This window comes from Podarcis gaigeae (genome assembly GCF_964106915.1).
Source record: "Podarcis gaigeae genome assembly, chromosome: 1".
Lineage (NCBI taxonomy): Eukaryota > Metazoa > Chordata > Lepidosauria > Squamata > Lacertidae > Podarcis > Podarcis gaigeae.
The window spans coordinates 19946315-20234672 of NC_139678.1; the positions used below are offsets into that span (position 1 = coordinate 19946315).

The 288358-nt window shown below is 43.1% G+C and overlaps 6 protein-coding genes, 1 long non-coding RNA gene and 1 pseudogene across 18 annotated transcripts; 2 read left to right on the top strand and 6 right to left on the bottom strand.

Moving 5' to 3' along the window:
- Nucleotides 1-1746: 1746 nt before the first annotated feature.
- On the bottom strand, nucleotides 1747-43097 carry PAPOLA (poly(A) polymerase alpha). Of its 3 annotated transcripts, none has more exons than XM_083733933.1 (22): nucleotides 42738-43097; nucleotides 32717-32890; nucleotides 30395-30461; nucleotides 29830-29911; nucleotides 28030-28139; nucleotides 27668-27721; nucleotides 26225-26336; nucleotides 25135-25224; nucleotides 24898-25036; nucleotides 23349-23421; nucleotides 21614-21734; nucleotides 20515-20599; nucleotides 15956-16009; nucleotides 14603-14722; nucleotides 13563-13672; nucleotides 11840-11961; nucleotides 10586-10728; nucleotides 9861-9958; nucleotides 8239-8459; nucleotides 6941-7003; nucleotides 4611-4688; nucleotides 1747-3954 (listed from the first exon to the last, which is right to left on the bottom strand). In XM_083733933.1, the coding sequence occupies exons 1-22, from the start codon at nucleotides 42743-42745 to the stop codon at nucleotides 3859-3861; spliced, it is 2220 nt and encodes a 739-aa protein (XP_083590059.1). In that variant the 5' UTR covers nucleotides 42746-43097; the 3' UTR covers nucleotides 1747-3858. The 3 variants fall into 3 exon arrangements, with proteins under 3 accessions (XP_083590059.1, XP_083590058.1, XP_083590060.1); XM_083733932.1 differs by having other exon boundaries at nucleotides 9861-9961; XM_083733934.1 differs by lacking the exons at nucleotides 1747-3954; nucleotides 4611-4688; nucleotides 6941-7003; ... (7 more) ...; nucleotides 20515-20599; nucleotides 21614-21734 and adding an exon at nucleotides 22360-22696.
- Nucleotides 43098-46734: 3637 nt separating this feature from the next.
- AK7 (adenylate kinase 7) lies at nucleotides 46735-71749 on the bottom strand. Of its 3 annotated transcripts, none has more exons than XM_083742787.1 (18): nucleotides 71589-71749; nucleotides 69155-69340; nucleotides 67995-68103; nucleotides 66900-66994; nucleotides 66427-66537; nucleotides 65625-65708; nucleotides 63493-63581; nucleotides 61891-61981; nucleotides 60510-60587; nucleotides 59018-59167; nucleotides 57605-57733; nucleotides 54048-54198; nucleotides 53682-53810; nucleotides 52684-52752; nucleotides 52254-52451; nucleotides 50243-50463; nucleotides 48634-48792; nucleotides 46735-46878 (listed from the first exon to the last, which is right to left on the bottom strand). In XM_083742787.1, exons 1-18 carry the CDS (start codon nucleotides 71691-71693, stop codon nucleotides 46840-46842), a joined length of 2193 nt encoding a protein of 730 aa, XP_083598913.1. In that variant the 5' UTR covers nucleotides 71694-71749; the 3' UTR covers nucleotides 46735-46839. The 3 variants fall into 3 exon arrangements, with proteins under 3 accessions (XP_083598913.1, XP_083598914.1, XP_083598915.1); XM_083742788.1 differs by having other exon boundaries at nucleotides 69703-71703; XM_083742789.1 differs by lacking the exon at nucleotides 71589-71749 and adding an exon at nucleotides 69454-69546.
- On the bottom strand, nucleotides 55398-55867 carry LOC310846401 (prothymosin alpha pseudogene; annotated as a pseudogene). Its single transcript has one exon. The product of its transcript is annotated as a prothymosin alpha pseudogene (transcript).
- A 309-nt stretch (nucleotides 71750-72058) lies between the features above and the next one.
- Nucleotides 72059-79083, bottom strand: GSKIP (GSK3B interacting protein). Of its 3 annotated transcripts, none has more exons than XM_083742662.1 (3): nucleotides 77933-79083; nucleotides 75608-75866; nucleotides 72059-73805 (listed from the first exon to the last, which is right to left on the bottom strand). In XM_083742662.1, exons 2-3 carry the CDS (start codon nucleotides 75863-75865, stop codon nucleotides 73644-73646), a joined length of 420 nt encoding a protein of 139 aa, XP_083598788.1. In that variant the 5' UTR covers nucleotide 75866; nucleotides 77933-79083; the 3' UTR covers nucleotides 72059-73643. The 3 variants fall into 3 exon arrangements, with proteins under 3 accessions (XP_083598788.1, XP_083598787.1, XP_083598789.1); XM_083742661.1 differs by having other exon boundaries at nucleotides 78893-79046; XM_083742663.1 differs by having other exon boundaries at nucleotides 78897-79034.
- Nucleotides 79084-80105: 1022 nt separating this feature from the next.
- ATG2B (autophagy related 2B) lies at nucleotides 80106-123184 on the top strand. 4 transcript variants are annotated; one of them, XM_083730343.1, is made up of 42 exons: nucleotides 80106-80803; nucleotides 85648-85810; nucleotides 86159-86311; nucleotides 86907-87009; nucleotides 87689-87851; nucleotides 88855-89034; nucleotides 92013-92109; nucleotides 93142-93324; nucleotides 93802-93956; nucleotides 95408-95519; nucleotides 96890-97151; nucleotides 98590-98740; nucleotides 100258-100353; nucleotides 100490-100678; nucleotides 101423-101696; nucleotides 102372-102474; nucleotides 103233-103428; nucleotides 103771-103913; nucleotides 104689-104840; nucleotides 105104-105276; nucleotides 105491-105641; nucleotides 106465-106664; nucleotides 106757-106837; nucleotides 107138-107244; nucleotides 107403-107495; nucleotides 107608-107675; nucleotides 108338-108414; nucleotides 108685-108855; nucleotides 109015-109156; nucleotides 109542-109744; nucleotides 110421-110647; nucleotides 111959-112067; nucleotides 112435-112629; nucleotides 112984-113085; nucleotides 115927-116005; nucleotides 116135-116339; nucleotides 118534-118603; nucleotides 119456-119538; nucleotides 120196-120317; nucleotides 120433-120587; nucleotides 121389-121538; nucleotides 122227-123184. In XM_083730343.1, the coding sequence occupies exons 1-42, from the start codon at nucleotides 80642-80644 to the stop codon at nucleotides 122455-122457; spliced, it is 6231 nt and encodes a 2076-aa protein (XP_083586469.1). In that variant the 5' UTR covers nucleotides 80106-80641; the 3' UTR covers nucleotides 122458-123184. The 4 variants fall into 4 exon arrangements, with proteins under 4 accessions (XP_083586469.1, XP_083586471.1, XP_083586470.1 ...); XM_083730345.1 differs by having other exon boundaries at nucleotides 105494-105641; XM_083730344.1 differs by having other exon boundaries at nucleotides 95411-95519.
- Nucleotides 123185-148268: 25084 nt separating this feature from the next.
- On the bottom strand, nucleotides 148269-175913 carry BDKRB2 (bradykinin receptor B2). 2 transcript variants are annotated; one of them, XM_083737348.1, is made up of 3 exons: nucleotides 175790-175901; nucleotides 156562-156674; nucleotides 148269-149650 (listed from the first exon to the last, which is right to left on the bottom strand). In XM_083737348.1, exon 3 carries the CDS (start codon nucleotides 149628-149630, stop codon nucleotides 148512-148514), a length of 1119 nt encoding a protein of 372 aa, XP_083593474.1. In that variant the 5' UTR covers nucleotides 149631-149650; nucleotides 156562-156674; nucleotides 175790-175901; the 3' UTR covers nucleotides 148269-148511. The 2 variants fall into 2 exon arrangements, with proteins under 2 accessions (XP_083593474.1, XP_083593473.1); XM_083737347.1 differs by lacking the exon at nucleotides 156562-156674 and having other exon boundaries at nucleotides 175790-175913.
- Nucleotides 175914-175997: 84 nt separating this feature from the next.
- Nucleotides 175998-177321, top strand: LOC310842006. Its single transcript, XR_014562782.1, has 3 exons — nucleotides 175998-176086; nucleotides 176598-176662; nucleotides 177245-177321. It is a non-coding gene; the product is annotated as an uncharacterized lncRNA (long non-coding RNA).
- Nucleotides 177322-235763: 58442 nt separating this feature from the next.
- Nucleotides 235764-269906, bottom strand: LOC310852001 (uncharacterized protein C14orf132). The gene is made up of 2 exons (XM_083754704.1): nucleotides 269456-269906; nucleotides 235764-239280 (listed from the first exon to the last, which is right to left on the bottom strand). The coding sequence occupies exons 1-2, from the start codon at nucleotides 269480-269482 to the stop codon at nucleotides 239056-239058; spliced, it is 252 nt and encodes an 83-aa protein (XP_083610830.1). The 5' UTR covers nucleotides 269483-269906; the 3' UTR covers nucleotides 235764-239055.
- Nucleotides 269907-288358: the final 18452 nt, after the last annotated feature.

Below are 288358 nucleotides of genomic sequence, written 5' to 3' on the forward strand. Positions count from 1 at the left end.
TGCTAGATGTTATGTCTCCACAGACTAATTAATGTGCAGCTTTTGCATCCGTCACAAAACAATTTTACTTGAATTCAGCTTCTTCTCACTTTGCCTTTAAAGTTCATTTTGTTATATATTTATTGAAACAGACAGGGAATTCCTAATGTACTTAAAAGCAAATTAAAATCATTTCCCTGTAGAACCGAATGCTTGGATAGTATGATGCACGGATAGAAAAAGGAAAGCAGCCAGCTCTGCCACGACCTAACCTTCATCTAAGTGTGAGCACCAAACATGGCGGAATTTAGTATCAACAAACTGACATGCCTAAACTTCATTTAAAAGTCATTAAGGGTTTAAATATCAACCAAAACAGATGGGACATCCAGCAGTGGTTCACTGTGTTATTTTTTATAACAAGGCATAGACTCTGAAGTTTGATATCAAAGTTGGCACTATTCTTTTGGTGATGATAGTGACAGATGTTTGATGCGTATAGATTTCAAATACTAGTTTGAACCTTCTCAAATTGCATCTGCTTCAATCAACAAACTTGTGATAATGTTGTTTCTGCTGAATACCAAACTAATGCTTTAAAGATGATTAAAGCAAAACTAAAATAATTGTTAATAGAGGAGGTATTCTATAACAGGAAGAACCAAGAAAGCCAAGAAAGAATCATGCTTCAAGGTGATTCAGTTTTTGGAGATTTTTACATAGAAACTCTTCAAATGTACACTTAAAGAGAGGTATGTGTTTTAAAATATATACAAGATGAGATGTGCAAATGGTACTAGTCAGGAGTAAATGAAAATGCACTGGAACTTGGTAGTTCCCCTAAGTAAATATATTTAAAATCAAAATTTAATCAGATACAAAGAACTACAGGCGGTGCTTTCTTGTGCAACTGTGTTCATAGGTTTCTCAAGGTGATCAATCTCAACTCCCATTCACCCAGCTTTCAGACACCCCCGTGTAGCTTCTGATGCTGCACAAAAGAGCTAAATTTGGGGGAAATCCTGGAACAGGGCAACTCGGTTCTGTGCAGCTTTTATAAATTGACCAAAGAATGGCCAGCTAATTTCAGGTGCAACCAGACATTTGATGGGATATTTCAATGAAATACTGTTTGAGGCTTACATTAACACAGCTTGTTACTTAAAGTGATTGCACAACAATTAAAAAAAAATCACCTGCTTTATTCTGGCCTAGAGGCCAATGGGCAATTTAAGTTAAGTGAGGCACTGTTTGTAGCAGTTCTTTGTTATCATTTTGAGTTTTGATCCACTGAAACCAAAGAAAACACTGCCATCTGCTGGTAATAAAGCAATTAACAATGCTTCTCCCACAGAGATATGTACTTACAAAGCCACATTACTGATTGGTTCAAATACAAAAAAAGAAGCAGCTTCTTCAAGCTTAAAATTAAATCCCCCCCTTCAATTGTTTGTATTCATGTGCTTTCCCCCTACTCTACCATGCAAGGTTAAGTTGGACACTATGTGATAATATGTAATAAGTACCCTATTGTTTGTCTTTTGAAAAACAAAGTAGGTCGGAAAATAGCAATTTACTCCCCCCTTTTAACAGACTCAAACTGAGCACACTGTTAATTGATGGTTTTAAAACCAGCTTCTATTTACTGAATACTTTTCTCGGCATCGTTCTTTTCACGTAGTTTTCCAACTAGCAAGAGACAATTAAGTCAATTTGACCATTTTGAGACACCACTATTTTACACGTTCGAAAGAAACCAAGCCACTGTGGGATTGTGCTGTTTTTTTATTGTTTTCCATGGAGAAATACATCATCTGTTTACAAAATAGCTCTTGAAAAATACAAGGAGTACAGATACTATAAAACAAAGCAACTCCAGTCATGAGACACCTACGTACATCATGCGAAAGCAACAGTCTGATCTCCAGGTTATGAAAACTAGAATTAAAAAGTCACTATACAGAAAAGATTCCAAGTTCCCAGCTTGGCAAAACTTGGGTGCAGATACATGAAACGTTTAATAAAATGAAAAAAAGAAAAAATTCCTCATGTGTAAACAAAATGAGACTAAATTTGTGCCTGGCAAGTTCGATCTAAACTCCATAGCTACACAAAATACACAGACAGTTTGTACACTTCAACTGTTAGTTAAACCTTTTGGACTGGGTCCCGGGGGAGAGGGAGGGTGCAAGGTAATATTACGGGAGCGAAGGTTGGGTCACAGGAGGCTGTACAGGGCAAGGGCAAGAATTTTGTATACTAAGCATCGTAGACATAAGGGCAGAAAATAAAATCTTGGTTACTGCACAACTGGGGAGGTCGGGAGAGTAAGCTGCAATCTCTTGGCTTTGGAAAATTAACTTATGGGGAGGGGAGGGGAAGAGCAAGTAATTTTACTTTAACATGGAAATGCACATGTAGGAGGATTGAGCACAATGCAGGGAAGGAAGTCATTAAACATGCTGATCAGAAAATATGGGAAGAGCAATTTAACCATCCCCACTTAATTTTGATTGAATCAAAGGTTATATATAGCTTGTTATCTCCATCTGATAATCACTGGCATTCCTCACTTTCTGCTGCTTAGTCACGTGAGATTTTCATACCTCTTTAAACAAAGTTGCCGCTAGTCATTTTTATAGCTCTACAGAACGAAACGAAGACAACTGGGCAAGGAGAGCTTATCAGGTTTTCAAGTGTCTGCTAGAATTGTGATTTAAAAGAAAACGCTCAGAATGTAAAAACTACTTTCAGGTGAGCTACCTAAAAATAAAATAAAATAAACTTAAAATCCTATAGGGTAAGAAAGATCTGCCTTCATATATATATATATTTAAAATTTGAGATGTTTGTAATGCAGACAGGACTTTTATGGAGTGTACAAAACTCTTATATTTAGTGATGAAAAGGCCATCAAGACAGAGTTAAATGCTTCACAGGCACACTTTATTTACTCCATTTCAGTCATGGGGCGGGGGGGGGGGCTGGCACTTGTGCCTGAAGGGCCACAGAGTTATAGAGCTTTTGTAACCACCATCATGACCAGTTAAAAGAAATACCAGCATTTGACGGACGACATTAGTCCAAATTTAGGCATACAAACTGAAACACAAGTTAAATGCAAAAGCTTTTCTCCCCCCCCCCCCGCCTCCAAGAAATATGATGACAGGTACAGGAAGGGAATAGGAGGGGATCCAATTAGCTGAATGAAAAATTATTTGCTTTTTGATAGCTGATTTGTATGCACCATAAAATAATCCTATAAATAAAAAATAGACCACTTCTTAATCATGCCCCGCCAAATACACAATACTTGTTTTCTCAAACTTATAACCTCAAGATTTGACATTTTCTTTTAAAGTTTTACTCTGGGTTATTGGTAACAGACCATTCTCTAATTTGAATTTTGCAGATATTGAAGAATATCTCCAATAAAAATAAAAAAACCTATCAAGCTGAAACGCTAAAATTAGTCATATTTCAATAAAAAAGTACATAAAAGTGCATTTTAAGGGATTCTTTTGCCAGTTTAAGCTCTATTTTTGTGTATGTGTGTGTGTTCCAAACAATGCATCAACATAAATCCAATCAGTGTCAAATATGGCTAGAAATAGTATTCCCGTTCCTTTTGAAAGGCAGTAATCCTTTGAAGTATTCAATGTAAAACTGTTGCTAACACATTTAATAGTACTCCTGACTTCACATACTAACCTGGACTTCCAGATCAAGTGATTATAGCCCAGCAAGGGAAGTGCAGAAAACACACCTAAATCCATCTGCGTTCACATTCTCGTCTTGCACTCTCTGTTCTCCATTTCAGCATTTAGAAGACAATAGGTTGAATTGGCAGATACTGTTTATGGACCCCTGAGGTTGGTTTTATCGATTCAATCTTAGTTTTATTGAATTTTTGATAACCGGAATAGGGTTTGCAGGGAGAGCAGGAATATCTGAAAGGTCTGTACTGGGCATTTTCTGATGGAGTGGAAAAGTGAGAAAAAGGTGGGAAAAAAGTGTTAGGACACATAATTTCAAGCACTAATGGAATTAGGAACATGTCCAACAATGCCAAGTGTGTTGCATTATTAAATTCTCCCACTGCCATAATGGTTTCAGTCACACCCAACCTCTTTATTTTGGCCTTGTAGGTAATGAAAATAAGGAGGATTGCATAAAATTTACATAAGTCTTGTCTGGGTCTTAAACTCATGGTCCTTCACCCTTCCTCTCTTTGCCATTTGGGTGGGCAGGGGATCCTGGCACAATGAGAAATGCAGTCAATCTACCCTTTTGCTAGGATGTCTACAAAGGCTTGAGAAATCAAGTGACATGCTATGGGGAATGCATGAAGGCTTGCAGGTGGAGTCATAGAACTGTAGGGACCATGGAAGGGACCACGAGGGTCATCTAGTCGAATCCCCTGCAATGCAGGAATCTTCTCCTTGACCCTGTGATTAAGAGTCTCGTGCTCTAACCAACTGAGCTATCCAGGAGAATAGCAAACAACAGCTTCTCATCCATGGCTGTGTGGAACAGGTCTCTGGACCACTTGCAGCATCCCCCAAACTCTACCTATCATGGAGTTATTGGTGCCTTGTGCGATTTATTACTATGAAACGAAACTCGAGTACCTGAGGAGCTTGCAGTGATACTGTTGTCGGAAGGGTTTCTGGTTGAGAGGCCATCTCTGAATCTGTATCAAGTGCTTCCTGAAAAGGCAGAAACAAAAACGGTATGAGCAAGATCCAACATAACTTTAGCACCAGGCGTTTAAGAGTTGATGCTATAGCACAGCTGGTAGCACACAAGCTTAATTATCACACAGTGGGTGGCGCTGTGGGTTAAACCATAGAGCCTAGGACTTGCCGATCAGGTTGGTGGTTCGAATCCCCGCGATGGGGTGAGCTCCCGTTGCTCGGTCCCTGCTGCTGCCAACCTAGCAGTTCGAAAGCACGTCAAAGTGGAAGTAGATAAATAGGTACCGCTCCAGCAGGATGGTAAATGGCGTTTCTGTGCGCTGCTCTGGTTCGCCAGAAGCAGCTTAGTCACGCTGGCCACATGACCCAGACGCTGTAAGCCGGCTCCCTCGGCCACTAAAGCGAGATGAGCACCGCAACCTCAAAGTTGGCCGTGACTCGACCTAATGGTCAGGGGTCCCTTTACCTTTGTACCTTTACCTTTATAACAGTGGTGCTGCAGCATCTTCCACAAGCACCCTCCTTCATTAGAGGCTTTTAAGCAGATGTTGGAGGGCCGTCTATCACAGATTTTTTATTTCAGATTCCTGCATTGCAAGTGGTTGGACTACATGACCCTATGGGTACCTTCCAACTCTACAATTCTATTATTAACTTAACATGCAGAGAATGCGGAAACCTAAGTTTGGAAGTAATAGTATTTCCCCCCCTACACTTACTGCTGTGGTAATGTATTTTACACAGTGTCCTGTTTATACACTTCTATTTCACCCTGTTTAATCTGCAGGGTGAAGGGGAAAACAGTGATTCTCTCATATTCCCTGCACTGTGTGTGGGGAGGATGGTGCCTTTGAAAAGGGCAATGCAGTGGTACCTTGGGTTACAACACTTCGGGTTACAGACTCCGCTAACCCAGAAGTAGTACCTTGAGCTAAGAACTTTGTCCCAGGATGAGAACAGAAATTGCATGCTGGCAGCGTGGCGGCAGGCCCCATTAGCTAAAGTGGTACCTTAGGTTAAGAACAGTTTCGGGTTAAGAACGGAGCTCCGAAATGAATTAAGTTCTTAACCCGAGGTACCACTGAATGAGCTATTAATGTCAAGGAGGATAGAAATAGTTAAACACTATTCCTGAGATTTTTCCATGCCACCTATTTTAAGCATTCTGGGGTAAGTACTGTAAACTCCTGCCTCTTACAGGTCTTCCAGGATCAGGTTCAACAACCTACTGCTGGCCAAGTGCAAACAACAGACAAATATTCAGCATTAAAATGACAGTATCTACACAACACGGGTGCTCCAAACAATTAAAAGAGTCTCGTTGCATCTTAATGACCAACAAATTTATCATGGCACAAGATTTTACGTTGACAGATGCATGAAGTGAAATCTTAGTTGGCAGGTATATAAAGAAGAAAATTGTACGGTGGGAGATGGATGACAAAAACGATTACAGCTTAAATTTATATTAAACAGGCACACCTTTAACAGCACAAGATTGGTGATAATTGCTGAGATGACTGTATTAATACCTGGAGGGGGCAGGGAACCATTTGTAAGAAACAGTCAGAGATAGCACAGGAACCATGGCATTGGTAAGCGAATTAACACATGTAATGTGATAAAAATCTTTTGTCTCAATTTAACCTAGAAGTGATGCCACTAAAGTGATCGGTGAATTGTAATTCTGTTGTTGCATTTGATTGGCTATGGTGGACTGGATGGATCTTTGACCTCATCTAGCAGGTATCTTATGTTCTTAATATGCTGAAGCTGTCAGAAATGGAAAATGCTAATTTTTAAGTGCTGTTTTCAAAGTAAACATGGATTTATCAATGCAATTTCAAGCCTGTTTTTTTGCTCCCAAACCAATCTTTTTTCCTCACTTAGGCCTCTCTGCATTATGCAAAGTATCTCCATGAGGAACAAGAAAACAAAGTAGCCCCAAAACTTGAACGTACAAGCATCATGTTTCAGAAGCTGTGGGAATCAGAGTACAGTGGTGCCTTGCTTTAAGAACAGCTTAGTTTATGAACAACTTGGATTCAGAACGTTGCAAACCCAGAAGTAGGTGTCTTTGCTTTGTGAACCTTGCCTTAGGAGCAGAACATGTTCCGCTTCCCGTTGAGTGTAATTTGAGTCCCCCGCTGCTATGGGAAAGCAAGCCTTGGATGAAGAACGCTTTGGTTTAAGAACAGACTTCCAGAACGGATTAAGTTCGTAAACCAAGGTACCAGTGTACTACAGTTGTATGAGAAGTTTACCTTAGTTTCTGTTTTATCGTGATCACTCATATCAAGACAGCTAGCATCTTCATTCACTTCCTCCTGTCACAAAACAGAACAAAAATTAACATCTTAAAAAGGACAGCAGGCCATGATGCAAGACTAACCTACACGGTTGGAATTAGAGGAATGTCAACTGAAGAGGATGAATGTGAGACAACTTTCCTGTCCCCTCCTCCTGAAAAGCCTCTCCCAAGGCACAAGGATATGGATTCCCTGAATTGGATGGAAAGTATTTCTGGTGTTAATTGATAAAAATCTGGGAGAAGTGCTCTCCATAAACTAAGCTGTGGGAAGTGCCTTCGCCTGATTTTTCTCTGATCTCTCACTGCTCCCTGTGCCAGTGTGCACCCTCTGACTCTTGGGAGAGGCTTCTTGAGAACAGGACACAAGTAGATTCAAATATTTCGTTGGAGTCCAATAACAATATGCTGAAGGAAAATAGTTGGTAGCAGTGTTTCACAAAGGGAAGGCTTGCAAAGAAGGATTTTGACAGATGGGCAGCCCCGCCGCTGTCAATCATTCAGCATCTTAATGATGGCATTTGAGTGACAGGTACATGATCCCACACACCTGTAGGATTTGGCCTGCAAGGCTGGTCCTGATTAGGATCTGCCACCCAAAAGGTTCCCCACCCCTGCCCTAAATCCAGATTAAAGCCAAGCAAGTTCTTTCATCTCAGCAAGAGGCCACCCCACAACCCCACCCCACAACAAATGCAAGTTTGATCAAATGAGTGAGTCTGACCAGAAGTGTTTGATAGTGAGACAGATTCTGTTACAGCTTGAATTGCTGGAGCTGCAGAGATATTTTTTGCACTTGTACATATCTTTATCTGCATCGCCTACAAACTGCAACAGTAAACTATTCAGACCTTAAGCTGTGTGTTGACTGGAACTGGGAGCAACTTTTGCTACATGGGTATCTCCCAAAACATGTTATGTGCAGATAACACATACATCCCTCTCACTAACCCTGCTAACTCTGGAATCACCTAGGAATCTTCCACAGGATGTCTAAAATAACTGGAAAAAGCAACTTGTAGTGAGAAGGCTGAACTGTGTAAAACCTTTTGCTTGCATTGCCTGCTATTTCCTATGTTATTTTCACTTGTATTGAATTGTTCAAAGAAATCTCGTTGGCTGTCATAGGCAACCAATGAATTCACCACCTATTTAAAAACTCTGTTCCCAGGGCTGAGGAATTAATCCTATAGTTCTGGTACCACTTCCTGGCAGCATACCCAAATAACTCAAATCAATAGTAAATAAAATTACCTCTTCAGTCTTTATTTTTTTGGGAGACTCTTCTTTATGAGGGGATGATGTCCTCTTCACACCTGCTACAGGGCTAGTTACTTTCGGTGTGGCGTTTCCTGAAGGTCTCTGTGGTTGGTTGACAAGACGGGTTGAAGAAACTACTCTAGAGATGGTAGGCTTTGGTGGTGGAGAGATGGCTGGCTGTGTGGCAGTTTGAGGAATGCTTTCACTTGAAGAACCTTGGGAAATATATTGTAACGATTACCATGAAATCAAATATTCAGCATGTAATCCCACGAGCAAGGCTGTACATTTAGAACTAAAAATAAATAAATCAAGAGTTCTGTGCCTAAGCAATCCAAGTCCTACACTGAGGAATTTTGTGACCTGGATAATTTTCTCAAATTGTGCAAATCTCCAGTGTTTTCATATCGTATGTTATTTGTTACCCAAATTTGCTGTTTTATACAATTTATTCCAGCTTTCCAAATCATGTGGCTGAGGGACACTATGGGCCATCCTCAATCACTGATTCAACACACCTCTCTGGCACCTGAGATTTCAACAAGCATTGCTCGCACACTTTAAAACATATATTTATGTCCCAAAAGGCTACCAGTTTTCTTTAAAAACAAAAAAGAGCCCAGTTTCTCAGGAATCAACACTTTATACTTCTTTTGCACTCCCACAGAATCACAACATATGTACAGCACTGCTCAAAGACATTTCAGTTTTCAAGGTCAAACTGCATTCAACAAGAACATTAAATGGCTACTTGGTGGGGTGGAGGAATCAAGCGTTTATGTAATACATCATACTACAAAACATGGGTTTCAGTACTTAATCTTGCCCTTGGGAAATCTGGTATTGCATTAAAAAGGTTCTAAACCTTGTTGTTACTGAGCTTTAAGCAATGACTGAAGGCTCAATGGCCATGAGTTCTGTCTTTCAGTGCTCAGAGCTCCACAGCAGGAAATACTGCCATCTGAAGGCATGCAATACATCGAATTTATAATTCACAGTATTTATGCTGAGTTTCAAATCTGGGGCTCCTTGGCAGAGCTCTCAATGCCATGACAGAGAATTCCTAATACTGACGACCTTACATTATCAAAAGCGTAACTTTGTTTATGTTACTGTCTAGAGGAAAGACAACCATTGTATCACATTCCCTAGCATTAAGATACTGACCAGCACTGGACAGCTAGTTAAATAATGGGTTATTATTCACATGTTTTATTACATGCACACTCTAGGGCAGGATAAGATTTTCTGTTTCCATATTGCCAAAATATTTTAGGGGTGGGTGACAAGGACAATAAAGCTGGTAAATAACTTCGATTTTTTCAGAGGAATAATGCCGCTTAGCTGCTGTGCAATCATTGTGTAACCATATTGTGAAGAGCACAAAGACCATTTTAAAAGATTCTGAACTTCCAAAAGTAATTCTGCTGTTTGCATTTTGGCTGCTTTATCGGCATGTAATTTCACAATACAAGTTGCAAAGTATATGACAATATTTGTACTGCAAATAAGTTTCTGCCAAGTGGCAAATCACCAACAATTTTAAAGAGAGAAAAAAATTACTTAATGGACAACCAACTTAGAAAGGTAGTATTTGCATAATATTATGTTCCTACCCCCTGAGCTTTCACTGGAATTCGTTTGTGGCACAGTGACTTCAGAAGCCTGTATGTTGGTCACAGATGCTGCCGTCACAGCTGGTGGAGGACTGCTTCTGCTAAAATAATTTGTTTGAAAAAACACAACACATTCATGAATTAAAGCAAGCCCTCACAACTTGCAACTCACCAAGTCAAATAGTTCAGCAGCATCTAGAGAGGCTTGATAAGCCTCCTGGATTTACTAACTCCCCAGGGGTGTACAAACAGGATAGCTGAACATGGCAAGCCAGAATACATGGCTGAGGGGATGCATTCAGCTTGGTGGGCCACAATCTGTATGTGCTCGAATCACAATTATCAGCATATAAGTTTCAATCCATCAGAAAGCATCAACTTGGTGAAACACCCTCATTGGCAATTCTGCACAGATTGTTAGAAGAGACAGGCCATCAATGATAGGAGACAAAACATAAAGAGAAATAATGCTTGCTTTTGTCTGAATAACTACTCTAGCACCAGGAAGTTCTTGTAAAAGCACTATGGTTGTGGTGGCTGAAACAGTAGCATGGGAAGAAGGAGCAACGATGCTTAATTAGTACACCTTGAAAGTAGGGATGGATGTTCTGCATAGATGGAAATGTGCTGAGACAAGGAAAACAAACCCAGCAAGCATTTGTTTCCTTTTACTTTGAGATAAATGTGGTTTAGAGAATGTTGTCATCAGATAGCTGAATTCTTACCCCTGAGAGCTTCCAGAACTGTTCAATGGACTTGTCTTTATAGCACTAGTAGGAGAAGGCACAGATGTGCTGTTATCACTATCCATAGATAAGTCTAGGCTGCTGTCGTTCAGCGCTGTCAACTTGACCCCTTCTGTCGAATGCTGAAATCGGTGAGACCATAAATCACAAAATGCTATTCAGGAGCAGTAAGAAACTCTACTGTAATTTGGCAGAAAAATAGTGACATCCTATATGGCCACCTGTCAGCAGGACAGACTTACGATGGTGCAACAGGAATTCCCCCCGCACTGCCAAAATCTGCCCTGGAAGTGGGAGACCCTTCAGGGCAGATTTGGGAAGGGGATGGGTTACAGAGAAAGAGAAGTCTGCTCATACCATGCCTGTTATCTTTAATTCACTCTCTCCTATATATCAATACGAAAACTTTGTACATGTGCAAATCCCTCCCCTCACTGACAAGAGTAATGCCTGATGTGGGCTTGAGTGAGGCATGTCTAACTGACACCACATCAGAAAATTCTCCATTATCTCCTAAAAATTACCTTTTGGGAGGGCCAAAAAGCAAGCAAGCAACATTGCACAAACTGGATCAGATGCTGCTTTCTTATCATTATGAGGGAGAGTAGAAAAGACCAAGTGTCTTATTACAAAGTTGAGATTGCTTCATAAGCAACATTTGAATAGGGACATAGATGCTTCCATACACCCAACTTTGCAGTAGGTCAGTGATCCCTCCTCTTTGCCTTTTCTTATGCAATGCCCATCTCTGGACTTTATGTGAAAGGGTATTCCAGATGAGCTGGTACTTAAAAATAATAATACTTGGGGTAAGGTAACTTCATTTTCTCACAAGTTCAACGGACCTGCTACAGCAAGTCTGAGACTTGCTGCATAAGGCTGAAATCACTGTTGACAGATGTCAAAGCAGTATCTCTGCGAATGCCTCTGAGGATTTTTTTAAACATTGTTCCTTTTAATCCTTGTCCACTGTTAAAAATGAGCAAGTTTCACTAACTTGAAATGCTTCAGGAATTCTGAGCAGTTACCACCCAAACTACAAGTCAAAGATAATCCCAGAATCATGTCAGAGAAGACAAGAAGAGTGGGTTGCCTACAGAGAATTTGGGTATCCTATAATTATGACTACAAATATTTTATGACAAGTTAGTATCATTAGAAATCTGGGATACTAGAATATGCTTGTATTAAGAGTATACACACATATATTTGCCAGTTCATTTGAAGCTTTACCTTTTTCTTTTTCTGAAGCACATGACTAGGTAGCAATTGATGAAGTTGCTTCCTTTTAACATGCATTGCAGCAATTTTCATTTCCATCTCAAACATCTTGCTGTTTATTGCTTGCCTATAAACTATATAACGAGAAGACCATTAAGATGTTTTACAGTTGGAGAAAGCCCATTACTTGCCTGTCCTGAAAGAAATTTGCATTCCTGAGAATTCTGCTTTTGGAATGAAAAACGGTACTTTCTTCAATCCTGAGAAAAAGGAATATGCACAGTGCCGCATCATCATGCCAAAAATGCCTTTCTCCTAACTTTTCAAAAGGCATTATGTGATTTTTACTATTTTTGCCTCAAAGTTTATCCCAAGGTGGCAAAGAAAAAGAGTTGTTACATCTTGTATAGCACCTCCTCTTGGCTGTAGGCAGGGTCACATTGCTCAGACGCTAAGGGACGGGGTTATCCACTTTCCCAGACTGACCTCACATGGCTAGCAAGTTAACAGGATTTTGCTGTAGCTGATAGTTCAGGTTTCAAAAAGCTGCACCTACCCAATTACAACTGGGGGAACAGAGATAATAACCAAGGTGGTGTAAGTAATTCTGCAGAAATGTTGCATGAAGCCTCTTTTCATTCTTGCCTTCTTTAAACTTCAACACTGCTACTAGCAATGTGGTTGCTCCTGCAAATCTGTTTTCCTCTCTTAGCACCACCATTTTTTCTCCAAAATTATGGGCCTGATACAACAACTTACGGTTTAGCAAGGCAGTGCAAAGAAGAACACTCCCAAAGAGCTGCTCTTAGCCACTTTGCTACTCCCTGCCAGACCTTTTTACTGTCACACTAAGCCAAGGTTTGGCTTGGCATGTTGTCTGAATTTGGTCTTGTGGTTACGATCTCTCCTCACTAACCACAAGCTGTAGCCAAGAACAAACCATGGCTTAGTTTGGCAGCTATAAGGACTGTGGGGGAGCTGCAAACTCCTATTTGGGAAGTCATATGTTTGCAGTGTGAACTAGCACTGGAAGTGGGAGTTGGTATTAACAGCAAAATGAGAGACTAGTGTTCCACTATGAAAACATGACACCTTCCTATAACTCCAATGCAATATGGAAGTTGGAAAGAAGGAAGTTCAGTGTCAGTGAACCTTAACTCAGGGATGTTACTGTAAGAATGGAAATTCCTGTACTGCCATGCTATGATAAACAATGCTTCAGAAGTGGAATCTCTCTCAAGAGAAGCCTGAACTTTAGAGCTCTTTCTATCCAGGCTGCCTCTTAATGGTCTTTTTTTGCTTCACAATTCTCCATTTCTATCTTTTAAAGAAAAGCTTCTTTGCAAGTTAACCCTTTTTTGCAATGTCAAAAAGTGGACAGCATTCTGCCTTTTCAGCCCTCACTATTTGCCACTATGATGATCACAGAGAACCAACAAGTTTTAATATTGCTATGTGACTATTTTGCATGTTATGATTCAGATGGGATACAGACAACTGGTCCACTGTGGAGCTGCAGACAGGGTGAGACCAACTTTGCTACAATGGTTACTACTGGCCCTGGTCACAGGATCAGACCATTTATACCAACAAATGTTGAAATAATTGTTTTGAAGGAAAATATTTTGCTAGCAGTTGTCAGTAACTGCAAGGACATCTGTGATCCAAGGCAAATCACAATTAACTTAGCTGTCATATTTTTAGAGATAGAACAATTTCCATGAGTCAAGCTTACCAGTGTCAGTAAAAGACTGAATGTCATATGTAAGATCAACACTCAGATTTTCAGAGTTCTCAGTTTTCTTAAACACTAACCCAATCACCCACATTGTACGAAACTCTTCCCTGGAAAAAAAAAATAAAGTAAAAACTACCATCACAAATGAAAACAGCAGAAAATTCTAAAAATACACCTTTCAGTAACCAACCATTTCCAACTAGTATTAATTAATTACTGCTACTCTTCAGTGGCCAGCCACAGAAAAAATCATATTGGATGCCATAATACAGTCACAAAAAACCTGAATAACTTAGGAATATTTCACTTTAAGTCATAATAGATCTACTTCTGATTTACAAAAGAGAATATGCTAAATGTAACGTTCAATAGAAGGTTACCAATCTGAGTTTTAGATCCACATTAGAATTCCAGCTCATTAGTGTGATTTTCTTCAATGTGATGCAACCCCCCCCCCCCACATTTATTATTTTTACCTTTCAGATGCATAAACTGCACCACTGATTTTGGTCTTAAGTAATTTGCAACAAGCAATGCCTCTCCAAAAATAGATACACAACAGCATTTGACTGTTTTGACGACAATAAATATTTTCAGCTGGGACTGTCTGGTGCCTGATCTATAACAGGAAGGTAGAACCAGAGGTGCCCTTTTGCAAACAAGGCCTAGAAAGTCTAGTTTCCCATTATGTGCAAATGTGGCTAGTGTCTTCAAGCTAGCTCTTGTGCAACAGTTCAGCACAAATGTTATATATTTTTTCTGCTAGTACATTTCTGGATCTAAACCAGCACTTGTAACACAGTAGAGGTAGCTTAAACTATATATTGTTTAACATGCACAGCATCAATCTTTCTAATGGTTTCCATTGCCTGTATGTATTGACAAAGAACAAGAGAGTTCCTCTTCTGAATGATGTTTTTCTATTAAAAGAAGTGTAAATCTTGGTAAAGCATTTGACAATACTAACAGTAAGCCTGATTCCCACCCCTTCACTTTCAGTAAGAAGTTTCTGCCAACAGTCTTATTAAGAGCCTTACTTGTCAGGATTTTCCTTGGGTGCCGGGAATGACTGAGGATTTACATGAGCCAGTGTGATGAATTCATTCTTCTCCAAGCTTCCAACCAAAATACGGATTTTTGACTCTACCAAGCCAACCCTGAATAAAAATAAACTTGTTAATACTGAGTATTGCAAGTAAAGATACTCTTTTTCTAGTTGAGAAAAGGAAGCTCCAATTCAATTAGTACTGGAAACACACGAAAAACTGGGAGGTAAGTACACATGTAATGAAATAATTTTTACTATGTGTACTATGGGTTAGTATCCAGAGATGCCATGAACAGAGTTCCGTTCACAACTCAAGGAGGTTGGGGAAACCCTTCAAACAGTGTGGGGGGTGGCAAAAAGGATGTAGGGGGAATGGGCAAAAAATGCTTCTTTCTTGTTCTGTTAAAAGGATCAAAAGACCTTCTGTAAACTTTTGTCCCTTTTGCTTTTATACTCCTAAATAAAACTTTACACCTACAATTTGTTTCTGGATTTTGACCCCCGCCCCACTGCCAGCCATCCCATTAATATTAAACATTTTGGCATGCAGAACTGAAAACTCTCAGAATAGCCCCAAAAGCGCTCTTAAAAACTGAATGAACTGCTTATACTAGAAAGAGAAGAGGGGAAATGCTGCAACATAGACTCTTCCCCATAATCCTAATACTACGATACTATACATGGGTATCTAGGAGTTAACTTAAGGTTATAGGGATTGAGCTCTCTGTGTCCCTTAATTTTAAGGAAGCCTGTGCAGTAGCAGCAGGTTCAACAATGGCTTAGCAAAGGCTGTAAACTATAACACAGCTTTTCCATTTCTAGTGAGCTACAAATCAAACCCTAAGGTGCATTATCATTCTAAAATATTTGCTCTACTTAAAAGTTTTATACTACTTTTTTTGGAGTAAAATAGCATTCAAGAAAAAGAGAGTGAAAATATCATGGCCTTCATGGCACTTTCCCTCATTCCCTGGTTTGCAAGGCTTTCAAGTCACAGATTAGACTGAGAAAACACTTAATTGCTAGCCTGAACTATGAGTAACTCAGAAAAAGCGCTTCATCAAGCTCAGCCTAGCATGCCCTTCCCGTTCCATTATATTTTAAGGCAGGAGTTCCTGATAGCTCTAATTAGCATCTGTGTTAAAACAGGTGGTCCTGCACCCAAATTTATTATTTAAATTTATATAACACCCTAAGAACCACAGGCCTCAGGGCAGTTCATAGGATAAAATCACAATATAAAAACACAAAACATATAATCAAAATAAAAACAAGAACAATGATCCAAATGAAATGTTAACTTTAAAAGGGGAAGGAGGCATAGGAGTGGCCAGGTACTCACCACTCTAGTCGCTGTTTTTCTGTTGGTGCACTTGCTAGAAGTACAATATAATGCCTTTGAAGATAAAAAAAACAAACATACTATACGATCTTGATTTTGAAAGTTCAGATTATAACTGGTATATTTTCAACACCTCATGAATTTCCAATAAACGAAATCTTATTGTAAGATTAACAATGCCTTCATAGCTTCAGTCAATGGGAAGTGAATATTCATTATGTCTAAGCTACAATTAAAATTCAGGTGACCTTTAGAAGTTATTAAGTTGTTAACATTTATCTGAGAGAGTTGTATTTGTCAAAAATGTATTAACTAATAACATTAGTAGAATCAGCAGAAATACACTCATAAGCCACATAACTGTAACTGAGAGCAAACAGGGATAAATCATAATGGGGGGGGGAGGAACTTTATTGGGAAGGATAACATAAATGTATTTTTAATCAAAGGAAGCAGGCAGGTGTTATTTTTACAGTGCACTGTTAAGAAATGCTCTTCTAAATATTAGACACCCCCATGATCCATACCAAGAACTGTGATAAGACTGGTAAAGAATCAAAATAGTCCTGGAATACTACATGAATGAGCAGAGCCTTTGCAAGGCTCAAGTGACACCTCAATCCTAAGTACAGATTCCAATCCGAAATACCAAATGTGTTTTGCTGTGTATGCAGCGGCAGTATCGTACAGTTGTGTGCCAACAATGCTATCCCTTTACTATTGAAATAAAATACTGCATTTGTGGGCACATGATTTCTACGTGGTCTATGAGAACACCTGTGGCAGGATGCAGTAGTGCAATGCAGAAAGCAGAATTTAGCAAACTCTCCGCATGTGCCAATTAGACTTTAATATAGACGGAAGAGCCGCAGCTCAATATTTATTTTTCTATCCAATTTATATACCACCCTTCCTCCCTTGCAAAACTGCCAGATCAAGGGAGATTTGCAGGGGAGAATCAGGTGGAAGAATTCAACACCACCAACTGCCCCAGCATATACTGCCCCCACATCAGCATTACAAAGCAAACAGGCAGTTGGATCTAGATCTGCTGTTGCATCCAATTTTGTGAGTTGGATCCAGCAGAGGCTTCTGCTCCACAAACTGGACACTCCCATGGGCAGAGGGTGGCAGCTTTTGCCTTTTTCCATGAGGCCCACAGAGTGTGCTGCAACACTTGGGAGCAGATTTTTGTGGACAGAGAGGGCTATAGAAATGAAGGGGGAACGGGCCTCTATTGAGCAAACATGATGTACTTGATCCCTAAGAATACTGTCTCTCTCCCTCCTGCAGGAGCACCCATTTTTGTAGAGTTCTGCTCCATACCAATCCTGAACACAGCCCAGAACTGGGAATATTTTTTTTGCAAATGTGGGCCTGCTGGACATGTTAAAAAGAATAAGACTTGTGTTTTTCAGAAAGGTTCTTTGTAAGATAGCAGAATCTTATCAGAACCTATAACTCCATTCTTAGAAACTGGTGCAAAAACATGCACGTTAACAACTGATTGTTATAAGTAGCAATTTAAGCAAGTCCCAGTTTACAGCTCTTAAGGTTAGTATTAAAATAAAAATAGGGGGAAATTGCCAAGGTCTGGAATCTTTTCATACACACAAATTAAATATAATGGAGGCTTGAGCATCTTGGTGCCAATATGTACAGGTTCTTTTCTGAGTGGATGTCATCATTAAGTGGCTCTTCCTCCCACAGTAGCGGTCTAATTGTTGTTTTTCACAGGAATAATATATAACTCATAATATACCAACAGAATATAATAAATATAATTTTTAAAATGCTAGAAGCAGTTTTTTAAAAGTTATGTCACAGTATGAAATAATTTGCAATGCTATCTGAAGGGCAAAGGACACTTTCTGAAAACCATTTTACAATATGAATACTGGTGGAATTAAAATTATGGTGATTCTTAAGAGTGTGTGTTTTGTTGACTGCAACTTTAAATACCAGTCTCCTAAATAGGCCAATCAAACTGTTTCTATTGTAACCATAAACATTTGGAGTTAAGCTTTAGCTGGTTTCTGTAAGCACACAGATGAGAAATTGGCATTTGGAGAACAAACATGGTTTACTTAGCTCCATGTGTAGCTACCAAACACCCTGATCAAAAAAATCTGATCTAGATAAATTATGGATCTAGTGTGCACAACAGTTTATTGAAGATTAGATTGCAGTCAGCATAATTTGTAGAAATGCAGACAACTCTGACAAGCAATACAGTTGGATTTCTTATTAGTTGGCATGTAGGTTTTTCAGCTGGAGTCCAACACTGTAGTCAGGGCTGGGGCTTCAATTTTTTATAACTAGACTCCCACGAGAGGTGGTGGACTCTCCTTCCTTGGACGTTTTAAAAGAGAGGTTGCATGGTCACCTGCCATGTATGATCTAGTTGAGATTCCTGCAGGGGGTTGGACTTGATGACCTCAGGGTATCCTTCCAACTCTACAACCCAGGATTTATCAAACCATTATCCAAGACTGTGGAACTCCCTCTGAACTGAGATTAGGCAGGCTACCCTCCTTGCTGAGCTTGAGAGCGCATGACTTAAGACTTTCTTGTTCCAGCAGGCATTTTAAGATTGTACTTGGTTCTATGATTAATTTGTACTGCTTTATTGACTCATTTTCTGTGGATTGGTTTTATGTACACAGCTTAGAAATGTGAATAATTAAGCAGTATACAAATGTCTTAATAAGTCTACAGAATAATTACGAACCCAAAGGTTTTTTTGTTTGGTTTAAACAGACCTTTCTAAAGTGATCATATGGCGACATCTAGAAATTCCTATTCTGAATTTTTTGGTGAATCAATTGAGGAAAAGCAGACTAGATCATGTTCATCCTTTACTGCAAGGGGAGCTGCTGTCCAGAGTGCCACTGGTATACACAAGCTCTTGGGAATCGCTAAAGGAACTCTCTGGATTCTGACCTTTTGAATGGTGTCAAGAGTCAGGGACATGGATTTATCATATCATGGTATATCATATATCATTACAAATATTTTCCTTGATGGAAACTGTTAGCTGGCCTGCTATTTGCTGCCTTAATTTAATGGATAGATGGGAAACCACTGATCCTCCTGATGTTCTTAGACAGCAATTCCCATTAGTTCCAGCCTCCAATGCTAATGATCAGGGATAATGGGAGCTATAGTCTAGCAATCTCTGGAATGCCACAGGCTTCCCTCTCCTGATTGAACACCTAGTCATCAACATTTTGCATTTGACTCATTAGCCTTCTTTTTACAGCCACTGATCATGCTGGTCTGGCAATGAGATCTCTGTTTTTAACCCCCAAACATACTTAGAGGCTACTTTATTTCATTTTCTCACAATGTTGTTGTTGTTTTTTACCAAAGGAAATTAATATTAAATAATGTGTGTATGCTAATCTTTCATACATCGGCTGGAAGACAAGAAGGTGATTTAGCACTGGCAGGATCCTAAAACATCTTCTCAAATTAATATCATGGATTTTAACGTAACTTCTTTCACATATACCTGCATTGTAATGAAATTTCTGCTTATATTGCTATATAAGTGACAACACATATAGGAACCAGACAGGGAGAAGACTGAATATTATGTTTCAGTCAAAGTATTCATGACCTAGTTATCCAACCTTTCAATTTCAAAATCTGGATAACAATAAATGTATACCAAATCCATTTTTCTTCCTTGATGGTCAGAAAACCTACTGCAATTAGGTTTTTGGTTTTTGTTTTTTGTTTTTTTTAATCTATGCAGCACCTGAATTAAGAAACCTATGACAATTGAGACATTCATATCATTTATAACTGATGGATAAGAAAGGTTTACTTCATGATAAATTAGTCCTAGCATTCCTTCCACTTTGTCAAAATGAGATGTTAAGAGAAACATCTTCAATATTCCTTGGAATACCAGAGGTGTGCACGCTCATTTTCCATTTTGACACAAAGTGGATTAGCCTCCCAAAATTTGTTTAAGATTCTAGCATTTGTAATGCAAAGAGTTAGAGGAATCAAAACACAGACGCATTATCATGATCATCAGTCTTCTTTTAATGGGTGAAACGCTGCATTGTCATTTTGTTTAGATTAATACATAACCACCCAATACAGAAAATGTTTAAGTTTCAGCTTGGAGTGGCCATCTGACCAGTTTTAACCAAGGGCAAATAAGGCAAGTTTAAAAATAAATAAAATAAACTGTTACAACTTTCACCCAAATACAAGAAACAGTCAAGAAGCTTTCTTCTTATTAGGACCTCTTAAAATACCTGGCAAGTCTCAAGAAATCCTCCAGAAGAGAGTGCTTGCATTTAGCGGGTAACTTTTAAAAAGTGTTTTACTAGTAAATGATTAGAAGCCACAAATATCTTACATTCAAATGAAATGCATACATGTCCCATCATATTTAGGTAAAATTTGATCAATGTCGTGCAAAACAGGGTTATCACATCTGTCCACTATAACTATTGCTAGTAAAGTTAGCCAGTTTAAATGACTGTGAAAGTGTTAAAATAGATACTCATAAAACATCTTTCATGCCATAAAATACATACTTGTATTTTTGAAAGAAGTTTGGAGCTTCAAAAAGTTTGGACCACTCTGCCTTACTCAGCAAAATTTCATCTGTGATAGCAAGACCTGAATTATAAAAACACATTTCAGCCTTTTCATATATTATTTTCTTCATCGGAACAACAGTTTACTGAACACAAGGAGTTAAGAGCATATAAATGAAAATACAGCTACCCAATGAAAGCCAAATGAGTCAGACCATTAGCCTACCTAGGTCAGCAATGTTACCTCTGACTGCCTAGTAGCCCTCCAAGCTTTCCAGCCTCACCTGGAAATGATAGATCCTGAACCTGGAACCTTTTACATGCAAAGAAAGTGCTGTATCCCTGAGCTATCAGCCTGCCCCATATGGAGATAATTTTGAAATGTTTTTCATAATTTAAGTTAGATGGTGGTATACAACTCTGCACTAATAAAATAACAAACTACAGTTTATTTAAAGTTTCAGACCAAAGCTTCTTTCTCTGCCTTGATCTTTCCAAATGGAAAAATATATATATTTTAAATAGGAAGTGGTGGGAATTGAACCTGGGACATTATGAATGGTATCACTGAACTATTTACTTTTTTATTCAAATTATTACCAGCCCTTCCATCCAAAGGAGCCCAAGGCAGCAAACAAATGTTTTTTAAACACCTCATTTATACGGGCTATGTACAAGTGGCGTTTAAACAAGTTTTGCTTATCGTGTTCAATTATGGCTAGAATAATTACGATACAACACCATCTTTCCAAGTACTAAAACTGTCTTAAGCGTCCTTTCTGACCAGCATTTTACCAGTGGAACAAGTTTCCAAGAACCCATTTTTCCCCCAGTATCTCCAAACTACCATATATTTATTCCCAGCTGCTGTAAGCAAAGAGTACTGGGCTACTGCAATACCCAGAAAAGCTGAAGCTGGATAAGAAGCCACACTTAAGAATTGCTGCTTTCCAATTAGTTTGGAAATGCTATTTCTAAAAGCCTTTACAATTAGAAAAAGCTACTAGGTAAGCATTAGCACAATGCCTGGATCCAAACTATCAACACACACAAAATCTAAGGAGGGTTATTTTCATAGATGTTGAGAAATCCTTACCTTGCTTAAATTCTTCAACCATCACCATACGTGTAGAAACGGACACATTGTAGGTAGAGTTCTGCTGGGGGTATGCTGGTGTAATTATAGGCATAAGATGGTACCTATCACTGGGGTTTACCTACATATAATAACAGCCAATCAGTTTTCTTCAATCACATTTAAGTTAAAAAATGTGGATCTGTCCATTGAAAAAAAAATCCCTATGTTAAATATCACTAGTGACGTCCGTGAGGTAATTAATACTGGCAGCCTACTTCAAACTCAGGAAAAGTGACATATTTTTAAGAGCAGATTAAACTTAATTATCTGTTTTCCAATTGCACCTTTACTGAATGCTAGCCTGTCTATAATTATGAAACTGGAGTGATACCTGACTGATACATGAAGAACTTTATTACCAGGCACACTACGGCTTGCAACCCTTTTGAAATATGTAGTGCATTTTTTTCCTGTAGTATATTAATTGTCATGAAGAGGCTAATTCAAAAAAGTAAAAATAAAAAACTAAGCACCCAACAGGATCAAATGTGTTTAACATATCCTTTATTTAGAACTGTATGTTTGATGAAGGAAGGAAATGTGCAGATGCATGTCAATACTTTTAAAGTTGTAATTATTTTAAGTTGAAACCCTACCATTTCCTTACATGGTTTTCTTTAGCTACTGGAGTACAAAGGACTTGTGTTACATACTGCTCATATGCCAAAGGATAACAAGGCAAAAAACAATCATAACATCTGATGTGGGCTTTTATTAAAGTAAACTTTTTATTGAAAACGAACTGTACAGTCTTCATATACACCAATTTTTGCTTGTGTTGGTCAACCAACAGGCTCCGATTCCACGCACTGTGTAGTCACAATTCTGATATCCAACTGGGTTTCAGCAAGCCCAGAACTCGATTGTGATAGCCACATTCAATAGGGAGAAAAATACCCTATTTTATAATACATGACATGTAATTCTTGCAGGAGCCCAGGTGCAAGTAATCCTATAGTACTGCTGAAATTAAGGAGATGTGGCCCTAATCAGTGCCAGGTAGAAGATTACTGGGAGTCCCGTGAAAGTAACTTGAGTTTTCTAAAGGAAAAATGGGAAAAACTAATGGCAAAAAAGCTACTTACTATTCTTGGTTTAGTATAAACACCTGCCTACAGAGTAGACACCTATGGCATAAGTGTACAGTACTGGCCCAACTTTCTATGGTCATCACAGAAATCATAGAGTGAATAAACGGATGCAATACCCAATTTAAGTATACAGTCGAACCTACATTTACGTAACCCTCTGGTTACATAAACTTCAGGATGCGTGCGCAGCAAACCTGGAAGTATTTTACTGGGTTTCGCTCCACGCACATGTGCAGAAGCAGTCTGCGCATGCGCAGAAGTGGTCCTCAGGTTGCGGACACCTCAGGATCCGACCAGACCTCTGGAACGGATCCTGTCCGCAACCGGAGGTACCACTGTATTCACATTTTTAAGACTGCATTTGGGGAATTTTACAGCAAAAAAGAGAAATCCCGAGGCCAAAAACGGGGGTGGGGGGAGGAGAAGACTTCAAGTAAAAACTTGGGACAAAATTAAGTGACTGCCTACATTTTACAGAGAAAGTATAGAAGTGCTGTAAAACTAACCAGTATTTGTATTTGTAACAAAGGTAGATTCCTTAGGGCTTAAGCAATTTGTTTTAAGCAGTTTGATCTTATAGGGGGAAAAAATAATACACTAACCCTTGGGTCCCATACAGGCAAATTAAGATTGCATTCTTCTGGCTGTTTCAATAGCACTGGATTTGGCCATTCCCTGTTTAGAGAGATTGTAGCACTGAGTAAGAAAAGCACTTATTTAAACAACAAGCAAGCATGTTTGAATGTGAGCCTTCATTTTATACACCAGACGCAGCATCAGACGAAGCTTTTTTCAAAGAAAACTGCCTAACCAGCTTTCTTAAGGAATGGATTTTGTTTTATTCCCTTCAATCCAAACAACTTTCATAGCACTTAACTGACAAATGCTTAAGGTTTGGTTTTTAGCCATTCATCTTCAAATGGATATACCTTTAGAGCATACTTCTTTAGGGCTATTGTTATGCTAGAAATATTTATGAGGAACATTATTTGAATATTTGGAATCCATCTCATTCCTCATGTTCAGGATGGGTAACAACAGACAGCAGCAAGATACCAATAGTATGGACACTCCACAAAATTTGGCAAATGCATGTAGAATGTCTCCGTATAAATTATGTCTTTGCTTAAGAGACCCCATGCCACTTGGACACTGGTGTTATGTGCAAACTGATCCTAGGACTGATAGGAAGTATTATTTTTTAAAAAAAATGCTATCTTCAATGTGTCAGCTATTCTGTCCATAAAAAGTTATTCGTTTTAAGAAGCTAACCTTATTGCAAGTTTGAAGTGCCACTCTAGATTATACTCCACACACACTATGCTACCCATTTGTCTTAGGCCTTAGAAGTATTTGGAACAGCCGGATTATTTATTGAAACCTTGTGTACCAATAGTGCATCGGTGCAATGTACATTTTAAATTTAGTATTCTTACAGGCACAGCTCCCCCAAACATATCAGTTTTTCCTAGAGAAACCATGCAGCAGCAGCACATGAGCCAAGGTGCTACTATCAATCCAATTCAGCAAATTAACATTAGAAAAATCAACTCTTCAAAGGTTCCAAGAAGGTTTCAGATTATGGGCAGCTAGCATGTGTTGTGCAATGAACTCTGCACTTTTAATTTGAAATCTCATCTCTATATGAGAGCACATGCAGAAATTTGTTAATTCTTGTATATGGAAATAATTCCAGTTATGCAAAATATTTTTTGTGCTTTAGAAGACAGGCAGTTCACTTATCCCAGATATTCTCCTAAACATGTAGCATAATCACATCATACATGAACTGGCAAATGCTGTTCACCTTAAAGAGTTCCCATTTTAACACACCAACCCGTTCAGACTAGGTATGAATGCCGTCTGTGACCCTTTGCTCAATTAGCCCTAAAATGGATAGAGCCACACAAAAAGGCCAGAGCTCCACAAGAGCTCATGTGTTTAAGTGCCTCACATAATGTAAGTAGATGTTTTGCACCGAGGACTATAAAATAAAACCTGACAAGTGTCTTGCAATTTCTCGGAAGGGTGATTAATATTCCTATGAGTAAACTTGTTAACCTGACACCATCTGAAGGAATGTCATAGAAACAACACTAAAATTCAGGGTCTATAATAAATTTTATTTTAGTGTAATCTAAAAAGACATACCATTTAGAAAATACCAAGAAAAATTTATGTACAAGAGTTGATGCTATTGCATTTGGATAAAGCTGGCAAGTTCTTGCTACTAGCATAGCCCAGGAAACTCCACCAAGGAAACCTAGTATATTGGAATAGATGTTGTGCCCTGTTGTTGTAGAGATAAAAGACAAGACAACTTTAGTCACTTTCATTCAACTGGAAATAAGCATTTTTTAAAAATCCATTTTGTAAAACCCCACTTACGTTTAGCCCATAGTTTGATAGCTCTCAGTGTTAATCTGAAATTGTCAATATTTGGTACTAGATGGAGAATTTCATCGGTTACTCTGCAACCTAGAAAACAGAAACCATTTTTCCATCATGAATATTAAAGAAAAGACAGTAGACAAAACTGGAGAGTTTTGGGATTACTTTGCTTTTTTCAGAAGAGGGGTCTTTTTTAGCCTAATTATTTTTTAGCCTAACCAATATAAAGCTATGCACAATAAAGGTTATAAGATCACAATATAATATTGCGCTATACTATAACCTGAAAGATGGTAATTCAGCATATACAATTGTCACAGTAAGGCATAGTTACAGCCAATTCTGCATTTCTGTGTCACATCAAGCACCTCCACCATTCCATATCAATGAGAATTTATGCCTTTGTTAAGCCCTTGCTTGACTCCCATTGCAAATTATTGCACTACTTTATGTTATCTCAAATTGTTTGTGGGACTGGGATACACAGGGTTATATCTAGCCATTTTGCTTAGCTGACAGTAAGGCTTCCATCAGTGGAACTGGGAGGGACACAGATATAAGAAGAGGGGGTGCTGGGGATCCCCAAGATTGCTTTTCTCTCAATTTCTCTGACAGCTGAGTGACAACTCTTAGATACAACCCAAACAGATTAAATGAACTGTCTGATTTAAGCACAAATTCAGATACTTTATAACTGAACAAAATTAAGAGCTGAAATTGCATAGATTGATATGTATGTTTGCCTCAAGCCATATTAAGGAATGGGAAAACACAAACACACTTATACCTCGATCAACCTTAATTCCGTCTATGGTTAACATTGAACAGACTAATTATCTTTGCAAAGGAAGGTCAGCAGAATTCAGATTCTTGCAGTGTGCAACAATGTCATTAAAACTACCTCTAAACAGTGTTTTGACAGCTACTTTAACAATTATTACACTTTTAATCAATGTATGCTGAACAACTATTATGCAATAATGAAATATGCAGTATCTTCTGTTGCCACAGAAGATATTGGTATGAAGTTTCAAAAAAGCTACCTTCTCAATTATAGAAAAGAATACCAAATGAAATTATAACTTACCATTAAGACTTCGTATGCATCTAATGTCTAAATTTTTAAGAAGACTATCATCTCGAAGGTCTAGGTCTTCAGGAATAGTCTGAAGTGCTAATCGGGCAAACAATATATCAATCTAAAATAAGCAAGAACAAAGAAGTGAAGTATGTTATCATTCCATTGTTATGCTAATCATTAAGTCTACAAACTGTTGTGGTGTTTGTTTGTTTTTTAAAAAAAACTCCACAAAATGTACTTTGTAGAGACAATGCTGCTTAGTTTCTCAGTTTGTATAGCCAGTGATTTCAGGATCACCTGCTTCTCTGGACACTGGATGCAAATTTAAACTGCTGCATCACCACTGCTTTATAATTAATTATGAGACAGAAGAAAAAGAATCCTCATTTACCCCTCATAGTAAAGTAAGGATTTGCCAAGCACACAAGTTTGCATCATATTCATGAACTCGGGACTGCTGCCCTCCTTCCAATTACATTTCACCTGCCAAGCTCCCAGCTCCTGCAAACCCACCCTTGCCTACCCATTACTCCCACCATTGCCCAATCCTCATCCCTTCACTGCTTGCTCCAAACTTCCCCTCCTCTAGCAGCTCACCCAAATCCTAAGGTCCTGCTGCTGTCATCACTTAGAGAAAAAAGGGAAAAGAAGAGGAAAGTCTTTCGTTCCTTCACCATGCTCTGCCACTAACAATCATGCATTTTGAAATGTACACTTCCTACTGGTGGCGATGGACTAAGCAGAGAAAGACTTTCATCCTCTATCACGGTAATAATGACAACAGGAGTGTGTGAAAGCCGGTCTGCTCACTTGCTCTACTTGACCATTTGCCTGTCGGCTCACTCGGCCAGGCTGCCCACTTGAACCCTGGAGTTCCCTTGACCTGTTGTGCATGTACGAGACTAATGGTGGGGAGCAGAAGCAGCAGCAACAACACAAAAGGCAGCAGCTAACTGCAGCATGATCTTTTTCTTACAAAGGTATTACATAGCATGTAAGACATATTGTTGACAAATTGGGGAGCATTTTAGTGTGCAGCAATGGGAAGAATGCATTTAATCAGTAACATTATTTCACGCTTGGCAATAGACCCCAAGCAAACGTTTTGGGACTGCAATGAACTGTGAATGAGCTGCTACAGGCAGCAGCATCTTTCTGTACTGGGGACTGTATATGTGGATGGATCTGGACACTTTTTATTCCAAGTGGGGTCAATTTTTATGCATCCTACTGCTTCAAGCTGCACAATAATAATATCTGAAATAGAATCTGAAATGGATGCCGCAAGTTCCATTTTTTGAGCAGTCACTAAAAAACAAGTTACCGTTGCAAGGTATATGTCCCTTAAAAGGAAACAACTGTTCATACAAATAACTTCCATGTGAGAATGGCCTTAGTGTGGACTATGTGAACAGATGGTGGTGCAAAAGCTGTCTTAATTACTCTTACCTCTATTCCATCAAAACACAGTTTGATAACAGGAACAAATGCTTCTTCAACAGCCTGAAAAATAAATATTTTACAATGACTAGTACTCATACCTGATCTTCAACAGGAACTATTTAAGGGCCTAGCTAGGATAGCTTTTTATTCCATTCAACTCTAATTCTACGTCAACCAGAATTTACAACAGCAAGCAATTCTATCAGAAATTGGATTCCAATATAGAAATAGATATTACAATAACCTTCCCAAATCACTGAAACATTATGCTTATTTAAAACAGCCTATAATCAACTCAGTTCTTAATGTACAATTATCGTAACATTTTGGGAACTTATGTCTTTCTTTAGATAGAGTAATCCACATACCCGTAGGTCTTTTACTTCTTCCTGTAGTTTCAGTTTTTCATAAAACGAGGTGAAAAAATCACTCCTGTCAACATGCCTTGGTGCAACACACAATGCATCAATATCAGCACCTAAAAGAAGTGTGAATAAACATAGTTACCACATAAGGCCTACCAGAAAAGAGGCAACAGTGCAATGGTATCATTTTGAACAGAAATTATTGCAGGATTCTTTCAAATACTGCACTTAAAAATGATAATATCATATTGAAATACAGTCATACCTTGGTTGAGGAACGCCTTGCGACTCGAACATTTTGGCTCCCGAATGCTGCAAACCTGGGAGTGAGTGTTCCGGTTTGCAAACATTCTTTGGAACCCAATGTCCGATGTGGCTTCCGATTGAGTGCAGGAAGCTCCTGCAGCCAATCAGAAGCCGCACCTTGGTTTTTGAATGGTTTCAGAATTCAAACAGATTCTGTTTGTCAACCAAGGTACGACTGTACATTCTTTCACTCAGTATGTACAGCAGCTTCCACTTCAAGAAATCTACCATTTGAAATCAACCACCACAAGTATAATCCTCAACTTACAAAGATATAATTGATAATGGAAATATAAGTTAAAACAAGGCTCAATTTATCTTAGTTGACTTATTGTTTTGCACTGGAGCTACTTTTGGAAAGCAGCAGTGTTTTTTTAATATAAGCAAATATAGTTCACAATTTTCAATAGTTTATATGAAACTAAAATGGCGCTTCAATGCTAGGCTTCTTATCTATACCAGAGGTAGCACAGCATGCAAGTTAAAAACTCTCATATCTCCTCACTCTTAATTTATTACCTGCCTGCAGCAGACACTGGTTGAGGATATTTTTATTATAGTGGCAATTAGGCCATATTGCATTAAACATGAATGCTAATAAATTCATTAGTGTACCAAACAACTAAAGATTACATAAAGTATACAATGGCCACCAAGAAAAGGCAGCCCCAACTCTGCTCCTGACAAACAATAACATATACTGAAGGACAGTACCATCCTCTGTAGTTCTGACTGCCTGAACTACACAAGGCAGAAATATACTTTTAATCTCAGTGCCTTGCAAGGCGCAGGTGTGCTGTGGAAGGGTAGGAGCTCTGTTGCATTAATACCAACACCTACCCTGCCACCATCAAGTGTCAGATCCCAGCATACTTTTATTTTAGCATCAGATCCTAGCAGTTTCTGTGTGTCTGCAGAGGCTTTTAATATTTAATCAGAATTTAATTCATCCTAAATTCATTTTAAAAACGTATCTAATATTATACCAGAACCTATAGTAGCCACCCACAAACACAAACGAGTTGCTATCAAAATGTATCCAACTGTGGAGGAACATTCCCTCATGAGCTCCTTTTGCTGTCCTAGGACTGCATTTCAGGAGTAGCATTCTACTGAACTGTGGTGGTGCAAAAACCATAATTTATTTCAATGTAATCACATTAAAATATTTAATTTTAATGGAATCACATTAAATGGTGTAGACAGAACTACCTATGAGACTGTTGTGCTTTGGAGGTATGGCTAGTCACAGAAACCAGTTGTTGCTATGATTGCTATGGTACAGCCCTTAGCGATCATCCTTTCCTAATCACATGTTTGTGTGAGGGCAAATCTCCTGTCCAAGCCAGTCATTGATGTCACTTGCAGCAGAATCGTAAAAGGTTTTATAGTGAATCTTTAGTGAATTTTTATACTTCTATTGGCTACCAACTAGGCACTAAGCAAACATATTTTATAAATGTATAAAATATTAGGTACATATTAGGGACACATTACCTTTTGTATGTACACCTAATCTATATGATCCAAATGTAAAAATTTTCCCTCCAACGTTTTCTATTACAGACTGTGGAAGATTCTAAAAGGGAGCAAACACAGGATTTGAATTTTTATAAGCAATGCAGAACCAGTGAAATAGCAGCACACTTCAAACCCTAGATGCTGGCTTCAAGCTTACTGATAGGAGCTTATTTCAGTTGTGGCACACTGATAAGAGGTAAGGGCAGAAAGTTAGCTAGTTATCATTGCTAAGCCACTATGAGAATTTGCTGTCACACTATAGCATCCTGCTAGTTTTATCAACAGAAACAGTCAGTTGCTTAAGCTTGATGCAGCAGACACTCATTAAACTGCATATTCTACAAATCTAATTAAACATCATATTTGGCTGCTTAACAGCTAAGTATCGATGTATGCAAGACTGTGTTAAAGGATCACAAATAAAATAATCTTTCTCCCACTGATGTCAATTGCTAAATGCCAAATGCAGTGGGTTTAACATTCTGCAGCAGCTAAAGATACAAGTCTTAATGTACATCTACATGAATAAAGAAATTCATACCTTAATTTCACTGATTTCCCGTATCCATTCCTTTACTAGGTTATTTAGTTTCCCCAAAATTAGAATTCTGTTGATGGAACACATTAATAAATTACACACAATGAAGAAACTGGGTTAAGGCACTTAAACTCCCTATCAGAGAAAAGGAAACTAAGAGTGTAGCAGAGGAGCTGGAGAATGTTTCAAGTAATTTGTCAAAGCTAGTCTGGAAATTATTGATTTTATTTAATTTATATCCCACCATTTCTCAAAGGAATAGGGTGAGGCATACATGATCACGTATATTCCTCAAAGTAGCTGCCCAACAAAGATGGCAACCAGAAAAAATGGCCTAACCTGCTCTTGTGCCTTTCACAGCAGCTTGAGCTGCAGAAACCCACCAGTGAAGCTTTCCAAGAAATGGAGATAACCACCAGCAGCTAACAGATGCAGAACAAACTGAGTTAAAGACACAATAACAGGGGCCTTTTGGCATTGTACTTGCAAAGCAGATTAGCTGAGATATGTGGCCCAAGGTCAACAAAAGTGTGTCATAGTTGAGCTAGTATTTGAACCAGGTCTTTCAAAACTTTATCAATTAAACCACTATTTCAAATTATAATTTAATAGATATTTGGAGGAAAGTATTTTCATTCGTGGAATATTTGGCACCTACTTTTATAGCCGGGTTCCATGCACAAATCCAAGAAGCTAAAGGCACTGCCTACACTAGCTTAGTGGCTAGAGTAAGCTACAATACTGACCAAATAGTATTTGGAAGACAAGGGTTCCAAATTACTAAGGCTTCCTTTTCTACCCCATCATATGCTGGCAGAGTGGGCAGGAGGGGACAATGACAGGGACGGGACATACCTGATATGGTCTGTTGACAAAATAATGCCTTCCTCCAAACATTAACTTAAGTAGCAAAATTCAGCACCTTATACAGCTCAAAGTCTTGCAGTATTTTATTTTTACTATAAAGATAAAACACCTGTCTGGAATTTTGATAAATACTCAACATTTCCCCAATTTTGTAATTGCTACTGAGTGAGAAGAGCATACAAGAACCCACAAACCAAAATTACTGGATACAGTTAAGATTTCATTTATAAAATTTCACACAACTGCATAATTTTTTAATGCTCTATTCTTTCCCATTCCCAAGTCAATAGTTGTCTATTATTTTTTTTACTAGTAAACTCAGGTGGTGAGCGCTGTTAGAATTGTAACCAAAATGTGACACTGAGAAACAAGAGGGAAATAAAAGCACACTTGGGTATTTGAGACTTTCAGAAGTACAGTGGTACCTCGCAAGACAAAAAACGCGCAAGACGAAAGGGTTTTTCGGTTTTTTTAGTTGCTTCGCAAGACGATTTTCCCTATGGGCTTGCTTCGCAAGACGAAAACAGATTGCAAGTTTGCTTCCTTTTTCTTAAAGCCGTTAATACCCAGCAAATCCGCGCTCCGCAAGACGAAAGAATCGCAATACGAAACAACTCACGGAATGAATTAATTTCGTCTTGCGAGGCACCACTGTACAATATATATGGGGGGAAATGACAGGGCCACCCTTTTTCAACAACCCAACGAGGACTAAACATGCTAAGTCACCACAGAGCGTCTGAGGGAAAATAAACATGGAACAGTAAATGGGAGGGAGAGGGGGGGGCATGTGGAGAAGAAAGGTGGAATGTCCTTGGCTTAGGGGTAATGGTTGACTGGAACTCAGAACAGGAGCCCTGCTTTCAGGATGGACGATATGCTGCATCATTCTGTTGCAGTCCCACTTGTTCAAAATATTATGTACTACTATTTCTATGATACCCTCTCACACAATTATTTGTGAGTAGAAATCCCCCCTCCATTTTGTTAGTGCCTTAGAGATTTCCACAGGAAGGAAAGGGAGGTTCCAAGCAGTAAGTAAAACTAAAACATTTCAGGAGTGGTTTACAAAAATTAATGCAATTCCCACTTCACACAGCTTAGAATAGATTATTGTGTTATTGACACATTGCTGACACAGAAGGTAATCATGTCATTCACCTGTGCTATGCAATTCCTGGATGTTACCAGCATGACATGGGAGCTGGCTGTGCAGAAACAACAACTATGCTGCAACAATAACCCATCAATGGACATTCCAGAAACTTGGATTCATGCACAAATTAAAAGACACACTTTAATGGAATATCAAGCTATTGTTCAGAATTGTATAGCATTTCTATTACTGGGACCTGAAATAATTTGAAGATCTATTTTCAATGTTTTGTGATTCCATAACCCCAGTATGGATTGTCACCTCTCCACAGTATATTATGTATCAATAAATGTCTTATTTACCTGCGTTGCAGTTCCTCCTCTTCTTCGAAGACACCAAAGGGTTTTAGGGTTTCAATTAATTTCTGAGTAAGAACACAGTCAATCTCCTTGGGGGCAGCTAAACTGATAGGTGAGGTAATGCCATAATGCTTCTGTGGTTGCTGTGTCTGTTGTGATCCCTGGGTTGTAACTGGACTAATAAAGGTAAGTAAGACAAAATTAAGAGAGATGCAACATCAACAAATCCATTCATTGCAGTAAAAAATAATAATACAAAAAATGAAAGTGTTTACTTGGGCACATGTCCAGCTGTTTCTATACCATAAAAACATAGTTACTTAAATTGGTTTAACAACCTCTTAACAATAGCCAACAACTCTGCTTTGTTCATAATCAGGGTAGTTAAAATATGGTAAATTAGCAAACCTTCCAGATTAGTGAACACAGTACAAGAGTGTGGTCCTTTATATTGAGCTCTTTGACGACTATATGGAATTAAACTGACCTACTTTGTACAGTGACTGCAGACTCAGGCACAGTACCATTGCATGTTGTATGCATTTCACTAATGCAATTTCAACCATATGTAATTGAAGGTCATCTGGCTGAAATTCTGTAAGTTAAATGCAAACAAGACACGAGAGCTTTAAAGCACTTTCTGTGTCATTTCCACTTGGGGGACAAGGCCCTTTCTGTGTTCACAGATATGGTTTCAAGGAGGCAGTTTGAGGACACCCATTTTTGTGTATACACGCCATCCCCAGAACATAACCCCTGTGTAAGATGTGATCACACTGTAACTGCAAACTGTTTAGAAAAACATGAAGCCTTAGAACATCAGAGTACCAAGCTGGATCAGGCCAATGGCCCATGTAGTCCAGCATCCTGTTCTCACAGTGGCCAACCTGATGCCTGTGGGAAACCTGCAAGCAGGAACTGAATACAAGAATACTTCCCCCTCCTCAGTTTCCAGCAACTGGCACTCAGCCTATCTAATCCTGCATCCTGGTTCCCCAGAGACCACCCATATGCCTTGTCTACAAACAGAACACAAGGGCAGTAATCCTCTCCTGCACTGCTCCCCAAAAACTGGTATTAGGAGGCATGCTTCCTCTGAACCTGGAGGTAGTAGTTAACTCTCATGACTAGTAGTCATCCCGCGGGATGAGCGGGAGAATTTGGAAGTAATAGGAGGGAAAATAAGAATATTCGATAGGAGGAAAAGGGAAGGAGGTAAAATATTAACATTTACGGGGTCCATTTGGGTATGGGAGAAGCGGAGAAGGGAGCTTTTTCCTGACCTCTCTCCCGTTACCAAAATGTGGTATTATGATAAAATGGCCCCGTTAAGGGAGCTCATCCCAAAGGAGGTAGGGGATAAATTAAAGGAGATCACAACTGAGGAGATGGAAAAGAGCTGGGGAACAGAAGGTACGGTGGAACAGGATTGTGGTACTTGGAATAAGATTAATTGGTTATGGAAAAGACAAATTTCCTCTCTGCTAAAGGAAAAAGAAGTTAAAAAACATGGAAAATGTGGAAAAAGAATTATTACTCCCTTCGAGGAATTAGTGAAAGGATATAGGACAGATAGGGCTAAAATAGTTTCAAAATTTTATAATGTGTTATTAGACAAAGAGAAAGGAAAGTTTGAAAGAATATTGGAAGCTAGATATTCAAGAACAGATTTTAGATGAAGATTGGGAAAGAATCTTTCGGCAACCACCCTTTGTTGCAACCTCTAGGATAATCCAGGAACAAGGGTTGAAGTTGGTACAAAAATGGTATTACACAATTGTTGGAGGAAATGTGGAGTGATGTGAACGTACAGTCATATGTGGTAGGACTGTCCATTAGTTAATGAATTCTGGAAACAGATTGGTATAGAAATATCGGGAATTGTGGGTAGGAAGGTGGAAATATTTAAATTAATGGTTCTTATTAGCCTGAGTAGCACCGAGTTAGAAACAAAAGAGGAATGTAAATGGGTAAAATTGATGGTAATTGCAGCTAGACAGGTTATAGTGGGTAACTGGAAAAATAGAGAAGAGCTAGGGGTGAACCACTGGAGGAAAAAAAATGAAAAAATATTATAATCTTAGAATATCTAACTGTGAAGATACATAAAATGAAAGGGTTTAAGGGCAGTGAGAAGGAGTCGTTGTTGGTGATGTGTACTATTTGCAGTGGCGGGCAGGTTGTAGAGTGATTTATGGAGGTGACCCCCCCAAGCTCTACACCTATGGGCAATCCCCCCCAAGCTCTACAACTTTGGACAATCCCCCCTTTTTTGTAGTCCAAAAGAAAAAAATAGGGTTATACACGGGGGCATGTTATACAAGAAAAAATACGGTACTTTTGTATGTCCCACTTCTCTCACCAGTCAGTCATTGGATGAACCAGTGTTTACTGATGAAGAAAATTCTAGTATCAACTGCTCTGTGGGAAATATTGTAGGTAAAAGAGGAAGGCAGCTGAAGACTATCTTAAGGCATGACACAAGATGGGACTTTTGCTCCACTACTCACAGGACCATGCACTTCAACTGCCCTGTGATAGATACCAGCGGAGAGGCAAAGAAGACTGAGCTCAAGGTAGCTTAGCTATGAACTGCCCTCTCACCTTTACACATATACAGCTAGTCTACCTGCCCTGTGAGAAAGATTCCGACAACTTTTTACATGCAGATATTGCTTTCTGTGATTTCTAAAAAGGTACTTTAATGTAACTTTCAAGTCACCTTAGAAGGATCTGTATCTTGAAAGGCAATATATAACGAATTGTAATGAATACTCTATCCACTTTCTCCATTCCATACATAATTCTATAAATCTCAATCATATTCCCACTTTCTCTAAAGTATTAAGTCCCAAAGTTGCTCCACTCTGCTGATAACTTTGTCTGCCCCTTTCAACACCTTCTTGAAATGCGGCAACCGGAACTGTACACAGTATTCCAAACATGCTTACACTATAGTTTTGTATAAAGGCATACATCTGTGTTGTAATTTCCATCCCTTTCTCAATGATCCCTAGCAGACAATATTTTCAATAATTCAACTGAAAGAAAAACACTTGAAGAGAAAGTTAGCACACATCACTTAAGGTTACTAGGATAAACCCCCATCTGCAAACTTTCTGAAGAAAACCATATACAGTCATACCTCGGGTTACAGATGCTTCAGGTTGCGTTTTTTTGGGTTACGGACTGCCGAAACCCAGAAGTACTGGAACGGGTTACTTCCTGGTTTTGGCAGTTGTGCATTCACAAAAGTGCCGAATCGCGCTTTGCACGTGCACAAAAGTGCCAAATCGCAACCCACGTGTGAGCAGACACGCACGGATCACGTTTGCAACCCGAGCGTCCACTGTAGATATTAGTGTAATTGTAATAATGGGCTCAGCTGAAATCAGGAACAGGCTTCAGGAATAATCACTCCTTGCTTTCTTCTCCTTCCCTCTCTTCTTAACAGAGATTTCCCATCACTATTTCTAACAACACTGGATTCCAGCATAGGTAACGCAAGCTCATTTTATTTCTATTCTAGAATAGCTAATATTTTCATTGTTTCTATATTTATATCATTTATAAAGGTGCTAGTACTAAAGTAGGGACAATTTCTTATCTAGACACATCTAGCTCAAAGCAACATCTCTGCAGCACTGTGCCAAGTAGCCAGAGTCTAAGTGAAATCACATATATTGGGAGCACCCTGGAGAGTCCTAGTGGCCTGCAAAGAGACCTACCCCAGAGCCCAAGGGGCAGTGGGGCTTGTTGAGGCTGCTCAGCCTCCCTGCCTAATAGCTAATGTGTGGGGTAGAGAAGCAGTTGCTGCTTCCCTGTGCGTCAGCTGAGCAGCCTCAACAATGCTCTGGCTCACACAGAAGTTCTCTTCAGGTTCTGAGGAGGGTCACCTCACAAGCCAGGACTCCTCTCCAGGGTGCTCTCCATTTCTACATTCCACTTTCAAGTTCCAGGCACGTGTGTATGTGCAGTCGCACATAAACAGACTGTGCATAAATGGGGAGTTGCCTGTACTTGTTTTTGCTTCAAGGGACTAACATGGCCTCACCTCTGGAAAGCACTATCTAAAGTTCTACGCTACCATATCCTGAATTACCAACATTGATGCTCCATATGAATACTGGAAGCTGCCTTATACAGAGACAGATCATTGGTCTATCTAACTCAGTACTGTCTACAATGACCCCTACCAGCTCCCCAGGTTTTCAAACTGAGGGCTCAAAGCTCTTCCTGGAAGTGCTGGTGATTGAACCTGGGACCTCCTGCATGCAAGGCTATGACCCTTCTTCAGTCATCATTATCAGTGTAGTGTTAACACAAAAAAAGTATCACAGCAAACCAATTTATTCCGTAGTTGATATGCCATTAAAAATAAAAACAATCTGGACATCAGGCCATAATGAGGAGTATTAGCTATGTGATCAAACCAAACATACCAAAACAGTTGACTATTTTTTACTCAGAGTAAACGCACTGAAACTTAGTCCTGGTGATTAATTTCAGATGGTGACCTCTTTAGTAATTATTGGACATTTAATACTTTCACTTTGATTACCTTTTTTTGGAATGCCAGTTATCCAGATTAGCCATGGTAAATGCCAAACCATCAGGGATCACTAATAGTGGCTAACCATTTTAATGCTCAAGGACCTCTACTGAATACAGAACAATCCACAGCCAGTTTAACCTAGAAGTACATCCTACTGACTTCAATGAGATTTGCTCACTAGTAACAGTGTTCAGGATTGCAGCCGTAGATCCATTATTTCAATGTAAAAGTTTTTTGGGAATCAAATCCTTTTTCCGCATTGCAACTCAATATAGTTCTGCATTTACCATATCCTTTTTCTCTATAGTCTCTACCACAAGTTTATGATTGTGCCTGCTTACTAGTTCCCAGTTCTTTGCCCAGCTCCCACAAAGGTTTGAAACAGAGCAATATGAGAAGCCTTAATAAGAAGCTATACTGTAAAATAAACTATGGGCTACTGCATATAATAATTCTCTTGGATCAAAAATATAGGAACTAGAGGGAACTAAACTAAACTCAGCTTCATGTGTCTACAGTGTACTAATCTGGAGAAGAGAAACCACCATTTAAAAATAATTATAATATACAGTGGAACCTCGGGTTGCGGACATAATCCGTGACAGAGGCACGTCCACAACCCACAGCATTCGCAAGCTGGTGTCATGTCTGCGCAGGTGCCATTTGGCACTTCATCGCATGCGCGAAGTGCGATCTAGCACTTCTACGCATGCGGCGAAACCCAGAAGTAACCCGTTCCGGTACATCCGGGTTTCCCACGGTCTGCAACCCAAAAACACGTAACCTGAAGCAAACATAACATGAGGTATGATTGTAATTACTAGTACTGTGGGGATTTGGGGGGGAAATTCCAATTTGCATTTGTGATGCCCCCAAAGTGATCTAATTTAGCAAGTTTATTTTACTTGCAGTCAGTAAACAAAGCTAAAAACTTTGAAACTGACAGTTTCATGTCTAATACTGCATGCCTAATACTGCATCTGCAACTAGCATCCACTTGTTGTTACTAATTAACATATACTAATGATAAAACTCTGCAAAAAAATAAAGGTCTGAAAAATTTTCTGTACATCACTGTTAGTTGTACAATATGCACATACATTGTTGACTTGAATTGTACTTATGAAGCTCTGCCTCACAAGATATTCAAAATGATTTAAATTCCATTACAAGCTGCAAATGAAGAATTTATTTTCCATATAATCCAGTAATAAAAAACACTATAACCGTCACTAGACTTGTGTATTTGTGTGACAAGTCAAAAAATAAGCCAGTTGACCTATCATATGTTTTCAAAGCATCATCTTCATTAGAACTAAAATGATACTGCTATGAAGAAAGACGTAAACTTAGTGGGCCCAGCCTGATTTCTGTCATTTTCAGCAAACAAACACATCCTAAATAAGCCTTTCCTGAGAGGCCCCAATTCTCAGGAGAGACTTTTATTATGAAGATTAAATGATTTTTATCCAGCCCTGTCTCTAAAAGAAGCAAAGGGTGGAAAACAACGATGCATTTAAAAAACCCGAAAGCCAATCATTATTACAACTAATATTTTCAAAGCTTCCAGAAATAAAATCTTTCAACGTCTTTGGGAGTTACAAGGCAATGGAAAAACCCTATTCTACATATGGCCATACTTTCATACTAATTATGAATTAAACACACTTTAATCATCAACAAGTTTTATAGTAGAAAACAAATAAACCACTCTCATCAGTGATCCATTTTTCCCCACTCAAGTCTACAACTTGTAGCGAGCAAAAAAAATTATGGTTGTCAAGCCCCCAATCCTACCACAAAGGGAGGGTTTTTATCTCTGACCATACATTACACATCCCAATATAAGCTGAGCTCAGCCTAAGGTTACAGTAAAACTAATTATAATATGGTTAGATCAATTCCAAGAACAATACAAAGACACTCAAATCAGATGTTTAAGCACCATGCAGAAACTATGGATTCTCCCTTCAAAATGCATAGTGTACTACCCCTTTAATCAGTTGCATTTGATTCTAAAATTCAAACCAAACTAAAATTTCCCCAAAAGATTCTAAGTCCGCAATACACTTCCACAAAGTGCAATGCTTAGTTACTGAGGGAGAAGGGAGCTAATCACTGTTACAACCCAAACAACCTTTCCTCCAGTTCCAGTGCAGAAGAAACAGACAGAACTAGTTTATCTTTTCTGATCCTTATGATTTTATTAATCAAGGACACAACCATAATGAAAGCTTTCAATCCTACTTCCCTTTTATGTATTCTGTCAGTACTGGGAAAAGTTATAAAGTTCCTTCACCCCATGTTGCCTTGTTATGGCACTCAAAGATCTAAATAAAACATTGAAAAGCACCACTATGCTCCATCCCAAAGAGCCTTCAACCTGGCTCCAAAGAAAATTCAACATTGACTGCTGGGGAACACTACCTTCACAGCAAAAACAAGGCACGAGAAGACACTTTATTATTTAAAGTGTTTAAAAACAATGGAAAAAAGAGAAATAAAAATTCCAATGATGTATTATGTGATGCACAGCAACCTTTTTAAAAACATTAAGAGTATATTTCTTAAACTGTAGCTTACATACATGTACTCGCAAACACATTTTTGTTAGCAAATTCATCAGCCTTCATAAGCAGTTTGCAGTATGTTGCGGGAGGGATGCTGTTAGAAAAAGGGGAAATCCTACTTTGTACATGCTGAAGGGTATTACAGGTACTGGATCCAAGTCCATCAAACACCAGTCCTCTAGAGCAGATGGGGGGAGAAGGAGAAGAGAGGGAGGGGAAATTCCATAGTGTAAGCAGAAGTCCTCATGGAAACTCAAAAAACACTAAAAAGGTCTTGTGGGGAATGCAGAAGTTGGAAAGCCCAGGTAGATCAGCTTATTCTGGAGTAAGGCTCCATGTAGCCTTGCAGTACCAGGAGTTACTTTTACTTTATTGAATTCTATTATTTTGATGAATTTGTTTTTCTTTGTTTATTTATACACTATTGTGTTTGATATTAGTGACCACAATGTTGGTTTTTTAAATGCTATTGTGATTATTGTGAGCCACTTTGAGCTCAACATTTGTTGATGGAAAAGCGGGATACAAATATTATATCAAATTAAAAACTAGTCTCCACATTTATATCATGTATTAAACTGGTAAGTTTTTGAAAGAACCCTCAATTTCTCTCACTTAACTGAGCTCATAAGGGTTTGGATATAGCCTGATCCTCAAAAGTATGTATAGCTCTTTATTTTTCTAAAGTGGTCCTTTCAAACAGAATTATGATGTTGGCAAACAGGCAGATAAAACTTTACAATATTTCATTGTAAGTTATTCATCTGCTGCAGGCAATGTTCAAAATTAGCCAGGCATATTTTGCAGCTGGCTATCAACCACTTGTGACCAAGTAAAGATGCCTGGGCACCAGGATAGCGCCTCACACCTCCACCACCTGGAGGTGCATGCCTGGGGATGACTGTTTTCACACACTAAGACCCCATCCTATAGAATTCAGTTAGATTTTATCTGCACAATCAGAATGAATTCCAGAAACCAAAATGCTTTTTCTGTGCAGCCTGAGCAGCAGCAGCCACAATTAAGAAAAAGAGGTAGAAATAGGCCAATATGTATGTGGACTGTCCCTGGATCAAGTGACTTTTCTTCTTAAAGTTCTCAAAGTTCTTAAGTTAGCTCAAGGTTGTCAGATGTTTAATTCATAATCAATCACAGTCAATCAATCATTTGAAAAATAAGACTTTAGAGCCACCTTACCCCACAATGGCAACTAGACATTCCACTTTGGTTTAAAGAGCCATTTGGTGCCTAGCTGATATATCTGAGTTTCTAACACTGGCTGCAGGGGATAGTCTCTTAAATTTTTCAAAAGTAAATGTTAATGAAAAAATACATGAAACGAATCCATATTAGAAAAGAGGGAATGTGCTCATTATCATCACTTCAAGTCACCAACTAGTTTTTCATTCAGGATCTTACAACTTTGTTAAGCTAGTTTTTGCAAGACATTCAGAAAGGAATCTGAAACAACTGTTCCCAAAAATAATTTAAAAACCTATAACATACATTTCACAAACGTATACCCACTATTAAGAATTGCCAAGGATTATTTACCTAACATACCCAGCACACAACTATGGCAAAGTTCACACAATGAAAACAAACGTTTATTTTGTAGACTCTCCAGGGGTTTCTGCAATAGAATGCAACTAGAACACACAGTTCAACCCCCAGCAAACATTGTGTATCAGAAAAGAGCTGTACACAAAATTATAAATGTAGACTTGGAATGTGCACATACCATGCATTTAAAAAATACACCCCCACCTACATCCTGGGAACTGCAATTTGTTCAGCATGCTGGGAATTGCAGCTCTGGGACTGGGAGCAGAACTACAGTTCCCAGAATTCTTTTCTGGGGTGTGTGTTGTGCTTTGAATGGGTTTTAAATATATGGTGTGCACACAGTGTCAGTTACCCCAAATACAATTTGTTTTTAATTTAAAAAATTGTGTTCACGAGCATGACAATGCCTCACAAGGAACACGGTGCAACCAAACGAGTGCCAACACATCTACATAGAACTGTATAGCGAGATGTTCAGCGGCCAACAGAAAACCTCTAGTTGGAGGGAAAACAAAACGAAGGAGGACGGGGGGTAGGGAAAGCTAAGCCCTCAAAATAAGCTGGCCCTCTCCAGGTATTACTCAACAAGAGGCGTGCAACTTTAAAAAGCTGCAGGTGTGTTTCAGGCGAGATCTCCTAAGCAGCACAGGATTTTTCGTTCGCGTTACAATTCCCGCCAGCCAGCCCCCCCCCCCACACTTCAAATAACGTGTGGCGGGGATGCGGGGAGGAAGGTGGGCAGGGATTTCGCAACACCGGCGGGAGGGAGGCGGCGATGGCGCTCCCACCAGTTGGTTGGCAGACTTTTGCCACCATCCGGCTGATTCCGGCGCGCGGCGGGGCCTGCGCACCTCCCCAGATAGGCCTCGGCGCCCGCGAGACGCCGCACATGCGTCCTCTCTCTCCCCCACAAAACGCTCACCCCCCACAAGGCCTGAGAAAGCGGCAAGAGGGCCGAGTGTGAGGCGAGGCGTGAAACGCCCGCCGCCACTTGTTGTGGGGCTACGGCTGAGGGTCGTAGGCGCCGCTGAGGCTGCCCCCTCCTCCCCCGAAGTTCTGCGCCAGGGCAAAAAAAAAGGGGGGGGAGCGAGAGGAACGAGGCCCTCAGGCGCCGAAACACATACAGAGAGAGCGAACGTGGGAAGGGAGAGGATTTGTGCGCCAAGGGAAATGAGGGCCGACGAGGCGGGTTCAAACGGAGGGCCTACACGGCGAGGAGGGGAAGCCGTGGGTCCCGGAAGCGCTCGCTCAGGTTGCCTCCGAAGTCCCCTGCCAGGCTTCCCGGGGCTTCTTCCACCCGCCCCCCCTCACGCCAGACCCGGCCTCCACTTACAACGGCATCGTCTCTCCGGCTGTGGGTTAAGCGCCGCCACCTCTTCCCCGGAACAGTCACTCTTCCTGCCCCTGGGAAGCGGGCGACGCGAGCATGATACGGGCCTGGCTCGGGCCCTCTGGCCGAGCGGGGAGAGCCGCTTTGCTAGGCCTGGTGGCCGCCGCCGCCGCTGTTGTTGCTGCTGCCGCCGCCGCTTCCTCTAGTCCTTCCTCTTCCCCTCCGGCCTCCTAACATGGCGCCCAGGCGCTACCACAGCAACGTTCTGGGGTGAGGGAGGGGAGGGGGAGCAGAGGCGTGCAGGGCTAGTTGGCGCGCTGACGCAACGGCGGCGCCCGCCCTGCGTCGATAGACGTGCACTCCCGCGCATGCGCCAGGCCTTTGCGTTGGCTGGCGGGAAGTGTAGTCCTTGCAGGCAGGCGAGTTCGAACTTTTGAAAGCTGCCAACGGCTGGCGCGGCTGCTGCGCAGGCGCCGGAGGAAAGGACTCGCTTGGTGGCGCGCAGATTGCAGTTAACCCGTCCTTTGCTGTTTGCCTTTCCTAAGCGGCAAACAGGAGGAGGTCCATCTACTGCGCGCTCGGAGACGTTGTTTGCATTCTGGTGTAATTCCTTGCGAGCCACTACGCCGGTTTAGCGCATAATTATCACTCATTTAATCCACTTTATAGGAGGACCTTTAAAAGTTTGTAAACGATAGGATAGTTGCAGTGCCGGATTTACCTATAAGCTAAACAAGCTATAGCTTAGGGCCCCTCTCTCTTGCCCCCCCCCAATTCCACTATTAATATACTTAATTGCATTTCAGTTCAACAATTACTTTGATAAAATATTTTGTTATGTGCAAATGGCTTTAGATACCTATTAGGTCCATAAATTACCATAGAACATATGTTCAACACAAAAAAGTGACAATTTCTTGTTGACAAAGGACAGCTGGACATATAAAGGGCCCCCTTACCTTCGGTGAGGGATGCAGGTGGCGCTGTGGGTTAAAACCACAGATCAGAAGGTCAGCGGTTCGAATCCCCACGACGGGGTGAGCTCCCGTTGCTCTGTCCCAGCTCCTGCCAACCTAGCAGTTTGAAAGCACGTCAAAGTGCAAGTAGATAAATAGGTACCGCTCCAGCAGGAAGGTAAACGGCGTTTCCGTGCGCTGCTCTGGTTCGCCAGAAGCGGCTTAGTCATGCTGGCCCCATGACCCGGAAACTGTACTGGTTCCTAGGCTCCTTTGGCCAATAAAGCGAGATGAGCGCCGCAACCCCAGAGTCGGTCACGACTGGACCTAATGGTCAGGGGTCCCTTTACCTTTACCATTGGTAGCTGAGGGCCTCATCAAACCTAAATCCGGCCCTGGGTTGTTGCCTGATGAAGACGAAACCATGAAAAACAGGGTCACATCCACTCTACGTTTACAGCACCTGGCTCCCCCCCCCCCGATTCCTGGGAACTGCAGTTTAGCCCTCACAGAGACAGTTCCCAGCACAATAATTAAGCTACAGTTCCCAGGAGGCATTTATTGTAGGTGGCCACCAGGTTTGCACACATCTCGGGAGGTATTTTGTCCCAATCCTCTTTGCATATCCTCTCCAAGTCAGTAAGATTTCGAGGCTACTAGAACCTTCAGCTCCCTCCACAGATTTTTGATGGAATTAAGGTCTGGAGACTGGCTAGGCCACTCCAGGACCTTAATGTGCTGCTTCTTGAGCCACTCCTTTGTTACCTTGGCTGTGTGTTTTGGGTCATTGTCATGCTAGAATACCCATCCTCGACCCATTTTCAATGCCCTGGCTGAAGGAAGGAGGTGCTCACCCAAGAATTGACGATACATGGTCCCGTCTATCATCCCTTCAATGCAGCGAAGGTGTCCTGTCCTCTTGGCAGAAAAACACCCCCAAAGCATAATATGTCCCCCTCCATGTTTGATGGTAGGGATGGTGTTCTTGGGGTCGTAGGCAGCATTCGTCCTCCAAACACGGCGAGTTGAATTGATGCCAAAGAGCTTGATTTTTGTCTCATCTGACCACAACACTTTCACCCCCTTCTCTGGGTCATTCAGATGTGCATTGGCAAACTGCAGATGGGCCTGTACATCTGCTGTCTTGAGGAAGGGGACCTTGCAGGCTCTGCAAGATCTCAGTCCTTCAAGGCGTAGTGTGTTACCAACTGTTTTCATGGTGACTATGGTCCCAGCTGCCCTGAGATCATTGACAAGTTCCCCCCATGTACAGTGGTGCCTCGCAAGATGAAATTAATCCGTTCCGTGAGGCTCTTCGTATAGCGGTTTTTTCGTCTTGCGAAGCAAGCCAATTGACAGCTTAGCGAATTAGCGCTATTAGCGGTTTAGCGGCTTTTAGCGATCAGCTGTTAAGCGGCTTATCAGCGGATCAGCTGATAAGCGGCTTAGCGGCTTAGGAAAAGGGGGGGGAGGGGAAAAAACCCGCAGGAACTCGCAAGACATTTTCGTCTTGAGAAGCAAGCCCATAAAGAAATTTGTTTTGCGAAGCGCCTCCAAAACGGAAAACCCTTTCGTCTAGCGGGTTTTCCGTCTTGCGAGGCGTTCGTCTTGCGGGGCACCACTGTAGTTCTGGGCTGCTTCATCACCGTTCTCCTGATCATTGCAACTCCACAAGATGAGATCTTGCATGGAGCCCCAGACCGAGGGAAGTTGATAGTTATTTTTTGTGTTTCTTCCATTTGCGAATTATTGCACCAACTGTTGTCACCTTCTCACCAAGCTGCTTGGCAATAGTCTTATAGCCCAGTCCAGCCTTGTGCAAGTCTACAATCTGGTCCCTGACATCCTTGGACAGCTCTTTGGTCTTGGTCATGGTGGGCTAGTTTGGAATCTGCTGGATTGATTGCTTATGTCAACAGGTGTCTTTTGTACAGGTACTGTAACAAGCTGGGATTACAGGTAAAACCTCTCATAGCAGGTGCTTCTAATCTCAGCTCGTTACATACAGTGAAGATACCAGGTAGCCTGACATCTGGCTGGTTGACAGGGGATCAAATACAGTGGTACCTCAGGTTACATATGCTTCAGGTTACAGACTCTAACCCAGAAATATTACCTCAGGTTAAGAACTTTGCTTCAGGATGAGAACAGAAATCATGCTCCAGTGGTGCGGCAGCAGCAGGAGGCCCCATTAGCTAAAGTGGTGCTTCAGGTTAAGAACAGTTTCAGGTTAAGAACAGACCTCCAGAACAAATTAAGTACTTAACCTGAGGTACCACTGTACTTATTTCACTCATTATAATGCACATCAATCTCTGACTTTTGTCTTCTGGGTTTCTGGAGGTTTTCCTGTTGTTATTCTGTCTCTCACAGCTACAATAAACCTACCATTACAATTATGGACTGGTCATTTCTTCACCAGAGGGCAAACGGGAAAATTTAGCAGGGGATCAAATACTTTCCCCCCTCACTGTAAGAGGGCTCCAGCCTTTCCAATATCTTGCTCAAATAGGGAAAGAAGGGGGAAGCTGTATGCAACCAGATCATACTTAAGAGTAGACTCACTAAAATTGATGACCATTGAAATTAATGGGTCTACTTTTAGTATGACACTGTGGCAATTGTCCAAAATCATAGATGGTTTGAGCTTGATTTTTTTCCCCTTTTATCAATCCAAAGTACACTTGCATTGAGTAAGTTCCTCTGACCAGTGAGAATTACTGCTGAATAAAGTCGCATAGGATTGCATTGTAAAAAGAACCTGTAGTACAACATGAAAGGGAATTGCAAAGTCTTCATGCCCACTACTTCTGGAGCTTAAGTACATGTTACATATAAGCATGTGCAACCAAAACTTGATCTTTTCAGGAAAAGGGACTTTCAGATTTAGAGCAAATAAAATGGTGTGGAGACAGTGCTTAACACTTTATTGCATGTGGCTTCTCTGCTCTAAATACAAATGTGGGTCTTCTTATGCTCTCAGCTGTCAGAGCACTTTTGAGGGTAAGAGGATAATATGAAACAAACCACAAATTACAAGTATCTTGAACAATCATGAAACTTTTTATTCCAGTATTATTTTACAGTGATAAAGAGGAAACATAATAATCTGAAACTACACCTGATAGTGCAATGAGGTTGTATACTTCTTAGTCAAATTCAGGATTATTCTTGAAGAGATATTCTGCCTGTTGATTTAAAATTTACAAAAAAAGAGTTACAAATTTCTAATACCGTAATATAGGTATGTTTCCATTCATATAGCACTGAACAGTGGCTTATACTAACATTTATTGAAACCCTCCAAAATTGTGCGATTGTTCACCATTTTCCATTCCTGTGCACTGCATCTTGACCGCTGGACTCACTATTGGTCTCACCCACTCAATTTGCCAGAGCAGGGTTGGGATAATAATAATAATAATAATAATAATAATAATAATAATAATAATAATAAAGTCAACAAACTACCCCAGAAGGAGCACAACATGTTCCTCACCAGAAGTACTACCCCTCACCTAAAACCCATAATTAGAATGATATTGCAACACTATGCAGCGAGTTAGATTTGGCTATGTGACAGCGCTACTGGGGGCAAAGAAAACTGATTAGAGAGTGAGCCAAAAAGAATTAATGAATTGTATAAAATGGGTAAGAAAAATCCAAGTTGGAGATGGAGTTGTTGGATAATAAAGGTAAAAATTTATCGAAAGTATAGAAGTTATTGTTGGAGTGGCATACAAAAGATGAACAAGTTAAATCTGTGATGATAGATTGGGCAAGAGACGTAGGACATAGTATAATGTTTGAGGATCGGGAAAGACTGTGGAAGAAAGGGGTAAAGTTCACTGCATGTACTAGGTTAAAGGAAAATATAATGAAAATGATTTACAGATGGTATTTGACTCTTGTTAAATTAGCAAAGATATATCATAACTGCTGGAAATGCAAAGAAAAGGAAGGAAATTTTTATCATATGTGGTGGACCTGCCCCAAGGTGAAAGACTTCTGGGAAAAGATTTATAATGAATTCAAAAATATGTTGAAATATACATTTATAAAGAAACCAGAGGCCTTTCTTCTTGGAATAACAGGTTTGGAATTGCCCAAGAAAGATGTTAAATTGCTTTTGTATGCCACAACTGCTGCTTGAATTTTACTAGCTAAAAAGTGGAAAACCCAAGAATTACCAACGGTGGAAGATTGGCAGATGAAGCTGATGGACTTTTCGGAGCTAGCCAACCTAACTGGAAGAGTCCGCGACCAGAAGAAGGAGGAGTATCAGGAAGAATGGACAAAATTTTATGATTATTTAACTAAATTTGTTAGGTTAAATTAATTGGAAATAGCTTGCAGGTAACAGACTGGCTTAGGAATTAATATAAGTTAAGTGATGTTGAATATGTTTAATTTCGAATTGAAAAGATATAAGGATGTTAACAGACTGAGTCAAGTTTATAAGAATTATGATTTGGAAAGCCGTTAAAAGGATATGCATGGAAATTCAACCAAGGGGAAGCGAGGAAGTCATTTAACAATGTTATTAAGTGTAATTTTAATAGGGTTATGATTTATGTTTATATGTTTGTTTATTTCTTTGTTTATAATTTTGTGAAAATTAATTTTAAAAATTGACAAAAAACGAAGAAGCAACCTGGAATCAACTGTAGTGCACAGTTTGATTTTTCACAGTTGAACAAATGAAGCAAATTTCAAAATCCAACTATTTGGGCTTCAAATGAGTTTTACTGGTGAAATTGTAGGTTGCCCACAGTGACTGATGGAATAAAGGCAGGACAGTACAAAAATCTTTGTTGCGTTTATGACAGCAATGTAGCATGTCTAGAATTCACAAGTATGTAATAAAAAATGGGACATACTTTTTTTTTTACTATAATTGAAAAAGACAGACAGACAAATACTGGGAAAATGCATTTCCTTACCAGAAAGTCAACAGGGTCATCTGGCCTAACCATGCAGCAGTGATTCAAGCCTTGCATAAGTGTTGGCATGACATGCTTCATTAAGTAGTTTCTCAACGGAATGGACTGAGCTTCCAGAAGCTCCTGTTCTTGCCGCTTCACTTCCTCCAAACGTTTATTCTTAAAAAATGAAGAGATAAATATATATTTAGGTTATGCTTAGACAGAATAGAAAACCTAAAACAAATTTAGGTCCAGGAAATTTGACTTTATGAAATGCATTCCATTTTGTATTCCTGGTTCTTAGTTCTTAAATTCTAAATAGATCTAAATACACATTTCTGAAATTTAACACTGCATACCTAAACCATTATGCACGTGCCTCAAAGAAAATGTTAACACAATAACAAATGATTGAGGTCTGCTGTGATGTTTTCTACACAAATGCCATTCCATGTGGAAAATTCCATGCCAACTGTAAGCAGATTGTTCCATGTAGCAATCACACATGTGTGTGGCATTCTGTGTTCTTTGTAAAAAAAAAAAAAAAGATAAATGTATAATCAATCCTCATGTGTGATGAAATGGGACACACAGTTTGCATGGAGTTCTGCATATGAACTTGCTGTGTGTGTAATATCTTCTGTATGCACAACCGTTGAGCTATAGTTCCTTCCCCTATTCAGCTATTATTTATTCGTACCTTAATCTAAAACTTTAAGTACTTGGAAATATATTCCAAGTACTATGGTGTACAAAAAAACCCCCATAGACTGAGGTAAGTAGACACAATATTGAGAACTTTTTAAGCCCGGGGGGGGGGGGGTGTTGAGCTTTTTGCTCCAGAAATACGACATGAAGTTTAGAGTTTATTTATAGCATTTATACCCCATTCAGCCATTCCCAGTGTGACTTACATACAATCAATTATAACAAAAATTGAAGGGTACATGAGAAGGAATTGGATACTTATATATGAGGCTGCTATTTAGACCAAACCGATTCATCTCAAAGTAAACTTCTGCATTAACTTTAAATAGGAACTATCAATATAGTTATGCAATCTCAGTGCAGCCTATTCATTGTGTTGCCAATGCTGCTCTTGAGTATATTTACTAGATCAGGGGTCTGCAACCCGGGGCTCCGGAGCTGCATGTGGCTCTCCACTGTGGCGGGCGCTGTACTGGCTGTGACGTCGCATGGGGGCGGTGCGTGCGTTAGTCACGCACCGCCCCGACGTCACCTTCCCGCCCGCTGTCAGATCGTGGCTCCGGAGATATATTTGTTTTAAATGTCGCAATGGTTTTGCGGCTCCCAGTTTTTTTTCTTCGGAAACGGGTCCAAGTGGCTCTTTTTGTCTTAAAGGTTGCAGACCCCTGTACTAGATACACAGAAGAAAACCATCTAAAATCTTTCAGTAATCCATTACTGTATCTCTTTGCCTGTAAAGTTACATGAGAGAAGCAATGGCAGTGCCTCATGTAAAGAATTCTCTCCCTCTCCTCTTTTCTTCCCACCTGCAATGTGTGAATAGGCATTTGTGTGTGCCATGTTATCATTTTCTAGTGTGTGTGTTGGGGGGGGGCAATCTCTTTATGTTAGAATTATCAAGCATTTGGGATTTACTTACCCATTCTTCCCAGTTTGCCAATTTTTGAGCCCTTTCCTCAGCTTCTTTTTGTTCCAAATCAGCCTTTTCTTTAGCTTCTCTTGCAAGGCGCTCTTCAGCTTGCTTTCGTTCAAATTCTTCCAGCTCTTCATCTGTCAAACCATAATTTCGAGGCTCGCCAATAGTTTTGATGATTTCTTTCGCTATAACTCTGTTCTCCAGACCTTCAAACTTTGATACATCTTTCAAGTATGGAGAGAGAAAAATGAGGAAACTTATTAGTTACACCACAGAAAACAAGTTTACTTACCGTATTTTTCGCCCTATAGGACGCACCGTCCCATAAGGCGCACCTAGTTTTTTTGGGGGGAAATAAAGGGAAAAAAATTATTTCGCCCCAAGGCGCGGGGCTGGGGCGGGGGAGGCCCGCCGGAGCTTCCCCTGACCCCAGCCCCCAAACAGGCAGCTCTCTGCAAGCCGTGGGAGCCAATGGCTGGCTCCCGCCGCTTGCGGAGAGGTCCGTGAAGCCTGGACGCGCTGAGCTCAGCGCGCCCAGGCTTCGGCATGCAGGCACCTCTCCGCAAGCGGCGGGAGCGCTCCCCCCGCTTGCGGAGAGGTGCGCGAAGCTTGGACGCGCTGAGCTCAGTGCGCCCAGGCTTCCGCATGCAGGCACCTCTCCGCAAGCGGCGGGAGCGCTCCCCCCGCTTGCGGAGAGGTCCGCGAAGCCTGGACGCGCTGAGCTCAGTGCGCCCAGGCTTCCGCATGCAGGCACCTCTCCGCAAGCGGCGGGAGCGCTCCCCCCGCTTGCGGAGAGGTCCGCGAAGCCTGGACGCGCTGAGCTCAGTGCGCCCAGGCTTCCGCATGCAGGCACCTCTCCGCAAGCGGCGGGAGCGCTCCCCCCGCTTGCGGAGAGGTCCGCGAAGCCTGGACGCGCTGAGCTCAGTGCGCCCAGGCTTCCGCATGCAGGCACCTCTCCGCAAGCAGTGGGAGCGCTCCCCCCGCTTGCGGAGAGGTCCGCGAAGCCTGGAGAGCGAGAGGGGTCTGTGCGCACCGACCCCTCTCGCTCTCCAGGCTTCAGCGAAAGCCTGCATTCGCCCCATAGAACGCACACACATTTCCCCTTCATTTTTTGAGGGGAAAAAGTGCATCCTATAGGGCGAAAAATACGGTAGTTAAAATCGTTGTCCTACGTTATTATCTTAAACATGACAATAATTGGAGTTGTGATGATTCAAAGCTGGGCATTTTTTTGGCAAATTGAGGCTGTTTGGGACCCTGAGTAACTGCTAGCACCTTGGGATTTACAGTCCTTATCTTGAGGTAGGTACTGAAGTCCCAGGGTCACTGTGCATTCTTAAGCCATGAGAGACAAACGCCTTGCGGTTGAGCCTGTCATAAGGTTCCATCTCCTGATTAGTTTCTGGAAAGTTCCTGTGATGAGGCTACATTTTAATATTGTAATGTTTCAATATTTTAATGTTGTATTTTAATTTTGTTTTTAAGTTGTAATCATTCAACTTTTTTTTATTATTGCTTGTAAGCCACTCTGAGCCCGGCCTTGGCTGGGGAGGGCGGTGTATAAATAAAAATTATTATTATTATTATTATTATTATTATTATTATTATTATTATTATTACCTTAAGATTGGTTTAAGAGCAAAAAGTATTACCTAAACTGAACTATTTTCTTATTATCTTGGTGTGTGCTAAAATTATTGACTTATCTTAAAAAAAAATTCTGTATTGGGTTACAGGATCTTTGAATTGGTGCTCTTTTTGCTATCTCAAATAAATATTGCTCCTATAGATTTCAGTGTGAGTTGTTAGAAAATTGCCCTGGTTATTAGTTGCAGTACTTTGGCCTCTTGGTTCATTGCAGATACCTTTGCAGAGATTTCCCCCCTCCCTTTTTCAGTGGGGGATTTCAGGAGAGAGCGCTATGGTGCCTCTCGTCTCTTGGTAGTTCCTTGAAGCTGGGTTCTCAAAGAGAAAGGAAGGGAGATTAAGAAATTAAATGCACTTTCAACTATACCAATATACTGTGGATGTATTTCTATTTCATCAAAATAGTTGAGAACAGTTTCGTCTTCTGTGTTTAACTCCCTGAAAAGATTCAGGGATCTCAAGTACCGGTCCTGAGCATAATGAGTTCCAGCAACAACAGATTCAGGGAGATTCATGATTCGATTTTTCAGGAATTCATCTGAAGCATTCAAGGAAATTACATAGTCTGTGGAGGAAAACATATATGATAATTAATTTTTTGAGAATACCACACGGTTAGTTAAGTTAGGTAGAGAAGCTGCAGAAAGGGGGCTGTACTTTCAATCAGTGTACCTTCTTTTGCTGTTAAAAATGGGATACTTTCAACCACCCTCTTATATAACCAGGGCAGATTTTGGTTTAAATACTTGGAACTGCCACCATCACATCTAGTTTGGCCTTAAGCAAAGCAAACTTACCAGAAATTATTACTTTGTCATAGTGATGAATTTTGCCTTTTAGATCATCCTCTTCCTCCTCGTCTTCAACTTTTAAAAAAAATGCAATTAAGATGTCATTAATAGAAACTTGCACACTAAAGATTACAGTGGTATCTCGGGTTACAGATGCTTCAGGTTACAGACGCTTCAGGTTACAGACTCCGCTAACCCAGAAATAGTACCTCAGGTTAAGAACTTTGCTTCATGATGAGAACAGAAATTGTGTGGCGACAGCGGGAGGCCCCATTAGCTAAAGTGGTACCTCAGGTTAAGAACAGTTTCAGGTTAAGAACGCACCTCCAGAACGAATTAAGTTCTTAACCTGAGGTACCACTGTACTAAAAATGTCTAGTATCAGTTAGCAGAGATAGGACTCTTCTCTTATGTTCTCTAACCATGCCCCAACCACATCCTACCCTGCAGGCTCATAGGATCTTTCCTCCAAGCTCCGCCTCCCTCTCCTTTACATTTTTGTACCTAACCATGATGTATGGCATTTTCACAAACCATGGCATTTTCACAAGTTACAGATATCCCTCAACCAGTTTGCTACCATATTTATTTTAATTGAGGTCTGATCTGTTGATTTTCCCCATACAAGCAGACACTCAACCACCCAAGATCCTCAAGGACGCTCTGCAGATTCTCCCAACTAGGGTTTGTGTGTACAGGGCACAATAGTGTCCTCAATGTATTGTAATACATTTCTGGGGGGGAAATCTCTGTCAGAGGGCAAAACAGAACAGGATGAGGCAGATCCATGACTGACTATCCTGCTTATTTAAATTTTGGCAAAGAAATTGTAGGATGTACAGTAAGTTGTGAGTTGACTGTATTTCTGATCAGCAAGTCCTAGGCTCTGTGGTTTAATGTCCTACAGTTATGCTAAAACTACTTTATTGTAAATGTGGCCACTAGCACTTGTTACATAGTGCAATGTACAGTAATGACAAGTACAGTAGAGAACTCTTACTTACGATTAAAAAGATCCTTTGCCAAGTCGTAGGTCTTTGGAAACCCATCCAAAACATATCCTTGGTTCTTACAAGGCATAGACATTAGCTTTTCTTTCATGAACCTAACCACAAAGCTATCATCCAGACGACCTAGTTTTACAGGGAAACATTATTAAATTTGCATAATCTTTTATAACTGGGGACATGAGACATTCTGTTTTTTGCTCCCCTCTCCCCAAATTCACTAACAGGACACTGTATGTCATGCTGAGTATTGGACTGGAAATCTCATGGACTAGGTTTAACAAGATTCAGAAGGCAGACATGCATTTCACATAAGCTGCATGCAAATAACTAGACTATATTTTCATCGCAAACAAGATTCACCTGCATTTTGCTCCATGTTTTCTTTAACTGAATCTAATAACTCCTGGGCTTCTTCTATGTTCTCCCCTTCTTCTTCTGCCTCTTCCTCCTCTTCTTCCTCCTCTTCCACGACTTCAGGCTCTACTATCTCTTTAGGAGCAACAATTTTCTCCTAGGGATGTAATAGGAAAGAAAATGCCACTCAAATTCTGGACAAATTTTGCCTCAGTTACACAAAAATGACAGCAACTAAGCTGAGCCACTCTGAATGGAACCGCAAACCTGCCAAAGTTACTCTACAGCAACTCCAGCTTTGATTTCTCCTTCCTCCTACCCCACTGCATGACATTGGTTTTTTAGCTTATGGTTTCTATACTCGGTTATGTATTTGAGTTAATGAATTAATCTAGTACTTATTGTAAACAAAAACAGGAATGGGCAAATCTGTCAATGCTAGTTTCTCTCAGTTTCTCATTGTTCTGGCCTTAACTCAGTTCTTAGGTTGTTGTTTTTCTGTTAGAACAACTAAGCAAAATAAAATTCCAGTTTATTGTTGGACAATTGTTTTCACACATAATCAAACAGGCAAAATAAATACCGTAACTAAATTTTTTTACAGGCAAAAGAACGAAAAAGGAAAAGGAAAAAGGAAAGAAAGACCTTTTATCTTTGACCTTGCCATCTCATACAAACCCACTAGTTATGGTACAGCCAAAATACATACACAGAAGAGAAAGAGTTACTGGAACGCTCAGAATAAAGTCTCAACTTTTTTCCGTTTTTTATTTTTATTTTTACAAGGTTGTGTTTTTCCCCCTTCTCCTTTTGAGATAAATGTTTTGGACATGGTCACACCACAAGTAAAGTCAGGAAATATTTCAAATTTTTCTATTCGGTTTTTTGTTTTGTTTTTGAGGAACAGAGGAAGAGAGAGAAAGAGATTTTAAAAAAACCCACCACACTTCAAAGCTCCCCCCACCCCTTTGGTCAACCGGAGATCGCATTATAAATGACTGACCTCGTCACAATATATACAAAAATATAAATTGTTAATAAAAAAAATACAAACAAATTATCCTTCAAAGTTACTTTCAAGAAAGCAATCTGGGCCTTGAAGTTTTCTGTAGGGAGAAGAGGCAGGGTGGGGGACAGTGCCTTAACTTCTCCACTCCACCAACCCTGCCTCCCCCAAAAAGTGGCATAATGGGTAAAGAAGGTGGAGACCTTTCCCCACTTTCATTCCACTCAGAATTGGGAGAAGGGCTGCCCCCCCTCTACTTGATGACAAGTGACCACAGCAAAAAGGGAGTGGAAGAGAAGGGGACATTTTACAACAAGAGCTTCAAAGGTGAACTGGTCATGCTGGTGTTTTTTTTTAAAAAATGTGTGTGTTTTTAATTTACTCTGCCTCCTAATCATTTCCATTGGTTTTCTGCTTCTTGGGATGCTGTCATCATCCTCAGCTGCCTGCTTCCTTGTGGGTCCCTCAGCCTCATTGCCATCTTCTTCTTCACCTTCTTCCTCGTCCTCGCCAACTTCTTCTTCTTCCTCATCTACTTCATTGTCTGCTTTCTGGTCCCCATTTCCCTCGTTCTCAGGGGCATCTCTGCCATTTTCTGGCTCTTCCACGATTTCCTTCTCCTCTTTCAAGTCCTTGGTGGAGATCTCAGAGCTGATATCCACAGCAGCGTCAGACATGGCTGGCTTGGGAGTTGCGCAGGCATATTTCAGGGTGCGGGGATATATCTCTCTATATCTATGTAAAATAGAGCTAAAATACAAAAATAAAGACCCCAGCAATGTACAGGTCCACCAGTGCGCACCTGGGGAGCAAGAGGAGGAAGAAAAGGGGTTTGGTGGGAAGAGGAAAAAACAAAAAACTCAGAGAGCCGGAGCAAGCAAGGCAGAATAATGCAAAGATGGCTTGGGATGGAGCCAGTGGGCTTAACTCAGTTCTTAGTTCAGTCTGTGATTCCTTAAAAAGGTCTGCATGAAAATTCATCTCTATTTTTGTGTGCATTTCACCTAATATTTACCTTTTTCTGCACGTTCCTCCAATATACATGTTTATATGCATTATTTAGTTGGAGAAGTATGAGTTTTGAGGAATAGCTGTGTTTTGGTCTGTTTATTGGTTGAGAAAGATTTGTTTTAATTAAGGAAGATCTGTAAACTTGAAAATTAGGTAGATTTGCATTAACATATGAAGAAATCTATCAAATCCTTTCCCTGATCCATTAAGACTAGAACCTGTTATTACTTAATTCTTGTTTTTATAATATTGTTTTACTGTTTGTTTCTGTTTTTATGATACTGTTTAATTGTTTTGATGTTGTATTTTTAAATACCACTGAAGAGATTTTTAAATATTAAGCAGTTTATATGCTTTTAAATAATAAATAAATAATGTCTTTCCACATCATTTTAATGCATTGTGACAAGATCTTCATACACATTTTCACTGGAGCATCAGCTTTCCAGTCAATGATGACTGAATAAATATAATCCATGAATACTGAATAGCCATACTGAATTACCCTTTAAGTAGATCTGGACACGTCTTTGTAATGACACTTGCCATGTATTAAAAATAATCCACTAGCACAAGAAATAATTTCTTTAATTTGATATTCCTTCTCCTTTTCATTGAACAACTTTGTTGGTTGTTCTTGGCAAAAATTTTTTTTTAAAAAAATCCCCTTTGCATTTTTGTTTTTTTATTCCACTACAATCTTACTTCATCTTCCTTATTCACATGCATTCTGCTCCTACAGCGGCTTGGGAGGGCCATCCCAGTGGACCCATGTCTTGTGGAGGCTTGTCTCAGGCTTGACCCTGTCAAGCGCCAGCCCTCCATCAGGAGGCTGAGAAGGAAGATGCATCCAGTATCTAAGCTAAAGCCTAGTTACACCTGTAATCAGTAAAGTTGTGGCCAATTTTAAACTAGGCTTTCGCTCCTTGGGGTGGGGTCACTGCGAGTGGGTCCACAATGTCCCAAACTTTCTTTCTTTGATATGCCGTAGGGGGCAAGGCAGAAAGGAGGAGTTTCCCAGTCCAATAACAGCACCATCATCCATATTTTATACTCAAAAGCACATCTCACTAAATTCAACTGCTCTCGGTAAGTGTGCAAAGGGTTTAAGCCTAAGTTGGAAATTGATGACAGAATCAAGTCAAAATGAAGTCTGCTTCAGCACAACTAAGTTAACTTTTGGTAGACCATGTTCATAAATGTCTATAAGCTATCTGAAATTGGATCAATATATTATCTTAAATCGACAATCCTTGTATCGATAAGGCTAAGAATGGCACTATAGTGAAATTCATTATTTGACAATAGGTCTGTAAATATTCTAATATTTCTACTGAAATAGTGCAGCAGAATACCAATGAGTCATTTACTGGAGGAAGAGATTATATCAAGCATCAGAACAAGAAAGATAAAATGCACAATCTGGAGCTAGGTAATGAACCGTAAACAACTTATTTTTAAGTGCATCCAATGGTAATTATGTCTTCTGCCCACATTTTCCTAACAACTTTTCAGTTTATTTCCAATGAAACAGTGACCTGCTTACCAAATTTTCTATGGCTTTAGCAATCACATCCTTTATTTTTATATGGTGCACCTTGTAATGTTTACACAGTTCTTCTGCAATGGAAGTTTTTCCTACCCCAGGAGGGCCAAGAATACAAATCTTGACGGGCTGAAAGAGAAGACATGGAAATGTGTTTATTATAATAGCTAGTCTTTGCATCCCATGGCCAGAAGTAAAATGAATGGCAAAGGGTACAACCCTATACTCAAATATGGCCAGTTGTTGAAACGGAATATATAGTGCCACCACAACAAATATGCCAGTGGAATTGTTGATGGAAAACAATGCTGGTGTTGTTGTTCCACAAGCGGAGATATGGCGGTGGAATGCTTAAAGCACAGGGAAAGGGGACACTAAGTTGTACCTTATCCTCCTTGACTACAACCACCCTCCCTTCCATCAACAGCACTACATTAGCCTTAGACGTGGCACAAAGTATCTCTCCCCCCCACCCCCACCCCCACCCCCGATTTTAATGAAAGGAAATAGCCACTCTGCTCAGTAAGCCCTACTAAGTCCAATGAAACTTACTCCCTGCTAGCAACATCTTACAATATATAAATAAAAAGTAAAGGTAAAGGATCCCTGGATGGTTAAGTCCAGTAGAATTTGACTAAGGGTGTGGCACTCATCTCCACTTTCAGGCCAAGGAAGCCAGCGTTTGTCCGCAGACAGCTTTTCTGGGTCATGACGATTGCCAGAGCGCACAGAAACGTTGTTTAACATCCCGCCACAGTGGTACCTATTTATCCACTCAAGCTGGTATGCTTTCAAACTGCTAGGTTGGCAGGAATTAGGACAAAGCAACGGGAGCTCACCCCGTCACGCAGATTTGAGCTGTCAACCTAACAACTGGCAGGCCCAAGAGGCTTGGTGGCTTAGACCGCAGTGCCATCCACGTCCCTCCAAAAAATAAATACTATGGTTTCCTGGAAAAATTCATGTTTCCTCTTGTAAAAGCATATATTGCACCACCTTTGGATTATAAAGGTAAAGGTAAAGGTACCCCTGCCCGTACGGGCCAGTCTTGACAGACTCTGGGGTTGTGCGCCCATCTCACTCAAGAGGCCAGGGGCCAGCGCTGTCTGGAGACACTTCCGGGTCACGTGGCCAGCGTGACATCGCTGCTCTGGCGAGCCAGAGCCGCACACGGAAACGCCGTTTACCTTCCCGCTGGTAAGCGGTCCCTATTTATCTACTTGCACCCGGAGGTGCTTTTGAACTGCTAGGTTGGCAGGCGCTGGGACCGAGCAGTGGGAGCGCACCCCGCCGCAGGGATTCGAACCGCCAACCTTTTGATCGGCAAGTCCTAGGCGCTGAGGCTTTAACCCACAGCGCCACCTGCGTCCCCACCTTTGGATTATAAAATAACATAAAATATTATTCATTTACCAGTAAGCCTCGACTTTGCTTGTATTCCTTCACTACTTGATCAATATGCTCCACTATTCCTGCTTGAGCAACCCACTTAATGTTGAAATTCTCCTTCAAATATACAGCTTCCATTCGCAAGTTTACAAGTAATTCATCCAACTGTTCTTGCTAAAGAAAATGCAATAATTTGTTATAATGATGCACTCTTATTAACAGTATTTACGAATGACTTTTCATTTTTTTAAATTTTTTATTAAAGTTTCAACAAATTTATAATAACAAACAAAACAAAATAACACAAACACAACAACAAACAATAAACAATAAAAAACACCTAAACCGAACAAAAATATATACGTTCAGACCTTAATTTCATATAGCTTACTTTCCTGACTTCCTCACATCTCCCTTTCCTGTATTCAAATTTCCAATTTAGTTTCAGCAAATTCTTCCTCTATTTTGACTAATTTTAATATTTCATAATTTCTTTTAAATTAACCATTCCCACTGCTATCCACTTCTCTTCTAATCCCCCATCATTTGATTAATTTAACTACGTTTCTTTACTTGTTGTTCATAAAATATCTTTGCACATTTCTTTCAGCTTTGTCACTAATGCCACATTGTTTCACTATCCTGCATCACTTTAACATTCAAATATTTTACAATGTTTTTGCAGATAGTCTTTAAATTTCTTCCATTCTTCTTTTCAACACAGCATGATGAAAACAATACAAAGTATAACACCACAATTGTGAAACTAATTAAAAATAGTAAAATACACATTAAGAGAAATGGAAAATCTCAGTTTTTAACTGCTTGGCAGAATACTTATTTACGAGTATTTCTAAATAAGAGTATTTCTACATCACCAACTCATAAGAACAATATAATGGCAGTGCACATAAAATCATTAAAACACCACAAATATGTTTTAAGGTGTTTCCAAAACACAATCAGGGGAAAAGTTAGATGAGCTTCTCAAGTGTGAGCATATCTCCATGCCCACATCTGAGAAGGCCCTGTCCTTGGTAGATGATAATCCAACCTCACAAGAGAATAAAACCTAGAATACGTGGGAAGGTGCTGCTTGAAATAATCAGGGCCAAGATTCTTATAAGGCTTTACAATGTAAATTTTAAAAAAGACCTTTAACTGGACCGAAAAATAAGCTCATAAAGTATGAAAGCCATTCATTTATTTTGATTGCCACATTCTCTCCAGTAAGTCCACTTCTTCTCTCTCTCACTCTCCCTGTTGATTAAAAAGCTTGACTACTGACCTGATTTTAAACATATAATTTGGCACTGCATACATCTTTTTAGAACTGTAACTAGCAGTTGCTGTGACTCCCAATCCTAACCCAGTCCTGTAAACCCCTCCCCGTAAAAAAAAAAAAAGCAGGACAAGGCAGTCACCACTAAAGTCATGTCAGGGTTCTTTAATCCATTAGCATTAAAGAGTGCTGTTATCTTCTCTGGCAGAAAATATTGGAAGATTAAACAAATACCGTTAAATCTTTGTTTAGGAAAGCATTTTCTCTTGGAACCTTCTGTGTTTTTCCTGGACCAACATTTCTGCTGATGCACTGTTAAAGAAAAATACTGGGTAAGTTTTAAATGCAGCAGTAATAAATATCACACATACAGAAAGAAGAATAAAAATAGATTATTAATTGTTTTAAGCCATAAGGCCATAACAATAAGAACCAATTATCGAGTAGTCAGGTGCCAACAAAAAAAGCACAGTACACCAAAAATTAATATTTGTTCAGAACTATCCCTGCAACACTGCATCGAATTCCTTTGTACAAGATTGCTGCAAATTTTGGAAGCTGTCATAGTGGACTGAGCCACCTGCTTTGCAGTTAACATATTTTTCCTATTCAGCAATGCTGCAATGCTGTGGCCCTGAGGGGGCAAGAGGATCCATTGGAGCTCCTTTTCTGTAGGTGGAGAAAGAGGCCCACATGAAGCAGAAATCTAACTTTGAATGCATCTTATGGGAGGCTGCAGAAGGGTTTGCAGGTGGTTCTTCTCTAACATCAGGGCTCCAAGGTCATCAATGGGAGATACAACTGTTTTTTTAATAATAATAATAAACATAATAATAAACATAATAAACAAACCACAGAAAGAGGAAAAATGCACACTGCTACATGAACCTGCCAAAGCACAGGAAAACACTGTTCACCCACCTTCAGTTTTCCTTTCCCCTCCCTTTCAGATTCCACTCCATGTCAACTTTATATTACAAAGGCCAATGCGAAACATTTTTTAGAATAACCTCCAACAGCCCTTCTCTGACAGTTTTGTATAAAGGGGTATTCACTGCCCACAAATATTGACCTGCAAATTATTATTTTTCATATAAAACTGCTTTTAGGAATTATTTCAATATAGCTTGGGAAGCTTGGTGCTCATCACAGACCGTTAGTTAATCGAGTAATTCATAACATAATGAAGGTGTTAAACATATTCTAGCGATCAGTGTTAACTCCAGGACTACAGGGCTCAGCCAAATTTTGTTATGCATCCACAGCAGATTAGACTTAATGTGGCTGGACACGACCCACCACTCAATCCTATGCTTACACACTGATCAAGGACAAGGGTTGTATTTGCTAAATATGTCGCAGCCCTAGGTTAAGGGGACAATCAGATAGTGTAGATGTGAGAACTGTTCTTCCTTCAATATATATTATATGCCACATATTGCCAAGCAGTTGTGCCTGGAAGGCAGGTCATAAGGGAATGTGGCTTTTAGTCTGCAAAAGGTTTCCTGCCTCTGATTTAGGACTGCAGTCCTCAAGGTTTGTTGCAGAGGTTCAAAGTCTTTAAGAAAGAATAACAGAGAGACACATGACAGTCAAAAGTCTTAAACTGCCTTACCTTCACTATTTCACTAAAAGTTTGTATTGATTCGTCCACTGCAATAAGGTAATGTGTTCTTGGCCTATGATCTGCTATATTCTGTAACACTCTGCAGGGGAGGAAACAAAAGATACAGTTGTCAGTCACTCGATCTTTAACATTAATATAGAATAAATATACAGAATACAAATACTCTAAGTCTTCAAACTCAGGGAGACAAGTTTATATGATGCCTCCTTCCTTCTGCAGCTACCTAAATATCTGCTCCAGAGAGTTAGCATGGGAGGGGGCTACAGGAGAAAAAAGTTGGCAAAAGTTGCCTTTCCCTTAAATTTCTGGAAGCCTTCGCCACCATTCTGTGAACAGAATGACTCATGCAATTTGCAGAAGGGCATTTTGGATCCAACGCAGTCAATCTAAACTAGCTGGCATTAAATGAAGATGTCCCTCGCATGTCACGGCTGAGACATACCCATGCAGCTGGAATATCCGGATGGCTCAACCCTTTTAAATGAAAGGTTTGCCAAGGATCTGGTTGGACTCTGCTGCAAAGGACTTGGAGGGAGCACAAATGTAAAAAGGTATTTCCCCAAGCCCTCCTCAAAATGTTAGGCAGGAGACTTAAAATACAAATTATGTGGAAGGAACAAAAATCAGTGGGTGTAGTTGTAGTCAGATAGCAGCTGGAGGCGGAGTATTGTTTTGTTTTTACTATATATTTCATGTTTCTATCTTGTATTTTTATGCTGTGAACCACCCCGAAATCTTCAGCTGAAGGGTGGTAATACAAATTTAAAAAATAACAATACAGTGGTACCTTGAGTTACAAATGCCTCAGGTTACAAACTCTGCTAACCTGGAAGAGTTACCTCAAGTTGAGAGCTTTGCCCCAGGATGAGAACGGAAATCGTGTGCCAGCGGCATAGTGGCAGCAAAAGACCCCATTAACAAAAGCACACCTCTAGTTAAGAACAGTTTCAGGTTAAGAACGGACCACCGGAACAAATTAAGTTCGTAACTAGAGGTACCACTGTAATGGCTTCTGTCTCATTATTAAGAAATTTATCTTGCTTCATAGTAACTAACTGCAACTATTATATGTGTATGGAAGAGCCATAGATCAATGGTGTACATGCTTTTTTCAGGCAAAAGGCCCCTGATTCAAGACCTATTATCTCCAGGTAGGGCTAGGGAAAACTCCTGCATGAAACCCTGGAAAGTCGTTGACAATATTGACTAAAGGGGCCAAGGGACTGACTAGGTATATGGAAGCTTCCATGAACTTATTATTAAAAACATAAAATGAGAAAGGTACTAATACAGTTCATGAAAGTTTGCCTCTTGCTAAGGACAATGAAGTATTAGTTTATTTTACAATATTAGGCATGATTCCTTTTTAGGATGTCTCAAAAAATGAAATCAATTTTTAAAAGTAATCTTTCCTGGCACCTGAACAGATAGGCATACCTTTGGGTAACACTGATTCTCATTAGGGAAGAAGATGGAAGCTGAGATTCCTGCTTTGCAGGGGGTTGGACCAGACAACCCTTGGGTCCCTTCCAACTCTATGATACTATGATTCTAACCCTGAAGTGAGGCATGGCTAAGAAGTATACTTACGCTGCTAAGTCAACAATGTGAATGGTTGGAATAGCATTTCGTCCATCTCCAAAAATTGGTATTGCCGGAGTCTCACCAAGCCAAGATAACTGGAAAAATAATTGCAGAGTATCCTAAGTTGGTAACTTTAGTATATGTGAATGAGGAATCACTCACTCCAGTTGCTACCTCATCAGTTAGAGGAGTCAAATTAACAACATATTTTATAGGATCTGAGTTCTACAGCTTTGCAAGTTTTCACATACTTGCAAACGAAAATGCAGACGAAGGTGAAAGAGTTCATGGATAACTGCCTTGTCGTGGTGAAGGGGCTTGAATAACTCAGAGAAGCTATGAGCTATGCTGTGCAGGGCCACCCAAGACAGACATGTCATAGTGGAGAGTTTTGACTAAACGTGATCCACCTGGAGCAGGAAGAGGCAAGCCCTCCAGTATCCCTGCCAGGAAAACTCCATGGACAAAAACAACAGGTATATAGAAAGAGTTCAACTTGGTGCCTAATGAAAAGCACATGTTCCTGTGACCTGTCACCATGGATGCATCTTCACCATCACAAGAGACCGCATATTTCACTGCATTTTTAGGACGCAGAACACATATGCTAATTAACACTGAACAAATTCTTTTGCAAAACTCCGAAAGCCCAGTTTGAGGGGGCCCTGATGGACCCCTTCCTCAATTGCTAAGCCCTGGTAGAGACAGCAGTAGTCCAATTATTTGAGTCTAGCTGCCATTATAATTCCTCCAGTGCCTCTGGTGTAGTGTCACTTAAGGGCACTGTAGAAAATTACAATGGCAGCTAGACTCAGGTGCCCAGTAGTGCTTGAAGCATTAGGCCAGAATATTTTAAAGGGGGAAATCAGTAATGGCTCCTGCTGGGGCCCTGGCCTTGCTTAGGGCTACTCATTGCTCCTTCATTAAATTGTAACTTAGCATTCCGATGCTGTTCAGTGTTTTTCCACACCTGCCAAATTGTATATTTTAAAGGAGGCAGATTTAGGCCATACCATACTTGGCCATAGAAAGTCAACTTGTGAGACATGGGTACAAGTTCTGCCTCTACCATGGAGTTATTGTGCGGCATAGGGCAAGTCTCCCATGTGCTCCATTGCAGTCCTCCATTCAGAAACTAGGAATAGCAGCACACCTCCAATATTTCAAAGAAGAAAATAGGACACTCTTGGGGCACTCTTAGCACCCAAATCTCTGAGAATGGCAATTCCAATAACTCAAATTAAAGACATTTTTAAAAGGCGTTCCTCAAAGGTCCCCTTGGAAGACAAAATAGGGACTATTCCTGTATAAGAAGAATTGGAACATATGTAATAGTGGCAGTCTGGATTAGATTTGCTGACAGAGGAACACAGTAGGAACTGCAAATTTAAAATGCTCAATGAGAATAGCATAGATTCCATACAGCAACTCATTTAAATTTCCCAACTCGAACACAGTACTTGCCACAACATTCTCCTCTCCCTCTTATCTCTTTTCGTATTTCCATGTCTACCTTTTTTTTCTTCCTAGGCTGACTGTGCCTTCTTTAGTGACTGATAAGTAAGCTGGAGAACAGCCTTAATGCACCCAGTGGCACGATCAGGAAAAGCTGGAATCTACAGCTCAACCATTTCAATTCTTATGCTGTTCCTTCATCCGTTACACAGAGGGGAGATCACTGTGGATGCATATACACCACACATTTAAAGCACATTCCCTCACCCCAGCATCCTGGGAACTGTGGTTTGTTATGAGTGCTGGGAATTGTAGCTCTGTGAGGGGTAAACCACAGTTCTTAGTTCCTTTTCTTTCTTCCAGATGCAATATGCTCAACACTGGTGTCCAGGCAGCTGGAAGTCTGCACCCTGCTAGTTATATTTTAAGGAATTCTCATATCAGTGCATGGTTTTCTGAACCAGAAGTAAATCCTCTGCTAAACTTGTAAAGACCTAATGCCATTTCATTTTACTACATAGGAACAATTTTGCTGGATCAAATCAAACATCCATCTAGTCTAGCATCTAATTCCAATAGAGGACATCTTTCCGCATGCTCACAGATTTGAGAATGTATTGAATCACTTTTTGACAAGTCCTGCAATATTAACTATCATCCAAATTACCTTGAAATATATCTACCTTAAAGAAGTAGTGTAAAAGCTTTTCTTCAGCTCCATACTGAACACCAGAAGCAACAACATACGTATTAAATTTGCTTTTCGCCTGTTGATAAGAGTAAAAGGTATTGTGTTAAAAAATGAAAAACATTTTACAAACCTAATTTAAGGCAAGTTATTCACTTTCTTATTTATTTAATCCATTTATACCCAGCCCTTCCGCAACAATTCCAAGATGACAAGTAGCATAAGAAAAGGCAAAGGAGTAAACTCTACATAAATCTGGAATGGAGTTACTAAGGTGATTGGAAGGCATCTTGTATGCCTCCTTCCAGCAACTCCTGCAACCAAGCTGGTGTCAAAATATTGCTCTGCTTTCCTTTGGACCACGTCAGTGAGGCCGGGGGGGGGGGGGGGCTTGATGTCTGGGCAGCCCAGGACCTCCATAAACACTGCAAAGGCTTGCACCCCAGCAAGGTAACTTCAGTGCTAACACAGCGGTTTCACTTCATCCCTGGTGCATACTCCATTGTCTCTCAAGACAGACAGATGCCAACAAACCTAGGTTACAACTGCTCGGCCACCATGCAATAGTCCACTGTTAACACTACAGGTCATAGGATTAGGTGCCAAGGATTAGGTGTTCTGCCTCCTTTCCTTATACAGAGAGGGAGATAATTTGGAATGTGGTGTTCAGAAACTGGCTGGTGCCCCCCTCCAAGTCTCAGAATCCATTACAAAATTTATATAAATTTATAGTGTAGATACACTCTCCATCTTTCTTTTTAAAAACCATATATAATTTATTTTCCAATAACACTTACAATTTTGCCAAGTTTGGTAATAGTTTTTTCAGCATTAGTGTGTTCTATAAAATTAGGATGGGGTTTTCTTCGACGATAATCTTCTTCAGTGAAAGGTATTTCTGGATCTTCCTGGGTGGAGAGGAGTAGACAGCAAAAATAAAAAAATTCTAAAACTGTATCCTTTGGTATCATTCAATTTTTCTTTTGACAAAGCAAAATGATTTTTTAAAGTAAATAACTGCATTCCTAATATTAGTTAATTCAACAGTCATTGTATGGAATAGTAAGAAGTAATCCCTGCTTCTTGTGCTAGAAACTATTAAAAAGAATGGAAATGCAGTTCAAATGGAACAGTGCCAGGCAAGTTTGAGAAATGAGCCTGCACCATATATTCTGTAACTAAAATTTATGGAAGGCAAATAATTCAAGTGCAGGTTTACCTGCTGAGGTCAATAAATGTCACAGGTTTCTTGACTTTTTCTACCACTCACCGGATCAAGAGGTTTGCTTCTTGCCCAGGTCATTATTGTTGAAAGCAGAATGAACACTTTCTGCTTCTCAAACTTTGATGATTCCGCTTGTATTGCTGTGTAATTACATTATAGTGTATATGTTACTGAATGTTTTTTTTAAAAATCCTCTAATTACATTTTATGACAATGTTCTGCAGGCAAAATGTTTTCTTTCCCCACATTAGGGTTAATGCTGTACAAAGACTTGCACACACATATCAAGACTTCTCACTTTCACCCCTGACAGCAAACCATTGTTATGCATCCAAAGATATTTCAGAAGCCTGTGGGTGGAGGAGGCTCAGAATGGGAGACATTGAGCTTTTACACACAATTTTGATCCAGCTAGATGGTTCAGCATGTGGATCACTATCTAAATGAGTAACCTGCTTTGTAAACCACTTTGAGGGTTTTTTACAATCAAGCGTATATATTTTTTATGAAAAAACAAAATGAATAAAAACCAGATGTGCAAATGGAAGCTGTGTACAGGATTCCTCCTATGATTCAGCTAATAAGATTATATACATGTGGCCCTGTAAGAAGTTCAGTGATAGCACAGATCAGCCATTTGGAATGGTTTAGTCTGAGATTAGTCCACACACAGCCATTTCCCATCCAATGGCAATTTGCCCATGTTTTCCAGGGCTCTACACCTTGGTTGCTGGGATATACACAGTCAATCCCCAGCAGAGTCTTTTGGATTAGGCCACAGAGATGGGCATAAACTGCATCAGAAATAGGCAAATCATCTAATTTCAAATTCAGATATTGTGCACCTGTTCAACTTGACCACACCATTTAAACCAGCACAGTCATTTGGGTGAACATTCACCCAATGTGCATGATTAAATTTGTATGTGTGAGCTAAGCCAAACTATGCTCTTCTAACAAGAGGATAAGAAACTGAGATTTTCCCAATACCACCTGGTAAGTCCAAAGCTGAGAGATTTGAACTCAGGTAGTGCCAATTTGAGGTCTCAGTCTGCTGAATCACACTAGAGCTACTGCTTCACTTCCCAAAGTTGATGAATGTGCCATACCCATTTCAGATTAAGAACAAATTGTACTAACCAGTAGCTGCCCAGACTGCTTCATCAATCTGTTTTACATCTTCAGTGATGTTATAAATAATAATGTCACACTCTAACAGGCGAGCTAGCAGCTCTTCTCGAGAAGATGTCTAAAAACAAACAAAAGCTATAAGGAGGAATTATTTCCCTGTATTTAGTAATAACTTTTAGCAATCAATCCTTCATTTTTAAAGAAGAAAAAGAAAATCCTCTATTTTTTATCATCTAACAATTTTAAAAAAGTGGAAGCTGGGGTTGGGGTGATGAGGATTTTTGTTTATTTGATTTATAAAAAAGGTAAAGGTAAAGGACCACTGACCTGGAAGGTTAAGTCCAGTCAAAGGCGACTATGGGGTGCAGCACTCATCTTGCTTCAGGCCAAGGGAGCTGGCGTTTGTCCACAGACTAAATCACTTCTGGCACAATGGAACATCATGATGGAAACCAGAGCTGACGGAAACACTGTTTACCTTCCCACTGCAGCGATACCTATTTATCTACTTGTACTGGCATGCTTTTGAACTGCTGGGTTGGTTTATAACTACATTTCACTCCAGCAGGATCCTGAAGGGACCTTACAGTATAATTAGATAGGGCCTGCTTTAACTCCCTCTAGCATATATATTCCGTCAAAAAATCAATTTCTTATTAGTTCATTGTGGCTTTTATCTCCATTGCCATTTCATCCCATCTAACTTCCCTGACTGCTGGCACTTGGATATTGCACTGACTGGGTAAAATTAAGCAGTGAATAAAGAGGGAGAGAGATAAGCAGGGCGAAGCAATGGATATAGCTGAAGGTGGCTGAGGGTTCTTCTTTTATAGTGTGAGAGATTGTGGTCCACTCTAGTGTTCTGAGTGCTGGCTTAACCATGTTCAGAATTCTCAAAAGGTAGACTCAGGCTGTTCTCACATGGCAAATGTCAAAGCCAGGCTCTCAATCATGATGACTTCCTTAAGTCTCATTGGTTAGCCCTGACAAACTTTAGCTACTGTAGACTGTAGCTTTTAGGTTTTACAGAATTAGAGTTATCAAATGTTTATGTGGCTATACATTATACTACCTTCTCTTGATTTATTGATTTCTTTTCCAGCCGTTTAATAAAGGTGACCACCTATATCCCCAAGTATTTTAGTAAATTAAAGTAGTGTAATACTCACTCCATATGCTTCCACAGCAAAATCTGGTTTTGTACTAGTCTCCTGTGAAAGAGTTCCCACTACTTGGTATATTCCTTCCTTTGGTTTCAGAGGTGAAATTTCAACAGCTGATCTACCTTCATCTTCTTCTTCCTCTTCCTCTGCTACTTCTTCCAGAGAGGCTCCAACAGTACAGCTCGCTAGATACTTGAAGTATACAAGAAATGACCAGTGAGATAGTGTGAGAGAATTCCATTCATAGCGATATGGTAATCAGTTTTCTCTTTCATAATTGTGCTCATTTCGACATAACAAGATACCATGGTGTGTTGCTAAGACAACATGCCGCCGTGAGCTATGGGCTTGTCCACTCCCCCTTCACGTGTAAGAAGAGAGAACCTGAATCCTTCTTGCTGTGTCCAAATACAGTGCAAATCAAAGTTTAGCTTGTTAAATGATGAACAGAGCTTCAGTTTCCTTACCATGCATATGAAGCAGGGGGAAATGGGAGCACACAAACCCAAAGCTCATTGTGACACATTCTGGAAACAATAAACCTTTGTTTATACCTCTGTCCAACCTTCCTCATAAGATGGCTGTGACAGCAAAATTAGGGAAGGGAGAGGAATCATGAAAGTTGCCAGAAGCTCCGTAGAAGAATGAAGGCTGGGACAGAAATGTAATAAATGTATATATTTTAAATAACCTTTAAAGTCACTCTGAGAATAGACATTTTATTTTGAAACTCCAACATCCACAGCGGGACAATACTTTCATTAACAGGACTAAAAGGTAAAGGACCCCTGGGCGGTTAAATCCAGTCAAAGGGGACTAAGGGGTTGCAGCACTCATCTCACTTTCAGGCTGAGGGAGCCGGCATTTGTCCACAGACAGCTTTCCGGATCATGTGGCCACCATGACTAAACTGCTTCTGGCACAACAAAACACTGTGACAGAAACCAGAGTGCACAGGAACACTGTTTACCTTCCTGCCGCAGCAATACCTATTTATCTACTTCCACTGGCATACTTTCAAACTGCTAGGTAGGCAGAAGCTGGGACAGAGCAACAGGAGCTCACCCCATTGTGCGGATTCGAACCGCCAACCTGCACACACAATTTCATGTTCCCCAGCTGTGGGCTTTGGGATCTTTCCACCCCCTTTCTTTTACGAACCAACATGTTTCACGTGTGTTGCGTTTTATTTTAAACGACCAGGCGTAACACCTCACTTTCACTTTTTCTTACCTCCCCCAAAGCAGTTGGAAAACACACACAGGTTCCTTTTGTGTGTGTGTGAAGGGGAGGAAATATTAAAAGATAAAAAGTAGTTTCTTCACACATCAGATCAGCCCTTCTCAACCTTGCCCACCCCACAGTGTAGTAGTTGGAGTACAATCCCCAATGCCTCTGAATACCAGCTGCTGGAAACCACAAGTGGCGAGAGCCAACGGCCCCACAACCACGGGTGCCCTGGGGGCTGTGGGTGCATGCAGCGTGCAAGAACCGAAATGTGTGGGTGCCTGGCCCCGGGGAATTTTGTGGATGCTTGAGCACCCAGGGAGTTGGCACCTATGTTGGCCACTGCGAGAACAGGGTGATTGATTAGGTGGGCCACTGCAGGGCCGGCCCCAAGACATTTTGACACCTGAAGCAAACCACAAAAGGGTACCCTTCCAGAGAATAATAATAATAATTATTTATTTATACCCGCCCTCCCCAGCCAAGACCGGGCTCAGGGCGGCTAACAACCAATAATAAAAACAAGTTGATTAAAATACAATTTAAAAAACACAATAGAAGAATGGCAGATGAAGATGATGGATTTTTCGGAGCTAGCCGACCTAACCGGAAGAGTCCGTGAGCAGATGAAGTGGATTAAATTTAATGATTACTTAGTTAAATTAACTGAAAACTGCTTGCAGATACTTACATTGGCTTAGGATTTTATTTATGTTAAGTGATGTATTAATATGTTTAATTTTATAATGTGAAGATCTAAGGTTGTTAATGTTTAAGTTAAACTTTATAAGAACTGTGATTTGGTAAACTGTTAAAAGGATATGCAACGAAATTCAAACAAGGGGAAGCGAGGAAGTCACTTAACAATGTTAATAAGTGTAATTTTCAAAAAGGCTATGATTTATATTTGTTTGTCTTATGTGTTTGTTTACGTTGTGAAAACCAATAATTTTTTTGGGGGGGAATACAATTTAAAAAACAAGATTAAAATACAACATTAAACATTAAGAAGGAGGGGGTGAGTGAAGATATATATGAGGGAAAGAGGGTGGGGAATAAAGAGCTACATCAGGAACTGCTGAGAACCTGCTACCCCTGTGGGTCCTGCACGCCCGAAGCGGTTGCCTCAGCTTCCCTCCTGGGCGAGGCGGCCCTGGCTACCGGGCCGCGTCAGCCCACCGACGCTCTGCGACTATCCGCCTCCGGCCCTCACCCTCCCTATGTTGCTGCCGCCGTAGGTGTCCAAGTGGTTCAGGAAGATCCTCTGGCTCCGAATAATCTCCTCCGCCTCCGCCACCGCCTCCTCTTCCTCCGACATGGCTGCGGTTGAGAGGGAAGCGCAGGAGTTCCTAGGCAACCAGGGCGCGCGCGCGCGCGCCGGGAAAGGAAGGAGGTGGAAGAGGCGGAGCCTTGGGGAGAAAACAGAACGCAGACGACGGACAGGAGGAAACTGGGCGTGGCTTCCTCCTCGAGGAGAGGGGGCGTGGCCAATGGAATAATGTGAAAACAAAGACGCGAATAAAGCGGACTAGCGCTTGAATGCCCGGATTGCGCATAGACTTTTTTTCTCCCCTCCCCAATGAGGTTTAGGTAAATCAGCAAAATCTGCGAGTTTAGTGCAGAAATCAAAAAAACCCTCTGTCCACTGTTTTATTTTATTCTGTATTTTAAAAAGCAAACTCATTATGCAGACCACTTTGCTTCTTTTATTTCAAGCGTATAACTGCTAAAATAAACACGACTGCCTTATTCAAGGAAGTACAGATAAAATGGACAGAACACATTTTCTTCATGTATTTTCCTCGTTTTCTTAACTTCCATGCTATAAATCCAGATTGTAAGTGCACATGTACCCAGTTTTCTTAGAAAATGAAATGCACATTTTAGTCTAATTTTCTATATATGGATAAAGCAAGACATTTCAGCGTTTAAAACAGTAAGAAACAGTCAATGTTTTGTAACAGGTTTTACTATAGATTCTTAGTTATCCTATAATTAGCTGAAATAAGACAAAGCTGTAATAAATGCTTCAACTAAGCTGGTACTTCTTCAGTTCCTAGATCAGGTTCTCAGCAAGGTTAAACAGCATCACTCATGTTGAATCAGGTTTGCAAAATTTACATCCATCAAGGAGCTGACGATTGTGTAAATTCACTCACTTTGAGAATTAAAACATCTGTTAGTATTATCTATCACAATGCACAATTACTATAGCTTTGTGGGTGCTATTTTTAAAACCACCTTTATCCCAAGAAAATATACTGAGATTACAGCACTGGAAGGTAACTAGTATTGTACTTAAGACCACCTATTCTTCTCCCAATTCAAATACCAATTTCCTTCTTTGGTTTTGAATCAATACAATGAACCATTGTAAGTTACAGCAAAGTTGGGGCTTTGCAGAAATACTCATGTAATATAGTAAATAAAGATTCAAAAATACTTTTAGATATACTGTACATTATGTAAACATTCAAAGCAATGCAAATAGTTCTCTTTACACAGTATTAATAGTTTAACAAAAGCAATGCAGGATTGGGCTTTATGCAGAATGTGGCTTTTTATTTTTTCATTACTGTGCTTATCCCATTTGTATTTCAGCTGATGAATACATTCATTATGCCAACAATATATCTATTGTTTAGCATTGCTGCTTGCTACCCTCAAGACTACATCAAATACTGCACACTGTTGTTCGGTTACTGAAAAGTACTGGCCTAACGTTTTAGTGGATCATATCCTAAGAGATGTTTTATTTAATGTTTCGTCTTACCACTCTAATGAATGAGCTAGAGAATGTCTAAATCCACATACAAGAAGTTGAGCTAAATACAAAACTTTTCAATGAAACAAAATCCATTTCATTAAATTAGCTATGGCAAATATTTGGCTTTCTTAAATCCAAGTTATTTGTGAAGCACACTACTGAACAAATACAAAAGTTGTTAGAAGAATTTTAAAGTTAACTATCAGAGACCAAAACTATACTGTGTTACATTGTAACTATCTAAAGGAAAGTTTAACAAAGAACAGTAATTATATATATGTGACTATGTTATCTTAAAAATAAATTGGGTAACTAACTCCGAACAACAGTATCAAGGACATAGTTTACAAGTTGGTGTCACTGCAAGTCATGGAACAAGGGATTTTTTTGAAGCAAAAAGTTCAGGTTAATAATTTTTTCCTCTCTGCCATCAGGCCTCAGAACAAACTATTTAGACCCAGCAGCAACTTTTGTTGAAGCCCACTTCAATTGCAAATTCAATCACGACTGCCCATCACTTTTCAAAGCCTCTAGTCTTTGTAGCAAAGCATTTCCAAATGCTTCTCGATACGCTGGGCTAACAGAGTCCAACAGAGAGTAGACAGTCTCGTGATAGGGATTTTGTACGCTGTCATCCACCTGGTCAAAAGCATAGCCAACCACCTGCAAAAAGAGAAAATAACATACTTAAGAAATTAAGTGACCAAGTGCACACACACAAACAAAAAGGTTGATAAAGAAACCAAACCAGCTGTTATGCGAAAAACTGTTCTAGTGAGTCGCCCTTTTATGGAATTTGTAAAGTTTATCAAGATCTTACAATCCCAAGAACTACTTACAAATAGTACTGAATACATTATACCTGAAAGTTATCCAGTAAAACTTGTCTAGTAAAACTGGTGTAGCAATATTGACCAGTATGACCAAGGACCAGTATGAGGGCCAGAGCGTGATGGTGACTTTTCCCAGAAATATCACAAGTAAACCCACCACCACTCCTGAATCCCTCCACTGGACACTGGGGGCGGAGGGACTCCCCAGTGCTTGGTGGGAGGAACAAGCTATCTTGGCCCTGGCCCCGTGGGGTGAAACCGCCTCACATCTCTTGGCAGGAGTGGCAGTGTTTTCACCCCAGCGCCTTACAGCTTGTTCCTCCGTTTCAACATCACGATGTATACCTAATTGTGATATTTGGCTGGTGATACATTGCGATGTTGAAAAGCTGACATTTCCCAGCCCTATTTTGATATTAATATTGGGGGGGGGGACTGAGTCAAAAAGAAAACAAGAACTCCATATGTGTTATTTCAGCTAGAGTAACCACGACAGTTGAGATGCACGCTAATAGTATATGATTATAGTACTACAGAGTGATTAGTTGGAAAAAGACTTGTATTATGACTGCAAGTTCCAATTCGTGCAGTTCACAGTTAATACTTACTGTACACGAACAGGCACAGACAAGACTTCAGTTGCATTCTTAATAAAAACCTTCATGGAGAAAAAGCTGTCTACAGTGGTGGATATATGTGGAAAATATGTGTTTTCTTTCATGGGTGATCATTATGCAGTTTGTTTGCAATGGTTTAAAGCTGTGGATCACCAGAGAAGGAAGACTTCATTTCTTTAATCAAGGATGGTTACCTCCTGTGGTCCTCTAGATGCTGCTCTAGATGGCTATGTTGTCAGGGCCTGATGATGTTGGAAGACCAACATCTGCAGGGCCACAAGTTCACCACCCCTGCTTTAATTCATGGATGGATAGCTTTCAACATGGAAGTTCATGTACATTTAAAAGTATTCTTGCAGGTGCTCATGCTCCTTGCAGAACCATGACATGACAAGTTGCACCTGCTAATATTTTCCCTTCCAGTATAATTATATGTTGAAAGACTGTTATCCATAATTAAAAGATGAAGTAAAGTATTAAATGCAGAATCTTTCAATTTATTAATCACGAAAAGAAAACGGACATTTTATTTAGGCAAACTATAGATAGCACCTTTTTGTGAAAAGGCATCTGGGACAAAAAAGGTGCCTAGTAATCAGAAATTCAAGATTTAAGGCCTTCCTACCATGAACCAAGTGACATGGAACACCTTATCTGATGCATTTCTGCCAGTCAGGATCCCTGCAAAGTTTAAAAAAGAAACTGTATAGAAACCCTATTGCAGAAGATTGGAGGGTCAAAACTGGTAACTCCAAATATCTTTTCTCTTAATTAGAGAAACACACACACTGTGTGTTCTATACATTCTGTTGGAAGATGCCCAGAGTAGCTTGGGAAACCCAGTTAGATGGGCAAGTAATTAATTGTTGTTGTTGTTATATAAATATAAACATTCTGAAACACTTGGTACAAAAAATAAAAATTGAAGAGGGCTGCTTTTGTGATAAAGTAGATTACTAAATAACCTTTGGCTAACATTTCTTTTATTACTAATCTTCACAAAAGGAAGAATTACCCTAAGTCCCGCTTCTGTGAGCTCTAGGCAATATCTGTTCCTTTCCCTAGTTTCCACGTTGATGTACGCCACATCTTCTGCGCAAGGGAGGCTTTTAGAGACAAACATGTTGCTCACAGCAAACAACACATCATTCACAACAGCTTCCGCTTCTAATCTCATGTCCTTCACGTCTGTTCCTTCAAAATCCTTGAATTCAGAATTGTCTTCAACCCCTGTGTTATTGGATAGGTCCATGGGATTGCAGTCCATCTCCATTCTGCACACACAATACAATTTTTAAAATAAAAATATATTAAGAACTATGCTCAGCAAGACAAATGCTCATACACACTGGGAGTTTAAGTTTGTTGTGCTTTAATCATCAGTCAATTGTTATGAATAGCAACCCACTAATGTAGTATATCAATATAAAAAAATAAAAATACAAACCCCCACCATTACCAAGTGAAGGCATTGACACTTCTGCATATCAGGCTTTTTAAAAAAATGCAAGGTAAAAGATTCTACAATACAGCAATGACAATGGGATTCTGGAATTCCAAGATATATCTAGAAGATCAGCATACAGACCCCTCAAAAGCATGGGTTCCAGAGCAGAAATGCAAACACTGAAAATTTATCTGTTCCTGGTAAATGACACACTCAGCTGCTGATACTAGGGACACCACGAAAATCCATTTTTTCAAATGATCTTTAGTGTAAATTATGTGTGTAAATCCCACCCATGTAGATTTGTGTTAATAAGATGTGGATTAACACAAGCAATCATTAAAAGGGGCTAGGTAACAGAAAAGTGAAATTTATTTTATTCATTTATTCAATTTGTATTCTGCTGTTCCTCCAGAAATAGTCCAGGGCAGCAGACACAGCAATGATAAAAAAAACTTTTAAAAACCTAAAAACGGTTTAAAAATATTATTTAAAAGTTAAAAACATTCTCAACCAGTGATCTAAGGGTTGCCAGAATACAGTGGTGCCTCGCAAGACGAAATTAATTCGTTCCGCGAGTCTTTTCGTCTTGCGATGTTTTTCGTCTTGCAAAGCACGGTCCGTCGCAACTGCGCCTCTTCAAGCGGCTTTAGGAAAAAAGCAAACAAACTCGCAAGACGTTTTCATCTTGCGAAGCAAGCCCATAGGGAAATTCGTCTTGCGAAGCGACGCAAAAAACGAAAAACCCTTTCGTCTTGCGCGTTTTTCGTTTTGCGAGGCATTCGTTTTGTGGGGCACCACTGTAGCGTCTTTCAGCCATCAAATGCCTGGGCAAACTGAAATGTTTTTAATTTTTTCCCTGAAAGTCAGAGTAATGAGGGAGAAAGAAGCATCTTGCTATGATGAAGAGGAACCAACACTGAAAAGGCCCTATCACAACTGATAGCCAGTGGCAGAGGCACCACTTACAGATCATAGAATGCAAGATTATCAATACTGAGGATGGTGCTCTTTCAGGTACTTGGATTCCAAGACATTAGGAGCTTTAGATGCTAGTACTAACATCTTGAATTTGGCCAGTGCAGAGCTTTCAGGGCAGGTGACACATGGTCCCCTTGAGCTGCCCCACTTACCAACCTAGCAGGTGCATTCTGCACTAGCTACAGCCCCCTGCAGCCTGCATTACAGTAATTAATACAAATGCATAATGCTTAGTACTTCTTAAAGGCCAATTTAGCTTTTTTATATAAAAAATTCTGTGCTTTCAATATGCACTTTAAGAAGTTAGAATAATATTATCATCACCCTCTGCCTCTGGGATGCCTTTCACATAATAAATGTAATGTACAGCAATGTCAGCAGGAAAAGGGTTCTGATCCAAATAGTATTGACAAGCTGAAATACCTTGCTCTAGAAACCGACTTTTTTAAAACTTAGAAGATGAATGCACATCTCTGGTTGTTAGCCATTTTGCCTAAAATAAGAGCAAAAGTCCCAGAAGTTCTGCACTCTGTCATGCTCAGCGCCATTGATGCATGCTATAATTCTCTCCTTTCTGCCTTACACCATTTCACACATCTCTACAGTACCACTAAACTCCATACCCTTTCTCCTTGCTTCCCCCCCCCCCTTCTTCAGCTAGGGTCGCTCTGCCAGGCATTGGCAGTTACAAACCACCATCACTCCAGAAAGCATAATGGAACATAACTTGAAGAAAGGAACATCTTGGTACCCGTTTTGATTCTGAGAAAGCTGATTTGCCAATTCTCTACTCAGTGCCTCTTCCTTCTGTTCAAAATTATCTTCTACCATCAGTCTGCATTTCCACCTATGCATGTCAGAAACATCTCCCCCGCACACACACAAAAAATCACTAGATGTTGTTAGCCATACCGTTTCTTAGTTTGGATAAGACAGACATCTGATTCGGGTGGTGTATAAATAAATGATGATGAAGATTCCTTGTACAATCCATTCCACCTGCTCTCCAGCTTTACCTAGTAGACATACATCTCTTGCCCGCCCGTCCGCCCCCATTTCAAAACAGGATTTATTTTTGTTTAAGTTTATGCCTGATGAGTTGCCTAAGTGACCGCACACAGGAACAGGACCAACTCTCCCGGGTTCAGGCAAGCACCCACCCACGCACCCAGGGGTGCCAACTTGAATAAAATATCGGGTGCGGGGACAAGGAAGCACCACATAACCGATCACAATATGTGGCAATTCGAATGGCAATGCCTATCAACTTTGGGGTGGGGAGTGCGGTCCCCTCAAATATTTTATGGGGGGGGGGATAAACCGAAGGGACCTCAGCCCTTAGGAGTTGGCTCCTACTCCCCCACCCATTGAACTGTCCAAGAAGAAATTCAAGACCCAGGATTCGCCGCCCCTCTCAAAACACCCACGCGCTGCTTGCTTTCTTACTTGCTTCCCTCCCTCCTTCCCTACACGTGAGGATGCCGCAATCCCACGACATGCAGAGAAGCACGTCCCCGTTAAACAAGCGCAGGCCCTAGTTCCGAGAGGGGAAGGGCTGCCAACTTCCCAGCCGGCCTCTTTTAAACAGAAGGAAGGGGACCGTGCTCACTTCCACGAGGATTAGAGCTTCGCCCGCTGTTGGTTTTATTTTAATATATTTATTTTTTGCGCCTTAGTAAGCTGTCGCCTGACAGGCACAGGCACAGGCTGGTATGGGGGTCAGTTGGCAATCTTCACCCAGCCCCCCCCTCCGCTTTCTCGTGAGTCTTTCAGAAGCTTTTCTCCCACACAACCCGACGCACGCGCGCACAGCTCCACCTGCCAATCTAACAAGCGGAAGAGCAAGAGAAACAACGGACGCTGACGACGTACCTGCCCCTACTCCATCCCGTCCCTACTCTCCGGCTCTTCGCCACCCGCTAGCCGCTCTATCCCGTCCTTAAGTTCTCGCGAGACGAGAGGCTGAGCAGCCAGCCCTGTTCCTCCCTCTCTCAGCTGTTTTGCGCCCGGCCCCTCCCGCTCCCTTTTCCCTCCTCCCACTCGCGGCCTTTTCTCTCCCCAGTAACGTGCCGAGGCCCAGCCCACGATCGGAGGGACAGGCGCCGGGGCAAAAGCGCCGAGAGACTCGGTTGAAAGCCACACCGACACTTCCGGCTCTCGACTGAGCGTGCGGGGCGAGGCGGAGGGACGCACGGCCGCAGGGGGAGGGGGTGGGCGAGTTGCGGAACCCTCGCATTTACTGTTGTTGATCAAATAAACAAATGTTTCTCATTGCAATATACGCTGATGCTTCTGAATGCCGGTTGCTGGAAACTTCGGGAGGGAAGTGCTGTTCTGCTGCTTGCATGTTTTCACACAGGCAGGACCCGGCCCACGCATTAGACAATTTGAGGCGACTGCTTCAAGCTGCAGGATCCACAGGGCAGAGGATCCCGATGTAGAGCTAATGGCATGGCTCTCCCAACTCGAACTTGCTTCGACCCTGAGTTCATTTTCTAAAATCTTCCGCCATGTATCCTCCTCTTTGGAGATGACGAGAGGGCTTTTTTGATTTCCCCCCGTCCCAATGCTCTCCCCAAGCTCACCCGGTGCCAACAGCAGCATCTTTTCAGCACCAGATTTAGGGTTTTTGAGGAATTATAATAACACCGCTGCTTCTGCGTGTGTATGGGAAGGGCGATGGATATTGTTGTATTGTTATATTTCATTACTTTTCCTTGTGCATGTAAGCCCCATGGATAGGTTTTGTGTTAGGCGGCAAATAAATATTGATGATGATAGCACGTTACTGAAGTTACTACTGTTTATGCAAATGATTTAATGATAAAAGTCTTAAAAATCTATTTCAAACCACAAAAAAGCCACACAGCGAGACAAACAGAGTGTAATGAAATGCGAAAACGTTTCTATACAGAAAAGTTGGGCGACCCACGCGCGGGCTCCCCAACTTCGCTCAGAGGAGGAATCCTTGCGTCATTTCCGCCCCCTTCGCCCCGCCCTTTCTAACGCTTCCGTCCCCCCCCCCCAGCGCCGGGACGGATGACGACGCTCTCCCGTGGGGGGGACGTCCAGCCTAGCGTAGTTACGGTCCCGTGGGCGGGGCCAAATGAGCACAACAACCAGTCAAGCTCCAATCTGCGCGCTGATAGGGAGGCGGAGTGCGAGTGGGAGGGGCGAGAAGCGGGCCCCGCGACGAGCTCAGTCGGAGGAGACTGTGAGGGCAGCGAATGAGAAGGGAGAGAGACCCTCGTGGCTGTTGTGCCGCCGTAAGCCCCGCCCCTTGCCTCCCTCACTCGGGAAGGCGGGGTTGCGCTGACAAGATGGCGGCTGCGGCTGCTGCTGCGTGAGGAGGCGGTGGCGATGGAGCCTCTTGTTATCGTCCGCGCGGGAATTCCCTCAGGACTTGCCGCTTTCCTGGACGGCGCTGAATAGGAATTGCGGGGAGAGGAGCCCGGCTCACCGCGGGCCGGGCCTCCCCTCGTTCTTCCCAGTCCTCATAACCAGCCTTTTCTTTTTGGAGGAGGGCAACCCCTTCCTCGTCTTCGCCCAGCCGGTGGCTCCTTTCCCTGCGGACCCCGCACTTCCACCCCCTCGCCTGCCAGTCCGTGGATCGCAGCCGCCATGCCTTGGCCCTTCTCGGAGTCCATCAAGAAGAGGGCCTGCAGGTACCTGCTGCAGAGGTACCTGGGCCACTTCCTCCAGGAGAAGCTCAGCTTGGAGCAGCTCACCCTGGACCTCTACCAAGGCACTGGCTCCTTGGCACAGGTGCCCCTAGACAAGTGGGTAAGTGGTGCTGCACGCGTCTCTTAGGAGCAGTAGGGTCGTGGAGTTGGAAGGGACCCCGAGGGTCACCTGGTCCGACCCCCTGCAATGCAGGAATCTCGGCTAAAGCATCCATGACAGGTGGCCACCCACCCTCTGCTTAAAAACCTCCAAAGGAGAGCCCACCACCTCTCGTGGGAGTCTGTTCCACTGCCCAACAGCTCTTCCTGTCAGAAAATCTCCTTTCTCGTACCTTGAATCCATTGGTTCAAGTCCCACCCTCCGGAGCAGGAAAAAAGAAGCTTGCTCCGTCTTCCATGTGACAGCTCTTGAGATATTTGAAGATGGCTATCATATCTCCTCTCATAACCTGACTAAACCTGCCTATCTCCCTCAGTTTTGTGCTTTGTAAGGCTTGGCTTCCAGACCCTTGATCATCCTCCTCTGCACACATCCCAGCTTGTCAATATCATTCTTAAATTGTGCCCAGAACCGGACACAGTACTCCCAAGTGCGGTCTGACTAAAGCGGCATAGAATGGATCTGGACACTATACTTCTGATGATGCAATCTGGAATAGAATGAGTTTTTTTTTCCCCCTACGGCATGACATCTTCTCCTGCCTACCCCTCATATATCCCCTCTGAGTAGCTTGCTATCTGTCAAGTGTCAAAAGCTGTCTTTTCACTTTGACAGACATGCCCTAGCCAACTGTTTAAACTTCCTGTCACGGTTACTGCTGCAATAATTGAGCAATTTTCAATGCATGAGGGTTATCTGGGGTGATCCAAATTTGACAAGTAGTCATCTTTTTTTCTGTGTGAACACTGCATTTCACTTCCAAACACTTGGACTTGTAACCTAAATGCTTCTCCCTACCCACTCCAATAACAATAATGCAATTCCCATTGAAGTGAATAGATCGTCTACGGCAGCATTCCCCATCCTGATGTCCTCTGGATGTTGTTGCATGTCAAATCTCATCAGCCCTGCCCATTGGCCATGCTTGCTGGAGCTTATGGGAGTTAAACAACACATGGAGGGCTTTGATCAGATTTTTTTTTTTTTTTTTTTGAGGGAAAGGGAAAAGCAGAAGATAGAAGGGAAAAGACTGCTCTTCTTGCCGGGAGACAGGTGTCTTGTTCAGTCTGTAATCTTAAACATGCTCATAATCTTAAAGTTGCTAATTCATTGACACTATAGAAATTTTGGGTCCATATGTGTCAGCAATTAACTTCTAGCTAAGTGGCTATTGGGGTATGGAGTGCTATTTGTACAAACTAGCTTGTCTACTTCATTGAAGTGTCAGGAAGCACATTTTGGTTATGTGGTTGCTTTCATCTTGGTAGTGGTCAACTCAGTTTTCCACGTCACTCCCACCCCCCAATATTTTGTTGTTGTACAGTACTCCCAAAGTTTATATGTGTGTGTATAAATATATACAGGTAGGTGTTGGTCTGCCGTAGTTGAAAGAAAATTAAAAAAATCATTCTAGTAGCACCTAAGAGACCAACTAAGTTTGTTATTGGTATGAGCTTTTGCACATGAAAGCTCATACCAATAACAAACTTAGTTGGTTTCTAAGGTGCTACTGGAAGGATTTTTTCTATTTTTTATAAGTATATGTTTGTGGGGGGGGGTGTAGTCTGCTCTGTTTCTCTCCAGGTGATCTGGAGACCAATTTAAAACATTTTTTTCTTTACCATTTGAAGATGCTTAATTTTATGATGTTCTATTTTTCTGTGTTCATACATTTTAAAAACACTGGCTAGCTGTGAATCCTGATAACAATTTTTAAATGGTATGTTCAGCATTTGTGTAAACAGTTCGAGTTTGGATGTAACTGACTTCGTAAGCTTAAAGGTTATTCTCTTATGACCCTGTGGCACAGTTCAGTTTTTATAGCCATTAGGTAGCCTTGAATGTTTTGATTTAAATATCCTCTGGTGGACACCCCAGGACCTTTGCTCCCTTCGGCAAGCTATGCTAGAAAGAATAAGTAAATTAGTAACTGCCTTTTAAATATGCTGATTCTTCAGTTTTGAGTTGACTATTTTGCATGCCTCCTGTTTTCTAAATAGTACAAATGTTTCTCTTTATAATGTGTAAATGCATCTCATAAAGTTTTAAAAACCAGAAGTCACCCCCAACTGTGAGGACCCCTCCCCCGCTGAAGTAGAGGCATGTGAATCTGGGCAGAATAGATTACTCACCCGTTACCTTCCATATCATTTGGGGCATCTCTGTCTGTTTCTCTACAGTTACTGTCTGTCATGTCTGCTGTGATAGTTTAGCTGGATAATTTCATTGTGATAATAGAGAGCTGCACCTGAATGCTACAGTCCTGGAATTGGTATGCTGTGGTGGGGGAATTTTTGATTATGTCTCTCTCCAGGTGTACCCATTGTTTTGTTTTGTCTTCTGGAATGTATGGAGATTATGTGGCACACTTGGTTGTAGATATTTGAGGTTTATTCATTGTGATCACATTTGACCCAGATTACTCAAAAAGATCATTGGTAGGATCAGCCAACAATAGGTTGTCTCTTGAGCATTTTTTCCACTGTAGTGTAAAGCAGTGCTTAGGAAACCAACATACTGGAACCTCCCTATTCAGTATTTTAACAGATGTTACTTAGTTTCTTTCTTGAAAATCTACAGCCTGCACTAAATGGGAAAGGCCTTTTTAAGAAAAATATAATTGAATTAAAATCTAGTATTTTCTGCATTGTGATACAGATGTGAAACTGAATGGGGATGTATTGACAGGTACCAGTTGTGTTCAAGTTTGTTCATAATCCCTGTCACTGAGAATTAAATAATATTACCGCTCACTTAATAGTGCTCTCTGGAATTTTATGCATGTTGAGATAAGGTGCAGGCTTCAGATTTATATATAGGGCCCTTAATTTTGGTGTAGCTAACACCCACTGGATGTTGTGGACTAAAATTCTCACGAACCCCGAATGTTTGCCATTCTTGCTGGGGCTGATGGAGTTATAGTGCAGAATGCTGGAGGGGACTTTTGGCTACCTGTGCATTAACTTTCCCCAACCTGATGGCTTTCAGATCATTTTTACCTACAACTCTCAGCATCCTTGGCCATTGAACATCATGGCTGGGGCTGATTGGAATTGTAGTAAAACAATAAATAAATTTGGAGGCCACCAGCTTGGCCTATTGGCTTATTCCTACCCTGTCATAGCATGTGTAGCAGGAGTGACTAATTTGTGGTCCTTCCGCTGTTGTTGGACTCCAACTCATATGAAGCTCAGCCAGCATGGGCAAGCTTCAGGGATGATAGGAGTTGTAGTGTAGCAACATCTGGAGAGCCATTCCTGATTTCAAATGTGAACTTTATTAATGCAAGCATATTTCGGTGAGGATGCTATTGAGCCCAAAACTCATCCCAATCTTGCAACACTTAAAGTTTCTGTGGTTTACGTATTAGCAGATCTGCAGTCAGTATAGTTTAGTGAAGTGCCATCATTGTCATATGGAGGATGTTCCTACCTTTATCAGTGTTGTTTGGATGAGGGAGGTGATATTGGTCTCTGTCTCCTCCAGCAGTGCCCAAGTGGGTTTGTAATTTGGCACCAGCATAGACTTGATAGCCAGGGAGCCAGATTTCTGAGAGTTTATCAGGGTAGCATCCTCTCTTTCTGTGTTCTCTGGATAGATATTTGAATTCTATTACTTTGTGTTGTCTATCTACCCCGCTTACTAACATAACTTTCCTGATTGGTAGAGGTGGTCTTGGAATTGAAGACTCCAAAAATTTTAGGTCTTGGGAGATTCCTGCATGCACAGGGGAGCAGTTCAAGCCTTAATGGCTGCCATGAGGCTATCCCAAAACATTTTGGACCCAACACATGTAGCTGCGTGTGTGCCCAATCTGATGCCATAGAGTCTGCCGTAGATCTAGATTACCACCGGTAATCAGCTCTTAATGCTTGTTGGGGGGCAATTCAATTGGTCCTCTTGGGGAGGCTTATGGTTTTGGATGGTTTCCTGGTGTCTCTGCAATAAGACAACTGCATGTGCGAATATCATTGCTTCCAGGTGTCCTTTCACACTGACTAGGGATAAATTGGCAGCATGGTATTTCAGGGAGTTTGGAGTGATGAAATAGTTGAGGTGATAACTTGAATGCAGATGAAGGAAAAGATGGGAGAAAACTGCCAGAACTAACCTGGGGAGTGCAGATTGCATACTTCTGAACAAGAAATAGGGGAAAGGTAGTGTTTCCTGGAGAGTATGCATACTGACTGGAGAATGTGCATATTGCCAGAGAATGTACAAAATGCAGCCAAGGTATGTACATGCCCCCAAACCTGTTGTGGATTATGCATAATGGCTGGAGAATGTACAAAGTTCATCTGAGATATGCACTTCCCCTAACGCTTGTTGGGGATTATGCATAGTGACCGGGAAATGTGTGCAGTTCATGGAAGGCTTATGTGCACATTTCCCATGAGGCCTGGGGAATATGCACATTGGCCCGTTATTATGCACATTAATTACTCAAAATACATTCCTTCTCTCTCTCTCTCTCTCTCTCTCTCTCTCTCTCTCTCTCGCGCGCGCACACACACACACATATATATATATATCATAGAATCATAGAGTTGGAAGAGACCACAAGGGCCATCGAGTCCAACCCCCTGCCAAGCAGAAAACAACTTATATGACATATAACCCATTTTCACCAAAACCACGGGTCCACAATTCACTTTAGTATTTAATACTGAGGGGAACTTACATTATTTTTGATATAAAATGTCATGGGCATCAACAAAAATTGATCATATGCTGCTCATGTAATATGCAAAGCAATTCTTGATTCTTTTTTCTCTTTGTTTCAGAGTCTTAATGAGATTCTTGAATCAGCAGATGCTCCTCTGGAAGTCACTGAGGGATTTATTCAGTCAATTTCTCTTTCTGTGCCCTGGGGTTCGTTGCTTCAAGATAACTGTGCGCTTGAAGTGAAGGGCTTAGAGATGGTCTTCAAGCCAAGACCCCGACTAAGTAAGTTAAGAAGGATCATTGACGAAAACAAGGCATGCCTATTTAATTTTCTGTATAGTGGACTATTGGGACATCCCACAGTGAGTACTGATTTCTCCGAAGCAGCAGGGTGACCCCCAACTTCAGCACATTATAGAGAAGCAGATACTACTTTCTTCCTGGGGAGGCTGATACTTCTGTTGTGAGTGTCGCCCACAGCTCAGAGGTACCATTCACAGAATTTCTCATTATTGTATACAGAAGCTGGGCTTCTAATTTATCCCTGTATTCGTGTGCTTTGGTTATGGTTGAACATTTGCTGAATGCCATTTATGACAAAGCACCTGAAGCTTATCTCTTCTTTTCTAGCTTCTGGTTCAGAGCCCATGTATTGGTCAAGCTTCATGACTAGCAGTATGCAGCTTGCAAAAGAATGTCTTAGCCAGAAACTGACAGATGAACAAGGAGAAGGTTCCCAGCCTTTTGAAGGGCTTGAAAAGTTTGCTGAAACAATTGAAACAGGTACGACGGACTCTTTGAGCTTACAAAACAAGATGCGCTACGTAAAGCTGAGGGAACGTTTGCCAACTGAGTTGACCTTGATAATGTATTTCATGTGCAAAACCTAGCAGTTTGCTCAGATTAGAAGAAGTTCTCTGTTTGATGGTAACAGTAGTCAGCTTTAAAATTTGGGCCATGATGTACCAATATGCAAATCTTGCTGTGTCCACAGTGGAAATTGCTTGGGGGAAGTGAGCCCTCTTCCCCCAAGTCTGCATGCATGGACCAAAATGCATCAGTCATTATCTAAAAAGGAAAACCAGCTTGTGTGTTCTCTGCAATGTTTCAGCAGTTCTTTCTCTCCCCAGCACCATAGTCCCAAGTTACTCCTGTCCTAGGGAGGAAAAGAAGAGCTGGGTAGTTTCAGGGCTGCACATACCAGCTGCTCCTTCTACATAATTTCTTGCATACGTGAGGAGGGGAAGAGGGCTCATAGTATTTTATGTTAATTTCTATTTATTGGTATAGCCAACAGATATCTGCATAGCTGAAATCATATTTTATATTCATGTTTCTATGTGACACGTCCCCCTCCATTTTGCTTTCTTCACTATAGTTTTAAGGAGAGTGAAAGTCACCTTTTTAGACACTGTTCTGCGAATTGAACATGTGCCAGATAACTCAAAAAGTGGGACAGCACTTGAAATCTGCATTGAGAAGTAAGTACTGTTCTTCTAAGTAGAGTTTAGAATGTTATCTTGTCCTTGTGTGTGAGAATTCGTTTTATTTTTTTATTTATTTGATATCTGTCTGGCCCTTTCTCCCTAAGGAGTCTAAGCTGGTGAACAGTAAAGCATTTTAAAACAGCCAAATCTCTCCATTCATGCTTGCTAGGATCAGTATATTTCAGCCACCAAATATGTGGATGAACAGGAATGTTTGTAACCTCACCAGGGAGGGCATTTCATAAATGAGGAGCTGCTACTAGGGAATGCATGGGAAGAAATGGGCTTTTGGATGCACATCAGATCAGGTTCTGAATGGACATTAGCTACATCATGAGTGAAATAGGTTTCCAGCACTCAATTCTCTATGGGGGGTGCTGACTGCTTGGGTCACGGTGCTACAATAGATTTTAAGACTGCAATTCCATTTAGAGAGCAAGGCTCAGTGAACTTATTTTTAAGCAAACAGGCTTAGGATCATGCTGTACATACTCTCACTGTGGGTTTTAAAATTAAAAATTTACTTTTGATTAATTGAAGTAAACAGCAACCAAATTATTGAAAGGTAATCTTACTTCTAGATTTACTAGTGCCTCTTTTAAGAAAACCAATAATGGAACGCTGTCCAACATGGCTGTAGAAGTATTTCATTATTTTATTTCCACCCTTCTAGAACGATGTACTATGATGAAACCGCCGATGAATGCTCTGGAATTAATGTGCATCAGCCCACAGCTTTTGCTCACAAATTGTTACACCTCACAGGTGTTTCTTTCTTCTGGGATGAATTTCTGGCATCAGCAAAATCCTCTCCAGTGTGTTCAGCTACACAATTGGTAAAAATTTTTAATTTACATATATGTATATGTATAGATAATGAAACATATAATATATTTTAAGGGACACGGGTGGCACTGTGGTTTAAACAACTGTGCTGCTTGGACTTGCTGATCGGAAGGTCAGCGGTTTGAGGTCCCGCGATGGGGTGAGCTCCCATTGCTCTGTCCCTGCTCCTGCCAACCTAGCAGTTTGAAAGCACGTCAAAGTGCAAGTAGATAAATAGGTACTGCTGTAGCAGGAAGGTAAATGGCGTTTCTGTGCTCTGCTCTGGCTTCGCCAGAAGCAGCTTAGTCATTCTGGCCACATGACCCAGAAAAACTGTCTGTGGAAGCGGACAAACTCCGGCTCCCTTGGCCTGTAAAGCAAGATGAGCGCCGCAACCTCAGAGTCGTTTGCGACTGGACTTAACTGTCAGGGATCCCTTTACCTTTACTAGAATATATTTTGCTATGCAATGAGTTGCTTCCATGCATTTCTTCTAGCTATCTCTTGGACACATGAACCCAGAAAGTGACCCTGTGCCCAGCTGTTCTTTACTCTCAGATTTATATACACTCCTTGTAGTGTTGGATGTCTCTGCTTCTGCGAGGGCTAAATTGAGCAAGGTTTATAGCATTGGGTTAATTCCATTTATACATTATGCCCTATAATTTTATAGTAAATGAATTCTGAATGAGGATACCCATCATGATTTTAGTGGCTAGAATGTTCTCTTGACTGTGGGAATTCAGATTCAAATCCCTAGTCTGTCAAGGCTGCTCTGTGAGCAACATTGCTATTTTTCAGTGTAGCCTAAGTCAAGAGTTGCTGCTAATCTAAAATTGCTACTTGGAGGTCTTTAGAGGAAAGAAGATACAGATGTAACAAAGTAATGCTAGGAGTTCATCAAGTGCAGTTTGACAATCAGTATGTTCATTAAAATGAGATGCCATATTTAAGAGTATAAAATAGTCAATTTGTGTTATGGAATTAATGCCTTTCCTTGTATTTCTTTTAAAGGCAACAGAACCAAAGCTTTCACCTAGCTGGAACCCCAAAATTGTGTATGAACCACACCCACAATTAGCAAGAAACTTGCCAGAGGTTTCTCCATCTGATCCTGTGCAAATATGTAAGCTGATTGGAAGGATGGAACTGAGCCTTACATTAAAGCAAAACGAAGTGCTTCCAGGAGCAAAGGTTAGTTGTAGCTTCATGCATTACAGGTAAAAGACATGTGATCAGATTGCCAGGGCAGGAGTTCAGTTGTAGACAAAAATTGCAGTCATGCATTTCCCCCTTGTTATGTGTTACTCCAAGGCTTGGGGTGATACCTTGCTTTATTCCCTATTCCTCTTTTTCCTTGATGCACACAGCTGAACTCTCCTTGCCAATTTGGTGGGCCTGAAAAAGGGAGAATGGTAGGCATGTTTAGATCTCCAGGCAGTTGCACAACTGACATTTATAAGCATCTAGAAAATTTCCAGAGCATGCAAGCAACTACTGCATACTAGTTTTTGCTTCCTCTCTCCTGGATTCAGCATAAAGGCCAGCCCAGGACAGAAGCAAGGTAACTGTAGTGGGGGCACCTGGAAGCTGACACTCTGCCACTCTTTATGCAGGTGCTCCTGCTGCTACTGAATGTTCCTTTTAGTCAGTGGATGGCCAGGCACAGATTGTATTCACCCTGTGACCTTTGTTTTGGTTTGATTTCCTAATACATCAGTGGCTGCATTCTGATAGAAAGCTAAGTCATACTTTGTACATTGAAGAGGCTGGAATCCAGCTCACTTTCAAGCAAACCTAATATACAGCTGTCGCCTTTGGTGGTTTGTTGTCTTCCACCCAACCCTGCACTGCCTCTGTGAATGGACAGCTGCTATATGAAAGTATTTTATGGGGTCCAAAGGATCACCAGTTCTCTAACCGTTGGCCACCTGCAAAAACAGGGTGGGGAAGTAAAAAACTCATCTCCGAAATCCTTGGCGGCTTGCAGCATGACCCTGAGCCAAAGCAAAGTCAAAAAATGACCCTCTCTTCCCCATTCCTAGGTACCTCCCTATGAAGGATTGCTAGCTTTTTGTATTAGTCCTTTCTTTCCAACAGTACTGAACAAATTTTCTTCATTTTGTGCCTGCTCTTTCAGTAATGGTTCGTTTTTTTCAGTAGTCAAATTACTGGTGAGCAAGCAGAAAAACAATAACTGGAGTCCTTGGGATCTAAAAGGAGGTAGATGGGTTGCTGCAGAAATACTTTAGTGGGAAATGGGTATGGGGTTGGCATTGGTGTTTAGGGGAAGCTTTTAGATGAAACTGTAATTGTATTTGTTGAACTGCTAATAACAGCTTGGTAAGAGAGAGGAAAACCCCCAGTTAATATATATCTCATTATTAGAATTGGGAGAAAGTACCCTTCATCCTTTAAGAGAAATAAGAATAATTTCCTCGGAAGGTTACTGTGGAACTAGGCAGCTAAGATGCAGAGAGAGAGCTTGTGAGTAAAGAGGCAGGTGGGGAAAGGATACCTGGGAAGAATCTCTTAGCCATGTGATGGGTTTGATTTTCTCGTCTCTCTCACATTCCATTTCTGTAGCCAGGAAGAGTTCAATTCCCCAAACAGTCATGAAGCTCACTTGGTGACTTTGTCTAGTCACTATCTCTCAGTCTAATGTTCCTCAGAGGGCTGTTAGGAGGATAAAATGGAAAGGGAGAGAACCATGTACACCACCTTGAGCTCTTTGGAGGAAAGGTGAGAAATAAATGAGTAAATAAATAGGATTAAATTTGGATGCAGAGTTCAGGCATAATAACAAACCACAGTTAGTGCAAGCCAAGATTCATAAACCAGTGTCAAAGCACGGTATAGATCATGAAGTATTTTTGCTCCTAACAAGTTATAAAGAACTTTATTAGGTTTGGATGAACAGACAAGTCAGGATTTAGCTCATTGTGTAAATCAACCAAAACAAGAAAGCTTCATTACATAAGTCTACATGTAACAGGAAAGCGATAAGGCTTCTGATGTAAACGTAAGCAATTCTTTGAGGAATTGCTGCTCACAGACAACTAATGCTGTCTCTAAGATACACTCAGTTAAGTGATCCCTGTTGCTTAAAGGTGGTGAGATGAAATGTTTTGGAAGCCATTTGGAAGGAATTGGTTACTTTTTAGAGCTTCTTTGGGGCTTTCTTTTGGCAGGATATGCTGGCATTGGCATCAGTCGCAGGAGCAGGCAGTAAATGAAGAAATTACTGGGTCAAAGGAAAAAGAGAGACAGAGAATTTATCCTGTCATAAAGACCCAGAATATTGTTCATTTTTATTGTAAAAGGTCTGTTGGTATTAGAATATGTTCTGATTTCTACAGAGTGGGAATGAGAGATGGAATTCTAAAGCTAAAGAGGAAACCATGGTTTGCCTCTGAGCATCTTCATACAATTTTGTGCTATGTCTGGCAACTTACATATACTGCAACTGCCAAAAGTTTTATATGCCAGCAATTGGGAACTGCTGCAATGCTGTTTTAATATAGAGCATATTTTACTGTTGAACTGAAAGTCCAGGCCTTTTCAGCATGTCCGGTAAATTTTGTAACATTGTCAATGCCATCTTAGCTACCAGGGTTAGTCAAGTATTCTGCCTTTGTTTATTTTGAATGTTGTGTTTTTAATTTCATTACTAATGATTGTATGGCTGGCCTGTTTCATGTGTTGTATCTGTCTAGCAGGTTATAAACATTTAAAAGAAATGAATTAAAAAACTTACAGTGTGAATCGGACTTTCAAGCTCACCTTTCTGTGGTAATAGGCAAGGATCTGGGAAGGGGTCTCACAGGTGTCCGGTCCAATGTTGAAAACCTCAGCTGCAGATTTAAAATTGTCAGGCAATTGTACAAACAGGCCCAGAAGCACAAACTGCATTGTATATTCTGAGTATGCAAATGGCCCTTGTTCAATGCAGAGATGTCAAAGTAAGCATTATAAGCATCCACGTGTGGACCTAATAATGGTATCCAGAACAATTTAAATGTGGTGTTGTGATACCCTATCAGTCTTTGGGTGAAAGCTGGGAATGAAATGTCTGTTTTGGTTCAATGGTGAGACAGTACATAATCCGAGAATTGGAAAAAAAGAATTCTTCTGATCTGTATTTCTTGAATATATTCTTTATTCTTCTTAAGTTGGATGTAGATGGAGAGATAGATTCGATACACCTATTCCTGTCACCCAGACAGGTACATCTACTGCTGGATATGTTAGCAGCTATTGCTGGACCAGGTGAGCCAAAGTTGCATTGCCTTGTGTGGTTAGAAAGAGTGTGAGCACTGCATTAAACACGTTGCACTATTTCCAAGGTTTTGAATAATCTCTAGACTAAGGGCAGTATCAAAAGTGTACCTTTAAAGTTAAACACTCTTAAATCCCATATGTTGAACTGCAAAGGAAAGCACATGCTTAGAACTCTTCCTTTGAAACCCAAGGGTTTTTAAAACGCTTTGACTAGATTGGCCCTAAATTACTGAAGCTTTACTTTTATTTCAAAAAGTCTAAAGAAAATCTTACGTTGGGGGGAACTTTCTCGTAAGTAGATTTGTATTGTTCCTCCTTCTGAAAGCAGCTAATAAGAATTGGAAATAGCCAAAAGGATCTGAAACCAGCTTAGTAGCTCCATAGTTGTGATTAATATTAGTAACATATTTTTCTCATGCAGACTTTATCTAGTCTTCATCAGTTAGTATTGTGATTTTTTTGAAAGCCCGTAAGGGATGATAAATGTTTTTTCCCCTTTCTCCTTCCTCATACACTTCCATGCAGAGGGCTAGTGGTTTAAGCAACAAAAGAAGATTCAAGATCTCTGGCCAAAAAGTAAATAATGTATTTTAAAGTAATGCTTGATAGATTTTTCTTAAACAGAGAAATTCTCAAATCAGGAAACTTTAATTCCCTCCTTATATGCCAGATTGTTCCTTTTGGACACAAATTTCTAACATATTTCTTCCTGTCTTCTAAAAAAAATCCAAACGAACCCCAAAATAGCCCTCCTAATTTAAGGCAAGCCTGAAATTGGGAGAAAAACATTTCAACCTAAAGTGCTCAAAATGTTCACACAAATTTTGTTGAGTGCCTTTCTTTGTGAAATGGAAATGTTGCTTGGAGGTAGTTTTCTTTTAGGTAACATTTTTTTAAAGTTTGATTTTTATTACAGCTAAACGAGCTTTTGTTTGGGGGAAATGATTTGGTGTTTGGATGTCTCTGGGGCTTGGGAATTGAATCGGAGGTCAAGTTGCCACACCCTGTTTTCAATTACAGAGAATCCTAGCAGAATAGAATTGTGCAATAAAGATAGGAGAAACCGGCCAATGCAGCAGGAAGATGAATATCGGATTCAGATGGAGCTCAACCGCTACTTAAGAAAAGACACATTGCCAACAGGAGCACAGTCTGATCCGAGTTTCTATGAGACGGAGGCAGCCAGAACTCCTTCAAGCCGGGGTGAGCAATTGAACATCTTAGGGTGCTTTTTGGTTTCCTCTTTGCTTTGGAGTAAGACTTGCTCTTGGTTGCAGTACTACTCAACTTAGAGCAGCCTTTCTCTACCTGTGGGTCCCCAGATGTTGTTGAAATACAACTCCCATCACCCCTAGCTGGCAAGGCCAGAGCTCAGGGATTATGGGAGTTGTAGTCCAACAACATCTGGGGACCCACAGGTTGAGAACTGCTGACTTAGAGGATGGAGCAGGTAGGTGATGGTCACAGATTCCCCCTTCTCGCTGCAGCACCCTGTAAATTTGCTCTTGAGAGTGGAGGCGGGGGCGGAATGAGAGGTGATGCAGGCACCTTCCAGGGAAAGGTGGGATAGGCAAAAGAAGCATTACCATCTCATTCATGCTTTGGTGTGCTGTAGTTGACCTAAATGTTTTTCATTGTAAACAAATCACACAAGATGATATCTTTTTTTCCCCCTATTAGAAGAAGAAGTGTTTTTCTCGATGGCTGACATGGAGATGTCTCACAGTCTTTCCTCTCTGCCACCGCTTGGAGACCCACCAACTATGGATTTAGACCTTTCTTTAACTAGTACATACACTAATACGCCTGCAGGATCTCCCCATGGCGCTGCGGTGGTAGGTTGTCTTTAACTGTCTTTGAGCAAATGAAGAGGGGAAAGGTCATAGCTCAGTGGCAGAGCAGTTTGCTTGTATGCAGAAAGGCCCAGGTTCAGTCCCCAGGATTTGCAGGAAGGGTGGGGAATGTGTCATGTCTGAAACCCTGGAAAGCAGCTACCACTCAGTGTAGATAGTACTGAGCTAGATGCACTTCTGACCAGACTTTGTATAAGGTAGTTTTCTATGTTCCTATGATTTTTATCATATGCGCTTTTTAAAACAGTGGCACTAATCTCTGTTGTGCATGGTTGTCTGCCTGCCAGTTTCATACCCTTATAACCATCATCCCAAAGAGTGTCTGCTACAGGCACTTTTTTAAAACAGCATCTCAGCGAAGGCACTATAGCTACATTGAAACCTCACATCTTTCCCCTAATTCACCATGACACTATGATGTCATGTGTGACATCATTTGCTGTGATGTCAATATGTCCAGTGCCGGTGGGTGAGATAATTTGACAATGCAACCAAGAAATGCTTCAATTTAAAGCTCTGTGAAATTCGATGTATTGCCTATATTTGACAAAATGAACAGTAGCATCACTCCAAGTCAGGCTATTGGCTCATCTAGTTTAGTATTGTTTACACTGACTGGCAGAGGCTGTAGGATGTATCAGGCAGGAATCTTTTCCAGTCCTGATAGAGATATCAGGGATTAAACGTAGGACCATTTGCATGCAGAGCCTGCTTTCTACCACTGAGTTTTGACCCTTCCCCTTTAGATGCACATATTTGATCTCACGTTGGCAACTAGTATCCTACGTCCTCCCACAGTTGTAAAGCTACTTTCCTATGAAGCCTTTGGCACAGCCCCCCCAATTCCTATGATCTACTGAAACTATTTCTAAGTACATATTACTGAATTAACTAAATATTCTTCCCCCTGCTTTCCTTTCTCTAGACCCAGGGGGAAGCCATGTTAGGGTACAAGCTTCTCGGGGCAAAAACTTGTCCTCTGCAAATTGCTGTGCACATCTATGGCACTAGGTAAAGAGGACCACTGATCTTTCCCTGTAGGCAACATGTAGCAACCTTTGAGTGGTTTTTTAAAAGTATGGAAACAGCGGAACTACAAAATGACATGTCATAACGATAATATGCAGTGGTACCTCTGGTTACGAACTTAATTCATTCCAGAGGTCCGTTCTTATCCTGAAACTGTTCGTAACGTGAGGCGCCATTAAGTGTAAGCGTGCCTCCTGCGTACGATTTCTGCTCGCATCCCGGGGCAAAGTTCACATCCGGGAGCAACTACTTTCAGGTTAGCGCAGCTCGTAACCTGACGCTTGCGCAACCAGAAGTGTTCATATCCAGAGGTACCACTGTATGTTGAGGTTCATTTTCTGTTACATTAGTTAAGTTGAGGTGATGTACAGGTGTAACATCCAGCTCTCTCTTTTTCCTTTTAGCAGCAGCCAGCGTGGGGAGATTGTTTTGATCAAAACAAACAGGAACCGCCACACGTAAGAGGTTCATCCTTTACACCTAGTGTCATCCACTCAGCTCCACTGCGAAGGACTTGTAAGTAAATAAGTCAAGGTGGTTGGGGCCAGAAGCGAATGTGACTTTTAGGTAAAGGTAAAGGGATCCCTGACCATTAGGTCCAGTAGTGACCAACTCTGGGGTTGCGGCGCTTATCTCGCTTTTTGGCCGAGGGAGCCGGCGTACAGCTTCCGGGTCATGTGGCCAGCATGACTAAGCCGCTTCTGGCGAACCAGAGCAGTACACGGAAATGCTGTTTACCTTCCCGCTGGAGTGGTACCTATTTATCTACTTGCGCTTTGATGTGCTTTCGAACTGCTAGGTTGGCAGGAGCAGGGGCCGAGCAACGGGAGCTCACCCCGTCGCGGGGATTTGAACTCCCGACCTGATCGGCAAGTCCTAGGCTCTGTGGTTTAACCCACAGCGCCACCCCCTTTTACCTTAGTATAATAAGACTGCTTTCCAGGAATGAGTAAGTCAGTAGTTACCACTCACACCGGGCAACCAAGAGACGTTATCAGTTCAAGGACACACTTCAGCCAAGCAGAAGCACTTCAGGAGCATGTAGAGCAGGAAAGATGTCCTTACTGAATAAAAGGAAAGTTTTGCTAACCCAGAGAGATGACAAACAACCAGCCATTCGTTTTTCACCAAACGCTTTTCAATCTCAGTCCTTTTGCCCCTTTCAAATCCAAAATAGGCAAGGGGACTTTAGATTCCAATCCCAGCCCTTTCGTCAGTGTTTTCAAGGAAGGCAAGGGTTCCAATGGTTCCTCAAAAGCAAAGACAACCAAACATTGAAATCAATGACTGGTCTGTGTCCCAGGTGGAGTGGGCGTTATGTCTCCAGGTTTCTTCCCACCTGGCAAAAGTCTGCAGGACCAATAAGGGTGTGGCAGACCCAAGGGCCAGAAAGAGAGGCCCATTTTTGGCCCCTGGGCCTGAGAGTCTCCACTACTTTCTGTGGCTTTGGTTTAAAAGGAGAGTATTACTTTTGTGGGAATACATTCAGAACAGAACGTTAAGCAAGAAGTCGGTGTTAATTTTGCACATTCTATTATCTGTAATCTGTAAGGAGATCTGAGCATATTGAAATCCACCATATGTTTGAAAGTGTTGTTTTTATTTGTAATTTGTGCCAAAATACCTTTCCTCAAACCAGAGCAACTTATTATTTTAAATGGAGAGGTTTTTTAAAACAAAATTGTATCTTTGTAGCAAATTTAATACTTAACAATTTTTGTACTAGTCAGAGATACAATCCTTCATACACTTACCTGAAAATTAGTCCTATTGAACTCATTGAGACTGCACTATATATAAAAAGTGTGTTTATACACATACATACACAACACATACACTGAGACCTACTGTATATTACCTTTAAACATTTTTTTCCTTCCCTTTAGCTCTTCCATCCAGATCTGTCTCAGTGGATGAATCCAGGCCTGAACTTCTTTTTCGACTAGCAGTGGGTGCTTTCTCTGTATCGGTGCTTCATATTGATCCTTTGCCACCCCCTGAAACGTCACTGAACGCCAGTCCACTTACACCAATGGCACAGGAGTTTTTTACCCGCATAGAAAAGGTTGATCCAGTTAAGTTTCCAACAGAAGATTTTCTGTCCCTCCGAGAAGTATTTGCAAAGGCTTGTTCACATGATCACCTTAGGTACAACTTTGCTTATTCCTCTGCTAACATAGCAAACAAAATGCATAAATTCTGTGACAACTTGAGCTTGCTCAGTAAATATTTGATATGAGTGTTATTGGAACATACTTGAGAGGCTAAGGTATACCTGGTAGAGAAAGGGATAGTTTCCCCCCACCCTTTAATTATTGCAGCAACAGACACTGTAGGTTGGTGGGGTTGTACCTGGTGCACATCACGTCACCACCACAAAATAAGTTAGAATTCTTTTTCTCTCTTTGTGTATGCAGGATTAATTATTTATTTAAAAGCATTTATAAAGCGCTTAATATTTGTAAAATCTCTAAGCAGCGTACAATATAAGGACAATTAGTGTCATTCAAACACAAATGCAACCTAAAGCCAATAAGAGCAGCAGAAAAGCAAATGAAATCTAATAATATGGGAATTCGGGAAATTTACACACATTAAACAGATTCCAATGTTATGGATCAGCGAAAGGATGAGTCTTTGCAAGATGGCTGAGTTAACTGATGGTTGCTGCTTTGTGTAAGCACAGCTGTTATTTCACTATAGAGTCGTACCTTGGCTGCCGAGCGCCTTGGAACTCGTACGTTTCGGCTCCCAAACCATCAAAAAACCAGAAGTGAGTGTTCCGGTTTTCAAATGATTTTTGGAAGCCGAACTTCCAGCATGACTCCCACAGCTTCCAATTGGCTGCAGGACGCTCCTGTAGCCAATCAGAAGCCGTGTCTTGGTTTTCGAACAGTTCCGGAAGTCGAACCGGAACACATTCTGTTCAAGAACCAAGGTACAACTGTATGGGCTTCTATATAGGCATTAGAAGATTCTTACTGAACCGTGAAAAATAGAGATCGGTGTGATCACGAGCAGATCTCTTTCTTGAATAATTTCAGATTCAGGCATTCATTTGCCCTCCAATGTGCACACAAGTCCTACAAGAAGTGAGGTTTGCCATTGACTTTAGTACAGGGTTCAGCATCCTATAGCATTCGCAGAACTTCTTTCTTGAGTGAAATTAATGAATAACCTTTGTGTGTGCATCAGCTGCCAGAAAGCTGGTTTAGGGCAATGTTGTATTGGAAATTGCTGCATTTAATTTCAGAAGTCTTCTACAGTGGAGGAAGGACATGGATGTTTGTTTGGCAATGCGAATTAAGATGTCACTAGTGAGGGGGAGGTATTACATAAATAAGTTCTTTTCATTATTTATCTTTTGCCTTGCAGTTGTAACACATCTTTGTATGTTTTGCAAGGAATTAAGCATTAGCATGTGTTGGAATAAGATTGCAAAATTTCATCTTTCTCCTTGTTTTATTTCAGTGATATTGGCAGTTTAATAACTGATGTATTTTTATGATATTTTAAATAATTTCCAATGCAGAATGACTATAGGTGTTCAGTTTATGCAGTTTTATACCGTTGTTTCTCACCATAGGTTTATAGGCACAGACATCAAAGTGTCCTATGAACAGAGACAGAGATCGGCTTCCCGTTGTTTGAGTACAGATTTATATATTGGACAGATGGAACTTCTGGAGTGCCTGTTTTCCATGGACTCTCATTCTGACATACCTCACTATACAGAGGTAGAAATCCGTATGACTTAACACAAGCTATTGAAATGCATTGCAAAAACTCTTAGTGCTCCAATAGTATTGTCCTGTGAATATTTGCTTTCAAGTAAACTGAGTTCAGTGGCCAAGTGTTCCATGGGAATGCTTATTTGGGGAGGAATGCAATGTCACACTTTCCCAGATTTTCAATCAGCACAAGTATTTCAGCTTGACTGGCAGAATGAATCCCCCTCTCCTCCCCTCTTATGCTGTTCTGGAGGTCCTTCTGACACCTCCACACTGGGCCAATTTTGCGGGGGGGGGGGGGGGCGGCGGCAGACCGCATTGCACTAGTAGCAATCTTTGCATGGGCCTCCGCTAGTGGGACCAGTTAGTTGAACCTGGCGCTTTGTGCTACAACTGGAATTTTTCAATAACTTGAGCCGTTTGATTGGAAATTTCACTTTAAATTAGGCTCGGAGATTAAATATCTCTTCCTTCAGGTTGTGTGGGAAGGATCTCACATATTGCAAGCTTTTGTACTATGTGCCGTAGGTACTGTTTGTGGAATTGGGGTCACTCCACGTTCTGGTATTAAAGGAGCAGTTGGATAGCCTGAGTGCATGTTTCATCAGCACTATAGCTCAGCCAGAGTTTCTCTTGTCGGCTGCAAATGATATCTTTTCATCCCGAGGGCTATGTCCAGTGTTATCGCCTGTGCTGACAGAAGGTTCTTTGCTCCGGCAGAGGCTTCTGTCAACAGAATGGAGAGAGGTGATTTTTGCTGAGTTATCCTCTACCCGCCCACCCCCTCTGCGTGTCCCCAAAATCTGCTCCAGAGTTTTGGAGACTATTTAGAACAGTGTGGCAGGTGGCACAGCACTGCAGGTGAAGAGGGAATCAGCAAAAAAATTTAAAAAATTAACCTCCCATTTCTGCTGGCAGAAGCCTCCGTTGGATCAAAGGGCCTGCCGTCAGCACAAGGCGATAGCTACTAGGATATAGAAAAGTTGGCTCCAGGTAAAGGTCATTTTTGCTGAACCCGGTGATGGGGTTTAGGGATGCCCCTGGTGCATAATACTCCAGAATTACTCCATCCCTTCCTGGATGCTCTTGATATCACTGACCAGAGCATGATAAGAAGAACCCTGGTTCTGCTGGACTACTTCTCCTTTGTCTTGTAAATTTCCCAAAGCTCCATATTTTCTCTTTACACATCCAGCTTGTAGTGTAAAGAGAGATGGCATCTTGGCAATAGAATTGTTGTGTCACTGCAAGTTTCTCTAGATGACTCATAAAATGTCAAAAAATACCGAAGGTCTGTAATGGATTAGACCACAGCAGATCATCTGGTGAGGGAACAAATTGAATGAGGTGACCTTCTAGTAGATAATTTTGTCTTCCTCCCTAATCAGTGTATTTGCTTTCCGTAGAATTGTAGAGTTGGAAGGGACCCTGAGGGTCATCTAATCCAACCCCCTACAATGCAGGGATTTTAATTACTTGTGAAATATACTTGCATTTCACCACTGCCTTTTATTTTGCTATAGCTGCTAATGTTTAACTCTGAAAGACAAGGGAACAAGCTGCACCCTCTCTCCTGCCTTCAGCTCCATTACAAGCACTCGGATAACAGAGGGCCTCAGGTAGATTAGAAAATATTATTTCCTCTTATCTTTTGAATAAAAACAATTGAAATCTATAATCCAAGTTGTGTGTATGTAGCTCTGTAGAAAATTCTGTATTTTGCCACTGACTATTTATTTTACTTTTTTGTGACAGGGTAGCCAAGGGAGATTGAGCTCTGTCCCCCAGAAAGCAGATTTACAAATCAAGTTGAGTCCAGCTTTCTGTGAATTAGATATCAGCATTGTGGACAGACTAAATTCACTGCTTCAGCCACAGAAGTTAACCACAGTGGAGATGATGGCATCACACATGTACACCTCCTACAACAAACACATTAGCCTGGTAAAGTAATTATAATTTTTTCACTGATAAAAGGAAAATGACAAGATGGCATGTGGCAGCTTGTATCTGTCAGGTTCACACTTCCATGTAAATAATTTAATAAATAATTTTACAGTGCATGGTTTTGTCCCACTCAGAAGTTGATTAATTGCAACTCAGTGTGTGAACTTCATAGAAAAGTTTAGGGAGGCAAGATGGAAAAAAAGTTATACCAGTGGTATTTGATCTATGATGAACCATTTTTTGCAGTAGAACAGCTATTTGGCTTAGACCTTTGTTAATTGACTTTAGCCAATGCTTCCACATTAAACAACAAACACTGTTAGGAATGCTTGAAATGTACAATGAAGCATTCAAAATGTCTGTGACTTTCTATAATTTCGACTAAATTGTACATGTTTGCTGTTATGCAATGGACTGTGGACATAACTGCTTTTGACTGCCATGCTTGAATCCCCATCGAAGCTTCTCTTGAAGGTGGGAGGTGATCCAAAATCTTGTGGGATGTGAAATTCAGCTGTGTCTGTTAGCCAGCAGAATGGACACCATTGCCGGAATAGATTCTTCCTTTCCCTGCACACCTCCAAAATCCACTCCAGAAAGTTTGGGGTGCGTGCTCCAAAGAAAATTTGGAAGGGGGTGTTCATGTGACATTGGATGTTGCCCCTTAAGTTGTGTTTTTTGCCCCTCAGAATTGTTCTAAAAATATTTGTTTGCCCTCCCCTTATTTTGCAATTGTTTCAGCACAAGGCATTTGCTGAAGTTTTCCTGGACGATTCCCGTACTCCTGCAAATTGCAAAATGTCGGTCCAAGTGACTGCACCAGCTTTGAAGCTCTCAGTTCGCTTCCCAATTCCTGACCTGCGGTCAGACCCAGAACGAGGACCTTGGTTCAAGAAATCGCTTCAGAAAGAAATTCTTCATTTAGAATTTGCAGATATGGAACTCAAAACCGAGTTTACAGGAGGACCAACTCCAGAGCAAGTTAAATTAGAGCTCACTTTTAAAGAGCTAACTGGTAAGCGGAGAGATCTCTGTTGGTTGCAATAGATGGTTGTAGCCAGTGCTTTTCGTTTGAGGTGCCATATGTTGATAAAAGTGCAGTGGATGCCATGGGAAGCGAAATGGCTGGCATGGGAAGCGAAAAAAAGGGTTGCTGGTACTCAGCACCACTTAGTACTGTTGCACCTACCCACCCAAAATCCTAGTTGTAGCTACGTTGTTCCTGGGCAATATGAGGGACCTATTAGTAAGATGATACTTACTTATTGTTCCAGTTTCTGTTATTATAGGAATATACAGACTTTCTTCGGAGAGAATGGTTTTCATATATATAGCATATGAGATTACAGGGAAATTCGCTTGTTACTTCTTTTTTTGCAGCTTTAGACAAAGCCCAATAAATCTTTGGCATTTGAGACACAACTGTTACATGATAGTTAGAGATATTTGGTCTTGAGTAATCATAGTAGTCTGCAATCCTCTTTTGATGCCGAAGGAGTTCACTATCTAAATTATTTTCAGAGCTAACAAGGAGCTACTTTTCCATTCTTTGTGATGGAAAAGGAAAAATTGTTTCAAAAAGGCTGATTTTGTGTCACTGCTAAATGAAGAAGCTAATCTCTTCATGATTAAATGGCTATGCAGTTAGTCCTAGGCATCCACAACATAATCTTCTCCGGTTTCACCATAGCATCATTTGAAGAAGGCAAAGAGGAATCAGCTGTACAGTTTTTTCAAGTTTCCAGTGGTGTAGTTGGAGAGATGATCTCATCAGACAACTTTGACTGGCCACGGTAAAACAAAATACTATTTGTTCTCTGTGTAAATCCTAACCGCTTCTGATGTGCTGCTGCTGAAAAAACTGTAACTGTTTAGAGCAGAGCTAGGTTGTGTTGGTCTGGTAATTAAGTACTCTTGATGTTGGAATGGTGTTTTCCCCCATCAATGATTATGGCTTGAATATGACCACTCTTGCTCTTCCATAGACCCAAGGCCATCATAACCACTACTAAAAACATCTATAATATGTAGACATTTTAAAAACTATTTTTGACAGTACTTAGCGAAACAGCAGAAATAACAGAACTATAATAAAAAGACGGCAGTGTGGGTCTCATTTGGAAAATATATTAAATGTCTGAGATAAAACGAGAACACTCAGGAGGTTTTATTAATCCAGCATAAACCCATGCTTGTCTCTTTCTACTGTAGGACTAAGGGTTACTAAAGGTACTCTTATTTCCACCATTATAAGCACGTCCAGTTTGTTAATATCAGTTATATAGTCACTTCCAATGTTTCAGTGCTGCCCAGGAGACTGGTCTTCCTCACTCTTAATACACAGGGTTCGGAACTGCAGAAATCTGAGAAACAATTCATGCTTGAGACATATTCTGCCTACTTAGGGGAAGTACATTTATATAACATGGAAATAGATTTTGTGTGTGTCGGAAATAGCTGTAGAAACTTTTATGAGAATCTTTTCATTGCCACAAAACACGTAACTATTTCTGGAATTAGTCACAGTTTCCTCCTTTTATTTGACTATTAGGATTGTACTTAAAATAAACCCACTGGCTGTGCACTCCATTCTGGAAAGGATAGCTCCTGAGGATGAAGAGGAGGTTGATGGTCATTTTCAAGAAGAGGAAGAAGGAGGATCTCACTCCCTGAAGGATGTGTGTGATCTTAGAAGACCAAAGCCATCTCCCTTTTCCTCTCGTCGAGTCATGTTTGAGAATGAAGAAGTAAGCACAAAGGGCTTATCTGTATGGCATTTTTTTCCCTTCCAGTTGCTGTATTCAGTTTCAGCAAATAATTGGCCATCGTAAATTGCTCAACTTGCGCTGTTTGGTTAGTGGGTATGGTCTCAACAAATCACTGCAAACCATTTCCCCAAGGCATGCCTGTGTAACTTACATGAGCATCTAAAAACAATATGAAGTAATATGTTGTTCTTTACTCTGTTGTTATTTCCTGTGTTGTTTTTAGTTGCTCTGTCATTGCATTTTGTACATTGCACTGAGACACGTTTGAGGAAGGCTAATAATAACCACAGATTATACCTGAGATGATGTTTTTATTTCTAGATGGTGATGCCAGGAGACGCACTGGAGATGACTGAGTTTCAGGATAAAGCAATCAGCAATTCTCATTATGTACTGGAGCTCATGTTACCAAATGTGTATTTAACATTCCCAAACAAGACGTTTTATGAAAAGCTATATAATCGGTAAGTATAAGCACAAGCTTTCATGGTTTGCGTGACCCATGATTTGGATCCAGAGGAGGCCTTTTTTTGAGCAGAAGACAGGGGAAAGCTCTTTCCACCACTTCCACCCTACAGCTAATGCCACCTCTCACTTCCCTTTCCTGCTTTGGGCTAGGATCACCACTAGCCCCTTTACAGGTTCCACAAAATGCCTGTTCCAAAGACCACTTGACTTCCGAAACCTTTGACAATCGAGGCGCGGCTTCTGATTGGTTGCAAGAGCTTCTTGCACTCGAGCAGAAGCCACGTCGGGTGTTCGGGTTCTGAAAAATGTTTGAAAACCGGATCATTTACTTCCGGGTTTTCGGCATTCGGGAGCCAAAACGTTTCAAAAGGGAGCCATTCAAGAACCAAGATTTGACTGTATTCTAGTCTGCCCAGCCTGTTGACGTCAGGCAGGTGCTTTCAATGTAGTCTTTTGGGTGCCTGCTTAAGACATTTTTGCTTAGGCAAGCCCATCCAGATACATAGTAGCTGATGTGCTTCAATCTTTTCCTCTTACTTTTTATTCTCTCTTAAATGTTTTTAAGTATTTGTTTTCAGCTTCGCATCAGTAATTTAAATATTGCTTGTAAACCACTTAGGTGCTTTACTGTAATCAAGCATTATATACATTTCGTTAAGTTAAATAAAATAAACCCATTATCAGTTCATTTTTCCAGATCACAGACCTGCCTTTGTTCAAGTTCTTCCAGGTTCAAATTAATATATGCCTGTATTCCTCCCCCCTTTCTAGGATCAGTAATGATTTATTACTGTGGGAACCCACAGCTCCATCTCCTGTAGAAACATTTGAAAATATTTCTTACGGTGTTGGACTTTCAGTGGCCAGCCAACTGATCAACACATTCAGTAAAGACAGTCAGTTCAAATCTACTATTCACTATGGTAATATACTATAAACATCTTACAAAATTATTATGTTTAAGCATATAAAAGTCCAAGTGTATCTCTAATACAGCTGAAGCTACTGAATTGATAGAGGGAGAAACTATACATAAAGGTGTTACTTACTGTTCCTGAAGGAAAATTTAAAATCTGCTTATTTTTTAGCATCCTTATTTTTTAAAAAATGTGGTTTCACTTTCTATGATAAGCTGTTTATTATGCATGGTTAAAGATTCACTTGTTTTTTGCTTTGCCTTTTGTAGATGATGATAGTGGGTCTGAGGAAGAAACACTCCAATATTTTTCCACCGTAGATCCAAACTACTGTTCCCGGAGAAAGAAAAAAACTGAATCCCAGAACAGAAACACACAGAGTTTTCTGTCAGTTCTTTTGAACATTAACCATGGATTAGTGTCAATATTTACTGATGTCAAGGTATGACATCTAGGGTGAGAGAACCCATAATAGCTTGACTAGACTTGTTATTTTGACTAGACTGCATAAACCACCTGGTAGCACGTTGATCATTCATAGTATGTTAAGGATGATGTTGGTTTTTGTTTTAAAGGATGGGATTGCTTCAGATAAAGTGTGGACTAAGCAGAGGAATCTTTTCAGACAACCTATAATTCTCTGATTCTTTCTCTAGCAGGACGATGGGAGTGTATGTGAAGACAAACATGGGGAATTTTGGTTTGAGTTCAGTAGTGGGTCGCTGTTCTGTGTGACAAAGTACGAAGGCTTTGAAGACCAGCATTACATCTGTCTCCATTCCAGTAGCCTCAGCTTATATCATCAAGGTATGAAATGTCAGTGTAGAAATAATGTTTGTGTTCCAAGCTATAAAAAGGTAAGGGGTTGAGTAAGGGAGAAAATGAGTGATTGTCATCTAGCAAGTTATACAAAACCTTGACAGCTAGGGTTTGTGGGCCTTACAGTTTGAAGATCAGTGAGAAGCAACTCCTCCTTCCAATATATGTTCCTCAAATAATTTTGATTTGATTTGATTTGATTTGATTTAATATTCTAGAGCACTTGCCTTTCAGTCCCCCCCATTACAAATATATGAATCCAAATTGGGAATTATTACTTCTTTACAAATGTAAGTCTGCTGCAGTCCAATTTATCCACCACAACTGCATTCCGTAAGCATATGGAAAGAAATGTACTCATAATATGTCTAAGGAGCTAGTCATGGTGCTTATGTGAAACACAGGAGGGTGAATTGCTAATAACAACCAATTCAGAGCTGACATATAGAAAGTTTTTTTCTAAGTACACCTATGGTTGCGAAGCCTTCTATTTGTACATTAAGAAAGTTGTGTTGGATGTTTGCAGGTATTTCTGAAGGCCGCCTTTCCTAGAAGAGAACTACTCCAAAATGCATTGTTCTGTTTTTAAAACAAGTATAGTATTTCTGTTTGTCAATATACATAACAGAAGAAATTGCTGATGATTGATAAGATTTTAGAAATCTTCCCTGCAGTTTTACTTAACGAAGTTTGGGTGTTTAGAGCATCAGCCAGATGTTAGCAAGTTTTAGAGTAAAATATGTGGATTTTTTGTACCTCAATTCAAAATGTCTTTGAAGGACCATCTAACCACAAAGCCGTCTTTCTGCAGGCGTGGTGGATGGAGTTGTCTGTCCATCTGAAGTAAGGCTCCCAAGTGCAACGCCACCCCATTGGTTAGAGCCTACTATTTACTTTTCGGAAGAAGAAGGTCTCAGTAGGGCTTCCTCAGATGGTGTGGGAGTGGACTGCTTAAGCATGTTGTCTGTTGCAGTTAAGATACAATCAAATAAGTTGGAGACCAATACAAAGGTTTGTCTTTAGAAATTAATATCTATATATCTATATCTGTATATGCTCTGAAAGTATTTACATGAATACTTTGGATGAACTTTTTTTTGTAGGAGTTTTTAGTTGCTGCTGGACTAAGAGGAGCCACTCTTCAACACAGAGTACTTCCTTCAGGTTTAAGCTGGCATGAACAGGTATGTTAATTTGCTAAATGTTCTATGGTCTATCTGGAGATCATTCCGGAGGGGGGGGGGTGTATGTTCTAACTTAGAGTATTCCTACTGAGTATTGGAGTTCCTGTAAGCTTGCTTTGTGTGGCTCAGTCCTGTATAACTGGGAATCCCCATCCTTCTGAATAAAATATGCCTTTACAATAAATATATTATCCATCGCTTCTCCTTTTTATATAGTCTGCAAAATATTTCAGTGACAGATGATGTTACCTTACTTGATTAGAATACAGTGGGCCTATCTTTACACTTTTGTAATTGTAGATTTTGTATTTTTTGAACATTTCTGATGAGCCTGTGTTGGGATATAATCCTCCAGCTTCTGTTACAACTTTTCACGTCCATCTCTGGAGTTGTGCCCTGAATTATAGGTAAGCTAAACAAATAAAGTGTTTTAAGTCAACTGTTGTCCTGAACCAGTTGCTTCAATATTCAGTTTGTCAAGTTGTATTTGTGGTCACTTAAATTTCTGAACTACTTGCTTTCCAAATATGTTTCAAATAATTTTTTTATTTTTATTTTTGGGTAGGCCTCTGTTTTTGCCAACTAGATCACTTCTTACCGTTGAAACATTTAGCATTTCAAGTAGTGTGGCACTGGATAAATCATCTTCTACTCTCAGGTAAAGTTTGTTAAGAACTTTAACAAATCCCACATTTAACTTATATTTCTTTCAACACTTACAAAATTGTTGGCAAATGTAATTCCTTTAAAAAACATCCTTTTTGTTACAGAATAATCTTGGATGAGGCTGCTTTGCATCTGTCTGACAAGTGTAATGTTGCAGTGAACCTCCAAAGAGGTAAGTGCATTTCAGCTTTTAAAGGGATTCATACAATTCCAAGTAACTAGTAAGGCAGTGTTTCCCAACCTTGTGCCTCCAGATGTTTTTGGCCTACAACTCCCATCATCCCTAGCTAGCAAGACCAGTGGTCAGGGATGATGGGAGTTGTAGGCCAAAAACATCTGGAGGCACAAGGTTGGGAAACACTGTAGTAAGGATATTAAAAGGTGCTTTTATGTTAAGCAACTGTTAGCTGAGCTGGATATGATTGTCCGATGTAGCATGATGGAGGAAAGAAGCGTTGTCGTTCTGAATTTCCCATGCATGTGATTCCTGTCTAGTTATGGTCAACATATTAGAATAAAATAGTCAAACTGCATCCCAGTATATTAATGAATTCTGGATTTATTGCTGGACAACTGTAAAGTTGTCCATGGAAGCACAAGCCAAAATTGGCCACTAAAACAGTCATTCTAAAATCAATCCCATTCATAAGACAAAAAAAAGCAGATATAATCATAGCTGGGGTGGGGGCGCTGTCTGCTCATTTTCTGAAGTTTAGAAAGGGCTTGAGTTTCAGTCGTAAAACAGTCCATCATCATGAGGGCATTTGAGGTCTTAAATATGAGGCATAAGCAGCAATTCAGGAGTTTAGCAGATAATTATTTTGTTTTCTTCAGATTATGTTCGAGTTATGGACATGGGACTCTTAGAACTGACTATAAGGGCAGTGAAACCTGGATCTGATGGAGAGAGAGTAAGGAATTGAGTTAAAATATAAAAGCTAAATTATGTGTGGTTTAAGTTTTGGAGCGTGTGTGTGTTTTTAAGTAATAGTATAATAAAGCTTTGGACTTTGAGATACTTGTTCAAAAAAGTGTGATTGAAATTGACTTTGGCTTTTAAACATACTGGGTCATTTTCTAAACACATATGTCTGGTTCCTTGATCGTACATTCAGGACTGACTTAAGAAAAGTGCATCTTCTGCTAGTGTCGGACATGATTTTGAATTATTGTCTGTTTAGAGTAAGCCACGTTTTGAACTCCATTGTTCCAGTGATGTGATCCACATTAGAACATGCTCAGATTCCTGTGCTGCGTTAATGAATCTTATCCAGTATATTGCAAGCTACGGTGATCTGAATCCACCTGCGAAGATAGAGAATACTTGTGGAGCGACCAAGCAAAATGTTAAGGTATGAAAAGGCATCACTGGACTAGATCACTTTTGTAAAGTTGAGAAACAACACTCTTGTAACAAACTAAGCTAGCATGCATCACAGCTACAGATATTTATCAAGAACTACACTGTATTTCCTTTATAAGTTTAGATTGGTGTATTTCTTATCTTCCAGGCAGATTTCTCTAGCCGGCCATCATCCCAAGGTCCAATCCTGGCAGAAGCTGACCAACAGATTTTACGGGATTTAATGAGTGATGCTATGGAAGAGATTGAAACCCAGCAATTTACTTCCCTCTCTAAGCCGCAAGCGAATGGTAGATCTTTCCAGGTTTCTTCTGTTTTTAAAGAGATGCCATTTAAATACAGTATTTCAAATGAATCCTGTTAAATTAGGGTTGCCATACACCTGGAATTTCCCAGACTTATGCGGAATACTGCTATCTCTAGCAGTGTCTGGGTGGAAATCAGAAATATTTCCATGAAAATCTGTGGGGAGTGCTGTTTTTCCCGATTTTCCCTAAAAGTAGCTCAAAAACGGTTTTCGCAGATTTGCCAAAAAAAAAAGCTGAGCAACTTTGGGCAAAACTTTTTCTGTCCTGATTTTCACTGTTTGAAATCTGGCAACCCTGTGTTAAATGTCTTCTGCTCGTACTTCACCTGCTTAATCCTGATAGAAATGTCTTGTTTCTCTTCTCCCAGGAGTTTTGGATGAAAAGACACAAACGCCAGCACCAACTTGCTCAGATCTCTTCCTGTTTCCTGATGAAAGTGGGAACCTCTCTCAGGAGCCAAGTCCTACTTATGCTTCATTCACTCCCCATATGATTAATGAAGCGATAGGAGATGTACCTTCTGAAAACGATGACTTCTGTATTCTTTTTGCACCGAAAGCTGTTGTCTCTGTAAGGAAAACCTAGTGTTAATAAGAAATCTAATGTGAGGGGAAAAAATACCTTTTAAAACTCATAGGTTAACTGATTTGGTTAACAACTGTTGCATGAAGACAGTCTGTGTTGGATCTGGAGAGCTTCTCACTGAGTCATCCTTTTGGAATGTGACATGACAAATCCATGCAGAGCAGGTTGATAATGCAATTGCTAAACGACCTTAAAGGCAGTTGCTCAAATTGGGCAATAACTCCAGCATGCTGTATATAGAGAGAAATGGGTAGTTGCCATGTTGTGCAAAATATAGCATGAAGTCTGCTGCTATATGTTATATATGCATTAGAAGTGCTTTTTTCAGTATTTTTAATGTTAGAATTAGAAGTTATCTTAGGGCAAGGGAAAGGAGCCCTTCTGTTTGATTAAAGCAGAGTCAGGCTAAATCAATAGAAAATGCCAGCCCCCAAATTTTACCTATGTTAGTCTCCAGCTACCTTCTAATTAGCAGAATTGGTCGTTTTGAAGGCCGTTCTTCCTTGCCACTGGCCACAGGCAAGTGCCTATTTACAAACCTGCAGTAAACTTAACAGCTCGGAGCCAAGCAATATTTATAGTTTTGCCACAGAAAAACAACAACAAATGGATGATTTTTTTTTTAAAAAAAATAGCATTTAATGTGCATGTAACCTTTTAGGATAAAGTAGAAGAGCCAGTAGTGAAAACGATGGTTGATGATGCGATCCTGATAAAAGAGAACCATTTCAGTCTGCCGGTAAAGAAGGCAGACACAAACAAAGGGCCATTGAGATTTCCTATCCCATTGGTGCGCTACGTTGTGAAAGAAATCTCACTCATTTGGCACCTTTATGGAGGAAAGGACTTTGGAAATGCACCCCCTACGTCTCCAGCTAAGAGTTACATGTAAGTACTTCTGGTATTAGTTTATTAAATTCATACCATAGGGAAAAGATGCATTTCTCTTCAAAACATAAAACTGAACCCCGTGTCCAAGTGAGGGGTTGTTTTGCCCTTTCTCATTTTCTCTTCCTCAGAATAGTCCATTGCTTTTCTCTGCATTCCACTTCTTAAACATGGCAGGAAATTGTTACCTTCTTACATAGGAAAAAGATGCATTTGTCTTCAGAACATAAACCCACTGGGCTAGTGCATAAAGGGGGGGGGAACCCACTTTAGCTTAGTTCCAGCTAGACTTTCCCCTCCTCCACACCTTCAGACAGGGTATTCTGCGAGGAACTGGATTTTTTTTTAAATGATACCGTTCACTGCAGCTTTTATTATCCCCCCGTCCCTAACATGGTTCACGATTTCTTATATGCTGTCTTGGGAGAACTTGTATCCTAAAAGCAGGATATTAATAATTGTAATAAATAAAATGGATATTATTTATGTGTCGGGACATCATCTCATTCAGTTTCCCCTGCAAGTGGAAATGGCAGCTTAAAAGTATGCACTCAAACATGGTTTTTTTCTCTTCCTACCTGGCATTCCCTTGAAGCATGTGATTAATTGTTGGTGGTAAAAGGAGACAATGTACTTTCAGTGAGTGTATTCTGAAAGGTTTGGTTTTTTTAAAAGCCACTTTACATTTTCCTAATACTTATAGAATGCTTGTCTATTGAGTTCTTTTGAAGAGGAAAATGCAGTCTGGTTAACAGTGGCAGCAAGTTGATTTTCTTTTCTTTTTTTTACTCTTCAGTTTGTTTACTATTTATAAAAACATTTATAAAAATAACATGTCTGTTATTGTGTTGTTTTGTTTGTTATGATAAAATCTGTTGAAACCCTAATAAAAATCTTTAAAAAAAATAAAAAAATCCTCGCCTTACAAAATGTCAGAGTAGTGTTGAGAATACACTGAGAATAAAAGTTATAATAATACAGTCGCACCTTGGCTCCCAAACGCCTTGGGAGTCGAACGTTCTGGCTCCCAAACAATAAAATAAGGAAGTTTTTTCTTTTGGAAGTAGAACATCGGACAGGGCTTCCAAGGTTTCTGATTGGCTGCAGGAGCTTCCTGCAGCCAATCAGAAGCTGTGCTTTGGAAGTCAGAACGTTTCAGAAGCTGAACGGACTTCCAGAACGGATTCTGTTCGACTTCCGAGGTACCACTGTAATACAGCACCAAAAGATGACCAGTTGAGCACTGAAACGGTTGTTGCAAGCCAAACTTAAAGTTTAAATGGAAAAACAATACCCTTTCTCCTATTCCAGTAGTCCTCAGAGCTCTCCTTCTCACACACCAACAAGGCATGGGCGCAACACAGTCTGTGGTGGAAGAGGAAGGAACCCAGATTTCTTGATGGAAATACAGTTAAGTAAGGTAAGAATAACTGAAATGGCGACAGTTGTTCTTTATTGCTGGGAAGTTCTCTACAACTGATGGGGACCGTATTTGCCCATTTGTTTGGCATACAAAAATACAGAGGCAATGTGACCTTTTCCTCAGGCTCTAAAATCTAAGGACCTTTTTGTGAGCCATAGCAGTATATACTTGGACCTTTTAAACTTAGAAAGGGCAGAGAGTGGAATGGCCATAGCTGGTGAATGGGCACAGCTGGAAACAGGCACGCCTTGCCACTGAAGCCACCTGAACTTATAAGTGACAACTCTGTATCAAGAAGCATTGCAAATGCTACAGGGGAGGCGTCTTAATAGACTTCTCGCCTTTTGCCTTTCCTGGTTATAAGGTCAAATTCCAGCATGAGGTATATCCATCTGGCGAAGCAGAGTGTGAGGTCAACCTGCTGGAGCAACCCGTGTCTCGTCAAGTGTTTGTGGTTCAAGATCTTGAGATCAGAGATCGCTTGGCTACATCACAGATGAATAAATTTCTCTACCTCTACTGCAGTAAGGAGATGCCTAGGAAGGCACATTCTAATATGGTAAGGCCGTGTAACAACTTGCTAAATGTGGAAATCATGGGGCTGAGAATAGATGCGGCGTCCACATGCAGCATAGAAGTATGTGTTCCACTAAAGTTGTGTCTGACCTCCACTGGGACTTGAAAAACAGTCCATAAAAATTCACATACACAATGGCTGCAATCTTTACTGCATGTTGCATTGAATTAGAGTGACAGCAATTTTGACACAAGTTCAAAACACCCAGTTAGAAACATATCAGTAGTGATTCTGCTGTAAAGATTTTTTTATCTTTTATATATGCTGTCAGAGCAATTCGCAAATATACGTTCATTTTTATTCAGCTGTTCTTTTTCTCTTCACTTGTTACTTCAGTTGACGGTCAAAGCGTTGCATGTTCGTCCAGAGTCGGGCAGATCACCCCAGGAGTGTTGTTTGCGAGTGTCATTAATGCCACTTCGTCTCAACATTGACCAGGTTGGTTTAGCAAGCAACACTTCTTAGGAATAGGAATATATATATATATATATATGCAGGTTTTGGTGTCCTCGGGTGTCTTCCCGTGTAAAAGTTGGGGTGTCTAGGCGACGTTTCGACGAGGTCTCACTCGTCATCTTCAGGCTGGTGCTTTCGGCTTCTTGTTACTGGAACAGAGCGGGATCTCAATGTTTGAGTTCCTATAAATACTGTAGAGGGGGTGTGGTGTCTAGCCTCCAATGTTCTGGGCAGAGAGGAAGTTCCCAGGCTAGTGTGCCTTTTCTTCTTTTGTTCCTTAATTACTTGAGAGATACCTTGAGTGATTTCTTGAGTGATATCCTGAGTACCACTTAGGTGGGTCATTAGGTGTGGATTAGTTGCTAAAGTCTTTGTGTCTTGACCTCTTGAACTTTGTGAAGAGTTTTCCTGAGAAGATGGCTGTATTGCACTTAGTTGTGCTTTGGCTTGGCTTCGTGTATAGGGGCGAGCTGTGGTTTTGTGGCTTGTGTCAGCCAGATCTGTGTAGGGATTGCAGGGGGGTGCAGCATCCGGAGGTGCCACCATGGATTGGCTACTGGATGGTGTCAGTAATTCATCTGTGGAGAGGGTCTGGGTTTGGGTCTGGTGTGGTTGATTGGTGTTGGCGTTCTGTGTGCCTCTGGATCTGGTGTCAGTTTTTGTGGGGAGGGCTAATTTCCAGATGTCTGGCAAGCGGGATGTGTCGTCACGCTTGTTCATGTTGTGAGGGTGTTTCTCTATCTCGATGGCTTCCATGATTATTCTCTTGTGGTGATGTTCCGTGTTAAAGAGCAATTTGGAATCTGCAAAATTAATTTCGTGTCCTGTTTCTTTCATGTGTTGGAAAAGAGAGGAAGTTTTTTCTTCTTTTTTGACGGCATTCTTGTGTTCTGCGATACGTGCATTTATTCGTCTGTTTGTTTGTCCAATGTACGTGGCTGGGCAGACTTTGCAGGGTATTTCATAGATCCCTTGGTTTTCCAACTGGATTTTATCCTTGGGGTTTCTGAGGATATTGGCTATTTTTTGGTTGGTGCAAAAGGCTGTTTTGATATTGTGTTTATGGAGGATTTTGCTAATTTTATCTGTAGTGCCCTTGATATAAGGAAGGAGGGCCATGCCATTGTTTTCTTCTGTGTCTTGGTTTTTGGGGGGTGTTTCCTTTTGGATTAGCTTCGTAATCCTGTTTTGCTGGTATCCATTGGCAATTAACACATTTGAGAGATTCTGTAACTCAGTTGTCAAGTGGTCTTTGTCAGCCAGGCGTTTGGTTCTGGAGATGAGAGTCTTGGCTACGGAGTTTATTTGTGCAGGGTGGTGGTGTGATTGTGCATGTAAGTAGCGGTTGGTGTGTGTTTTTTTTCTGGTAGATAGTGTGTCCTAGGGAGCCATCAGGTTTTTTGTAGATTAGGACGTCAAGGAAGGGAAGTTGGTTGTTGGCTTCTATTTCCATAGTGAATTGTATTTTGGGGTGTAAGTTGTTGAGATGTGTGAGGAAGCTATCCAGTTTTTCCTTCCCGTGTGGCCAAATTACAAAGGTGTCGTCAACATATCTGAGCCAAAGTTTGGGTTTGTGTTCTGACTTGTCTAAAGCATTGGTTTCAAAGTGTTCCATGTACAGGTTTGCGATGACCGGTGAGAGGGGTGATCCCATAGGTGCTCCTTCTATCTGTTTGTATCTTTGTCCAAACGTCGCCTAGACACCCCAACTTTTACACGGGAAGACACCCGAGGACACCAAAACCTGCATTCCTGTACCCGTGAAAATCTACGAAAGCATATATATATATATATATATATATATATATATATATATATATATATAATTTATGCAGTGTAATGATTCCTTAATCACTCATTCCTATAATCTGTTGTAAACATTTTGTGGGTGTGAATTGCAAAGTTGTGATTTGATTAAGTTTGCAACTATAGTTGTGCAAAGCTACCGTTATTGCATAAGTAGCTTGCTTCGGTGGAAGAAAGAGAACCATTTATGAAGTACAGATGGTTGTTGTTGCTATTTATTGAATTTATTGGTTGTTTTCTCTTGCCAAAGGTAACACAAAACAACTTATAGCCAAAATGTTTTTGTTAATCATTGGAGAAAATCTGATAATCATGGTGAGCAGAGTGTTTATGGATGGAGGTTCCTCCAGGGATGTATGTTCAGTGTGTATTTTTGTGCCTTGTGCACAGTGTATCTTTGCACCTGCTTGTGTGGTCCACTCACTGACAGGCAGTAAGGATCTTTTGCCTTCATTGCAACAGTGCTTCTCGATGCAGCACTTTTATTTTCCTCAATATGAATGGAAAGCAAAGTAAAAGGGGCTCATGGGAAACCACCGCAACTCAACCTAACCCTTCCACTCATGGAGCCAGTAGCTGCCTGAGGGCCTGTTTTGCTCTTTCTCAACTTGCCTGGCTGGCAGCCCATTTACTCTCACCCACAGATGTTGATGGGAGCCATTGAGAATTGAGCCAGCCTGTGTCAGAATAATCCATTCCTTTTCTCTGCATCCCCCTTTTTATCATGGCAGAAGATTGGCTTATTATAGGCGTGTGTGATGTATATAAAAATGCGAAAACATTTTCTCTTATCCCTTCTGTTGAACTCAAAAAAGTGTCTTAACAGGGATGGTCAAGCTGTGTCTTATCCTGACGTTGCTGAACCACAGCTCCCATCAGTCTCAGGCAGCATAGCCAATCACCCAAAGGTAATGGGAGTTGTATTTCAGTAACATCTGGAGGGCCACAGTTTATCCACCCCTGGTATATAAGGCGATTTCACTTGTTTGTGATTTATATGCTACTTTTATGTTTCAGGATGCCCTGTTTTTCTTGAAGGATTTTTTCACTAGCCTGTCTACAGAAGTAGAAGTCCTAATGACTCCAGATCCCGAGGGTAAATAATTTGTCCTTTTTTTTGGTAATGAATTCATAGAAACATATACATGGACAGCAGAGCTGCAAACAAATAACTCTTTCATTGGCAGGCAGCCTTAGATTTCAGCATTCGTTTATCTGTTTGCAGTTAAGAAGCCTCCTGGTGCAGAAGTGACATGTACCTTGCCCAGGCACCACAGCAGTTTCAAAGAGCCAAGTCCAGTCATTTCTTTCTCCTTACACAAGCGAGCGAGCCAGAACGGAAGTGTCGATTCTGTGGATATGCTCAATGGGGATGACCATAATTTTGCACACGAAGAGGCACCATTCAGTGACCAGCCAATCTTTTTCAGGTACCTTGAGACGTAGATCACAGGTGGCTTCGGGTGCTGTTGGACTCCGGCTCCCATCAGCCACAGCATGCATGACCAATGGGCAGGAATGATGGGAGCTGTAGTTGAGCAAATCTGGAGGACCACAGATTCCCCCCCTACCACCACCTTAGATCCATGAGATGCTCTAGTTTAGAGAAGTTACAGTCACCTCTTATTTCACTCATTTGGTAAACTCTTAATTTCTGCAGTCCAGAAGCATCTATTTTATAATCAGTGGACTTCTTCCATCGGTAGCCCCAGTCCAGAACCCTATATGTGTATGCATGTATATATAAGGAACCTCCTGCATATGTAAGGCTATCCATGGGCAGTGGGGTAAAGATCACAGTCCTTGCACTTTTAATAGCATCCCTGATCTTGACTGCATTGATAGTGAGTGATTAGTGTGTGTTAGTGGGTGAAAAAGAGAGAAGTGGAAGACTGCGTGCGCGCACGTAAATGCACCTGCATGTAAGGGGGCAGTTGTTTGTCTTTGTGCCTTCTGTGTAAGGTTGGGAAGGATGTGTGTATTAAACAAACACTCATTAACGTAAAAAGGGGTGCAGGGGATTTCAGCCTTAGCCACACTCACTACTGAGTCTGGTCCCATCCACTGGAAAGTAGCTCCTGGGGGTAAAAAGATTGCTCACCTGATGTTTAAGCTCATCATATTCATACTTCCCCCACAGTGTATATTATGTGACTGTTTTCATCTGATGCTAAAGTAAAAAGATAGTAGGAAATACAAGTTTCCTTCACAGGACCAAGCCTTGCTTGCATGTAGTACAGTCGTACCTTGGAAGTCAAACAGAATTGGTTTCGGAAGTCTGTTCGACTTCCAAAATGTTCAGAAACCAAAGCGTGGCTTCTGATTGGCTGCAGGAAGCTCCTGCAGCCAATCGGAAGCCTCAGAAGCCCCTTCGGACATTTGGCTTCCAAAAAAACGTTCAGAAACCAGAACACTCACTTCCGGTTTTCGATCGTTCGGGAGCCAAACGTTCAGCAACTAAGCCATTCAAGATCCAAGGTATGACTGTTTTCTTTAAAATGCTACACAGTAGAACTGCACTTTATTTTTCCTAAAGGTGACTTTTCTGAGTATAGTTACAGATAGGTAGCCGTGTTGGTCTGCCATAGTCAAAACAAAAAAAATTCCTTCCAGTAGCACCTTAAAGACCAACTAAGTTAGTTCTTGGTATGAGCTTTCGTGTGCATGCACACTTCTTCAGATACACTGAAACAGAAGTTACCAGACCCTTCTATATAGTGAGAAGGTGGGGAGGGGTATTACTCAGAAGGGTGGTGGGAATGGGTGATTGGCAGATAGCTGTGATGAGCCTGTTGACGACTCTTAACGACTGCAATAGGTCTTACAGGAAAAAGCAAGGGGTGAGAAGGTGAAAAATGGCTTTGTCATGTATAATGAGATAAGAATCCAATGTCTTTGTTCAGACCAGGTCTCTCCATGGTTTTAAGTTTGGTAATAAGTTGCCTACAGACAGCCACCCAATCTCAAACAACTCCTAACCCACAATAATACTACAACCAGACTTAACACGGACACTGGCACCAGAGCCTGCAATAAACCCAGATGCCAACTTTGCTGCCACATACACCCGGACAACACCATTACTGGCCCCAACAACATCACACATACCATCTCGGGACTATTTAATTGCTCATCGTCTAACATTGTGTATGCCATCAAATGCCAACAGTGTCCTTCAGCTCTCTATATTGGACAAACAGGCCAAACCTTACGCCAAAGAATAAACGGACATAAATCTGACATCAGGAATCACAAGACAGAGAAACCAGTAGGAGAACACTTCAATCTCCCAGGACATTCTATACAAGATCTCAAAGTAGCTGTTTTACTACAAAGGAATTTCAGAAATAGACTGGAAAGAGAAGCTGCTGAATTGCAACTTATTACCAAACTTAAAACCATGGAGAGACCTGGATCTTGTGAGATTAAGATGACCAGTAGGTCTGGCAACTTTTAAATCCCCTATGAAGTTGGGGATTTAGCAAATATAGGTGGAGGTTAGTGATCCTAAAAAAAATATGGAGCTCAGGGATGTTAGTTTTACTTTTTACCATCTTAGGTTTTATCTGTTGATCCCAATCTTTATTTCTATGTAACATGTTATCAACGTATTTTTCCTTTTAGAGAATTTCGATTTACATCAGAAGTTCCAATACGTCTTGATTACCATGGCAAGCATGTTTCTATGGATCAGGTTTGTTGACTTTTGTTGATAAAATTAGCCTTTTGGAGTGTCACATTCAATAGTTCTTTCTTTATTTTGGAAAGATGAAATGTTTATGCTCAAAATCTTCAAATAAATCAAAAGATTGCTAAACTTACGGTCTTGCAAATAAGTCCAGAAGAGCTGGTAGTCTGCAAAGATTCTTACCAGTCCATTCGCCCACACATCCATTTTGAGGGTCATTTGTGGTTTAAAAAAATTAAATCACCAACTTTCTGCTTTGTCACCTGGAGGAGATTCTTGTTCACTGCAGGCAACTTGCATTAAAGTTTAACTTTCATTAAAGCAGCCAGAACCCAAAATGCCATCAAATTTCAGATGGCATTCTCCAGTAGGTAGTAGTGAAAGACTTTTTGGTAAAACTTACAAACCTAACTGCAAAACAGGCATAATTTCATTGGTGGGCCCTCATAGTGATGGCTGTGGAATACTTACTCTAGGAAAGCTAAAGTCCTTTCAATGCCAGGCCTAGACTGCCTTTGTTCTCCCAGGCCATTTAAGATCATGTACTTTAGTCCCTGTTGTTATGGTTGGTGGCTTCTAACCTCCTGTAACTTGATAGTGATGCCAGCTTCTATGCTTTTGGTTGTATTTTATTCCGTTTTTATTATATTTTGTGTTTGACTTTTGCGCCAATCGACTTTCTGAAGCTTATTGTGAAGTCTTATTCTAGCATTACTTTTCTATACAACACCCAGGGACTTTATTTTGGGAGGCAGCTTATAAATATAGTTAATTTAGTAAAGAAATGATGAAAAGCAGTCAAGAATACTTTGGTCTTTATTTGCTGCTTATGAACTGTTTGACCCTTTTAACTTTCAGGGTACATTAGCTGGGATTCTGATTGGGCTTGCTCAGTTAAACTGCTCAGAATTGAAACTGAAGAGGCTTTGCTATAGACATGGGTAAGTTTCCCCAGTTGTTCTAATGGAGTTGCTGTGTGTTAGACTGTCTGTTCCAGGAAAACCAACACCGAGCATTGTAATGGTGGGTGGAATTCAGTGTTGCACTCTTCCAATGGTTCTATCTGTACAAGCATTACAACTTGCTATACAGAACTATCCCCACTCGCCTCCCCCTGTGCACCGTTCTGCGGGTTCTCTTGAAACCACTAAGACAATTTGGGGGGGGGGTGCACAGGGGGAGGAAAGCAAAAGGGCGGAAGTCCTTGAGCAGGACTTCTGCTGACGGGGCTGGTGAGGTGACTCCTGCCCTGTGTTTGCTGTGAAGGAAAGACAAACAGAACAATTTCACTAGTTCAAGCACTTTGGGCTGCAAAGCTGAACTTTCCCTCCCTCTCCTGTCTCTGTGAAACTCCTGTGTGCCCCCTAAATTGCCCCAGAGAGCTGGGGGAACCCCAAAACATATTTAGAGGTGCACATGGAGAGGGAAGCAAGTTCTGTGGTGCAGCCAATGGTACGGTGCTTGCTCTAGCAGAACTGTTTGGTTGGTAACTGGCCAAGGTAATTCACAGATTTTAGTAGCAATAAGTGATGTAGTCTCTCCATCATACCTTCCTATCATTCTTTAGGTAACAAAATGTTACTTTTGTACACACACAGGTTGCTAGGTGTGGATAAGCTTTTCTCTTACGCCATCTCAGAATGGATTAACGACATCAAGAAAAACCAGCTACCAGGTATTCTAGGAGGAGTCGGGCCAATGCATTCATTGGTTCAATTAGGTACGTTCCTGCAGTATTTTTTAAGCCTCTCTGTTTTTTATTCTATGCACATGCATTCATATGAATGAATATTTTTCCTGAGCGATTATCCATGGCATGCTATCTTTAATTACAGTGCAGGGTCTAAAAGACTTGGTGTGGTTACCAATAGAACAATACCGAAAAGACGGCCGCATTGTAAGAGGCTTTCAGAGAGGTGCAGCTTCTTTTGGTACATCTACTGCAATGGCAGCGTTGGAACTGACAAACAGAATGGTTCAGACCATACAGGTATGTTTTCCCTTTATCGATGGGGATAGGCAAAGGAGTTCTAATCTTATTTGAAGCAAACAAGATTTTGGGAAATGGTTTCAGAAGTCAACTAAAGCCTACAATTACATTGCTAACTGAGATCTCTCTTGTTTCATCCTTAATTAAGAGGAGGGAAGGTGTGGCCTGTGATGTTTCGGTAGCTTGGTATTTGGAATAGCATTTTAAAGAGTTAGGCATGAATGCAGAAATCTGAACACACTGGGGTTTTTTCCCCTTTGGAAGTCATGTCTATTAATTGCTGGCAAAATATCTGTAGATGCAGCAGGCGTTGTGTGAGAGAGGAGGGCTTATATATTGTAAAGAGACTGTGGGAATGCGTATTGCGGCTCCCCATGGAAATCATGTCAACAGAGCCCAGGTAGCGTAGGGTTGGAGATGAAAGACTGATTTTATCCACACCACAGTAATACCCCCAAGAAATATTATATCCCTACAGAAGTGAATGTCAATAATTAACTTAGTTGAGAGAAAATGAAGGTGTGCTCTAATTGGTCCCTTTGAACGCCATAATTTGCTCTTTTTTGGACCATGTCTTAGTGTATGTTGGGAATAGGCAGGAGTGGATAGATAGATTACAAGGAGCCCTGGGAGATGAGAATGTATTCTTAATATTTAGCATTGGCTTGTGTTTTAAAAAGCTAGGAGGCTTATCATAATGTACAAATAATTGGATATTATGGCCATATCTAGGTTTTTACTGGCTCACCACACGTGATAAGAGAATGTGTTTTTGATTTATTTATTGAAACTGATACTTAGGCAGCTGCAGAAACAGCTTATGACATGGTTTCCCCCGGGCCTAGTTTAATTGAGACAAAGAAGATCAAACGACTTTCTCGCTACCGCCTGGCTCATCAACCTGTGGACCTTCGTGAAGGTGTGGCCAAAGCATACAGCGTTGTAAAAGAGGTAAGGAGCATTACCATTGTCTTCTGGCCATCTGCATTGCATTCACTGAGGGAGGGATAGATGCCATTTTTAGGATATTGCTATGGCTTTAATGAGGCTATATATCCTTCATTTTTCTGCACAATAATTTTAATTCTCCTTAGGGGAGTGGTATTTTCTCCATGTTGGTTTCTCAGGTGGACACCCAAGAGAGGGTTGCAGTTCCTTGGTATCTGTGGAATGTGGCATTTCAGCTGCCCTTTGTGACGCTCTGGAACCTCTAACCACTGCTGGCTCTGATTGCTCTGTCGTTGGTTTCTTTCCAACGACTAGGAACAGATTTAAATCCATGCCTGACATTTTGTTTCTCTGCCCAATGTGCGGCCCAGCAGGCCACACACTGCATTTCACCACTGGTTGTATCTACTCGCCTTGAAACCAGCTTCTGGAGCTTAGGCGACTCACGTGGGCATCAAGCTACTTAGCCAGTGTGGGTCTGCAAGAACTGAATTCACCGTTTTGCTGCTCTGTGGGAAGGGCTTCCCTGTTTCATTGCGGTGAATAATGGGATGTAATTGACAGGGATTCTGGGGCTTATAAAGACTGATGACCCAACCCACCGCCTCCCCTTCCCCAAGCAGTTTACTTCACTAAAGGGAGATGGTGCAGTTCTTAACACTCTGTTTTGTGTGTCTGGGACTCTCTTAAGGGGATTACCGATACGGCGCATACCATCTATGAAACTGCTGCTCGAGAACATGAGAACAGAGGAGTCACTGGAGCGGTGGGAGGTGTCCTCCGCCAGATCCCGCCAACTGTGGTGAAACCTCTCATAATGGCAACGGAGGCAACGTCAAATGTGTTGGGCGGCATGAGAAACCAAATCAGGCCCGATGTGCGTCAGGAAGAGTCCCAGAAGTGGCGGCTTGGAGAGGACTGATAGCTTTAAGCGTGTTTGACGTACAGACACTGGGAAACTGGAAGCATAAATTGTTTATCCTCATGGCAGCTTTAGATGGGACGTATCCTTTTAATATGCTTATCTCAGGAACACAAGAGATTGGAAAGCAATTTGATGGCAAAACCTGAAAGCAAGTTTGGTCAGTGCCAAATGAAGTGGCACCTTCAAAAAAAATATTACGGCCAAATCCAGGAAAATGCTTGCTTTAGACTGTGCGCTATGTCCTCCGTGGTATCTTGATATTTGTTGTTGGCAGGGTATTTTTGTCCTTCTTTTGAAGCAACCACACTTCCCATGCTTATCAGTCTACATGTATATAAAGGGGTTCCCCAACCATGGTTGAAATATGTTTAAAAAAGCAAAGGGTTACATTAGTGCCCTTCTGTAACAGGGTTGATGTCTGGCGTGAGACATGGACACTACAGGATACTAAAAGGAAAAGGGGATTTCAATTATTTTGCTAATTGTGAGTGTCTCACATGTGGCACTTAGCAACAAGGACAATCTGTCTTGATACCTGGTCAGAAAATTGTTTTCAGACAACTGTGGACACTAATTGTTTCCCCTTCATAATGAATTCTTCCTTTTGTGGAGATTTGAGCAATCTGAATGTTGCAGACATGTTCTGTTGTGTTGCACTTTAAAGAATATTGCCTGTATATTGCCTTTTTAAAATAGTTGTTAATAAATGTGCATTTTGTCCTTACGTAGTTTTAAAACTTATGCAAATCACTTAAAGGGGCAGAACACTACAAGATCATCAGTGACATTAAAAATGGATTGCAGTGCTTGCAGTTATTCAGATTGCTGCATAGGAAAAAGGGGTCTAGTGAGCGGTTGGTTCTGAATACACACAGAGAGAATGAAGTTTGTGGGGAAAGGTGTCTTGTGAAAGGAATATTGGGACTTGTATATGTTGACATGAGTTCATTCAGTTTAAATGCTATGCAAGTTACATCTTGATAGTCATTTTTTCCAATTTTCACAGCAAAGTTATTTAAAACTTGTTCAGATATCAGAATATTTTTTGATTGATTTGACAAGCTGCTGTTCTACAGTGATCTTAATGTTCTTAATTGATTTCAAAACCTAATTTGTGTACACTTTTTCATTGGAAACAGAGCTCAGAAATATTGTACCCTGAGAAGGGTATGCAGATTCATATTAAGCTTCTTTTCTGGCACACAGTGGCAACTGCAGTTTCTTCAAAATAAACTCTGCATTTTGGGGTTCTTCATGGAGACATTCAGCAATGAAATAAGTTGCTGTCATTTAAAAGCTGCTTTCTTAACATAGTTTAGAAGCAATGTATACATTTGAATAAAGGTCCTCTGGGCAGAGGTAGCCAGCTAGTGTTTGAGTGAATGAGTGAGATATTTGGAGATAGGTGCTAATAGAGCAAAGAACAAGCACCAGTAAGTTAAGCAATAACATTACAATCAGCTGTCTCTAAACCAGGGGTAGGGAATCTTTGACCCTCCAGATATTTTGGTTCCTCACCCCTGCTCTAATGCACTAGGGAAATTGCAATCTACCCCACTCTTCTGAGGTTAGTATTTTTATTTCTGACATTGGCTACAAGTGTTTACAGCATTCATTCCCCATCTTTCTTTCCTTTGGGATACCGTGGCCAATATAACAGCCACGGCTTCCTGCAGTGTTTTCCCCTGCATTCATGGCTCTGTATGCATGCCATTTGGCACTATGACCCTGGATTATTTATTTTTGGTTCAAAATATTGCCCATCCCCAACCTAAGTTACTTACAAACTTCACCAAGCTATTAGGATGGATGTTCTGGGCACCTTGTCTAACAGCACTTAATGCAAAGTAATCTTTCTCCACTTCACATTGCTGATTGCTATGTTAACATGATGACAATGAGTTGAGAAGAAGTAAAGTCAATACATTTACTGATGTGTTGGGAATAAACACAGTTTCACTTGTCCTGAGTGCACTGTTGGCAGTATTTTGCAGCTTAAATAATGGTAGTAATTGATACAGATGGCTGGACCTAGAACAACTTAAAGATTAGACCCACAGTGCATAAGAAGAATCAGACTGCCTGCCTTCTTGGGAGTGCTTCCATTAACAAACAGACATTACTACGAAGGACTTAAATCAAAATGCTAATTGATATTTATTGCAGAAATAGCACGTTGGTGTGTTGCTGCCTTTTTTGCAAAACATATTCAATACCTTGCTACGCAAATACAGTTCTCACAATACACAAAGCGCAACAGGCTGAACAATAATAACTGTAAACATGTTATTGTATATACCGTACATATGAACTGTATATATTGCACATACTGGGCTAGACCTTTACGTTAGGAAATAACCAATAAAATGTTTATGGTTATTATTATTCAGCCTGTTGCGCTTTGTGTATTGTGATGCTTTTTTTTGCAAAGGCAAAGCAATGCTGTTTCTTATTTGCCAGTTTCCCTTTAGGTCATGGGTAGGCAAACTAAGGCCCGGGGGCCGGATCCGGCCCAGTCACCTTCCAAATCCAGCCTGCGGATGGTTCAGGAATCAGTGTGTTTTTACATGAGTAGAATGTGTCCTTTTATTTAAAATGCATCTCTGGGTTATCTGTGGGGCATAGGAATTTGTTCATTCCCTCCCCCCCCAAAAAAAATTGTCTGGCCCCCCACAAGGTCTGAGGGACAGTGGACCAGCCTCCGGCTGAAAAAGTTTGCTGACCCTGCAGGTGCTTTATCTGCTCTTCCATCACATGCACTGAAGATAAAGGAACAGTGGCACTTACAGGCTTCTCGTGAAGTAAACAGATAGACCAAACCATCCCATCATAAACTTCCTTTAACATGTCCATCCAATAAGAATACCCCACATTTCTCAATACAGTGTTGTGCAGAAAAGGCAAAAGAAGATGCATTAATCTAAAGTACACATTTTAAATAAGTGGTGCCACTTGGTCTAGATCTGTCCTTAATCTCTTGACTGTGTGACACAAATGGTCAAATGCAGAAGAACCAGGGTTGAAAGCTAATTTGTGTCAATTCAACTCAAGTAGCTTCTCATCGGAGCTCCTTCGTTAGCCTCTAGCCAACTGCGCCAAAGCCTTCGTGGTAGTCTAATGTCTGCAAGACGAGAAGGAAAACTGGTAATGAGTCGGTGAGATTTTAGCATGGTAATGGCCCATTGGGTGCTGATCTAGGTGCAGAAACAGATTTTGAACCAACTTTTGAGAACTTCTCAAGAGGAAAAGAAGCTACAAGCAAGCCCTTGCATTTAGATCCAAATGCAGCTGGTTTGGAGTGGTTAACTCGTGCAACCATTGTTGTGTATTCACTGTCCTGATTCAGGCAGGTTGCAATATGTGTCTACATCCTTCTGGTAGTTGCTGATACCCTATCTGTTTCCCTTGATCAACAGAAGGAAGTGTCAAGAACATAATTTTCTGGAACATATAAGAACCAAATAACTAACATTTTGCAACTTGCTACTTTGCAGAAGGCAAGGTGTTCTATGTCGGTGTAAAATATGTACAATTAAACCCAGTTGCTTCACATAGATGATCTGTGGGAGTGTCTGTTTCGCAATGGCAGAGGAACATAGGAAGCTGCCTCATACCAAGTCCATCTAGCTTTCGAAGAGTGGAGATGCCAGTAACTGAAACTGGCACCTTCTGCATGCAAAGCAGATGTTCTTATGCTAAGCTATGGCTCTTCTCCAATGAGTTCACATCAAAAGTCTTGCACAGTCCCAGTTTTGCTCAGGCATCATTTGCACACAGTTGTGGTATCCTGTGAACGTGCTTTCCTAGCTAGAAATCCCACTTTTCCTTCTAAAAACCAACTGCTACCACAGTCCTCCTTGACTATGAGAAAGGTGACACAGAAAAGGTTTCCCTTTGGCTTGCAGGGCTGGTAGAATGGGTTACGGCACCACATTCAGCTCAAGGCAGGAATTAACACTTTGAAAGTGGGCCACTATCATGTCGCTCTAGTTTGCTTCCTGCCTTTGACACTTTCAGTCAACCATCCCTTCAGCTTCTTCAACTACTACTCAGGCTAGTTCTTTGCTACTTTCCCTCCCTCTCTGCTTCATGTGCTATCTTTCTTGCCTGTCCCTAACGCTTTGCTGTGAGCTGGTGTTCTTTTGATTTTGGATTAATATTACGTTGCATTAACCACCATTTAGTGAACATTATAAACCGTAAGCTGCATCCTTGAAGCTCTATACATTAGCAGCTGCTGATGTAAAAGTATCCGAATCTCTTGGAAACGGACTTGAGCTAGACAGCCTGCCAATGGGACACCTCATTCGTTTTCTACGTACTGTATTTGTAAATTAGGAAGAAGTGGTTAATTTAGTAGAAATCTGTTTTACATGTGAAACATGCCAGGCCTCGTAGCAATAGAGTATTTTTCGACAGTGACAAACATGCGGGTATACGTTCTCTTGAATTGCTGTTGTTTATAACCTTGCCTCGTCCATCACCAGCCTTCTACAGCTTACGATTCTGACAGGAAATGGAACTTTTTGCAAATGCTGGTTTGTGTTTACATTTTGAAATCAAGTTGAATTCATTAGTACACATGTACTTCACTTTGTGTGGTATAATTTTGTATATAGCCTGATATTGTAAAAAATAAATGCAAAACCAAACTGTAGAATCATATGAAAACTAGAAGCTACTCTGGAAGAGAGCTGCAGTTGTCCTTTTTCCTCTTTTTCTTTTTCCCTTACTTGGCTTCAAACACGGTAGTTCCCTCCACCCCCAGCTATGCTTCCAGCATAGTTTCTTGGTACCAATTTTGATGTATATCGACTAGTAAAGGCCTTACACAAATACGGTGTTCTGTTCAATGCAATTAATTCATGATTTTTGTCAGCTGCTGTCATCAAAATAAACAGTCTAAACTGATGTTTTGTGTGGGTTTTCTTGTGTTGACTTATCATTGGAACTGTAAAAAGGTCTGATGCACATAGCCAATTTCCCCCCCTTCTTTGTTGTTGTTTAGTCGTTTAGTCGTATCCGACTCTTTGTGACTCCATGGACTAGAGCATGCCAGCCACTCCACTGTCTCTCGCAGTTGTCTTTGGTAGCGTCCAAATCAGCAGGAACGCTACAATTATATGATAAGGAAACCAAAACCAGCCTTTTGACTCTTAGCAAAGGTAATAAAGGTAAAGGTACCCCTGCCCGTACGGGCCAGTCTTGACAGACTCTGGGGTTGTGCGCCCATCTCACTTAAGAGGCCAGGGGCCAGCGCTGTCCGGAGACACTTCCGGGTCACGTGGCCAGCGTGACATCGCTGCTCTGGCGAGCCAGAGCTGCACACGGAAACGCCGTTTACCTTCCCGCTGGTAAGCGGTCCCTATTTATCTACTTGCACCCGGAGGTGCTTTCGAACTGCTAGGTTGGCAGGCGCTGGGACCGAGCAGTGGGAGCGCACCCCGCCGCAGGGATTCGAACTGCCGACCTTTCAATCGGCAAGTCCTAGGCACTGAGGCTTTAACCCACAGCGCCACCTGCGTCCCTGACTCTTAGCAAAAGTCACCCCAAATACTAGATTCCCATATATACTATGAAGTCCAGGCCCACAACTAGCACACTGCAGGATCCCACATGTGTGTCTTGGTCCATGACTGCACTGTCCGATGGTGACAGGAATGTGTATAAACAAGACATTGTAAAACACCACTGAGTTTCCACATCCCCTTGTGATCACACAGCTACTACTTATCAATGAGAAATTAAGGTAGACATGTCTGAATCAGTTAACTGCACTCAAGCGACTGAAGTGATCACCCATAAGTCATTTGATTTTTTATTTTACATTTTTTGCGGGGGGGGGGGGAATGCACACAACATGGGGATATGATTAACTGAGAGAGCAAAGCTTCATCGCTGCGCTTACTTATGGCCTCCCATGTCTTGCGCTTAAAAGCAGGCACTACAAATTTACACCTTTCAGGGATAACCAGTTTTCATTGCCTGAAGACAGCCACTAAAATGCTAGAGCAGTTATCCGGAGTGCTAAACTTCAGGGTAAGTTAAAGTGTGTTGATAGATACTGTTTTGATTTTGATTATATATTTTGTGGTTTTATATTGTGGTTTTATTCTGTGAACTGCCCTGAGACCTGTGGGTATTTATATGCTACCTGAGGGTGGTATAATAAATAATAATAATGATGATAATAGATACTAGCCAGTGGATTAGAGTTGGGCTTTTTCTTTTATTCTCCATGAAAGCGCCCATGTACCCCAAAAGCCTTTCTTGGGGAACCTTCAGTAAAGGCCTGGAATGTGATGGGGAAATCTGTGAAAATCAGGAGGAGACACTTTTCATTTAAGCAGTGGGAGTCTACGATACAGAGGAGTTGGTGTGTATGCCTCATTTGTGTGAGCTGACTAACTGATCCAAACCAAAACAATTCCTAAATTTGTATCCTGCAACTTCTTCCCTGAGAATGGGACCACCGAAGTGGTGGATTCCAACTTTATTTGTTTTTAAAAGGGCAATGCAAGCCACAAGGAAAGGATTGCAAAAAACGGTCATTTTTTGGGGGGGTGGGATGTTTCCTCGGCACTGTAGCTTGAACAGGCCTAACCCAACTGCTGGGTTTGACAGGAGGCAATTGTGGTGGAGCGTGTTTCCCTGCATCCCCTAGTGCAGCCCGCACAGCATATCCTCAAGCTCCGTGTACCATTTAATATGACGATCCGTGCTGACATCCAGAGAGTGGGCCTTCAAAGGCAATTTGCTTCAGAGTCTTTCACGTCGTCATCCGAGCCGAGGTTTGTTCGCCAATGCTGCTTCTTGTGAAGTGTAAGCTCCAAACGCCTCAGAATTGCCACAGAAGCACATTGGGGGCTGGAAGCAGAAAGACTGGTTCATTTAACTAAAGAGCCCCCCCCCCCCACTTCCCTTTCTTGTCTGTGCTATTTGATCCATAGCTCTGTCACTACAGCAGGAAACTCTTAATCCCAGGGTTGTGGGTTTGAGCCCCGTGTTGGGCAAAAGATTCCTGCATTGCAGGGAGCTGTATTAGATTGCTTTTGTGGACCTTTCCAACTCTTCTCAATTTGCTGTTTTTTGTTGTTCTTTAATGTACAGTGGTACTTCAGGTTAAGTACTTAATTCGTTCTGGACGTCCGTTCTTAACCTGAAACTGTTCTTAACCTGAAGCACCACTTTAGCTAATGGGGCCTCCTGTTGCTGCCGTGCCGCCGGAGCACGATTTCTGTTCTCATCCTGAAGCAAATTTCTTAACCCGAGGTAATATTTCTGGGTTAGCAGAGTCTGTAACCTGAAGCATATGTAACCTGAAGCGTATGTAACCTGAGGTACCACTGTACAAGTTATTTTACAATGCTTTCAATACACTTCCGTAACCCACCCTGATCATGTGTACGAAGAGCAGGCTGGAAGTTCAAATAAGGAAATGAAATGAAAATACTGTACCAATCTTTGTATCCTAATTTTGAGGAGTTCTTTGTAGCTCTTGTATGAGTCTTACACAACAGTTTCCCTGTGGAATCCCTACAATTTCCATAACCCTAAAGTGGCAAGGTTTCTACAGCAAACAGCCCGCAGATCTCTGGCACCCGTCGTGCCGCTAAGAAACTTTGATTTCCATTTTTTTTCCTTGACAGCTAATGGTTCTAGTCAGTAGAGGGCGCTCACTAACCGTCTCCTTGGCTCAAGCCTCCCTATACTCAAACCGACTTCTGGAACCCTCTTCAACAACAATATGAAGAAACATATTAAAGTTAAATGAAAATGATCTCCCTCACACAGCAGTGATAAGCAAACGAAAAGCGTTAACTCTGAATCTGCAAAGGTCATGGTTGCTGAACTCATAGAATCATAGAAGGGACCCAAGGGCTATCTAGTCCAACCCCTTGCAATGCAGGAATCTTAGCTAAAGCATCCATGACAGGGGACCATCCAACCTCTGCTAAAAACCTCCAAGGTTGGAAGAAGAAGAGTTTGGATTTGATATCCCGCTTTATCACTACCCTGAGGAGTCTCAAAGCGGCTAACAATCTCCTTTCCCTTCCTCCCCCACAACAAATACTCTGAGGTGAGTGAGGCTGAGAGACTGAGAGAAAAGTGTGACTAGCCCAAGGTCACCCAGCAGCTGCATGTGGAGGAGCGGAGATGCAAACCCAGTTCACCAGATTACGAGTCTACTGCTCTTAAGCACTACACCACACTGGCCAATCCGCCACCTCTCGTGGGAGTCTGTTCCACTGTCGAACAACAAGCATGCTCCTTCTTCCATGTGACAGCCCTTAAGATATTGGAAGATGGCTATCACATATCCTCTTTTCCAGGCTAAACATACCCAGCTCCTTCAAACGTTCCTTGTAAGGCTTAGTTTCCACTTTCCAGACCCTTGATCATCTTGGCTGCCCTCCTCTGCATACGTTCCAGCTTGTCAATATCCTTCTTAAATTGTGGTGCCCAGAATTGGACACAGGATTCCAGGTGTGGTCTGACCAAGGCATAATAGAGTGGTACTATTACTTCCCTTGATCTGAACTGTTGTTTGCATTTGCAGAGCAGTCCATTCCTCACTGCAGTTCCTCCAGATTGGCTTTATTCTGGTTGGAGCCTCTTCGCTGTTTTCCCATGAGTCTCTGCTTGCATTGCAACAATGCATGAGGCTGCTCATGAGTAATTCATTCTATGAGCACTTCTTGTAGTGAGCCAGTCATTCTGTGCTTGGCATTCCTGCTGATGAACCAACCTTGTATAGATTTATTTCATTGACTTAAATATGTTGGGACACTTACTTCCATGCTCTTTTGGGCAAAGGACATTTGCTTATTTATTTTAGTCTGCTATATGAATGGTTATGTCAAAGCAGGAGTCTGCAGAGTGAAATGACAGCTACGTGTACAGAGCATTTTTAATTATGTTTGTCAAAACAGGGCTGGCTTGCTTCCCTGTACAAGTACATCCGATTCTTCCTTTCCAATCCATATTCTGCTGTGAATCATGAAATGGGACGAGTCATGCATAGTGGGCCAACTTTCCTGACTCAGTTTGATCTGCAGATTTTAGCAGATTACCTCCCTGTGAGAGTTCTCAAAGAACTCAAATGTGAACAAACAAAAACAAAAAACATAACTTGTCCATGAGCTTCCATACCTGAGAATTGGAAAATAGTCTGTGTAACACAATTTTTAAAAAGTGATCCCAAGAAATTCCTGGAAGTTACAGGCCTGTTGGTCCGGTGATAGGCGGCACCCCATCATGCCATCCACTACGGATTAGTGCTCCACTATTTATATCAAGCATGGGGAGCTGAACTACAACTCCCATCAGCCACATAGCTCATGGCTAGGGATGATGGGAGTTGTAGTTCAGCAACAATCTGGAGTACCAAAGGTTTCCTGAGACTCAGCTATACAGCTGCAAATAAAATGTTTACAAGTGTGTTGTAAAATGCAGTCTACAAACATGACACTAGATGGCAATGGTGAGCTATGGCAAATTCAATGTATTTTTCAAAACAGTTTTTTTTTTTTAAAAAAAAGCATTTTCAAAGCATTTTTTTATATGTGTGTAGATTCCACCCTGGTCTACATGAGACTCTCTTAGCACTTACTGGCATTGTGAGCTCTGTAAAGAAATGTTCTCTGCCTCTTTTTCTATTCCATCACAGTCCCTTTGGATTTGACTCCGGGGGTGGGGGGTGGGGGAGGCTCAAATTATAGTTCCTCACAACAGTCAACACCCATTGCTTCTTTATTCTGTTTCAATGGTCTTTTCTCAGAAAGACACAGTGCGTCCAGGACACAACAAGAAGCCAAAGCAATGATGGAAAATGCTAGGTAATCTGGGCTCCTTTCCCACTCTTTCCATACTGATTTCATGCTTGGTCTAACTAGCCCTTTTCAAATCAGACGGCTGCCTTAAAACACTAATGAACTACGGTATAAAGTGCATTGCTGCCTCTGTTCTTTGACAGAGACTCTGCCGGTACATGCAAGGCTAGCTCCGCCGACTTCAATTTGTGTGAACTTACAGTGACTGACATGCCGATGCTAAACCTTTTATTATCTGAGGATTTGTGGCAGCGAGAGGAGCAGGTGACCCACTAGCTTGGAAACAGGCGCTCACAAGCAGTGATGCCGGCAGGACCACTCTGCACACTAGGAAGAGCGCCAAAATCTTAGAGTGATAATATAAGGAGGCTGGGGAGAGTATTTGCATTTACTTTTGAACAGAGGCACATGAAAGTAGGTTTGCTGGCCGGCTCTTTCCCACTGCATCCCAGAGAACATGGCTGAGAGCCTTCTCATCTTGTTTTTTTTTTATGGAATATTTATTGAGATTTTACAAAGACATAGGTTTACAAAATACAAAGAAAAACAAAACATATGAAAAGAAAAAATAGAAAAAGAAAACATACAAAATACATGAAAAAGGAAAAAGAAAAATACAAAATACAAAAAACAAATAGATAAAAAGAATTAAAAACAAATCCATTTCTTATAGCTTTAAACTCATTAGCTTGTTTCCTTGACCTCCTCACACACACCCCTTTTGTATTCCCCTTTACATAATCAAATCAGCAAATCCTTACCCTCTTTCCTTTATCTTAACTCTATATGTTAACATATTATAACTCTAAATTTTCATCCATTATCAATTCATTTTTGCATATTCTTATTAACTTTGTTGCTAATGCCACTTATTTTCAGTCCAACATCATTTTAACATTCATTAATTTTACAGTGTTTCTGCAGATAGTCTTTAAATTTCTTCCAATCTTCTTCCACCAACTCTTCTCCCAGGTCTCGGATTCTGCCAGTCATTTCTGCCAATTCAATATAGTCCATCACCTTCATCTGCCACTCTACCAGGGTGGGTAGATCTAGTGTCTTCCAATACTTTGCAATAAGTATTCTTGCTGCTGTTGTTGCATACATAAAGAAAGTTCTATCCTTCTTTGGCACCAATTGGCCGACTATGCCCAGGAGAAAGGCCTCTGGTTTCTTCAGAAAGGTATATTTAAATACCTTTTTCATTTCATTATAGATCGTCTCCCAGAAAGCCTTAATCTTTGGGCACATCCACCAAAGGTGAAAGAATGTACCTTCATTTTCTTTACATTTCCAACATTTGTTATCGGGCAAGTTTGACTGGTGTCATGTATATCATTTTCATAATATTCTCTCTTAAGGCATTACATGCCGTAAATTTCATACCGGTGGTCCACAACTGTTCCCAGTCAGCAAACATAATGTTATGACCAATGTCGTGTGCCCATTTAATCATAGCAGATTTAACCGTTTCATCCTGCGTATTCCATTTTAACAGCAAGTTATACATTCTTGAAAGTATCGTGGTTTAGGGATCTAACAGTTCTGTTTCCAATTTTGATTTTTCCACCTGGAAGCCAATTTCTTTGCCCAAATTATAGGCCTCTCTTATTTGATAATAATGAAGCCAGTCTCGCACTTTATCTTTTAATTTCTCAAAACTCTGTAATTTCAATTTGTCTCCTTCTTGTTCCAAAATTTCCCAATATTTCGGCCATTTGGCCTCCATATTGAGCTTTTTCTGAGCCTTCGCTTCCATTGGTGACAACCACCTTGGGGTTTTATTTTCCAGTAAGTCTTTATATCTTATCCAGACATTAAACAATGCTTTCCTGACAATATGGTTTTTAAATGCTTTATGTGCTTTAACCTTGTCGTACCACAAATATGCATGCCACCAAAAACATTATTGAAACCTTCTAGGTCCAAAATGTCTGTGTTCTCAAGAAGCAGCCAGTCTTTCTGTTAAGTTGTGGGTTGACATAGCCGACGACCAGCGATTTCTCCAAATAGCTCTTTATTTCGTAAACTGGAATAGAACTGACTGCAAACAGCTCAGCCGGCCTGCTTTTATAGGCAGCCGGCTGTCAACATTGTAACAACAACAGCCCAGAGTTCCCGCCTAAAATAACTGACGCGGACCTGAGGGAAAACTATCTACAGACCTGAGTGAAAACTATATACAGTATCCCCCTGCTGGCCCAGGGTGAAACTTTACTACATAACACCCCTCCCCACCGAGATAAGGTGTTAGTTACAATCGTAATGGTTTCCTTATATACAGCACTAAGCGTAATGGTTCAATTAGGCACAAAAGCATATTGGTTACATTTCCCATACTTAGACCAACAGTGATACATGTCCAACAACATAGTCCTTTAAATAAGTTGGGCGCTTGGAAACTCTGCCAGACCGCCGGGGACTGGTAGCCAAGTCCGGAGAGCCACACAGTTCTTGCTGAGGCTGTGGTGCGACCCTAGGTGGCGTTGGAACCAAATCCCCTGGATCCGCTGCTGTGGGTGGAGCCTCCGCAAGTGGAGTGGTCTGAGTCTGTGGTAAGTCTGGCAGACCCTCTGAAGCGGCTTGGTTCGGCTCCACGCTGGCAGTTTGCGAGGGAGGTGTAGGTGGGGCCTCGCCATCTGTACGTGTCTCTTCTGGAGCCGCAAGCGCAGTTGGGGGCACCTTGGTAGTGTCCAAGTCCCCAACCCTGCGCCTAAGCTGGTCTATGTGCCGTCGCCACAAGCGTCCGTCTTCGAGTGCCACCTGGTACGAGCGAGGTCCAGTGACTCCCACTACTGTGGCTGGCACCCAAGGAATGTCCCCCACATAGTTCCGGGCAAAGACCTGGTTTCCTGGGACAAATGACCGTGGCGCGTTGGCACAGCCCGGGGGTTCAGCCACGGCAAAGTCTGGGTGTAGCCGGTCGAGCGGTGACCTGAGGCGGTGGCCCATAAGCAGTTCAGCAGGACTCCTCCCTGTGGCCGCATGAGGGGTGATGTGTTGCACGAACAAGTATTCGGCGACCCGCTCATGCCAGTCTCCCCGGTCCAGGCGCGCCAGTGCCTCTTTTGCCGAGCGCACCATTCTTTCCGCTTGCCCGTTGCTGGATGGATGAAAGGGTGCCGTTAGGGCATGGCGGATGCCCAGTCCCAAAAGATACCGCTCAAACATGCCTGACGTGAACTGTGGTCCATTGTCAGAGACAAGGACATCAGGACACCCATGCGTTGCAAACAGGCCTCGCAGCACCCGGATGACAGCTTCGGTAGTGGTGGAGGGCATCAGGGCGACCTCCAGCCATTTGGAATAGGCGTCCACCACTACCATAAAGGTCCGGCCGTGAAAGGGGCCAGCCAGATCAATGTGCACCCTCGACCAGGGTGTCTTTGGCGTCTCCCAGGTGTGTCCCTTAGCTGCCGGTGGTGCAGGCCTCGACTCTTGGCACGCTTGACAGGCGGACACCCAGGCAATGATGGCATCGTCCATATTAGGCCACCAGACGTAACACCGAGCCAACGCCTTCATTTTGACAATTCCCAGGTGGCCAACGTGCAGAGCCTCCAGGACGCGCTGACGGAGTCCCTGGGGAATCACGACGCGGTCTCCCCACAGCAGACAGCCGCGATGAGCTGAGAGTTCATGTTGTCTGGTTGCGAAGGGCTGGAACTCCGATGCAAAAGGCCCTTGTGGCCACCCCCTCCACACCCAGTTGAGCACCTGGCTGATGGTGCGATCCTGGGCAGACGCGGAGGCCACAGTGGCAGCTGATACAGGCGCTGCCGGAAGATACTCAATCAGAAGGAGCGATGAAGCTGGAGCCGGGTCTTCCACAAATGCTGGAAGAGAGCAACGGCTGAGGGCGTCGGCATGGCCCATCGATTTCCCTGGGTGACGGATGAGCCGGTAGTGGTAGGCAGCCAGGAAAACAGTCCATCGCAGCATGCGTGGCGAGAGGACCGGTGGAGTTGGACGATCACCGGCGAGGAGGCCCAGGAGTGGCTTGTGGTCAGTGATGAGGTCAAAAGTCCTGCCATAGAGGTATTCATGGAACCTCTTCACTCCAGCCACAAGTGCCAATGCCTCCTTGTCGAGCTGGCTGTAATTCCGTTCCGTCGGAGATAGTGTCCTGGAAAAGTAGGCGAGTGGTGCTTCTCTTCCATCTGGAAAACGGTGACTAAGGACAGCACCGATGCCAAAAGGTGAGGCGTCGCAGGCAAGGACCAGCGGCCTGGATTCACTGTACTGTACCAGCACACTGTCTGATGAAAGGAGAGCCTTGACCGCGTTGAAGGCCGCCGTCTCCCGATGACCCCAGGCCCAAGGCGTCTTTGTACTAAGGAGTCGGTGAAGAGGCTCAGCCACTGTGGCTTTGTGGGGCAGGAACATGTTATAAAAGTTCAGCAGCCCCAGGAATGCCTGCAACTCCGTCTTGTTCTTTGGGGTGGGGGCCTGCTGGATAGCGCGGATCTTGGATGTGGTCGGGTGAAGGCCGGAGGCATCGATAAGATAGCCCAGGAACTCTACTTGTGGAACGGTGATCTGGCAATTCTCCCTCTTTACCTTGAGCCCGGCCTCTTGGAAGCTGGTCAGCACGGCACGGAGGCGCTCGAACAGCTGCTGGTGTGAGTCTGCAGACACCAAGACGTCATCAAAATATGGTACCACGCCCGGAAGCCCTTGCAGGAGACGCTCCATAAGGCTTTGGAAGATGCCAGGAGCCACACTCACCCCGAACTGCAACCGGCGGCAATGGAATGCCCCCCGGTGGGTGACGATCGTCAGGGCTTCAGCAGTGGCATCATCGACTGGCAGTTGTTGATAGGCTTGGGCAAGGTCCAGCTTAGCGAAGACCTTACCCTCACCCAGGGAATGCAGCAGGTGTTGGACAACAGGAACCGGATAAGCGTGCTGCTGAAGTGCCTTGTTGATCGTGCACTTGTAGTCAGCGCAGATTCTCACCGACCCATCTGGCTTGACAGGCGTGACGATGGGGATTTCCCACTTGGCGTGGTCAACCGGCTCCAAAACTCCTTGGGCGATCAGTTTGTCCAGTTGTTCGTCCACCTTAGCCTTGAGAGCAAAGGGAACCCGGCGTGGCTTTAGCTTGATGGGGGCGACTTGTGGATCAAGGCTAAAGGAGATGGGCGTACCTGTATATTGCCCCAAGGTGCCGTCAAAAACCTCGGCAAAGTCTTTGACCAGACCCTCAGTCTCTGCGTTAGAGATGCAGTTGATGCCGGTGACTTCCAGGCCGAGGGCATCAAACCAGTCTAGCCCTAGGAGGCTTGGCCGCTGACCTTCGACCACCACCAACCGGAATGTCGTTTCCCTGGTAGTCTCTCAGGTGTACGCGGTGAGAGTCGAGTTGCCTTTTGGACACTTTGGGTACCAGTCTTTTGATGGTGCTCCACGACACGATGGACAGGGCAGACCCGGTGTCGATCTCCATGTCACATGGAGCTCCTTCAATGAGCACCGTGACGTTCAGCTTGCGTCGCGTAGGCGAGTCGGTTTGGCCAATCGTGGTTCCAGACGGGCAGCGGCAGTTGGTGAGAGCGAAACAACTTTCCTTGGCAGACTGGAGTGAAGGCTTGGACTTGCGAGTCGATGAAGGGGGGGTGTCAGACGGAGCCGATCGGCAGACCTTAGCGATGTGGGCCCTTCTGGAACACTTCCTACAGATGGCGTCTCTGAATCGACACTTGGCACGGGAATGGTTGCCTCCGCAGCCGGCACATTCCAGTTGGCCCTTGGACTTCTGTTGGAACTTCCTGTGCTCCCGCTTTGTCTGGTGCACGTCATCGCCTTCACTGGAGGATGCCTCATCACTGCTGGCCTCTTCATGATGCACCGGAACTGGCTCCCTAGCAAGACGCTGGCTGCTGGACTTGCGGATCTCCTGGGCGGAGCGTTCAGCAGCTTCTGAGGCCACAGCCTTTTCAATGGCTTTCTGCAGCGTGAGGTCTGGCTTGGCGAGGAGACGCCGTTGCAGATGGATGTCCCGGACACCGCAGACGATTCGATCCATCAGGGCATCGTCTAAGTCTCAGAACTCACAGTGCATTGCAGCCTGTCGCAGGGCGGTGGTGTAGTTGTTGATTGACTCCCCCTCTGCCTGGTTCCGGTGGTAGAACACATGGCGGGCAGCAATCTTGGACGGCTTTGGTGCGTAGTGGTTGCGGAGCTTCTCTTGGATCGTGTCCCATGGTGTTGCCTGGACTGCTTCGGGCGCAACCAATGCTCGGGCCGTCTCAAACACCTCAGGCCCACAGAGGCTGAGGAATAGGCCCCGCTTACGATCCTTTGATACTGCTGTCAGCTCGTTGGCTTGGAGGTAGCAGTCGAACCGAGCGAGGTAGGAATCCCATGATTCAGAGGCTGGCGCAAACGGCGGTAGAGGCACAAGTGAAGCCATGATTCCGATGCCGGCGTGAAGGGCGATGGATGGAACACAGTGCTCTAGCCAGAACAGTCAGCTCTGAATTGGTTCTGTCCAGTGATTTCGCTCAGTGATTTCGCTCTGTGATTCAGCTCAGTGATTCAGCTCAGTTCAGAGGCTGGCCGCATCTGGCTGTGCTCTGATGTCCATCGATCCCATCCTCGTCGCCAGTGTTAAGTTGTGGGTTGACATAGCCGACGACCAGCGATTTCTCCAAATAGCTCTTTATTTCGTAAGCTGGAATAGAACTGACTGCAAACAGCTCAGCCGGCCTGCTTTTATAGGCAGCCGGCTGTCAACATTGTAACAACAACAGCCCAGAGTTCCCGCCTAAAATAACTGACGCGGACCTGAGGGAAAACTATCTACAGACCTGAGTGAAAACTATATACAGTATCCCCCTGCTGGCCCAGGGTGAAACTTTACTACATAACACTTTCAACCAGCAGAATGCTGCTGATTCATAGTAAAGTTTAAGGTCTGGCAGGGCAAATCCGCCTCTTTCCTTTGCATCGGTTAATATTTTAAATTTTATTCTGGGCTTCTTGCCCTGCCAGACAAATCTAGAAATATCTCTCTGCTACTTCTTGAAACAATCCATCTTGTCCAGAATTTGCAGTGATTGAAACAGAAATAACATTTTTGGCAATACATTCATCTTTATAGCTGCAATTCGACCCAACAAGGAAAGCTTCAAATTTGACCATATTTCTAAGTCTTTTTTCACTTCTGTCCAACATTTCTCATAATTATCTTTAAATAGGTTTAAATTCTTAGCAGTCATATTAAACCCCAAATATTTTACTTTCTTAACTAATGTTAAACCTGTCTCCTTCTGAAACCTCTCTTTCTCAATCGGTGTAAAATTTTTCTCAAGCACTTTAGTTTTTGACTTGTTCAGCTGAGAGCCCTCTCATCTTGTATTGGATGTTAAGGGCGCTGTGGGTTAAACCACAGAGCCTAGGGCTTACCGATCAGAAGGTTGGCGGTTTGAATCCCTGCGACAGGGTGAGCTCCTGTTGCTCGGCCCCAGTTCCTGCCAACCTAGCAGTTCAAAAGCATGTCAAAGTGCAAGTAGATAAATAGGTACCACTCTGGTGGGAAGGTAAATGCTGTTTCCATGTGCTGCTCTGGTTCGCCAGAAGCAGCTTAGTCATGCTGGCCACATGACCCGGAAGCTGTACGCCGGCTCCCTCGGCCAATAAAGCGAGATGAGCGCCGCAACCCCAGAGTCGTCAGCGACTGGACCTAATGGTCAGAGGTCCCTTTACCTTTTTTTACAGTTGCAAAGCGGAGAAAGGAAACTAGGAGCAGTACTTATAAACGAGCGTGAGAATTGTTATTCATTTATAAATCCATCTACATGTTTCTAAGCAGCTGCACAAAGATTAAAAAGGTAGTTCCTAGCCATGGAATTGCAATGTAAAAGACACAACACAAAATTTTAAAAAGGGGATGGGGGAAAGAGGAAGAAAGCAGAGAGACTCTAAGATAGTGATTGCGGGGTGCAAAATCCACTCAAATTTTTCTATTTATCATTTTCTGTTTATCATTTCAAGCCAGATCTTGCCTGCTTCTTGGTTTTCAGGGCAAGGAAACTTTTTCTTAATCTTTCGGTGCTCACTAAATGGAGGCTGCCAACTTATTCCCCCCTCGCCTCACACACAGAAACACAAGTATGCATGGTTATTAAAAGACTAACAATTATTTTGTTAGTCATTTGATAATAATAGATTGAAGCATTTATTAGTGTACTATGGCTCACTTCATCAGATTCAATGACACATTATCCTGAGCTGTAGGCATACATACATGTGGCTGGGGCTGGAAATACTGAGGTCAGAAGGAAACAAAATGCAAAAAAAAAAGCACAGACAGTGATAATTATATTAGTAGCGATTGCTATTCACCAAAACAAAACACAGTTGTTGATAACACAGACATTCTGGCATTGGTGAGCCAGTGAGCACATGAAGTGTTATTTTAACATTTAAATGAAAGCTTTGAGCTGTTTCAGTCTGTCAGTAATAACACTGAGTCCTTTGATGAATTGTAATGCAGCAGTTTCATGTTACAGTCTCCTTTTGAAGTTTATTGTTCCCGTATGGCTGCCTTAAGGTCAGAGAGAAAGAGGGAAATGAGCACCAACACAGACAAGGGCTCCAGAGAGGAAAGAAGGTTCAGGATAGCCTGATGGTGGCTGCAGGTTTTCCCATTTGCAGCTTTATAAGGAAAGACTATTCAGTCAGCCTGTGCGAGAGTTGATTTTCAGATCCCAGTGCAGAAGAATGCCAGAAACTGGAGAAGGATTCATTTATCTAGTCCTTTAAAAAAATATTATTCCAGTATTGCAACTTTTTCCTTCTGTCTTTGTGCTTTTTTATTTTATTTTTAAAGAAATGGAATGAGAATTGTGGAATCGTTCATCATGGTCACAGACAGAAGCATTCTAGCTGAGCAGGGCGGGTTGTTGCTCACAGATGACTCACTAGAATGAGTATCGCACATCAGAGGGATTTTCTGCTCACATTCCTCAATTCCGTCCAAAAGGGTTTTCCATGTGCAAGTTGCAAAAGGCTTTAACATCAGCACTCTGTGCCTCATTTCCTCCATGTCTCAGTGATTCTGGTCTTAGGGCAAAAAAAATTCAGGCATAACATCAGGAGATCTAGTGTTCCATATTCTGCAGGTGGGACAGCAGAATATATGTGTGCTGAATCATATCAGAATCACAGTGCCAGATGACCAAAATGTCACCCCCTGTAGTCAATATTTACCTTTTGAGGGAAAGCATATAGGTACTGTTATGGGTTTGCAGGGAGCCAGGATCCCCTAATATTCTTAGGTGCCAGATTCTGCCCATAATTTCTGAAACTAGTGAACATGGGGTTTGAAGTCAAGCCAGCTTCCCCAAGAGCTAGACTTTGAGAGGTGCCACCCGACAACAAATACAAGCGATAGCAGAGTCATTACCTGGACAAAAGGTGAGACATTCAGCATCAGAGAAGAAAGGGGGAGGCTGCCAAGATTGCAGGGTGTGTGAAAAAAGTGCCTTTTCCAGGAGGCTTTTGAAATGGAGGCCACAGAGAGACAGGGAGAATGCTGGATGTGAAAGGGTTGTTTTCTGCAAAGGCTGCCGGGAAGATGATGGAGGAAATAGATAGAACACCTGGCAGAGGCCATGAGAGGCAGAACCATCTTGGTCTGGCTGGAGGAGGATGCACTGAGAGAATGGAAGCCACGACTGACTGCTGCTTCAGACCCAAGCTTGCTGAAGCTATGAGGGGGTCATCAGGAAGGAAGGGAGGAAGGAAGGAAGGAAGTTGTCTGAAAAGCCATCATAGAAACATGATGGTTTATGCTCAAGGACGTGGGTAGGCAAACTAAGGCCCATGGGCCGGATCAGGCCCAATTGCCTTCTAGATCCAGCCCGCAGACAGTCCGGGAATTGCCACATGGATCGCTAGCGCGCATGTTCTTTCCCTCTCCCTCACATTGCGGTGCTTTTCTCCTCAGGGACGGAGCAATCTTGTCCCACCCCGGGCGCCGTCAACGGCGAGCCTTGCCTGCCTGCCTGCCTGAGCAGGGAGGTGCTGTGAAGGGGGCGTGTGATGCCAGTTGCTGGCTGCTGCTGCATTTTCCTCCTACTCTCCCTCCTTCTCCCTCTGTTTGCCCTTCCTTCCTTCCTTCCTTCCTTCCTTCCTTCCTTCCTTCCTTCCTTCCTTCCTTCTCTGCACCCCTTCTCCACGTCGCTTCCTCGCAAGCTTTCTTTGTCACCTCCTGCCTCCCTCCCTCCCTCCCTCCTTCATTCCTCCCATGGCATTCAGGCTGGTTGTTGTGGGGGTTGCGGCCGCCACTTGCAGGTTGGTGGGTGGCTCTGTCTTCTTCTCTGCGGTGTCTCTGGGGCAGCAGCAGCAGCAGGTGGTGGGTAAAAGCTCCTGCGATGCCCCGGTTCCACTGTTGGGATGCGTCCAGGGAGATGGGGGCAATTGGCAGGCCTCCAGCTGGCTCCAGCCCACCGGCTGGCAGCCGGGTGAACTCTGGTTCTCAGAACATCATCAACACTGCGACTCAAGCCTCAGAGACCTTTAGAGACTGAGCACTCAAGCCAGCAGAGATAAGAACACTTTGCAAGGGCAGACAGAGGCATATGTAAGCATATTTACAAGGATTTTATTCAGCAACAGGACAAAGGAAAAACATGTCTGCTTCCCTTCGTGTCCAAGCAAACAGCATAAGCAAAAGCTATACACAATGAAGTTCCCAGTAGGCTGTGCTGGAAGTAAACAGACATGTGACATACAACAACTCTACATGCCTGTTCTAAAGGTGGAACAGAACAATATCCTAACCTCCGACCACAGCTCCTCCGCCAGGGCTGCTACTTCTGTCTTTGCCAGCCAACCAAGCCTCCTACCCCGCGATGGCAGCTGGCTGGCTGGAGAAGCCCAACTGTGGCTATTGGGACAACAACTGGGACACGTAAAGAGAAGCATCTTCAGGCCTCTTTGTGGGTGGGCGAAAATAGTTCATTCACCCTGCCCAAAATATAGTCCAGTCCTCCACAAGGTCTGAGGGACAGTGGACTGGCACCCTGCTGAAAACGTTTGCTGAACCCTGCTCTAGGGGCTTATGACAAAGTGCCGTTCTCCATTTTGTTAATCTCCTTCAATGACCACCCTATTGAGACAGCTGTTTGTAAAAGCCAAGCATGCAGAAAACCTGGTTGCAAAAACGAGCAACTTCCCCCACGAAAGTCCCTCAGCAGCTTTCATACAGAACAAGAAATCCAGGGGAAAGAACAGACGGGAGGGATCTCAGCACGGCTGGAATGTAAGCAACTCAATGAAGGAGATAAACAGCGAAGTGGCACCAGGCTCTGGGCTTGTGTGACTTCTGAGCACTTCAACTTTACTTGAACTCTGAGAGACTGAATGGTGCAACCATGAAAGATGACAACTCCCGCAGATGGCAAATGCTGAATCTGGTGATGCTGAATGGGAGGTCATTGGTCCTCTGCTGAGTTCGTGGGGAGCAAGCTTGTATTCAAGGAGAGAGATGCAAGTTTGACAGGTCTTCTACAGGTTGGAACGAAAGTTTACTCGGATTTACTACCCTTGTAGCCCCAGTTAGGGATGATTTCCTGTGCAAAGGAGAGCTCCAGTCACATAACCCATCCACACGCAGGGTGCTTCCAGACAACCTGTTTATTGAGTATTCATCCTGATCTGTTTGCTGGGAGTTTAGGTGACACCGTATCAAAACAAGTGTTACCTCACACATTTACCTGTAATTTTCCTTATAGCATAAAGTCTGAAGTCCTGAGGAAGAGGAGTTTTGCAGGGGAAGCACAAGGCTTCCCAACCAACGAGAATTGCCCAACCTGAATTTGCTGGCACGTAATTAAATCCCACCTGCAGAATTGTGGCAGCACTTAAAGTGATGGAGAGCGGAGAAAGGAGCTTCCTTCTCAGTTTCCCTACATACAGTGGAGCACTGAGTGTTGAGAAGTTTGTCCTTAGTGGTAACCAATAACTGAAGAAAGAGGGAGAAGGAGGGAGAGAGCCTGAAAACAGGAGTGTGACTGGAGGTTATCAATAAAGTCCTCTTTAAGGATTGCTAGAATCTTTTTCTTCTGCCTGAAGGAATAAAAGCAAAGGAGTCATGCCCAGTCTTACGTGGTGATGACAGGGGCTGAATCTCGGACCTTCTGCTTGCAAATTGTGTGCTCATCAGCTGCCATCTTCCGGTAAGCACTGGATGTGCTCTTGAATGTAGTCTCAGTTCACACAGAGCAAAAGGCCTCTACATGAAATGTGTGCAGCATAGAACATGTCTAATAACAGTCATGCAGTCACGTGGATCTGGGACAGGTTCCTTTAAAACTTTGGAAAAACACTTGTTTTGAAGCGATTTCTGTCATGCTTTCATGGAAACCTCCAGCACAAGGTGACTTACTACCACTGCACAAGCAACAGCTTTGACTATGGGAAAAACCCAACTCACCTTTTCGGTTCTCAGTTCTCAGAATGATGCTTATCCTCAAGAGCTATGGTGGCAGTACCACCGTGTTCTAGTAGTAGGTCTTCTGGCTGCAGGATGCATTCGTGATTGATGCAATTGTTTCATCCCACTTAACAACTCATACAAGGCAAGCTTGGCTGAAGAGGAGGCCTTCGTGAGAAGGCTTGCCATGTCTCCCCATTGCCACCGCTGACTGTTAACATTCCTGCGCTTAGCAATTATTCCAGGTTCAAAGATATTTGTAAAAAAACAACCTGTCTTAGTTGAGAAGGCTTCTGGCCTCCTTTTGGAATAAAGCATTCCTAGCCGGGAACATTCACTGCATAAGAATCATGACTGAAATATTTCAGCTGTGCCCGGGGTTTTCATGAGGGAAGGGGGGAATTACGGGGAATATTTTCCACTATAAAACTCACATAATGCCTGATGCTGGGCCAAAGAAACAATGGGTGCAAAATCTGACCTTCCATGGTGCAGAGGCTCCTATCCTTCTCGTTTTATGTGACTAGGTCAGCTCTGTATTTACACTCATGCAGCTGCTGCTGTCCTGTCTCGTTTGGTTCTCAGGTAGCACATGAGATTAACAAAGCCAAGACCTGAAAAACTAAGAAGAGCACTGCTGGCTCAGGCCAATGGTCCATGTTATCTAACCTCCTGTTGTCACAGCAGCCAACCAGCTGCCAGGGAAGCCCAAGGGCAGGATCCAGACATCCCATCCTGCAGTTTGCAGCAACTGGTATTCAGGAGCATTACTTACTCCCACTGTTGAGGCACAGCCTAAGCATCATTCCCCCTAATAACAAATTCAAGCTATTAGTGTGTAACATTGTTCCCTATAACAGCACAAGCTCTATCCCGATAATAGCAAACTCTGTCGGAACCATGGGATGGAAAGCCAGCTGGCTTGGCCCCAGCCAGAGGGTCTTCCTTCTCGGAGATCCATCAGTTATCCTCCTCCGACATGTGTCCGCAACTCAAGCTGCTGTGCATGCAAGAGCACACATTACTCAGCAGAGTAAACGCACAACAGATCAGGCTCGAGGTGTGGATACAATACTAAACTACGCCTTTATTATACATAAATCAGGGCAAAGAAAACATGGCCTCTCTCCTTGTCGTTCTTCTCAGGGAGAGAGAAAACAAAAGCAATACAGAGCGGATGTTCTGCTCACGGGACTCCAGCTCTCTGTGCTGGAATGTAAACAAACATGTGGAATGTAACAATCCCGCATATCTGCAGCAAGGGTGGAATGGAATTCCCAACAAACTCAAGTAGTGAGTCCCAGTGGCCTAACCTCCAACATTCCTCAGATGAAAACAGGGACATTTCTCACTCCTCAACTGACCCTCCTCAACACCCAATTTTTTGTCCCATCATGCTCAGGGGGAGACACCTGAGGTTTGCAATAAATCATATAAGGAACACCCTAAGTGAGCAATGCCTTTCTCACACACATCCAGTGAGGACTGAGCATGCTCAGTAGTGATGGTTGTCAGTTGTGAGCAGAAAGATGGAAATCTGAAGTGAGATGAAATTTCCTAGAAGAGGGTGTGGCTAGAAATGAGGAAAAACAACAACACTCTGTTACAGGTTTCCCTTTGCATTTCACTGCTGAACTAACCACCTTTTCTCCAATCTGCTGCAGTAACAAAACAAATGCTGGACTTACAGTTTAAGCTGCACAAGAGTTTTATTCTGTAGAAGAATGTATTTTACAATACCATACAGCAAATGTCCTCATGATATATTCATACATATGCACATTTTGGAGAACATTCTCATTTATTTTGAAGTTCAGCTTGTGTCTAAAATCCTATGCGATTTTAAAATGCACTTGCCCTGTTTTGTTTTGAAGAGCCAGAGTTGTGGCTGAGCTGAGCTGAGAGCAGGCTGCAGGCTTGATTTGTGTTTAATTCCTAGGCTTTGACTATGGGAGAAGCAAAACCTTTTGGGGAATTAATGCTGTGAGCCCCTCCACCTTAGGCTCAGGTTATACATGTGTGCAAATAAATCATATATCCTAAATACACCACAATTTCCGCCATTCCTCATTACAAGGAAACTCAATTTTGGCTAATCCCTCACCTGGAACCTGTGGGATTTCTCACAGAGACTGGGGTGGCATGTGACAATTGCCATATACATAGCACTTCAGAAACGGCAAAGCATTTCCCATACATTCTCTCAGATCAACCCTGTAAGACAGGGCAGCTTATTATCCTCATATTTTAGATGGGGTGAATGGGGGACAGGACTATGATGAAGAGAATTGTGGCTTGCCTAATTCCACGTTGTCAGTGGGTGCAATATTTTAATCATTTGACTCTCTTATCCCCTACTCTATATCCTTTCCCCCATGTTACAAGGAACTTACGGAGGAGAAACTGGTCTTGATGCACTGGTGCATTTCTGTGAACTCAGCTTTTCATCTGTATAGAGGAGGCAATCTTTTGTGGTTGTTGAATTACAACATCCCTGATAATAATAATAATTTATTATTTATAACCCGCCCATCTGGCTGGGTTTCCCCAGCCACCCTGGGCGGCTTCCAACAAAACACTAAAATACAAGAACCTATTAAACATTAAAAGCTTCCCTAAACAGGGCTGCCTTCAGATGTCTTCTAAAAGTTTGGTAGTTATTTTTCTCTTTGACATCTGGTGGGAGGGCGTTCCACAGGGCAGGTGCCACTACCGAGAAGGCCCTCTGCCTGGTTCCCTGTAACTTGGCTTCTTGTAGCGAGGGGACCACCAGAAGGCCCTCGGCGTTGGACCTCAGTGTCCGGGCTGAACAATGGAGGTGGAGACGCTCCTTCAGGTATACTGGACCAAGTCCATTTAGGGCTTGGTCAGCACCAACACTTTGAATTGTGCTCGGAAACGTACTGGGAGCCAGTGTAGGTCTTTCAAGACCGGTGTTATATGGTCTCAGCGGCCACTCCCAGTCACCAGTCTAGCTGCTGCATTCTGGATTAGTTGCAGTTTCCGGGTCACCTTCAAAGGTAGCCCCACGTAGAGCGCATTGCAGTAGTCCAAGTCCTGACCATTGCCTATGCTAGCTGGGACTAAGGGGATTTTGAATCCAACAATATAATAAGTGCTACACGTACCCCCACTCCTGCAGCAGTCAATGGCTGCCGTGTCCATGGAACAAATGTGCAAATGTCCCAGGACAAAAGCATGGGGTGCATCAGGACAGAATGTCCTAACTTTGCACCAAGACACACTTCTAGGGCTTTTTGCTGCCTCTAACTCTCCCAGCCAGGAGCAATGGGGTGCTGTTCTTTGAATGAGCCCTAGAATCTCATTCCAATAATAGCCATGCATATTTTTCCCTGCACAAATATCTCATCTGAATGAGGTCTCTGTGTTGCAGATCTGAATAGTGTAGGTACCAAGAGAAGCAGGATAGCACCAAGGACCAAGATTTGGATCAATGACACACCGAAATCACTCCCTTGTGCAATTGCACAAGTTCAAATGATAGAAGAAGGCCCAAGACAGATCGCTCCTGGAAGTGCAAATGTATATGTATACAGAATTCAGTCCTAGAAATAAAAATAGCATTCATTCGTTGGCTGGAGCAGGTGGTCAATGCAAACTTTACAGCTGATATCTGTTTTCTCCAAAGTTTCCTCAGCAATGAATTAATCCACCTGGTTCAAAATGTGGGCACCATATCAAACCCTCTGTTTAAGCCTGCTACATTCAACATTTTATGTGTGTTTTTTCCTTATGGTAACAAGCAAGTGGCGCTATCGCAAATTAACAGCAGACTTTTTCCGGTGGTTTTCGACTGAAAAGGATGATCGGAGAGTTTCCAGGGTTGTCACTGTCTGGATGGATGGTGCTGCGCTAGGTCTTCTCTGGAGCATTCCACAGTAGACCTCCTTGGATTTCCTTCGGAAGTGTTTGCCTACCAGGACAAACAGAATTGGGTTAAGGCAGCTGTTGCTGAAGCTGCAGTAGGCGGCGATCTGGCTAGCCACGTCATTGGCTTGTTCAGCCCCACAGTCAAGAATAACCCCAGTGCGAACCAACGTATCCAAGAACGTGGTGATCTGGAAGGGAAGCCAGCAGACAATGAAGAGAAGAAGGACAAAGAGAACCAAGGTAGTGGCTTTTTTCTCTGTCTGGATAGCTCTGATCTTCTGAAACATGCTGTTTTGTAAAGCATGGATGATTTGCGCTGTGCAGTAGGTTATGACGCAGAGAGGGATCAAAAAGCCCACTGTGTTCAGCAAAGTGTTTGTGATCACTGTCCATTGCACAACTGATGGATAAATCAGAATGCAGGCGGTGACATTGTTTTCTTCGTCATATTCCAACGATCTAAAGAGGAGAGCTGGAGAGCTCAAGAACAGCGCAGAGACCCAAATGGCGAGGCAGTTCCACTTTGCACAAGAAGGCCGGCGCAGGCGTCCCAGAGACATTGTTTTCACCAAGGCCAGGTAGCGATCAATGCTCACCATCACCAGGAAGTAAATGCTGGAGTACAAGTTCATAGAAACGATGGCATTGACGGCTTTGCAGAGGGGCAGCCCAAACACCCAATGGAAGTTACTGCTTATCGTGATTGCCCAGAAAGGCAAACCACAGAGGAGGAGGAGGTCAGCGGCTGCTAAGTTTGCCAAGTAAACTTCGGCCACCGTGCAGCGGCTCTTGTGGAAGCAAAAGACACTGAGGATAAAGATGTTCTCCACAATTCCCACCGTGGCAAGAAACCAGAGGAACACTGGCTGGATTTCGAGCAGCCAGTTCCATTCCTGCGGCCAGCCGCAGGAGGAGTTTGTCGTGTTGTGCCAAGCAGACTGGCTCACCCCAGAGTTCCAGGCAGTTGTGACACCATCAAGAGCTGTGTTGTTTTCGGCCATGACAGTGGTCCACGTGGGGGCTGGAAAACAAGGAGGTAAATTTAGACCAGTTTTTGGTGCAATATGCAGAAGCTCAATATGCAATTAAAAACCAAGGGCCAGGTTTTTGAAGAAGAGGAGAAGAAGAGTTTGGATTTGATATCCCGCTTTATCACTACCCTAAGGAGTCTCAAAGGGGCTAACATTCTCCTTTCCCTTCCTCCCCCACAACAAACACTCTGTGAGGTGAGTGAGGCTGAGAGGCTTCAGAGAAGTGTGACTGGCCCAAGGTCACCCAGCAGCTGCATGTGGAGGAGCAGAGACGCAAACCCGGTTCCCCAGATTACGAGACTACCTCTCTTAATCACTACAACAAGCTGGCTTTTGGGGTGCATAATCAACTAGCAGAAGCCAGTGCAAGGATTTCCACCAGTGCAACAGGAGTCCTCCACACACACACACACACACACACACACACACACACACACACCCCGCTGCACACACCTTGCACCACTCCCAATCTGCTGCGGAAGGCTAGTGGACCCCATCAGAACAGATTGAGGAAAGCGTTGCGTTACAGCCAGGCTGGGCAGCTCATTAAAAAGATGAAAAACTGCTGCTAAGATGAAAGATGCATTTTGTTGCGGGACTGCTAGCGCCGAGACATTTGAGATTGATCAGGGTTTGTAGACTAGGTCCCCACACGGCGTGGTGTTGTGCATAGGTGACACACTCCCAGCCAGCAGTCAATGTCGGAAAGGGACAGGCATCTATCAAAAAGAGAACACTGTGAACAAGCCTTGAGACAACCTTTTTAAATGTACTGCAATGGCCTTCCCTAAGCAGGCTGGCTGGGGTTAACCGAGGGGTGGGAGAAACTAGCCCCTGCTGGCAGTGCAGGCCTGGGGGGGGGGGGCAAGGCACAAAAATCACTTATGAGACTAATGGGGTGTATGAAGTGTGGTGACACACCACCACTACCACAACGAGATCAAACACAGGAGAAGTGGCTTTCAATTTGAATTTAGCCTGATCTTTTACTCCCCTTCCTTCTCTCCCCTCCCCTTTTTATGAAGATTACCCGCTCTGCGATCCCACAGTTAATTCTCCCCTGGTCTCCTTGCTGGCCCAAATAGGACTAATTTAGCTAGCTAGCCCTGGTGATTATCTAATGTTTATTGGATGGATTTTCCCCCTAAATTGATTTTTGAATTCTGAATTTATTGTTATTCATGTTTTATACTGTATTTTATGCTGTTTTCTGTTGCATCAGTTAAGTGTTTTAAATTTGTTGCTAGCTGCCCTGAGCCTGATTTTCTGAACCGAGAAGGGCGGGGTATAAATAAAAATTTATTATTATTATACTTATCAGCCTTCTTTATGTGAGAGCTGGACCATAAAGAAGGCTGATCACCGAAGAATTGATGCTTTTGAATTACGGTGCTGGAGGAGACTCTTGAGAGTCCCATGGACTGCAAGAAGATCAAACCTATCTATTCTTAAGGAAATCAGCCCTGAGTGCTCACTGGAAGGACAGATCCTGAAGCTGAGGCTCCAATACTTTGGCCACCTCATGAGAAGAGAAGACTCCCTGGAAAAGACCCTGATGTTGGGAAAGATGGAGGGCACAAGGAGAAGGGGACGACAGAGGACGAGATGGTTGGATAGTGTTGTCAAAGCTACCAACATGAGTTTGACCAAACTGCGGGAGGCAGTGGAAGACAGGAGTGCCTGGTGTGCTCTGGTCCATGGGGTCACGAAGAGTTGGACACGACTAAATGACTAAACAACAATTATTATAATTTATTATGGTAAAGATGTGTGGTAAAGTGATTTTTTTTCCAGGGGGAGGGCAGCAATACAGCTCCTTGCAAAGGGCACAAGGAACCCTAGATATGTCTCTAGATGGGATTTGTAGAACAAAACATACGGAAGACACCATTTTCAGGAAGGCACGCTTGCACATAGCTGTGAATCAAAAGCTGCTGTGCTACAGCCATTTAGCTAACAATGCTGTCACTACTTCTTCCTTCTTTGGGGGAGTGAAACATCCCCCGGATGCTTGCCTTAGGTGGGAGAATGTTAAGTGGCCTTGAGGGCACTTCCTTTCCCAGAAGCTGGAAAGAGAGAGGCATTGCCAGGAAAAGTGAACAGCAGGCAGCCAAGTTTTGTGCCCAATTTTGGGTGCAATTCAGAGTTCTGGCCTTAAGCTTTAAAGCTCCAAACAACTGGGGTCCAGATTAGTAGTGGGCCAACTTCACCCATTTAATCCTGCCCATATGCTCTTCTTGAGTGTCCACCATCAGTTAGGTTGGAGCACAAAATGGGCAGGACCTTATTGATGGTGGCCCCAAAGCCACATAATTCCTTTCCAATGGACTTCTGGTTTGCGCCTTCAATTGTGGCATTTAGAAGTCTCTCCACTTCACAGCTGCCCAGAGCTGACAATGTAAATAATTTCATACCTGCAGAGTGCCCCAGAAAAAAATGGGACATCCTGTTTTTTTCACAAAGGATCACTGCAGCCATTTTGGGTGCCACGATTTTGGGTTGCACTCTCACTCCGAAAAAGTGCTTCTGGTCAAAATAGTAAAGCAAGTTTCTATTTGCTACCATGCTGCAGTCACATGTGCCTTAAAAAGTGGTATCAAAGGGTGTTAACAGCACCTTGAACCGATTGTCGATATAAGTCTGCCTCTGCCATTAACCAGACAGAAAAGAAAGTACAAGCAGACAGTTAAAAACAGGCAGGCAGAGAGAGAGGTTTTAGGGAATCACACAGGCTATAAAAGAAACCAGAGAGGACAGATGCAAAGCAGGCAGGGTTACTCTGCTGCTGTTCATTACTGCATGGAAGAGAGAATTACAATAATTGCAGCATTCCTTGCCCTTATTTGACAAGTTTCACCTGCTCAAATTCTGTCTTCTGCACAAATATTAAACGCACAGGATCCCAGGATCCCTTTGCATCTTGTCTCCTCCTAAAACAAACAGATTTACCCAAGCATGTAAACAGTCCCAGCAGCTCGCAACACCCACACACACTTTTTTTCCTCCTAGTCAAATATTTCAATTTAATTCCTTTGGGTAACTGGAAAAACTTTGTGGATTTTTAAACAGTACATAAAACTAAGCGGCACATTTTTTAATGCTGCTTACTAAAACTAAAGCCAAAGAAACACATTGCATGTGATCTCTATTGATTTGGGGGCAACTAACAGTGGACAAGGGACCCGGGTGGCGCTGTGGGTAAAACCTCAGCGCCTAGGGCTTGCCGATCTCATGGTCGGTGGTTCGAATCCCCACGGCGGGGTGAGCTCCCGTCTTTCGGTCCCAGCTCCTGCCCACCTAGCAGTTCGAAAGCGCCTCCGGGTGCAAGTAGATAAATAGGTACTGCTTTATAGCAGGAAGGTAAACGGCTTTTCCGTGTGCTGTGCTGGTGCAGGCTCGCCAGAGCAGCTTCGTCACGCTGGCCACGTGACCCGGAAGTGTCTCCGGACAGTGCTGGCTCATGGCCTCTTAAGCGAGATGGGCGCACAACCCTAGAGTCGGACACGACTGGCCCGTATGGGCAGGGGTACCTTTACCTTTAACAGTGGACAAATTTATTAGTAGCAAAACAAAGACAGCTGTTGTGTGCACGAGATGCTCTCCTCTCTCACCTATTTATGGCAACATAACAAGGACAAAGGAAATGGAAGGAGACTCCTTTGGCAGTTCCACGCAGCCCAACTGCATCAACCACGTAATGGCAGGATGCTTTCACACACTACGGTAAATATACCAAGAATTGGGCGTGAGATGCAGTCCAGCATTCTGGAAAAGGGCAGGTTTGCCTGGACATTCCTGCACAGAGAACTGAAAACTCTTCACTGGAATGTTTTTGTTGGCTGAGGGATTTTCTCCCCTAAATACCTTTAGTTCTTCTGCATACCTCGTGGTTCCCCTAAGATACCCGATAGCTTATTTGTGTGCAAAGTGTGTTGGGTTCAACAAATGTGTCCCGTCAGTGCAAAGATTTCAGCTTGCATAATGGTGGTCTCTCCAGAGGCGGAGCTAGCCGCTGTGCACCCAGGGGTGGGACCATGGGGAGGGGGGAGCATCCAAGGGGGACACCGTGGCAAGTGTCCTGGGGGCAAGACACCCATGGGGGCAGAGACAGCCACCCATGGGTGGTGGAGCGAGCTGCCCATGGCGGGCTGCTTCCTGGGGGGGGGGGAGTGGGAGGGAGCTGCACCGCTTTCCCAGCAGCCTTCCTTCATAATAATAATAATAATAATAATAATAATTTATTTATACGCCGCCCATATGGCTGGGTTTCCCCAGCCAGTCTGGGCAGCTTCCAACAGAACACAATAATACAATAGTCTATTAAACATTAAAAGCTTCCCTAAACAGGGCTGCCTTCAGATGTCTTCTAAAAGTCTGGTAGTTGTTTTTCTCTTTGACATCTTGTGGGAGGGCGTTCCACAGGGCGGGTGCCACTACCGAGAAGGCCCTCTGCCTGGTTCCCTGTAACTTGGCTTCTTGCAGTGAGGGAACCACCAGAAGGCCCTCGGCACTGGACCTCAGTTTCCAGGCAGAAAGATGGGGGTGGAGACGCTCATTCCCTCTTCCTTTTGACACCTCGGGGAAACTTCCCCCCGGAAGCAGCCCAGGAGCGGGGGGCAACGGTGCGCCGCCCCCCGTGACTCCCAAGCCTCCTCTGAGCTGTCAAAAGAAGGGGAAGGACGCTGGCAAAGTGGTGCAGCTCTGGCCCTTCCCTCAATGGCTCGGGGTAGGCTTGGGAGTCGTGGGTGGGCAGCACACCAAATGTCGCCCCCCCCTCAGTGACCCAGGGCAGACTGCCCCCACCCCTTCCTCTTCCCCTGGGTCTCTCCCTCCCCCATGCTCCCTCCCTCCCTAAATCTGCTCCAGAGAGTTGGGGCAACAGATTTAGGGGACATGTGGGGGGAGAAGAGGGGGGGGGACACAACATCTTGTTGCACAAGCTGAAATCCTTGCGCCGATTGAACATTCATGTACATGGGATACAACCCAAGGTTTTTGGAATGTAAGGATTGTTGCCCCAAGAATGAGTTTTTAATTCATAGGTATAGGATCAACCACATGTCCTCCATTTTGTTACTAATATAGATGACAAATCACCTCTCAGTTTCTATTATCTGTTGTTTCAACAGGATGGCTGAAGTGAATTAAGGAGTAACCAGTTTGCACACCAGCAAACAGATATTGCTTTTCTCATTCGATACTTGTCTTCTCTCGTGTCATTATGCCTTTTCCCTGTATGTGTTTATATTAAAATTGACAAACACAACCCCAAAAGAAGCAGTTAGAATATAAAAAAGCAAAACAAAACAAGCTGTCAGGGAAGGACTCCCAGGCTAACCCCTGTATGTTTACTCAACTCCAGCTGAGTTGTGAGGTTAGTTTTGTTCAGGGCAACCAAAAAAAGGTGCCGACAATGTTAAGTGGAGTGTTCCTGCCATTACATCATTTAAGTGTACTGAGTCTATAAAAAGCCTGTCCTTTCAACCTTTTAGCAGGGGCAGTTACTGGCTGCTTGTAGTAACAAGTTTTGTGTGCCCAGGCGCCGAGGGCCCGCCGCCCTGACAAGACCACACAAGACAACGTTCTTCGGTTCAAATTAGGCCACCATTTTATTGATTCTGAGGGAAGGGGGTCCTACGACATACATACAACAAATAGGAGTGACCTCATCAGGATCGCTGGGACCCTGTGGCCCTAGCACCTGCCTGGGCAGAAGCATCTTCTTGGACAGAAGTCCTGGGTCCCTTTAACAGGATACCCCGTTCCCTTGGTGGGGCAGGCAGAGGCCTACAACCTCCCCTCTGATCATGACTAAGGCTACACCCAATGCCTAATCTGCCCAAGTTGTGACAATTACTATGAGGAGGGCAAAACCCACAGACAGGCTCAATTAGTCTGAAGGATAAATTCCTCATCGGCCCAGAATACAATGACAGGCAAAACCATAGCAAGGTGGTGGAGTTGAACGTGGCAGGAATGCAGCTTAAATGGCCAACAGCTCCTCCTTTCTTGTGCTCGGTCTCCTTCTGCTACCACTGCCACCACCAGTGGATGCTTCTCCCATCTTTCCCTTATGTGGCAGCAGCAGCAGGAGGAACCGTTGACTATTGAAGCCACACCCATCTCCACAATTGGCCTCCTCTTTTTCCTACTGCTGCTGCCACTGGCTGGAGGCTGCTTCCTCACTCTTTCTCCTCCACAGCAAAAGGAGGAGGCGCTGGCCACTGACGCCCCTCCATGCTCAGCTTTCTCTGACCCCTGATCGTTCTGTACATTAGGAGGTGGGGAATGAGCTGGCCTCCTGGGAGTTGGCACCTATGGATGCCTATAGGAGGGGGTTAGACAGATTCATGGAGGAGATGGCTGCTTGCCAAGATAGCTGTGGTACCTCGGGTTACAGACGCTTCAGGTTACAGACTCCGCTAACCCAGAAATAGTACCTCAGGTTAAGAACTTTGCTTCAGGATGAGAACAGAAATCGTGTGGCGGCAGCAGGAGGCCCCATTAGCTAAAGTGGTACCTCAGGTTAAGAACAGGTTCAAGTTAAGAACGGACCTCCAGAAGGAATTAAGTTCTTAACCAGAGGTACCACTGTATCTCCACCTGGGAATGACAAATTCTGCTTGTGGGCTTCTCGGAGGCTTTTGGCTGGCCACTTTGAAAGCAGGATGTCGGACTAGGTGGGCTTTTGGCCTAATCTCGCAAGGCTCTTATGATATTCTTATAAATATTTAGCAAAGAATCCCAATAAAACTAGAGGGTTGTATGAAAAGAATGTCTCTGACCCAGTGTGATGCGCTTATCCAGTAGCCCTTTTTGCTCTTTCTCATCTCATCTCATCATGGCGATTCCTTGTGAAAATAAATACTATTGTGGGTTTAATGAGAAGCAGAAACTTCACCTGCTTAGAAAGAAGACACCTGGCAAGTGTGGGAGGATGTCAGAGCAGTTGTTTTCTCAAGGATGCACCGGCTACTTCTTCATGATGAATATATGCACAAAAATGGCAAACTCCTAAACAAGGGTGAGAGTTAATGCCAAAGTACAGCCCGTGATTTATTTGTATGATTATACATGAATCACTTAGACCAGAGGTAGCTAACACATGACCCTTAAGATCTTGCTGAATTCCCAACTCCCACCTGCCCCATTGTACAAATCCAGCTTTGCTTTGCTAACTTTAGGCTAGGAATGGGACTGAGTCTTAAACCCATGGAATCAAACTGACAGATAAAGTCTTGTTCAGATGTTTGCTTAACCGACCCGGCATTGTAGGATGGTGTGACACTTAAAATGATCCTCACGCTAGCCGGGGAAGTTTATTGCAGCCTGCCCCCAAATTGGCCAATTGTGGGAGGGCTACTTGACTGGCTCTGCCCCTGGGGGTGGACCAGACTGAGCTGTAGGTCTCACTCTGGTCCACTCTTGAGTATTTAAATCAGGCCAGTTTCCACCTCCTCACGCAGCTCCTGGCCCGTCATCCCTGGCCATTCGCCATGCTTGCTGGGGCTGATGGGAGTTGTAGTTCAGCAATATCTGGAGGGCCAAAGGTCCCCAAACATGTCATAAGATTTAATCCTAGTTGTTCCTTAAAGGCTGCATGCATGCCTTTCATCGTGCCTTCACAGACCTTGCTAGCACAGATCCAGTCTGTATGTAATTAACAGGCTTTGCCTCACTGTTCTGTTTGTTTTTTGTTTCCTGGAGCCATGCCTAGCCATATGGGAGTCCCATTTATCATCACAACAGTTCTGAAAGCTGTTGTGGAGGAGGCAAAGGTCAATGCACAATTGCGTGCCGACAGCAGCTCAGCCCATCAATACGCTGCACTTCCTGGCATCAGCTAACTGTGGAGGGGATTTCTTTCTGTCCACCTACAATTTTTTTTTTTGGCCCGGATCCCCAGAAAGGAAGCAAGATTTAAAAACTGATCAAAGCATTCAGGCCAAACTGGACATTATGGGATATATCTGATAGTAGTTACATTGATAATTTTTTTAAAAGGAGTAACAGCAAAAGGTCACCCCAATTCCGAAATAAGACCATAATACAGGAGAAAATGGATCTAATCCCTTTCCCCTCTTGCCATTTCCCCTGAGAAGATACCACCTAAGCTGCTATAAAGCCAAGAAGAAATCTGCTACTTGCACCCACAATAGCCTCCTTTCCAGGGCAAATAGCAGGCTAGAGGGAGGAGGAGGTTAAATTTACAGTGGTACCTCGGATTAAGTACTTAATTTGTTCTGGAGGTCCATACTTAACCTGAAACTGTTCTTAACCTGAAGCACCACTTTAGCTAATGGGGCCTCCTGCTGCTGCTGCGCTGCCGGAGCCTGATTTCTGTTCTTATCCTGAAGCAAAGTTCTTAACCTGAAGCACTATTTCTAGGTTAGCGGAGTGTGTAACCTGAAGCGTATGTAACCTGAAGAGTATGTAGCCCGAGGCACCACTGTATCAGAGGAGTGCAAGAGCTTTGGATGAAGTGGGAGTAATGAGGTGATGTTGGCACATTTGCTATGATGCTTTGCAAGGTGGGGGAGGGTGGTATCACAAGCTTGGAATATTACAACTTAAAAGGAGATTTGTGCTGACCCATCTCTCCCAGTTCTGTCTGCTCAGACTGGCAGCAGCTCTCCAGGGAACTGAGCAGTCCTTTCCCAGCTACTTTTCAGCTGGAGATACCATGGGCTGGACCAGGCATGCTCTGGATTCCTTGCATAGCTTTGCAGCTGCACTGTGGCTTCCTGTTAAATGCTACCTGTTGTTTATTTTCTGATGAGTGTTATTATGGTGTGGAATCAGATTCCCCCTCACCTTCTCAAAAAAATAGCAATGCAGTTTTGTTCATTCTAATCAGGCCAGTATAGGAATGGAATGGATTTTGTTGACTTTCTTTCTGTGCATTTTTCTGGGAGCAATCTCATGATTTGGTGCTTCAAATTTTCAGCTCCATTGCCTGTGCTTTTCTCTCAGCCACCGGCACAGACGTGAAGCCACAGGGCTTTTCGAATGATAGATATCAGCATGTTTTCACTCGTTGATGGTCATTCTTTGGGGCCTAAGTAATGTGGATGTAACTATAAAGACCACAGTGTGAGATATATCACTCTTCTTCCTCCCGCCTCACTTACAAAAGGTTAACAAGGAATTGGAAGCATTGTGACGATACCTGTCTGAGAACAGGTCAAATCTTCTCATGCAAATTCCATTAAATTTAGCAACGTATTCCTAGGAGCTGTGTATTTGCCCATAGTAGTTCAGGCTGGTCCAGGGGTTTAATCCACAGCAGGTATCCCTAAGGTAAGATGGTGCCACAGCAAGCATCAAGTAAGTAACTCAGATAAAGTTTGGCAGTAAAAACCTGGCCTTATCTATTATTACTTGATTAGGATGGCTCTTTATTGACCCACAACAAACATGTCTGACACACAGAGACCTTGGGATAACAAAAATGTTACTATGCTACTGGATTGAACCCAGTGCTAGATTTACGTATAAGCTAAACAAGCTATAGCTTAGGGCCCCACTCTCTTGGGGGGGCCCCAAAAAATTAAAGAAAAAAAAACGCTGGATGTACATTTCCAAAATATAAGTTAAAAAACAAATAAAACCTACATACAGCAACAGTGTTTTGAAGGCTCCTATGGTGTAAGTAATGGGCCCTGCCTGCTAGCCTGCTCCCTAAAATATCACTGGTAATTATTTCACTATTAATATACTTCTTCTTAATTGTATTTCACTATTAATATACTTCTTAATTGTATATCAGTTCAACAATTACGTTGATAAAATACATATTTTGTTATGTGCAAATGGCTTTAGATACCCATTAGGTCCATAAATTACCATATAGCATATATTCAAACAGAAAAAAAACAGCGACAAATTGTTGTTGACAAAGGACAGCTGGACATATAGGGGCCCAGTGGCGTAGCGTGGGGGGTGCAGGGGGGCCAGCCACACCGGGCGCAACATCTGGGGGGCACGCGCTTGCACTCGCAGCTCTCTGCCCCTACCTGGCTCACTCACTCTCTCTCACTGCAGTGCTGGCTGTGCGAATCCGATCCGAGCCGCCGGGTCGCCACCCAATGTGGAGGGGGTGGGTGCCAGGCGTGCGGTGTGGAGAGAGAGTGAGGGACTATCTGGGGGAGGGACAGTGCAGCGGCCGCCCAGCGCAGCGCTGAGCGCGGGAGAGAACCACACCAGACCAGACCAGGCAGCAGCAAGAAGAAGCTGGCAGCGGCGGCAGGTTAGGGGTTAGGGGGCGCAAATTACTTGCCTTGCCCCGGGTTAGGGGGCACAAATTACTTGCCTTGCCCCGGGTGCTGACAACCCACGCTACGCCACTGTAGGGGCCCCATTACCTTTAGTAGCTTAGGGCCTCATCAAACCTAAATCCGGCCCTGATTGAACCTTAAAAGCATTATTTAGACAAAATAAGGAAGGCAGAGCAGAGCTACTGTGGGGAAAACATCTGGGACTCACTGAATGGGGGAAAAACAGAATTGGATCATATGTCCTAGATGGATAAGAACTGATGTAGCAGTTGAAAGCTGTGGCAGGCCTTGACTGTAGAAGAATAAAATTATGAAGGAATTAAAGAATTAAAGAAAGTTGAAATGGGCGTGAGAAAGAATGAGCAAGTGAAGGTTGGAATTTGAAGATTGTGTTTGCAAGATAACTGTGAGAAAAGGACCAAACAACATGTGTGCCGTCGCGATTGCTTTAAGGGTTAAGGGCAAGGGAAGACAGTAAAGATAAGAAAGTAGAAGCTAGCTAGTTATGACAAGATAAGGGAGTTATTAACAGAGTGGTTACAGTTTCACCAATTAAATGATATTTTTAAGATGGATAACAAGAACGGCTTTAGTTAAAGAGTGGTTAGAAAATAACATTACGTAAAGTGTTGTCGAAAATGTACAGTTTGCTCTTTGAGTGGCATACGAAAGATGAACAGGTTAAGTCTGTAATGATACACTGGGCAAAGGATTTGGGACATAATATCCAGATGGCAGACTGGGAAAGGTCATGGAAAACAGATTTGAAATTTGTTGTACGCTGAAAGAAAATTATATGAAAATGATGTACCGGTGGTATTTGACTCCTAGTAAGTTAGCAAGAATGTATAGAACTAGTACAAATACAAAAATCCCATGACTGCAATCACGGAGCAGGAATTCTAACATCCATATCATCCATAACATTTGTTACATTACAAATGAGATTGAAATCCTGCTAATGTTTCCATCTGCATGCAATGGTGTCCTAAGTATATTATGAATTTTTCCCATTCTTTTAAAAAGTTTTTGTCCTCTTGGTTCCTGAGCTGAGTTGCTGAGGTCTGTCACGCAAGCTGTGAAGACTCTGCGGATCCCTAAGTGTGCCAATGTCTGTTGGCATCGGTCACTGTGATGTTCGGGCTGAAGATAGCTTTTGAAGCTCCTGAATGATTGACCAGGAGGGAGAGAACATGCCAGTCGGGCATGTGGTGTTTCTGCCAGGGTCCTACTCGAGTGTAGGACAAGCTCCTGACAATGGATTGATATAAAATATAGATTAAGGAATAATATGCAGTTTCAAATGTTGGCAATAGGACCCATGAAGGGGATGGGGGAAGTCTCGAGATTCAGAGAATCTTCATATATGGATATGTATATTTGGATTGTTATAAAATTATATTTGTAAAACCAAATAAAAATGTTTTAAAAAGAAAGAAAGTAGAAGCTAGCAGAAGGAAGTATAACTATATATGGACAAGGCTTCCCTATGCTTGTAAATGTATAAATGCCTGTGCTTTTTCATATTTGGTGAGTTCATCAGTGGTTTGAAGATGAGTTGTAGTTAAGGTTTAACCGCATTGTCCATGTTTGGACAACACAACAAGCTGCAGTTGATCTAAAAGAGAAACGAAAGCATCCAAACTTGGCCTCATGTCCATGTCAGGGGAGAGGGTAGGGGAAAGCATATGAGCTTGGGGCAAGACTAGGCTCATTCTCATGATGTTGAATCATGGTTTAGATCAGGCATAGGCAAACTCGGCCCTCCAGATGTTTTGGGACTACAACTCCCATCATCCCTAGCTAACAGTACCAGTGGTCAGAGATGAAGGGAATTGTAGTCCCAAAACATCTGGAGGGCTGAGTTTGCCAATGCCTGGTTTAGATAATCTTAAGGGTTGACGAGATTCATAGTCCTCCTAAGCTGCCCTTTCTTAATGCAATGCTTCCCAGGTATTGCTGGACAACACCTGCCATCATCCCTGACCACTGGCCATGCTTGCTGAGGCTCTGCAGTCCTGATGTAAAAAATATTGGACTACATGTACCACTGGATTTATTCAGTATAAAGGCAATCCTACAATCAGGTTATTGAAGGCCTGTAGGTCAGAATGCAACACCATTCACTATTTTGCAGCAAGGATTTCAGAAACCTCTAAGAAAAATAAAGGAGCCTATGCCTCAAACTCGGTTGTTTATGTTTCTGGGTCTTTTCTGGGGTTGTTTTTTTTTTTAAAGAATAAAACAGTCTTGATCCTAATGGAAAGCAACGTCAGCTTCATCTGATGAAAATAATTCCTGATCTCTTTTTAACAAGCAGAATAGTTTTTGCCTGCGTCAGGAAAGAAGCAGTAAACTGTAGAGATGCCACTGGCATCGTCTGATGAAGCTGCCATGCAACTAGCTCAAAAGATAAATTGAATACTGTAGGCAGTGGGTTTCTTGTACAATACAATTATGTGGCCATCCAAATGACCACATAACGTACCTTTCTGACAGCGTGCCAGAAAAATGTCTGTCTGCGCCGGAGATCTTTATCAAAGAGGGCAATTTCCCCTGTGACTTGTAGGACTTGTCTGCCTGCCATTTTGCTTCCCTTCACGTCATCCAATTTAATATATTTCTAATGTCTGGAGGAGCGGGGAGTGTCCAAAGGCAGAGGCAGTTCACTCACCCTTTGCAGATACCAAGGGTAAGGAAATAAGGAGAGCCCTGTTGGATTAGACTAAAGGCCTGCCTAGCCTCATCTTTCCTGCAGTGGCAAACTAGATGCTTCTGGGAAGCCCACAAAGATGATGGGAAGACAACAGCCCTCTCCTGCTGTTGTTCCCCAGCAGGCTGCCTCTGATACTTCAGGAAGTACATAGTCATCCTTATAACCTTGCCCTCCATACATTTGTTTCATTGCCTAGTGAAGCCATATACTGTATTTTTCCATCTATAAGATGCCCCCTATTTTGGGGGACTCAGATTTAAGAAAATGGGGGGAGGTGGCACAGAGTATAAGACACCCCCTAATTTTTGACATTATTTTTTAGGAAAAAACCCTAGTCTTATACACGGAAAAATACGGTAACTTGGTGGCTTCACTTGATAGGGCTGGATTTGACCCCTGCCCTAATACAAATGAGAATGAATGAATGTGTGTGTTTGTATATCTTCCGATATACATAAAAATGTAAGGCTGTCATCACACATGCCCCATTGGAGGCTTTGTAGTGCCACATCACAATCCTGGATTTGGATGAAGAAATCAGGCTGGGAAGCTGAAAAGTGAACTTAGTTGGGTGGAAAGGGAAAGTTCTAGAGATTTAATTGGGCGGGGGGGGGGGGGAGTGGCAGGAGAGTTGGTGAATGGAATGAGCTCCAAGTTTCACAGATGGATAGCAACACATATGTGTCCTGACTTCATGTAACACTAAGCGAAGCCACTGCCATTTTCCTTAAGTCTCAATTTTTCTCAAATGTCAGGGCCTACTATAGTTACCCTGCAGAATTTTTTAATCAACAGGAGGGGCAGATAATTATCAAGACTATAGCAGTTGAGGAGTGAGATTTACCTATTTCCTCCTGAGGAAGTAAATACAAAGTATCATCCCTGTAAAGGAGGCCAAACAGAAACAAGGACTGTAAAGCACTTTGTACTGTAAAACATGCTTTAGAAACAGTCCATGATAAAGACACGCTCTGAAGGTTTAAAAAACATGTTTTTCAAGAGTGAGCTGAGTAAAAAAGGATGGAAAAAAGCAACTTGAGGCTTTGTTTTTTAATACTTAGAACCAGTGCTATTTTTCTAGAAAAAGAGGTGCCGGAACTCACCATGAACACCTCCCTCATTCTCCTAGAATGGCAATGGTGCCCACTTGAGAGGTGCCAGAACAGAGTGAAGCAACTTATGGATCGTGCTTCACATATTAGGCTTCTAATCACCAGCTTCATAGGGGGAATGAGCTATGCCGAGGTTCAGGGGAACTCATCATTTTCTCTTTTGCAGGATATGACCTATGCCACTTTATTGCCTGAAATTGGCAGGGAGCGTGCCCCTTCTCAGTGCAGTTTTGTGAGCATTTTCCCCAGTGCGGCAGGCTGCCCCTCCCCAAATAAGTGCTACTTGATAAGTCATCACATGAAATTAAAAACCAGAGATAGAAAATCCTCCTTCAGGAGGTGGAGAATGGAGTGGTCAGGTAGACAAAGCAGAATTTTCCAGCTACAACTTGCATTCTTCTGCCAGAGAGATGCAGCTTGTGGCAAAAAGCAGAACAAACATCTGCCTCTTGTTTCCTGCCATAACATACAATGACATAACATAACATACTAAAACATAACATACAATAACATACATGACACGACTTCCCCAAGCTTTCCCTTCACTGCACCCTTATTTTTTTTAAGACAGCATTTCTAGCAATCCTTCATTCCAATTCATAACTGATTCTCTTTATATTTTATTTAAATTTAAGATTTAACAGCTATAATTCTCTATCTTATATCCCTTGACATTTTAGCATTCCGAAATTTTACAACAGTTCCTAAGATAAACTTTAAATTTTCTCCAGTCCTCTTCCACCGTCTCTCTCCTCTGGTCACGGATTCTGCCGGTCATCTCTGCCAATCCCATAAATTCTGTCACCTTGGTCTGCCATTCTTCCAGAGTGGGTAGTTCTTGCTTCTTCCAATATTTTGCTAGTAGAATTCTTGCTGCTGTGGTTGCATACATGAAGAATGTTCTGTCTTCCTTTGGTACCATTTGGTCGACCATGCCCAAGAGAAAAGCCTCTGGTTTTTTAGCAAATGTCCGCTTAAGAATTTTCTTCATTTCATTATAGATCATTTCCCAGTAGGCCTTAATCTTTGGGCAGGTCCACCAAAGGTGATAAAAAGTTCCTTCACATTCATTACACTTCCAGCAATTATTATTGGGCAAATGATATATCTTTGCTAGCCTGGCTGGGGTCATGTACCACCTATAGATCATTTTCATTATATTCTCTTTTAAGGCAGTGCATGCCGTAAATTTAATGCCTGTGGTCCATAACCTTTCCCAGTCCGCAAACATGATGTCATGACCAATATCTTGTGCCCATTTAATCATTGCTGATTTAACTGTTTCATCTTGGGTGTTCCATTTCAGCAGCAAATTATACATTCTAGACAAATTCTTAGTATTGGGCTCCAATAGTTCCGTTTCTAACTTTGACCTCTCCTTCTGAAATCCTACTTTCCTGTCTTGCTTAAACGTTTCATTAATCTGCTGGTGATGTAACCAGTCTCTGACTTTAGGTTTTAATTTCTCCAAGCTCTGTAGTTTGAGCTTTTCACCATCATATTCCAAAATTTCACTGTATTTTGGCCAGTCTGAATCCATATTAAGTTTTTTTACCGCTTTAGCTTCCAGGGGTGACAACCACCTGGGGGTTTTATTTTCCAACAAATCTTTATAACGATTCCATACATTAAACAATGCTTTCCTGACAATATGGTTTTTAAAGCCTCTATGCACTTTTACCTTGTCATACCATAAATATGCATGCCAACCGAAGTTGTTATCATATCCTTCTAGATCTAAAATGTCTGTATTCTCAAGAAGTAGCCATTGCTTCAGCCAGCAAAAAGCTGCTGCTTCATAATAAAGTCTTAAGTCCGGCAGGGCAAAGCCCCCTCTATCCTTTGCATCAGTTAGAATCTTAAATTTTATTCTGGGCTTTTTGCCCTGCCAGACAAAATTAGATATATCTTTCTGCCACTTCTTGAAACAGTCCATTTTGTCCAAAATTTGTAATGTCTGAAATAAAAACAACACTCTCGGCAATACATTCATCTTAATAACAGCAATTCGGCCTAACAAGGAGAGTCTTAACCTAGACCATATGTCGAGATCTTTCTTCACCTCCAACCAACATTTCTCATAGTTATCTTTAAATAGGTTCACATTTTTTGATGTTAAGTTCACCCCCAGGTATTTCACCTTTTTTGTTATTTCTAAACCGGTTTCTCTTTGAAAGCTATCTTTTTCCTCGATCGTTAGATTTTTCCCCAGCACCTTCGTCTTTTGTTTGTTTAATTTAAAACCTGCCACTTGACCAAATATTTCAATAAGTTCTAAAGCTCTTTTCGTACTGGCTTCTGGTTGTTGCAGAGTTAAAACTAGATCATCTGCAAAAGCTCTTAACTTATAATGTTTAGTTCCGAGTCTTATCCCTTCTACCAGCTGGTCCCTTCTGATCATGTTCAATAATACCTCCAGGACAGATATAAATAATAGAGGGGATATTGGGCATCCCTGTCGTGTCCCTTTTTCTATTGGAATCTCATCCATAACCATACCGTTCACAATTAATTTAGCCTTTTGTTCAGAGTATATTGCACTTATACCATTTTCAAAGTTATGGCCTACCCCCATCCCATGGAGATTCCTCTTTAGAAAGGTCCAACAAATATTGTCAAAGGCTTTCTCCGCATCCACAAAGATCAACACTGCTTTTCTGTTTATCTCCATCTCCAGGAGTTCTAATATATCTATAATATTTCTCACATTGTCTGACATATATCTCCCTGGGAGAAAGCCTGTTTGGTCTTTATGAATCTCCTCTGATAACACTTTTTAAAATCTTTTTGCTAAAATTTCTGCAAAGATTTTATAATCCACATTTAAGAGTGATATAGGGCGGTAGTTCTTAACTTGGTGTTTCTCAGTTTCTGTCTTTGGTATAAGTGAGATGAATGCCTCTTTCCACGATTCGGGAGCCTTTTTCCCCTCTAAGATTTGATTGCATACTTCCTTCAATGGTTGTATTAACCATTCCTTCAATGCTTTGTAGTATCTGGCCGTCAGTCCATCTGGTCCTGGTGATTTTCCCAGTTGCATTTTTTGAATGGCACCCTCTATTTCTTGGTCTGTAATTTTCTCATTTAAAGTCCTCTTGCTTTTTTCAGAAATCTTTGAGAGTCCATATTTTTTAATGAATTCTTCAATCTCTTGTTCTTTCTTTGGCCCTTGAGCATATAACTTTTTGAAATAACTTTGGAAACAATTGCTAATCTCGTTTGGTTTGTTGATAAATTTACCATCCACTTCTAGGGATGTCACGGTGTTCAGCTTTTGTCTCTTTTTCAGTTGCCATGATAGCAATTTCCCACATTTATCTGCTGATTCAAATGATTTTTGCCTCATTTGTTTTATTTTCCATTCTATCTCCTCGTTCACCAGTTCCATATATTGAGTCTGATAGTACTTTATTTCTCTTAGAATCTCCTGAGATTTAGGTTTAGACCTCAATTTCTTCTCTCCTCCTTTTATTTGATTCCAGATTTTTTCCTTCTTCTCATTCTGTTGTTTCTTCTTTATGGAGTTTTGCTGAATCAGGAAGCCTCGCATCACGGCCTTGCTTGCATCCCATATTATTCTTCTTTCCACCTCTGATCTTAAATTTATCTCGAAATAGTCCTTCAATGTCTTTTGGGCCTTTTTGTAGATTGTTTCATCTTTAAACAGGGTGTCATTCATTCTCCATCTGAAGGTTCCAGTTGTTGTCAGCTTCATTTCCATCTTTACTGCATTGTGATCGGAACAAGTTTTTGGGCAGATTTCTGTCTTTTTAACCCTTGGTGCCAGATTGCTGGAAATCCATATTTGGTCAATCCTGGTCCATGTCATTTTTGCTTCAGAGAAGAAGGTCCCCTCTCTTTCTAGAGGGTTCCTTGTTCTCCAGATATCAATCAAGTCCATGGTGTCAGTCAGTTCAAAAAAGGTCTTTGGCAGTCTCCCATCCTTGGAAATCGTTTGTCTCTGCGCTTTATCCATGTTTGTGGAGACTACTCCGTTCATATCGCCCATAAATATTATTTTAAAGTCCATAAAATCCATTAACGTCTCATGCAACTTCTTGAAGAACTCGGCCTTCCCTTCATTAGGTGCATAAACTCCTACAATCAGAATTTTTTCTCCTTGAATTTGAATTTCCACTGCCAGAAATCTTCCTTGTTCATCCTTGAAAATTAATTTTGGTTCTAATTTTTCTTTCACATAAATCACAACTCCCCTTTTCTTAACTTTGTCAGAAGAAATGAACTCTTGTCCCAATCTTTTATTTATCAAAAGTTTTCTGTTTATCCTGGCAATATGGGTTTCTTGCAAACATATTATATCTAGATGTTCTTTCTTTAGTATATGAAATCCTAACCCCTGCCCTAACCCTAACCCCTGCCCTAATACAAATGAGAATGAATGAATGTGTGTGTTTGTATATCTTCCGATATACATAAAAATGTAAGGCTGTCATCACACATGCCCCATTGGAGGCTTTGTAGTGCCACATCACAATCCTGGATTTGGATGAAGAAATCAGGCTGGGAAGCTGAAAAGTGAACTTAGTTGGGTGGAAAGGGAAAGTTCTAGAGATTTAATTGGGTGGGGGGGGGAGTGGCAGGAGAGTTGGTGAATGGAATGAGCTCCAAGTTTCACAGATGGATAGCAACACATATGTGTCCTGACTTCATGTAACACTAAGCGAAGCCACTGCCATTTTCCTTAAGTCTCAATTTTTCTCAAATGTCAGGGCCTACTATAGTTACCCTGCAGAATTTTTTAATCAACAGGAGGGGCAGATAATTATCAAGACTATAGCAGTTGAGGAGTGAGATTTACCTATTTCCTTCTGAGGAAGTAAATACAAAGTATCATCCCTGTAAAGGAGGCCAAACAGAAACAAGGACTGTAAAGCACTTTGTACTGTAAAACATGCTTTAGAAACAGTCCATGATAAAGACACGCTCTGAAGGTTTAAAAAACATGTTTTTCAAGAGTGAGCTGAGTAAAAAAGGATGGAAAAAAGCAACTTGAGGCTTTGTTTTTTAATACTTAGAACCAGTGCTATTTTTCTAGAAAAAGAGGTGCCGGAACTCACCATGAACACCTCCCTCATTCTCCTAGAATGGCAATGGTGCCCACTTGAGAGGTGCCAGAACAGAGTGAAGCAACTTATGGATCGTGCTTCACATATTAGGCTTCTAATCACCAGCTTCATAGGGGGAATGAGCTATGCCGAGGTTCAGGGGAACTCATCATTTTCTCTTTTGCAGGATATGACCTATGCCACTTTATTGCCTGAAATTGGCAGGGAGCGTGTCCCTTCTCAGTGCAGTTTTGTGAGCATTTTCCCCAGTGCGGCAGGCTGCCCCTCCCCAAATAAGTGCTACTTGATAAGTCATCACATGAAATTAAAAACCAGAGATAGAAAATCCTCCTTCAGGAGGTGGAGAATGGAGTGGTCAGGTAGACAAAGCAGAATTTTCCAGCTACAACTTGCATTCTTCTGCCAGAGAGATGCAGCTTGTGGCAAAAAGCAGAACAAACATCTGCCTCTTGTTTCCTGCCTAAAGTCACACACGGCAGCCTGTTAGAGTCTCTAAGAGAAAGAATGTTGTCTGTCCTTTGACATCTTCCACTGGCCAGCATTAACCAGAGGGTCTCTGTTGTATTCAGCTCCCATTAGTAATCTCAAGGAGAAAGTTACGTTCATTGGTTTGCACAGGTGTGAAGCCTGGTTATGGCTCAGAGGCTTCAGCCCTGGAAGCACCTCAACTCCAAAACAAACTTTCTGAGCAAAATTCCCAATGTTCTCTGCTAAAGAACCAAGACAACAGTTTGGGTTCTGTAACTCAGATAACATTACATTGCCTCCCATCAGCAGTCCACACTCCCCAAAGACCCTAAAGTTGGAATCTAGGGAAAGTATTTGGACACATCTGCCAAGGGGTGGTGTTGACCATTTTTTGTATTGTTCCCGTGTCTTTAATAGCTGCTTGATGTGCACATATCGCCAAGTGAGAATGTTTATGTCCATGCATCTAAAAGCTTCCAGTGCTGATTTCTGCATGTCAAGCTGCTGTTAAGGCCACAAGAGCAAAGTAAACCAGATTTTCTTTTTTCACTGGTGAATGCTACCTAGGTCAGGTGAAAGACTGGCTCACTTGTAAGCATAATTGATTATATTTTCAGTTACTTCCAGAATGCAAACATTTGATTGAAGGTGCTTAAGGTCACCATGACATCATTTGTCTGGCATGGAGGAGAAAGGAATGGAGATGTCTCATCAACAAGTTTCTTTGGAGAGGCTTCTTGGATGCTGTAGAGACTTGACTGCTTCCAAACTGGCCATTTGGGGGTGGCAGCAATGGGGGTGGCAGCTGGGGGGGGGGGAGAACCATGCTAGATTCACATACTTTTCATGAGGCAATTGCAAGGTCACAAGGTGGTTAGATTGGTCTCAACTAGGGCCAGGGCCTTTTCAGTACTGGCCCCGACTTGATGGAACGCTCTGTCACAAGAGACTAGGGCCCTGTGGGACCTGACATCTTTCTGCAGGGCCTGCAAGACAGAGCTGTTCCGCCTGGCCTTTGGTTTGGACTCAGTCTGACCCTTATGTTTCCCTCCCCTTATGGTCTTGATTTATCGGCTACTTTTAAAATGAGGCTGCAATTTAAATTGCATTTTAACCTGCATTTTTAATTGTTTTTTTCTTTTTTTTCTTTCCCCCCTATCATGTTTTTTACTGTGATTTTATTGGTGTTAGCCGCTCTGAGCCCGGCTCTGGCTGGGGTATAAATAAATCTATTATTATTATTATTATTATTATTATTATTATTATTATTATTACTACAAAACATTCTGCTCCCATGTTTTCCCTGCTCAACTTCTGGGTTCCCCCTGACCCTCAGGCTCAGAAAATCCAACTTTTTATTATTATTTTACAGAGTGAAACACCTGGTAGAAGCTCTCATTATTGTAAGATCATTTACCCCAATATCATTAATCTCAGCAAGGAGCTAAGTCAGCTCAGCAGCACTCAGCCTGCTCATTGATCAGCCAACTGAAGTGAATGAGCTACTTTTGCTGGAGACAATGTCCCTGAGTTTGCGTAATCCCTACCACCTGTCTCAATACAGTGGTACCTCAGTTTACAGACGCTTCAGGTTACAGACTCTGCTAACCCAGAAATAGTACCTGGGTTAAGAACTTTGCTTCATGATGAGAACAGAAATCGTGCTCTGGCGGTGCGGCGGTAGCGGGAGACCCCATTAGCTAAAGTGGTACCTCAGGTTAAGAACAGGTTCGGGTTAAGAACGGACCTCCAGAAGGAATTAAGTTCTTAACCCGAGGTACCATTGTATCTTGCATTGCTGGGATGTTAAAGTAGACTTGTTGGCACTAATTTCACTGAATGCTCTTAGGCCTGCTGGTGTTTCCACACTTGAGAACATAGGAAGTGCTCTTCCTTATCATTACATCTTCACATCTGGGATTAGGAGAAGAGGCTTCCAGGGCACAACCCGAGGTTTCCAAAACAGCACTTTTTGCCTCCTATGTTTATGAAACATGTTTTTGCTGATAGCGTCAAGTGTTCCTACTGCAGGCGTTTTAGGATCAGAGGGGAAAGGAAATTAAAAGGTAAAGGTAAAGGTACCTCTGCCCGTACGGGCCAGTCTTGACAGACTCTGGGGTTGTGCGCCCATCTCACTTAAGAGGCCAGGGGCCAGCGCTGTCCGGAGACACTTCCGGGTCACGTGGCCAGCGTGACATCGCTGCTCTGGCGAGCCAGAGCCGCACACGGAAACGCCGTTTACCTTCCCGCTGGTAAGCGGTCCCTATTTATCTACTTGCACCCGGAGGTGCTTTCGAACTGCTAGGTTGGCAGGCGCTGGGACCGAGCAGCGGGAGCGCACCCCGCCGCAGGGATTCGAACCGCCGACCTTTCGATCGGCAAGTCCTAGGTGCTGAGGCTTTAACCCACAGCGCCACCTGCGTCCCATGGAAAGGAAATTACCGGTGTATTTAAAGGGCAGTAACTGAGTTGCCCATTCTGTGGTCTGAGGCTTGTGATGACTTTGGAAAGTGCTTTAATTTTAACTATGCTTTATGCCATGGGTAGGCAAACTAAGGCCCTGGGGCCAGATCTGGCCCAATCGCTTTCTAAATCCAGCCCGCAGATGGTCTGGGAATCAGTGTGTTTTGACATGAGTAGAACGTGTCCTTTTATTTAAAATGCATCTCTCGGTTATTTGTGGGGCATGGAAATTCATTCATTTCCCACCTCCAAAATATAGTCCAGCTCCCCACAAGGTCTGAGGGACAGTGGACTGGCTCCCTACTGAAAAAGTTTGCTAACTCCTGCTTTTTGCAGTAGTTTAATTGCATTACAGAGGTACCTCTGGATGTGAACGGGATCTATTCTGGAGCCCCGTTCACATCCTGAAGTGAATGTAACATGTGACTGCACGTGCGCAGGTCGCGTTTCACCGCTTCCATGCATGTGTGTGACGTCATTTTGAGCATCTGCACATGCGCGAGCGGCAAAACCCGGAAGTAACGCATTCCATTACTTCTGGGTCGCTGCGGAGCGCAACCTGAAAATGCTTAACCTGAAGCGTATTCATCCTGAGGTATGACTGTATAGTACTTGCAAATTCTCATTGTGAACTGCTCTGTGATACATTTGTATGGGTGGTATACAAATGGGACTGAAATAAGAACACAGCTCAAGTGAGCCCTCCTACAGGAAGTGGAAGCAAGGCCTAATGGCAGGTACCTCAGCAGTCTTTGGGAACTAACAAAATCAGAAAACATCCACCATTAGGAATGGGCAAATCTGGATACCACCTAATCTCCTAACTTCACTGCCCTGGTATCTTCAACTAGAACAATGAAAGTCCCATCTGAAGCCCTGGAGAACCACAGCCAGTCAATGCAGACAGTGTTGAGTTAGGTGCACCAATGTTCTGGCCTGGTATAAGGCTGCCACTTGTATTCCAGTGAGAGTTGAGGTCAATTGAAACAGTCCTTCTTCTCATCAACTGTCTGATTCCAGAATGTCCCAGTTGGGACCAGTAGAATGGACCACCTTGGAAGGTGGTGAACCCTCCACCACTGGAGGTTTTTAAGCAGAGGTTGGATTTTAAATGGAATTCTTTAGCTGTGTTGCTTTTCAGGGGATTGGACTAACTCTACAGTTCTATGATCCTTTTCGTAATCAAGCTTGAGCACATCTCCCATACTCCCAATAGAAGACAAAGCTGCCAGGAAAACAAACCCTATCTATTTCTTCCTGCAGATTCCCTCAGGAAAGAGAAGCTTTTACGTAGGAGTTTTTCCCTTACATAAAAGGTTATTTGCAGCTTAATAGGTTCTTTGCAGCTGAACATGCATTAGAGATTTAATGGGGTATTTATGTCCACCCCCAATAGGCCAGCCAAAGACATTTCAGTACCTGAAGCAGACCTCCAAAATGATGCCTCCCCACCAAAGAACATGAGGGGCAGGGAAGATCTACATCAGGAACAGAGAAGAGATTGACATCAGGATCTGCTGCCCACAGTGGACCCTGTTGCCTGAGGTGGTTGCTTCATCTTGTCTCATGGGCCATGTGTCCCCCTCTTTCCATTTCTTTATATCAGTGTGGGATTTTTGTTGTTTGATTTTGTTTTCTCTTCTAGCAATTAAAAACTGGAGTAGAGAACCTGTGGCCCTCTGCTGGACTACAATGTCTACCATCCTGACAATTGACCATGCTGGTGGGAGCTGGAGTTCAACAACATCTGGAGGGCCACAGGTTCTCCATCTTTTAAGGAAATGCTACTTTGCATGGGACGTGGGTGGCGCTGTGGGTTAAACCACAGAGCCTAGGACTTGCCGATCAGAAGGTCGGTGGTTCGAATCCCCGCGACGGGGTGAGCTCCCGTTGCTCGATCCCTTCTCCTGCCAACCTAGCAGTTTGAAAGCACATCAAAGTGCAAGTAGATATATAGGTACTGCTCCAGTGGGAAGGTAAACAGTGTTTCCGTGTGCTGCTCTGGTTCGCCAGAAGCGGCTTAGTCATGCTGGCCACATGATCTGGAAGCTGTCTGCGGACAAACGCCGGCTCCCTCGGCCTATAGAGCGAGATGAGCGCCACAACCCCAGAGTCGGCCACAACTGGACCTAATGGTCAGGGATCCCTTTACCTTTACCTTTACTTTGCACACACATTTCATGGCCTTTCCAGACTTCTGCAGGTGAGCAGCTATCTGCAAGCCACACTGAGAATTTTATGACCTCATATTGATGGCTACCAATTCAAAGTGACTTGTATGATCAGCATGGGTAGTATCTCCTTCCCTAGAACTATCTTCTTTTAGACTGGTACTATCATCACTGTGGGGAACTCTGCTTGGAGACAGCTTAGCATTGCAATATTTTTCAGAAGCAGGAGTCCCAACACAACTGCAATTCAGGGAAGGGGAATTATGAGTTAAGGAATGGGACTTGGGGAGAGCACACAGGACACCTAATGTCCTGAAACCAGGTAGGACCAGTTTCTGCAGATTGCATTGGGGAGCAAGCATCACTGTAATTTGTCACACAGCTGCCCTGCACAAAACACATATGCTGCAGGCAAATACTCACTTGGAAAATGGCAACAATGAAGTGATGGTCTGGAGTTCCAGTGCTATTGCTACTGCCCCTGCCATTAATACTACTACAACTGCAAACTCCATAAAATTTATTAGCCCACCTGCCCAGACACATATACTACTAGTAGTAGTACTGCTGCTACTATTACAAACTTGCAAATATATTCATGAAATTTAGTTGCTCACCTGCTCAGACACATGTACTAGTGCTATTGCCAACTTGCAAATATATTAATAAAACATATTAGTCCACCAACCCAGAGACATTTATATATGCATATACAGAGAAATAAAGTTCTCTACCTAGTTGTCACTTTGTTTCATAACATGTTCTTTTGCATTTTTATTCAGAGCTAAGTTCCTGTGAGGTCATTGAGACTTACTCCCAAGTACGTACGCTAGGGTATTTCTGCTCCTGTCTATTCCCTATGTCACATTTCCTACAACAAGCAATTGCACTAGAGACCAGATAACTGTTGTTTCTTTTCATAACCATAACTGTCTTCTGCAGCCTTTTCAAAGCTAGGATCCATCTTTGCAGCCTGCAACTTGGGAGCCATTTCAATTATTTTTACACTTTTATCTCTCTGTTTTCCTCCTCTTGTCTCTCTCATTTGAAAAAACAAAAAACAAAAGCACAACAAAAGGAAATGGTCCTGGCAATGCTGCAGGCACAACCCATATGGGTCCTGATCCAGCAGTTAAAGATCATCATTCTACATGCATCATCCCAAACATGAAGGGTCCACAACTCCTTGAAACTGACTGTCATCACCAGCCAATCACCTCTTAGTAACTAGCAGAGCAATCCTGTGCATGCTTACTCAGAAGTAAGTCCCCCTGTGTTCAGCGGGCCTCACTGCCTTTTACAAACGTGTTTAGAACTGTAACTTTAGTGACCCATGCCTCGGACATTTATGTAATCCACTGGTTTAACTTTAATACTACTGAAATCAGCTGTGTGTGCACATCCATTGTGTCAGAGGCAAAGGGACTCTGTGTGCGTCTGTGTGCATGTTGACTCCCAAAAAGTAATTGCATTCATCGATAAAAGCTGTCACTGCAGTGCAGTAAGTAGAAATAACAAGCCCTTTGGGAACAAAGGGACACACTGAGGAAAGGCTGTAGCTCAGTGGTGCAGCATCTGCTTTGCATGCGCAAGGTCTCCGGTTTGATCCCTGCCATCTCCAGGTAGAGATGTAGAGTGCTCCCTGTCTGAAAACATCATGGACCCATGGTCTAACCTGGGATGAGACAGCTTCCAATGTTTCTAAATAAAGCAGAATTTTTGTAACACAGAAAAAGAAAAGTTCATTAGTAACTGCAACCAGGAGCTAAGAAAACTTTTGGGGAAATTCCACCGTTAACAGAGTTATGAAGTCAGAGAGAAGCAGAAGTACATACCTTTCTAGCAAAGACTTGGGTAGCTCTCGGAGCGCTGGGGCTGGCTGCGGAGTGCCTTTGTGAATGTTTCTGAGGAGTTTTCTTGTGGTTTCCGAAGAGTACTGAAGCAGCTCCTCCCTCTGTCCTTGAGACTATTACACACTTCCACACCCACCCCTTTTAATGCAGCTGCTTTTGGCATGATGAAGTCACCGGCATTTGACTTCATAGCAGGAATAAATAACACCCAAATCACTCCCAGGATGTTGATAAACTAATTTGGCAGCCCAGTGTGGTCACTTCACTGTGCTGGACTAAGTATGCTCTGACGTGATTTTTGTTAAAAAAAAATTAAAGCAGAAGATAATAATAAAAATCTTTATTTATGCAAGCATCTTTTTCACTGTGGTTTTCCAGACAGACTTAAATGTAACTCTCTTTCTTTTCTCAGGAGAAACATAAAGGTAAAGGTAAAGGTACCCCTGCCCATACGGGCCAGTCTTGACAGACTCTGGGGTTGTGCGCCCATCTCACTCAAGAGGCCAGGGGCCAGCGCTGTCCGGAGACACTTCCGGGTCACGTGGCCAGTGTGACATCGCTGCTCTGGCGAGCCAGAGCCGCACACGGAAACGCCGTTTACCTTCCCGCTGGTAAGCGGTCCCTATTTATCTACTTGCACCCGGAGGTGCTTTCAAACTGCTAGGTTGGCAGGCGCTGGGACCGAGCAGCGGGAGCGCACCCCACTGCAGGGATTCGAACCGCCGACCTTTTCGATCGGCAAGTCCTAGGCGCTGAGGCTTTAACCCACAGCGCCACCTGCGTCCCTAAGGAGAAACATAAAGGTGGCCAATTTTGCTTTTTAGACCATGCCCATAGAAAACCAGTGATACCCAGGTCAGTGGAACAATATAAAGTTTGCAATTGGTATGTGTGTGTGTCTGTTAAAGGGAGGGCTTATTTTTAGGAGTTTGCCCACAGGCAGCTTGCCAGGTCATGTGGCCAGCACAACTGATGAGCGCCACACCCCATTGTCGCCTTTGACTAGACTTAACTGTCCAGGGGTCCTTTACCTTTTACCTTTCCAGGAGCAGGGCCAGCCTAAGGCATTTTGCTCAAGATACCCCCTGCCACTCCCGTAAAAGTACAGAAGCCAATTGGACAGTCAGTTAATTCTCACTTCAGTTTTGGCAATAGGGCAGTGAGCTGTGAACAGCAGCTGGTTTAGGAAACTGGGGGCAGACTGCGCAGCACACGGCTCCATCTTTCAGTACCTCATTGCTGCTCCTTGATCCCCAGCATTTGCTGCCTTGAAGCAGCTGCCTCACATCATCTCATGACAGGGCTGGCCCTGGTCAGGTGCTCAATTCCCTCCCTTAACTGTTTAACTTTAAGATGCTGTTCACTAACCCTCAGAACTTGCTTTGACACTGTTGTGTTTTGTTTGTTTGTTTAAAAAACTGTATCTTCCTTCTACAGGTAGTATTCCCAGCCTGTCTGGGATCCTGTGAATAGTATAAGGTTGCTATGGCATCAGATTTGGCTTTATGACGAGGCAAAGCTCATTGAGAGTGAGGGCAAAACATGCTGAAGGTATGAACGCTTTCTGCCCTGGGTTATTGTTTCGTTGTTTCTGTTACTATTTATTTGTGCTTTTATCTGGTGGTTTGCAGATTGGTGGTATACAGATCTAATAAATAAATACCGTTTTTTTTGCTCTATAAGACTCACTTTTTCCCTCCTAAAAAGTAAGGGGAAATGTGTGTGCATCTTATGGAGCGAATGCAGGCTGCGCAGCTATCACAGAAGCCAGAACAGCAAGAGGGATTGCTGCTTTCACTGCGCAGCGATCCCTCTTGCTGTTCTGGCTTCTGAGATTCAGAATATTTTTTTTCTTGTTTTCCTCCTCCAAAAACTAGGTGCGTCTTGTGGTCTGGTGCGTCTTATAGAGCGAAAAATATGGTAAGTCAGTCTGCAGGGAGGGAGTTCTGAAAGGGAGGCGTTCTTTCCTGAGGAGAGAGAACTGTTCCCGTTCGCTTTTGCTTCAGCCTAAGTTGTAACTGACCTGTTCCATTAATTTCAACAATATTTATGTCAGGTCAACTAATTTTGACTAGCTAAGCCCCGCTGAAATAGTTACAGATAGGTAGCCGTGTTGGTCTGCCATAGTCAAAACAAAAAAAATTCCTTCCAGTAGCACCTTAAAGACCAACTAAGTTAGTTCTTGGTATGAGCTTTCGTGTGCATGCACACTTCTTCAGATACACTGAAACAGACCCTTCTATATAGTGAGAAGGTGGGGAGGGGTATTACTCAGAAGGGTGGTGGGAATGGGTGATTGGCAGATAGCTGTGATGAGCCTGTTGACGACTCTTAACGACTGCAATAGGTCTTACAGGAAAAAGCAAGGGGTGAGAAGGTGAAAAATGGCTTTGTCATGTATAATGAGATAAGAATCCAAGGTGTTTGTTCAGACCAGGTCTCTCCATGGTTTTAAGTTTGGTGATAAGTTGCAATTCAGCAGCTTCTCTTTCCAGTCTATTTCTGAAATTCCTTTGTAGTAAAACAGCTACTTTGAGATCTTGTATAGAATGTCCTGGGAGATTGAAGTGTTCTCCTACTGGTTTCTCTGTCTTGTGGTTCCTGATGTCCGATTTATGTCCGTTTATTCTTTGGCGTAAGGTCTGGCCTGTTTGTCCAATATAGAGAGCTGAAGGACACTGTTGGCATTTGATGGCATACACAATGTTAGACGATGAGCAATTAAATAGTCCCGAGATGGTATGTGTGATGTTGTTGGGGCCAGTAATGGTGTTGTCCGGGTGTATGTGGCAGCAAAGTTGGCATCTGGGTTTATTGCAGGCTGTGGTGCCAGTGTCCGTGTTAGGTCTGGTTGTAGTATTATTGTGGGTTAGGAGTTGTTGAAATAGTGGGACTTACTTCTTAGTAGATAGGAGGATGGGACTTCCTATTTTTTGTTTTTAAAGAAATCCTCACAAAATTGACCTTCAGTTTGAAAAACTAAGCATTATTGTGTGATGTTGACATAAAAATCCTTTATGGCATACAGCAGTCTTGGGAGCCATGCTACTGTGTTACGTAAATGGGAGAAATGGGTTTTCTTTTAGGCTTTGCTATAGACCAGGTGTTGCCACCATCCTGTCCTGTAGCTGTTTCTGAACTTCGGCTCCTGACTATTGGCTATGCTGGGTATGATGGGAGCTGTAGTCCATCATCTGGAGGTGAGGATTACAACGGCAGTGCCATTGGGGCAGGGCTTTTGGGTGAACGGCCAGGGCCACACTCAACAGATTGAGCAGGAGTCATCGCCCCCCCCCCCCGCCCAGTGCTGCATGGCTGGCTTGTTACATCTTGAAGTGAGTGAAGTACTACACACAATGAGACCATGAAGACCACTGTTTAAAATTACCTAAATGCACCACACTTACAAATTCTTAAGAGCTGGTTGGCAGTGGTGCAACAAGATCCATTTCCCCTTATTTAATGTTGACTCCTCTCTCCACTTTTTGCCTATAAATAGGAAAACACCCGTGTGCTTGTTTCAGCACACCTAGACTTCCTGCTAGACTCCAAAAAGCCCATTGGATTTGAAGGAACCTGAACTGTTTCAGAGCCAGCTGTGTTTGCTATTGGACTCTTGATGTTTCTGTTCTCAATCTGTCCATTTGCAGAGATAGACAGGTTATTATAAAGACAACAAACATCTCCACAGTGCTTTCTTACATAGGAAACAAACTCTTGCCAAAGTTGCCTTCAACTTCCCACTCCTCTGGAAAGCTTCATAGAAACGTTTCAAAAATGTTGATAATTGAGCAAGGCAATACTAACCTTTCACTGTTGCATTATGCAACAGGATTTGTGGAGTGGAAGCATCGCAGATTTGTGGTTTGAACTACTGACTGCAACAAGCAAAAGACCCCAATTCAGCTATGTGCATCTGCAGCTCTAAATTAATGTTTCCCTGTATGAGAGATAGGAATGTCTGTGCTAAATTGCCAAAATTAATTGCATGTTCAGACCCAGAAACCTCCTCCCCCAAATAAATTCACACTTGACTCAAATTTTTGGTTTGGTTTTTGGCAGAATTTAGGTCACAACTTTATTGATTACAGAAAGTGACTGGTTTCATAGGCTCTGGTTTGACTAGCTCCCTGCCATGCAGGTAGCACTGACCCAGGGCACCAGCATAGGTCAGCCAAGGGTGAACACCTGGATAAGCGAAAGCCGGGAATGAGCTAACTCCTCCACCCAAATGTCCCCCTGGAGTCAGGCACAGGCACAACCCCCTCTCAGGGGTTGACCAAACCATCGAGTCCCCGGATTCCTTTAACGGAATACCCTTCACATAGGGATGGTGAGAGCGTTCTCCCATCCCTCTCACCTGAACCAGAGCCTATCGGCAATCTTACAAGTGACAGGCGAAACCCAACAGCCCATCAGCCAAGTGGGGAAAATTCCTGCTGTGCCCCTGTCCCAACGACAGACGACACATGACGGCATAGCAAGGTCAAGCGCAAAATGCCCTAAAATTAGGGAGAGGTAGGTGGGTGTTCTGAATGTACGTGCTGAAAGAGGAAGCTCTGGGTCACGTGCATCGAACCGTTTGGACTGCATCCCATTGGCCAGATTGTGCCCAGCTTCGAGGAACCTACCAATGTTGTGGCTTACCAAATGTTCCCAACCACAACACAGGGTGTTGGTTGTCTAGGTCTCACCGCAATACGTGCCTTCTTTAAGGGAGGACCTGATATACAGTCTTTCTGTAGGCCAACTGGTGTCCAGTTCTAGGGGCAAAACTGAATGCAGCTTTCATTTCTAGATATTTGGCTCATCCTAGATATGCATTGCTTCTATAGCAATCCCAGACTTGCCCTATGCTATATCTCAGACAAGGTAATGGCAGCTATTGATTATGGTGGACTGAATCCCTATGGCTAAGCTGGTGAAACTAGTCGAATCCATTTACAACTGAGCCAAGAAGAGTAAGGACTCTCCAAAGGAATCTGGGAATGTCTCAAGTTAATGTGGAAAGATGCCACTAAGAGAAAGAGCGGTATTGTGGTTGGTGTTGGACTAGAACCTAGGAGACAAGGATTCAAATCTGAACCCAGTCATGAAGCTCATGGGGTGACCTTGGACTATTTCACTATCTCTCAGCTTAACCTACCTCACAGGGCTGTTATGCAGATTGAATAAGGAGAGGGAGAACCATGTAGGCAACCTTCGAGCTCCTTGGAGGAAAAGGTGGGATACGAAAATATATATAATTAAACAATTGGTGGATATCTTTTATCAATGATGGGTGCAAATTGCTTTAGTTTGTTGAATAGCTTCGTTTGTACAGATCATAATCTGTAGATCTATTACTCAGCAATTAATTAATTAATTACCAGCCAAAGGGTCTAATCCTTTCGGAATTTGATAACTGTTCCATTCCGTGCCAGGAAGGTAAGCCAACTGTGCAATCCCTGGCCCTCAATCACTGCAATCTCAGTTATTCAGACACATCTCTCCTCTGACTGGTTCTGCCTTTCTCTACATTCCACAAGTTAAAAAAAGAAAAAGGGCTTGCCTTTTTAAGAGCTTCGAGAGGCTGTCATGGCAGATCCATTAATTCCTTTTGGCATTGCGAAAGTAGGTTTCACAGCTTATTAAGTGTGGGAACACACGGCAGGCGACTTCAGAGTCCATTTGTCCCATATTGATAGGGCTATTAGGATTCTCCTGAGGGCACGAAGGACATCTGTGGACATCCGGTGATGCACATCCGATGGACTGTCAGATGCATTTCAGCACTGGTCCCTAACACTTCCCAATTGTTAAGCCTTATGAATTATTAGTAGAATATCAACCACTATTTGTCTAACAGCAACTGATGCGGTAATATTTTCTATGAGAGATTATCTCATCGTAGCCAGTGCTATGCACTTTGGACCTTCAAAATAATAATAAAGGAATAAGAAGTAGGCATAAAGAAGCAAAAGCAACCAAGTGTCTTGTGGCACCTGAAAGATGAACACATTTATTTACCATGGCACAGGACTTCATGGAATCATAAAACATAGGTTGAGCTTGTTGGATCAGGCCAGTGATCTATCCAGTTAAGCATTCTGTCCTCGCAGTGACTGACCAGATGTCTGGGGGAAGCCTGCATGCTGGACCTCAGCACAACATCACTTGCCATTCCCAGAAACTAGTCTTCAGAGGCAAGATGCCTCTGACAGTGGAGATAGAACACAGCCATTGTGATTGGAAGCTGTTGATAGCCTTGTCCTCCACAAATTAGTCCAATTCTCTTCTAAAGACATCCAAGTTGGTAGCTATCACTGCATCCTGTGGGGGTGACTTCTATAGCTCTCAACTTTTCACTTTTCTTGAGAGGAATCCTATTCGGAATAAGGGAATTTCCCTTTAAAAAAAGGGAAACATTGACAGCTATGGTGAGTTCCATAGTTTAACTATGTACCATACATACCCTCCAACATTTCTCCAATGAAAACAGGGACGTCCTAAGGAAAAGTGGGACAGTCTAAGATCAAATCAGAAACCAGGACGGTTTCTGTACATCCTGGACTGTCCCTGGGAAATAGGAACACTTGCAGGGTCTGATTGTGTAAGACTCGTTCTTTCCTGTCTTTCCTGCCAGAAATCAACATGGCTACCTCTCTGGAACTGCATGAAGAATTTCTCTACAATGTGACCTGAAGAAGTAACATTTGTTTATTCCAGCTTGGATAATAATGGCGAGGGCCAAACATCTACGCATAAGACCTCCAGCAGCAGAGGCAGTATGACTCTGAATATTGGTTACTGGGAAGCAACTGTGAGGAACAGGCCAAAGCTTGTGAGCTTCCCACAGGCATCTGGTCTAGATAGGCCATAGGCCTGATCTAGTTTGGCTCGTCTTAGGTTACATCCTTAAGGCCCTTGATCATGCAGAATTGCAGGCAGAGGCCATAGCCTGGTGGCAAACACATGTTCACAGAGTTAGTGAACATGGCACCTACCTGATATTCCTGGAAAACAGCTCTTATCTGCTCCTGTCAGCATGGTCAATGGTCAGGGATTCTGGGAGTATCTTGAGAGCACCACTTTGGATACCTCTGGTATAAAAGTCATGACTAGATATGTCATACCCTCCAACACAATGTGGCCCAAATCTGGGATGCCATCTTCCAGGTCCAAAATCCTGCATGAGTCACGTGACCCACATGAGATTGTGGTCTCAGAAAAAGTGCTTTTCCAGGCATGCCACCCCCCGAAAAAAAAAAGTTTGGGGGCACTGCATGAGATTGCAGACCCCCGACAAAGTTTTTTCAACGAGAGATCTCGGTCCAAAATCACATCAGAGTAAGGCACCCAAAATGGCTGCCATACTCTCACAAGGGAAAAATGGGATGTTCCAGTTTTTCCCAGGGCAGTTGACGGGGATGGACATGGCTAGAAGCAGTCCATTCTTCAAGCAGTGATTTGGAGCAGCCATGCTAAACAGTTCCTCACTTTCCTCAGTTTTTAGCCAATTGCTTTCCATAGAGAGATCCACCCAAAAGAAACTCCTGTTTCTTGTCACTTTTGAATCTTATTATTTATAATCACCCAGATGAGCAAATTTAAATGTGTGTGTTGCTATAGGAATGGGGGGAGTTGGGGAAAGGAGGCAAAAACGAGTGTGTGCCCTTGCTAAGAAATGGTTAGCTGATGACACTGGGAGGTACGTACAACAAGAGAGTCAGATGCTTGCTTGTTCTTCCTACCTGATCAGCCCAGTTCATGTCTGCAGTGTCTTTCATTGTTTCCTTGAGAAAGTTCAGTCGAAAGAACCCTTACCCCCGCCTCTTGCTTCCTGATACTTACTGTGTGTTTTAAAAGTCAACAAGACTTTAATTATACACCTGAGTCTAAGTCCATGCCAGCTTTGGGACGACTCTGAAACTCTTGGATTGTCCACCAAGCAGAGGAAGCATCCTTCATTTCCTTCCTTCTTGGTCTTCAACAAGAATTTCAAAGTCAGGAAACAACCCCCCCTCCCTTTCATGGTCCCTCCAGGCAAAGAGTATTCCAAGCAGTCTCTGGATGATTTTGTTTTCCCCATCACTGTTGCCAGGGGAGATGAGAGAAGGCAGCTGAAAACAGCCTGAAAATGGCGTGCTTCTTTGGAAATTTGCCAAAGGAAAGAGGTTGTTTTCTGAATCCTGCTGGAACACTTACGGCGGGTTGACTGTTTCCACTGCTTCCGAGAGGTTGAATGCCTTGCGCATAGCTGTGGCAACCAGCCTGAGGGAGTGATTCTTCAGTTTGCATCCACAGCCTTCCATTCTTCACTCAAAATGCTTCTCAAACTTCTTGAACAGGATGAGTCAGAAACACTGGGCTGCAAAACTCAGATGACATAGATGTAGGAGACATTTATAATTGCCGGGCCAAAGTCAAGGAGTCCTGACCATGTAATTCATTATAAGTGATGTATTCATGGGTCTTGGTACTGAGAATTATGGAGAAATTCAGACATCAAGCACTTGTCACTTTAACTCCACACACATGCTAGTGAAAGTGTCTGCTGTTATTAGAGTTAGGCGGATCTGTCCACTTTTATTTCTCTCCATTCCTCACTTTTCGAATCTTTAGTTCATCACATTTCCACATCAGTTTGTGATTTTCTTTTAGAAGTCCCCCTGCAATATATGCATTTTGGTGCATATTTCCCCCAACACACACATTTCTACAATCAATTTCCTCATGTATTTTTGCATGTTATTTTCACTATGAGATGAATTTCTGCATGCTTCCCCCAAATATGTGCATTTTCCTATATTGAATTGCAGGATTCAGAGAAATGGGAATTTCGAGAGATGGCTGTGTTTCAATTCACATATTTTAATTGCATTAAAACCCTAACTGAACCACTCCAACTCTTAATTATTATCAAGACATGGGATGTGCTGAAGGCAAGATTCCTGTATTGCAGAGGCAAGGCTGCTGAGACTTCTGTGTAGGAAACAGTCAAAAATAAGGTCAAGAAGAATGGCAAGCTTCCTTTTTTATCTCCAAAAATAATGGAGAGAGCACAGGGGATTGGAAAAAAGAGTACTCCCCCAGGCGAGCCTCGTGTTTATTCTGCTCATACAGGTCAAGATACCATCTTCCATATCCCATTTGGATTAATGGCAATGCACAACAGCAACAGGCTCTTGATAATGAAGGACTAGGAAGCAAATTTGCTTCCACTTTTATATATTTTTACCAGAGGCCCTAAATAAAGGAAAAGAAAAAGAAAATAAATTCAATTATTGCTGTACTTGTTCAACATCTGTTTTTACACATGCAGGACCCTTGTTTTCCGGTTAAAGGCTTCCTGAGTGAATCAAATTGCAGCAATCTTTTTAGCCTGAACACAGAAAAGCTTTCGGTAGGTAAATGGAGAATCCTAGAATTGGAGAGTTGGGAGGGATCCCAAGGGGATCATCTAGTCCACCCCCTGCAATGCAGAAATCTCAATAAAGAAATGAAAAAATAAAAATAAAAAATTGTCCAGTAGCACCTCAGAGACCAACTAAGTTTGTTATTCAGCAACTTCTCTTTCAAGTCTTTATAAGAGAAGTTGCTGAATTACAACTTATTACTAAACTGAAAACTATGGAGAGACCTGGTCTGAATAGAGATATTGGATTCTTGTCTCATTATACATGCTAAAGCTATTTTTGGTCATCTGCATACCATCCCTTGCTTTTTCCTGTAGGACTAATTGCAGTCATTAACAGTCATCAACTGGTTTACCACATCTATCAGCCATAACAACAACAACAACAACAATAATAATAATTTATTTATACCCCGCCCATCTGGCTGGGTTTCCTCAGCCACTCTCGGTGGCTTCCAACAAAACACTAAAATAAAATAACCTATGAAACATTAAAAGCTTCCCTAAACAAGGCTACCTTCAGGTGTCTTCCAAAAGTCAGATAGTTGTTTATTTCCTTGACATCTGGTGAGAGGGTGTTCCACAGGGCAGGTGCCACTACCAAGAAGGCCCTCTGCCTGGTACCCTGTAACTTGGCTTCTCACAGCAAGGGAACCGCCAGAAGGTCCTCGGCGCTGGACCTCAGTGTCCGGGCTGAACGATGGAGGTGGAGACGCTCCTTCAGGTATACTGGACCGAGGCCATTTAGGGCTTTAAAGGTCAGCACCAACACTTTGAATTGTGCTCAGAAATGTACTGGGAGCCAGTGTAGGTCTTTCAAGACCGGTGTTATATGGTCTCGACAGCCGCTCCCAGTCAGTCTAGCTGTCGCATTCTGGATTAGTTGTAGTTTCCGGGGCCAATCAATCACCCATTCCCCCCACCCTTCTGAGAAATACCCCTCCCCACCCTCTCACTATATATAAGGGTCTGGTGACTTTTGCTTCAGTGTATCTGAAGAAGTTTTTATGCACACGAAAGCTTATACCCAGAACAAACTTAGTTGGTCTCTAAGGTGCTACTGGACAATTTCCCCTCGACTGCGTCAGACCAACCCGGCTACCTAACTGAATAAGGAAATGAAGATGTTACTATGCATGTTGTTCCATCAACCATGTTCCACACCAGTCTTTGGGATGAAGCGCCCCCACCCCCAATAGGAGAATGTCTTGGTTTTAAAACAACCACATACCTTGTCAATGGGAAGATACGTAATGTCCCAAAATTGCTCCACCGCAAGGGAAGAGGAGAAGGAAACTAAGCCTTATCAGGAATGGTTGAAGGAATTGGATATGTTTATAGCCTGGAGAAGAGGAGACAGGCAGTGATATGGCAGCCATCTTCAAATATCTGAAGGGATGTCACGTGGAAGATGGAGCAAGCTTTCCCCCCCTGCTGTCCAGAGGGTGGAACATGAACCAATGAATTCAAATGACAAGAAAGGTGACTCTGATGAAACATTCAAAAAAACTTTCTGAGGATGAGAGCTGTTTGACAGTGGAATGGACCCTCAGAAGGTGGTGGACTCTCCTCCACTGGAGGTTATTAAGCAGAGGTTGGATGTCCATCTGTCTTGCTTTAGTTGAGATTGCTGAATTGCAAGGAGCTGGATTAGATAATTCCTTTGGTCCCTTCCAACTCTAGTTCTATGATTCTATGACATTGTGGAAGCCATAGATTCTGAATATGTTAAGTAAGCACTCTGTAACCCCAACACTGCCCAGTATGTGGGAAGCAGGGCTTTCTTTCAGCTGGAACTCACCAGAACTCAGCTCCGGCACCTCTCAGGTGGCCGCCATGGCCATTCTAAGACAGCGAGTTCATGATGAGTTCTGGCACCGATTTTCCTAGTGAAATCACACTGGTGGGAACCGTTACATGACATGACCCAGTCTCCTTTGAAATGTTCTGTATATATTTGGCAGCAAGCTTGCACGCAAGTAGCTGATGGGCCCTTGCCTGTCGAGAAATTGATGCATTATTTATCCTTCCCAATGCACCACCAAATATGGAAATTTTTGCCATTACTGATAATTTAATGAGTTTACTAAAAGCTCATCTTTAAGGGGCATTTGAGTGTTGTTGTTGTGGAAATCCACAGTCATGATTAATAACTGGAACTAACTACTCTACGGTCCTTGCGAAAACGTACCACCCACTTGCAGAGTACAGAAACAGTGGGCACCGTGGAAATTCAGCGCTGGCAGAATCCAGGAGGAATCAGGTAGCAGTGGGATTAGTGTCTCTCCCACTCACTAGAAGGCTTCAGTCTCAGTTTGATTTTCTTCCTGCTTTTCCCTGTGGGGAAACTGGCAGACTATATAGTACAGAGAGAGCGCTAACTAGCAAGGGAGGCAGCCTACATTGAAGGGGAACTGACACAAGGTAGAAAGTGAAGGTTTCAGTAACATTTCTTTCCTGTTGCTCAGCCTGAATAATAAAATGATGGTGGATGATGGCATTATATAGCCCAGGGATGTCCAACTTCAAAGAGACTGTGATATACTCCCACTAAAAAAAAAAAACTGGCAGTGATCTAACCATTGTATTGACCAAAGTTGTTGAGCTTTTTGGGGGGAGGGAGACCCAAGGTTGTTGATTTTTTTGGGGGGGGGGGCGATCAATCAGGATCACACGATCGACCAGAACATCCCTGATATAGCCCATCTGGGTCTGTTTTATGTTCCTTTTCCTGCATCTGAATATTGTTGACCCAAGTGGAAAGCGTACATCAACTTCTTTCAGGTCTGTTCAGACATGTCTGATGGAAGGCCAGTCTTTCTCCAGGGCTTCCTTCACATCCCCTGAGACTGGGCAAGTGTGAGCAGTGGCAACTGGCCACATCTGTTGCTTTAAATGTGCATGGTTTGTGCACATTGAGACTAATTTACTTATTTACTTATTTATTATTTACCGCAGCTGCTTATATACTGCTTGATTGTTTCTAAGCAGTGTATTAAAAGCTGGCTCCTGTGGTACTTCTTCATCAAGAAAAATCATAAGTATTGCAGGGGGTTGGGCTAGATGACCCTTGGGGTCCCTTCCAATTCTACTGTTCTGTGGTTCTATGATTCTAGACAAATCAGAACTGTTTCCATCAACATCACACTACTTTTAATTAATGACACAGAACTGGGTACTCTCTCTCTCTCTCTCTCTCTGTGTGTGTGTGTGTGCTCGCACATGCTTTCACTTTAAGAGCAGGGTAGGTTTTATGCTAAATGTGGTGCAGGAAGGGAAATGCATAATGGGAGTGGAAGAAGCACTGTCTGCCTTTAGCGCAAGCTGGAAAATTAAAAATGGAGTAAGAAAAAATAAGCAGATAGTTTCTCTGCATGGTACAGATTGGTACAATCAGGATCCATTTCAATCAGGCTTAAGGCCCACTTGTGAAATGCCTCCACTGTGGGGAGGCCCAACAAGGTGTGGTCCCTCAAGATTTGGTATCTATCTATATCTATCTATCTATCTATATCTATCTATCTATCTATCTATCTATCTATCTATCTATCTATCATCTATCTATATCTATCTATATCTATCTATCTATCTATCTATCTATCTATCTATCTATCTATCTATATCTATCATCTATCTCTATCTCTATCTATCTATCTATCTATCTATCTATCTATCTATCTATCTATCATCTATCTATCTATCTATCTATCTATCATCTATCTAATCTCATCTACCTATCATGTACCTATCATGTACCTATCATCTACCTGTCATCTATCTATCTATCTATCTATCTATCTATCTATCTATCTATCTATCATGTATCTATCATGTATCTATCATCTATGTATCTATCATCTATCTATCATCTAGCTATCTAGCTATCATCATCATCTTCTATCTTTCTACTATCCATCCATCCATCCATCCATCTCCTTCACTTCCTTTCCTGTGCAGTAAATTCTGTGGCCTTTTAGAAAATGTCTTTCAATGCCTTTCCTTGAATCACACATCCAGAGACCAGTTGAGGGTGGGGGTGGGGGGACCATGCATGGCATCAGTGTGACTCACCAGGGCCAATTTGACTGCAGAATGAGGACTTCAGTTGGAAGGTACAAACCCAGCAGCCGTAGCTATCTCATCACTTGTGCCATCGATTCCTTTTAAAGATAAATGCACATTATTTTTTCATTTAGTTTGCAACCTGCCAACCATACAGGGAAGACTAGGAAACTATTCAGGCAGATCAGGACACATTAATTCAGAAATACAAGGGTATTTAGACATACAAGTTGGAAGGTCATGGAGTTGGGGACATTCTTGGCTTGAGGCAAGTTAGTTCTGTTTAATGGTTGAGGGGAAAGGGGAATGGAGGCCCCATTCTTGTTCCTTGGCAAAAAAAATACCTCAGTCCCTTCCTATTTCATTTTCCTGTGAAACCTCACCACAGCAGAAAGAGACCCGTTTGCACAAGCCGAGATTCTCTCCTACTGTTCAACCCAGGAAAGAGAAATTCTTAATGAGGAATGGTTGTTAACAGGCCTGATTTTCCTCTCCGTTGGATCAATTTTACACTGGCATAGCTCAGATGAACTCCACCGAGCTGTGCAGCGTAATGGAGTGTGGAGTGTCTGGCCCGAAGCCCTTTAAACAAGCTCGGTGCCATTTCTTTTGCTTGTATCTAATAAAATTAGTAAGATTTAAATCTGTGTCGGGGGAAATTCCTCAAGCAAAGAACACTGTAAGATGTTCGTCGCTTGGTTCACGGTTGCACCCAATAAATAAATGTTGCCTTACTTGGGTCCTGCCAATATTTCTGAGCTACAGTGGAAAGGCAAGGCTGGCTTGGTTATCAAGTTATTAATGGTCAAACGCTCATCTGGGTTTGCGACAGAGTGATGCAGGAGGCTGCCTAAGACGACAACACTTTATAAGGAAGAGAGCTCTTATGCTCTGTTATCAGGCGGAAGGAATGCCGTGCTGCCTTGTTGCATCTGCTTTCATGGCTCAAAACCAGCATAAGAGAAAGAAAGGCAGGGAATCAGAGAGATGTTTCATGTGTATCAGTTGTACTTGGGAACGGATTTATCAGTATACAGTTTTGCACACAGCATTGTTTATAAATAGTACACATGTGTCTGAAATCGGAGAACCTGTGGTTCTCCTGATGTTGATGGATTCCATCTTCTATCACCCCTGGTCATGGGACATGATGGCTGGGTCCCATAGGAATTGGCATTCATCAACATCTGGAAGGCCACAAGGTCCCCAGATCTGCTGTATCAAGATAGTAATGTACAGGCAATATGCAAAAATTAATATCTCTGGGTGGGAATTTTCATAGAAAGTTTGGAGGACATGCCAGTCAGGAAGCTAAGCAAGAAGGGGAAGGGGAATGTTCTCCCAGGTAGGGCGGAGAAAGATGCCCTGATTGATACCCTAGAGAACCACTGCTGGCCATGTTGACAATACTGAGTGAGATGAACCAATGGTCTGAATTGGTATATGGCAGCTTCCTATGTTCCAAGAGCTCTTACTCGTATTGCCTCTCTTAAACAAGACTAGAATTGGTGCAGGAAACTCCCAATTCCACTCAGATGCAATTAGGTCCAATGGCATGTTGATGGCATCCATCTGTCTCAAGAGACAGTGGAGTGCACCTCTGGGGGGAGAAGTCAAACTGCTGAGTTAGCAACACCGAAGTGAACTCCCCGGGGCACAAGCCTGGGCACTGTGTATGGGGTTCCTGGGCTGCCCAAATGACAAGATACCCCTCTTGGCCTCACTGATGCAGTCCCAAGGAAAGGGAGCAATATGTTTGGCACCAGCTTGGCTGCAGGAGTTGCTGGAAGGGGGTAGACAAGGTTCCCTTGAAAATGACCCAGCTTACTCAATGACAGCCGCCCATTACTCCCAGATAAATGGGTTTTATCTGGGAGAAACCCACAAATGCCTCCCCCTCTTCCTGGCAGTGAAAAACATTACATGTAGACTAACCATTTGTTGCCCTTGCATGAAACTCAAAAGCAGCTGCCCGGGGCGGACGGCCAACTCTGCCAAATGGTAGGGCCGGCCCTGGGCTGCTTTGAGATGAAGGGCAGGATGTAAATTTCATAAATAAATGAGAAACCATAGAAACCACCGTACACTACAGAGGATAAAGAAGCATGCTCTTGAGCACGCACTTGAAATATGAAGCGAATATATTTTTGCAAAATGGCCACCTTCAGTGGCTCCGAAGAGCTAGAAAGAGAAAAGTTGATGATTTCAAGGGAATTTAGGCCAAGCAATTAAGCTGCAATCCTTCCAGCCCTGAGAGGATTTTTTTAAATAAAAAAAAGACACTCGGAAAATGACAAGTGGCATTTTAATTGTGTGGCAGCCAGCAGGGTTGACATACTAATAGGTATTATTCTGAGGAGAATAAAGTGAAGCAGGAAAGTCAAGGGAATGTTGCCTGCAAACGGGGCTGTTTAGACAGCTGTTAAATGCAGCTGCTAGCATCTTCTCTGAGCTTTGCAGGTTTCAACCACATGGGGATTTTATGACACAGCTGACAGGTCTGAGGAGTCCCTCTGTGCTCAGGCAATCTTTGAGGGAGTCCTGTTGGGGACAGAGTCTAACTCTGAAGCTCACAGCATTTCATTTAAGCTCCGCTGTTCATAAAGGTGTGAAGAGAAAATAAGGGTTCTGTGGGCACATTAGTGGCACAATATTTGCCTTGCATGCAGAAATCCCAGGTTCAGTCCATGGCATCTTCAGTTAGGGTTGGGAGAGGTGTCTGTCTGAAACCCTGGAGAACTGTGGCCACTCATAGCTAAACAAATCAGTGGTCTGACTCGGTAGATGACAGCTTCCTGTCTAAGAACTTTTACAGTCTTGCTGAAACAAGAATGGAAAAGACACCGGAAACTCCTGGTTGCGTGGCGAGTTCCCGCCTCCCACCAGTAGAAATAAAGACACATGACACCATTATTTTAAGTTAATGGGCTAAAATTGGCCACAGCTTTATTGGTTACAGGTAAAGAGTGGTATTGGCTTAGGCATTGGTCCTATACGACTATCCGGCTTCAGCCTGATTGCTTGAAGACCATGAAGGGTTAACACCAGCAGGGGGAGCCCTGCTGATGCACATGAATGAGGGATTCCCCTGGGGTCACCGCTCGGGGGCGCGCTTTAGGCCCTGGCCTCCATAGGTTTTGGACGAGGCCAGGCCCCCAGAATCCTTTACTGGACTACCCTTCAATATTTGGGGGAGGTGATGGTGCTCCTCCCCCCCCAACACATCTACATAATAATACCCCTACCAATGCCTAACTGTCAAAACCAAAGGAGTTGTGACGATTTGCTACAAGGTAGGTGAAAAACCAAATGCCTGGTGTTAATTTGCCAAGGGGAAAAAATTCCTACCAGGCCCCTTAACAGCGGCCAACTGAGGTCCATAGCAAGGTCAGAAGGGGAACCTTAAAGGGCGGGTGGGTGGGTGGGAAACCTCAGCAGCTGAGCGGCCAAAAGAGGGAGATCCTGGGGCCGCGCTTGCCGATTGGCTGGCTCAGGGGATGACGCAGACCTGAGGATTCCCCTGATCAGGCGGGGGCTGGAAGCCAGGCTCCGCGCGCGTGTTGGGGGTGTGAAGCCCGCAACACCACCTCCTCCCGAGGTTGGAAGTGGCTTTCCACTCAGATGCAACTGAGTCCAGTGCCATCTAGTGACTAAACTATATAATGACACTATCCACCCAATCCCCATCAACAAAAAAAGAGAGACACATACCCAGAGGCACCAGCTTGTGAGGGTCATTGGGGGATATGATGTCGTGCATGCATGAAGTCACCTGTGACATCACACACATGCAACATCAGGATGTTGGGAGGAGTCGGGGGCAGAGCCAAATGCAGTGGCCGCACGGCTTCAACGGCCAGTGGCGGCTCCTCCTCCTGCCACCACCACTGGCAGTGGGCTGCTTTGACCCTCTTTTCCCTCCTTGACAGGAGGAGGAGAAGAAGGAGCTGACCACTGAAGCCACACCATGCTTGGCTCTCCACTAAGCTTCCTCCAGCTCTGATTTTTTGGGACATTGTGGGGTCACGGCCCCCCCCAAAAGGGTTCAGCCCCCATGAGTTGGCACCCCTGCACACACCTATTTCATTGGGGCCCAGGTGAGCATCAGAATGTAAATACACAGTTAACGTAGATAAGGAGCAGGCAACCTTTTTGGCTCAGTGGGCCAGATCCTTATCAGGATCAGCCTTGCAGGTCACATTTGACAGGTGGTAGTGCCGCCTACCTTTCTGTTTCCATGGCATCAGAATGATGTCACATGCAATGCGCTTTGAAGTCCTGCAACAGGTTCGTGGCCTTCTTCATGTCCACTGTGATGGACAAGCAAAACTCCACCCAGACCAATTACTCCAAGTTGCACAATGAAACAAAACCGACACGCATTAGAATTCTTAAGTGACATAATCTAGCTGTATCATGGAAGACTAGGAAGGTGGGGGAAACAGGTTTACAATTTTTAAAATAGAATAATGCAGCAAATTGTAGACAATTGAATTTAAAACTGGGAAAATGAGGAAGGGAGAGTTTTACCCCGTCCTAATTACCGTATTTTTTGCTGTCTAAGACGCACCAGACCACAAGACGCACCTAGTTTTTGGAGAAGGAAAGCAAGAAAAAAAAATTCTGAATCTCAGAAGCCAGAACAGCAAGAGGGATCACTGTGCAGTGAAAACAGAAATCCCTCTTGCTGTTGTGGCTTCTGTGATAGCTGCGCAGCCTGCATTCCCTCCATAAGATGCACACACATTTCCCCTTACTTTTTAGGAGGGAAAAAGTGACTCTTATAGAGCAAAAAATACGGTAGTTGTTCTTTCCCTTTTATTCCCTCTGCCCACTCTGGCTTCCACTGAATTATAAGCAAGAAATAAAAATCCCAGATCCACTTTTACTTGTCCAGCTGAGAGGCCCCGGTCATCCATTAAAAGCTGTCTTCTCAATGTTAAGAAATTAAAGTTTCAGGTGTTCCGATGGTAATTATGTTCCTTGGCTCTAATGAATCGGAATGGCAACTTTGCAGCAAGCTCTCCAAAATACTTTGCAGTGATGAGTGCTGTATTCACCAAAACATCCCTGTGGTAGGGCGCATCCTGTAGCTTGCATAAGTAAAGCATTAACACATTTCAAAAATAAGAGAGGAGAACATCAAACATCCATTAACAAGGAAATCTTGAAGATTCTAGCTTTTTATAAGTGCTGAGCATCACATTAAAATTCATGTGGCTGGGAGCGTAAAGGGAGGAAGGTGGAGTGCTATCGGACAATGTAATTGTCTGCAGAAATGCATATTGTAAAGGAGGCTAATGAAATCTCAAAGATTAAGCTAGTGGTGTCCCCAATTTTTGTGAGGTTCAATATTTGTGTTTGAAATGCCCAACAATAATTAGGATGGTTAGTCCTCCCTTTCTTTTCTTTTTGCACTACAGTTCCCATAGTGCTCCTAGATTTGGCAGAATGATTTCGTTACTATGATATCACTTGAGGAGGACATCATTTATTTAAAGGTGCGCAGTCAAAGGTATTCTCTTTTCTTCTTGCTGAGAGCTACGTTGGGCATAGTATTTGTTAGGGGTGTGCATCAGCTCTGTGTGTAACCCTAATAACTAGGCAAATTGAGGCAGTTCTGGGCAAACTCTCATGTTCCTCAGCCAGGCCACTCCATTAACAAGGCATCTCAAACGGGGCGAGGGAGTCCCCAACTTTTCAAGTCACTCAGTTGCCTTGGTTTTTCCAATAAGTCAAATGGTTGACTGATCTCATGTTTTCGGTTTAAGTGTTGGTTGAGTTTTGTTACTGCTTAGAATTTGCTTATTGTACTGGCATTTTTATCTATTACATGATATGGTTTTAGGATGTTGTTATATGCCACTCTGGGTACACTTAGTAGAAGAGTGGGATATCATTTTGGTTGATGCTGTTGTTGTCATGGTGTTGACCTGCAGAGTACTGGACTGAGTAGGTAAAGTTTCCTGAGTGTTAGGGCACATCCACACTTTTGCCCCATACTCTTGACCCACACTTTCTAGGCCCAGGTCTGGGTTTTTCTAGTCTGTATCCGAGTGCTCTATTTTTTGCCCTGCCACTTTCCCCAGGAAAACCCAATCTTTACCATTGAATTGGAGCAAACAGCATTCAGGTTTTTCAGCAGATTGCTGTTTGCTCTGGTTCAACTATAAAAAGCGGGTTTTCATGAATCTGGAAAGCCCAAACCTGTGCTGAGAAATGCAGAGAAAAGGTAAGTGTGGATGATCCCTTAGATCAGGGATCCCCAAACTCAGACCTCCAGATGTTTTGGGACTACAACCCCCATCATCCCTAGCTAACAGGTGCAGTGGTCAGGGATGATGGGAATTGTAGTCCCCAAACATCTGGAGGGCCGAGTTTGGGGGTGCCTGCCTTAGATGAACAACAGTTTGTGGTTTGCAAAAGCCGAGCCGGCCAGCCCTGCCAAACAGCTCCCACCATTCGCTTGGATCCCATCAGTTAGCCTGCTGCCCTCGGCTACCTTGAGCAATGTTATCTCATTGCCACTGTTGAGGTAAGGTTGGATTCTGCCAGGCTGCGTACATGCTGTACAAGGAATGGGTGTGTGTGCATGGCACCCTGTGCTTTGTAAAATGTCTTAGGCTTGTGCAAAAAGTACAGCAGAAATTTCAGGCTGCCCTCGGCCTGAAAGCGAGATGAGCGCCGCAACCCCATAGTCACCTTTGACTGGACTTAACCGTCCAGGGGTCCTTTACCTTTTTTATCTTACAGTAGAAGTTATTATGCCTGAGAGCAAATTCAGGGAGACCACAATAAGCTGTTCATGGAGTCGGTCTGCAGGCGTAAAGGTCGCTGCCTTCAAAGCAACATCCTTATGCAACATTTCTCTCCAGTGTCTACTGGCAGCACCTGAAACCAGAGGGATAAAACTCAGCACAGGAGCACAGGAGTTTCAAGGGCACTTGAATCTTAAATGCGTTTGAAATGTTGAGAAAACGCTTCACTTCATTCTCTTTCAATCACCAGCAACTTGATACAAGTTCAGGTAAGTGGAACTGGTGTTCTCCAACTCAGACTCCTTGAGAAAAATGAGAAACGGAAACAGCGGTTTCCTTCTGTGCTTGACAAGGGGTTTCAGAACCAAGCATAAACAGTATATGGAAGTTTAGATCCCTGTTTCACACCACAAGGATCCTGATTCAAGCTCTAGAACAGTGGTCAGGAATTTGTGGCTATCCATATGTTGTGGGACTCCAACAACTATAATCCCTGATTATTGATCATGCTTGCTGGGAGCTGATGGGAGATGGACTCAAACGACATAAGAAAGGCCATAGGTTTGTCACTAACCAATATAATTGTTTAATGTACGTTGAAATGGGAATTACATAATGTGCTTGCATTACATACTGTGAAGCATGACTGGAAGTTGCCATGAAGTTGAAGAAGAGCCTACCAGCTTAATCATTAATGGAGTTGTGTAACAGAACTGTATCTTTGTGGCTCTGTCACAAGGTCATTAGCTTACAGTCACATGAAAAAAATAGTATTTCAGGTCTATGCATATGCTAATCTGGTAGGCATCCATGCTGGGTGTGGTGCTCCTTTTGTTCTAAGCTACCAAAGAGAATGGATGTGCATTTCCCTGTCTCCAGCAAACAGCCTGAGGCTAATAGAGGCTGCAATGGAGAAGAGAGAGAGAGAGCTTTGTTTTTTAGCACAGAACGCAACATATATTTAATGCAATATGCCTTTTGCTGTGATCAGTACAGTGGTACCTCGGGTTAAGAACTTAATTCATTCTGGAGCTCCGTTCTTAACCTGAAACTGTTCTTAACCTGAGGTACCACTTTAGATAATGGGGTCTCCCGCTGCCGCCGCATGATTTCTGTTCTCATCCTGAAGCAAAGTTCTTAACCCAAGGTACTATTTCTGGGTTAGCGGAGTCTGTAACCTGAAGCGTCTGTAACCCGAGGTACCACTGTATAAGAAATATGAAACTAACTGGTTGCAGTTTTTATTTTTTTAAGTTGTTTTGAAATTAAGTCCTGTGAGTAAAGCTTTTGAACCATATTTTTGGACTGGATAATTTTTATTTCAGCATGAGAGTCAGTATTTATTCACCCAGTAGCTTCCGCAAGTGCAGTATTAATAATCTCAATACCTACTGCCCTCAAGCCCCTTGCTGACACCATTCTGTGCTGCTGAATGTGGGTCTGAACGTGGAACTCTGCACCCCAAGGTCAGCCAGACTTCATAAGTGATCTTTGTCAAGGTAGGAATCTACAGCACTTCCAAACTGCAGGCAAAGAAGAATCCACCAATCTGAAGCACTTCTAGCACACAATATGTTATGGCTGAACAACAACAACAAAAGGCCTGACCTTTTAAAGATGGCAAGTCACCGATTGTTACTCCAGGGAAGTGGACTTTTTTTGCTTCTTACTCATTGGTTCCCAAGATACATACCTCTCTGGATGAAGAAGAAGCTGGTCCTCACATGTATTATTTTGTAGTGGGGGATAGAAGTTCTTGAAGGAATGTGAACAGACAGCTCTCTCCGGAGGCAAGTGCTAGAAAGGCCACTGCTGAGGTGAGCCCATAATGCACAGCACCACTTTGAGAGGAAGCAGAACTAGAAATGGAATTTCCACGCTTTCTGCCATCATATATAGCAGCCTACACCATGCTGTCTGGGGCTGATGGGAGTTGTAGTTCAAAACCTTAGTGGGCATCAGGTTGGCGAAGGCTACTATATAACAGTGAACTCAGTTCTCCAAGTGTTGCACATTTATGCAACTAAGAGGCACTACTCACATACAAAAGGGAAGTGTCGACAGGACTGGAGAAAATCTACATTTTTGCAAAAATACAAACATTCTTTAGCGGGGGAAATGCTAAGAGGGTGATCCACAAACTGTCCAATGGGAACTGAGCATCCTCAGGATGCCGACTGACTGTTGGGGAGGCATGAAAAAAAAAAAGGTAGGGATTAAGATGGAGTACTCTGAAGAGGAGCCTTCCACATGGCAACATGTTGGTAATCACTAGAGACGAAGGCCAGAATTCTGCACCTTGATGAGCAACAGCTCAGAAGGTTGTGGCAGCCAACCTTAGAACTGCATGCATGGATCTCTTATATAGCCAAAGCATACACTAAATAAACATACACCCGCTATCTTTGAAAATTCTGGCAAAGGTTGTCTTTTGCAGAGAACCCTACATCCTGCAACAAGCACAGAAGCTAAAAAAAAAGGGGGGGTTTCCTCCTATTTGGAAATCCTAGAGTGAATCGTACTTCTCTGGCTGCTATGGTGTTTGCAGGAAAAAAACAATTGCCTTAGGAGTTGGAGGAGCCCTCCCCTGACCTTAGTTACCATCCAGTAACTAATAGAAAATGATAACAGAACCAGTCATAAATTACAAATAGATGGAAAGTGAATGAAGGTCAAAAAGCCAGACACATCTAAAGCTTCCCAGAAGAGACATGTAAACATGCTGTCACAGCTTCATGAATACAATATTAATGGTTATTACAGCACAAAATAATGGGACTTATGACTATGCACAGAATCACCAACCACTTTCATTAAATTCTTTTTATGATGCTTCCCGTCTCTACTTCCTCCTGATTAACCCAAACATAATCTAAAAACTAAAAGTACAGTGGTACCTCGGGTTAAGAACTTAATTTGTTCTGGAGGTCCGCTCTTAACTTAAAACTGTTCTTAACCTGAAGCACCACTTTAGCTAATGGGGCCTCCTGCTGCTGCTGTGCCGCCACTGCACGATTTCTGTTCTCCTCCTGAAGCAAAGTTCTTAACCCGAGGTAATATTTCTGGGTTAGCGGAGTCTGTAACCTGAAGCGTATGTAACCTGAAGCGTATGTAACCACTGTAAGGGCAAGGACAAAATTGTATAATATAACAATACTGAAGCTATAATCAGTTATGACCCCATTGTTGTATGCATGCAGGAAACAGGAAGGCCAGTGAGCCAGAGGCGTAAGAGTGGTTTGAATGAACCTATATCAGAAGGGGGATGTGTGCCAGACGCACTGAGGGGAAGGCTAATGAGTCAAGGCCCATCCAGAATTGATCCCAAAGCTCCATGTTGGATTAGTCAACAGCAAAGTTCATGAATCCATAAGTGGTTACAAGGCTATACGTAATCTGCGTTAAGGAAATGGATCAAAATTCTGCACCCAGAAGCTTGTGGCTTGCATATTGTGTGCTTAGTTTTTAATCATTCTTTGTTTCCTGAAATACTACTGTATGCATGAAATGTTCAGGGGGTGGGGGACACTGTGTGTGTGTGTGTGTGTGTGTGTGTGTGTGAGAGAGAGAGAGAGAGAGAGAGAGAGAGAGAGAGAGAGGTGTCTTCTGTGGCATCCCCCCCGATTAAATTGCTTCCATGTATTTCCATACCCTCCAACATTTCTCCGTTGAACATAGGAATGTCCCATTCCATAATGATATTTTTACTATTTATAACCCACACATCTTACTGGGTTGCCCCAGCAGCTTCCAACATATATAAAAACATAATAAAACAGTAAACATTAAAAAAAACTTCCCTAGAGGGTTGCCATATTTTGAAGAGCAGAAAAGAGGACACATTTGCCGACTTCTACTTTTAACTATGGATCACTATGATGACTCTACCCATGAAAAAGAGGACGTGTCCTGGGAAAAGAGGACACATGGCAACCCTACTATACAGGATTGCCTTCAGACGGCTCGGGGGTCGGATAACTCCATACCCTCCAACATTATTCCAATGAAAATAGGGACATCCTAAGGAAAAGTGGGACATTCTAGGATCAAATAAGAAACTAGGGCACCTTCTCTAAATCAGGGATGTCTCTGGAAAATAGGGAGGGTCTGTATTCTCCCCCATTCAAACAGTAAACACCAGCTGGAGATGGAGGGATTATTAAGAGGGAAACAGTGTGAGGAAAATGGATAAAATGTCTCCTTCCTCCAAGATTAACAACAGCAACCACCACCACCACCACCATTTCAGTTTTTTAAACAAGTAAGGCAGTCAAGTCACAGATCTTCTACCTCATGTGTAGTCTGGCCCTGAGTGAATTCCACTTATGAAATCCATGTGTCTGACTCCTCATGTAACATCTGGATGGGACACAGTATTTGTCACATTCATGCAGTTATATTTTCATCTCATTTTTCAGCTGAACACTGTCTTTTCCCAAAGTGGCTCATATCAGTTCTAAGGGCAGGAGAGAGAAGCCCTGCCCCCAGGCTCACACAATAAAAAGAAGAGAAGGGCAGTGGTGGGAAAAGTTAGAGGAGGGAGACCAGTTTGACAGCACCAGAACAATGTAGTGAGTTGTCAACAGGCCTTTGTGTACATCCATTTAGGGCCAGGCTTATCTTCCCTTGATGGTGGTCTGGCATGAACAGAGCTGCTGCATCTGACCCAACAGACCCTTGTTCCTCTGGCTGGAAGCTGAGATGGGCTTCCCCATACTTCTTCAGTTGCAGGACAACAGGCAGTTCAGTTGAAGCAGAGCATTCTATTCTCTCCATTGTGAAGTGGGGAAGCAAGCACCTTCGGTTGATGTGCGGGCCCAGGTTCTGTCTTCTTGTTGCTGTGAGGCAGGAGGTACAAACTCCCAGTGGTCCATGATCTCCTGACTACAGAGAGCACAGTGTGCTCTGTAGCCAGAAGTGGCTTGAGTATGGGGCAGAGTTTCCCAGTTGCCTGTTTCCCGGTTGGTGGGACACTGTTGCTTATCAGGAGTTAGAAGGGTGGTGCAGTGGGGAGATTGGCTTGGTGCAAACCCAATAGCAGGAGGACTGGGCAGACTCCAATGATACATTTGCACTGTGCCAACTTCCCCTGGCCCCTCTCCCATCTGGAAAACATCAGGGAACCACTGGGCAAACCAATTGTGGCTGCTGCCCCAGGGCAAATGAGAATTTGTGGAAAGGTGAGGGAAGAAGGAGGAGGAGGAGTTGAGCGTGCAATCAGAGAATGTTTTTTTTTTTAAAAAAAAATATTTTATTAAGGGTTTTCTTGTTTTACAGTGTAAGTGTAATGCCTCGTATTTTTTCCCCCCGTGTAACATTTTTACAAATCCATTTCATTTGTTAGGGGGAGAAGAAAAAAGAAAAGAAAAAAAAAGAAAGAAAGAAAGGAGGGTGGAAGGAGGGGAGATGGATGGGGGTGGAGTCGGGTAGCGGTGTTTCTATTATGCTTAATGTATGTAGTTTGGTGTCAGCGTGCTTGTGTTGTTCACTTGTGTTCCTTTGGTGGTGAGAGAGGTTGGGGTTGGCCTAGGATGTGATTGTTTGTTTGTGATTGGCTGTGGTGATCTTTGTTTTTGTGTGTGAGTGAGGTGGGTGGGTGTTTTGGATCAAGTTAGCCATATTGATTTGTATGCTGTTGGTGGATTATTGTCATTGTCCTGTTGGGCTGTGTATGTGATAAAGGGGAGCCATACCGGGGTGAAGGCGTCTTCTTCTGTTTGTCCCCGTGTCAGTTTCAGTTTGTTAGTTAATTTTTCTAGTAGGGCTGTTTCCCATACTATTTGGTACCATTGGTCCATGCTTACTCCTGACAGGTCTCTCCAGTGTCTGGTTATGGTGTTTCTGGCTGCTGAAAGTAGGTGGGTTATGAGTTCTTTGTGGTGTAAATGGGCATTGTTGTCTTGGAAGATGTTTAGTAGGGCCAATTCTGGGGTGAGGTCTAATACTTGCTTTGTTATTTTACATATTTCTTGTATGGCTGTTGTCCAGAATAGTTGGATTTTGGGACACTCCCACCACATGTGAAGGTATGTGCCTGTGGAGGTGCACCCTCTCCAGCATTTTGGTGAGGTTCCTGGGTGTATTAGCGCTAGTTTCCTTGGTGTTAGGTACCACCTGTAGGTGAGTTTCAGTGTGAGTTCTTTTCTTTTCGTTGATATGGATTTAAAGGGGGGTTTAGACCACATTCTGGTCCATTGAGTGGGGTTAATCTCATAGCCTATGTCATTCTCCCATTGTTTTTTGATTGCGTCTAGGGGATTTGCAGGATTTTGGAGTAGTATTTTGTATATTGTGGATACCGTCCCTTTACCATTTCCCTTTGTTGTTAGGAGGAGGTTTTCAAAGGTTGTCAGGGGCCTAGTTGCTGCTGATTTTACTGTTGGGTTGTTTAAGAGGGCATGTAGTTGGTGTTGTGTTAACCAGGGCATTTGGGTGTCTTCTAGTTTGTCTTGTATTTCTTGTGTTGACAAGGGTTTGTTATTTTTATAAAAGTCTATTAGGCGATATAAGCCTTTGGTTGTTTTGAACGTGAACCTTTCAACACAGACTATTGTTGATGTTGTTGTTTAGTCGTGTCTGACTCTTCATGACCCCATGGACCAGAGCACGCCAGGCACTACTGTCTTCCACTGCCTCCTGCAACTTGGTCAAACTCATGTTGGTAGCTTCAAGAACACTGTCCAACCATCTCATCCTCTGTCGTCCCCTTCTCCTTGTGCCCTCCATCTTTCCCAACATCAGGGTCTTTTCCAGGGAGTCTTCTCTTCTCATGCGGTGGCCAAAGTATTGGAGCCTCAGCTTCAGGATCTGTCCTTCCAGTGAGCACTCAGGGCTGATTTCCTTAAGAATGGATAGGTTTGATCTTCTTCAGTCCATGGGACTCTCAAGAGTCTCCAGCTGTTAATTGGCCGAAACTCATATCATAAGAGCTTGTTGAATCAGGCCAATGGCCCATTTAGTCCAGCATCCTGTTCTCACAGTGGCCAAGCAGATGCCTCAGTGGGAAACCAGCAAGCAGGATCTGAGCACAAGAGCATTCTCCCTTCCTGTGGCAGGTTCTAAATGTTGTATATAAATAAATAAATCTTACTTTCTGAAACATCAAAAAAACTTACTTTCTGAACATCAAAAAAACAAAGATCATGGCCACTAGTCCCATAACCTCCTGGCAAATAGAAGGGGAAGAAATGAAAAAGAAATTTTACTTTCTTGGGCTCCATGATCACTGCAAATGGTGACAGCAGCCATGAAATTAAAAGACGCTTGCTTCTTGGGACAAAAGCAATGACAAACCTAGACAGCACTTTAAAAAGCAGAGACATCACCTTGCCAATAAAGGTCCGTATAGTAAAAGCTATGGTTTTCCCAGTAGTGATGTATGGAAGTAAAGGTGGACCATAAAGAAGGCTGATCGTCGAAGAATTGTTGCTTTTGAATTATGGTGCTGGAGGAGACTCTTGAGAGTCCCATGGACTGCAAGAAGATCAAACCTATCCATTCTTAAGGAAGTCAGCCCTGAGTGCTCACTGGAAGGACAGATCCTGAAGCTGAGGCTCCAATACTTTGGCCACCTCATGAGAAGAGAGGACTCCCTGATGTTGGGAAAGATGGACGGCACAAGGAGAAGGGGACGACAGAGGACGAGATGATTGGATAGTGTTCTCGAAGCTACCAGCATGAGTTTGACCAAACTGAGGGAGGCAGTGGAAGACTGCCTGGCAGTGCCTGGCATGCTCTGGTCCATGGGGTCACGAAGAGCCGGACACAACTAAATGACTAAACAACAACAACTTTCTGAAAAAGCCACTCTCTTAGTAAAACAACAACAGCAGCAATAATGTAAATTACTCTGCAGCAGACTCATGCATGTGGGTGGGACTTCCTCTAAACACATTCTTGAATTTCAACCTGCAGTTTGTACTCCAGATACTTGTCTTTTTGATTCCTTTCATTATGTTTGGCTAAGATGCAACATTTCGACAAATTGGAAATTCCCCCCCCCCCCTCTCTCTGTGTTGTCTAAGAGGCTGCATCACAGACCTAAGCCAATGACTAATGCTGACGGAGAAGGAAAACTGGAAGCAAGTGATTTCCAAATATTTAGTATTGTATTATAAAATCCACCCACTGGCTGGCTCAAAACTCCATATGTGTGTTTACTTGGCAGACAATATATTTATTCAGGAAACTTTCTGTTCACCAGCTAGGAATAACAAGTTGTATATTTTTTTATAATAATTTTAAAAAGTAGAGCTGCAATCTGCCTGTCAGGGTGGGAGCCAGGAGCAAGTCAGCAATAACTCACACAGAGTCAGTGAAATAAACATGCTATTGGTGCAAACCCAATAGCAGCATTCAAAGCTAGGGAACACAGGCCTAGTGAGCACAGCAACTCTTCCTGGTAGATCTAGGACCTATGAGGCAGTTATGAGGACTGAAGGCCTTGCCAAAGCTTCCTAAATCTCCTCCTCCCCTGGTCCATTTCCAAGCAATCTGAGGCTCCTTCGCCTTGTCTGCCTTTGCTCTGCTCTCTTCATACCTCTTTGGGTTCTGGGAGACTGGGAGGTGGGGAGCAGGTTGCCACAGCCAGACTCTTGTAGGAGTAGAGTACTGCTAGGTTGGGGGGCTGGGCATGGTGCCCTCCAGGGACCCCTGTGCCATCCTGGGCACTCCCCCCAACTTTCTGCATTGTCCTTGGCACTGCTTTCCTGCTCCATTGGTTTCTATCTCTACCCAATGCAACCACCCTGTCCAGTTTACTAAATAGCAGTGGGATCTGGGAAGGGATCTCTTCAAATTTTATAACAGTTCAAAGAATCAGGTGGCTGGGCAGACTGTGCAGAGAAGAACTTTCTTTTCCCTTGGGAAATGAAGATGAGATATGTGCCTGGAGCCTCAGCCCCTCGGAGTACAGTGCATCCAGCTGCCCCACCTCTCTAGCTGGTTTGTGTTTTTTTTAAAGAAGCAACAAATGCATAACAATACAATGAAATCAAAAGAAAAACACGAAGCAGGGAGATCTGGAGAAAGCATTAGTTTTTTCTTTCTTTCTTTCTAGTGTTCCTGAATTGCACAAATCTGTTTTGAGGGGATAGGGACACCAGGATCAGTGGAAATATACTGCTGTGGGAACACTTCTACCCTTAGGGTTCTGTAAGGGGAGAAGCAAAAATGGATGCTTGACCCATCCCCAGGAAAAATCAAGGCAATGTATCTGCTGTAGAGAGGTTTGGTTTGTGTCAGGGTACTGTCAGAGGCTCCCGGCTGGTTGCCCAGGAAAGTATAAAGACAAGGAAAAGTTGCTTACGTTCCTTTTCTGATTTCAAACTTTACACAGAAAAGCTATAGAGCCCAGCCTCTTGGATAATGGTATTGTCCCGAGTGAATCTCCACCCGCCATCTCTCCCACTCCATCATTCATCATCATCATCATGGTACCGCTAAGTGTCCTCTGCCTTTGAGCTCTTTGTTCTCCTACTTTTAAGGCTTGCTGGGTTCCGGGAGATAGAGGGTCTGGAATGCTTTCTAGTGACAACGTGTCAGCCAGCTGCTTCTCCAGCTCTGCCTGCTCCTCCTCTCCCATTATTTCCCAACTTTTCTCCTCATCTGCCTCTGAGCTGTGACCTTCCACAAACCCCTGTTGTAAATCTATACTGTCTTCCTCTTCCTCCTCCCTGGAAGGGTCAGGATGGGGAGGCGATTTCCACCACTCCTCCTCCTCTTCTCAATCCCTGACATCACCCTTCTCTCCAGTGTCCTCCTCCTTCTCTGCCCAGACCCTGACAGTTTGGAGTCACATTTTTCAAAAGTTATCAGGATTTTCACTGGATCAGGGAAATCTGAATTTGCAGGGGGGGGGGGAGCAGCAGGACAGGAGTTGTTTGAGGGGAATGTCATGTGGATGATCCTACTAAAATGGGAATGCAAGCATTTTCAAATACACATTAAATTCAGCTGTGGACAACAACAACAACAACAACAACAACAACAACAATTTATTATTTATACCCCGCCCATCTGGCTGGGTTTCCCCAGCCACTCTGGGCAGCTTCCAACAAAATATTAAAATACAATAGTCTGTTAAACATTAAAAGCTTCCCTAAACAGGGCTGCCTTCAGATGTCTTCTAAAAGTCTGGTAGTTGTTTTTCTCTTTGACATCTGGTGGGAGGGCGTTCGACAGGGTGGGTGCCACTACTGAGAAGGCCCTCTGCCTGGTTCCCTGTAACTTGGCTTCTTGCAGTGAGGGAACTGCCAGAAGGCCCTCGGCACTGGACCTCAGTGTCCTGGCAGAACAATGGGAGTGGAGATGCTCCTTCAGGTATACTGGACCGAGGCCGTTTAGGGCTTTAAAGGTCAGCACCAACACTTTGAATTGTGCTCAGAAATGTACATCCATCCTCCAACTGCCTCCAGACACTCACACAGGACCTTCACCACCTTCACTGGTTCTGATTTGAAAAAGAGGTATAGCTGGGTATCATCCGCATACTGATGAACACCCAGCACAAACCCCCTGATGATCTCTCCCAGTGGCTGCATGTAGATGTTGAAAAGCATGGGGGAGAGGACAGAACCCTGAGGCACCCCACAAGTGAGAACCCAGGGGTCTGAACACTCATCCCCCCCCACTTTCTGAACATGGCTCAGGAGGAAGGAGCAGAACCACTGTATAACAGTGCCCCCAGCTCCTAGCCCCTCTAGACGGTCCAGAAGGATGTTATGGTCGATGGTGTCAAAAGCTGCTGAGACATCCAGCAGAACTAGGAAACAGCTCTCACTTTTGTTCCTAGTTCACCAGAGATCATCGACCAGTGCGACCAAGGCAGTTTCAGTCCCATGATGAGGCCTGAATCCCGACTGGAAGGGATCCAAATGGTCCGCTTTTTCCAGGCATGCCTGGAGTTGTTCAGCAACCACTCGCTCAATCACCTTGCAAGCCGCACATATCATCCAGCAATCCAGCTTGACGCTGGCTGTAGTTGGGGCCTGGATGGGAGAAAGGAAGTGTATGAGGTGTGGGAGTTGAATGGGAGGTATAGTATTAGGTGAGTATCAGCTTCCGACACTGCCTCCTCCCAGTCTGCTCCCTCTTCTACTTCTGACCACTCATCAGTGTCTCACCACAAATCCCCTGGCTCGGAGCCTTCTTCCCCTGGGGATTCCCTTGGGGGCTCTCCAACTGGTGTCTCCCACCACTCCTCTATATCCAGCCATGACAACAAGCTTACTTCCCTGTAAGTGCAGACTTTACAAATGTCTCTGTTTTCCAGGGATAGTCCCAGATTTACAGAAGCTGTCCTGGTTTTGGATTTGATCCCGGAATGTCCCATTTTTCCTTATGATGTCCCTATTTTCATTGGAGAAATATTGGAGGGTTTGGAGTTATGCGGCCCCTGAGCCAAGGAGATAAGTAACTAGGCAACCTTTAGAAGACATCTGAAGGCCATCCTGTAAGGGTTTTTTTTGGAATTTTTAATGTTTTATTATGTTTTTATATAGGTTGTGTTAAGTTGTGGGTTGACATAGTAGACGACACAGCGACTTCTCCAAGTAGCTCTTTATTTTGTAAGCTGGAATAGAACTGACTGCAAACAGCTCAGCCGGCCTGCTTTTATAGGCAGCCGGCTGTCAACATTGTAGCAACAACAGCCCAGAGTTCCCGCCTAAAATAACTGACGTGGACCTGAGTGAAAACTATCTACAGACCTGAGTGAAAACTATATACAGTATCCCCCTGCTGGCCCAGGGTGAAACTTCACTACATAACACCCCTCCCCACCGAGATAAGGCGTTAGTTACAATCGTAATGGTTTCCTTATATACAGCACTACGCGTAATGGTTCAATTAGGCACAAAAGCATATCGGTTACATTTCCCATACTTAGACCAACAGTGATACATGTCCAACAACATAGTCCTTTAAATAAGTTGGGCGCTTGGGAACTCTGCCAGACCGCCGGGGACTGGTAGCAGAACATCGTATAAATTTCCCCAGACACTGGTCCAACAGTCCAGCAATTTTTCAGTTAATATGATTTCTTCACCACCCCAGCCAAACTTTGAGCTGTACCACAGTGTGCCTGTTCCCTTTTTTTTCTACCAAAGAAAAACCTGAGGAATTCCTCCTTTGCAAATTCTAGTATGAACTGATGTGCTCAGCACTCATGGATTAATGAGCATATTGGATGGCAGTTAGGTTGAGGGTAGGGTTAGTGTGTAGATTAGAAGCAATTAATACTAAGAACAGGACTCTTCTGTGGTGGCCCCCCAGCTGGAGGATGCCCTTCCCAGAAAGCCTCCCTTCACACCAATTTCATCATCCTTCCAACACCAGATGAAGACATTTTTATTCTCCTGGGTATTTGCACAGTTCTAATGGTATGGCCGGGATGCGGGTGGCGCTGTGGGTCACAGAGCCTAGGACTTGCCGATCAGAAGGTCGGCGGTTCGAATCCCCAGGACGGGGTGAGCTCCTGTTGCTTGATCCCTGCTCCTCCAACCTAGCAGTTCGAAAGCACAACAAAGTACAAGTAGATAAATAGGTACCGCTCCGGCGGGAAGGTAAACGGCGTTTCCGTGTGCTGCTCTGGTCAGCCAGAAGCGGCTTAGTCATGCTGGCCACATAACTCGGAAGCTGTACGCCGGCTCCCTTGGCCAGTAAAGCGAGATGAGCGCCGCAACCCCAGAGTCGGTCACAACTGGACCTAATGGTCAGGGGTCCCTTTACCTTTACCTTTAGTATATTTTCTTCATTGCTGTATAAGGAACTTTGTTTTAAAATGTATGGTGTCCTGTAAATCGCTTCAAGCCCCCATTTGCATGAAATAAGATATACACTGAATCAATCTAATCTGATCCAAATTTTGTGTTGCAGTTCTCGGCTCAGAAAAAGGCATTACTGTAAAATGTATTTTAAGAGGAGAAAATACATAGTTTAGAAAAGGAGGTGTATGGAAATGCAAACTTCATGGAAAAATATATGTTCAAAACATTTTTAAACATTTTTTATTTTTATTTAACCAAATGTATATGTAGCTTACTAGAACAGAAGATGTCTAAATATTATTTATAATGTTTAATAGATAAATAGATAAATAAATAAAAATATGCTGCTTACTTGCCAAAATGACAAATCCATCCATCCCTACTAATGATTTATGTATATATTTAAAGGCTAAGAAATAGCCCTACAGTTGGATTTCTATCAAGCTTTAGCTTGGTTTCTTGTCTCAGTTTACATGCCTTTAGGATGTATCAGCTCTGTGACCACCAAGCCCTAAAATCCCCAATTTATCTTCTTTTCTTGGAACCACTGACAGCCCCTTTGCAGCAACAGCAGTAACTTAGCAGAGATTCACTATCTTAAAGGACAAAGAAGAAAAAAATACTAAGGTGTGAAATGTTCATCTTGACGTGATGCTCTTGTGCTGGCAACAAATGCTCAGCAATATGAAAATGCTTTCGACCCTGGATTCTTTCTGGAGCCGTGCATTTGTGCACTCCTCATTTGTCTCTCTCTGCCCCAGGGAGTGCTGTGGTTTGGCTGGCGTTTTCCAGCACAGAGTGTTGAAGAACCACAGTAAATAATTTGAAGGAAAATGGGGCACTTGTGGGCATGTTTAGCGGGACCTCTGCTTTCCTGCAAGTGTCTCTGGTGTCTGGATTGTTGAGATCACCAGCAGTGAATATGGAAAGCCGCCTTATGCAAGGTTAGACTATAAGGATGTAAGGAGATCCCTGCTGGATCAGGCCAAAGGCCCATCTAGTCTAGCATCCTGTTCTCACTGCGGACAATCAGATACCCAGGGGAAGTTCACAAACAGAACCTGAGCGCAACAACACCCTCCTCACCTGCAGTTCCCAGCAACTGTTCTTCAGGGGTGTGCTAGTTGTGTGTCAACCACCCCCTCGTTGAAATGAAACACATAGGACACCAATATTAGTTTAATGTTATTGGGCAGATTTTGGTCATAACTTTATTGATTACAGAATGTGAGTGGTATTGGCTTAGGCATTGAATGGACCCGACTATATCTGACTCCTGCCTGTTGCGCAGGGAGTCCGGTATGGATAAACCACCAGAAGGGGGAGCCCCCATTGATGCAGACCAAAATGAGCTCCCCCATGTGTTTCCGACGGGGTCATGTCATGGCCCTAGCCCCGCCCCAGGCTTCGGACAAGATCCACAGCCATGGATTCCTTTAACGGAATACCCTTAAGCTGGGGGAGGGGCAGGTGATGGCCATACCTCACTTCCCCATCAAAAGGTCAAACAATGCCTAACCGCAAAAAAACTTACAAAGTTGTGACGATTGCTACGAGGTAGGCGAAAACCAAATGGCTAGAATATAAAGCAAGGGGTCTTCCTCACCAGCCCCAACCTATTTAAATCATAGAATCATAAAACTGTAGTGTTGGAAAGGTCCCTGAGGCTCCTCTCATCCAATTCTCTGCAATGCAGGCATCTCAACTAAAGCATCCATGATGGATGACCATCCAACCTCTGATTAAAAACCTCCAAGGAAGGAGAGTCCAAATGGCCGAAATATTGGGAAATTTCAGAACAAGATGGAGACAGAATAAAACTGCAGAGCTTTGAAAAATTGAAAAACAGAGTGCGAGATTGGCTCCATTATTATCAAATAATGGAGGCATATAACTTGGACAAAAAAGTTGGTTTCCAGGTGGAAAAATCAAAATTGGAAACAGAATTGTTTGATCCTAAAATTAAGAATTTGTCAAGAATGTATAACTTGCTGTTGAAATGAAACACTCAGGATGAAACGGTGAAATCTTCTATGATTAAATGGGCACAAGACGTTGGACATAACATTATGATGGCTGACTGGGAACAGCTATGGACCACAGGTATGAAATTTACGGCATGTAATGTCCTAAGAGAGAATTTAATGAAAATGATTTACAGGTGGTACATGACACCAGTCAAGCTTGCAAAAATTTATAATCTACCTGACAATAAATGTTGGAAATGTAATGAGACTGAAGGTACATTCTTTCACCTTTGGTGGACATGTCCAAGGATTAAGACATTCTGGGAGATGATTTATAATGAAATGAAAAAGGTATTTAAATATACCTTCCTGAAGAAACCAGAGGCCTTTCTCCTGGGCATGGTCAGCCAATTGGTGCCAAAGAAGGACAGAACTTTTTTAATGTATGCAACAACAACAGCAAGAATACTCATCGTGAAGTATTGGAAGACACAAGATTTACTCACCCGGGCAGAATGGCAGATGAAGTTGATGGACTATATGGAACTGGCGGAAATGACACAGAATCCGAGACCAGGGGGAAGAGTTGGTGGAAGAACACTGGAAAAAAATTAAAGATTATTTACAGAAATACTGTAAAATTAATGAATGTTAGAAAAATGTTGGAATGAAGGTATATGGCTTTAGCAGAAATGTTATAAGGAATTAAGTACAAATAGATTTTTAATGTATTAAAGGGAAAAAATAAGGTTAGAATAAGTTAAGATAAATTACAGGAGAGAAAACAGAGGAAGATGGAAAGGAATTGCTGAAACAGTTAATTGAAGTGGAATACAAAAAGGGAGGTGTGAGGAGGTCGTGGAAACAAGTGAAAGATAAGATACTGAAATTATTGGATGTGTTTTAAATTGTGTCTCTTTTGTGTTGTTAATTCAGTGTTTTAGTGTTAGTGTAATGTAGTGTTTTTGTTTTTGTATTGTATTGTATTGTTGAATTCTTTTTCTTTCTTTTATAGTCTTTAAACTGTTAATAAATATTTTTTTTTTTTTTAAAAAAAGAGAGAGTCCAAGGGAGACCATTCCACTTTTTTCATTTTAGCTTGGGATGTCAGGGATTGAATCTAGGACCTTAGCTACAGTATGTGCCTAACTTCTCAGATATGGCACCAGATGTAGGTGGGGCTCAGGGACATCCTTGGGGAAGGCCCTTCTGGCATCCCATAGTAAGCTAAAAGACAGAGCTTGGGCAGATCCACACCATACATTTAAAGTTCTTTCAACTCACATTCAACCTGAAGTCCATAGGAGCCTAAATAAAACTGATTGTGTGTATTGGTAACCTCATGGCTGGACTACTGCAATGCATTCTACATGGGGCTGCCCATGAGGTCAGTCTAATCCAGTTCTGCTGCTGGTGCAGAACACAGCAGCTGGATGGCATGTGGGGACAAACTACCACTGGCAATAAAACACCTTGCTTGTGGGATTTGCACTGGTTGCTACTCTGCTACCAGGCTGAGTTCAAGGTGTTGGTGCTAACAAATAAGACCGTACACAGCTCAGGAGCCAGTTATGTGAGAGATTGCCTTGTCACTTATATACCCAGTAGTTCCCAGTAGGTCAGCAAGAAAGCTCCTTCTGCAAGTCCCAAAGATCTCAGAAGCTTGCTTTGCAGTAACTTGGAGCTGGGACTTTAGTATGGTTTCACCTATAAAAGAGCTTTCCTGCAACAAGTGCCACCTATCTGCACTTTCCTGAAACAACTGCAGACATTTTTGTCTTGCTGAATAAATGAGTCTTTGCAATGAGTCTCTGTTTTGTATTCTTTTAGTTTTGTTTTAAATGCATCTGCTGCTTCTTGTGGTTTTATCTGTTTGTTTGCTGTTTTTATTGTACATCACCTTAACATGCTTGCGTAGGAGACAAGAAGAAGAAGAAGAAGAAGAAGAAGAAGAAGAAGAAGAAGAAGAAGAAGAAGAAGAAGAAGAAGAAGAAGCATACGTTCAAACATAGAAAGGGCAGTGAGATCTTCAGATCACTAGGTGAGAGATGGTGGGTGTTTCAGCCTTCCAGTATAAATCTCTTAGGCATCATAAGAGCAAAGCTAAGGGTTAATTATTTCTCTTTAGGGTTTTTAATTCAGCTAGTGGGTGTAATATCGGGGGTCACTCAAGGTGCAAGGATAATTAACAGTTCTGCTTTCATCGAGAGAACCCTGACTGCAAAGGGCAGACGTTGCTTAGCAACTGGGCAGAACCAGTGCGGCCTTCAGGTTTCTTGTATATAAATAGGATGTCCAGTATGTGTACTAATTCCAGTTGTGATCTTTGTTTCTGGAACAGTCACCAAACGAGTTCCAACTTTATTAAGTTGCCTCTCTCTTCCTTGTCAGAATCAAATTGAATGCACAAGTTTTAACCATATGGATTGTACCACCCAAGTATCACTCACCGATTTTTTTTTCTCAGTGGCCTGAGAAAAGCTGCTACTATCCTAGCTGTAATAAACAAGTTTGTCACCAATTCTTGTTTTCTGTCACATACTAGCAGCACAATTCTGTGTGCTCTTACATACCCTCCAACATTTCTCTGATGAAAATAGGGGCATCTTATTTCATCATCATCATCATCATCATCATCATCATCATATATATCCCCACCCATTTGACTGGGTTGCCCCAGCCACACTGGGTGGCTTCTAACCTGTTATGTAGTGAAGTTTCACCCTGGGCCAGCAGGGGGATACTGTATATAGTTTTCACTCAGGTCCACGTCAGTTATTTTAGGCAGGAACTCTGGGCTGTTGTTGCTACAATGTTGACAGCCGGCTGAAGAGCTACTTGGAGAAGTCGCTGTGTTGTCTACTGTGTCAACCCACAACTTAACACTGGTGACGAGGATGGGATCGATGGACATCAGAGCACAGCCAGATGCGGCCAGCCTCTGAACTGAGCTGAATCACTGAGCTGAATCACAGAGCGAAATCACTGAGCGAAATCACTGGACAGAACCAATTCAGAGCTGACTGTTCTGGCTAGAGCACGGTGTTCCATCCATCGCCCTTCACACCGGCATCGGAATCATGGCTTCACTTGTGCCTCTACTGCCGTTTGCGCCAGCCTCTGAATCATGGGACTCCTACCTCGCTTGGTTTGACTGCTACCTCCAAGCCAACGAGCTGACAGCAGTATCAAAGGATCGGAAGCGGGGCCTATTCCTCAGCCTCTGTGGGCCTGAGGTGTTTGAGACGGCCCGAGCATTGGTTGCGCCTGAAGCAGTCCAGGCAACACCATGGGACACGATCCAAGAGAAGCTCCGCAACCACTACGCACCAAAGCCGTCCAAGATTGCTGCCCGCCATGCGTTCTACCACCGGAACCAGGCAGAGGGGGAGTCAATCAACAACTACACCACCGCCCTGCGACAGGCTGCAATGCACTGTGAGTTCCGAGACTTAGACGATGCCCTGATGGATCGAATCGTCTGCGGGGTCCGGGACATCCATCTGCAACGGCGTCTCCTTGCCAAGCCAGACCTCACGCTGCAGAAAGCCATTGAGGAGGCTGTGGCCTCAGAAGCTGCTGAACGCTCCGCCCAGGAGATCCGCAAGTCCAGCAGCCCGCGTCTTGCTAGGGAGCCAGTTCCGGTGCATCATGAAGAGGCCAGCAGTGATGAGGCATCCTCCAGTGAAGACAATGACGTGCACCAGACAAAGCGGGAGCGCAGGAAGTTCCAACAGAAGTCCAAGGGCCAACCAGAATGTGCTGGCTGCGGAAGCAACCATTCCAGTGCCAAGTGTCGATTCAGAGACGCCATCTGTAGGAAGTGTTCCAGAAGGGGCCACATCGCTAAGGTCTGCCGATTGGCTCCGTCTGACACCCCCCCTTCATCGACTCGCAAGTCCAAGTCTTCACTCCAGTCTGCCAAGGAAAGTTGTTTCGCTCTCACCAACTGCCGCTGCCCGTCTGGAACCACGATTGGCCAAACCGACTCGCCTACGCGATGCAAGCTGAACGTCACGGTGCTCATTGAAGGAGCTCCATGTGACATGGAGATTGACACCGGGTCTGCCCTGTCCATCGTGTCATGGAGCACCATCAAAAGACTGGTACCCAGAGTGTCCAAAAGGCAACTCAACTCTCACCGCGTACACCTGAGAGACTACCAGGGAAACGACATTCCCGTGGTAGGCGTTGGCCGGTTCCGGATCGCCTTCAAGGATTTTTCGGGCCTGCTCCGGTTGGTGGTGGTCGAAGTTCAGCGGCCAAGCCTCCTAGGGCTAGACTGGTTTGATGCCCTCGGCCTGGAAGTCACCGGCATCAACTGCATCTCTAACGCAGAGACTGAGGGTCTGGTCAAAGACTTTGCCGAGGTTTTTGATGGCACCTTGGGGCAATATACAGGTACGCCCATCTCCTTTAGCCTTGATCCACAAGTCGCCCCCATCAAGCTAAAGCCACGCCGGGTTCCCTTTGCTCTCAAGGCTAAGGTGGACGAACAACTGGACAAACTGATCGCCCAAGGAGTTTTGGAGCCGGTTGACCACGCCAAGTGGGAAACCCCCATCATCACGCCTATCAAGCCAGATGGGTCGGTGAGAATCTGCGCTGACTACAAGTGCACGATCAACAAGGCACTTCAGCAGCACGCTTATCCGGTTCCTGTTGTCCAACACCTGCTGCATTCCCTGGGTGAGGGTAAGGTCTTCGCTAAGCTGGACCTTGCCCAAGCCTATCAACAACTGCCAGTCGATGATGCCACTGCTGAAGCCCAGACGATCGTCACCCACCGGGGGGCATTCCGTTGCCGCCGGTTGCAGTTTGGGGTGAGTGTGGCTCCTGGCATCTTCCAAAGCCTTATGGAGCGTCTCCTGCAAGGGCTTCCGGGCGTGGTACCGTATTTTGATGACGTCTTGGTGTCTGCAGACTCACACCAGCAGCTGTTCGAGCGCCTCCGTGCCGTGCTGACCAGGTTCCAAGAGGCCGGGCTCAAGGTAAACAGGGAAAAGTGCCAGATCGCCGTTCCACAGGTAGTGTGATGGCCTGGGATTCCGATTCAGAGGATGAACCAGAGGAATCCCAGCCTGCACAGGAGTCCCCACCTCCAGGGCCGGCTGAACTGGGGCAAGGCCTAGATGCTGAAGAGCCTGCACCTGTGGCAGAGCACCAGGAGCTGGCCCCAGGTGAAACCCTTCTGGCCCCAGAGGTGCTTGAGGACTCAGTGGTGTCAGGTGAGCCTCCTCCAGGCCCCAGTAACCCTTCGGCCTCTCCTGATCTGCAGAGGCTTAGGGCAGAGAGGCGAAGGGAACTGGTTGCTCCCAGGAGGAGTGCTCGCCTTAAGGCCAGAGGAGGCGGGGCTCCTGGGGGCCCGGACCGCCCCCGGCCTTAGAAGAGGATAAAAGCCTAGTCAGCCCGGTCCCAGGTTGCGGGAGCAACGTCGTTGTTGGCTTCGGACCTTCCTGTGTTCCTGACCCCTGCACGGCCTCCTGTTCCTGACCATCCGGTACTCCTGTTCCCTGCCCGGCCTCCTGTTCCTGATCATCCGGTGTTCCTGTTCCCTGCTCGGTCTCCTGTTCCAGCGTTCCTGTTCGCCGCCCGGCTCTCCGCCTCGCACCTCGCCCCTCTTCGTGTGGACTCTGCTTACGCCCACGGTACCTTACCCCCAGGACCAGCACAGGTAGAGTTCCTGGGCTATCTTATCGATGCCTCCGGCCTTCACCCGACCACATCCAAGATCCGCGCTATCCAGCAGGCCCCCACCCCAAAGAACAAGACGGAGTTGCAGGCGTTCCTGGGGCTGCTGAACTTTTATAACATGTTCCTGCCCCACAAAGCCACAGTGGCTGAGCCTCTTCTCCGACTCCTTAGCACTAAGACGCCTTGGGCCTGGGTGTCCGCCTGTCAAGCGTGCCAAGAGTCGAGGCCTGCACCACCGGCAGCTAAGGGACACACCTGGGAGACGCCAAAGACACCCTGGCCGAGGGTGCACATCGATCTGGCTGGCCCCTTTCATGGCCGGACCTTTATGGTAGTGGTGGACGCCTATTCCAAATGGCTGGAGGTCGCCCTGATGCCCTCCACCACTACCGAAGCTGTCATCTGGGTGCTGCGAGGCCTGTTTGCAACGCATGGGTGTCCTGACGTCCTTGTCTCTGACAACGGACCGCAGTTCACGTCAGGCACGTTTGAGCGGTATCTTTTGGGACTGGGCATCCGCCATGCCCTAATGGCACCCTTTCATCCATCCAGCAATGGGCAAGCGGAAAGAATGGTGCGCTCGGCAAAAGAGGCACTGGCGCGCCTGGACCGGGGAGACTGGCATGAGCGGGTCGCCGAATACTTGTTCGTGCAACACATCACCCCTCATGCGGCCACAGGGAGGAGTCCTGCTGAACTGCTTATGGGCCGCCGCCTCAGGTCACCGCTCGACCGGCTACACCCGGACTTTGCCATGGCTGAACCCCCAGGCTGTGCCAACGCGCCACGGTCATTTGTCCCAGGAAACCAGGTCTTTGCCCGGAACTATGTGGGGGACATTCCTTGGGTGCCAGCCACAGTAGTGGGAGTCACTGGACCTCGCTCGTGCCAGGTGGCACTCGAAGACGGACGCTTGTGGCGACGGCACATTGACCAGCTTAGGCGCAGGGTTGAGGACTTGGACACTACCGAGGTGCCCCCAACTGCGCTTGCGGCTCCAGAAGAGACACGTACAGATGGCGAGGCCCCACCTACACCTCCCTCGCAAACTGCCAGCGTGGAGCCAAACCAAGCTGCTTCAGAGGGTCTGCCAGACTTACCACAGACTCAGACCACTCCACTTGCGGAGGCTCCACCCACAGCAGCGGATCCAGGGGATTTGGTTCCAACGCCACCTAGGGTCGCACCACAGCCGCAGCAAGAACTGTGTGGCCCTTCCCAGGGAACTCTGGGAATGGCAGCTCTGTGAGGGGACCTTTTGCAGGCTCAGCATTGCTACAGCACTGAGCTACGGCCCCTTCCATGGCTTAGAAAATAAAGATATTTACTTCACCAATCCTTCATCAGTTAGTTTGAGGCGGTTCTTTTGGCTTCCCTCCCTGGGATCATCAATAAATCACCTTACCCTCCACACAGTTTGCAGCACTTAACAAAATGAATCGTAGCCAACGTTCTTTGCAAGCTTCGTCTCCCAAATTCTTCATGTTTGCTTCTCAGTTCTGAGCCTTTTCCAATTTGGCGCTTCAATCATAAACATTGTGGAGGAACGTGACTGCAGGGTTTGGAAGGGACGCTTTCACTAATGGATTCTCCACATCACCTTTTAAAAAGTCCTGTTTTGAGCCAAGTTCCAACTTTGCTGTTGTGTTCAGCAGAGTTCTTCGGCTTGTAGCCCACTTTCCGGGCTCTCTGGAATTCCTGGCTCGATGTATCTTGAATCCGGTTGACTTGCATATAAACGCGTGTCTAGTAGACCAAAAATGCTAGTGCAATAAGGCCTGGAACCAGCAAGTAGAATACCTGGGTAGATGTTATGGCTCCATGGCCTGCATATAGTCCAACATGTCAAAAACTGAGACGCCTGTCTCCTGGGCACACTCCCATGAGAAGTGACCCACGTTAGAGCACAGAGCCCCAAAACACATGCGTGAGAGCATGGCCCTCAAAAATGGTATGTCCCAGTTTAATCAGGACAGTTGAGAAGTATGGGCCTGCAAGGTCATCTCTCATGGCTGCTGCTAGGCTACCATCAAAGAGTGACAACCCCCATCAGTGTGGTGTAGTGGTTAGGAGCAATGGACTCATAATCTGGTGAACCGGGTTCGCTTCCCCACTCTTCACATGCAGCTGCTGGGTGACCTTGGGCTAGAATCATAGAATCATAGAGTTGGAAGAGACCACAAGGGCCATCGAGTCCAACCCCCTGCCAAGCAGGAAACACCATCAGAGCACTCCTGACATATGATTGTCAAGCCTCTGCTTAAAGACCTCCAAAGAAGGAGACTCCACCACACTCTTTGGCAGCAAATTCCACTGTCGAACAGCTAGTCACACTTCTCTGAAGTCGCTCAACCTCACTCACCTCACAGAGTGTTTGTTGTGAGGGAGGAAGGGAAAGGAGAATGTTAGCCGCTTTGAGACTCCTTAGGGTATTGATAAAGCGGGATATCAAATCCAAACTCTTCTTCTTCATCATTATAACTGATGTGGATCAGTTGCCTGAAGACAGAAACTGGAGGGGAGGATGTCTGGGTTGGATGTATGTCTGTCCTTCTGAAGCCATTTTGTATTTTCTTGTTGTGTGTCCCCCCCTCCTTTCCTGGCATGCACAAAACATGATGCCACCACCCCTTCTACAGTGATCCAGATGTTTTTGATTATGGCTCCCATCATCTCCATTAGCCATGCTGGCTGGGTAGTGGTGGGAGTGGTAGTTTAAAATATCTGGAGGGCATCAGGTCGGGGAAGATTCATATATATATATATGGTTGCTTTGCCTGGATGCAATGCTATGTACACACACCTGGAAGTAAGCGCCAAAGGAAACAAAGGGAATCACTTCTAAGTCAATGTGCCTAGGATTTCATGATATGATGAGGTCCTACTTGGCAGAAACAGGCTATAAGAAACTACCACCTTATTCTGTTTATTCTTTATGGGCAAATTAGACTTGACATTGGATAAATAATACAAAACAAATTGTTATGTGAATCTTATGTTTTTCTCTTCCAAAAGCAAGTTGTAAATAATGGCATCATTATTGACCTGTGAAAGGACTTTTAATATTTAAAAGCAAACCGTTTACTCTTTGTCTCTAAAAGGATTTTTAAAAAAATGGGTAGGAAGTTCTCTTTTCCTGCTGGGATGTTGGCCACGCTAATATCTACGATAAGAAAGCACAATGAATAGTTAAAAATAGAACTGTAACACAGTAACTATAGAAGCAACAAAGAATCTTGTTGAACCTTCAAGATTAACTAATGTACCAGCTGTTTTGTACTTCTCTAAATTCTGCAGTGCCAAGTAATAAATACGAAAGTGCATGTATTAGCCTATCAATGCACAAACAAGTGAAAATAATGCACAAAATGCATAGCATTGGGGCGGGGATGCTTTGCAAAAATGTGTGTACAGTGGTACCTCGGGTTAAGAACTTAATTCGTTCTGGAGGTCCGTTCTTAACCTGAAACTGTTCTTAACCTGAAGCATCACTTTAGCTAATGGGGCCTCCTGCTGCCACTGCACCACCACTGCACGATTTCTGTTCTTATTCTGAAGCAAAGTTCTTAACCCGAGATATTATTTCTGGGTTAGCAGAGTCTGTAACCTGAAGCATATGTAATCTGAAACGTAAGTAACCCGTGGTACCACTGTATTGGGAGAACGCTGGTGAATTTCATGAAGACTTTTTGAAAATGAATAATTTGCAAACTGATGTGGCGATGTGGAGAACTAAGTTTAAGATTTGTGGTGGGGTGTGTGGGGATCAACTAAAATTGACATATTTACTCATCTCTCCCTTTCTCTCTACCCCCCTCAGGTGAACTCCTGAATCCAGGAGTAAAACCTTGGAAACATATCATCCTTGCCTTGTGTTATCAAATCTAGGTCCAAATGTGGACGGGAGGGAGACGATACGTCCTCATTCCTTCAAACCATTTGCCTGTTTTCTGTTTCAGCCACACATTCTGAGCATGCCAAAACACACAGAATGCTGGGTACTAGTTAACTGGTGCAAGGAGGTCCTGTAACAAAAAATGCTGCAGTGTGGATTTCCATACTATTGGTGTTTCATAATGTCGATTATTTCACAATCTTCCCCTAATGCATCTTAACCTCCACTCCAATATGCTCAGGGATGATGGGAGTTGTAGTTCAGCAACATTTGGATGGCTACAGGTTCCCCAGCCCTGCCACAGGGCTCATTCTTTGCCAACATGCAACTGATCCAGCAGAGCTCTTCTTCTGTTCTTGAGCGGTTGTACCTCCCTCCTCTGTTGAAAAGCAAGTGATTTACATGGGGCTCTGGTGGCTGCCCATCTAGGCACTGATGCCTCCAGCTACACCATTCACTGGTTCTTCTGTTTATATTGAGAGTGTGGAAACAGCTGCAGCCTTGAACATTCCGCAAATGCGCATCTGTGGATGGATGTGCAAGCAGTGATGACTCACTTGGCATAACTTTTGGTGCTCAAGGCACCCTTATTTCTGGATTTCAACCAAGGAACTAATGAAATCCAACAGGCACTTCAACCCAGGATAAATCAAGTTCTCTCTTAACTTTTCAGCTTGACAAACCCTTCTGTGCAAGCCCTTCCATCTGCTTTAAATATTATTATCATAATTACCATACTATATTTCAGAGGCAAAATGAAACAGAGCTTCAGTGTTGATAAGATTGGTTTTCAGATTGCCAATGTAAACATCCATTAATTAGATCCATATACTGTATAAATATATTTACCTCTTAGGTGGCATTGCAGGTTGTCCTTCCTGCTTTGTCTCAGAAACAAGAAGTTCAAACATTTTCTATCAAATGCAAGATGCAAACATGTTTGCCAAGAATGGCTACTGGCCGGGATGATTATATTCTGCCTCCACTATCAGAGGCAGTTGCATTAGCAGTCACTGGGAATCACAAGTGAGGAAAGCGCTGTTGCACATGGACCTTTCTTACAGATGTCTCATAGAAATCTGGTTGGCCAGCTGAGTCAGTAGAGCATAAGGTTCTTACTCTCAGAGTAAGAGAGTATGCCCCATCATCATCATCATCATTTATTACTTGTACCCCGCCCATAATTTATTATTTGTACCGCTCTGGGCAGCTTCCAACAGAGATTAAAAATACATTAAAACATCAATCATTAAAAACTTAAAAACCCTAAACATTGGGCAAAAAGATTCCTGCATTGCAGGGGGTTTGTGCTCCCTTCCAATTCTATGATTCTATGAACCACTGTTGGACTAGATGGGTCATTGGCCTGATTCAGAAGGCTCTTCTTATGTTCTGAAGAAGGATTTCATGTATAAAATACAAATATATTTGCCTAAAATCCATTGTGTCCTTCTGAAAGACCAAATATATTATTTGAATAATGGATTACAATTCTCCATGCCTCCCAACAGAATTGTGTGGGAAAACTAGACTTCTCAATGAGTATTTGCTACTTCCTGAAGGAAGTTAACAGTTCCAAATATTTCACTACCAGGAAATTCTTACACCAAGAGCAATGCTTTAACAATTACCGAAGCACAGCAGGAAATTTCTTTGGGTGTTAATATTTAGTTGCCAGTTACAAATGTTTCCACTTGCTTGTAATTTTTCTAAGATTACTATTCGGATGTAACTTGGCATTCATACTTGCTTGCTGTAAAATAATCAAGGAAAAACAAACTTTGGATTGCCCCAGGATCCATTTTTAAACGTATGCTGGGATGATGATGATGATGTGAGCAACCATTTCCTTTCCCAGAAAAGCGACGAAGGTACTTCAAACTGTCATAAAAAAATGACTCAAGGGTCACCACGAGGGAGCTGCACATTGAGGAAACTCTAGCTGAACGGAAGAACGAAAAGAAGATAAAGTGTTGGTATATACCGTACTTCAAAGCACTGGTGATACAACTGGGCCTGGGAAAGAGGCAAAAGGAACTCCTGTAAGCAACTAAGGATGCTCTGCAGTTTTAAATGAACTTGCCTGGTTCAGACTTCCCAAACTCATTCAGAATGCAGATATCCTTTACTTTTTACACTTTTACATTTTGTGATACCATTTTTGGCTTGAAAATTTCATTAAAAATGCATGTAAACATAGGAGCATAGGAGGAACGCAGGAAATTGCCTTATACTATATCAGACCATTAGCCCATCTAGACCAGTATTGTCTCCACACTGACTGGTAGCAGGCGATGGAGGGGGCACAAAATTCCACAGGATGATGTGGAAATGTGAGGAAATGGACTTATGAATGAACAAAGTGAAACTGACATGAATCATACGTAGACTGATCCACCCATTCTTATGTGTCTTGCAGTCCTAGCAGCCAGTTTCTGGACTCTTTCCTACTGCTGAAGAGTGTTGCACTTTTTATTAATGCCCGGTGTGTTTCGACCAGATTGGACCTTCCACGAGGGTTTTTCTACAATAATAACAGAGGAAGAGTCTGATGGTACTTCAGTTGGTTTTGACCAGGGGCCTGGGGGCCGGATGCGGCCCAATCTGCTTCTCAATCTGGCCCACGGACGGTCCAGGCATCAGCATGTTTTTACATGACTAGAATGTGTCTTTTATTTAAAATGCATCTCTGGGTTATTTGTGGGGCCTGCCTGGTGTTTTTACATGAGTAGAATGTGTGCTTTTATGTGTGGTCCATCCCCCCCGCCCCCAGTTTATCACTAAGCACATAGCTCAATTCTATCATTCAGAGATTTTCCTTATTTTTATTGATGTGTTGCATATGCAAGTATAATCTTTGCAGAGAGATCCTGGGCAAAGGATCAAAGCCGATTAAACCAGGCATGAAATTTGAGCCTGAAACAATTGGATCTAGAAACTGGAAAGAGAACAAATCCCAACATTTCTCTCTCGTGCCTCCCCAGACACATTGGTTTGCTCACAGAAAACCAAAGCCATGGATCGTGTGCCTCGAGGAAAAGAACTTTAGGCAAAGCGCAGACATCTGCTCAAAATCGGTGGAGCATATTTCTCTAAGAAAAAATGTTAATTTCAAAGCATGCATTGAAGTTTGTTTGTTGTTAGTGTGCAATAGTTCCACTGCACTTGTGAACTGTTATTTTTGTTAATGGGCATGTCAAAATGACATGCCAAACAGCTGGATATTACATCACTCTAAACCATTCTTTCGTAAAGCATTATGCAAGAGCAGAGGAAGAGCTCCACTAGATCAAGCCAACTAGTGCAAAATCCTGTTTGCTACAGCGACCAGCCAAATAATTCTGAAAAGCCCACAAGTAGGTCATGAAGACAAGTAGGTCATGAAAGCTATAGCCCTTGAACGCTGCTTCTGAACAAGATCATCATCACCATCATTATCCTGAACATGGAGGTTTTACTAAACCAGATAGTACTTTCCATGAATTTGCCTGATCCCCATCTACTGGCTATCATCACATCTTACAGCAGTGAATTCCATAAGATAATCATGTCCTGTATGGGATCCATCTGCAAGTCAAGGGGCAATGTCTGCCCTGAATCTACTGCAAAAATAGAAATAAAAATGGGGGGTGAGCTCTAATTTTAGTGCTATCTATCCGCTTTCTCCACCCTGTACATAAATTTACAATTCCGTCCTTCTTTTGTTCTTTCTTAACTTTCTTAACGTTTTTATTTATACACTGCTTTCCCCCCTAACAAGACTCAAGGCAATTTACAGATTAAAAAAAAAAATCATTAAAAAAACATGGTGCCCTCCAGAAGTTGCCGAACTCCCATCAGCCCCACCCAGCATGGCAAGGGCTAGGAATGATGGGAGATGTAGTTTAGCAACATCTGGAGGACACCACATTCGCTATCTCTGCAGTAACCAGTAGCCTATCACAACCAACTGCAGAACCGTACAGGGTCGTTATATAATGCTGCTCTGTATTATCACCCTGTCTAAGCCTACAGATCCTAAGTCATGGGTAGGCAAACTAAGGCCCAGGGGCTGGATCCGGCCCAATCGCCTTCTAAATCCGGCCCGCGGACAGTCCGGGAATCAGCGTGTTTTTACATGAGTAGAATGTGTAAAATGCATCTCTGGGTTATTTGTGGGGCCTAGGTCCTCCAAAAATATAGTCTGGCCCCCCACAAACTCTGAGGGACAGTGGACCGGCCCCCTGCTGAAAAGGTTTGCTCACTCCTGTCCTAAGTCAACTGGTGTTCCATTTGTAGCCCTCCAAATGAATGTTACTTCTTGAAGCTGTCACCCCATTCAACGAAGTGAGCAGAAAGGAGGTCACTGATGATGATATGCAGGCAGACGGGTGGAGAGAAAAGGAGAAAGCTGAGCCCCTTCTTCCAATGTTGCTATAGCAACAGGTCCTATTAGTGTAATTTTTCAAAGAACAGTCTTGCGAATATTCACACCTCCTTGGTGTCCTACTTAACTCAGGTTTCCACTGCCCTGTTCCACCTGGAACTGGTTTCCTGCCCTTTTAAGGCATACTTTATCCACGGGATTTTGCAACTTCATCGGGCAAAAATGTCATTTAGAGAGGATGGGAATGTTCATTTCCCCATCTTGAGTTACACACACACACACATATTCTTAATGAACGTCATTTTTTTTCATGCCGGTTCACTGAGTCAGCACAAGGTATCTTCTTCATTTCATGTCCCTCTGACCTCACTGTTAACAATTACACACCCGCTCACCATGAATATCTATTTGCAACTGATGATAAGGCTGTGTGCTTCTGATGGAATGGACTCAAATTCTCAAAAGCTTATGGCATAACAAACATCCTTAGCCTGTAAAATGCCACAAGATTCGTTGTTTAGATTTGATTTAGGAGCATTGCAAAGACTCGTTATGAATAATGCAAATTACCCTATCTATGAATCATCCATTGAAGATTGCACAACAGTTCTGAAGCTGATTTCTTTTTTTATGTTGACTTAACGTTCAGCTCTAATGCCATTATAATCTAATATTCTCCTTGGTCCATATCGTCATCCAACCTGACTTCCCAAATAATGTAATTCTATTGCCTGGAGAAATAATTAGAAATCACCGATAGAAGATAGATTTCCAGTGGAAGACTACATTTTTATGTTTTTGTAGCACATCAACATTATTCCACATTAGATGTGTTTGCCATTCTGGGTTGTAAAACCAAGATAATTCACATCCTCTGGTTTTTTCAAATGTAACCCACAAAAGACAGTGTTATTAAAATCCTGCCAATGTTTTCATCTGCTTACAGTGGTCTCCTAAATAAATGGTAAAATTTCCCCATTCTTTCTTATAGTTTTTGTCTTCTTTATTCCTGAGCTTTCCAGTCAGTTTTACCATTTTGCCATAATCCATCAGCTTGGTTTGCCATCCCTTGTCTCCTTTCCATCTCTGAGCTAGCAACTTCCATGCAGCTGTTGCATACATAGAGAGTCTTTTCTGCTCCTTTGGGATATCGGTGCCTACAATTCCTAATAAAATAAATCTTCTGGTTGTTGTTGTTTTTACAAAAGTTATTTTTAAACTTTTTTTCCAATTCATTATATATCATTTCCCAGAAAGGTTTTATTACCTTACATGACCACCACGTATGATAAAAGGTACCTTCTTTTTCTTTACATTGATTTCAGTGGTCTACTCTGACCAGAACTTCCTTCTTTGCAAATGGATTTCCGGAACTGGTTGGTTAGCGGCTGCTCAGGGGTGATGAAATAAGAGCACGCAAAACTTTAGAAGGTGGCAGTGAACAGGCAGAGAGCCTCTTGTTGAGAGTGAGAAAATGAAGGGGATAATCGATAGCAGACAAATGCTGCAGGGAATGTCCTGAAAGCAGTTGACAGTGCTCAGCAGTCTTGATGCAGTCTGCTTAAGCTCACTGAGCCATCTGCTGTTTACAAAATTCAGTAGCAATTACTGGGGAATTTATTATTGCTACAGCTCATTTGCAGAGCTTACACGATCCCATCCCTGGGTTTACACTGCAATGGGATTGTTTGGGACAGAACAGTGCCGATGTGTCTGGCCAGTGTTGTTAAATTGTTTTAAATTGGTGGGTTCTTTCTCTGTGCCATGCCAGAAAGGACATTTTTAGGGGCAAGATTGCAAATGACCTTGTTTGCTGTGTTGTATAAGCAACACTTGGTTTTGAGGGAATTAATGAGTCCTTTGTGTGCATTCAGTATTGGTTTTCCAACACAAATACTGCTTGAAAGGCAGCGAACCAGCCCTTGACCCAAGAGCATGTCCCCTAAATGTCTCTTGTGGGGGGAGTTGTCTTGGATGTAGGTAACCAGAATGTTTCAAAGACTTTCCGCAGATATTACATTACTGGGCACTTTGGCATCTCTCTCAAAAATGGGTGCAAGGGGTTGGGCTAGTTTTTGAATGTAAAGTTTGAGAAGGTGTATTATGTAACAAATGTACAGTGGTACCTCGGGTTACATACGCTTCAGGTTACATTCGCTTCAGGTTACACACTCCGCTAACCCAGAAATAGTGCTTCAGGTTAAGAACTTTGCTTCAGGATACGAACAGAAATCGGGCTCCGGTGGCACGGCGGCAGCAGGAGGCCCCATTAGCTAAAGTGGTGCTTCAGGTTAAGAACAGTTTCAGGTTAAGAACGGACCTCCGGAACGAATTAAGTACTTAACCCGAGGTACCACTGTACTTAATATAGCTAGTTCTAGTCCATGGGCAGGCAAACTGAGGCCCGGGGCCCAGATCCAGCCCAATCACCTTCTAAATCTGGCCTGCAGACGGTCCGGGAATCAGCGTGTTTTTACATGAGTAGAATGTGTCCTTTTATTTAAAATGCACCTCTGGATTATTTGTGGGGCAAAGATATTCATTCATTCCCCCCTCCAAAATATAGCCCGGCCCCCCACAAGGTCTGAGGGACAGTAGACTGGCCCCCTGCTGAAAAAGTTTGCCGACCCCTGTTCTAGTCTGATTTCACAGTGCCCAAGAAAACATATAATTGAGCTCTCCTTTGAAAAGAAGCTGGAAAAAGGAAGAAGAAAGTTGTAGGAGGCAAAATCCTGGAAGAGGGCACGGCTGAACAGGAGCATTTCACACTGCAACATGGTTTTTCTTTTTGTTTGCAGGTGCAAGTTGTTGCAATATATTTTGCACCCCCCCCCTTTCATGGGAACTGATATGGGGTCAAGTTAGTGTCTCAACTAGTTTAAACAGTGACCCCTAGTGGCAAAACTTGGTGTTAGCTTACCCCATCCCTATGGGAAATGAAGAACAAAGAAGAGATTCAAGAACCGTCACCCCACCCCCAGCACCAAGATAAGTACAGTGGTACCTCAGGTTACATACGCTTCAGATTACAGACTCCGCTAACCCAGAAATAGTACCTCGGGTTAAGAACTTTGCTTCAGGATGAGAACATAAATCGTGCTCCGGCGGCACGGTGGCAGCCGGAGGCCCCATTTGCTAAAGTGGTGTTTCAGGTTAAGAACAGTTTCAGGTTAAGAAAGGACCTCCAGAACGAATTAATTACATAACCAGAGGTACCCACTGTATCTCCAGCACCACCAGAGAAGACTGCTAACGATACACAACAACAAGCAAAGTAGGAGCCAGAAAAGTTACACCAGACCAGTCTCAAGTCAATGTGATCCTGTGCTGAATTCAGTACTGCACTCACCTTTAAAAGTTTACAAGTTGGAACAGAAGGCGCCTGCTGAATCTTTATTGGAAGAAGATTTCCCCAAGACTGGACCAATGGCATTAAAGGCTTGGCTTTAACAACAATAATAAATCATTTTATTATTTATACCCCGCCCATCTGGCTGGGTTGCCTCAGCCATTCTGGGAGGCTTCCAATAGATATAAAAACAAAATAAAACATCAAACATTTTTTTAAAAACCCTCTCCTATACAGGGCTGTCTTCATGTGTCTTCTAAAAGCTGGGATGGATCTACACACAGGAAAAAATGCTACAAGTCAGAAATTAAATCGTTATAACAAAAGGAAAAAAATGCTATGTAAAATCGCATAGAAGTTTTCTGTTCTACGGCACCCTCTGGTGTTGCATGTTTATAATGTATTCAAAACGCTGTTCTTTGACTAGAGTCCCGGTATAGTTCTTTATCTCCTTGACATCTGATGGGAGGTCGTTCCATGGCAAATGAACCTTGTCAACTCAGAGGACAGCCAAAAAGGCTCCTGCAGATGATTTGAGTGATCTAGCTGGGATATAAGGGTTCAGGCAGTCCCTCAGGTACCCTAGACCTCAATTGTTTAGGGCATTATGAATTCACACAATGACTTTGAACCTTGATCAGCAGTAAACGGGCAACCAGTGCCGATGTTTTAACAATGGTTGGGCTTTCCACAGAAAAGAAAAATCCAGATTAAATGGGGAAAGAATACAGGCTGGCATGGCGATGAAGACAACACTAAGCAGATGCTGCAGAAAACCTTAACAGCACCAAATCCACAAGAATTTGCCATGTGAACGTGCCCCACGTCTGCCACCTTCAACTTAAATAAGCCACTCTTTCATCTCTCAAGAAATGTATCTCCCATGAGAGAACTCTACGCTGCTCCCTTAACTATCACGAGTGCTTTTAGAAAAAGATGGACAGCTGGTTGAAGTAAACAGCAAGTTGCAGCTGGCAATGAAACTTTAATTCTGTTTTGGTTCTGTCACCAGAATACAGAAGTGAAGAGCAGATGTTTGGTATACAGAACAAGAAGCAAATTAAACCTAACTTGACTTTTACTAACACAGTTAGGCTGGAATATGCTTGCGTCACCTTGACGTTGACCCCATCTGTGCTATAAATTCAAAGCAGTATGGCACCACTTTAAATAGTCATGGCTACTTCCAAAAGGAATCCTGGGGAGTTTAGTTTGTTAAGGGTGCTGAGACTTGATAGGAAACCCCTGTTCCCCTCACAGAGATGCAATTTTCGAAGTTCCCAAGGAAGAGGTAATTGATTTGTTAAACTATTCTGAGAACTCTAATTCTGAGAGGGGGAACAGCCTCTCCTAAGAACACAGACTTCCCAGGAGTCTCTGGAGGAAGCCATGATTGTTTAAAGTGATATGAAACTGCTATAAATGTATAGTGCAGATGAGACTCTTGAATATGCCAACAGAGTCTGATTTAAACCAACAGCTCTATTCCTCCACAACAGCGAGAAGTGCTCAAGGTTAAACTTTGAGAAGATTGTGGTACAAGTGCTTTGGAAGCTCTTATACCAGGAGATCAGTGAGATCAATGGTCAATCCGACTTTGGTGCTGCTTAATGTGTTCTTGGATAAGAAATCTAGATCTTGATCAAAAAGAGCTGTTGAATCACTTACTTTCAGCTTCATGAGCACCGAGAGCTTAGAATTGGAAGGTAACTGCAAAATGCAAATGTTGACCAGTGGTATCAAAATGCCCTCAGATAGCAATTAATACAAAACAACGGGCAAATAGGGGACAAAAGATAAAAGACCCTTTTGAGAAAATATGGAAACTGCTTACTGACAACACAAAGGTAAAAGGTAATGCACCCTTGAGATCCTCTGGAATATGAATCTTTTGAGCCATCTTGAACCCTGTAATAAAAAATCTGGCAAAGAAAACCCTGTAAAGAAAATAGAAAGTATTAAGATCATTCATGTGTGTAGCTGCTTAGCTGTTTATTTTATTTTTAATTTGCATCTTCAAAAAGTTAAAAAGCGTATCTTAAAAAAAAAAGATGGTGGCCTTAAAAAATTAAACTGTTCGGCAGATGCCCACAGGTGAAACCTTACATACAAATGGCAAACAGGAAGCATAGAAACCAGGATGTTGGACTTGATTTGGACTTTGGGTCTGACACAGCAATGACGTTCTTATATTCTCTGTAAAGGAGAAATTGAGGCCTTCAACTATAAGGCACCAGGTTGATAAAAACTGTCATATACAGATTTGCATTTCTGTATCTTTTCATTCTTAAATGTTTGCCTCACTGATGAATCCATATAGAGGAAGTGCTAGCAGAGCTGTTTTCAGTTGAGTGTTACTGACAAGCAACACCTGGATATGAGCGTTTAACTTCACCCACATGTAAAACAGCACAAGATGGAAGCCGTTCTAGCATTTATGTGGTTTGGCAAAGCCAAGTCAAGTCCTTCTGTGAGAATCCTTGGGAGAGCCAAAGAAGAAAATTGCTCTTGGGTTGTCACTTATATTCTCATGTAATAGAAGAACAAAACGCTTTCAATCCAAACAACAGAATTTGAGTGTATTAATTAAAGAACAGGGAGGAGAAACCCTGTTAGGTTAGGCAAAAACAGGTACAGAACACTGCATTTATTTATTTCGTGAAATTTGTACACTGCTTGATTGTAAAAACAAAACAAACCTCAAACTGGTTCACAAAACAGTAAACTCAAGAAAATTTCACATACAATGACATTATTATTTATCTACCATTTATTAATTACATGAATCAGACCACGAGACTGCAGAGGAAGGCACGTTGGCAAATCTTCACCATGATCAGCTCCCACCCGCAAACCTATGTCCCCACTGTGGAAGGATGTGAGGATCCAGAATTGGCCTCCACAGTCACTTATGGACACACTGTTAAGACCATAGTCATGGAAGACAATCTTACTTAGCTATGAATGATCGCCAAAGAAGAAGAAGCAATTGATGGGAGGGAACAACATACAGTGAAAATATATCCAATGAAGTACCCCAGACTTATTCTTTTGGATGGCAATGTAAATTCTCAGCCTATTGCAACGTATTATGATGAACTGAAATTATTTCTTCCATGCAGATCTTAAGAGACACATCATTTAATGTTTGCTGCAACAGAAACAGTTGAGCACGCCGACTTTCAGGGCAGTAATTCAACCAGGATTTCTCCAGAGCCCACAGCTGTGAATCAAGCCTGTCATCAGGCGTCAGGGTTACAGCAGCAGCACATGGATTTAGGATAGTGAGTCAGAACAGAGCCTCAGGGCAAAATGCTTCCTGTCTAAACCACAGTATGGATCCCTCAGCTGGGAGTACTGGCAACCTAAGAGTGCCGTGCATAGGATATGCCTGTAATAGACAACTGACAGTTGCTGTGAAGGTAAAAAGGGAGAAGTCTAATGGCATCTGCAAAGCGTAACACATTGTAATGAGCTAGATCATGGTTTGTGACATAGACAGAGGGCTCATTCACACTGGGGTTTTAAGGTGGGTTTAAAGCTGCTTGCATTTGTTTCAGTTTTTTGGCATCCACACAATATATTCTTTATCCACGCTGCAGCCTGCACTGCCTACCTCATCCCCCATTTGAATTGTCCTGATCTGCAAATAACCTGATAAGGGAAGAAAATCCAGTATAAAGTCACATTACCTGACTGCAGATGCATTGCATTTTTGTAAAAGAAAAGAAAAACAGTAACTATAGGAAAAGAATAAAAATATCACCATTTGCAAACATTGATAACTTTAATAGTTTTTTTTTAGAAAAGCACAAATATAACTGTACTTTAACAAAGGCATTTTCACCCTACCCAATCAATAATAATAATAATAATAATAATAATAATAATAATAATATCAATAATTACATGTATAGTGAGGCTCATAAACAACAAGGAGCACTGTAGTAGTGAAAAAGTAGTATACATTTGGTTTGCTTAAACCAGTTCAAGACTTATACAAGATGTTATGCAAACCCCGGGTAAAACACAGAAGCATTCTATATGGTTCCCCCTCTGTTCAGAAACCCCAGTTATCAAGAACATGTTTCATTACAAGAATAAGTTTCTGTAGAACAATTCATACAAGATAAAAATGGTACAACTGTTGACCTTTCCAAAGAAACCAAGCTGTATAAAGAAAAAGAGTATTAAAGAGAGAGAGAGAGAGAGAGAGAGAGAATATAAAGATTCCATCACAAGACTCTGGACAGCAGGATTTAGCTCAGGTGAAGGGAACTTCTGATGATGTGGCTTCTCCTGAAGGACCACCTGACAGCAGCAGCATGGTGCTGAAATGATGAACTGGTAGCTGGATCTTGGAGAGACCATTTGAATTTCCCACAACGCATTGAGAAGGGGCGTTGTTGGAAATCAAAAATGGCCGCTCCAATACTCAAATTGCCTGGCCTGCATCAAAATGCTGGGTGAAATTTTTTTAAAGGTAAAGGGGGCCAGGGCAGGTGTGAGCAGTAGGTCCTCCTAGGGTACTAGGCAGCTCCCTCAGCAACCAACATGGTGGCACCATGCAGTTGGCTCAAAGCATCTCAGCTAATGCATCCAGAAACTCTTCCACCTGCCTTAGTAGTACAGTTGTACCTTGGAAGTTGAACAGAATCCATTCTGGAAGTCCGTTTGACTGCCAAGATGTTCAGAAACCAAAGCGCAGCTTCGGATTGGCTGCAGAAACTCCTGCAGCCAATCAGAAGCCGTGGAAGCCCCGTTTGGGTTCCAAAGAATGTTCGCAAACCGGAACACTCACTTCAGTGTTTTGATCGTTTGGGAGCCGATTTTGTTCAGGAGCCAAGGCGTTTGAGATCCAAGGTACGACTGTATTAGGGGGCTGCAGCCAGAGACTTCATTGACAGCACATGCTACAGTACAGATGACAGGATTCTTCTTTGTAGCTGAACACCTGTCACGTTAGACTACTTAAAAAAACGGAAAGAACATGCTTTGCAAAACTGATGGCTTCTTTTGTGCAAAACCTCACAAACACCTTGACAGCTTTCAGCACATTGCAAAAGAAAAGGGAGAGAGAAAGAACACACACTCACCCCAAAAAGTTCTGCAAAATAGTGAAAAATAAATAGATTAACCACCCACTTACCATAGAACGATCAACATGAGAAATTTACATCAGAATTCTGATTTGTGTCCAGAATCCTGAGAGTGCATAAGCTTATGTATGCTTTGGCCCTAACGGGGATTCCAAGCTCTGAAGGAGCGTAACTGGAGTGCAAAAGAGACACCCAGTTATATCCCATACCAGACTTGTTTGAGGCTATAAAAACAACTGGCTCTACTTCTATATTGATGGCTTCAAAAACAGCCCAGTATTTTAGGTTGGTTAAAAATAACAGAGCATTTGCAGATTTATAAAAGGGGCAAATTAATACTGGAAACGTCTCTGCATGAGCAGACTCAGGAGAGCTAAAGAGCTCAAGCTTGCCATCCCCACTGTGTAGAGAGTCTTTCCACACCACCGGAGGTCACTTCTGGGAACACTCTGAGAATTGTCCTCACCCAGAAATGGGGGAGACTTATACAGGGTAACACAGACTTAACCTCCATGAATTTGCCTAACCTGCTTTTGAAGGCACTCAAATTGATGGCCATCACGACTTCCTGTGCTGGTAAATTCCACAGTTTGGCTATGCACTCACTCACACAGTATTCAAAGTTCATGCACTTAAGATTAAAAGTTTATGCTCTCACTAATAAGAAGCTGCCACAGTGCATGGTTTCATACATTTGTTCCTTATACAGCTGTGGCCATTCATCACAGCATTACAGTGGTACCTTGGTTCCCAAACTTAATCCATTCCAGAAGTCTGCATTCTAAAACCAAGGCATGCTTTCCCATAGAAAGTACAGTGGTACCTCTGGATGCGAACGGGATCCGTCCCGGAGCCCCGTTCGCATCCAGAGCAGAACGCAACCTGTGACTGTGCATCTGCGCATGCGCGGGTCACAACTCGCCGCTTCTGTGCATGCGCATGACGTCATTTTGAGTGTCCGTTACTTCCTGGTCACCGCAGAGCGCAACCTGAAAATACTCAACCTACTTTAACCTGAGATATGACAGTAATGCAAAACGGATTAATCCATTCCAGACTTTTAAAAACAACCCCTAATACAGCAACTTAACATGAATTTTACTATCTAATGAGACCATTGATCCATAAAATGAAAGCAATAATCAATGTAATGTACTATAAAATAAATAATACAGTATTGCAGATGATAAAATTAAAATTAATTTTTTCTTCTTACGTGCACTGATGATAGTCATTGTTTGGATGGGCGGCTTTTATCCATTTCTGCAGTCACACAATCAACCAGGAGCTGCACTGAACTCTACACAGTCCCAAAAATAAGTCCCAAAAACAAAGTCACAAGCCACAGTCACAAGTCAGTCCCATAAAACGAAGAACAAGTCACAGTCAAAAAACCGAAAAAGTCACACAAACAAAAACACAAAAAATTAGCAAAAACAAAGGCTCCAAATATCACCTCTGTATTGTGTGGGTGCTCGGGACTCAACCACTGACAGACTCAACAGGAATCCTCTGATTAGCAGCGGGGAACTCAGTTTACAAATGGAATACACTCAACAGGAAGCAGAACATGTTCAGCTTCCAAGGCAAAGCTCACAAATCGAAACACCTACTTCCGAGTTTGCAGTGTTTTACAGTCATACCTTGGGTTGAAGTAGGTTCGGGATATGTATTTTCAGGTTGTGCGCTGCAGCAACCCGGAAGTAACAGAGCGCGTTACTTCCGGGTTTCACTGCTCACGCATGCAAAATGACGTCATGCACATGCACGGAAGCAGCGAATTGTGCACGCGCAGACACGGGTTGCGTTCGCTTCTGGATGCGAACGGGGCTCTGGAACGGATCCTGTTCGCATCCAGAGGTACCACTGTATTTCCAAGTTGTTCATAAACTAATCTGTTCTAAAACCAAAGTACCACTGTACTAGAAATGGGTAGCTCTTCATTATCTAAGCAAAGAGATGCAGATTCAAACTGTGAGAACTCTAAATGCAAAATTATTTTTTTCCAAAGGGTTCCCCCCCCCTTTTTTAAACTGAATTCATTTCACAGGCCCTCCACTTCTGTGATTACCTGCAGGACACTGAACAAAATTACATTATCTGGGACATGATGTGAAAAACAGAACTGCTTTACACATTAATAACTCCCCTGCAGGAAAATGTGGAGAAGTTATTAAGATCTTGAATATCTCTAGGATACCGCAGAGGAAGCATTCATAGGAGGGGAAAACACACAACAAATCACTGAACTAGGATGGTTAATTTTATTTGTCCCTTCCTAAGTCCATTAATTTCAACAATTCTCCTCTGAGTAGAATTTAGTCAGATATAACCCTTTGATAGCCTTTTCCTCAATTTGTCTAATTGTTAAGCCATTCATGTGGACGGCCCTCACTGCCTCTTGTGGGAAGCAGCAGTTTGGTCTTAAATCAGTAATCGAGTTATGTGAGACCATTACTAATAATATTATCAAACCGTGAATATGGAAAATATGGGGTGGGGAGAACTACTTCTCTGCCTTGTTTTCTGAAAACAGTACACTCATGCAATGCAATTACATCTCTCGCTCTTTAAAAAGACAGCCTGGTTCTTTTCTCCACAATTTGTTTTAGTCTGCTCTTTTTTTCCAAGGCTGAATGTTCTTTTAAAATTTGGTCTAGTCCGTCGGCAAACAAACACAAACGCTGTTAATTGCACTTAGATTAAAACCCACAAATTAGCTGAAGCGAAGCATTGTTATCAGCAAATTCATCAAGCAGCACAGGGAGCCCACTGGGTAAAAATAAAATAAAATAAGTACAATTGTGTGTAACCATGGTGAAATGGTTTTCTCTCTTATTGAGGGTGCAAAGTTTGTTTTCGCTGCAAAAATGTGCCAGAGCTGCTGAAACTCCTATGAATATCTAATCAATCTAATCATGAACCTAGCAATAGGCTTGCAACAAAACAAAAAAAGCACTCAGGAGCGTGAAACTAAAGTCATTTAGTTTTCATTAGTGGTTTGGAATGGGAACTGACGGGGGAGGGGTGAACTGGGGAAATTTGGGTTTGAGCAGTAGACTCACAGAATTGTAGAGTTGGAAGGGATCATGAGGGTCATCTAGTCCTATTTCCTGCAATGAAGGAATCTCAACACTCGGTCTCCCATCCAATTTGAAACCAGACCAGACCCTGCTTAGCTTTGCAAAGGTGCTGCTTGAACAAATGATGACTGATGACTTGATGGAAAATAACGATAAGGCAAGAAAAGATGTATTGCTAGTCAATTGTCTGAAAGGTATGCCTGTTGTATAAATGGGGGGAGGGGGAGTTAGACGATGCCTATAAATATTCACTAGCCATACTGATATTTTCCTTCTACTGATACCTCTTCCATCATTTTTAGAGGTTTAACTGCATCCTCCATCTTTATCTCTGCAGTTATTTATGACAGAAGTTTCCCAGTCTAGTCCTATGAGCATTTTTCTCACCATGGGGCTTTCTCCCAGTAAGATATGTGCACAGAATTGCAGCCTCTGACTCTTCCTTCTGTGAAACAACCACAGTGCAATGATCTCGAGAATCAGGCCGTTGCTTATTAATAGCTTATTCTTCACAGAATTTTCAAATGCAACACAGGAAATGTTCACCAAGATTTCTACATCCACTTTTGGAAACACTGAAATATTCGACTGCAAAAAATGATAATAAATAAAAACACAAAGTGCACTTTCATAGCATTTGTCATGATTATCTTTTTATATGACATGCTAACTGAAGCCATGTTGCTAATGCAGGGAGAATGCTCATTAACCTGCTCATAACAACAGCCACTCAAGGGTGCAGAACCAGAAAGTTGGCCAGAAAAATAATACAGACGCTCTTGAGGAATAATCCCATAAGGTCTGAAATGTGGAGTGGGCTTTGGGAATGGGAAGAGGTAGAAGACATATAAGAAGTACAAACGATGGCTTGGAACTGGGATGGAGAACCTTTGGCCAGGAGTGTAGTGACAAATTTAGAAGTGCAGGTCCCTTCCTGCTAGTCCTAGCCATGCCCCCCCAGCTATATCCCTTCTACAATTATATAACCTTCTATAATATTAATTTTTTAGAACTACCATTTTCTATGCATGTCCACAGGGAAATGATTTGGAGTGTTCCAGTATCTTCTCTCAGAGTGACTTGAGTTGTGTGTTTTTTCTCTCCATGAAGTTCCATTTCACAACATTCTCCTGAAACTGAAGCACCTTGTGTTCTTGGTGTCCCTAAATGCTTAGCTTGAGAGCATACAGAGGCTACAAAAGCTCCCCTTTCACACTGACTGGGTGACTCTAGGACACTGGAGGCAGGGACCCTACAAAAGGAATGGTAACAGATCGGTGACATCTCCATTGGCCAATACACCACTCCCTTTGGATCTCTGTGTGCTGCAGTAGTGATGCTGATAACCAGATATCACTGTCTGATTGCTCTTTGACTGTGTCTGGCAAGCAAGCCGGTGGGAGCAATGATGACTCAGAGGAGAAGTAGCAGGTGGCAACCACGGCAGTGAGTGTAGAGCAGTGAGTGGACAACTGGAGCCCTCTATATGGTGCTGGACTACAACTCCCATCATCCCTGTCTATTGCCCATGCTGGCTGGGTCTCCTGGAAACTGGAGCCACAAGAATAGGTTCTCTATCCCTGGTTTAGAACAACAGCAAAAAAAAAAAAAAAAAAAAAGGCCTTCTCCTAATTCCCTTTGACATGAGTTTTTATACGAGTATCTCTATGGACCTGGTGAAAGAGTGGCATTGGTTTCTGAGCCACAGACACACAATAACATCTCATTCTGTTCTAGACCATCACAGACTTTGGTCAATGCAGCTGAGTTAGAAGAAGACATCAGAATCTCTCTCTGTGCATGAGAGAGTGGCTTTGGGGCTGTCACCATTATGTTTCCCCACGTAACCAAGATCAATACAAAGTTCAATCAATATTGTTGCAAGCCTCTATTTCATTATCAGATCCTTCCAGACCCAGGGTTTTCAGATTTCTGCAACTGGATTGTACAACTTTCTAGACACCTGAGTCGTTTTCTTTCACCGGCAGGACGAACTGCTAGGAAAGTAACCATATCTACAAAACCAACTGAAATATTTCAATGTGCCTTTGTAATGGACAACAAAAAAAGGGGTACTCTCCACATGCTGCCTTGCCAGAAACTTCCTGCCATTTTAAAATAAAAATTCAAACCAGTTCTGCATGTCTACTTGTCCAGTGCCTACGGAGGGCAAGGAAAGATATAGCTGCAGAACCTGAGGAGGCAGGTATTCATGTACAAAGCTCCAATTCAGGAGTAATTAGATATTTAAAACCATAGAGAAATGAGATAAGCAACAAATTCACTAGCCAGCAAGCATCAGAGCCCTTGGTGAGCAAACCTGCCTTTTCTTTTGTGTGCGTTGCAGTTTGCATTATGGGGAAAGGCCGTAGCTCAGTCATGAAGCCTCTGCTTTGCATTCAGGTCTCAGGATCAATCCCTGACATCTCCAGATAGGAGATGGGGAAAAGACCCTCTATCTGAAATCCTGGAGATCTGCTGAGTCAGTAAGACAATAGCAATCTAGATGGACCAATGATCTGACAAAGTATAAATTCACTGGCTTTTCATGTTAAACTTTACATTTAATTGATTATGCTTCCTCCCCACATCACTTACAAAGGACTTCAAGGGTGGCTCCCCCCCCCCATTTATCTTTTGGTCACCTATTGGTTAAGCTTGTTCTTAGCTAACAAGGGTCTACCTACAAATATTTTAAAAGATTTACATTTGTATATAGGCATGTGCGCATATATATATCTACATACATACACACACTCTGCGCTGATGGAACAGCAACTGTCCACCTCCTCGAGCTGTTGTCCTTTCTTCTCAGAACGTGAAGGCATACACAACTCCAACAACAACTATGTTTCCAATTGTGGCTATAATTGCAATCCATAACAAAATGGCGTCGTTTGAAGAACGGGAGGCATCTTCAGGCTGGTTCGGCATCGAAGCAGCTGCGTGGACGTTGGCGGAGGAATTAAACAAGGAGTATTCCGTACTAAAGTCCTCGTTGGGCGAATCCATGAAGGCTCCTCCCATAACTGGAAGCTGGGGAAGAAGAATTTAGAACATTAGGGTCAAGAAATGGAGGAAGAGGTCCATAAATAGATACTTGTTTGCTGTCCTCCAGGTGCCGTTGGACTACAACTGCTGTTTGTGGTGGAGTCCAGCAATATCTGGTGATATAATGGTGAGGATTGGAAAAATATACTTTTAAGAGAGGTGCAAGAGAGGTTTTCATGAAAAATAAATGCTATGGGTGTTTCTGTTTTGCAGTGACTTTACACTAGCATTTCTTGTTGAGGGTAAGAAAACCGCATGTGCTTCTGGTTCTGTGCCTTCAAGTGAGACCACAGTGCACAGGGTAAGAAAACCGCATGTGCTTCTGGTTCTGTTCCTTCAAGTGAGACCACAGTGCACAGAATTTAGCAGGGCCTGCCTCTTTATGGACTGTTACGTGGTGTTCCAAAAGGACTCCTAACATGCAGATGATGGGTTTCAAATGTGTTATAGTAGAGGGGCATGAAGTGAGGCATACCTTCAAAGAGCCCTGGAAAAAAATGGGGTATCCCATTTTTTCACACGAGATCTTGGTGGCCATTTTGGGTGCTGCGGTCTCATGTGCTTTTGCCCCGAAAAAGTGTTTCCTTTGTGGTGAAAGTGAAGCATGGGTCTCGTAACTTGCTACGAGCACATTCCGGAAACTGCACTTCCCAGTTTTGTGTCAGAAAAGGTTGGACAGTATGGCGAGGTAACAGTAGTTAGTGGAAGGAAGTGAGGGAGAGAGGGCTAGCAAGTGGCTAATTTAGCCCATTAGTCCTGGTTTCTGAAGGCCTGATGTCCCAGGCTGGTGATTCTATCCTCAGTAAAGGATAGACCTACTCTGTATGACATCAGTTCAGGAGTCATTCTTCCAGAATGACCATTTCAGTAAACAGGCCTTGTCCAAGATAAATATTTGTTATGGGATTTCAAGCTTCTACCATAGTATCTTACATAGTTTATTGGTGGGAGGGGAAAACGCCCAGATGGAAAATGTATTCAAGTGGACACACAATTCAGCATGTCCAAATGCCTTCTTGATCCCAGGCAAGAAACTAGTACTTTAGGGGGTGGGAATTAAGAGTCTTTTCCTTCAGATGAATTTAAATTCTAATTCAGAGCTTGTCTGGAGCCCCGGACAAATTCTGCTATGAAAGCTAACAGCTGGGCTTGAAGTTCCTATGACAGGCAGCCTCTGCCATCACCATTCCCCACAAATTCTGAAGTCAATTAAGACAAAGTTAACCACCTGATATGACAAGACCCATCATTTAAGAGAATTTTAAGAAACTTTAAGAGATTGCACAGGGGTGCCCTCATGTCCTATTTTAAAGAGACGAGTCTTCAACTTGAAGGGCTGCTAAGCCATAAAACTCACTGAGTTAACAGAATCTACCTCAGAGAGGATTGCTGCATGGATAAAACTAGAACAGTACCCTCCATCTTTGCCACCCTGAGCTGTCTGAAAAAGGATGGGATACCACATTGCTTGGCACCTCAGTACCTAAGGGAATGTCTCCTCCCATATGATGATACCCTTGGCAATGGAGCCCCTCATCTGAGTGTCTTCTTCATCAGAAGTTGAGGGTGGCTTTGAGAAAGAGAACATTTCTCAGTGGTGTTCTGTAAGCTTGTGAATGCTAGTTACTGGAAACCAAGAGAGTCAGGAGGAGTGCTGCTGTGCTCAGGTGCTACTTGAAGACTTCACATATGCATCTGGTTGACCACAGCAATAGCAGGATGCTTGACTAGATGAGCCACTGGCCCTAATCCAGTAGGCTCATATTACATTCATTCTTGCTGGGTAGTGCCCTGGTTATGAAACACTCACCCAAGGGAAAGTGGCTTAGGAGTACCTACATTGTTGTCGTTTAGGCATCAAGCGAAGCCTTTTCTGTTCTCCCAGCTTTCATGGTAGTGTTAACTTCTGTATTTTGTTAGTTATGTTAGTACATTCTCAGCTCGAGATTTTATTTTGTTTTCTTAGTGTGGTTTTTTAATACCTCTATGTTCACTTGGATGTTATAACTTACTGTGGACTTCTGCTGCATATTGTGTTTTTAAACCCAAAATGTCACACCTAAAGAATTTTAATAGGGATGGGATTCATCACAGCATGAAGATGGAAAGTCCCTCCCTCTTATTCTTCCCTGTGCACCCCCTAAATCTGTTCTAGGGGTTACCCCAATTCTCTGGAGCAGATTCAGGACACACAGAGACTGAGGGATGGGGACCAAGTCCCACTGCAATAAATGTTCCACTTGCACCGTTATTTAGTTGAATACTCCCTAGGTGTCTAATACCAGTACAGTGGTACCTCTGGTTAGGAACTTAATTCGTTCCGGAGGTCCGTTCTTAACCTGAAACCATTCTTAACCTGAGGTACCACTTTAACGAATGGGGCCTCCCGCTGCCACATGATTTCTGTTCTCATCCTGAGGTAAAGTTCTTAGCCCGAGGTACTACTTCCGGGTTAGCGGAGTCTGTAACACGAAGTGTTTGTAACCTGAGGTGTTTGTAACCTGAGGTACCACTGTATACTTAAAAATCTTCTGTAGTACTGTGTGATTTGAAGAAGCGAGCACAAAAGGAAAATGTGTAAGAGAAGCAGATCTTTTCAAATGAGCAACTGGGAAAACCCAGAGTTGTCTTCCTTTGGGGGAAGCTGGGGGAATTATTCTTCTTAATTGTCCATGTGAATCATTGTTACAGAAAGCTCTCAAAGTCTAGTGGTTTGAGAGCCTTTATCAGTGAAGAAAGACACATCAGAGCTGGCCCTAAGCTCAGATAGCCAAATAGCTAAGGGGACCGATTGGGTTTCTAACATGTCTCTACTAGGCAAGCTTTGGAGAAGATTATTCTTATAATTGGGCAATGTGCTATTTGTAGCAAAGCCCCACAATACATCATCTTTCCATTTAAATTGTACCCTTGGTGCCTTACTTTCCCCAGGGTTGGCAGAAAATCTTAAGAGATCAGTGTCAAGCCCTTTACAAGACATTTAGGAAAAGAGCTTGAAAAGGGGTGTTTTAGTCTATGTTTTCTGTATTCACAAAAAAGATCCCTAGAAAAAGCTCAGGAAACAAATGAAATGATGCTTGTGGAAATTGATTTTGTTTGGCACAAACATATACTAACTGCGGGAAAACGGAACGATGTGGTTTAAAGCAATCTTTAGGTTTCCGATCGCAGTATCCAACAGAGGGCTCTGCCAGATTGTCTTGTTTATTGAGCATTCATCTTGTTTGGATGGTGGTTTTAGGATGTCGCCCAACACTGCCATTATCCAATGCATTTTCCTGTCACTTTCCTTGCCACAAAACCCCCACTTCTTTTGAAAGTGGCTTTGTTGTGCAAGACCATCAACTCCACTTTGTATGAATGAATTATAGTGTGATGGTCTAGAAGCAGCCGGACTCAACAGGAAAATCTCTCATCAATGTCTTTCAGTAAGAGGGGAACCAAAGCATGAGGGTGGGGGGCATCACAGCTCAGCGGTAGAGCTTTGTCTTTGCATCCAGAAGGTCACAGGTTCAATCCCCCAGATCTCCAGTTTAAAACTGGGTCAGGTGGCAAGCAATGTGAAAGACCTCTGCTTCAGGTAGTGGACAGCCACTGCAACTCAAAGTTATCAATATGGGGCTATACGGAAAATAGTCGGACCTGCTTTATAAGTTCCCTACATTTCCATCTTTCTACTCACCATCTTGTACATGTCAAGATTATCTCAAGGTCATGCAAGTATTTGTGAACTCTGGGAGAAGATTAAGTACCTCGTATGCTTAAAAGGATGCTAGAATCCATTCCAACTGATCTTGGCCCAGGACTAAGTTGTATAAACAGACCACATCTGTTTTCAGCAACAGATTATTGGGAAATAAAAAGGAAAGACTGAAAAGGGGAAGAAACTCTAAAAGATCAGATTGCTAACAACCCAGACCTTTTTTTTTTGGGGGGGGGGTGTCAGTTCCAGATCTCTCCACCCAACATCTTTTAATTAAGAAATTCAAAATAAACATGGATCAAAGTGGAAAAGGTTCTCAGATGATGCCCCCTGAATCGAACTTGAACGCTGGTGGTTTCCTATACCACAATGGAGGCCAGCAGTTCAGTTGAGGGGGCACAGGGCAAGCTGCCTGACACACAGTTCTCTGTCCTCCAACACCTTGCATCACTCCCTGCCCCCCTGCAACTGCTGCCTGAGGCAGCCGCTTTATTCTGCCCAATGGGAGGGCCGGCCCTGCAAAGGATTGTTGTTTTAGGAGCCAGGAGAAGATGCATTTCTTGCAGGACATCAATACTTTGCAGAAGAGATGTAAAGGAAAAGAAGGTTTAAGGTATGGCAGTTGCTCATATTAAGGAAAGGAAGGCTTTTTGAGAGAAGAATAAATTATTTCTAATGAAGCACTTATTGCTATGGAAGCAATTATTGAATTCAGAAAGCACTCGACTGCACATGTGCCATGTATTCTGACCTTGTGGCTCAGCATCTCTTCACACCATTGTTTAAATGAGAGAGGCCCAACATCATAAATATTTATCATTAGTATGCAATAATGAAAAAAAGTATGCTGTGATCCTCCCCCCCAAAAGCTAGCACATTTGACACCTATATAACTAATAATTCTTACATGGAATAATGTAGATTTTCCTCAGACAATCGAGATTCAGAATGAGTGTGCAGTTCCCACTGGTTCAATGTTCTGCTAAGTGATAAAAATTTTATATTGCCCCTCCTGGCCCCCTTCGCCTCAGCAACCTTCACATTTATGCCTTGAAATGTATATGTGAAAGTGAGCTTGCTCACAAAGGAAATCTCTTTGCTATGGATAAAAATCAGTGTTAAAGGTCAAGTACAAAAATGTTTTATTTATTGAAAATAAAAATAAGTGCCCCAAATAGCAGGATGCAGTCAGTAAATTCAGCCTGATACAACTCCATGCGTTATATAGCTTGCCATTCAAAATATAAGAAAGAGAGAGAAAACTGAAAGATAAATATAATAATGAAATTATATAAAGTAAAACAAACAAGACTACCAACACACTAAGTAGGTTCAAGTTTGAATTTTAATTCATCATAAAATTAATATTTATCTGCACCAATTTCCCCTTTTGCTCATAGTCTTTGTTCTAAATAACAATAGGATGCAAAAAAACAGATAGATGTGAAATGTTTCATGCTTTAAAATGCTTATATTTGTGTGCTAAATTAGTTAAAGAACCAGGCTACTAATCATAAATTTGTTGGTTTTGATAACTTATAAAATTATTTGCTTTTTAATCCCATATATAGTGGAGCTGGATTTTTGGGGAGGGGGGAATCCTGTACCTAAAAGAAAAATAAAATAAAATGTTGAAAGAGTTGTGGAGGATATGTCCCTTATTAATACTAATAATAAGTTTGTTACATTTTGTAAATGCTGTGGTGTAATGTTTATTGTTATAGTTTGCAAAAAACAGCCAGAACCAGAAAGTTTAAAATACAGTAATAAAATTTCCAACTAGAAACCCCCCACATTATGATGAATGGAGAGCATCATAAGGCTGTATATTATCATTGTACTTGCTATTCCAGTATATATATAAAAAATGCAATTTCTCCATACACTGAAAAGCAATACCAAGCAGCTTTTGCCCTTCTGTTCTATGGGAGGTTTCTGCCCTCCCTGAGCTCCCCAAATATATTTATTTGGTTAATTCTGCTTGTACTCTCCTATAATGAGTTTGCTCATTCATTTTTACCATATTCCAAATCTTCTCGACCCACTCAAAAGTAGTGAGAGAGAAAAAGCTCCCTCCCTCAATTCTTAGCAATTATTATTTTTGCTGCAGTAATCAAATTGATTATCACCCCTTGATCACTGTCTATGATAACACCTTTTAAGTATCCAAGCAGAAATATCTTAGGAACTCATATCCAAAAGGAGCCTAACATTTCTGAAATTATTTCAGAAACAGAATTTCTAAAAAAAAGAAGGGACAATTCCAGAAAACGTGGGTGTAATCTGTTAGCAGATTAAAAACCAGTGCTGCATGATATATATATTTTCAGACAACAGTGCCCCTCCTCACTGCATGATGCAGTGCAAATATTTTTAATATTCCTTTTGGGGGAGGGCAGTTTGTGCTACTATATAAGGAACTACTGTTCATGAATGTGTTGTAAGCTGCATTGCTTGTGTACAGTCTCTTGCATGTGTTTAAAGGGGCTTCCTGGATCAGGGCCAATAAAGAAGAAGTCTTGTTCCATAACTAATGTAACATCAAACCTAAAATGGGGGGGGGGGGAGGGAGGAATCTACAGCAACATGCATCAACAAATATGTACGTCCTCCACCCGCCCCAGCCACCCTTTCAGAACCTAGGAAGTTGCTTTATAATAAATCAGATTGATTAGTCCATCTAAGTCAGTACTGCCCACATTCCCTGGTATCAGACCCTTACATATCTACCCTGATCAGCTGTGATTTCTGCAATGTAGGGGGCAGAGCCGGCACAAGACATTTCGGCACCCGAGGCAGACCCCAAAGCAGAACCCCACTCCCTGCCTGGGAAGAAGGAGTGAGGGGGGAAATCTACATCAGGAACAAGAGAGGAAGAAAGATTGACATCGGGACCTGCTGCCCCCGTGGATTCTACCGCCTGAGGCGGTTGCATCCAGGACAGAATGCCAGCCAAGCTCTGCTTAAAAACCTCCAAGGAAGGAGAGTCCACAACCTCCCGAGGGAGTCCATTCCATGGTCAAACAGCTCTTCCTGTCAGGAGGTTCTGTCTGGTTTTTAGCTGGAATCTCCTTTTTTTGTAACTTGAAGCCACTGGTTTGAGTTCTATCCTCCAGAACAGGAGAAAACAAGCTCACTCCATCTTCCATGTGACAGCCCTTGAGATATTTGAAGATGGCTATCATATCATCTCTCAGTCTCCTCTTATCCAAGCTAAGCATACCCTGTTCCCTCAAACATTCCCCAGAAGGCTTGGTTTCCAGACCCTTGATCATCTTGGTCGCTCTCCTCTGCACACGTTCCAGCTTGTCAATCAATTAAATTTACTGTACAAAGGAATCAGTGGTGATTCTACTTAGACACACAACATTTGTTTGGACAACATGCTACGTAATGGTGAAGAGTACCCAGCTATCTAATTGGGGGAGAGGATCTGCAAAACAGAGTTTCATCTCTCCACACCCTGCCTCTGGACTCCAGAAGGATATTTTCACATAGTCCCTTCCAAGACACCCTTAAGGCTTCATCCCTGGAGCAATTCTGGTCTATCTTAATTTAGCAGTCCAAACGAGTGATACAGAAAGGTTGATGGCAAACTGAGTTTGCACGCTTCCATCCATGACCTTGCATTGCTGGTTAATTGTCGAATTAAATCAAAATAACAGAAAGCAGACCTTGGAAACAGCAATGGAATATCCATTTTTGAAATATACAAAATTAATTACCTCACATTGCTCTTGTAATTACCTCCCATATCATTGTGAAATGAATACGGGATGGGAACAGAATGTTAAATAAAAAGTCAACACACACACACATTATTTAAAAGTACTTTGCAGAAGGTAAATATATCCCTGTGTCCCTCCCCACTTTATATATTCGAAAACCCTTAAAAACTATGAAATGGAGGTGGGCATTTTCTTTTTTCCCATTTTGTTTATCTTAAACAGAGAGCAAAAAACAACAACACACACCTCCTTTGAGAGTCCTGCTGTCAGGGACAACTCACATTCTAGTATTGCCATTGGGCTTACAGTTTGATGTGGGCAGTGACCTGTCTCTAAATAGGTATATTTACGATTGCATCCCCAAGGTGGCTGACTGTCAGGTGTTGAGAATGAAGCATTTTCTGCCATTACCTGCAGCAGTGACTCTACTCAGTTTAGTAAATACATCTCAACGTGCCTCTATAGAATGGCATCTCCAGACAGAATGAACCAGCCCAAGGCTTGTATATCCCCCTAAGAATATCAACATGCCTTCTGCAGTGAAACTTAGCGAAGTGCCTTAATGTGAGATAACTGGATGTTCATTAAAGTTTTAGATGTTGGACTGTGATTTGAGATTTAACAGTACTATGAGGTTTATATCACTGCTGCAACACAATAAGCAGAAGAATGTAGAGATGACATTAAAGATCCATTCAGTCAAACATCCTGTTTGCTATTTTGGACTGTTGTCAGACCCACTAGCTAAGAACCACAGTGCAGCATAGAGATATAACCCTCATACATTCCTAATTATTCTTATTCTTATTTATTTATTTACACCCAGCCTTTCCCCCTGACAGGGACTCAAGGTGGCTTACAGGTAAAATAGGAACAGCTAAAAACAAGGTGAATAAAAATAATTAAAAACAATTAAACATTAATATAATTAATATTGTATATAAATATTAGAGATCTATTGAAACCCTCCTAGGCATGGTTGGCCAATTGGTACTAAAGAAGGATAGAACTTTCTTTATGTATGCGACAACAGCAGCAAGAATTCTCATCGCAAAATACTGGAAGACACAAGATTTACCCACTCTGGAGGAATGGCAGATGAAGATGATCGAGTACATGGGATTGGCAGAAATGACTGGCAGAATCCGAGACCAGGGAAAAGAGTCGGCGGAAGAAGATTGGAAGAAATTTAAAGATTATTTACAGAAATATTGTAAAATTAATGAATGTTAGAAAAGCTATGGCGTTCTGAATTGTTAACTTTAGAAAAGGGAAAAGTCTTTTCCTCCCTCTCTCATATTATAGGAACTAGAGGTCATCCAGTGAAGCTGAATTTTGGAAGATTCAGGACAGGCAAAAGTTAGTATGTCTTCACATCCTGCAGAGGCCTATGAGACGGCAGGCCTGCAAGAATCAGGACATCAGTGCAACAGTGCTTTTCCTACTTGTGGTTTCCAGCAACTGGCACTGCCTCAGACACAAAGTCATCATAGCTAGGCCATCAACAGCTACTAGCCATGTTTGCCATGTTTTTCCTCTTCTTTGGAAGGCAGAACGCTTCTGAATACCACTTTCTGGGAAGCACAAATGGGAAGAGTGTTGCTGCACACAGACCCTGCTTGCCCATTTTGCCACTGTGAGAACAGGATGGTGGTCTAGGTGTGCCATTGGCCTGATGTTCTTAATCCCTTCCATTTTAGACCAAAAGCAGAAGCTGGTCACATGTGTTAATCCCTGCCTTCTGTTTGAGAAGCAGAAACATGATTTTTTTTATTAAACAAAAGCCAGGGAACCAAGAAACCAAGCTCTGTTCCGTTACCATTACCACACATAAGCAAAGTACTCCTCTGGCGAGCACTGCATCCTGAAATCTTTGCAAATAAACTGATAAAGTGTTAAGCTCTGCTGTAAAGAAGAAGAATTAAAAGCCAGCTCTGAGATGTAATACAGGAACCATATGGGAAGCTTTTCCCTTCAACCAGAGCCTCAGAGAAAAATCGTAAGAGATCTGTTTAGTTTTGCAACATTTGCCTGGAAAGAAGGCTGAGTAAACTCGCCCTTGCACTGTTTATGTGTGTGCAATTAACATTTTGTGCGGTTAATGTAAATATTTCTTTTTAAAAACAAAAATGCATGGGGCACATTAAGTTTACATTGTTGGTTATTTTATTCACAGTGCTGAAAATTCAGTCTGAAAAATAACCAGCCCAACCTATGACTCAATCTGTGCCTTTCAGTAATCTTTTCTGAGAGCATTTGCTATTAATCGAATTACTGCCGCTGTGCATTGGTGAGCCAATTAATTCTAGGGCCTCACAACATATGCATGTTTCTTCATGATCTCAGTTTTAAGAGAGAGAGAAAATGTGATTCCATGAGGTGCTATTCAAGTACCTTTTACTCTTGAATAGACCCGCTGAAACGAACAAACCTAACTTAAGCCATGTTCATTCATTTCAAAGGGCCTTCTCTGAGCAAGACTTAGTTGAATGCTACTCATGGCATTCTTCCTTGAAATAACTTGAAGCAATAATTGATTCAAGGTATGAATTGACTCTTTGTGGTGACTGGGTAACAAGGTAAATCGGGGTGATTCGGCAGATGGGGTCTTCCCCTCACCTCCTGAGTTGAGGCTTGATGCCTGTAACATCTTTGAATTGGATCAGGGCCACACATAGCACCGTATCTTGACTTTCTACTGAGAGATGAGCTCCATTAGGCCTTTCTCCTTGAATTGTTTCTATTCCAGTCGCTTATTTTAGGACTTTCGAGAACTAGTGCCTGATTTTCCTTGTTTACTTTCTCTCTCCATTTTCCCCTTTGTATGGTGTCTTTTATGGTGCAAGCCAGTGGGCAAAGGCTGTCTGGTTTTTATTGATCTTATGCAAGCTTCTCCGAGAGCCGTATTGATGGATAAGCACATGTAAAATAAAATGCTTAAAACAGACAAACAAGCAGCTCTGACAGCCTGATTGGATGGGATATATCAATGGTTTGAGTACAGGCAAAAAGAAATTTTTGACTGATACACAAAATTATTTATTACTTATGTATTGCATTTACCGTATTTTTTGCTCTACAAGACGCACCAGACCATAAGACGCACCTAGTTTCTGGAAGATGAAAACAAGAAAAAATAGATTCTGAATCCCAGAAGCCAGGACAGCAAGTGGGATTGCTGCGCAGCAATCCTGGTGACTGTCCTGGCTTATGGGATAGCCGTGCGCAGCCATTCCTGGGCTGGGGAGGCTGTGTGCGGCCAAGCAAGAAGCCTGTACAGCCAGCGGGATCGCAGCGCAGTAATCCCGCTGGCTGTCCTGGCTTATGGATAGACACACTCAGCCTCTCCCGGGCAAGGGGTGCCTTCATCCCCTGCCCAGGATGGGCTGCGTGTGGCTAAGGCTCCCCTAAGAGCCGCGCTCCCTTTAAAGAGCATGCGGAGTGTGTATGCGGCTCTTTAAAGGGAGCGCTGAGGAGAGCCTCCCGCCTACATTCGCTCCATAATACGCACACACATTTCCCCTTAATTTTTAAGAGGGGAAAAGTGCGTCTTATACAGCGAAAAATACGGTACATTCCATCTTTTTCTTTATTGAGCTCAAGGTGGTTCTCTCCCTCATTTGTTCCCCACAACAACCCTGTAAGTAGGTTAGGCTGAGGACCAAGATCAGCCAGTGAGAGTATCATTTCTGAGTGGGGATTTGAACCTTAGCCTCCCAAGTCCTAGTCCAACACTCTCACCACTACACTGAATCTGTAACCTCTTTTGACCTCTTTTTGCTGATGTGGGCCATTGATAAGCTTTCCTCCCCACAAGACTGCCCCCTTGCCTCAGAGCTCCCGTTCTCCCAAACCACGGGTACGGAAACCAAGGTCCGGGGGCCGGATGCGGCCCAATTGCCTTCTAAATCCAGCCCATGGACGGTCTGGGAATCAGCATGTTTTTACATGAGTAGAATGTGTCCTTTTATTTAAAATGAATCTCTGGGTTATTTGTGGGGCCTGCCTGGTGTTTTTATATGAACAGGATGTGTGCTTTTATTTAAAATGCATCTCTGGGTTAATTGTGGGACATAGGAATTCGTTCTCCCCGCCCCCCCAATATAGCCCGACCCCCCCCACAAAGTCTGAGGGACAGTGGACTGGCCCCCAGCTGAAAAGGTTTGCTGACCCCCTTCCCCAAACATTCGGTAGAGCTTAAATGATACAACTAAGTTGGTTTAGGAGTCTTTACTTGAAGAGATCCTCTACCTCCATTGTTGACAGATGAAGCCCAGCAGAGAGAGCACTTTCCCTACAGGCAATGAAAGATGTCTTTTATTCAAGGAGGCGTATGGTGACTATTGTAGCCAGGAGGCTGTTCTAAGAGAGCGGCTATTTTAACAATATTTATGCACACAGGCTCAGTTGACTGTGGCTTCATGGACTACCACACCCCACAGTTGCATGGAAGGATTTGGGGATTAGGGCCCCAAGAAATGGGAGTGGCTCTGTGAGCATGCAAGGTTACAGAGATGCATCCTCAGATCACTTCCCTCATAAGAAACGGTCTTGCACATTTGGGAAAACGAGAATGCTGCGGACAGCGACAGGCGAACCCCCCCCCCAAAAAAAACTCTTCTGAAGCCTGCCTGACAGTTGCATACAAGCTTCAAGAGAAAAGAGCTATGTGGTTCGATGCGGAAAGCCTGTCTAATTAGCGCTGCGATTTGCATTTCAAATGCATCAGAGTAAAACGGCAACACAGGGCTTTCTCAAACAGATGCTCTCAGGCAGGCTGCTGTTCCACTGGGCTAATGACTGTCATACATAATTAGGTCACTGATTTCAGAGGGTTATGGGGTTTACCTTCCTAGCAGGAAAATGTTTACAGTGTATAATGAAAAGGAGTAGAGGAAATGTACTCGAAACCCAGTACCCTAAAGAGCATAAACGATAGGTTTTTGGGTACAGTATTTCCATTGAGATAAAAACATCAATGCATGATAGAATGATTTAAGGAAGAGCATAAAAGAGATTCAATTGCGGTAACCTAGAATGCTGGCTGCCAGTAAAGACAGAAGAAGTAGCCACTGATAGTGTTAGTCTCCATGAACTGGTATAATCCTCTTGAAGCCATCCAACTTGGTGGCCATCACGACCTCTACTGGGAGCAAATTCATAGATTAACTATGTGCTGTGTGACTGTTGGGCTATGAACTACTCTTGTTTAAATGCCCTTACTATATGTAGGCTAGGGATGCGGGATAAATAGGTACCGCTCCAGCGGGACGGTAAACGGCGTTTCCGTGCGCTGCTCTGGTTCGTCAGAAGCGGCTTAGTCATGCTGGCCACATGACCCAGAAGCTGTACGCCGGCTCCCTCGGCCAGTAAAGCAAGATGAGCGCCCCAGCCCCAGAGTCGGCCACAACTGGACCTTTACCTTATATGTAGGCTATAGAAGCTGTGGTCTACTGCTGAGGGGGGCAGGAGAAGAGAAGAGGAAAGCAAGTCTTTAGCCACCAGTTATGTCTATGTACCGTCCAGAGAGATTTGGGCAAATTTTAAAAAATCCACCCGGACACAATATTTACCCCTGAAAAAAAGGATGTGTCCTGGAAGAAGAGGACACATGGCAACTCAACACTATCACTATGTTCTACCTCTGCTGTGGGAGGTAGTACATCTCAGAATGCCAGTTCCTGAGAGCGCTGTTGTGCTCACGTCCTGCTTTCAGGCTTCTCAGCAGCATCTGGTGGACCATTGTGAGAACAAGATGCTGGTCTAGTTGGGCCTTGGAAGGACTGTTGCTTGATCTAGAAGGCTCTTCCTATGGTCTTAGTACAAAGGTGAGCCCCTAGAAATTTTAGTTGCTGGCATTCCCATTTCATCATGCCTAAAAGAGGATGGGAATCCAGGGGAAGGACTTTGCTAAACTTGAATAATAAATAATATACTAATTTTTTTTATTTATACCCCACCCTTCCGGTTTGAAAACTGGGCTCAGGGTGGCTAACAACAAATTTAAAACACTTAATTATAAAAGCAGCATAAAATACAGTATAAAAACACAAATAACAATAAAATTGAAAAATCAATTTAGGGGAAATAAGCATTAGATAATCCCCAGGGCTAGCTGGCTGAATTGGTCCTACTTGGGCCAGCGAGGAGGCCAGGGGAGAATTAGCTGTGGGGTCTCAGAGCGGGTGATCTTCATAAAAGGGGAGGGGGAGGGAAGGGAAGGGAAATAAAAGATCAGGCTGAGTTCAAATTAAAGGCCATGCGGAAAAGCTCTGTCTTACAGGCCCGACGGAAGGAGGTTAAATCCTGAAGGGCCCTAGTCTCATGGGACAGAGCATTCCACCAGGTCGGAGCCATCACTGAAAAGGCCCTGGCCCTGGTGGAGGCCAGTCTGACTTCCTTAGAACCAGGGACCTCTAAACTATGGTTGAATAGCTAACAGGAATGGTCTGTCCCTCAGGAGGTTGTGCACCCTCCTTGCTTGAAGGTTCTTAAGCCTGAGGTTAGATGTCCATCTGTCATGGATGCTTTAGCTGAGATTCCTGCATTGCAAGGGGGTTGGACTAGAGAACCCTTGAGGTCCCTCAACTCCGCTATTCTATGATTCTAATTTCTACAGTTGCAACTTGAAGAACTGTCTTAGACTGCAGTCTTGCACCTTTTTGCTCACTCTGTCACCAATCACAATTAGAAGCACAAACCCCTTCCCCCCAAAAAACCCAACTGCATTTAGTTTTTATTTAAAAAGGAAAGTCAAGAGATCAGTTGTGGATCTTGGGAAAACATCCAGTTTGGCTCCCGGTGCACAGTTTAAGTGACGTGTGCAAAACTGCTATGATTTCGCTGCTCTCTGAACAAAGCCTTAGCATTCTCAGGAGAAGCTACTGGTGTACTTGGACGAAAAGGAAAAATGCTCAGATTAAGAAGCTTATTGTTAAGGCTATCGGGTGGTTGCTCGAGAGCAATCAGGCAAGATGCCTCACTGGTCTGTTCTAAAGCTTCATTATTGGTGCTAAAAACCTTTACAATGCAGAGCGCCTCTATTCCATGTCTTGCTCATTCACTAGCAGAATCTGAGAGTGGGTGGTCCTTGAATCTTCGCCAGCAGAGTAGTTTCTTGACCCCCAGTCTGCGCCTCCCCTCTCTGCACGAAAGCCTACTGTGCAAGGAAGGCTTGGGTAAAGGGGGACCTCCCTCCTCCCCGCTTTGCTCAGGCAAGGTGTCCTGGCACCGCCTTGCATCCTCCGAGCCCTGCCGCTCCTCCCCACTAGAGGCGTGGCTTCCTTCCTCCGCTGAGGAAGTGCTGCTTCCCACAATTTTTGGGGGCTCTCTGTAATCCATCCGCCTTTCCCTCTCTCACCCCTGAGCCGATGGCAGTTCCCGGACACTTATCAAAAGAGTTACCCAGTCCAACAAGCTATTGATGGTGCTATCATTATTTTTCTTAAAGCACTGCTGTGCTGTTATGGATGAAAGAATGAGATCATTTAAGAGTAAATAGAATGGCTTGAAAGCAAGGAAGAGATGGTGGCAGATGAAAGAATCAGATGAAAGAAAAACAAAGAGCGATGCTCCCATATTTATAAGCTAAAAAAAATCTTCTTCTTTACTTGTTCATACAATGGCCTTTCCCACAAACGAAAAGTATGGATAAATATACGAATGTATAGCTTTCAGCAAGGAAACAAAACTTGTTGCCTTACACAAAAATGTACCTGCTTAGAACTCTAAGATGCATCTATGTGACCTGATTGGTTTTTCTCCAGGCTGCTATTGCCAGCACATCTGCTTTTGCTCCATTCCACGCTACAAAGCTTTTCATCTGAAGGAGTGGCTGCTGTGATCCATAGCTAACACAGCGACTGCAAGTTGAGTAGCGGCTTCCCACACAAAAGCAAGGCCCTGTCGGTTCTATTTCCAAGCAGCCACCACATATGCTATTTTAACACAAGAACTTGGCTTGCATCCTAAGTTGCGTCCTCCAATTAAGACGCAGTCAGCAAACACCAACACAGCACAGATACAACGGAGTGAATGATCTGAAGTGGTAAAAATATTAGTCTGCAGAATTCAAATAACAACCTTTGAGACAAGCATTACAGAAGTCTTTATCGTTACGAATGGGTTGTGTTTGCTTCCTACATCAGCTTCCATTCACCGGAGAGGTAGGCCACATTTGCTGTACATTTAAATACCACTTTTAACAGTCACGGTTTCCTCTCCCAAAAATTATGGGAGCTGTAGTTTGCTAATGGTGCTGAGAGCTGTTGTTTATCTCACAGAGCTACAATTCTCAGCGTTTCCTGTCAAGAGGCATTGTTACCCCACTTTTAAGAACTTTTAAAAATAGTGGGTATAAGACAGGCCCTGGCAGATTGAGCAGATGAGACCAATAGTGGGTCCAAGAGTCAAGAAGGCGGCTTCTGCACATGCTGTAGAAGGAAGTGAGGAACAGAAGGAGAACTCTGACTCTCAAGTTTCTCCCCAGTCCAAGATCTCCAAGGAAGGAGCTCACACATGCCAGGTATCTCTCACACCCCATCAGCCAACCACCTGTGAAAATCAACAGAGATGCAATGGAGGTTTGTTTGTTTTTACTTTCAGGGTGCCCTGCTTTCACAAAGTGACTTATGAGACTCTAAAGCACATGACATTACAATTGCAAAGCTGCCAGTCTGTACAGGTAACACTGGCCTAGATGAAACCTGCATGTGAAGATGGGCTTTGGCAGATTGAGCAGATAAGACCAAACAGTCAAGAAGGCAGTTTTTGCACATGCTGTAGTGAGGGGCAGATGGGGCTTGTCAACATGGGAAAGTAGCCCATCTAGGAGAAGGAAAACTCTGATCCTAAACCTCTTCTGCCTTGCGGGATATCTTTGAGAAAAGAAAAGGCTAAGCAGCAAACCCCACACAAATCTGGAGAGGAGGAGGAGGAGGAGGAGGAGTCTGGATTTGATATCCTGCTTTATCACTACCCGAAAGAGTCTCAAAGCGGCTAACATTCTCCTTTCCCTTCCTCCCCCACAACAAACACTCTGTGAGGTGAGTGGAGCTGAGAGACTTCAAGAAGTGTGACTAGCCCAAGGTCACCCAGCAGCTGCATGTGGAGGAGCAGAGACGCGAACCCGATTCACCAGATTATGAGTCTACCGCTCTTAACCACTACACCACTTTGGGGCTGCTAATTCAGTGGTTCAACTTCACTCCTGGAGGTGCACTCCATGATGCCAACAACAATGGCAACCCCCAGCAACCCCTGGCCATTGGCCATGCTTTCTGGGGCTACGTGGAGCTTTGGTTCAGCAACTTCTAGAAGGCCAAATGTCCCTCACACTTGATACAGAGCCATCACACTGAGAGCCTAGCAGGCCCTTGGCTCAGTAATAAAGCATGAAAATTTGTCTGCATGAAAAGCGCCTCACATTCAATCCATTGCCTGAAACCCTGGAGAGCGGGGTCTCGCCAGTACAGATAATACTGAGCTAGATAGACCAATCATCAGACTAAGTTTATGGCATTTTTCTATGTTCCGCTGATATTCCTGGACAGGGGACATTGTTAATGGGCTTTCCCAGAGGGTCTGAGCACCGGAACTTCTATGTTAGGCATCAGACCTTCTGTCCCTTAGTCCTGCACTTAAAATTCAATATATTGATGGGCCACTGTGAGAGAGCACCCACCCACCTGCCACCTTAATTTGCCCAGAGGCACTCTATACAAATCTATGCAAATTTGTGCCATGGACCTGTGAAACATCTCTTAAATCTGTTTTTAAGAGCAAACGTCTTAAGCCACAAGGCAGGCTACCCTTCCATTAGAAAGTTTGCAAAGATTAGTTGCAAGTATTTCCAATTTGTTATGAATTCTATCCTGAGCCTCTCTGTAAAAATATTCAAAGGTGCCTCAGTATTGTGTGGAGTCTTCCAAAAAAGTGTGTGTGTGTGTGTGCGCGCGCGCACATACACACACACACACACACACACACACACACTTTGCTCCACACAGGGCATTCTGTGTGCAAGGCTGATGATCTACAGAAGAAGGCAAGGTGTTTCGCAGCAAAAGTTTCTATTGGCCGATTCCTGTTTTTTCCATCTCTGAGCACACTTGTCAGGAAAGCATGCCATCTGCCTCACCTTCAGCACGAAATCTGTCATTAAAATGTCTGATTTCAGTCTCCTAGCCATCTGTCATTTCCATGGTATGTTCAAGCTAGCAGTGTGAAATTTAAGAGTTGAAAAAATGGCAGCTTTCCCCCCCCCACCTCGTTGTTTTGGCAAAGGCTATTCCACTAATAGGTCATTTCACAGGTGCTAGCAATGCCTAAGACATCTGTTTCAGTTGCGTCCTCACATGCCCTTTCATTGCGTCTTACCATTATAGTGAACTGGGATTTAAACCGGGAGAGGAGGGCTAACTAAAAGCGATGGGGTAGAAGACTGCACAAACTAAACGCAAAGCAGAACCGTGTTACATGGAACAGCTCTGCGTGCTGAGCCATGTGGGTGAATCATGGCATCACAACTCTTAGATAATGGTTTGTGTTGCCATGATTGAAGTGTGCCCAAAACCATGTGCAGAGACATATTAAGTAGGTCTAAAAACTAAATCAGCCTGTGCCTACCTGGTCCTTTCCGGAGGTTGTGTGACTCCCAATTTCCCATCAGCCCCAGCCAGCATGACCTATGACCTGGGATGATAAGAGCTGAAGCCCAATCATCTCCAGAGGGCACCAGGTTGTGGAAGACTGAATCAACAAACTCAATGAGAAAGAATGGACTTGTTCAGGCAGCTGAGCACTTCTTTGTCACTCAGTTCAGACGTAACAACAAACTATAGTTTGGCATTACACAGATGAGCTCTCTACCCCTGTGATTATTCAAGAGGCAAGTCTATTACACCAACATCCCAAGAAAAACAATTTATGCGATTGCAATTTGTTTCCCAAGAGAGGACAGCTTAGAAATGTTAGGAATTTAAATTTGCTGTGTCACCCCTTTTTTAAGCATCGAGGGAGAGAAAGTAAGCAACTGATAAGTGTTAACTGTTTAATTATAATTTGCTGATGTTTAATTTTACTGTTTACTATTGGATTCTAATGGATTATTGAATGTTGCTTTATTTGATATAAGTTGTTTATTTTAAAGTTATTGTGACCTTTTATATAGGATCTGGTTGTTATTATTAATGTTTGGTGTCCATTATTATTATTATTATGTGTGTTGGAAGTCACCTAGAGTGGCTGGGGCAGCTCAGCCCAGCCAGATTGGCATGACAACAACAACAACAACAACGCTTTCCATTCTATTACCCAGAACAAAATGCTTTGTACGTTTTGGAAATGTTATAACTAGGTTTGAGGAAGTCTACCTTTTAAGTCCCAAGGGAGCAGAACAGAGGAAAGGAGTTCCTCCACTCAGGTCACACCCGGCTCTGTTTCCCCATGCCACTTCCTGATTGGTTGGTTATGACCCCAACAAACAAGCTAGGTTGTGTCACACCTAGTGTGGGGTATTCTTTTTCTCCAGTCTCCATCACCCTGGCAAATTCCTAAAGAGGAGCTCCCTGTGCAAGCAGAAACCAAAGCTTACAAAATCTAGGAATCGTACCTGCTTTTTGGGGTGCTGGAGTGTTTCCTGATCTGTGCAACGGACATTGTCAACCCCAACAGCCTTACTGGGACATTAACTCATTTATTTTAATGTCAGTTGAAGTATGGCTGCAACCTTATACTTGGGAATAAGCCCTATTAAATTCAGTGGGGCTTACTTCTCAGTAGCCATGTATCGGATTGCGCCATAAGCTCATTAGACTGCACTGTATTCATTTGCTTTGGCACTCATTGCTTTGTGGTTGCAAATCAAACTTGGACCCCAGACAATGACACTGCCCAACCTCCCCCAGTCCAATGTTGTGGACTGAAACTCGCATCAGCCTCAGCCAGCACAGATAATGGTCCAAGATATCTGAAATGTAGGCTGCAGAAGGCTTGTATCAGTATTTCGGGTGGCACCTTGCATAATTTTGCAAGCAGGTCAGGCAATTCAGCTGTAATGTATTCTTCATTTTCTAGATTCAGAGCCTGCTGGGCATTAGGAAACTCAGAAAGAGAAATTCCAGTTATGACTAAAAATGTACAGCGCTGAATTTTCAGACACCACAAGGGATCTGGCCTCTTGCAGCCAGGACAGCCTTTCTTACCAACTTATGATTTCAAACACGCTTGTAGCCAATAAGGGATGTGAACAGAATTTTTAAAGCATTTTTCCAACTCGCTGACTGCTGGAACCTTTAGGGCTTGTGAGTACAAAATCCACTCTCAAATGGGAATGAGTGGTAATTGGGCTAACAGCAGAAAGGGAACATTATCACCACAAACAAAACACAACTATCGAAAGATGAACAATTGAAGCAGGTATACATGTGTGTTCATTCATATAAACCTATGCACACTATCCACTTCTGAAAAATTCACTTGTACTTTGAAGACATGCAAAATCTGTTTAAACCTACAAATAGGGGTTAATCGGGATTTGAGAAACAGATTAACCTTTTTTGCTAAAAAGCCAACTGCAACCCTATGTGTATTACTCTTCTCAGAAATGCGTTGTGAATAGCAAGTGAGCACACACGAGAGAGAGGGGGGGGGGAGAAATATCCAGGAGAAACTTAAAAATTACTTCTAATAAGTGTTGGAAATGTAGAGAAAAGGAAGGTACGTTCTATCATATGCGATGGGAATGTAAGGTTATTAAAAGCTTCTGGGAAATTATCTATAATGACTTTTGTTAAAAAACCAGAAGCTTTCTTATTAGGATAGGAACGGGACTACCTAAAGAACAGAAGAAAATATTTATGTATGCTACAATAGTTGCCTGAATACTGTTAGCCCAATGATGGAGGGAAGACACCGACAAAAGAAGAATGGCAGATCAAGCTAATGGACTACGTCGAAAGGGCAAAATTAACGGCAAAGCTCAGAGACTACGATAACATGAAATTTAACAAAGAGTGGGAATTGTTTATTGTTTATGTGCAAAAATACTGTAAACAAGCTGAAACATTGGCAGGATTTTAAGTAAATGCTTGCAACTAGTAGAAAATTAGATAAAATTAAGGGAAATAATAATGGAAAAGGTTTAAGAATGGATATGGAGAAGAAATTGGTTAATATAAGTAACCAGAAGAGGGTAACGAGGGAAGTCCAGAGATTTAAAGACTCTCAGAGAGGGTTTGTGAAAAGGTATTTGTTTTCATTTGTGAAAATGTAACGGTGAAAAACTAATATAAATTTATTTACGAAAACCCCAAAACCAAACACTACTGCTGATCCTACCAATCTCATTTAAGACAGATTTATATTTATTTTATTTTTTCTTTTATATCCCACCTTTCCTCCAGGAAATTCAAGGTGGCATACAGTGTTCTCCTCCCCATTTTCTCCTCTAAACAATCCTATGGAGAGCGTTAGGCTAAGAGAAAGTGACTGGCCCAAGGTCACTCAGTGAGCTTCACAACTGAGTAGGAATCTGAGTGACCAACACACTGACCACTACTCCATATATCTTGGACACAGGAAGCTTCCTTGTGATGAATGGCTTTCCAGGGTTTGAGGCAAGAGTCTTCCCCAGCCCTATCTGGAGATGCCAGGGACTGAACATGTGACACCAGGCTATGGCCCTATCCCATTCTGCATCACTACATTATGATGATACAATTAAAGTTACTGCCAAAGCAACCACATTTTTGTTTTGAGCGTATATAGGAGAAGACACAACTGATGCTATTTATCCAAGACCTTCTGGATGGACAGTGAATTACCTAAAAGGATACTTCCACCCTGGACAATCCTAATCTTGTCTCCAAAGCACAGGTTGGTTAGTGCTTTGCCACCAGCGATGCCCCATTTTTGTGCTACAGTGCATCACATTCACCGAGGACCTAGCAGATTTGACAGCTGGAGGTTTTGATGGATCAACCGAGTGTCGAAGGATTAACATTCCACACTCCTTGAAGGGATTTCGTGCCACGAAGCATTTCACGTGGAAGCGCTGCCTGCGCTAACACATTTGGTCACTGCTGAACTTCCTGGCGACATTGTTCTAATTTTCCACATCGCCGCATTTCACTTCAAGGATCTAAATGGGGGTTGTCAAATGAGACCGTTACACATGACATCCTAACAAGAGCCAGGTAGAATAATATTCCCACTTTAGACCAAATGCTTGGCTTGCAAAATTATGATTGGGATGAGATCCCCCCCCCCTTTAACCCAATCGTTGAAACTAATCAATTGTCAAGAACTGAACCCTGCTGGATATAGAGAAAAGAAACATTAGCATGCCACAGTAGGCATGCTTGTTTAGAAAGTTTAGCTCTTTGCAATGGGGTCGAGACTACAAAATGATGATCACCCTTTAGTTACATCTGGGGATGTGAATGATGTGTGCATGCTTTTTCAATTTGGCAGACTGCAAAATGGCACAGACTTCCCTGCCAAAGAGTTAATACACTATCCAGGGTGGACAGGGCTTTTTACCCCCCCCCAAAAAAAAAAGAAAAGCAGGGGTCCATTAAGAAGACATAACACTGCCTGCTTGGACTGCCATAGATAATGATGTTTAAGCAAGCAGGCCAATGTCCAATGGAGCAATTAGGCAATTTTAGATACTGGACACAATGGTCTTATGGGAGCCCCTACAGGCATGATTCAGCCAAAGCATTCTAAAGCCCCACTGGGGAAGTTAGGGCTATGTAGAGGCTCCCCATCTCAAAATGTCTGTATGGCAGCCAGAATTGAGTCTTCTGCTGTGTTATAGAAATCTGTGCTGTCTACAGTGGTGCAATTAGGTAGTTTTATAGATTCTGGACCAAGGACTGGCAAATCTGTCAATTTTTAAATCCAGTTCTCCACATTTCCACCTCACTTTGCATTTTTTAAAAAGTTTTAATGAGAGATTTAATGAGAATTCAGCAGCATTTTAGTGCAATTTTCTCCTGATATACACATGCAATTTTGCCTAACATGCACTTTTTTTTTTGCAATACGCTTTCCCTTAATATCATGCATTTCTGCAGGTTATTTTCACTAATATATACACCTTCACCCACACTTTACCCTAGCATCTGCATTTTTGTGCACATTACTTGGCTGGAGAAATGTGTGGCAAAATTCAGAGAAGTGCAAATTTCAAAGGAGGGCTGTTTCGGTTTGTGCATTGTTTCGGAAAGAGAGAATTACGTAGGTTCACCATTTAATGCAATTTGGATCAAACTACTCGTCTGTCACCACCAATGTGGGAGAAACATTCCCAGAAAATCTCCCAGGGTGTTTTCTCAAGGGGATGTGGATGTTTATTGCCTCTTCCTCTGCTCTGTGCCCGCATCTACCCGCATCTGCCCACTGGCTGTGCTCCACAAAGGCCAGATCTGCCACCCCTACCAGCTACCCCTACCAGCTACCCCTACCAGCTACCCCGAGCCATGCAGCCTTGATCACAGCTTGGATCCTAAGAAGTATCATATTTTCACTTCTTCTTGCAGCCCCAAGCCTTGAGGTTCAGGTAGGCATATGCAGCAGGTGGCAAATGATTTCTCACTGCTTTGTGATATTTAGTTGGTCCTAATAAAAGACATTGCACTACAGTTATTTCTAGATTCCACCCCATCTTCCAAGGGGCCAGCATGCATGACTGTAGCTGCACCCCTCTCCCCTCCCCACCAGGCTACTGTATTTTTCTGTGTATAAGACACCCCCATGTATAAGACGACCCCTATGTTTTTAACCCAAAATTAAGAAAACGCACCATGCACTATCCATTTATAAAATGACCCCTTATTCTAAACTTAAAAAATTTAGGAAAAAAATAGTCTTATACATGGAAAAATACGGTACATATAGGAGAGAATTAATGCAACTGAAAGCCACAGGCACATTCCTGTTAAGAATTAAAGAACTAAAACAATATAGTGGGGGTGACTGTCTGGTCATCTCTTGCACGAAACAACAACATAGTCATGCAGTATGTTCCAAAGACCATCGTTTCTAACACAGAGCAAGCTTTTGTGGACAGGCATCTGGCGAAGCCCATTGGAATGGCACTGACAAATCAGGTTTGCTGAATTGACTTTGCTTCCACCCTACCCATCGGAAGCCTGAGGTCCCCCAAACGAAACCAAGTGCAAAATTGGGGCTTTGGGAGGCAGGTGAAACCAGTGCAAAATGGCACCCCAGAGCCAAGCGACGGGACCAATTACTTACTGTTTCCTGTTAGCCATATACAGTGGTACCTTGGGTTACATACACTTCAGGTTACAGACACTTCAGGTTACAGACTCCGCTAACCCAGAAATAGTACCTTGGGTTAAGAACTTTGCTTCAGGATGAGAACAGAAATCGTGCTCCGGCGACGCAGCGGCAGCAGGAGGCCCCATTAGCTAAAGTGGTGCTTCAGGTTAAGAACAGTTTCAGGTTAATAACAGACCTCCGGAACAAATTAAGTACTTCACTTGAGGTACCACTGCACTGACATGACCTGCATTGCACAAATTCAAATCTACATCTTAAGGTACCTTCCATGAACTTCCTTAACTTATCTTAGGAACCAGGTCAACAGCTTCCCATGAGAGAAACCCAAATACTCACACTATGAAGGTTTGTTGCCAAGCATCAAAGAAGCTGTGTGTTTTTCATCTCTGAGCAGTCGATGTCTGTGTGCCACATCTAGGCAGGTATTCATGCATTTTTAACATGTGGCGTCTCCACCAGGTTCTCTTTCCCCCAACCCCTGGAAAAAATATAACCTCTTTCTCTTTTTAAAGCTCGTTTCCTTGGATTTGTTCCAGAAAAGAATACATTGCCAAGCGGGAATGGTACATTCATTACTGTCATGGATACTTATACACAGGCCACGAGCGAAACTTGGAAGGCATACATGTGCAAACAGATAACACACGGGATTCATTGTTTGCTCCTCCTCTGTTTCTAAGATCCAGAAACACAAAAGGACCATGAAATCAGCATGAGCTCCACTAACAGGAGCTCAGCAATTCTGCCTTGTTCCCCCTTCAGTAACATTTGAAGAGCACAGATCTTCAGATGCTGTGCCTCAGAAAAAGACAGAGAAAGATAGAGAGCTTAAATTGCCTCCAGCTACCAACTTTCCCTTGCAAAGCTCATTCAGAAATGATCGTTCCTAGCTCCCGAGAGTCAACAATAAGGCTCAATACACCTAGCCACCATTCCATGCCTACTGACAATGTGTTCTTTTCTTTTTTTTAAATTTACCATTACATTTATATCCCACCTTTTCTCTAAAGAACTCCAGGTGGTGTCCATATTTCTTCCTCCTTCCATTTTTATCCTCACAACAACCCTGTGAAGTAGGCTAGGCAAAGCAAGAGTCACTGGCCCAAGGTCACCCAGTGAGCTTCACGGCTGAGTGGGGATTGGAACCCTAGTCTCCCAGGTCCTAGTCTGACACTCTAACCACTATACCACCCTGGCTCTCTGCAACACACAAGTTCCTGTAGAAAGAGACACTCAAAGGCATGAAGTGGGGAAACTCTTGGCCTAGAGTAAGGGAATGCTGAAGGGATAGCTCAGTCAGCAGAGCATGAGACTCCTAATCTCAGGATCTTGTGTTTGAGCCCCACACTGGGCAAAAAGATTCCTGCATTGTAGGGATTTGGACTAGATTACCCTTATGGTCTCTTCCTGTGGGATGTATCTTCACTGAAGCAGTCAAAGACAACATTTTCCTGTTGCCTGGAGTGGACACACAGGGGAATGTAGTTCCAGACAGGGAGGACTTCCTAACATACCTGTTCTGGAGCCTCCTCCCTCTGTGTGTGACCAGGTAGATGAGTGTGATCCTAGCAGGGGGTCAAGCCATGCAGCCATCTTCCATTCTTCCATTTTCTCCTTTCGGACTCCTTTCCTGGTTCTTAGCCAGCACATGGCTCATCCTTACAGAGGATGGATGCCATAAGGCCTAGTTCAGACTTCTTTTCTCTACAATGTAACTGTAACCACAAGATAAAGCCTGACTTCAGATTACTGCTGTGAACTGAATGTAAGTAAACTTTGCTCTTACTTTTAAAGAAGACTGTCGTGTTATTATTATTTTAAGAGGGAAATAAAGGGGAAACTTACCAGGAACAATCCAGACTGGACAAGCCAGACTGGATTGCTTAATTTAAATGATTGTAACAAATCCATCAACTTGCTTCCAGCAATCTGCAAGGGAATGTTCTCTACGGCTTGCTCACTAGTGAGTGAGGAGGGATAATATTGAATCAATATATCTTCTCCTACCTTCCTCAACATTCCCACACTTCCAACACTACAACTCTATGGTTCTATGATTATGGAAGCAAAACAGCTCCATTGAAATAGGAAATTATTCCAGTGGCTCCCCTTCCCATTCTCTCACCAAGCAACAAAGGCACAAGACAAGAATAGCTGGGAAACAAACTAAACTTCAGAGAAGCATGCCATGGTTTGTTTGATCAACTGTGGGGAAATTCATGGTTAACTCAAAGTTTGTTAACCAAACCATGGCTTAGTGTTATGTGTATACCAGGTCAGGGGTTGTAATGGAATTGAGATATCTATAGGAGGAACACTCCATGCTGCAACCTTTTGTTGCAGGTCCCACCTGTGTTCCTGCAAAAGCAATTCAAGGAGATAGTAGACCTTATGAGAGCAAGCTATATTGACCTCTGCTTCAGTTACATCAATTCAGTAGGCTTGTGAATTGTGAATGGGAAGCAGGGTTTAAATCTTGCTCTGCAAAACGCAAGCAACTCAGGATTGAGGGAAGTTCATTCTTGCCCCCAACGCTGCAGTTTGCATTCTTCCCTCTATAGATTTTTTTTATCATAAATATAGGCCACTTGTCGGGCAAAAATTCCACACATTTTCATAAATATTGCAAGCAGTTCTTATAGTAGGGAACCATTTCATGTTTGTATCAGAGCAGTGCACTTGTAGAACAAAGAGAGGGTACGATAAACATGCAATCCAATATATAAACTAAATACAATGTAAGATACATAGAAACTGGTTTCCTCAATGTGAGAAGTGAGGTTACAGGGAACCAGGAAGTGGGCCTTCTTGGCAGTGGCGCCCGCCCTGTGGAACGCCCTCGCATCAGATGTCAAGGAAATAAACAATTATTTGACTTTTCAAAGACATCTGAAGGCAGCCCTGTACAGGGAAGTTTTAAATAGTTGATGTTTTATTATGCTTTTGTTGGTAGCCGCCCAGAGTGGCTGGGGCAAAACCAGTCAGATGGGCAGTATAAAAATAAGAAAATTATTATTCCTGCACTGCAGGAGGTTGGATTAGATGATCCTTGTGGTCCCTTCTAACTCTACAATTCTGTGATTCTAAGATATCTTATATACAGTGGTACCTCGGGTTAAGAACTTAATTCGTTCCGGAGGTCCGTTCTTAACCTGAAACTGTTCTTAACCTGAGGTACCACTTTAGCTAATGGGGCCTCCTGCTGTTGCCGCCGCACAATTTCTGTTCTCATCCTGAAGCAAAGTTCTTAACTCGGGGTACTATTTCTGGGTCTGTAACCTGAAGCATCTGTAACCTGAAGCATCTGTAACCTGAGGTACCATTGTACTAAGTCAGGTTTTAGGCCAGGTTCTCTCTCAGCCCTACCTACAAATGCCAAGAGCAGAACTTAGGACCTTCTGAATGCAAAGCTACTGAGCTATGGTGTAAAACAACCACGTTCTTTTGGCTCTCCCTATTACCAACATCATGCAAAATGTAACTGAGTAACTGGAGAGCCATTTTGCAACTGGTCTTCTTCCCTTCCCGAGAGAAGAGACAGGCATTTATGTCAGATGGGGGGCAGGGAAGCCTGTCAGAATTACCAGCAGACAAATACTTCATCTCTCCTTAATGCAGCCTAATTCAATTTAACGTGAAATCACCTGACATAAGCTCGAAGCTTTGCAATAAGTATGAATGGGCCAGACAGCTAGATAGTAACCAGCAGGCAAGAATATATTGGCTGTGCTCCTAAAGCTACTGTTAAGATGCCATGTTTGAGAAAAAGGGAGAGAAAGCGTGCCAGTAATGATCAATGACAACTGGAGGTGCTGTTACTGAGATTTCTAACTTCAGCTGCCCTTATGGCAAAGACAGAAAACTTTTCAAAACATACTCTGGGTACCTACTTATCCAGGAGGCGGGAACTTTGATTAAATCTACTTTGGTGGTGGGGTTCCACCACCACAACCCACCTTTCCAAACAATGAGCACTCTAAGATATACACCTTTCTAAGATATACACCTACACACAGTCCATTTCAATTTATGGGAACCATGCAAAAACGCACCCATGTTCTCATGCGCCTCTTGTTCATTTCACTAGGACTGTGCAGGAGGATTTATTGGTTGGTCATGCCAAAAGATTGCTTTTCTTCTTCTTCTTCTTCTTCTTCTTCTTCTTATTCTTATTCTTATTCTTATTCTTATTCTTCTTTTTACAAGAACAGTAGGATTACACCAGATCTATTGTCCTCAGTGTTTGAAACTCCCAATGTTCTAGGAGCATTTTGCGACGAGGAATTTCATTAGCGCGAGCAGTTTCTGAGCTCTGTGCCTAAGATTTCAGATTTAAAACTGCAGAGTGGAAGGAAAAGAGGACCTTTTTCTGCCTCCCCACTTCCAGATACTCTCTGAAGACTGGAGAAGAGACCCTCTTAAGAATGTTAGTGGGGTGGGCAGGGGAAGGACTAAACCATGTGAAAAATGAACATATTATTTTAGCTGCATTTCATTCATTTTCAGCTTTGTATTCTTGTTATTAAAAAAGTGTGCTGAGACATTCCGTTGTTGTGCCCCATAACCTAGGTTCAAGGTGCCATTTAGCTCCTAGCTTTCATATCTCAATTCCTAACACTGATCATCCTATGACCGACTTCAGTGACACTATATGAGGTCAGTCAAGAAACCAGCTGGGGAGATAAGAATCAGGAGGAGCTTTCCTCCCTTCAACTCTTCCATATAGGAAATTAAACTTTAATCCTTCATTGAGGCTCTACTAAACCTTTTGCCACAAGGAAGGGTGGGCAGACATCAAGCTTGCAGAATCGACTTTTTTTTATCCTAGAATACTGAAGTCCGCCAGCTGGAGCCTAGTCCAGTCCAGTCCAGAATACATATCTATGATTCTGTGAAAATAGTGGTTTAGGAAAGGGGTGGATACACCCTTAGAATTAAGGAACAGAGCACCTGTGGTATGCATGTCTAGGAACTCAGTTCTCAGTCTTTGCATACAAAACTGCACTCGTTTTCCCTTAAGTCCTTGTCCCCCACTCATATCAGCAGCTAACACTCTCTCTCTCTCTCTCTCTCTCTCTCTCTCTCTCTCTGTGTGTGTGTGGTGTTGTTGTTGTTGTTTTTGTTGCTGCTGCTGCTATTGTTAAACAACTGTGTGTTGGAAATCCTTGGTTATCTACTGCAAGCCAGAAATCTAACAGTAGATCGAACTTTGCTAACCTGATACTTCCCAGATGTTTTGGACTACAAATCCCATCAGCCATAGTCAGCATGGCTGTGCTGGATGGGTAGGTCAAGACAGAGAGGATGGAAAGATGAATGGATCAGGCCCAGAGCAGGACAGTGGGGCTTATTTTTCAGTAGACAAGCACAGGTAAAGCTCCAATCTTATATCTATATAATGGGGAGTAAATCCCATTGAACTTAGTTGGGCTTACTCTGAGTAAACATAGAGGATAGTGCTGTTACATTATATATACATAGAAGTATTGGGGGGGGGGGTTTGAAAATTATTCCTACCCATCTGCCCTATCCCCACAGGGAAGTGTACTTACTCATGCTACACACCACCAAATCTAATTATCCCACAGTTAACAGGTTTCTAAGCATACTGAATTTTGCATACACCCTGGGACCTTAGGGTGACGGACGGGTAATACATTATTATTATTAGAAATGCAAATTATTAAGTGGGACAGAAACGTCTTAAGCAAATGAAAGAAATCAGTGCAGTTGGAGAATTCTATTATTTGCTACTGCAAGGCAGACGCAGCCCTTCATCTCCTTCAGGGGGAAATCGGCTTGTTGCATTCAAAATAAAGGGGAAAACAAAAATCTTGCATCTTGCACAACCCTCTTTGTCCCCCCCCCCCCATTCCCACGTTCTTTTCGGGGTTATTTCACTAAGCCCTAAAACCTCTTGTTACTGGAAAGTAACAAAGGGGGAGAGGGAGAGGAAGGGAGGGAGGGAGAGATAGGCTTTCCCACTCCCCTCCTCCTGTTCCTCGCCTAAAAATAGAAAAGGAAGGGGGGTCAGTGCATCTCAAAGCATCCACCCAGAAACCTGTGCAACCGCAACACCCTTTCCTAGCGAGGGGCGGCTTCGAGGTCGCCCCTCTATCCAAAGCCTCCTCCATTCATTTCACTGTATTCACTCGACGGGACTTGTATCCCGCTTAGTCGCCCAGAACCTCAAAGCGGTTCCGCTGGAATCCTAAGCGCTTTACGCAAAATCCCCTTTCATTCATCACGACGGCTATGGATGTCAGAGACGGATGACCCACGCATCTTGGGGGGGGGGGGAGAATGTCCGCTGTTGCAAACCACCCCTCCCAATATTCGGGGGCGCGGAGAGGGGCGGTTGGAAGGCTCAGCGGACCCTCGACGGGGTGGGGTCGGGACGCCGCCTCTCGCCATTTACCTGCGCGGCCATAAAGGAGAGATCCATGGTGCTGCTGGATCCCGAGGTGCTGCTGCTGCTGCTGGCGCTGTTGTTGTTGGTGCTCCTCGCCGAGCTGGCGGTGAAGCTGGTGCTGAGGTTGCTGCTGCCCCCCGGCGTGGCTTCGTCTCTGGGGGGCTGGGGAGGGGCCTCCCCCAGCAGCAGCTTGGGGCGCGTTACCAGTTCCAGCTCCCTGGGGTGGCGGAGCCCGCGCGGCTGCCTGGCTGTCCCCAGCTTCCTCGGAACATGGTCCGCCCCGATGCTGGCTGTGGCGGCGGCGGCGGCGCCAGCTGGAGTCTCCACAAGCAACTAGTCCGCGCGAGGAGCCGCCTTCGCTGCTGCCTGGCCACGCCCCCTTTCCCGGGCCGCTCAGTCGCAGCAGCAGCAGCAGACAAAGGGGGACAGACTCTCCCCTCTTCGCCTCCTGCTCCGGCTTCTGCCTCGTGCAAAGGAAACTGCTAAGCCAGCCAACCACCTGAGTCCGCAGCTACGATGCCAAACACACACACATTACGCACACGCAGATGGAGTGTGTGTGTGTGTGTTCCCCCTTGGCAGGTCTCCTGTGCCTTAAAAAAAATGCCTGGATGATATGAGAGGCAGGCAGACGTTCAACAGGTCACTTCTGTTTTCCCAGCCGTACAGCATCTCCGTTGTTCGTAAGCGCTCATTAGATTTTCAAAAGGCTTTCTTTTTTCTTTTTTTTTACAAGGCGCCTCACCAAAGACTCCTGAGCAAGCTGCGCAGTTATGGAATAAGAAATAGCTCCGTTGGTTAGAGCGCGGTGCTGATGACGACAAGATTACAGGTTCGATCCCCCTATTCCTGCAATGGATCGAGGTGGATGGCCAGCTCCCAAGACACTGCGATCTACTCACAGAGTTAAAAACTGGCAGTAATCTACCCTTTTTGGGGGGTTCAGGTCAAAGTTGTTGAGCTTTATTTGGAAGGAGGAAAGCCTCGTTTTTTAGGGGTGCAGGCTTCTTTGGGGGGAACCGGTGATCTATCACAGATGTCCAGTGATCTACCAGTAGATCACGATCTACCTGTTGGACATACCTGGATTAGATGATCCTCCAACTCCCTTCCAGCTCCACAATCCTATGATTCAAGAGGAGAGGTCTTCCTGTATCAGGACTTGGTTATGTAGCAGGGAGCAGAGAGTAAGGATAAAGAAACAGTTCTCTGCAGGGAGAGATGTTGAAATGGAGTGTCCCCACCCTTCACCCCACCAGGATCAGGAGTGGGCCTGTACTAAATAGTTCAGGGTGGTGAAAACAAGGTAAAGGTAAAGGGACCCCTGAGCATTAGGTCCAGTCGTGACCGACTCTGGGGTTGCAGTGCTCATCTCGCTTTATTGGCCGAGGGAGCCGGCGTACAGTTTCCGGGTCATGTGGCCAGCATGACTAAGCCGCTTCTGGCGAATCAGAGCAGTGCAGGGAAATGCCGTTTACCTTCCCGCTGGAGCGGTACCTATTTATCTTCTTGCACTTTGACGTGCTTTCGAACTGCTAGGTTGGCAGGAGCAGGGACCAAGCAACGGGAGCTCACCCCGTCGCGGGGATTCAAACCGCTGACCTTCTGATCGGCAAGTCCTAGGCTCTGTGGTTTAACCCACAGCCTCACCCGCATCCCTGGAGAGCACCAAAAGGATGACAGAGTGAATGGGTGTTAAATTGGCAAATGCAGTTCAGCGTAAAAGAAAAGTGTAAAGTTGTATATGTTGGGGTGAAACCTTAATTTCTTGTATATGCTCATTGGGTCTCCCTCTCCTATAACTCTAGAATTCATGGGCATCCAATGAAGCTTGGAGGCTGGAGCAGTGGCGTAGCGTGGGGGGTGCAGGGGGGGCCGGCCGCACCGGGCGCAACATCTGGGGGTTAGGGAAATCCACAGGTTAGGGGGCGCAAATCCATGGGTTAGGGGGCGCAAATTACTTGCCTTGCCCCGGGTGCTGATAACCCACGCTACGCCACTGGGCTGGAGGAATCGGGACAGATAAAATATTTACTCACATGGCACATCGTTAAACTATGGAACTCACTCCTGCAGGAGGCAGTGATATACCGCCAACTTGGATGGCTTTAAAAGAGAATTAAAAGAGGATGCACAGAGGATGGGAATTTCAAGAGCTACTAGCCATTCTGACTATGCTCTGCCTCCATGGTTGAACACATTGGGCTTCTGAAGACAGGCTTTTTATGAAAACCGCATTGTCTGTGGTTTGCTTCATAGCAGGAGGAATTCTATTACAACTACACAGAATCTCTAAATGCAGCTCAGAATGAGAAGAATTTTCACCAGGGAATTGGGACTTACACAAACTTGACAACGATTAAATTAACCAAGCAGACCTACTCTCCACACTGGAGAACCAGTGTGGTGTAGTGGCTAAGAGCGGTAGATTCGTAATCTGGGGAACCGGGTTCGCGTCTCCGCTCCTCCACATGCAGCTGCTGGGTGACCTTGGGCTAGTCACACTTCTGTGAAGTCTCTCAGCCTCACTCACCTCACAGAGTGTTTGTTGTGGGGGAGGAAGGGAAAGGAGAATGTTAGCCGCTTTGAGACTCCTTCGGGTAGTGATAAAGCGAGATATCAAATCCAAACTCTTCTTCTTCTACTTGTATGGACACCTCGGTGAAGATATGGAGGTTTGCATCTGAATTACAGCTAACCTGGACTCTTGAGATTGGCAGAGCAAGCCCTTCTCATCCCACTGGCAAATGTTGTTGTCCGGGAAGATGCAAGGTGGACTGCAATCATTAAGAGGACCCTAACTCTGGAATTTCTCCCCTCCCTGACTAGGAAAATATTGATGGCTACACCTTTGATAAGCTGCTGCTGCTTCTGCCTAGTTAAAGCATATCTGTTCTCTCAGGCCAAGTCTGTGCTGCTGTATTGTTAACGTTAATTGTCCTGGTTTTATTGTGTTTGATTGGAAGCTGTGAGGTGTGGACCACACTGTGGTGAAAAGCATTCTGTGCGCTTCATAAATAGGTAAAATACACTTTAATAAAATTTGCTCTAATGAAAGTAATTTAGCTGACTCTCCCCAACTTCACTTCTTCTAGATTTATGGTTTGTTTATTACTCAGCATTGAGAACATAGATATAGGGTTCACTTTATGGCATTTGAAGCAGCAAGGTAACTTGGAGTATGGGGCCATAGGGAAAAGGACATTATGACTCATGAAGCATCTCTCATCTATATTTGTGCCTGTGCACATGCACACTCTAATAAACCAGGCCTTTGATTGATTTGATTGACATCCTATGCCTTTTTAAAATGTGGGTTGGAAAGAGGTGTTATTAGATTGTTGTTCTTATTTCGATTCTGGATTTTGTGGTTTTATATTTTGATTTTATTCTGTAAACCGCCCTGAGACCTGCGGGTATAGGGCGGTATATAAATAACAATAACAATAACAATAACAATAATAATGTCAAAACCAACCCTTACCAGCACTCCACACTATTGGTAGGTTTATTCATTGTCTGTAAAGTACATTGCAACCATGAGACTTCAATATATGTACATTTTAAGTTTTCACAAAGTTCCAGGTCATGTTGCTGTTTGTGTTACCCTATGTGGGGACTCCTATTGTTTGTAGTTTTGTGGCCCTGGACCAGTGCACTGCCTCGTTGCTGCAGTGAGCTGGACGAGGGGAGAAATTCAGTATGAAGCCTATGAAGGGGGAGGGCTCTGTGGGTGAGTGGCTCTCATGCCTGAGAAATAGATCAGTTGCCTGTCTGGACTTGGGTGCCCTACCTTGGAAGGAGCAGGTACGTGATTTAGCAGTGCTCCTAGATGCAGCTTTGTCACTAGAGGCTCAGGTGTTGTAGCAGTGCAGAAATCTTTTTCTCTATCCACTTTTTCCAGGCCATGAATAATTTTATAAAACTTCGATCTTGTCCCCTTGTGCTGCAAAGTTTCTGTTATGTACTGAAGTTCTCACCCTGGGCCAGCAGGAGGATACTGTAGATAGTTTTCACTCAGGTCCACATATGCAAATAAGGAATTGAAAGTGACGTTCAGTGATTGGATAGTTACAGAAAGTTGTTACTGTTGCGTTGTAGTGGAGCTCTATATAAGCAGGCTGGCTGAACCCTTCAGTTCAGTTCTGTTCTGGCCTGTGAATAAACAAGAGCTGTCCGAAGAATTGCTGTGTCGTCTGATATGTTCACCCACAACTTAACACTTTCCTCATAAGGGATTCTCTAATTAATTCTCCTAAATAAATAAAGAAACAAACAAATAACATATCCCCATGCCTTAGAAGAGCCTTCATCAACCAGGTGACCTCTGGGCAGCTTAGATTACAACTCCCATCGCCACCAGACAACATGGGGCACCAGGTTGGCAAAGGTTGACTTAGTGCATTGGACAAATTATGCAATACGTAACTCGACATCACCTGGGAAGCCAAATGCAGGCTGCAACATCTTATACATGCTATCTTATACATGCTTACCGGGGAGTAACTGAACCTTCTCATAGACATCTATGCATCACTCACTCAAAGACAGACTTTGGGTTATTAGAGTGCTTCGTGAATATTTGCTTTAAAGCTGTTTACTTCAAAAGGGGGAGGACAGGGTTTTGTCATCCCCCCCTCCCCGCTCAGAGCACTGGAACATACGTCAATTAGTGAATCGTTGGGTTTGTCAGATTTCCTGCAGCATAGTAGGAAATCCTTTGTTGCACTGAATGTGTGCATAAGCTCTGCTTTTGCTTCATAAAGCAGATCTAACGAAATTTGACAATTGAGTCTGGCTTCCAAAGAGGATTTTTAAAAAATGTGCTCGTATTTATGTGTGTTTGCGTTTACTGTATGTCGTGTTCTAGTCTCCAAAGCAATTCAAAGTTCTCCTTTCTTAGACCTCTTTTAAACAATGCAAACATTTGGAATGCAAGGATTAGCTTGCTGGATGGGACTCATGGCCCAGTTAGCAAAGTTCCCTGTTTTTAATCTCACAAGATGGAGAGAACCATCCACCCACAATTGTATTCTGCCTCTGGACTAGAGAAGTGAAGGTCTGGTAGTGGGGCAGACCCAGAAAACAGGGGAACCACCAGTCCTCAGTTTCCTCCCTCATACCTTCACATGCTTCATGTATTAGTCTAGCTTTTTTCCAAGTCTCTTCTGCTAGTGCCTTAGTCCCCATCATAGCTAGGACCATTTTTGTCTGTACCCCTCTTTAATCTTTCAATAGGGCAAAGGCAGAAGGCCTTCTCAGTAGTCACAACTGCCCCATGAAATGCCCTCACATCAGTTGTCAAGGAAATAAACAACTGTTAGACTTTTTGAAGACATCTGAAGGCAGCTCTGTTTAGGGAAGTTTTTAATGTTTGATGTTTTATCGTGTTTTTAATATTCTGTTGGGAGCTGCCCAGAGTAGCTGGGGCAACCCAGTCAGATGGGCAGCATACAAATAATAGAATTATTATTATTATTATTATTATTATTATTATTATTATTATTCTGGCAATACTTGTTGGTTGAAAGGTAGGCTATACAGAGTGTGTCCTGGCCCTTGCTGCCAGAAGAACTCGAACTTGGGTTTCTATTTCTGCCAGTGTTTAATAAATGTATAGATCAGGGTGAGATATATATATATATATATATATATATATATATATATATATATATAGACAAGACAAGGTTTACACGTGCAGCGGGTGAATCGCATGGCTAATTGCAAGCTGAGATGTTGATCCAACAGACTCCACATCCCCCTGCCTCTTCCTTTTGAAGAGTGGGGCAGACACAAGACTTAACAGAGCAAATGGCAAGCATTCCTGCTCTGGGCAAGTAAATGTGTGCTTCTACAAGTGGGCAGGGCCAGCGAGGTTTGTTCAGGCTACTGCTGGCATCTCCATGTCCTTCTCCACAGAGAGGCTTTCTCTGTGTCCATCTTGCCTCAGTAGAGGCTCCTTTGTGATAGGAGTGACAGGAAGCTACCAACATGAGTTTGACTAAACTGCAGGAGGCAGGGGAAGACAGGAGTGCCTGGCGTGCTCTGGTCCATGGGGTCACGAAGAGTCAAACATGACTAAACAACAACAACACCCTGTAGCCCAAGACCACCCCCCTGAAACATCATATATACATTACTGAAGGAGGTGGTCTACAACAGAAATCCTGCTTGCCAGGATACTTGATAATAGTCACTGATTGCTTTACCTGGGCAGCCTGGCCATTCTTTTGTGATGGTTAATAGTTTAGTTCCTGAATCCAGATCACAAGCTCACCCTATTCATACACAAATACGTCCTTTAAACAGGATCTGTAAGCAAAGACATGGGGGGGGGGGTGTTTCCCATTTCCCTTCTCCTTGCAGAGAAATATTTGAGGTCAATTTGGGAGAGTCAGGATTGCTCTCCTGTACTATTTCAGACATGTGGTTTATATACTTATGCATGTGTTCATCTTGTGCATTTATGAACATTTAATTTATATTTGAGACCTTAGGATTCTTTTAACGAAACAAATGGCCCCAACTTAGCCATGTTCATTAGTTTCAGTGGGCCTAGCTGAATACCCATCACACTTAACACAAAATAAATCTGTATCCTGAGTGGTAACCTTTGAATTCATGTACAGTGTTGTCAATTAAACACTGTCCCTACATGAACACCATCCCATTTTTATTGTGTTCTGTGCTTTGCACTAGGGAGCTCCATGGGATTCACCCAAGCAAAGCATCTGGAGGTTTGCTGCCTTTGGTGAGCCCCGTCCAAATGGATCTGAGGAGCCCTGCCTGGAGACAGAGTGCAGAATGTCTGCCAAACCGCCCCCCCCTGTTGTTTCCTTACAACAGAAAGCAGATGAGAGATGCTGAATTTTTAATACCAGAGCCTGATTGGATTGAATTGCCAGAAGAAAATGCACTTAAGGAACTCTTTACATTTTTCATTCATCCTTCAGCACCACTTAGGGACCTGAATAAATAATCGGTAATTTGATGGAATTCCCAGCCGCCCACCCGCGTAATGTGACAGAAATGTGCCTGTACAGGTATTTTAGGGGAACAATGGGGGGAAACGCACCAGAACATTGTTGTAGGATCTGTGAAGTGAAAATGCAGAGAGAAGAAGCTGGTGCTCTTTGCCCCTTCTCTTTTGTTCATCTGCTTTCAGTGCCACCTTTTCCATCAAAAGGGCCTTCCAGGGGGATTGCAAGATAAGAGCACAGTAAACACAAAATTTAAGCCGGGAAAAAATCATATAAGAATAAAAAGGAGAACACGGCAGAGATCTTGCCTCAAACAGCAAAAAAGGACCCCGGGAAGATGAAATACAGTGGTACCTCAGGTTACATATGCTTCAGGTGACATACTGTCAGGGGTTCAGAAGGAGAGACACAGGAGGGGGAGCAAATGGAGAGTGAGGAGGAGGAGTACGAGGGGGGCGCAGGCAGTGACAGTGGCCAGAGTTATTCCACAAGCCTCTCTAGCGAATCGGAGGACTCACAGAAGGGAGCGCCGGTGGCCAGAGCAAGGGAGATTCCAAGGGAGAAACCTCAAGAGGGAGGGGCCAGCGGGGAGTCCCTGAACAGCAGCTGGAGATCAGGGCCAGCGTCTCCACCAGAGCGCAGTGGGGAGGGGGAGTCCCAGGAGTCGGGACCAGTGTCCTCACCACCAGAGGGAGGAGAGGAGTCAGGTTTGGCAACACCCACATCAGGAAGCGGGGAAACGGTCAGAAGGAAAGTCACCGGCTGGGCGCGCGCGCCAAGTTCAAATGTACAGGAGCGCGGCACAGCGGGGAGCCCGGGAAGGGAGCCAGGTCCTAAAGCCCGCCGGAGGGAGGGGCAAGACTCAGGAGGCTCCGCGTCAGAGGAGTCCAGGAAGGAGGGAACCCCAGAGGGCAGAAGGACCCAACGCAGGAAAGAGCAGCGCAAGAGGTGGAGCCGGGCTAGAATCTTAAACTGGTGTGGGTGGAGCAGTGAGTCAGAGGGGACTTAGCCGGTCTAGCGTTAAGACGTGGGCCTGCGCGCCCAGAGCTTGGAAATGGAAACCAAACTTCAATAAAGACTTTTGTATATAATATCCACTGGGCGTTGGTCCTCTGTGAGCTGGGACCTAGCGGCAGTCCTGACACATACGCTTCAGGTTACAGACTCCGCTAACCCAGAAATAGTACCTCGGGTTAAGAACTTTGCTTCAGGGTGAGAACAGAAATCGTGCTCCGGCGGAGCGGTGGCAGCGGGAGGCCCCATTAGCTAAAGTGGTGCTTCAGGTTAAGAACAGTTTCAGGTTAAGAATAGACCTCCGGAACGAATTAAGTACTTAACCCAAGGTACCACTGTACGTATATTCTTGCTTAAAAGCCTGACAAAGGAAACTAGTATTTTCAAAATGGCAGAGCTCCTCTAAGGCAAGGTCCACCTGAATCTTGGTGGGGTAGGGAACGTGTAGTAGGGTCCACTAGGCCAAAGGTTGGGAACCTTAGGCCTGGTGGCCAAATGCAGCCCCCGCCCCGGTTCCCTGTCTGCCTTTGGGGCTCTGACTAGGCAACACTCCCTTTCCCAGTCCGCACCTCTCACTGGTCCTGCTCTGCAGCCCCTTCAAAATATTTTTGGCTGGCTGTTAAGTGTCCTTGAACTGCAATAGTGCCAGGATGGAATGGTGTGTGTATTTGTGCAAACCTCTGGCTTTTGCGCAGCTGGAATTTAGTCTACTGTACAGAAGTAAGAATCTCTGCCACGGGGTGAGCTCCCGTTCCTTGGTCCCTGCCCCTGCCCACCTAGCAGTCCGAAAGCACATCAAAGTGCAAGTAGATAAATAGGTACCAATCCAGGGGGAAGGTAAACGGCGTTTCCATGCGCTGCTTTGGTTTCGCCAGAAGCGGCTTAGTCATGCTGGCCACATGACCCGGAAAAACTGTCTGTGGACAAATGCTGGCTCCCTCGGCCACTAAAGCGAGATGATTGCCGCAACCCCAGAGTCGTTTGCAACTGGACTTAACAGTCAGGGGTCCTTTACTTTTTTTACAGAGGTAAGAAGCATATCTGTTTATAGCTGTCAACTTTTCCCTTTTCTTGCGAGGCATCCTATTCGGAATATGGGAATTTCCCTTTAAAAAGGGGAAACGTTGACGGCTTTGTATCTGTTACCCCTCCATACTGGAATACAGAGCCCCACTGGAAGGTTCCCCTTGGAAGGAATGCTTCACTCAGGCTGGAAAAGATTCTCCAGCCTTGCCCTACAAGAAAGGCCCCAACTCATCTCGACATCTGGCCTTTGTGATGAACCAGTGGTCCCTCCCTCTTTCCTATAGCAAGCCTCTGAGCTAAAACTATGCATAGGCCTGCCCAGGCATCTGTAGGCACCACAATCTGAATCAGCAGAAGGCCTTGGCATGACTCAGCAAATTGTTATCTAAAGGAATGTGCAGGATGTTCCAAAGACCATGGCCATTTGGAGCTATTTGATTGGACCATTGGAATTCCAGTGCCCACCTCTCCTGGCTCTTCTTGGGATTGGTCAAGAGGCCTGACTCTTTGCCCGTAGACACCCAGACCCTGCTTGTAAGCTCTTTTGAAATGCACACTGTTCTGTTTTTGGCTCACATATAAAGGTTAGCTAGTTAACTCTTGTGTTTTGTTTTATCCCCCCCCCCCATTTCTGAATCGATTTTCTCATTTGTTCCTAAATAAATTAGCTTAATTGGAACCCTGGAGTTAATGAAACTCTTTGCGTAGCCTGGCCCAGTTTTATGGCCTCACCTAGACCAGAGATAAGTAGAAGGTCAATGGAGATCTACAGATGGCTCTCTGGGTGATTTACAGTAGATCAGCAAGGACTGTTTCCCAATACAGCACCATCAAAAGGATATTTAATCCTTGTCCTGGGTCTGTGGGCAATTCAGACTTAAGGATGTGCACTCTAAACCGCCATCCAGAACACTGGCATTTTTAGGACTCTGGATTATTATTTATTTATTGAATTTATATACCGCCCTATGCACAGAGGTCTCAGGGCAGTTCACAAAAAAGATCACAATAAATAAAATAAAAATAAAAACAATAACCCAATAATACCTCCCCCAAAAAGCCACATTTTAAAAGGGCATAGGATGTTGATGAGGTCAACCAAAGGCCTGGTTAAAAAGGAACATTTTTGCCTGATGCCTAAAGGTGTATAATGAAGGCGCCTGGCGAACTTCTTTGGGGAGAGCATTCCATAGATGGGGAGCCACTGCAGAGAAGGCCTGTTCTTGCATTGCCACACTCCAGACCTCTCAAGGAGGAGGCACATGAAGAAGGGCCTTAGAAGATGATTTCAGGGTCCAGGTAGGTTGATATGGAAAGAGGCAGTCCATGAGGTATTGCGTTCCTGAGCCTGGATCAGAGTCCATTGCTCCAGATGTTTTCTTGGAGAAGCTGATACCACCTTCTGCAAATGACAGGCTTCCTAACAGAAGTCTTCTTCTTTGGTGATCACTTGTAGCCAAGTAAGATTGTCTTCCATAAACATGGTTTTAACAATGAGTCCGTAAGTGACTGTGGAGGCCAATTCTGGATCCACATGTCCTTCCACAGTGGGGACATTGGTTTCCGGGCGGGAGTTGATCATGGTGTGGATTTGCCAAGCATGCCTTCCTTTTAGCATGTTTGTCCCTTGTGTCCCGAGTTTGAGTGTCTTCAAATCCCATGACACCTTTGGTAAAGGTTATTCTCCAACTGCAGCACTCGCAGGCCAGTGTTTCCCATTTGTCAGTGTTTATACTACATTTTTAAAGATTTGCCTTGAGACAGTCTTTAAACCTCTTTTGTTGACCACCAGCATTACGCTTTCCATTTTAAAGTTCAGAATAGAGTAGTTGCTTTGGAAGACGATCATCAGGCATCCACACAACATGACCAGTCCAATGAAGTTGATGTTGAAGAATCATTGCTTCAACACTGGTGGTCTTTGCTTCTTCCAGTACACTGATATTAGTTGCCTGTCTTCCCAAGTGATGTGTAAAAATTTTTGGAGACACCGTTGATGGAATCTTTCAAGGAGTTGGAGATGGCGTTTATAAGTGGTCCATGTTTCACAAGCATATAGTAAGGTTGGTAGTACAATAGCTTTGTAAACAAGCATTTTGGTTTCCCTGTGAATGTCCCGGTCCTCAAACACTCTGCACTTCAATCAGGAGAAAGCCACAAAAGAAGAGCACAGGCGATGCTGGATTTCGGCATCAGTGTTGGCCCTTGTGGAAAGATAACTGCCTAGGTAGGAGAAGTGATCGACATTTTCCAACGTTACACCATTGAGTTGGATTTGTGGTGCTGCAGAGGGGTTATTTTGTACTTGTTGGTGCAGCACTTTGGTTTTTTGGATGTTGAGTGATAGGCCAAGCTTTTCATAAGCTTCTGCAAAAATATTTAGGATGTTTTGGAGGTCATCCTCTGAGTGTGCGCACACTACATTGTCATCAGCATACTGAAGCTCTATAATGGAAGTTACGGTAACCTTACTCTTTGCTTTCACCCTGCTCAGATTGAAGAGCTTTCCATCTGTTTGATATATGATTTCTACTCCGGTGGGGAGTTTCCCTTTGACAAAGTGTAGGATCATGGCAATGAAGATAATAAATAGAGTTGGGGCGAAAACACAACCCTGTTTAACACCTGATCCCACTGTGAATGGTTCACTTTGAAAGCCATTGTTATCTGTGATTGTTGCTGTCGTATTATCATGGAGGAGCCAAATGATGTTTACAAATTTATCTGGGCAGCCAATTTTCAGAAGCACAGTCCACAGGGCATTACAATTTACAGTGTCGAAAGCCTTAGTCAGGTCAATAAATGCCATATACAGTCTGACCATTGGCCTATCTCGCTCAGTACTGTCTACATCTACTGGCAGTGATTTTCCAGACTTTCCAACCTGGAGACACTGGGACCTTCTGGGTGCAAAGCAGATGTTCTACCACTGAACTACAACTTGGATAGCCATCATGGTGACTCCTGAAAGCAACAGGCAAAAGGTAAGGCAGCAGAAGGGATCTGAATCGTTCCGCAACCCCAACACCAGCCATTATTATCACAGCAACTTTCTCATGTGCATCTAGCACCTTGCTAGACCAATTTCGTTTCATTTCTCTCCCCAACGGTAGCTGATTCCCTCTTTTTTCAGAATCAGCTGTTATTATGGTGCCCTGCAGATTGGTTGAGATGCAGTTCCTAGCCTTGAAGTGAAAGATGACATAAGGAAGCATATTGCAGTGATGCTGATTAAAAAAATCCTAGTATCATTTGCCTCTTTGACAAGTCATGTGCAGCAAGGGCTTCATGTAATGTAAGCCCACTGGCTGTTTTTCCCTTGAAAAGCACCCTTGGCGTGATTATTTTCAATGAGGAACGGAGGAGGTGGAGGAGGGAGAGAGAGGTGGGGAGGGAGGAGGAAGTTTCTCTCTGAAACTCCTTAACGCCAAGCCGTTTTTCATTCCATGGTATTCCAGAGCCACACTGCAAAATATGCATAGCTATGAAACGTCCGGAAGGAAAAAGCAGCTGGCAGAGGATGTTTCAGAGAGAAATAGGAATGGCAATGGACACCAGATCCCCCTCTGCCCCTTTCTTCCTGCAAATCCCTCCCCCCGAGGATGCTTTGCAACCCAGAGAAGCAGGCGACAATCTTACATGGCACACGGTTGTACTGCAATGTTTAGTTTTGCAGCGAGAAGATAGATGCCTGTTCACAGAGTCTCCAATGAGTAGGGCACAACTGATTTACAGTTGAACAAGAGGATTGCATTCCTGCCTCCTGGATGAGTTCCGCCAAGCAAACATAAAACAGCAAGAGGGGGTTGGAAGAGTGGATTTATTGGGACTCTGGGTGAGTTTACAAGGGAAGAGTGTTGCAAACAGCCTCCCCACCTCATTCGCTTCTTCCTCCAGAATGACAGCTTGGGGTCGCCTTATTGATGAGTGGTGGTTTTGTCAGTTCTGTGGCACACAATAGTCTAGACCAGGGATGGGCAGACCCCATTCCCATCTACACCAACTTCTCCCCTGCTGGTAAAATTAAAAGGCAAGAATAAATACGTAGCATTTTGCTGCCTAAATCACTCTGCCTAATGGTGCCCCCTATTTCAAGGTCTGCCCTGTTCTACTCTGGTTAAAAACTGGATACAATAGGGAACTGAAAGAAGGGAGAGCAGGCTGACAGGGCTGGGAGGAGGGACATCTCTGTCCTACCCAGTCACTGCCCCCTCCCGATCCTGTGCAAAGAGAATTTGGATTGCAACCAAACAGGATGATTGACCGCTGAAAGAGGAGGTGGTGGATGGCCAGGCTTATATACCCCAAAGCCAACCTAGTCTGATCCACTCTGGGGCGAAGCCAGTACTGCAGCCTGACCGCCATTGGCCAATTTGTAGGCAGGCTATGATCCACTTCCCGGACCAGTGTGAGGACTGTTTGCCTGATCCAACAGGCTTTCCTGATGTTCTTATCACAGGAACACCAGTTCCTGGCCATTTCAGGAGTGTAAAGCTGGGTGAGTGAGTGAGTGAGTGAGGCACATTAGCCAGCAAACAACTTTGGTGGGTAAAAAATAAAAGAAATCCACCTGTGAATAACCAAGTTCTGTATTAAGATCCGTTACTTACTTGGGAAAAATAAGAACTTTTCTTCCAATGCCAGTGCCACGTCAGGTACCTTTTCCAGCTTCGGGACATGCTAAGTTTAAGCCTCGTTAAAAGCCATGATGCAGATAAGCTTTTATAAATACATCTATCATATCAATGAATTCTGACCCCGCTGTGTGCGCCTTGAATTCTCCCCAGCGCTTGACTTGATAGGCAATTTGTTTCATTATGACAACAATGTCTTCGAATTGATTAGTTCATGGCATGTTTGGTTTGACAGGTGCTTTATATTTTATAGGGGATGATGGATTCACTTTGACAGATGACAAGAGCCTTTGGCAGGATGAGCCACATCAGTACTGCTACAAGCCATGTTCACCTCAGCTAGTAATGTATGTACAGGGCACCATATAGAGGCTGTCTTACATAAGAAGCGTCTTGCTGGACCAGGCCAAAAGCCACGGAGTCCAGTGTCCTCTTCTCAGAGTGGCCAACTAGAAGTCTATGAGCAGCCTACAAACAGGATCTGAATTGAAAACTTGTGATTGCCAGCAACTGACATTTAGAGGCATACTGCCTCTGACAGGAGAGGCAGAATATAGTCATTGTGGCCAGCAGCCATCAATAGATCCATGAATTTGTCTAATTTGTTTTTAAAGCCATGCAAGTTGGTGGTCGCCACTACCAGCTGTGGGACCAAATTCCCTAGTTCAGTTGTGTGCTGTGTGAAGAAGTACTTTCTTTTGTCTGCCCTGAATCTTCCAACAGCCACCTTCATTGGATAGCAGTGGTGTAGCATGAGTTGCCAATGCCCGGGGCCACACAGAAGGGGTGGGTGGGAGGGAGAGAAATGGAAATAATATGAATGCGCATTCAACTGCCTAACGGCATCCACATCGCCCAAGAGATCTCGGCTACAAAGATAAGAACAGTCGTTCTGTTGTCTGGAAAGATCCCAAAATGTTGTTAACTGGAGGTTAACAAGGTCATTCCACGGTTTGTATGGATATGAAGAAGCTGTTTTCAATGGAGCTCACCGATGGAAGTGTGCAGCTATATTGAGGCAGCACCAGGTGTTGAAATTTTGCTCCTCCTAACAATTTTCTGCCTGGGGCAGCCACCTCTGTGACCCACCATGCTACACCACTGTTGGATAGCCCTGAGTTCTAGTATTGTGAGAGAGTGAGAAAAAGTGTTGTTATCCATTTTCTGCAAACCATGCATAAGCTTATACACCTCTGTCACACACCCTCGTTCACCAGCTCCATAGAAAAAATCCTGAAATGCTGTAACCTTTCAGTGTAGGGTTTTCTGAATGTTTTCCAACTCAGCAATACCTTTTTTGGGTGGCCATTCTTAATGAACACTTAATGCGGAATTGCAATTCATTTTCTTGAAAAAGGTTGTTTGAAAGATACTTTGCCAGTTTTGGTGGCAGATATGCTCGCATTGTTAGGGACGCGGGTAGTGCTGTGGGTAAAACCTCAGCGCCTAGGACTTGCCGATCACATGGTCGGCGGTTCGAATCCCCGCAGCGGGGTGAGCTCCCGTCGTTCCGTCCCAGCTCCTGCCCACCTAGCAGTTCGAAAGCACCCTTAAGTGCAAGTAGATAAATAGGTACCGCTTTATAGCGGGAAGGTAAACGGCGTTTCCGTGTGCTGCTCTGGTGCCGGTTCTCCAGAGCAGCTTCGTCACGCTGGCCACGTGACCAGGAAGTATCTGTGGACAGCGCTGGCTCCCGGCCTCTAGAGTGAGATTAGCGCACAACCCTAGAGTCTGTCAAGACTGGCCTGTACGGGCAGGGGTACCTTTACCTTTACCTTTATGCTCGCATTGTTAGCATAGCCAGTAAGCAGCAATTGAAAATTTAGTATCCAGCACTGTCAATTGACAATTATATAGCTCAACGTTTTGCAGTGTTTGACAGCTGGCATGCAGTAGCCATCGATACTGGAACAAGAAAACAAAACACCTGACAGCAGCTTCTGACAGTATTTAACAACCTGCACTGATATGTTCATGGTTAACACAGATTTAATTTGGACAGCAGTTTCACACTGACAGCTGGTAGCAGTTAACAGTTGATGGGACCTAACATGCAGCAGCCCTGTTTTGGCAATATTTACATTGGACCATAAAGAAGGCTGATCGCCGAAGAATTGATGCTTTTAAATTATGGTGCTGGAAGAGACTCTTGAGAGTCCCATGGACTGCAAGAAGATCAAACGCATCCATTCTTAAGGAAATCAGCCCTGAGTGCTCACTGGAAGGACAGATCCTGAAGCTGAGCTCCAATACTTTGGCCACCTCATGAGAAGAGAAGACTCCCTGGAAGAGCCAGTGTGGTGTAGTGGTTAAGAGCGGTAGTCTTGTAATCTGGGGAACCGGGTTCGTGTCTCCGCTCCTCCACATGCAGCTGCTGGGTGACCTTGGGCCAGTCACACTTCTTTGAAGTCTCTCAGCCCCACTCACCTCACAGAGTGTTTGTTGTGGGGGAGGAAGGGAAAGGAGATTGTTAGCCGCTTTGAGACTCCTGAAGGGGAGTGAAAGGCGGGATATCAAATCCAAACTCTTCTTCTTCTTCTTCTTCCAAAATACCCTGATGTTGGGAAAGATTGAGTGCATAAGGAGAAGGACGACAGAGGATGAGATGGTTGGACAGTGTTCTCGAAGCTACCAGCATAAGTTTGACCAAACTGCAGGAGGCAGTGGAAGACAGGAGTGCTTGGGGTGCTCTGGTCCATGGGGTCACGAAGAGTCAGACACGATTAAACGACTAAACAACAACAACAACACATTGGACATGCAGCAGCAATAAGTATTTTACAGCATATGGGGCTCCATATAATAATAATATTTTTTTTATTTGTACCCCGCCCTCCCCAGCCAAGGCCGGGCTCAGAGCGGCTTACAAGCAATAATAAAAACAAGATGAATGATTACAACTTAAAAACAAAAATAAAATACAACATTAAAATAATGGAACATTAAAATATTAAAATGTAGCCTCATCGCAGGAGGAGAAGGAAAAGAAAGAAGAAAAAAAAGAGAGGGAGGGAATCAAATTGGCTCCAAGCCAAAGGCCAGGCGGAACAACTGTCTTACAGGCCCTGCGTAAAGAAATCAGATCCTGCAGGGCCCTGGTCTCATGAGGCAGAGCGTTCCACCAGGCCGGAGCCAGAGTTGAAAAGGCCCTGGCTCTGGTTGAAGCCAATCTAACTTCTTTAGGGCCTGGGACCACTAGGGTCTTGTTATTTATGGACCTTGAGGCTCTCTGTGGGGCATACCAGGAGAGGCGGTCCCATAGGTACAAGGGTCCTAGGCCGTGAAGGGCTTTAAAGGTCAAAAGCAGCACCTTAAATCTGACCCTGTACTCCACCGGGAGCCAGTGCAGCTTGAAAAGCACTGGGTGAATATGCTCCCATGGCAGAGAGGAGCCTCGCTGCAGCATTCTGCACCCGCTGGAGTTTCTGGGACAGCTTCAAGGGCATTGTTGGGCTACCTTACTCTGACCATTGAGCATGCTGGTTGAGGCTGATGGTAGTCCAACAATTTTAAAATGACTTCACACACACACACACAAATTGAAATAAAAAACACATTCTGAAAACATACCCTGGACATGTAGGTCTTTTGATATTTTATTTAATAGATAGTTAATGACTTAGGAGGTCATTGGAAGAGGCCATAGCTCAGTGGCAGAGCACACTTGATTGCTTCTAGTTCAATTTCCACTGTCTCCAGTTACAAGAATTGGTTAGCAGATTATTTGAAATAGCTCTGCTTGAGACTCTGCAGAGCTTCTGCCAGTGATAATATACAATATATTGGATTAGGCCTTTCTTCCCTAACCTCCTGCCCTCTAGATGTTGCTGGACTCCAGCTCCCATTGTCCCCGACCACTAACTATACTGCCCAGGCTTATAGGTGTTGGAGTCAAACAAGTCTGCTTACCTTTCCTGGTCAGGTGGCATTGCAGGACAGAGGCTCCCCACACCTTTTCATCCAATGGGGAGCATGTCTCGGGCAGTTTCCCCAGGTCAGTGTGACCCAAAATGGTCCTCACACCAGCCTGGGAAGTGGATCATAGCCTGCCCACAATTTGGCCAATCGTGGGCAAGCTGCAGTAGTGGCTGAGCCCCACAGTGGATCAGACTAGGCTGGCAGACTTCACTTCAGTCGACCTTGAGTAAATAAAACCCATCAGCCTCCACCTCCTTTATTCAGTTCCTCATCAGATCTTCCTTCCCTTTTTCTTGGCTTTTGTCTGTGTTTAACCTTGCTAAGGACTATTGCTGGTCATCGTATTCGGGGCAGGGTAGGATTTTGTCCATTGGACTAATTGGCCCGGTTCTTGGGTTCCGCCTCCCTAATCACAATTGTCACAACTTTGGTGGTTTAGGCATTGGGTAAGCCGTAGTCTTTGGCGGTGGTTGTAGCCTCTGCCTGCCCCTCCAGTTCTTAGGGGTATCCCATTAAAGCGTGTTTCCCAAACTTGGGTCTCCAGGTGTTTTTGGACTACATTTCCCATCATTCCTGACCACTGGTCCTACTAGCTAGGGATAATGGCAGTTGTCATCCAAAAACAGCTGGAGAACCAAGTTTGGGAAACACTGTATTAAAGGGACCTGGAAGGAATTAAAGGTAAAGGTAAAGGGACCCCTGGCCATTAGGTCCAGTCATGACCGACTCTGGGGTTGTGGCGCTCATCTCACTTTATTGGCCGAGGGAGCTGGCGTACAGCTTCCGGGTCATGTGGCCAGCCTGACTAAGCCGCTTCTGGCAAACCAGAGCAGTGCACGGAAATGCTGTTTACCTTCCTGCTAGACGTATTTATCTACTTGCACTTTGACGTGCTTTCGAATTGCTAGGTTGGCAGGAGCAGGGACTGAGCAACGGGAGCTCACCCCGTCACGGGGATTCAAACCACTGACCTACTGATCGGCAAGTCCTAGGCTCTGTGGTTTAACCTACAGTGCCACCCGTGTTCCTGGAAGGAATTGCTTCTGTCCAAATGCCCAGGTGGGGGCTAGGACCATAGCAGTCCTCGAGGTGGCAGCCCCACAAGGCCTTCTTGATGTGTGTCATAGTACCTCTTTCGTCTTGGGTTGACCCAATATGTATATTACAGCAGGTGGGCTCACGGTTTGATAGTTATACTCAATACCTATGCTGAACGTATACATATGTAATCAATAAAGTTGTGCTCTGATGTGACCTGAAGCAATGTTGTCCTGCCTGTTTATTTGGGGGGTAGTGGGGGCCACACAACATCAGGATAGCTGTTTTTGGTGGACCAA

Bases quoted from the DNA above. Each gene is read 5' to 3' on its own strand.
- PAPOLA (XM_083733932.1), bottom strand. The intron at 16,010-20,514 runs GTATGTATTTTA...TTATCTTCAAAG, and splicing joins AACTTCTTTCAAAAATACAA to GCATTATATTGTACTTCTAG. The intron at 8,460-9,860 runs GTAGGAACATAA...ATATTTCCCAAG, and splicing joins TTCCAGTGAAAGCTCAGGGG to GTTCTTCAAGTGAAAGCATT.
- AK7 (XM_083742787.1), bottom strand. From the start codon at position 71,693: ATGTCGGAGGAAGAGGAGGCGGTGGCGGAGGCGGAGGAGATTATTCGG. The intron at 63,582-65,624 runs GTAGATATATTT...TTATTTTTCCAG, and splicing joins TTTTACACTACTTCTTTAAG to TTATCTTGGCTTGGTGAGAC. The intron at 59,168-60,509 runs GTATTTGTTTAA...CATTTTCTTTAG, and splicing joins TCCTAAACAAAGATTTAACG to CAAGAACAGTTGGATGAATT.
- GSKIP (XM_083742662.1), bottom strand. From the start codon at position 75,865: ATGGAGATGGACTGCAATCCCATGGACCTATCCAATAACACAGGGGTT. The intron at 73,806-75,607 runs GTAATTCTTCCT...CTCTTTTTGCAG, and splicing joins TCACAGAAGCGGGACTTAGG to GTGGTTGGCTATGCTTTTGA.
- ATG2B (XM_083730343.1), top strand. From the start codon at position 80,642: ATGCCTTGGCCCTTCTCGGAGTCCATCAAGAAGAGGGCCTGCAGGTAC. The intron at 95,520-96,889 runs GTAAGTAAATAA...CCTTCCCTTTAG, and splicing joins AGCTCCACTGCGAAGGACTT to CTCTTCCATCCAGATCTGTC. The intron at 116,006-116,134 runs GTAAATAATTTG...ATCTGTTTGCAG, and splicing joins AATGACTCCAGATCCCGAGG to TTAAGAAGCCTCCTGGTGCA.
- BDKRB2 (XM_083737347.1), bottom strand. From the start codon at position 149,630: ATGGCCGAAAACAACACAGCTCTTGATGGTGTCACAACTGCCTGGAAC.
- LOC310852001 (XM_083754704.1), bottom strand. From the start codon at position 269,482: ATGGATCTCTCCTTTATGGCCGCGCAG. The intron at 239,281-269,455 runs GTAAATGGCGAG...CTTCTTCCCCAG, and splicing joins TCTCCTTTATGGCCGCGCAG to CTTCCAGTTATGGGAGGAGC.